The 268,435-nt window shown below is 60.4% G+C and overlaps 17 protein-coding genes, 3 long non-coding RNA genes and 1 pseudogene across 38 annotated transcripts in view; 7 read left to right on the top strand and 14 right to left on the bottom strand.

Moving 5' to 3' along the window:
• The window catches only part of GGT5 (gamma-glutamyltransferase 5), a 9,575-nt gene extending 6,003 nt beyond the window's left edge, over nucleotides 1–3,572 (top strand). Inside the window, exons 7-13 of one of the 4 annotated variants that reach the window (XM_055404870.2) lie at nucleotides 1–17; nucleotides 732–868; nucleotides 1,145–1,335; nucleotides 1,681–1,787; nucleotides 1,937–2,055; nucleotides 2,178–2,288; nucleotides 2,917–3,572. The exon at nucleotides 1–17 is cut by the window's left edge and continues 130 nt beyond it. In XM_055404870.2, coding sequence (XP_055260845.2) covers nucleotides 1–17; nucleotides 732–868; nucleotides 1,145–1,335; nucleotides 1,681–1,787; nucleotides 1,937–2,055; nucleotides 2,178–2,288; nucleotides 2,917–3,198 — 964 coding nt within the window. In that variant the 3' untranslated portion in view covers nucleotides 3,199–3,572. Of the gene's footprint in view, nucleotides 18–731; nucleotides 869–1,144; nucleotides 1,336–1,680; nucleotides 1,788–1,936; nucleotides 2,056–2,177; nucleotides 2,289–2,480 lie in introns of all 4 variants that reach the window. The other 3 variants (XM_055404871.2, XM_055404872.2, XM_055404874.2) reach the window with 3 other exon arrangements.
• A 10,617-nt stretch (nucleotides 3,573–14,189) lies between these two features.
• Nucleotides 14,190–21,483, bottom strand: SUSD2 (sushi domain containing 2). Its single transcript, XM_055404869.2, has 15 exons — nucleotides 21,334–21,483; nucleotides 19,498–19,705; nucleotides 19,177–19,328; nucleotides 18,566–18,733; nucleotides 17,928–18,102; nucleotides 17,605–17,806; nucleotides 17,313–17,398; nucleotides 16,928–17,196; nucleotides 16,711–16,854; nucleotides 16,455–16,613; nucleotides 15,906–16,154; nucleotides 15,522–15,794; nucleotides 15,218–15,394; nucleotides 14,929–15,031; nucleotides 14,190–14,796 (listed from the first exon to the last, which is right to left on the bottom strand). Exons 1-15 carry the CDS (start codon nucleotides 21,407–21,409, stop codon nucleotides 14,772–14,774), a joined length of 2,466 nt encoding a protein of 821 aa, XP_055260844.1. The 5' UTR covers nucleotides 21,410–21,483; the 3' UTR covers nucleotides 14,190–14,771.
• A 14,157-nt stretch (nucleotides 21,484–35,640) lies between these two features.
• CABIN1 (calcineurin binding protein 1) lies at nucleotides 35,641–108,421 on the bottom strand. The gene is made up of 40 exons (XM_088827866.1): nucleotides 108,386–108,421; nucleotides 108,110–108,238; nucleotides 105,663–105,719; nucleotides 105,537–105,596; nucleotides 100,122–100,181; nucleotides 99,561–99,653; nucleotides 99,083–99,196; nucleotides 98,348–98,482; nucleotides 98,016–98,196; nucleotides 96,055–96,184; nucleotides 94,904–95,053; nucleotides 93,620–93,906; nucleotides 92,810–92,978; nucleotides 90,988–91,124; nucleotides 90,111–90,328; nucleotides 89,394–89,472; nucleotides 88,783–88,970; nucleotides 86,804–86,956; nucleotides 85,770–85,964; nucleotides 83,404–83,640; nucleotides 83,161–83,317; nucleotides 80,078–80,193; nucleotides 78,732–78,893; nucleotides 77,888–78,094; nucleotides 77,654–77,799; nucleotides 75,885–76,146; nucleotides 74,871–75,131; nucleotides 74,637–74,788; nucleotides 73,191–73,366; nucleotides 67,235–67,417; nucleotides 65,620–65,954; nucleotides 60,426–60,539; nucleotides 43,237–43,400; nucleotides 42,913–43,009; nucleotides 41,782–42,456; nucleotides 39,611–39,685; nucleotides 38,132–38,378; nucleotides 36,828–36,971; nucleotides 36,101–36,327; nucleotides 35,641–36,013 (listed from the first exon to the last, which is right to left on the bottom strand). The coding sequence occupies exons 1-40, from the start codon at nucleotides 108,419–108,421 to the stop codon at nucleotides 35,870–35,872; spliced, it is 6,852 nt and encodes a 2,283-aa protein (XP_088683992.1). The 3' UTR covers nucleotides 35,641–35,869.
• A 37-nt stretch (nucleotides 108,422–108,458) lies between these two features.
• Nucleotides 108,459–111,465, bottom strand: LOC129542504 (D-dopachrome decarboxylase). The gene is made up of 3 exons (XM_055404983.2): nucleotides 111,264–111,465; nucleotides 110,740–110,915; nucleotides 108,459–108,688 (listed from the first exon to the last, which is right to left on the bottom strand). The coding sequence occupies exons 1-3, from the start codon at nucleotides 111,369–111,371 to the stop codon at nucleotides 108,616–108,618; spliced, it is 357 nt and encodes a 118-aa protein (XP_055260958.1). The 5' UTR covers nucleotides 111,372–111,465; the 3' UTR covers nucleotides 108,459–108,615.
• Nucleotides 111,466–112,366: 901 nt separating this feature from the next.
• Nucleotides 112,367–117,905, bottom strand: LOC129542495 (glutathione S-transferase theta-3-like). The gene is made up of 5 exons (XM_055404970.2): nucleotides 117,252–117,905; nucleotides 115,836–115,923; nucleotides 115,200–115,350; nucleotides 113,093–113,269; nucleotides 112,367–112,780 (listed from the first exon to the last, which is right to left on the bottom strand). The coding sequence occupies exons 1-5, from the start codon at nucleotides 117,361–117,363 to the stop codon at nucleotides 112,589–112,591; spliced, it is 720 nt and encodes a 239-aa protein (XP_055260945.1). The 5' UTR covers nucleotides 117,364–117,905; the 3' UTR covers nucleotides 112,367–112,588.
• Nucleotides 117,906–119,521: 1,616 nt separating this feature from the next.
• LOC129542490 (glutathione S-transferase theta-1) lies at nucleotides 119,522–128,052 on the bottom strand. 2 transcript variants are annotated; one of them, XM_088828358.1, is made up of 6 exons: nucleotides 127,792–127,894; nucleotides 126,365–126,428; nucleotides 125,552–125,639; nucleotides 124,234–124,384; nucleotides 120,158–120,334; nucleotides 119,522–119,970 (listed from the first exon to the last, which is right to left on the bottom strand). In XM_088828358.1, the coding sequence occupies exons 5-6, from the start codon at nucleotides 120,329–120,331 to the stop codon at nucleotides 119,776–119,778; spliced, it is 369 nt and encodes a 122-aa protein (XP_088684484.1). In that variant the 5' UTR covers nucleotides 120,332–120,334; nucleotides 124,234–124,384; nucleotides 125,552–125,639; nucleotides 126,365–126,428; nucleotides 127,792–127,894; the 3' UTR covers nucleotides 119,522–119,775. The 2 variants fall into 2 exon arrangements, with proteins under 2 accessions (XP_088684484.1, XP_055260939.2); XM_055404964.2 differs by lacking the exon at nucleotides 126,365–126,428 and having other exon boundaries at nucleotides 127,792–128,052.
• A 2,719-nt stretch (nucleotides 128,053–130,771) lies between these two features.
• Nucleotides 130,772–134,787, bottom strand: LOC129542339 (glutathione S-transferase theta-4-like). Its single transcript, XM_088827875.1, has 5 exons — nucleotides 134,661–134,787; nucleotides 133,572–133,659; nucleotides 132,886–133,036; nucleotides 131,811–131,987; nucleotides 130,772–131,066 (listed from the first exon to the last, which is right to left on the bottom strand). The coding sequence occupies exons 1-5, from the start codon at nucleotides 134,770–134,772 to the stop codon at nucleotides 130,869–130,871; spliced, it is 726 nt and encodes a 241-aa protein (XP_088684001.1). The 5' UTR covers nucleotides 134,773–134,787; the 3' UTR covers nucleotides 130,772–130,868.
• A 1,724-nt stretch (nucleotides 134,788–136,511) lies between these two features.
• On the bottom strand, nucleotides 136,512–138,713 carry LOC148774930 (glutathione S-transferase theta-1-like; annotated as a pseudogene).
• Nucleotides 138,714–152,829: 14,116 nt separating this feature from the next.
• On the bottom strand, nucleotides 152,830–153,871 carry MIF (macrophage migration inhibitory factor). The gene is made up of 3 exons (XM_055404984.2): nucleotides 153,666–153,871; nucleotides 153,101–153,273; nucleotides 152,830–153,018 (listed from the first exon to the last, which is right to left on the bottom strand). The coding sequence occupies exons 1-3, from the start codon at nucleotides 153,771–153,773 to the stop codon at nucleotides 152,952–152,954; spliced, it is 348 nt and encodes a 115-aa protein (XP_055260959.1). The 5' UTR covers nucleotides 153,774–153,871; the 3' UTR covers nucleotides 152,830–152,951.
• Nucleotides 153,872–153,915: 44 nt separating this feature from the next.
• On the top strand, nucleotides 153,916–156,435 carry LOC148774929 (uncharacterized). The gene is made up of 2 exons (XR_016035381.1): nucleotides 153,916–153,998; nucleotides 155,897–156,435. It is a non-coding gene; the product is annotated as an uncharacterized LOC148774929 (long non-coding RNA).
• Nucleotides 156,436–160,295: 3,860 nt separating this feature from the next.
• SLC2A11 (solute carrier family 2 member 11) lies at nucleotides 160,296–181,025 on the bottom strand. Of its 5 annotated transcripts, none has more exons than XM_055404897.2 (12): nucleotides 180,620–181,025; nucleotides 171,210–171,308; nucleotides 169,491–169,651; nucleotides 166,427–166,551; nucleotides 164,737–164,866; nucleotides 164,117–164,265; nucleotides 162,962–163,149; nucleotides 162,727–162,837; nucleotides 161,963–162,064; nucleotides 161,796–161,871; nucleotides 161,422–161,549; nucleotides 160,296–161,192 (listed from the first exon to the last, which is right to left on the bottom strand). In XM_055404897.2, the coding sequence occupies exons 1-12, from the start codon at nucleotides 180,689–180,691 to the stop codon at nucleotides 160,992–160,994; spliced, it is 1,542 nt and encodes a 513-aa protein (XP_055260872.2). In that variant the 5' UTR covers nucleotides 180,692–181,025; the 3' UTR covers nucleotides 160,296–160,991. The 5 variants fall into 5 exon arrangements, with proteins under 5 accessions (XP_055260872.2, XP_055260873.2, XP_088684476.1 ...); XM_055404898.2 differs by lacking the exon at nucleotides 180,620–181,025 and adding an exon at nucleotides 174,639–180,559; XM_088828350.1 differs by lacking the exon at nucleotides 180,620–181,025 and adding an exon at nucleotides 177,109–180,559.
• Nucleotides 181,026–183,010: 1,985 nt separating this feature from the next.
• On the top strand, nucleotides 183,011–185,166 carry DERL3 (derlin 3). Of its 2 annotated transcripts, none has more exons than XM_055404972.2 (7): nucleotides 183,011–183,168; nucleotides 183,312–183,377; nucleotides 183,468–183,541; nucleotides 183,670–183,763; nucleotides 184,171–184,366; nucleotides 184,763–184,853; nucleotides 184,955–185,166. In XM_055404972.2, exons 1-7 carry the CDS (start codon nucleotides 183,076–183,078, stop codon nucleotides 185,034–185,036), a joined length of 696 nt encoding a protein of 231 aa, XP_055260947.1. In that variant the 5' UTR covers nucleotides 183,011–183,075; the 3' UTR covers nucleotides 185,037–185,166. The 2 variants fall into 2 exon arrangements, with proteins under 2 accessions (XP_055260947.1, XP_055260948.1); XM_055404973.2 differs by having other exon boundaries at nucleotides 183,019–183,168; nucleotides 183,315–183,377.
• A 1,985-nt stretch (nucleotides 185,167–187,151) lies between these two features.
• Nucleotides 187,152–202,832, bottom strand: SMARCB1 (SWI/SNF related BAF chromatin remodeling complex subunit B1). Of its 2 annotated transcripts, none has more exons than XM_055404955.2 (9): nucleotides 202,541–202,832; nucleotides 199,195–199,333; nucleotides 197,762–197,891; nucleotides 194,918–195,055; nucleotides 194,153–194,280; nucleotides 193,832–193,998; nucleotides 190,684–190,874; nucleotides 187,668–187,799; nucleotides 187,152–187,470 (listed from the first exon to the last, which is right to left on the bottom strand). In XM_055404955.2, the coding sequence occupies exons 1-9, from the start codon at nucleotides 202,631–202,633 to the stop codon at nucleotides 187,431–187,433; spliced, it is 1,158 nt and encodes a 385-aa protein (XP_055260930.1). In that variant the 5' UTR covers nucleotides 202,634–202,832; the 3' UTR covers nucleotides 187,152–187,430. The 2 variants fall into 2 exon arrangements, with proteins under 2 accessions (XP_055260930.1, XP_055260931.1); XM_055404956.2 differs by having other exon boundaries at nucleotides 199,222–199,333.
• Nucleotides 202,833–204,207: 1,375 nt separating this feature from the next.
• Nucleotides 204,208–213,264, bottom strand: MMP11 (matrix metallopeptidase 11). The gene is made up of 8 exons (XM_055404912.2): nucleotides 213,112–213,264; nucleotides 208,279–208,508; nucleotides 207,302–207,445; nucleotides 207,077–207,210; nucleotides 206,720–206,961; nucleotides 206,423–206,639; nucleotides 205,517–205,774; nucleotides 204,208–204,988 (listed from the first exon to the last, which is right to left on the bottom strand). The coding sequence occupies exons 1-8, from the start codon at nucleotides 213,226–213,228 to the stop codon at nucleotides 204,855–204,857; spliced, it is 1,476 nt and encodes a 491-aa protein (XP_055260887.2). The 5' UTR covers nucleotides 213,229–213,264; the 3' UTR covers nucleotides 204,208–204,854.
• A 3,323-nt stretch (nucleotides 213,265–216,587) lies between these two features.
• Nucleotides 216,588–218,410, top strand: CHCHD10 (coiled-coil-helix-coiled-coil-helix domain containing 10). The gene is made up of 4 exons (XM_055404658.2): nucleotides 216,588–216,727; nucleotides 216,884–217,094; nucleotides 217,859–218,006; nucleotides 218,211–218,410. The coding sequence occupies exons 1-4, from the start codon at nucleotides 216,687–216,689 to the stop codon at nucleotides 218,228–218,230; spliced, it is 420 nt and encodes a 139-aa protein (XP_055260633.1). The 5' UTR covers nucleotides 216,588–216,686; the 3' UTR covers nucleotides 218,231–218,410.
• A 411-nt stretch (nucleotides 218,411–218,821) lies between these two features.
• C19H22orf15 (chromosome 19 C22orf15 homolog) lies at nucleotides 218,822–220,556 on the bottom strand. Its single transcript, XM_088827865.1, is given in 7 exon segments — nucleotides 218,822–218,867; nucleotides 219,179–219,335; nucleotides 219,420–219,494; nucleotides 219,714–219,799; nucleotides 219,801–219,861; nucleotides 219,961–220,047; nucleotides 220,523–220,556. Coding segments are annotated over 7 exon segments (546 nt in total).
• Nucleotides 220,557–222,520: 1,964 nt separating this feature from the next.
• Nucleotides 222,521–223,793, top strand: LOC129542816 (pre-B lymphocyte protein 3). The gene is made up of 2 exons (XM_055405569.2): nucleotides 222,521–222,677; nucleotides 223,363–223,793. Exons 1-2 carry the CDS (start codon nucleotides 222,629–222,631, stop codon nucleotides 223,677–223,679), a joined length of 366 nt encoding a protein of 121 aa, XP_055261544.1. The 5' UTR covers nucleotides 222,521–222,628; the 3' UTR covers nucleotides 223,680–223,793.
• A 970-nt stretch (nucleotides 223,794–224,763) lies between these two features.
• Nucleotides 224,764–229,637, top strand: ZNF70 (zinc finger protein 70). Of its 2 annotated transcripts, XM_055405224.2 has the most exons (3): nucleotides 224,764–225,060; nucleotides 227,838–227,957; nucleotides 228,088–229,637. In XM_055405224.2, the coding sequence occupies exon 3, from the start codon at nucleotides 228,134–228,136 to the stop codon at nucleotides 229,484–229,486; it is 1,353 nt and encodes a 450-aa protein (XP_055261199.1). In that variant the 5' UTR covers nucleotides 224,764–225,060; nucleotides 227,838–227,957; nucleotides 228,088–228,133; the 3' UTR covers nucleotides 229,487–229,637. The 2 variants fall into 2 exon arrangements, with proteins under 2 accessions (XP_055261199.1, XP_055261198.1); XM_055405223.2 differs by lacking the exon at nucleotides 227,838–227,957.
• A 5,780-nt stretch (nucleotides 229,638–235,417) lies between these two features.
• Nucleotides 235,418–242,438, bottom strand: LOC148774927 (uncharacterized). Of its 2 annotated transcripts, XR_016035377.1 has the most exons (4): nucleotides 240,906–242,438; nucleotides 239,808–240,158; nucleotides 237,655–237,773; nucleotides 235,418–236,185 (listed from the first exon to the last, which is right to left on the bottom strand). It is a non-coding gene; the product is annotated as an uncharacterized LOC148774927 (long non-coding RNA). The 2 variants fall into 2 exon arrangements; XR_016035376.1 differs by lacking the exon at nucleotides 239,808–240,158 and having other exon boundaries at nucleotides 240,906–242,281.
• A 165-nt stretch (nucleotides 242,439–242,603) lies between these two features.
• Nucleotides 242,604–263,276, top strand: LOC148774925 (uncharacterized). 3 transcript variants are annotated; one of them, XR_016035378.1, is made up of 3 exons: nucleotides 242,818–242,951; nucleotides 251,779–251,860; nucleotides 260,519–263,276. It is a non-coding gene; the product is annotated as an uncharacterized LOC148774925 (long non-coding RNA). The 3 variants fall into 3 exon arrangements; XR_016035379.1 differs by lacking the exon at nucleotides 251,779–251,860 and having other exon boundaries at nucleotides 242,604–242,951; XR_016035380.1 differs by lacking the exon at nucleotides 251,779–251,860 and having other exon boundaries at nucleotides 242,848–242,979.
• On the bottom strand, nucleotides 251,893–260,522 carry LOC148774926 (uncharacterized). Of its 5 annotated transcripts, none has more exons than XM_088828355.1 (3): nucleotides 254,363–260,522; nucleotides 253,752–254,255; nucleotides 251,928–252,496 (listed from the first exon to the last, which is right to left on the bottom strand). In XM_088828355.1, exon 1 carries the CDS (start codon nucleotides 255,885–255,887, stop codon nucleotides 254,922–254,924), a length of 966 nt encoding a protein of 321 aa, XP_088684481.1. In that variant the 5' UTR covers nucleotides 255,888–260,522; the 3' UTR covers nucleotides 251,928–252,496; nucleotides 253,752–254,255; nucleotides 254,363–254,921. The 5 variants fall into 5 exon arrangements, 4 of the variants coding, with proteins under 4 accessions (XP_088684483.1, XP_088684482.1, XP_088684481.1 ...); XR_016035375.1 differs by having other exon boundaries at nucleotides 251,941–252,496; nucleotides 253,752–255,377; nucleotides 258,472–260,522; XM_088828357.1 differs by having other exon boundaries at nucleotides 251,893–252,496; nucleotides 254,087–260,522.
• Nucleotides 263,277–268,435: the final 5,159 nt, after the last annotated feature.

Here is a 268,435-nt window from a genome sequence, read left to right as displayed (position 1 = left end):
CCTCAACGTTCTCAAAGGTGAGCAACCCCGCCAGGAGTCCGGGACTGAGGGACGGGCAGGGGAGCAGTGTGATCCAGAGCGGGCCTGGGGGCGGCTAAGGCTCTGCAGGGGCGCCTGCCGTCATCTTCCTGTGGAGCTCCCCCCCACGCCGGGGGACCCCGACCCGGGGCAGAGGAGCAGGTGGTGAGCTCCCCGTCGAGTGTGTGCACCCAGGCCTGAGGCCCAGCCTACAGCAGCCTGCAGGGTGGTGGCGGGGGCCCCGGCCGTGTCCAGGGCCAGGACTGTCCAATGCTGACTACGTTCTCCTGGGCTGCCGCTAACAAATGATCACCAATCACCAAAACCTGCTGGCTTAGACCACAAGAAGTTTATTCTCTGCTAGTTCTGGAGGCCAGAAGTTCAGAATCAAGGTGTCCACAGGGCCACTTCCCTCCAGGGCCGGTTGGCGGGGGGAGCATTTGATTTTTGCCCCTTCTAGCTTCTGGTGGCTGCGTCTGGTCAGCATCTGTGACCACACGGCCTCCCTGTCCTGCGCGTCTGTTTTACGAGAATGTCTTACATTTAGCACCCACCGGATAACCCGCTCAAGAGCCTTCACTTACTGACATGATTGCCACACAAGGGGACACTCTCCCGTGGAGGGGCAGCACTCACAGGTCCTGGGAGTTAGGACGCGGAGTCCGGACCCACTGCGCGGCATGCCCCCCACCTGCGCCCACCCCCTCCCCCAGGGTTCAACTTTTCCGCTGAGTCGGTGGCCGGGCTGGAGGGGAGAGTGAACTTGTACCATCACCTTGTGGAGACGCTCAAGTTCGCTGGGGGGCAGAGGTGGCGGCTGTGGGACCCTCGAAGCCACCCAGAGGTCCAGGTGAGGGGTCCCGGGCTGGTGGGCAGCCCCCGTCCCCGCCCCAGGGCTCAGGGTCAGGCCAGTGAGCGCCCTGCCCGCAGACCTCGGGCGCCAGGCAGGTGAGGCCAGAGGGAGGTGAACACGGGAGGGCCTGGCAGTGGCCCGGGCAGGGAAGGCGCGGTCGGTCTGAGGACAGCAGGGCGCCGGGAGGGCCGCGGGGGCTCCCTCAGGGGTCCCTCCGCTGCGTGGGCCCCTCCCGGGCGCTCTCGGACCCCCTCACCTGTCCGCCCTCCCCAGAACGCCTCCCGGGACCTGCTGGGGGAGGCCCTGGCCCAGCGCATCCGCCAGCAGATGGACGCCCGGGGTGACCACCCGCTCGACCACTACAGCCTGGCCGGGGCCTGGACCCACAGGATGGGCACGGCCCACGTGTCCGTGCTGGGCGAGGACGGCAGCGCCGTGGCCGCCACCAGCACCGTCAACACGCCGTGCGTGGGCCCGCGGTGGGCGGGGCGGGGCGGGGCCGGGAGGGCCTGAGGGCGGAGCCAAGGAGGCCCGGGGGCGGGGCCGGGGCCCCGGGGCGGGGCCAGGGAGGGCCTGAGGGCGGAGCCAAGGAGGCCCGGGGGCGGGGTTGGGGCCCCGGGGCGGGGCCAGGGAGGGCCTGAGGGCGGAGCCAAGGCGATCCGGGGGCGGGGCGGGGCCAGGGAGCCTATGGGCGGAGCCAAGGTGGGGTGGGGCGGGGCGGGGCGCGCGGCCCCTGAAGCGAGGGGCTCCTGTACGGCCACGTGAGTCGGGAGCCCGCAGCCGGCGCCCAGCCCCGCCTCTGTCCGCAGCTTTGGAGCCATGGTGTACTCACCACGCACGGGCATCCTTCTCAACAACGAGCTTCTGGACCTGTGCTGGCGGCACTCACAGGGCTCCAGAGCCACCCCCCCGCCCGGTGAGCACAGGGCCACCCCCAGCCCCGGGTGAGGGAAGGCGAGCCGGTCTGGCGTCGGTGGATCGTGCATCGGTAGACGGAGACGGAGCGGGCGGCCCTGGGGGGCTGGCTGGGAAGCAAGGCTGCCCTGACCCCTGTCCGGCCCCCAGCTCCAGGTGAGCGGCCCCCGTCGTCCATGGCTCCTTCCATCTTGGTCAGCACAGCCCGGGGGTCGAAGCTGGTGATCGGCGGGGCTGGCGGGGAACTCATCATCTCTGCGGTGGCCCAGGTGAGTCTGGGGGCTCCCGGCTGGAACGCGCCCTCGCTGGGCGGCCCTGCTATCCCCGGAGGGGTTGGGGAGGATGGCTGGTACCCGCCGCCTCCCTCCCTGCGTGGTCCTCTCCCCTGCAGGCCATCGTGAACAAGCTGTGGCTGGGCTTTGACCTGCAAGCCGCCATCAAGGCCCCCATCCTGCACGTGGACAGCAAGGGCCAGGTGGAGTTCGAGCCCAGCTTCAGCCAGGTGAGGCAGACACCTCCATGCCTGCCTTCAGAGCCTGGGGGTGGGGCCTCAGCTCCTGTATGCCTTGGGCCAGGTCTCCACGCATCTCCAGGGTGTCTGTGAAGGGTCACAGACGGGCAAGCATGGGGACCAGACTGCCAGGCAGGGCACTTGGCCCCTCAGACACCAATACCTGGGCCCTGACGCCCCCAGTTCTACAGACACACCGTCTCAGCCCTGAGCCTTGAGGACCACTGGGGCTTGCCTGTGTCCTTGGACTCGTGGGTCTTCAGAAGCCTCCAGTGATTCCTCCACCAGCAGGGCCCTGGGGAGTCTGCCTGCCACGTCCCTGGCATCCGGGATCCCCCGTGTCCTCGGGTGGGTGTTGAGAGAATGGGTCCCAAGCTGCTAGTAGCATGGCAGCAGGGCCATTCCTCCTGATGTTGAGTTCTTAAGCATGGAGGACCTGGGGCTCCAAAGGGCCCAGGCTCTGCCTTCCACAGGCTTTGCTTTCCAGACCCTCAGAACTGAGTCCCCCACGGCCACCTACCTTCTCCACTGAAGCTCTGGACTCCTCTGGGGTCACACTGAGGCCCCTGGTGTCCTCAACCCAGGACAGAAGTGGGCCTATGTCTTGGGGTCCTTGCAGATGGGATCACATCCTCCCGTCATCCTCCCTGGAGCCGGGCTTCTGCTCTGGGGCCTGTGGAGTGGGAGGCCACAGACTCTGTGTCCTGCAGACGAGGTTGCGTCCAGCACTCCTCTGTCCTTACCCAGACCCGCGCCCCAACTCCTGTCCGGGTTGGGGTGCTCAGCTCCCTGCTTGGGCCCCATCCCCTCTGTGACTGGCCGGCCGCCTCTCCCCTCCAGGAGGTTCAGAAGGGGCTGCAGGACCGGGGCCAAGAGCAGAGCAAGAGGCCCTTCTTCCTGAACGTGGTCCAGGCCGTGTCCCAGGACGGGGCCTGTGTGCACGCCGTGGCGGACCCACGGAAGGGCGGTGAGGCCTCAGGCTACTGAAAGGCTGCTCCCTCCCGATTTGGGGTCCTGCTCCATGTGCACCCGGCTGGCCTGGCCCAGGGGACTGAGCGCTCCGGCAGAGATCTGGGCCTCTGGGCCGGACGGTCGGCCTGGGGCTGCAAAGAGGTGGACAGCCCAGCAGATGGACGGCTGTGGGGGCCGAGTCTCCCCTCACAGAGCCCTGGCCCTGGCCACTCCAGGCCTCACCCGTGACTGTGCCCCCGCCCCCTGGAAGCCCCGCTTCCCACCTGTGTATCCTCCGGTCCGAGATTAAAGAAGAGACTGCACCGCGCCTGACTCGGGATCGAGGCGGAGAGGGCCACGCACAGAGCCAAGTCTCCCACACACACCACCATGGGACCGGGAAACCAGAGCCCGTCTGGTTCTTGTCCAGGGCACCCCGACACTTGCTGAGGCTCCACACATGGTCGCCTGGACTGCCTGCTGGGGGGAAGGCCGGGGTATGGCCTGGGGCCACCTGGCCCTGGCTCCTGGGAGCCCGTGGCGCAGGCCCGTCCTGAAGCTTCTTCTCTGTCCTGGGCAAAAGCTGGAAGACGAGAGACCTAAGCCCTCCCCAGCCCACATCTCCAGCCTGCTCTCACTGTCAGTACAGCTGACGTTTTGGGGGGAGTCATCCTTTGGGGGGCTGTGCCTACACTGCAGGATGCAGGGCAGTGTCCCTGCCCCTCCCCCAGCTAAACGAGCCCCCTGCCCTGGCCAGTCAGCAGTCAGCCCTGATTGAGAACTGCTGCTCTGGACCCAGGAGCCCCTGGCCACTGGGGACGGCTCTGCCAGCTGCCAGGCGGGCTGGCCTCTCTGGCAGAGGGGTCTTGGTGGGATGACCTGGGGGGAGGTCCTGCCCATGCCCTGACTCCTGGGAGCATCAGGGACTCCAGTCTCAGCCCAAACATCCCCCAGGGGCGTACCTCCGTATGGCTAGAGTCCGGCTGCTCCGGCCTGGGGAGGGTGCTGGCTCCTTTGGCCAGGGGGACAGAACACAGCAGACTGAGGGACTCAGAAACGCTGCTCACCTGCCCACAGGGCCTCCCAGCGGCACCTACGTTCACTGCTGTGTCCCTGTACTCTGGACACACCCCTGCCACCCCTGGGGGCTCAGTTAACCCCTGTGAGCTGGTGGGTTCCCTCCCCGCCCAGGCTCTAGCCCAGTTTTCTGGAACATCAGACTCACATGCTCACCCACCCACCCGCCTCCCACCTCCTGAGCATCTGGACCTTGAGGCACCGACCTCGGACTCAACATGCCAAACCAGAAGCCAGCTCTGAGGCAGCCACACACTCGCCAGCAGCCTCCTTTCCCGACTCCGAGACAGTCACCCAGGCCTCCCTCCGTCTGCGTGGCCTGGCGCTGGCTCCGTCTTCATCCCTCTCTCTGCCTCCTGGCCGCTGCCACCACCTCGGTCCACTCCCCACTCAAGACAGCTGTGACCCTTCAAATGCATACCTCATCCTGCAAGGAGGCCACACGGGGCCCTCCTTGGCCTCCAGGGCCCCTGGAGGAAACCCAGTCCCCACGCCCTGCTCATCCCACCCTGCGAGACTTCCTGGCCCCTGACCGTGTCCCTCGTGGACCACAAGCCACGCTAACCGAGGCGCGTTCCCAGCCCAGTTAGTGACTCTTACAGCTTCTGTAAACATCTCGTTAAACACAGGCAATCAAAGTCAGGACTGCAGTATCTTTAAAACAACATTCACATGTACACAGATCAGTCCCCACAGAATATAGTGAGAGAGAAAAGAATTTGCCTGCCAGTGCAAGAGACGCCAGAGAAGGCAATGGCACCCCACTCCAGTACTCTTGCCTGGAAAATCCCAGGACGGGGGAGCCTGGTGGGCTGCCTGCCGTCTATGGGTTCACACAGAGTCGGACACAACTGAAACGACTTGGCAGCGGCAGCAGCAGCAGCAAGAGACGTGAGTTTGATTAGGAAGATTCCCTGGAGTAGGAAACGGCAACCCACTCAGGTATTCTTGCCTGGGAAATCCCATGGACAGAGGACCCTGGTGGGCCACAGTCCATGGGGTCACAAAGAGTCAGACATGACTGAGCACGCAGGCACACAGGGCTCAGAGGAACATTCATTGTCCTAGTTAGTTACATTAAAATAATCAAAACAAAGCGTCTCATGTAAGACGTTAGTAAAAGAACAATCACAACAGTAGGGAAAGCAAAAGGAAGAGTTTAGGAACAACTGAAGGAAAAAACTGAGAATTCGAAGTCAGAACAGATTTTGGAAAAAATATGCATCTGTTAGCCGGCCAATCAGAAAAACTAAGGAAGTGTAACTAGACAAAGAATGAGACGAGAATAGGGAAGTGGCCCGAGCTGTAGAGGGATTTAAAAGTACGAGGAAAGAGGACTCATTTAAATAAAAATACATTTGGAAACTCGACAAAATAAACTTTCTAGGATAAATAGGATTACGGTACTTAACACGTACTAAAAACATCTCTGTTATCAGAAACTCAGATTTAATTGGGCAGGCTTACAGGTCCCAGAAGGAGCAGGGTCACCGATCACACAGAAAAGCCGAGAACATTGCAGGGACAGTGGCCCACCTCAAATGCCCTTCTGGAAAGTTCCCCAGTGTCCTGCCATTAGGACCAGAGGCTTCTCCTGCCAACTGCGTTCGGGAAACTCAACACAAAGTCCTCAAAAAAAAAAAAAAATACTCGCAAGGAGACTCCAAGCAACACATTCAAAAGGACAGCATGTCCCCAGCGGGCCCGACAGCAGGCCAGCCGGGAACGTCTGTGAGGGCCGGGACTCCTCTCTCAGCAGAGGAGGAAAAGCAGGGTCATCTGCGACCCCATGGACTGCAGCCTACCAGGCTCCTCCATCCTGGGATTCTCCAGGCAAGAGGCGTCTGACAGAAGTCAACACTCATTCTGCATTAAGAAAAAAACAACCCATGGACCTAACCCCCAAACGCTGAAAGAGACACACGGGTGCTCCCTTCACATGAATAAATGTCTCAAAACAGCAATAACGTCTGGTGGACACTGACCACGCTTAGGTGCCACTCTACCGTTTTCCATGTATGAATCCTGTCATTCTCCTAAATGGAAGGCAGCCACGATGACCCCCTTCTTACAATTAGAAAGTGCGCGCTCAGTCACGTCCGACTGTGCCACCCCGTGGTCTGTAGCCTGCAGGCTCTTCTGTTCCTGGGATTCTCCAGGCAAGAACACTGGAGGGGGTTGCCGTTTCCTTCTCCAGGAGATCTTCCTGACCCAGGGATCGAACCCGAGTCTCCTGCACCTCCTGAAACTGGCAGGCAGATTCTTCACCCCTGAGCCCACGCTGAGGATACTGAAGTCCCAAAGTTCCTAGGGTCCAAGCGTAAGTGCCAGAGGTGGAAACTGGGGAGACGGACGGAGTATCGGAGGCTTGACCCCCTCCCTCACACTGCAGACAAAAATCAATTTGGGATGAATCTTAGGCCTAAACGGGAAATCTAAAATAACCGTGGGGGTGGGGGGGAGATGGACCTCAGGAGGAAGGGGATACATAGAGAAACTTCTTGTGGCTGATTCACGCTGTTGTATAGCAGAAGCCGACACAAAGTTGTAACGCAATTAACCTCCAGTGAGAAAGAAAAAGTTATAAAAAAATTGCCTGAGCAACTGGTCCAGCATCACTAATTATAAAGACGTTCACTTCCTCACTAAATTGCATCAGTGCTTTTGTGAAGCAAACAAAAACTCAAGTAAACCAAGCCATCAGATTTTAAAATACATTGTAAACACACAATAGGCTAAGAGACCATATGAATAAACCTCAGAAAGCTGTCACCCACAAAGTCCACAAGAAATGCAAATATATATGGGAATTTTTGTTTCTGCTAAAAGAGCACTTCAAAGCAGGAGGGAAAAGATGAATTGTTAACAGTCAGTATGAGAACAAGCAGGCAGCCATCTGGGAAAGCACTAAAGCGGGACCCCTGCTCTTCTTATTTATACCAAAGTAAACTCCAGTCCGACCAAGATTTAAGAATAAACCCATTTAAAAATGAAACTGAAAAGAAAAGAAAAAAAATTAAAATTTGTCATTAAAAATGAAACTACCCCCCAAAACACCATACAGATATTGTAAGAAAATGGGAGAATGTTCTATTTATGATCTTTGAGTAGGGAAGTCCTTTACTGGGCATGACATAAAATCAAGAAGCCATTTTTTTTTTTTTTTAAAAAAAAGGATGCTGGGGAGACTGGGATGGACATGTACACACTGTTATATTTGAAATGGATAACCAGAAAGGACCTACTGTGCAGCGCACAGAACTCTGCTCAACACCATGCGGCAGCCTGGACGGGAGGGGAGTTTGGGGGCAGAATGTGTGTGTGTGTGTGAGCGCGCGCGTGCACGCGTGGCTGAGGCCCTTCACTGTTCACCTGAAACTGTCACAGCAGCAGCTGGCTACACCGCAGTACAAGATAAAAAGGGTTTAAAATAAAAGAAAAAAGAGAGGGGTCCCATCACTTCATGGGAAATAGATGGAAAAACAGTGGAAACAGTGTCAGACTTTATATTTTTGGGGCTCCAAAATCACTGCAGATGCTGACTGCAGCCATGAAATTAAAAGACGCTTACTCCTTGGGAGGAAAGTTATGACCAACCTAGATAGCATATTAAAAAGCAGAGACATTACTTTGCCAACCAAAGTAATGTCCGTCTGGTCAAGGCTATGGTTTTTCCCGTGGTCATGTATGGATGTGAGAGTTGGACTGTGAAGAAAGCTGATCGCCGAAGAATTGATGCTTTTGAACTGTGGTGCTGGAGAAGACTCTTGAGAGTCCTTTGTACTGCAAGGAGATCCAACCAGTCCATTCTAAAGGAGATCAAGCCTGGGTGTTCGTTGGAAGGACTGATGCTAAAGCTGAAACGGCAATACTTTGGCCACCTCATGCGACGAGTTGACTCACTGGAAAAGACTCTGATGCTGGGAAAGGTTGGGGGCGGAAGGAAAAGGGGACGACAGAGAATGAGATGGCTGGATGGCATCACCGACTCTGTGGACATGAGTTTGAGTGAACTCTGGGAGTTGGTGATGGACAGGGAGGCCTGGCGTGCTGTGATTCACGGGGTCGCAGAGAGTTGGACACGACCGAGCGACTGAACTGAACTGAACTGAAGCTAGGACTTCCCCGGTGGACCGGCGGCTAGGGCTCTGCCCTCCTAGTGCAGGGCTGGGGTTGGATCCCCGGTCAGGAAACTAAGATCCCACACGCTGAGCAGCATGGCCAAAACAGTTTTCAAAAGAGAAGAGTTCTGAACACACGGAAATTTAAAATTCTGATGTGGAAAATACTTTAAAAGACCAATGACAACCGTGGGGAAAGATAGTTTCAATACATAACATGACCTGAGCCTGGTTTCTTTAATATTTAAATATTTAATAGCAAAGACCAAGAATCCATTAGAAAGTTGCACAAGGATGTGACCCATGAGACCCTGGGAAGAGAACTGCAAATGGTTATTTCAATGTATACAGTTGTTCAACCTCACTGATAAATGTGCCAATTAAAACAACAACGAGATCCCACAAAGCAAACAGCTGCAGCCCAAAGGCTTCGTCTTTGAATGCTTCCAAACACTGATAGAAGGGAAAAAAAACAGTCTTACACAAACTTCCCCAGAACAGAGAAAATATTGCCCAACTTTTAATGAGGCCAGCAGAATCCTGAGAACAAAACTTGACGAGGACATTTCATGGAGGAAAATTACAGGGTGATTTCATTAACCCACAAAGATGAAAAATTCCTGAATGATACATGAATTCACCACCATCAATTCAGGTTTATTCTGGGAATGTGTGATCGGTTGAACATTACAAAATCAAGCAATTCTGGGAACTCCCTGGCAGTCCAGTGGTTAGGACCACCAAGGGCCTGAGTTCAATCCCTGGCCTGGGAACTAAGACCCCACAAACCCAGCAACACGCCAAACAAACAAAAACAAATACTCAAGCGATGCAATTCCCTGTCTTAACACACTAACAGAACAAAGAGGGAGAAAAATTCGTCCTCTTAACAAACGCAGAAGAGCGTCTGATAACACTTGCCAACTTCCCCTGATGACGGAAACTCCCAAGAACTAGAAGCAGAAGGAAACTTCCTGAATCTGGTAAGTGGAGGCTACAGAAACGCCACACTTCATGGCGAAACATAACAGCATTCCTTTTGAGACCGAGGCCAACTTCTTTTGAGAAGGACACATGCATTTGCTGGCTTTCATTGTTTCCTTTCCAAAAGGAAAGAGAAGTCCTTGCCCAGGCAATCGGGTGAGAAAAACAAACAAAAGGTAAAAAAACTGGAAAGGAGGAAACAAAAGTGTCCATATGTGTAGAAACTTAACAGGAAAACTGACAGAAACCTAAGTGAAATGCGCAAGATGGCTGGAATCAAGGAAAACATACGAGAATCAATGCTGTCTCTATATATCCTTCACAAATAGAAAACATTTCTTTTTGGGCTGAAATCACTTATGGTAGCATCTTAAAAAATCCAAGTCTAGAAGTAAAACAAACAGGTATTCAAGACCCCTACGTTGAGCAACGCTGCAAACTCTAACTGAAGGATTTGACGACGACGTGAATAAATGGAAGGCTATACTTCGTTCACGGACTCAAAGAGTTAGGGCGGTGAAGAGACCGCTTCTCCCCACATCCACCCATAAGTCCGAGGCGATTCTAATAAAAACCCTCACTTTTGGGGGGTCTGTTTGTGGGTTTTGTGTGTGTGTGTCGGGGGTGTAGATTCGTAAGCTGATCCTAACATTCATGTGGCAGCGCCATGGACCAGGACAAGCCCAGGCAGTCTGAAGTGAAAGTGAAAGTCGCTCAGTCGTGTCCGACTCTTTGTGACCCCCTGGACTGAACAGTCCAGGGGATTCTCCAGGTCAGAATACGGGAGTGGGTAGTCTTTCCCTTCTCCAGGGGATCTTCCCAACCCAGGGATCAAAGCCAGATCTCCCACACTGCAGGCAGTCCTAAGGAAGAGCATAAGAGAGGACTCACGTTACCAGATGTGGGGAGCAAGCTGCGGTAACTGAGGCGATCTGGCCCCAGTACAGTAATGAACTGGACAGTGGGGCAGGACGGTCACCTGGCCTCTGACCGAGGAGACACAGCAGAGCATCGGGGAGGGGCTGTGTCTCAAAGGACAGTGCCAAGTCCATCAGAGGTCCACGTGGGTCAGGGGTATCCCGACCGGCCTCACACACGTACAGACATCACTCCAGATGGGTCTCATCACAGAGCTGGACACAATGACGCCATTATAGGGGAGCACAGAGCAGCTCAGCAACGGGGAGGAGGCAAACAGGATGCAAAATTACCACATGTAAAAGAAAACCACTGATGAACTTACAAAGAACAACAGCACTTTGAAGAAACACAACACTGAGCACGGCTCACAGCCCGCCACCTGGGGACTGAGCATTAAGGAAACTCTTCTGTTTGAGCTTTCAGACTTTTAATTGCAGTAAAATACAAGTGGGGCTTCCCTGGAGGCTCAGTGGTGAAGGATCTGCCTGCAGTGCGGGAGACACGGGTTTCCACCCCTGGGTCGGGGAAGACCCCCCGGAGGAGGAAATGGCAACCCACTCCAGTACTCTTGCCTGGAGAATCCCATGGACAGAGAAGCCTGGCGGGCTACAGCCCATGGGGGTCACGAAAGAGTCAGATGTGACTTAGCAACTCAACAGCAGCAGCAAAATACAAATGACATAAAATTGACCGTCTTAACCATTCCCCAGGGTCCAGCTCAGTGGCACTGAGACATTCACCCAGTTGCACAAACATCACCACCCACCTCGACGGTTTTGCTCTTCCCAAACTGAAACCCTCCAGCTCTGGGGAGTCCCCTGGTGGCCTAGCGGTTAGGATTCGCTGCTCTCACTGCTGGGGCACGGGTCGGGGAACTGGCCAAAAACAACGGTTCCCTATTTCCTCTCCCCAGCCCCTGGTGATCCCCCTTCCACCCTCCGTCTCTACGAATTTGCCCCGGGGCCCTCATGTGGGTGGGATCATACAGCTGCTGTCCTTTTGCATCTGGCTATTTCACTCAGCACCACGGCCTCCAGGTTCATCCACGCTGCAGCAGGCGTCAGTTTCCTTCCTTTTTACGACCCAACGGTATCCCGCTGCACACAGACGCGCCACAACGCCCGCACATCTATCTGCTGGCAGACCCCCAAGTCTCCTCCACCTTCTAGCTGTCGTGAGTAACTGCTGCTACGAGCGCTGGAGGAGCCACCTGGATGATTTAAACCTCGTGCACACATATCTGTCTTCAACCCTGGTGACGAACGTAAGGTCATCTTTTTCGTGTCTCTGGGCCTGGTGCACAGTTCACAGGACCAACTGCTGTGACAGAGGCCCAGCATGCACCACCGGCTCACTCACAGTCAAGGTTATGGTTTGTTCCCAAAGCAGGACTGGATGTGTTGAACAGGTGGGGGCAGGGGCCCCTTCCACATGCTGGGCGCCCAGGCTGGCACGGCTTCCAGTCCGTGGGAGCAGGTGGAAGGGCGGGTGGAGGGGTTTGCCTGGGGAGGTGCTAAGGCCTAGCCTGGAAAGTTCCCCACCCGCTTCTGCTGGCAGGCAGTGACATGACTGCTCCAGGGGCATGGGGCGCTGGAGGTTGCTGAGCCCCTACTCAGATAAATGGCTTCCGTCCTCTGTCTGGAGGCAGACTCCCCCAGGAAGCGCCGCCCGCTCCCACAGTGCAGGGCCTGGTCACCCCTTCCTCCTGAGCAGGCCGGACCACAGGGACGGGGGTCTCCCAGCAAGGGCCTGGCCTGGGGCGGGCACTGGGTCACCTGCAGCTCTGTGGGAGGAATTAGCCTGCCTGAGGGGTCCCTGCCCGACAGCAGCCGACAGGAGGAGGCTGGAGGGGACGTGACTGCTCCTTCCTCGGGAGGCTGGGGGCATCAGGGGCCTTTGCCGCTGAGGCCCAGGCCCCCACGTGGCTCCGTGGCCTCCCCCCTCCCCCTGCACCGTGCCCCTCATCCAGGGTGCCTCTTCTCAGACTCCCTGGCTCCCCCATCACCCGTGAGAGTGAGCACCCCCTGCGTTAATGCCCCCAGACCCCAAGCAGGGACAGCGGACTGGGCTCTGGGGCTGTCATCCCCTGGGGCTACGGTTTGGGAAGGACACCTCTCTGAGGCCAGGGTCCCCACCGCTGATGTTTCCAGGGGCCCTGTGCCCAGCCCTGGGACCCTGCAGCCTCACACAGGCCTGGTCGCATGCCCAGACTCCCCAGGGCCCTGGGAAAACCTCTACCAGGTGTTGGGGCTTCCCGGGCTGGTCGGCCCCTGGCACTGGGAAAGCCTGACGTCTGGGGCCAGGGCCACAATGGATCCCTTCTCCTGCCTGGGGTGGGGGTGGGGGGGCCACTCCAGGGCCCAGAGGGGCGGGGCGGGGTGGGGTGGGGAGCCAGGAGGAGGCCAGGCTTCCCTCTTGGGCCTCAGCTGCCACCTCCATGTTGCTCACCCACAAGTGCCCAGCCCTGCCAGGGAGGTGCGGGGCTCAGGCTGGTGGGAGGCCAGCCCTGCCTGACCTCATCCCCAGGGAGGAAAGTACCTGCCCAGGGGCCAAGGGGTGGGCACTCAGCCCCCCTGTCCTGAGCTGGAAGCCCAGAGGTGGGGAGGTGCCTGGTGGGGTCTGGAAGGACACGCTGATTGGGCACCCTCCCTGGGACCCTCCCACCTTTGCTCTGTTCCCTCAAACTTGCCCCACCGTACACAGCACCCTAGGACTCCCGGCAGGGGGGATCTGCTGCCCACTCCCCTCCCCACCCAGGCCTCTCTGCCCAGGCTGCTGCTGCTGCTGCTAAGTCGCTTCAGTCGTGTCCGACTCCGTGAGACCCCACAGGCTCCGCTGTCCCTGGGATTCTCCAGGCAAGAACACTGGAGTGGGTTGCCATTTCCTTCTCCAATGCATGAAAGTGAAAAGTGAAAGTGAAGTCGCTCAGTCATGTCCGCCTAGTAGCGACCCCATGGACTGCAGCCCACCAGGCTCCTCTGTCCATGGGATTTTCTAGGCAAGAGTACTGGAGTGGCTTGCCATTGCCTTCTCCGCTCTGCCCAGGACCCTCAGCCAAAGGCAAGGCTGAGGAGGTAGGGAGGTCAGTACCCGCTGGACCTTGGGTAACCTGTACAACTTCCGAGACTGGTGATTCGAGGCGTCCCCCACCCCAGGTGGGCCTGCACGAACCTTGGCTGAGGTGGTGACCACAAGCCTGCTGGGGCACTTGTCCGGCCCTCCCTGGTGGCCTGGGTCCCTGGTAGCGGCCACCTCTGCGATTCTTACCCTCTGCTGCCCCCACGTGGCCACTCTCAGCACGGCCGTGAGAAGGCTCCACTCAGGGCCCCCCACCCAGGGCCCCAGGTGTCTCCAGGCTGCTCCCTGAGACGCGCTCCTCTCAGGCAGAGCCACCAGCCCTGGGCAGCAGGCACCCACCTCCAACCCACAAGCCCCAGCACTTCCCTGTCTGAGATCTCTGATGGAAACCCGGCACCATGCTACCCAGGCCCCCAAGAGCACCCATTCAGTACCCTCATGAGACGCCTGGGCCCTGCACACTTGCCTCCGGACAGTCCTGGGCAAAGGGCCCCGGGGCCTGGACCAGTTGGGCCTGGTGCTACCACACTGCCTCTGGGCTGGGCCAGAGCTGGGTGCCCAGTGTAGCACCCCAAACACCCTTCCGCTCCCATGACGTGGTCACTGTTCTAGATCCCTCTTTACAGATGGAGAGTTGGAGACTGGGGACAGGCCAATCACAAAGGCCTCAGACCGGTCACCCTGGGTGCCGTGTACTGCCCAGGGCGACCACTGGACTCACGGGAAGAAGGCACAGCAACACAAGCATTGACACCAGAGATGGGCACCAGAGGCGTGTTTTCTGCCCCCACAGGCAAGGAGTATGTCAAGAGACATTCCAGAAGGCTTAGAGTTACAAGCCTGAAGCTTAGAAGGGCACTCTCCACGCCCAAGGCTGGACCCAGCCAGTCTCGGCCAGTCAGGCCTGAGGCCTGGGAATCAAGGCAGCTCGGCCCTGGGGCTCACTGCTGGGTCAGCAGGGCTCACACTGGGGGTCAGGGTCACGGGCACGGGGTCTGAGGTACTGGCCTTTGCACATCAGTTGCTGGCATGTCAGGGCTCGGGAGACAGGCCTCAGGATTCAAGTGTATGGAGCCCCGGGCTTGGAGAACTAGGGTTTGGGGTATGCAGGGAACAGAGCCACGGGAGCTCCCCGGTTACAGTTCGGGGTTTGGGTCTTCGGTGACAGAGCAGGGCACTCGGCTTGAAAAGCTCAGGTACGAGGTGTCCGGGTTCCACGTGTCTGGCGCTAGGAACCCGAGTATTCAAGTACTGGGGTGCAGGCTCTTGGAAGTTCGGGAGGCTGGGCTTCGGCCTCGGGGAGGCCCCGTGCATCTTGTGCCACCGGCCAAGCGTGCTTCGCTCAGGGCTGCGAACCCCAGACGGCCCTGCAACGGAGTCGCGGTCTAGCACAGGCACGGTGGTCCCACGCGCGCCCCGCGGTGGGGGTGGGGGTGGGGGTGGGGGCGGGCCCAGGAGAACCGAGGAGTGGGCCGGGGCCTGGGAGCCAGGGGTCTTACGTGTTGCTCTTCCTGCGGCGCAGGAGCCAGTAGCCGAGCCCAACCAGGGCCACCAGCCCCAGGCCTCCAAAGATGATGCCCAGCAGCACCGCGTAGCTCCGGCCTGGAGAGGTGGCGGGCTGTGAGTGCGCCCAGCAACCAGGTGCGGGCATGCGCACACGCACGTGGGGGGGCGGACTTGGGCGGGGCGTGTGGGCGGGGCACGGCGGCGTGTGGTGGGCAGGCCAGGGGCTGGTGGGCGGGGCGAGGCCCTGAGGTCGGGCGAGGGCTTGTGGGCGGGGCTTCTTACCTGGCTGGCACGTGGGGGAGGGCCAGGACCAGGTGCCGTCGGGCTGGCAGGTGCTGGCCTCCGCCCCAGCCAGGCTGTAGCCGTTGTTGCAGCGGAAGCGGACGGTGGAGCCCACCAGGTACCTCTCGCCCTGCTTGCGTCCGTTGGCAGGCGGGGCGAGCCAGCCGCAGGACACCACTGGGGTAGGAGTGGGGCGCAGACAACTGACCTGAGCTCGCTGCCCGCTGGCACCAGCCTGCGGGGCTGCGTCCCAGCGCCAGGCGCCCTTCCCCTCGCCCGCGCCCCCCGCCCCCGTCACCCTCACCGGGCTGCAGGCTCTGCAGGCGGAGCAGGTGCTGCATGTGGGCCACTCGCGAGGCGTTGCCCACGCTCAAGTTCCCCGTGGCCGCCACGTCGAATCTGCAGAAACTGTCGTCCCCACACAGGTCGGCTGCCGCACTCGACTGGCTGGGGCTCGCGGAGCTTTCCTCCGGGAAGAGGGGCAGGAAAGTGGGGTCATGCTTGGGCCGTTCCTTGAAGTTTTCCACCAGGAACTTGGAGTCGTAGGTGAGCAGGGAGGAGGCGTTCTGCACGGCCCCTGAGAAGACAGCAGCAGGCCTGGGGGGTGGGAGAGTCTGGGGGTTCGCCCCACCTCCACCGAGCCCTCCCCAGGGCCGTGCCCCCTCCCCTCCTGCCTGTGGTCTCTTACAGTCGGCCCCGAATCGAAACAGTTCTCGAGAACTGGCGCTGGGCGGCAGAACCTCCCCACTGCGCAGGGTGAAGTCGTCGGCAGGGTTGTTGTTGAGTGTCCCGAGGAGGCCCCGTGTGTGGGTCAGGAACTTCTCAGGCAGCAGGACCGCCACACTCAGGAACGGCCCTTTGAGGCTGATCTCCAGGCCGGCCTCTGAAGTCAGCATGACTGATACTCTGTCCCCAGCGGCTACTGACAGGAACATGCCTGGGCACATGTGGAGGTGGGGTCAGGGTCACCCCTGTGGGCACTGTGCTGTGACCCCGCAGCCCCGGGATGCGTGGGCTAGCACTGTGGGCTTCAGGGCCAGGAGGGCATCCCCAGGGCCCAGCCTGCCTTGACACTCCCCCACCCCGGGCAGCGGGTCTGAATGCCCAGGCTCCGAAGGGAGCTCCCACATCAGGGTCCTGTTAAGGGGGCTGGCTGTGGCCCTCACACTGACTCCACCCCACGTCCCCCTTCCCTTCCTGCCAGGACCCCAGATGGGGCCCCCCCCATCCCACTCACCCTTCAGGTCCATCCAGCGCTGCTCCGCAAAGCTGAGCACCTCTTGGTTCAGCAGCACCTGCAGGACGCCCATCCCGTCCCCCAGCCGGACCTCCACCACGTCTGAGTTGGCCTCCTGGATGGCCACCGCGGTCAGCCCCGTGCCTCGGTCCTGAGAGCCTGGGATGATGGGTGCAAAACGGGTTCCACTGGGCTCAGCCTCCCCCTCCCCAGGGATGACCCTGAGCCACCCAGAGCCCCCAGGGCCCGGCCTCACCCTCAGGCGTCATCCTGGTCTGGGTCCGCACCTGCACCCGGAGGTCGGTTAGCGCCGCCTCCAGCAGCACGTACTCGCCGCGTCCGTTGAATGTGAAGTTGGTGCCGTCGAAAGTGATGAAGTGTGGGTCCCCGAAAGCAGAGGCTGGGGAGATCGGAAGGTGAGGCGGGTTGTCCTGACTCTGCCCTGGCCAGTGCCCGCCCAACCCAGCACCCACCCAGGCGTGGGGGCCGGTAGCTGCGGCAGTCGCTGGAGGGCCGTCTGTTCATGTAGCGGAAGCACTCAGGTGCCCAGAGGCAGCAGTGGTAGAAGCTGATGACGTCGTAGATCCAGTGGGAGAGGCCGGGCACGCGGGGCGGCACGCGGTAGGGGGGTGAGCCCCAGTCGTGACCGCGGTCCGGGGTGCTGCCCCCGGTGGAGTCAGCCGTCAGGAGCTGCGTGCCATCCGCTGTGTAGCAGCACTGCTGGCCGGAGTCATACTGGGGGCTGCCGGCACAGACAGGGTCAGGGCCGCCCTGGGGTCTGGCCCCGCCCCGCGCCCCGCCCTCCCCGCCCGCGCCCCGTCCTCCCCGCCCGCGCCCCGTCCTCCGTCTCGGGCTCACCTGGCTTGCACGGAGCGCACGCAGTGCACAGCGCCGGGGTGGTAGGTGCACACGCTGCCCTGCTCCAGGTCACAGCCGTAGTCCGTCTGCAGAGGGGCTGGTGGCTGTCACTTGCACGGGCTTGGGGCTCCGCCGTCCCCAACCCCTCCAGGGCCTCAGACTAGCCTCACCTCCCAGGCCTCTGCCTCCCCTCTCTGTGCTGCCTCGAGCAGTGTGGCCCTTGCTGGTGGGGCAGCCGGCCCTAGCCTGCCCCTCGCCCACTCCTGGTCCCCGTCTGGGGTGGGGGGCTCACATGGAAGCGGCCGGAGTCAGCTCGGGCCTGGGCCAGGGTGCAGGGGCAGTCGGGCAGCTCCTCCAGGAATGTGGGCAGCTGGTCCTCCAGCTCCTCCCAAGCCAGGCACTGGTTTCGGGCCCAGGCCACAGGGTCCATCCGGAAGTCATCACCCAGGTGCCAGGCCAGCGCATGCTCGTTGCTCCAGAGCGCTTGCACATCCCTGTGGGGACGCTCGCACGCTTAGGGCCGCCCCTGCCCCGGGTCCTGGCCCCGCCCCCCACCCCCACCCCCACCCCCACCCCGCAGACAGATAGGTCCTGGGCTCGTCCTCTGGTCCTTACTGCTCCCCTGCGCGGTGTGTGCTGTCCACAATGCGGAGGGAACCCACTTCCCATCTTTGGAAGTTCTGAGGGGCAGGTTTCGGCGTGAAGGTGAAGGAGCCAGAGTTGTGGATGTTGGTAGCCAAGGAATACAGGTATGACCACGCTGCTGTCCACTGCTGGGAATACGGCTTCCCTGGGGGGGTGGGGGGAAGAAGGCCTCATCAGCCCCAGGGCCTGACCCAGGACCCCCGGGGGCACAGGTGGGGGTGGAAGCCACCCTGGTAGGTGGACAGCAGTACGGACAGATGGCCCCCACACGAGTGCCTGCCCTGCTAGGGGAGGGAGCCAGGCCCGCTAGCCCTCCAGGGGCTCCAAGGGGATGGGGTGGGGCAAGTCTTTCCTATTTCCAGGACAAGCCTCGTATCCAGGAGCTGCGAACGTCTGTGCCTCGATACCTAGGCAGCCAGCCCCACCCACCGCCTCCCGGTGCGCTTGAGCCAGTTGCCCTTTCCTGCCGACACCTTCCGGCTCAAAATCCCTGGCTGGATTCCCTCCACCTGGAATCTCCTTTCTCCCACGTCCGCGAGCTCCAGGCTCCCGGTGCGGGTCAGGGGCTCAACCAACCCCTGCCGCGGAGGGCCCCCTGCCAGCCTCACCCGTCTCCTCGTAGCCCCACAGCTCGATGGTGACGGCGTCCGAGGGCAGGGCCGAGGTGTTCCAGGTCAGGGTGAGGCTGCCCTGGGTGCCAGGAGTGCCATAGTACTGCCAGCGGGTCTCGTTCACCAGATGGCTCTTCTCAGAGTCCGACACTTTGCTGGGGTGCACTGGGCGGGGGCAGGGAGGCGAGGGCTGAGGGAAGGCCTGCGGCCCAGGAGGTCCGGGGGAGGAGGTCCAGCTCTTTGAGCTGTGGGGACCTTCCAAGGCAGTCCCTTGGGAGCCATGGTGCCCTCGTAGTAGGAAAGGTCAGGGGCTAGGAGATGAGGGGCCCTGGTCTTTGCACGCACCCCCCCCCCGGGGCTGGCTCCTCCCCTCCCCTGGCCAGAGCCAACACCCCTCCCCAAGCCCTCCTCCCTCTAGGCTGGAACCCCCGCGTGGATGCCAGCGGGTGGAGAAAGCAGTTTGGGGAGCTCACACCTGGGGCAGGCCTCCAGAGTGACCGGTTCAACCAGATTATCACACGGGAGAGTCCCTATGAGGGCACCGGCCCGGAAGGGTGCAGCCCGGTGCCCTCCTCCCCCACCATCCGGCCGTCACCGTCAGGGCTCACCGGAGAGCCAGGTGCCTGAGCGCGGGAAGGAGCGGCCGTTGTCCATGGAGAGTGTGAACGGGATGCGGCCGGACTCGTAGAGCAGGGGCGACACGCAGTGCACTCGGCCCGAGGTGTCCACGTAGCCCCGGGTCTGGATGCTGTCCTTAAAGCTGCGAGGGGCAGAGGGTGTGGACAGGTTGGGCCGGCAGGGGTTCTCCGAGGCTCCCAGCCTCCTCCCAGGGAACCCATCAGGCCAGCAGCCCCGGCCCTCCGTTCTGGGGCCCCACCCAGCCCATCAGGGGCTCTGGGCCCCAGCGTGCCCCCTCGGGGGCTTGCCACCTGCAGATCACGCTGTCAGCGGGGTTGGACCAGTTGAGATGCTGGACCACAAAGTCCTTCCCCCCCATCATGGAGCCTGAGTAGGGAGAGATCTCCAGGCAGAAATCCCGGATGTCCGCGCAGCAGCTGGCCAGGCCGAAGCAGGTCGGGTGACAGGAACATGGCCCGCTCTGGTCTCCGCAGCGCTGGGAGCAGCTCCCCTGGGCGCCTGGAGGAGAGGGCGTGGAGGGCCACGTTGCACAGGGTGCCCGCCTCACTATCCCCGGGAGCCCCTTACAAGCAGCCCCAGGAGAAAACTGGCCGGGAACAGCGCTGACCACCAAGGGGACACAGCAGAAACCGGCAGGGCTCGGAGTCGGGGGCGGGGGTTGTGGTGGTGGCGGTTCATTCTTAGTCCGTCGGCCTGAATGACTGGCTGGAATAGGGGGAGATCTGGGGACATGTGAAATCGCTCAGTCGCGTCTGACTCTTTGCAACCGCATGGACTGTATAGCCCACCAGGCTCCTCCGTCCATGGGACTTTCCAGGCGAGAGCACGAGAGTGGATTGCCATTTCCTTCTCCCCCTCCCTCCCCAGTCAGACTGACTCTCAGCAACCAAGTCGGTGTGCTCCATGGCTCCGACTCCCTAAAGCGTCAGTGGACCGGCAGCCTGGATAAGGACCCCCCCCCCCCCCCCCGGCTCGCCCGGCCTGGGGTCTGGGGATGTGGCTGCCAATAGTCCCCTTGGAGGCCCACCAGGGGCTGGTGCCGGGCTGAACTTGTCCCATCTCTCTGCTGGGCATTGCGGGCTTGCCCACCATGGGTTTTGGCCCTGAAGGAAGCCCGCCCCCTCCACGGGGGAGAAGGCGAGGGGTGCTCCCCTTTTAGGGGACAGTTCCGGCAGAGGACTCGGCCAGGCCAGGAGAGGGGAGAGGACAGTTTGGTGGAGGGGGCTGTGGGGAGCCGTCCCACTGGGGCTGGCCTGGCCACATGGCTTGGAGGGTGGAGACCGGGAGATGGTGCAGGCCACTGTCCCATCTGGCCCATTCCAGCCACCCCCCGCCCCCGGGTCTGGTGAAGGGCCAAGCCTGGGCCTGAGCCACCACTGCGGCCCTGCCTCACGCAGTGCAGGGCCTGGCACTCAAGAGCATCAATAAATATTTATTGACCGAGGCTGTGATGGCCTGAGGGGTGGGGCAGGAGGCTGAGTGAATCCCTAAGTAAGATAAGCAGCAGGGGGATGTCTCTGCTTCCTAGGATGGGAAGCTGGCCGGGAGGGGGCTGGGGAACGAGTGAAAACCAGCCCGGCCCGGCCGGGTGGGGGTCAGGGGTCCGGCTCCAGAGTGCAGGGACTTTCCCAGGACTTCCTTGGGCTCAGCCCACCCTGAGAGGGACCCACTGTCTTGCCTCTGGCCGACCAGAGGGCCCAGTGGGGCTGAGGGCTCCTCCATCGGGGCTCGGGGCTCAGTCCAAGGGCTTGGCTGTGCTCACCCTCCCCGAACACCTCCCTTCCGGCTCCCAGCTAGCTTAGAGTAGGCACAGCCCAGACCACCCCCACCCGGATCCCCACCAGCAGCCCCTTGGCCCTGGGCTCCCCAGACTTTCTTCTTCTTAGCACCCCCCAGGACGGACATGAATCTGAGCAAACTGCAGGAGATGCTGAAAGATGAGAAAGCCTGGCATGCCGCTGCGCATGGGGTCGCAAAGGGTCGGACCCTACTGAGCGGCTGAGGCATCAGCCCCCATTGTGGTCACAGACGGCCAGACAGATGGACGAGTCTGAGCCCAGGGAGGTCCTGCGCTGGGTCTGACTGCAGCGGGCAGACGGGGACGGAAGGGCAGGGCGGGGGCATACCTGCTGCAGGCCGGAGGCCCGGGCCGGGAACAGTCGCCAGCAGCAGCAGGGCCCAGGGCAGCAGGGACGGCTTCATGGTGCGGCCCGCGTCTGCAGACGGCGCAGCAGGGGCCGGGAGGTGGCGGGTCAAATATTCCCCCAGCCCGGCCCCGCCCCGCGCCGCCCCGCCCCGCGCCGCCCCGCCCGGTCCCCTCTCAAAGTCCACAGGTGCCCGATGCGCCGCAGGGCTCAAGCTGCCCCGTTAGCACATTCCTGGCCCTCCGGTCCCTGACCCGGGGCAGGGGGCCGGCATCCTGAAGCCGGACGTCCGGGGGCGGCCGCTCAGACCCCGGATCCCGGTCCCCGCCCCCCGCGCCCCAGGCCTGCTCCGCCGGGGCAGGGATGCTGCTGCGGTGGGGGAGAAGCTGCGGTGGCCCCTGCCACCCCGGGATTCCAGCCCCCGGGGGTCCAGGGGCCGCGCGCCTCGCACCTCAGCTGCCGCACAGGGAGCTGGGCTTCCCAGGCCCTCCCCACGGCCGGGTGGGGCGCGGGAGCCGGCCCCTTCCCGCTGCGCCTGCCCGCGGCCGGCTGTGTGGGCGCTGGGGGAGGATGCCGCGCTGGGAGGGGCGGCCGGGAGCCCCTGGCGGGGGACCTGGGGGCGGGGCGGGGGCTGAGGCCCGGACCCCGGCCTCCTCTCCAGCCGGGCTGCTGGCGGGGCTCCGGGAAGAAATGGGGTCAGTCCGTGCGCTCCTGCGGCGCCCCTGCCCCGAGCTGGGGGCCAAACAGGCGCCGCCCAGCCCCGCCCGCCCCTGCCCTGTCACTCCGCGTTTGCATAACCTCTCCTTTGTTCCAACGCCTCTCTTCTGTTTAGGCAGGTGTGGAAACTGAGGCCCAGACAGGGAGAGGCCGCGAGGTCCCTGGGAGAGGTGGTTTCCGGGAGCCTCCACGGTCAGGGTAGCGGGGGAGGACCCAGGCTGGAGACTCCCTGCCAGGTCGGGGCCCTGAAACCTGGGCCGGGTCTGGACAGTGGCGGCTTCTCAAGGCATCTGAAGGGGACAGGGCCCTGGACCCCTTAGGGAACTGAAACTAGCGGGGGGTGGGGGGTGGGGGGGTGCTCTGGGCTGCGACAGGCCTCGGGGCCCTGGGGGGTTAGCCAGCCTGGTTCCCTGGTCACTGCCCACCCCCCGCACCCACACACAGCGATCCAGAGCTCTCAGGGGTGGGGCAGGGGGGGTGTAGCCACAACTCCTAAGCAGATGCTGGGCACCCAGAGCACTTCTGGGGACAGCTGCCCTGGGTGTGGGTCCTCGGGTCCCCAAGCCAGCCTGGGGGCGCTGGTACTGGGACTTGCTCCAGGGCCCTGACCACGGCTTAGGGAACACGGACTTGAAAAAATGCACAGTGTGAAAGTTAAATTTTATTTGGGGCAAAATAAGAACTTTTTCCAGTAGTCACGTATGGATGTGAGAGTCGGACCATAAAGAAGCCTGATAGCCAAAGAATTGATGCTTTTGAATTGTGGTGTTGGAGAAGACTCTCAAGAGTCCCTTGGACTGCAAGGAGATCCAACCAGTCCATCCTAAAGGAGACCAGTCCTGGGTGTTCATTGGAAGGACTGATGCTGAAGCTGAAACTCCAGTACTCTGGCCACCTGATGGAAAGAGCTGACTCACTGGAAAAGACTCTGATGCTGGGAGGGATTGAAGGTGGGAGGAGAAGGGGACGACAGAGGACAAGATGGCTGGATGGCATCACCGACTCGATGGACAGGAGTTTGAGCAAGCTCCGGGAGATGGTGAAGGTCAGGGAGGCCTGGCGTGCTGCAGTCCACGGGGTCGCGGAGAGTCAGACAGAACGGAGCCACTGAAGGACACCAAAGGGCTGCAGCCCAAGAGACGGCACCTCACGCAGCTCTGGGAGTCTGCTCCACGGAAGCAGCGGGGAAAGGCCACTGTGTATGTAATGCTGGTGAAGGGGAAGTTCACGCAGTCAAGAACGTATTTTTACAGAGGTTTTCTCCCAGTCTCCTGAAGCCTTTGCTGGTCACAAGGAAGAGCCGTCACCATGAAGGGTTTTAGAGCTTTTCTGGATACGAGGAGGTACAAGAACTGGGCGTATAAAGTCCGCTCCTGAGAACCCCTGACTCTCTGAAGGCCTGTCCTGCCTGTCTCCAGGAGCACAGAGGGCCTGGCTCCTGCTCTTCACCTGAACTCCTTCAGGGGGTGTTGGAGGTCAGCTGCTGCAGGGGCACATGACTCAGCCTTGTGGAGGCGGATGCAAGCACCCTTGGCAAGGGCCACTCTGTAGCTGACAGGGCCCCCTCACGGTGGTAGACTTGACCATACTTTGGGAGGCGTTCCATTTTGTCCCACTTTGCTGGAAAAGCTCATTCCTGGGTCTGGCAAAGATTCTGCAGACAGGCCGCTCAGTCTGCTGTTCCTGGACTAGATCTATCAACAGTAACCAGAGGGCTCTGGACCAGCTGTCTTACTCAGTGTGTGAAGGTCCAGGAAAATGCCCACCTGTTCTATCTTCCCATCTCGAGTTACACTATCACAATCATTGATCGCATACAGAAATATACATTTGATCAACGGCTTCAAGTCACCTAGTCATCATTAGTTTTGTTGGAGGTTCAGTCGCACATTTGGTAATGCTGTTAACACAAGAGACAATAATCTTGTAGAACAGGCCAAGTACAGCTAACATAGCTAGCAGTATTTTCAAGTCATAAGTAAGAATTAAGCCAGGAACTTCCATTAGGTGTAGCCCAGCATATTCTCAGGCCATCTGACATAGTACGGATCTTTATCATTCAGGGATATTAGCATCAGGCTCCCAGCCCAGTTTTGCAGTGTTACTAGGCTGGCTATCCTTAGTATAATTTAACTGTTTCCAAGATAAAGGAGGCCTTAAATCTTAAATGACCACAGCCTGGTGTTTTTATTCCTTAACTGAATTTGCTTGTTGCTCCGATTGAGCTTGAGTGACTTAGAGGAAGATTCATATGATGGCTGGGGTCAGAGCAGGCATTCTTAATTGGTCAGCTGAGAGGATCCCACCCAGTGATATCCAGAGTAGCCCACAGAGGACTGAACTCTCTTTCTTCTAGAAAAAATCCCTAAGGGTCATCCAATTAGAGCCTTGGAGTGGAGAAGCTTACCAAGGTGACCTGGAAGCACGAGACACAGGTCATTGGTCACAACCCAACACTTGGATTGGTTTCTTAAAACCAGCATAGGATCCTGTTCAAGACAGAAAACCGTTTGATTTATATGCAGAGGTCTAGGAGGTCAAGACCACATTATAAATGATCATACAAATCAGGTCCAGCGTCTTGGGTAAGCTGTCTACTTCTGAGGTCGTCTTCTTTTCCTCCTGGTCTAAGTGTAATTTCCTCTGTTTGAACATCCTTTCAAGGTGAGTTTGACATCAGCAGTCCTGTCTATGGACCAGCCCGGTGCAGGGGCCTATAGAAGAGGGAATTAATCCAAGGGTCAATTTCCCTTCATTTTCACAGCGCATGGCTAGTTAAGAGTAACTGATACAAAGTCCTTGCGCCCAGGTTGGAGACAGTCCTTTCTGGTGTGCGTAATCCTGGAGGTTGTGGGAATTGAGATTACTGAGATAAGCTTCAGAAATAAAATTCAGAATGTCCTTTTAATCATTCAGCTAACTTTCCATTAATACAGCATAACAGCAGGGAGCTTATCTGGGAAGTGAGCAGCAAATGCAGACCTCTGTTAACAAAACTGGGATTTAACATTCATTGAAACGTAATCTTTTTCTCTCTAAAATTAGTCTCATTTCAACCAAATATATTCAAACTAATTTGTTTGCAAAATTAAGTCTGGTCTCAAAAAAAAACCAACTTGGCCTGAAAATTTATATAACTATAATTGATCATAGGGTTTTGCTTTACTGAAATTTTTTACAAGGAGTGTCAGACTGAACTTCTTAAAGAAAAAACAAAAACAAAACCTCAGGGCCAGGAAGGTCAAGCCGAGAGATTACCACATGTCTCACCTATAGGTCGAGGTGAATTCCTCCCGTTACCAAATGGTTGCCAAAATACCGTTAGATTTTTATACCTGATGGTAAGGTAGCTTACCTCATTTATCTGTTAAAGCTGCTGGAAACCTGAGAGTTCACAAACTCTGGAGGGAGCCAATAGAGAAAAAATAGTTAAGTACTTCAATTCTGCTTACAAAAGTATAATTTACCAAATTACTATAAGTCATAGTTAGTCTGAAGGGAAGGTTCTCCTTGGAGAAACAGATTCAGCCCAGTGACTTCTGATTGCAATGCAATCGATAAAGTAAACTGGTTACTGCTGTGACACCCCTCACTTGCACATGACACCTACAATTATGACTGACATTTGACCAGCACACATCAGGATTGTAGGAACTCCGTATGAATTTTAAACTATCTATCGGTAGCATTTACCAGTCAACTATTGTTGTAGCCACGCATTCCGGGAAACAAACTCCCTCAGAAGGACAATGCAGATGGTGGAGTGCAGTTTATTACCAGCGGGCCCAAGGCAGAGTCTCCTCTTAGCCAAGGACCCCGACCAACATTTGTGAAAATCTCTTATACCCCATGCATACGTGTCTGAACCCACCACGCCAGATTCCTTGAGACTCACAGAAACCAAGGAAGATACGACCCCAGTAACCCCACCTTTCACGTGCTGTGTGCTCATGTGCTCAAACAGTCAAACAATCAGCCAATAATCAATAAGCCTGAGGTTACACTCTGATAAAACAGAAAAATTTACGGCCTGTCTGGACGAAGGGGTGATTAGTGTATGTTTTCTCTTAGGCGATGCGTAACCTTGATACGATCTTCAAGGTTCCCCTGTCTGTAGGGGGTCTTATCCTTCTGTTGTCGTCTTCATAGGCAATAAACACAGAGTTCAGCGTCCACTGGAAAGGTGGCGGAGCGTGATCAGCATGAACAGGCCTAAGATGGAGTCCAGGCCCTCTGAATCCCTTCTTCATCCCCCACTCTTGATGCTCTTAACTCACAGTGTGGGCATCACTCAGAGGGATATATTGCACCCTGGCTCCCCGACCGCCAGTTCGGGAGTAATGACATCAACCTTCGGGTTACAAAGTTCATAATACATTGTAAAATTCAGGGTCCACAAAGCAGAATTATCAAGGAAACTATAACAGTGGTAAATGTAGTTTTCCACCAATTGCCCTTCACCCAAGATAGGACCGAAGTCCAGAAAGGAACGTTTTCATTTGACATTGCTTTTACCTGGTTTTTCATGTCAACTAAAGCAGTCAATACATTGCCAGATAAGTCAGGAATGTATACACAACATTCAGCCTTAATTATAGCACAGGTCCCTCCTTGAGCAGACGTGAGTATGTCCAAAGCCATTCTATTATGAATTACAGCTTTTCTCATTTGAATTTAGTCTTCAGTTAAGGCTTGGATGGCTTTTGTTCTATCTAGGAGGGCCTGTTTTGTGAAAGTAGTCAAGGCCTCTACTTTAATCATATCTGTTGTCCCTATAGAGGGTATGAATAAGGCAGCAATATACTCATACCTTTGAAACACAGAGTTTGTCCACCTAGCATGTAAATAAGGTAGATTTACCAGGGCTTGTTGTAGGTTAGGCTTTTGTTACACTGGCATTTATATCAAATGTAACCCCATGACCCGAGTCTATTGACTATAGGTCTTACAGCAAGAGAGCAAGGAGAGGTTATGATTGACAAGAGAGAGGAAAGTCTCTTTTTGTCATCCCAGAAAAGAGCAGAGTGGTTTAAAATCTCCTTGGCAGAGCGGTGACACCCACCAAGGGAGTCCATCCATCACTGACAGAGGCACAGCCCCACATACCCAGCAGCTGGAAGTGTTGTGGAAGTCTGCGTAGGAATGTGCCCCATGAGATGGAAACATTGTCCTGAGTTGAAACGGAAGTTAAATTCAAAATCACGTTGATAAGGCCAAGCAGCAGGAGTTGATTGTGCGGCTTCATCCTGAAGGGGCTCGTCCAGGATCTTCTTTTCCTTCCTCTTAAGGATGTTCTTAGTCTCTCGAGGGTCAGCGGGGTCCCTCTGTGCAGTCCACTCAGCGGTTTTTGGGTCTGTGTGGTATGTTCTCTTCACCCTTGTATGATGGATCCGAGGGACAATACCTGCAACTTTAACTGCAGTAGGGGTAGTTAGAATAACATAAGGGCCCTTTCACCAAGGGGCTAGCAAATCATGTTTCCAATCTTTGACCCCTACTTGGTCACCAAGTGTAAACTCATGAATCTGTTCCCCAAGGAGGAATGGCACCCTTTCTTGTACAAACTTAGTTACCCGATTTATTACCTTACCCAGTTCCATCTGCTGTGAAATCTTATCCCCCCTTACCTGAGGCAAATTTGTTGACACCTGTTTTATTATGGGAAGGGGCCTCCCATACACGATTTCATATGGGGCACAGCCTTGGGGCTGTGGGGTCATCCTGAGTCTGAGCAGAGCCGTCGGAAGCAAGTCCACCCAGGAGCAGTCAGTCTATATGATCCACTTGGAGAGTCTTTTTAATGTCCGGTTGGTTCATCCCACCGTCTCAGAACTCTGGGCCTATATGCAGTGTGCAGCTTCCATTTGATGTTTAAACTTTTGCTTACTTGTTGTACTAAATCAGCTACAAGAGCCGGGTCATTGTATGGACCAATGTTGGTAGGAAGTCCAAATCTGGGAACTATTTCCCTAAGCAGGCACTTCTGATGCTCTTTCAGTCCAGGTAGGAAAAGCTTCTACCCATCCCAAGGACGTGCATACCACGACCAGCAGGTAACGGTAGTGTCGGTGAGGTTTCATTTCTGCGAAGTCCACTCCCAGGTGTTCAAAGGGCAGCGTGCCTTTCAGCTGAATACCCGGAGGGTTTTGTCTGTGCCGAGAGGCAGCATTAACCTCTGAGCAGGCAGCATGGCCTAGGTGGGTCGCTTGGTGTGTTTGGCTTACCAGATTGTGTGCCAGCTCCTCCAGTACCAATAATTTGCCACTTGGCAGTTCCCACCGTCGCTTTTCAGTCTTGATGGCCCCTTCCACTTTGGCTAACCTGACGGCCATTGTTCTTGTTTTATCAGGCTAGCGCCATCAGTATGTAGGACCCAACTAGGGTCTGGAACCTCAAGTCCTTCTTTAGAACAAACCCCCGATACCTCACCTCCTCCTTACAGATCTGTGCCTTCTTCTTCGACACCCGGTAACCTGGTTCCATCAGCAGCTGGAGCAGTGCTTTTGTCCCTTTCCAGTATTTTCCCTTGGTCTTGGCAGCCAGCAGCAGCAGGTCATCTCCATATTGTAGGAGCCCACATCCGTACTTTTCCTGATGGAATGAGTTCAGGTCAGAAGCCAAGGCTTCTCCAAAGATGGCTGGGGAGTTCTTAAACCCTTGTGGGGGAGTCCAGATGAGCTGCTGTTTGGTGCCCCCGACTGGATCTTCCCATTCAAAGGCAAAGATGGGCTGTGACGCTGGGGCGAGGCGTACACAGAAGTCATCCTTGAGATCTAGGCGAGTCTAAGCTTTAGTCCTCAGCAGGAGGAGGTTAATAAGGTATAGGGTTTGGAACAGTGGGGTGTAAAGTCACAGTCGCCTGGGTGACTAGCCTGAGATCCTGTCCAGGCCTACAGTCCTGTCCTCCTCCCTTTTTGACTGGCAGGATCGGCGTATTCCAAGCCGACTGGCACTCTACCAGAATGCCCGCTTGTTTCAGTCTATTGATGTGGGGCAGTACGCCGGCCCAGGCCTCTATCGGTAGCGGGTACTGGCGCTTTCTAACCAGGATGGTGCCTGGTTTGAGTTCTATTATCACTGGGGCTTGATGTTTAGCCAGCCTGGGGGGTGGGGGTGTTGTCTCCCGCCCAGACCTCAGGGAATAACTGAGTTAGCTCTCATGCTCTTCTGGCCCACCCGGTTCTTCCTTCGGAGGCTCATGCAGCCTCCACTCATCTTGGGGTAGCGTTGAGAGAGAGCAAATAAGTCAGAGTGTCCATCCAGAAGGTGGGCCTCTCCTCAGGGGAGAAAGTCACTTGTGCTCCTAGTTTGGAGAGCAAGTCTCTTCCCAACAGGAGTACTGGGCACTCAGGAATGTAGAGGAATTCATGAGTCACTTGGTGCCTCCCCATCTGACGTCTTCTGGGCTGGCAAACGATTTAATCATCTCTTCTCCCGGTACCCCGGTTACAGCGGTAGTCTTTCTGGAGAGTGGTGCCCCAGGTTTTGTTACTATCGACAGTTCTGCTCCTGTATCCACCATGAAGCCAGTGTTTCGGTCCCCCACTTTTAAGGTTCCCATGGGCTCTTGGGGACCTGAAATCTCTGAGCCCCGGCAGCCCTATTTCATTTCCAAGTCAGCAGGCCCCACCACTGTGGGAGCTTCCCCTTCCTTCCTTGCCTTAGGGCGTTCATTCTTCCAGTGGCCAAAAGCTCGGCACCAGGCACCCTGGTTTGGCTGTAACGGGGCCCGGGGCCTCCGTTGGGAGGGGTTGAAGGACTGTCCTGTCCCTGGGGCAGAGGAGGTTTATGGAGGGCCTGAGATAGGCTTTCCCAGAGCAGCGGCCAGCATTGTAAATCTCTTGTCTGTTCTCTTTCATCCCTCCGGCTCTCTGGCAGAGCGCAGTCTCTGCTTAATTCCAACGACTCCCTCCCTTTCTTGTCAGTACTCACCGGGAGAGGCGGGTGTAGCTTGGGCGGTTCGGCTGGAGCCGGATCCTGGAAGTGCTGGCCAGAGGCTTCTGTCACCGGGATCGGAGCCCGCCGAGGTGGCGGCTCTATGACCTCGGGGAGAGCTGGCAGAGGAGCAGCGGCTGCCGCAGGACTTCACCTGGCCCTGGGTTGGGCATTAAGGTGGCCTCTGGTCCTGGTGGAGCACTCGGAGGCAGGCGCGTCGTTGTCCAGTATAGGGGAGGGGTCAGGTCGTCCCCGTCCAAATCCTGTAGAACTTTTTTATCATCAGTCAATTTTTGTGCCATTAACATTTTCCCCTTTCCCTTCTGGATTCAGAACCTTGTCCAGATAGGAGGGTCTTAAGCTAACCCTAGCCATGAGTCAATATATCGGTATTGATACGGGTGTCCCGGCTCTCCTGTGACTACTGCATAGACTGCTTCCACTGTTTTTAAGTTCATGGTGTTCTCTGGTGGCCATCCTACTCCCACAGGGGGCCATTCGACCTCACAGAGTATGTGGAGGCGGTGAGGCTTCATCTTCACCCCACAGTCTCCTGCTAATCCCTTCTTTAAACTTAATCATGCACTCCAATACAGCTGCCTTAGACTCACTTCTCCCCACCTTGCTTACCTTCTCGGACCTTCTTCTACTTTCCTTTTCCGTTCTATGAAGTTCTCGGTATCCTATGTACTTCTGATATTCCCACCCAATGAAACACTTACATTGCTGTTCCGCCTCCTTCCTATCTGGGGTGAGAAGAGCCTTACCTGCTAGATCCCAAAGGGAGAAGGGGGATCGGTATGTCTTCACCTGCCGGTCAGCACAGCTGAACCAGAACACCGCATGGTCCAAGACTACTTCTCCCTTAACTTTCAAAGTCCGTTCTGCTTTGGTGGACTTGATCAGGTGCGGATGAAAACACAGATGGGTTAAATATCCCACGTCCTAGGCCATCTCCGGAAAAGCCAATGTACTCACTCATGTATCCCCCTCCTTCTAGCCTGACAGTTCCGAGGGGGTCAAGAAGTTCACAGCAGACAGAACACCTCCTTGGGAGGGCAGAATTCGAGCACTCAGGGACCAAGTTTCTTCTCCTAAAAATCCCCTGGCGATCGCTTGGTAATAATTTTCCCCAAGACGGCGTGGATGCCACCTCCTAAATGACCTTCAAATTCCCTTCCTAAGCCCTAACACGCTTGCCGACCTGTGTACAATTGCTGCCACCTGCCTCTTCCAGGCCCCTGTGGGTCTGTGCCCCTTCTGGCCCCTCCCGGGGGACGTGATCAGGCCCCCTCCTCCCCCTGCCGGGGTGGGGGGGCTCCTCCTCACCTGAGTGCTCAGTTCCCTTTCTGCCGTCCACTACCTGCCAAAGCGAAGAAGCCGGGCGTTGAGAAGGCAGAATCCTTCCAGAGGGGCGAGGCGCCTTCCCCCTTCTAGGAGATTCAGGCCACAAAGCCTCGGGGTGGCCTCAAATGAGACCTGTCTCCTCAAAGTGAGGAGTTTCCCGGCCAACGCACCAAATGTTGTAGCCACGCGTTCTGGGAAACAAACTCACTCAGAAGGACGATGCAGATGGTGGAGTGCAGTTTATTACACTGGCGGGCCCAAGGCAGAGTCTCCTCTTAGCCAAGGACCCCGACCAACATTTGTGAAAATCTCTTATACCCCATGCGTACGTGTCTGAACCCACCACCCCAAATTCCTCGAGACTCACATAAACCAAGGAAAATACGACCCCAGTAACCCCACCTTTCACGTGCTATGTGCTCATGTGCTCAAACAGTCAAACAATCAGCCAATAATCAATAAGCCTGAGGTTACACTCTGATAAAACAGAAAAATTTACGGCCTGTCTGGACGAAGGGGTGATCAGTGTATGTTTTGTCTTAGGCGATGAGTAACCTTGATACGATCTTCAAGGTTCCCCTGTCTGGAGGGGGTCTTATCCTTCTGTTGTCATTTTCATAGGCACTAAACACAGAGTTCGGAGTCCACTGGAAAGGTGGCCGAGCATGATCAGGCCTAAGATGGAGTCCAGGCCCTCTGAACCCCTTCTTCACTATCACCCCAGAAGGCTTGCTGCTCACATGAACCTAGTTTGTATCTCTCTGGGGTGTTCCAGGAGACTCTCTGAAGCACTCAAAGTTAGGGAGAGGTCAAAAAGACTTAGGAAATTTTGCAAAGAATTTCAAGAGGGTTTAAAACACTCAGAGATAATCACAGGTCATTGTGAAACAAGTCATTCACTTAACCAAAGTAACAATAAAAGATTTCAAAGATAAATACACAGCAGATTACCTAAAAGTAAAGAAATTACGATCTGTTATCGGAGGCAATTCAACATGTTAAGAAAACTTGCACCACGCACAAAATTCTTCTATTGGAGTCCACTTTCCAAAACTTTTCTGCAGACATCACTTAATTTGCCCATCCAAAAGCAATCACCTCTTAACGCCAGACAGACTTCCTTTTCCTTTAATAAAATGTAATTCCATTCCTCATGCCTTCTTTACTGAAAACACATATCCTACTTTCCTTAAGCAACCACGAACTGACCTTTATGTTAGCATTCTGTAGATTGGTGAGCATAAATGCCAATGATAATTTCTAAAAACACATTTGCTCTCTTATAGAGACCATCTCAAGATGGCATCAGACATATTAATAGTCCAAAATACCTTCAGTTTCTCTGTAAGAGGAAGCCAGTTATCAGTAATTAATGTTGCCGTATCATTTTATTTGGGAATACCCTACCCATTAAGTAAAGTTCCATCACTTAATTTAGCAGAACCCTAGAAATTCAATTTACCAAAATCTGGACAGACTAAAACATAATTACTCTTAATAGAGTTTATTAAAAAGCTTTAACCCATTTACATTTTCTTTCCTAAAAAGTTTCTTCATATTAATTTCCTTGCTGACAAAGTTGTAACAGATATAATATTTTATTTAGCTTATATTAAAATACACCTAGGCCAAATGATAGGAGTATACTTAACTTTATATTTGATGTTGATGAATGTATACATTTCTATATTAATCAGGCCAACAAACTTAAACATTAAATACCAGGTATAATTTAATACTGAATATTTCCCAATTCATGTGAATTTGAAATTCACTTAGCTTAATTTCTCTTGAATTTAGAATTTTCGGATTTGTAGGCGCTTACTTTAGGCCAATTAGTGCTCACTTACAAATTAAACTTCATTAGAATTACAAAGACAGACACACGCTGAGCCAAACATTCAGAAGAGCGCTAGCCTCATTTTCTCAACTTAGCCGTGAATCCGCTGTCTCAACATAAAACTCACCAGTCTGTGAGAAAGCGTTTAAAGGCTTCATTCCCCGTTTTTCTTTCTTCAGTTTCACAATAAGGTAAGTGATCCTGGGAGCTCTGATCTCAAGGCAACAGGGATAGAAAATCAGGTTCTCCTCATTCGGACTTACTTCCTCAGAACTCTCTTGTTTCTCAAGCTAACTTTCTCCACTGGTTGGAATCAAACTGCCTGGGGGTCGGTTCATGTTCAGCTGGCATTGTGCACTCAGTGGGCACAGCTGAACGTCCGTAACTCTTCGTAGCTACCCCCTTCTCTTTCTTTTAGTGGTTCTGAAAGGTTGCTCCAGCAGTTTAACAAGCCTTAAGTGTGTAACTCAGACCAACCTGGACTGTCTTTCTGACCAGAGCGGTTACATCCGCAATTAAACCTTCTAAAAGGCAGAGTCAAGCAAAGGATGAATGTGGTGGTTAGAGAACAATGATGTGGGTGTCAGGCCAGAATATTCTCGAAAAGGTTGGTTTTTTCTCTTTCTTTACTCCTTTGCTCAGTTCAGTTTAGTCGCTCAGTCGTGACCGACTCTCTGCGACCCCATGAATCACAGCACGCCAGGCCTCTCTGTCCATCACCAACTCCTGGAGTTCACTCAAACTCATGTCCATCAAGTCGGTGATGCCATCCAGCCATCTCATTCTCCGTCGTCCCCTTCTCCTCCCGCCCCCAATCCCTCCCAGCATCAGGGTCTTTTCCAGTGAGTCAGCTCTTCGCATGAGGTGGCCAAAGTATTGGAGTTTCAGCTTTAGCATCAGTCCTTCCAATGAACACCCAGGATTGATCTCCTTTAGAATGGACTGGTTGGATCTCCTTGCAGTCCAAGGGACTCTCAAGAGTCTTCTCCAGCACCACAGTTCAAAAGCATCAATTCTTCGGCGATCAGCCTTCTTCACAGTCCAACTCTCACAGCCACACATGAGCAGCAGGAGGTGAAGAGCTGGAAGAGAAAGGAAAACAATGAGAGCGCCTGAGCAGGAGACTCAGGCAGCAGGACACAGGTAGAAGCAGACGGTGGCAGACCGTGAGTGGCCTGTTTGGTCCTGATACTGTTTTCAGAGACGTTTCCAGTTAGGAGTCATCCATTTAGACCGTGCGATCTGAGGGCCGGCGTTTTCTAACTGCAGGGATATAAATTTTGGAATATTAAAGGAAGCCCAATCTGCTCGTTTTAGGTTCAGTTCAGTTCAGTTCAGTCGCTCAGTCGTGTCCGACTCTCCGTGACCCCATGAATCACAGCACGCCAGGCCTCAGGAATCTCCTTTTAGGATAACTTCCCCAGTTAAGTAGGTACTTCGCGAGTGTAAGTTTTGTACGGACATGACCCTGGCCGAGGTGTGCCCCTTGCATTAACAGAAGCATCGGATTAGCCTCTTAGCTAACCACTCAAGATTCCGACAGCTGAGCCGCCCTGGTACCTGTTAACCAGCCCCCACCAGTCCTTTCAGGCAGCTTCGTGGGGTGGGGCGTGTATTCTCAGCCAAGCCCCACCGAGCACCTTTCCACTGGGTGGGTATCCCCTGGTGTCTTTTGGCCAGACCCCCCACCCCAGCATGCCAGCGTGTAGCTGACACCAGGACGGGGGTCTGTGGACAAGGGAGAGGGGGCACTCGGGCTGCAGAGAGGAAAGCTGGCTGGGAGGGCCGGGGGAGGCCAGGAATGCACGGTAGGGGGACCAGAGTGGGGAAGCGCTGAGCCCTGCAGCCTCGGGAAGGGGCCTGAGTCAGGGCCAGCCCCACACCCTGGGTCCCTGCATAGCTCCGCCCGCGCTGGGCTGGGGACCCTGGCAGTGCCCGGCCTCTCAGGTATCTGTCTTCTCAGGCTGGGGGAGGGCCATGGAGTGTCCCCCTGAGAGGAAGAGGGGCAGAGGGCAGCAGAGAGGGTCTCTGTGCCACCCTGGCCTTCCAGATGAGGCCCCAGGGCAGGCCGGGCCCCTCATGGTGTGTGCGTCCCCAGGACAGACGGGCTTAGGGTTTGGAGGACACGGCCAGCGCTGCCCTGCTGTTGCGTCACAGATGCTTACCTTTCTAACAAGGGGCCCCACGCGGCTGTCTCCCACTCCGGCACAGCGCACGGGGCTGGTCCCGTTGGAGGGGGAGTGCGGTGGTGGGGCGGTCAGTGCAGACCCGTGCTCCGGGTTCCTGCCATGCAGGGGTGCCGGCCAGCCCCTGCGCCCAGCCAGACCGTCCTGCACCCGGGCCCTGGAGCACGCGGCCTCAGCCCTGTGCCCCGTCCAGGAGTGGGGGGCTGCCCTGACTCAATGGGCCCCGGGGGAGGGGGCCCAGAAGCCCTAGATGGAGACCCCACGCTGAGGGACAAAGAGGCCGAGATAACTGTTTCATCTTTATTAGAAAAGCAACCAAAAAAACAAAAGGGCCCTCCGCCGCCGTGACCCAGGCAGAGCCCGCGGAGCGTGGACGCGGCTGCCTGGGCGGGGAGGCACCACGTACAAAGTCGACAGGTCATAAAAAAGGGCGCGGGCCCGGAGGAGCTCGGGGAGCCGGGGCGGGGCCGGGGCCGGGGCCGGGGCCAGGGCCTCAGATGTCCATGTAATCTTCGTCCTCGTCCGTCTCGCTCTCCAGCGAGGACTCCTGGCTCGACGTCTCCAGCACCTCCAGCGCCGGCTGGCACAGGCTCTCCTTCCGCACCGTGGCAGCCGACTGTGCAGACAGGATGGCCGACTGCGCCGGCCAGGAGGGCAGGGGTCAGCGGCGGCCCAGCCCATGCCCGCGCCCCCCACCCGGGGCGCCCCCAGGACCCGCCGTCACCTTCAGCTTCTGCTTGGTCTCCTCCGAGATGCTGCCTTTGGGCGAGAGCAGGGTCGGGGTGGGCGGCGTGACAGTGATCTCGGGGGGGAACTTGGTGGTGGAAGAGGGGATGACCAGCTTCGGCATGTTGGGCAGCAGGCGCGACTTGGCCCGGCCAGGCTCAGCCTTGCCTGGGGGGCCCTCGGGGGGCAGGGCACTCCCGCTGCCGGGCGCCTTGGAGCTGGCCACTGCAGGACGGACCCAGAGGGCTGAGCGGGGTCCGCAGCTTCCCAGGCCGGCCCCTCTCCTTTGCAGGCCTCGTCACCCCGCTCCCTGAGAGACAGAGGCACCCAGACACCGCCTCTGGCCGTGTTAGACCACAGGGTGCTGGCTCCCAGGCTCCCGGGCCACTTCCTGTGTCTCTGCCTCCCCGAGGGCCTGGCTACTGGGAACAGGCTCTGACTCGGGCAGGGAGGTGGACGCGAAGCCGGGGGTGCCCTGCCCAGCCCGGCCCCCAGCTGCCCTGGCCTCCTCCCCTCTCCATCTGGGCAGGGTGCACTCCCCTTTGGCCAGGCAGCCTCGGCTTGGGCTCCGCACCACCCAAATTGCTCCCATCTGTGAGGCAGAGCGTGGAACGGGGCGCTTGGGCACCCCTGCCTTTCTCATCTACCCTGCCACGCTGTCTCCAGATCCCTCTGCTGGGACGCCCCTGCCGCCTGCTGGCCCTGGGGCCCGTGCTGGGCCTTACCCTGGCTGCAGGTGGGCTGGGCGCCGATCCGGGGAGCGGCCTCCACCGTGGGGCCCTCGGGGGCCGTCTTTACATGCTCGCTGCCCCGCGGCTCCTGGGGTGGGAAGCCCAGGCCCTCTGTGCCTCCCGCTGGCTCTTCTCCCCCTGGAGGGACACACAGCAGTAGTGGGGGACGTGTGCCCCACCTCGGGACAGGGCTCTCCACCCCGACCGTGGCCGTGACCGTGCAGGCCTCCTCCGACACAATGGCCTGGGTGGGGCCAGGATGTTCCTGACACCACAGGGCCCCACCCCTGCACCCAGGAGTGGCCGCTGGACCCGAACGACCCAGCTGAGGATGGAGTGGGCTGAGTAGGCCCTCCTGCCAGGCCACACCTTTCGGACCTGGCCACGTGGGGCCTCCTGTCCTCCTCCTGCTCTGGACGGTCCTGCCAGGCCCTCCACAACCCCAGCACCCGGCCACATCCCCAGGAGCAGGGATCACAGTCGCTCCTCCCCCGGTCAGGGGGTGTCGGGCCTCCCAGCTGTCAGTTCCAGCCCCTGGAGGGTGGGCTGGCCCTGTCCTCTCTCTCTGACTGCCCAGCCGTCTCTGCATTCCCAGGGCCCAGTCCACACGTGGCAGAGGCAGGCACGGCCCCTGGGGGGCCTGGAGCTGCCCTGCTGGGCCTCACAGAGCAGGTGGAGTGGCGGGAACCCTGCAGCCAGGGGCAGGAGCAGCCCCCATGACGCGGGCCCGGGCGGCGTCTGGTCCAGGCCCTTCTGCAGTGGCCCCAGGGGCCGTGCTGAGCTGTCCCCACCCGGCTGGGCACACTTGTCCTCACACAGCTGCTCCCGGGGGCCCTGGCTGAGCGACCCACGGGAATGCTTAGTCAGGGGCCGGGGCTTCCTAGCTGAATGCCACCTCCAGGCGCCGGCCCAGCTGTGCAGAGCCGGCAGGGAGACGCACATGTGTGTGTGCGTGCGTGTGCGTCCTGAAACCTGCGCCCTCCCTGATCAGCCGGGCTCCCCTGCCCGCCACGGGCTGCACTTCCCAGGACACCTATGTGTGGAAGGAACTGGGGCTTTTTCCTGCCCTCAGAGCCCCAGCCCTGCGTCCCGTCTCTGGGGATGCAGACTGCTGAGAGGGTGTGTGAGCCCAGGGTCCGGACCCTGGACCCTGCTGAGTCTCCGTGGGAGGAAGAACACAGCAGGCGGGGGGTGGAGACAGCACTCGGGGGTCACCAGGCGCAACAGGCCTGCTGTGGGGGACCGCTCCCGCTGCGGCCTCGCTGTGCCTGCCCAGTGGGTGGAGGCCACGGACTCACCTGGGCGCAGGGAGGACGTGCAGGGGGCAGCCTCGGGCCTCTGTGGCCGCGGGGGCCCAGCGTCCTTGGCCGGATCTGGGGTAGAGGTGGTGGCAGGTGTGGGGCGAGGCTTGGCGTGGCCATCGCTGGGCCGCAGTGGGGCGTCCGCCAGTGTGGGGTCAGGGGCTGCAGGGGCCGCGGCCACGGGGAAGACGTTCTCTCGCATGTCCTTGGGGTGCTTCGGGGTGGTGGGCGTGTCCCCTGCCGCCTGGGGGAGCAGAGTGGGGGTGAGGCTGGCCCACCCTGCCGACGTCGCGTGCCGCTGGGGGCCTAGGGACCCGCCTGAGGACGTCCAGGGCACGGCAGAGGAGCCCCAGGCTGGTCGAGACCTGCACCCTCCCGTTGCTGGGTGCCAGCCAGGATCGTGCACCCATAACCCACGGCGGTGGCTGCAGCACAGATCAGTCCTGGAGGGTGACCTCCTGAGGCCACCGGCGGGAGGGGCCTGAAAGCAGGGGTGACGTGGGCTCTGCTGTGGGAGCTCCCAGGCTCAAGGCTGCAGCCCCAACACAGCCCTTTGGCCCTCAGGGAGCCGGGCCCTCCGGGGACTCCCGCCCGCGGACACACAGCTCCCTGCTCGTCCGAAGCCCCCCACTTCGGGGGGTGACGGCCATGGCTCTGCGCAGGCAGCTGCGAGGTGGGGCAGGGGCCCCATGCGGTGCCCAGCAGCAGAGCCCCGGCCCTGGGTCCACCATCCTCTCTGAACTGCCGGGGGGACCCTGGCCAGAGACTGCGGGAGCCTCATGCCTCCTGGGGGCACTGGCACCCCACCCTGACCCTGTCTCTCCTGACATCTGCTCCCTGGGAGACACCCCATCCCTGGCTCCACGGGTGTGGACGCCCCTGCCACTCCAGTGGACCTCCAGTAGGAGGGCAGGCGTCTCCTGGAGGCAGAAGGTGAAAGTGGGGTCCCCGCCCTCCTGCTGCTTGGGCGGGGCGGCCAGGCCAGCCCTGGGGACTGAGAGGCCACACTGACCCCAGGACAAGTACCCGCCCTTGGAGCCGGTGACCAGCCTGCAGCCAACCCCACCTTCCTGGGTCACCTGAGCTGGCCCTGCCCCAGCCGGGCCCCCCAGCCAGTGGCAGGGGTCTTTCCAGACAAAGAGAGGAGGCTGGACGGACACTGGGCCCCGCCCATGGGCTCCTGTTGGCCCACCCCAGTGCCTCCTCCATGCCGAGGAGCCGCTTCTACAGGTGAGGTCCATGGGGCAGGGACCATGCTCCGGTTTAGAGAGGAGCTGTGGGGGTGACGGGACCCTCATGCCACCGACACTCAGCGCTGGGGTCTGGGTCCCACCCCATGTCCCTCCCTCAGGGTCTGAGGCTCAGCTGCCTGCTCCCACCTGCCCTGGGCCCCCAACCATGGGGACAGTCCCGGCCTGCAGCCTGGGGCCTTGCGCCCTGCACTCAGGCAGCTGGCATGAGTGGGGCCACACTTACCTGCCTTTGGGCGGCGGCCCCAAGGTGGACCTGACAGAACCGCACGGCCTGCTCCAGGGCAGCCTCCTCGTCCACCTGAGCAAAGACACACCCACGGTCAGAGGGCCTCGAGGACAGTGCCCAGGACAAGCCCCTCATGCTGCTCCCCGGGGTGAGCCCCTGCCCCGTCCCGGGTCCCAGCCCCCAGGGCTGCTGCTCGGGACCAGCTGGCCACGCTGTGTCCACACCTGTGGCCGTGTGACTTCACCCTCGGGGGCGGAGGCTGGGGGGGCCTGGGTGACAAGCTGCCTCCTTGACCCCCTGGAATCTGGGTGGTAGGCTGGGCTGAGGGAGCCCGGGAGACAGTGAGGTGGGGATGAGGCGGGGGGCCAGGGGGGCGCCCTGGGTGGGGGAGACGACTGGCCTGGGGTGGGGAGAGGGCCTGCCCTTGCCAGCAGGAAATCCAGGGCTTATATTTCCTAGTTTATCAGCAACAAAAAAATGTCACGCTGATGCTGGAGAGGCGGCGATAAAACAGACAGCCTCGCAAGCGGCGGCACACGTGGGCACGACCCGGGAGGGAAGCGTCAGGGTGAGAGCGCTCACCCTGTGCCGGCCTGACGCTGCCCGGGGCTCTTCCTGTGGAAAGAACCTAGTTTTATCTAATTAGAGGGAAAATAAAAATCTATGCCTGAGGGATTACAAAATACAAAAAGCAGAACAGAAAAAGTGGCAGGGCCTTCCCACACTGGGCCTGATGAGGCTTTTGCAAGTGGCCTCCTTTCCTTCGAGGGTAGTTACATATGTTTCAGTTCAGTTCAGTTCAGTCGCTCAGTCGTGTCCGACTCTCCGCGACCCCATGAATCACAGCACGCCAGGCCTCCCTGTCCGTCACCAACTCCCGGAGTTCACTCAAACTCATGTCCACAGAGTCGGTGATGCCATCCAGCCATCTCATTCTCCGTCGTCCCCTTCTCCTCCCGCCCCCAACCTTTCCCAGCATCAGAGTCTTTTCCAGTGAGTCAACTCGTCGCATGAGGTGGCCAAAATATTGCAGTTTCAGCTTTAGCATCAGTCCCTCCAATGAACATCCAGGATTGATCTCCTCTAGAATGGACTGGTTGGATCTCCTTGCAGTATAAGGGACTCTCAAGAGTCTTCTCCAACACCACAGTTCAAAAGCATCGATTCTTCGGCGGTCAGCCTTCTTCACAGTCCAACTCTCACATCCATACATGACCACAGGAAAAACCATTGCCTTGACTAGACGGACCTTGGTTGGCAAAGTAATGTCTCTGCTTTTTAATACATTATCAAGGTTGGTCATAACTTTCCTTCCAAGGAGCAAGCGTCTTTTAATTTCATGGCTGCAATCAGCATCTGCAGTGATTTTGGAGCCCAAAAAAACAAAGTCTGACACTGTTTAGAAGGCTGTTGTCTCTCTCAGTAGACATTTCGCCAGCTTTCCCGAGGTGTAGTTAAATAAAACTGGAACATACTTAAACCACTGTGGGGCTCACACTAGGAAACCTCAGGGTGGCTGGGAATGACCAGATACCTACCCACGGGGTCTCCAGGAACAACTGGACACCCACCCACGGGGCCTGGTGGGGAACGACCGGACACCCACCCACGGGGCCTCCATGGGACAATCGGATGCCCACTAATGGTCCTCCGGGGAATGATTGGACGCCCACCCACGGGGCCTCCGGGGATGACCGGACGCCCACTCATGGGGCCTCTGGGGAATGACTGGCACCCACCCGCGGGGCCTCCGGGGATGACCGGACGCCCACTCATGGGGCCTCTGGGGAATGACTGGACGCCCACTCATGGGGCCTCTGGGGAATGACTGGCACCCACCCACGGGGCCTGGTGGGGAACGACTGGACACCCACCCACGGGGCCTCCATGGGACGATCGGATGCCCACTAATGGTCCTCCGGGGATGACCGGACGCCCACTCATGGGGCCTCTGGGGAATGACTGGCACCCACCCGCGGGGCCTCCGGGGATGACCGGACGCCCACTCATGGGGCCTCCGGGGAATGACTGGACACCCACCCGCGGGGCCTCCGGGGATGACCGGACACCCACCCACAGGGCACCGAGGATGGCACCACCTCAGGGACCGCAGGGCACCACCTGACGCGCACCCCAAGGCCTCCAAGGGCCCACCCACGGCCACCCACCTGCTTGATGAGCATGTAGGTCTCCGACATGATCCTCTCGATGCGGCCTAGGTCGTAGGCCACGCCCTTCTGGCCCTGCTGCCACACACGGTAGGCATCCAGCAGGAGTGTCTTGCCGGACTCTGTGTCCTCCAGGAGCTTTCTCTTGCGGCTGGGCCGTGGGGGTGCCTCCTCCGGATGGGTGCCTGGCCTGGGCCCAGGGGCGGCAGCAGGGGCAGGGGTGGCGGCGGGCGGGGCTGGGGCTGGCGGGCCAGGCGGCCGGGCGCTGATGCTGAGCTCCTCCAGGGACAGCTCGGCAGGCCGGCTCTCGGGGCCCCGGTCCCTCGGGGGGCAGCCTGGTTGCAGGGGCGGCAGCCCCCGCTCGGAGTCCGCACCTCGGGCAGTGGCGTCCCCTGTGTCCATGGGCTCGGTGGGGCCGGCCCGGGGGCTGTCCTTGTCCTTGTGCTCCCCGGCCTGGTCTGCGCCCTCCCCCGCGTCCATGGCCATGGGCCGGTGGTTGAGAGGGCCCGCTTTGCCCCCTGGCTCGGCGCCTGGCCCTGAGCTGTCGGCCAGAGGGGGCTTCTTGGGGTGCGGGAGACCGTCCTTGCTGTCCTCAGGACTGGCCTTGTGGGAGACGTCTGTGGTCATCCTGGCTCCAGGGACGCTGCAGGCCTTGGGACTGGGCTGTTCCGACCCCTATGGGGAAAGCAATGGTTAGACACGCAGTCTCTGGTGTTCCCTGCCCCCGAGCACTGACTGTGCCCACCTCGGGCTCTCCCACCGAGGCCACTCTGGTCCTGCACGCCAGCCAGGGCTAGGGCCACAGTGCTGTCTGAAGGGACCCTGCCAGTGGCTATGCCTCTGAGGAGCAGCTGCCCTGCCCCACCGACAAGTGTGCTGGCGGCAGAGATGAACGAGCCCACCCAGGCCCCCCACCAGGGCCCAGCCAGGCTCGCTGGGCAGGGGCACCCATGGCCTGACGGCCCTGGCTTGCAGTCACCCCCCCTGCTAGGGTGGCAACTGGCCTCTGGGTCTCAGGGTGCCCAGCCACGAATAGACGGTGAGCACAGCTCCTGAAGAGGGGATGGCTGGGTGAGGGCGCGGGCTGAGGGTCCCGCGGGTGGCGCTGTTGGCGGGTTGGGGGGCACGTACCTCTGTGAGCTCGCTCAGCGTGTCCTCCAGCACCTTCACAGTGAGGATGAAGGCCCGCTGTGCCAGGACCTGGCGGTCAGCATCTCGCAAATACTTCCTGCAGTGCATGGGGGAGGCCACACGTCAGAGCCACGCGGCAATGGCGGTCTGTGCCCCTCTGCTCCCGGAAGTGTTCCCGGGGCTTCCTCCCGCACACTCGGCGCACTGTGTGTGTCCTGGGCCCCCCAGACTGAGGCTGTGAGCCCCAGGGGTGGGGGGTGAGCTTGGACTGCCACTCCCGGCTGTCACCCAGGACCCTGGCCGACCTGGCGGGGCTGCACTCACTTGCCCTGGTCCGGGGTGCGCTGCAGCATGGAGGAAACCTTGAGCAGGGTGCCGTGGTCCCGCAGCTGGGCCAGCACCTTGAGCAGCAGCACGACGGAGCGGTTCATGTGCCAGGCAAAGCTGCCCGGCCGGTCGATCTCGTCCACAGGGATCCGCCAGATGCCCTGCAGGACGGACCGCGTGGGCGTGAGAGGCGGCGGCCCCGCGGATGGGGCGGAGGACACGCGCACGGTTCAGCGTCCCCCTCTGTCGCGAACTGGCACCGGCTCCCCGCTGGCCCGGTCGTCCCCACAAGGAAGCAGGCAGGGCGCGCCCACATCGCATGGCAGGACCGGGAAATGCCCAGGCCCACGAGGCTCCCCACGGGTGCTGACCACACGGGCGGACGGCGCTGGGGGGACCTGCTCCTAGTGGGAAACCGCCATGAACCGCGGCAGCTGGGCAGGCCAGGCAAGCCCCAGGCCTGGCCGTCCACAGCACTCCGTCCAGCAGCGCCCAGAGACTCTGGAGGGTCCCCCCAAAGTGACTGGCCGCTCCCAGGGACTTTGGATACCACCTTCCCTCCACACGTCTGCCCAGCATTCTGGTGCAGCCGGGACCCCTTCCACTTCCCCCCCTGGCTGACCCCACTGTCTGCCGGCTGGTTGGGAGCCCATGCACCGACCCTGTGCCATGTTTAGAGCTGGGCAACACCCGGCCCGTAGCCAGCACCCCCAGTATGGCTCTCATGGCACCCCCCAACTGGCATGGGCCCAATCAAGGGGTGATGACGGCCAGCATGGCTGAGGTGGGGGATCAGTGAACAGAAAAAGCTCACGCCTCTGACCTGCCCCGGTCCAGGTTCTGGACCTTAGGAACTGTCTCCGGGGCAGGCTCCCAGGCAGACCCCGTGGTCAGCACCCTGGAGAAACTCCTGCCTAGGAAGGATGGCACCACGGGCCCCAGCGCTGCCTCCTGTGCATGGGGCCCACGGTGCCATGTCCTGGGGAGCCAGACGACTACCCACAGCGCCCCCTCCTGCTCCAGCAGTCCCAGGGCGGAGCTGGGGGGAAGCCAGGCCACCCCCAGCCCTGAGTCTTAAAGGCAAGCGAGGAGCTCCAAACTCTCAGGGCCGAGTCCTGCAGCCTGGTCACCGGCTCGCAGTGGACACGGGGGGCCCTCTCGGGAAAGGCCAAGTGGCTGGCCCTGCGCTGCCTGACAAGCACCATCCGGCCAACATGGGGCCAGGGTCCCAATGCTGCACCTCCTACCAGCGGGCATGGCTTCTGCAGCAGCTTGGGGGAGCAGCCCGCCTGAGGTGCAACAGCAGGGGCTGGAAGGGCATCGCGGGCAGCCGCGTGAGACCCAGGAAGGGCCCGTGCTCCCCCATGCCCCTGCAGGCATCCCTGTGGTCCCTGCCACAGTCTGCACAGGGCCAGCGATGGAGACACACTTGTGGGAAGGAGAGAGAGGTGTGCAAGGTGAGCCAGGGCGCACGCAGATGCTCATGCTCCGTGGAGGGCACGGCATCACGGGGGAGGGGGCTGGCCTCCCGCTGCTGCCAGCCCACGGGGTCACTGCAGGCAGCGAGGGCCGCGATGAGGACACGGGCGGGTGGCATCGAGGAGTCGCCCGCCGCCCATCTCGCCCTCCGAGGCTGCCCTGCCTGCGCCCGCTCCCCACACGCTGCTCCTCCCAGCGGGGTCCGCCGAGTCTGGGGCGTCACCTTCATGACTCCGGGCGCACGGCTTGGCTGGACCTGCACTCTGTGGCGGCAGGGAGCCGAGGTCAGCAAGGGGCAGGCAGCCTGGAGGCCATGGCCCTGACCCAGCCTCCTGGGGTGTGGGCAGCCCCCCTGGGACGGGCCTGACTCCCATCCCCTCACACAAGGGCTCCTCCCTGCTAACCCCAGGCTGGGTGAGGACACGAGGGCGCAACGTTGAGGCCAGTGACTTCAGAAAGTCAGGCAGTCAAAAGAAATCAGGCAGAGTGCACGGAGGGCAGGAGGGAAACAGCTACCACGAGGCCTGGGCAGACTGAGGGGCCACAGGTGGGCAGGTGGTGAGCAAGCCCACAGGCCCACCTTTGCCTCCGTGGGCTATGGTGAGCCAGGCGTCTGGGAAGGGTGCGCCGTGTCCAGCCCCCAGGGCAGGGCAGGAACACCTCCCACGGGAGCCCCTGCAGAGACAGGAAGCCCCCTAAGTGACCGGGCACCTGGCGAGGACGCCATGTCGGGGGGGGGGAAGGGAAGCGGCCCCGTCCCGCCCCTCCTATGCCCACCCAGAGAGGGCTGCATGCAGGCCCCAGGGAGGCAGGGGGCACGCTGGGACCAAGTGAATGGCGTGGGCTGCAGGGCCTGACAGGAAGACCCGGATGTGCTTGGGGGTCCGAGGGACAGGCTGGAGCAGGACGGCGAGGAGCCGGACCCCCACCAAGGGCGGCGGTGCTGGTGGGGCTGGGGGGCCACAGCTCGGCCCGCTCCTCAAGGTGCCCGCCCCCAGGCGGCACGCGGGGGCTCCTTCCTGACCGGGAAGATGCCCGTGTGGGCACTGGGGGGCGGTGGGGGTGCAGCGGCAGCCTCAGCGTGCCCAGAGTTCACCCGCGTGCCCGGCAGCTCCTCTGCAGGATCTCAGCTGACCCTGCTGCCTGCCGCTGAGGCTCCAGGCTGCTGGCGGGCAGATGAGGTCTCTAAGACCGACCTCAACTGCCTGCTGGGTAATTCATGGAGCCCCGGACTCTGGGCCTGGCGTAACGCATGTGCTTAGTTGCTCAGCTGTGGCCGACTCTGACCCCATGGGCTGCAGCCCGCCAGGCTCCTCTGTCCATGGGGATTCTCCAGGCAGGAACACTGGAGTGGGTTGCCATGCCCTCCTCCAGGGGATCTTCCCGACCCAGGGACCGAACCCAGGTCTCCCACATCGCAGGCGGGTTCTTTCCTGTTTCAGCCACCAGGGAAGCCCAAAAACACTGGTGTGGGTAATCTATCTCTTTTCCAGGGAGTCTTGCCCACCTAGGAATTAGAAACTGAGGTTTTCCTGCATTGCAGGTGGATTCTTTACCAGCTAAACTACCAGAAAAGCTCCAGGTGCTTAACACCAGCTCCTGAACTCTCCCTGCAGCCCAGAACTGGGCACGTTCCTGCTGCTCCTGAGGAAAGGGGGCCGAAGCAGCTGACCCACGGACAGGCAGTCCGCTCTCAAGGGCAGCTGGACAGCGGGGCCTGGAGGAGGGGATCCCAGGGAGGGGACGGACAGGAGAGGCCCCCCTGGGCACGGGGCACTGCCGAGGCCCACAGCTCAGCCTGAGCCCAGCACACCGGAGTCTGAGAAGAGCCTCTTCCTGGAGAGGCCAGGACTCCTCTCCCCCCACCCCAGAGTTCCTGGCTGGCTGGTCGGTCCACACCTCCCCAGACGCCTCAGTGTGGGCCACTGAGAAGCGTGGCTCCCTGGGCAGCGGAGGGCAGCCAGAACGGCGTCTCCATGGGGCCCAGGGCCGGCTCTGAGCCAGGCAGACGGAGGACAGCAACCCAGACCGGTCCCGGCCCTCACAGCAGACCACCAGCTGGGCCACTGCTCGGGATCCCAGGCCTCGGGGCCGTTCCAGGGCCCCAGGCCCGCCCGTCACCTTCATACACCTCACCTTTCAGTCAAGGATCCTCCACTCCAAGGGTGGAGACGAAGCCTCCCTGGGGAAAGCAAGCGGCCAGGAAACGCCAGGGCAGGAGAGCAGGACATGAGACACACAGCCCGAGCCCTGCTGAGCCCCGGGGGCCAGGCTCCTCTGGGGGGGCGGGGGACAGCGAGGCTCAGGCCGTGGGGTGCTGAGTGGGGACATGGACTCGTCCCGTGTCCACACCAGCAGGCACAGTCCGGGTACGTAACCAACCGTGCACCCTCCCTGGACTCTCACAAAGGACCAAGAAGTCAGCAACGAGGCCTGTGACTTACAGAGACTCGGGAACGGAGGAAACCAGACAGTGACACCAAGTCACTTCAGTCTCTGGCCGGGGGGGGATAGCGTGGGGGAAGCCAGGCCCTTCCCAGCACCCCGAGGGCCTCAGAGGCTCCCCGACCGAGCCCCAGGGCCCTGCTGCAGGCCTGCCCTCCAGCCCCTCCCACTGCTGCACGTGCGGGATGCGGCTGCGCCCTGGGTGCCCGCGCGGCTCTAACTGACGGGCAAGGGCAGAGGAACCACCCAGATGGAGCACCCAGGAAAGCCGAGGAGAGCTGCACCTGGGCCGGGGGAGGAAGCAAGGAGAGCAAGGCCGCGGGGCCCAGAGATCTTGGGGGTAAAGAGGCAGGAGCAGGCAGCGGGGCAGGTGACGCCCAAGGGCCCATGTCCGCTTGGGGCCCTCCCAAGTCCAGTCCGCCTGAGCAGGGGCTCCAGGGCGGTGTCAAGGGCTGACCTGCCTCCTGCCCCGCGGCCCCCTAGACTCTGAATTCCTCAGCGTGCCTCTCGGTCAGTAGACCTCCTACTGCCTACATAGAGGTGACCTTCTAGGGGGCTATCCGGCCGGCCTATAAGACTCTCCAGAAAACGAAGGTTCCGGGTCGAGGCTGCAAACCCTGCTCCAAGTGCCCTCCACCTCGGGGCAGCTCATGGGTGGCAGGCCTGGGCGGTCTGCGCCCCGGATGGAGCCCCACTGCTGTGAGGGGATCCCTGGGTCCCCCGGGGTAGCTTGGCTGGGCAACTACACAGAAAACCAAGAGCATCCCCGTACCTGGGGAATCACATTGATGAGTCTGGCGCTCCCCTGGAGGGATGGTCTGCACTGCAGGGTGAGGGAACAGGAGAGGCTGGGCTGCGGAGGAAGCGGAGAGAAAGCCAGGACTCTAGGGAGGAGGCGGTTCAGGAAAAGCCACGGAGGAAGCCCTGCATCAGGAGCCTCGGCCCGGGGAGGGAGAGTGGGGGGGATGGGCAACCCCCTAGGGCTGGCCTTGTGACCCAGGTGTCCTGAGCAGACGGCGTGGAGGAACGCGAAGTTCTCATTCTAGTATTTAACTCGCTAACAGAGCACACGTGAGATTCTCCTACGTCATCACAGACTCCCCATCACTTCAAGTGACCTCAGCGCATCACCCCGCGAGGGAGCCCCAACTCTCCCAAGTCCCCTCCAGGGGGACCTCCAGGGAGGCATCTTCACCATCATCAGGAAGAAGGCCAGGTAAGAGCTCTTCTCCCTCCCCTGGGGCTGGACCCCTCCCACAGAGGCTGAGGCTGCCTGCCCAGAGATGAGGGGAGGACTCCATCTGTCTATCTGCCCGGGCCAGCCCAGGTCCCAGCCCCCAGCCGGCCCCCTTCCCAGAGCTGCTCAGTCCAAGCTCCCTGTTCACAGAGCGCCGGAGGGAGAACCCGCCTCCCCGACAGAGGGATTCCTGCCCCCCCTTGGCAAGGGCGCAGCGGTGACTCAGCGCTCCCAGCAGGCGAGGCCAGGAGAGCCCGCTGGCGTCCCACTCCGCGCAGCAGGGGCCTAGAGGGAGCCCTCAGTGGGGCTAAGGGCAGGGGTGGGTGTCAAGGTAGGAGGGCAGGGACCTTTCCCCCAGAGAAACATAAAGACTTTGTTTCCAGGACCGCCTCGGTGCTGCAGGCCGACCCCAAGCTGAGCCAGCAAGGGGTCGGTCTCTGGACAGTGAGGCTCTGAGGTCAGGAGCAGCCTTGTCGGGAAGGATACCAGCATCCTCCACTGTCCTGGGGAGACATCTGTTAACTGGAACCCACACAAACCTCCCCAATAGCACGACCACTTGGAGAGGAACAGGGAAGGCTGTGCAAGGCTGCACCCACTGCCCACAGGGCCAACAGTACTCACAGGGCGCCCCCCCACTGTCTCCTGTCTCACTCACACCTCCCCAGGAGAGACCAGTTCCAGGACCCGTGGCAGCAGAACTCAGCCTGCCCCCCGGGTACACCCCACCTGTCCCCAACTAGGGGCAGCGGCACAGCCGCGGCCGGCCAGCCGGGCACCACGTCTCCCCTCCCGGGCCCGGACAGCTCCATCTCTTCCAGGAACGGCCCCAGTGGAGCAGGACAGAGTGTCCAGCTTGTCTGCTCCCCATCTCCCTGAAGCCCTGCTGAGCCAAGGGCCGGGTGCCTCCCACAGCAGTCAGGGCCACCAGCTGGCTCCAGGCCCTGGGTTAAGGGTGTGTCAGGGCCCGACTAACTTGAGCACCCCTGGGGGCAGGAAGTCCTGAGGCCTCCTCTGCAAACCCCTGAGGTCCGCCTCTGGCCGTAGGGTCGCACAGAGGCCACCAGGGGCGCCCTTGCCCTGGCCCCGGGAGCCCTCCAGGCTGGGCCGAGGAGGGCAAGGGAGTCCCCGCGCCATCCACCGGGAAGAGTCCCCCCCGCGCAGGCAGGGGCTGGGGAAGCCTGCCATTTGCCTGCAGCCGGCGCCCGCCCGTTTCCAGGCTCTTCTGCCAGATGAGACGTCGCACAACACGGGGTCCCCAGAACTGCCAGACTGTTGGTCCCCTCCCCCTCCGGGGAGAAGCAGAAATGACAAACAACGAAGTGCAGCGGAGGCAGCCCACCCGGCAACCGCGCCGGCCCCGCCCGCGCCCTCCCGCCCACTCGCGGCGGGACAGCGGCCCGGCCCGGCGCGGGGAGTAGGCCCTGCGCTCGCCAGACCCGGCACCAGCTTCCCGCCCCCGCACGGCCGCTATTTATAGGCGGGGAAGCACCGCGCCGGGCGCCGCTGCCCACCCGCCGGCCGGCTCACCAGCCCCGGGAGCGGCCCGCGCAGCTCCGGGCCCGCGCCGCCCGCCGCGAAGTTGCCGGTTCGGCGGCGGGCGGGCGGCTTTCGCTTTCGGGCGGCGGCGCGGCGCACACCCCCGCGCGCCCACTCGCGGCATCGGCGGGCCGGCTGGGCTCGCCTGGGGTTCGCGGGCGGGCTTTCCGCCCGGCCCCCACCGCCCCCGCCCGCGCCCTCGCCGCCCACCTGGCGCCGCGCGGGCCCCGGCCGGGGGCAGGGGGCGCCGCGGCCCCGCTGCCTGCCGACTTCCTCCGCCGCGGCGCCCGGGAAACCGCGGCCCGCGGGCTTCCTGCCGCGCCGGGCGGGTGGGCGGGCGCCCGAGCCGTCCCAGGGGACTGAGCCGAAGCTCCGGAGCGCGGGGAGCCCGCGGGCAGAGGGGCGAGACGGCCGCGGCCCGCCCCAGGCAAGTTCCTACCCGCCGGCTCCGCCGTGGCATCTGTGCAGGGAGCTAGGGCGGGCGCCGGGCCATGGCGCGGAGGCTCGCTCGGCGGGCCGGGGCGGGGCGGCGGGGCCGGACGGGGCGCGGGCGCTCGCTGCTCGGCCTGGAAGCAGGCCCAGCGGCACGGCTGACTTGGGCGGCCAATCCGAGCAGATTCCGGCCGGGCCCCCGGCAGTACCGGGGGACATAGCCCTTGCCACGGGAGGCTGTGAGACCAGGCGTCCCAGGCCCAGCGGGGCAGGGACGTGCAGGAGAGTGGACAGCAGAGGGACAGGAGCCAGCGGTCCGCCGGGCTGGGCTGTCCACAGCCTGCACCAGCACAGCTCTGTGCCTGGGGCCCCTGGAGTTGTGCCCTGTGCAGGGCAGAGGCCTGGGTGAGTGGGGGGCTGTCCTTGCTGACCCGGTGGGGCGGTGGGAGCTGGAGTGCCGACTCTCCCAGGACCATCGTCCAGTAGGGAGGGCAGGACAGAGGCCACTGCACCCTGCAGGGGGCTTTCCAGCAGGGAGGGGCGGCTTCTCCAGCTGGTCTGTGAGTCGCAGGAGCAGATGAGACTCGGGGGAGCAGTGGGGCTGGGCAAAAGGTCCGGCAGGCTCGGGAGCCCTCTGCAGAGCTCCACGGTGCTCAGGGATGAAGGGTGGGCGTCCCTCCTGGCAGGGCAGCCAAAGCTCCAGGGAAAGCACGGCGCCTTCCCCTGCGGTTTCCTGTGGAGTGGCCCGTGGAGTCATCCCCCAGCCCCTGGTTGCTTCTCCTGCCCTGGCTCAGAGGCAGAGCTTCAGCGGGGACAGGGCTGATAGAGACGCTGCCCCCAGCCCAGGCCGGGCACCAGCCCCCGTACCATTTCTCCCCCAGCCCAGCCAGCACCACGACTGACCCGCTGTCCTCTGACCGACACCCAGAGGCCTCAGGGCCGCTTGGCCCATCCTGGTGACAGGTCCCCAAGCCAAGTAGCTTCCACTTGTCCTGCCCAGGCTGGCTCTTTCCCACCAGCTTCCCCAGGCTCGCCACGTGCCCCCAATCCAAACAGGCCCAAGGCCAACCTTCAGCCGGCAGCTTTTGCACTCCCGGGCCACCCTGTGTTCAGGGCCACAGCAGCAGTCTGGCACCCCTCTGGAGGATCAGGACTCTGCCTGGCACTGGAAGGACCTGGGCTGGGTTCCCAGAGACCACAGAGCCGCAGGAAGACTGACCATCTCAAGGCTCTGCCCACCGCGCTGGGTCTCAGGCCAGGAGAGCCTGAGCCGCATGTCCTCAAGTCGCAACAGCCACGCCCTGTCCACACTGGTGTCGTCACCTGGCCATCCCTCCTTGCTGTCTGCTCCCCACCACCTCTCGGGGGGAGCACTTGCACCCCTGTGGGGGCTGGGAGCCCCGAGGTGGCCACCAAAGCCAGAGGGAGCCACAGGAGGTGAGACTGGATGACTCTGGCCTTGTCTGTGTGAGTAACCCCTGGCGGGGGCAGTCACAAACAAGAAAAAGATCAGAGGCAAAGTCCCAGAGTCTCCAGGTGTCCATGTCAAATGAGCAGCAGAGAACGAACAGAGGCCTCGGGGCGGGGACTGTCATCTGCGTGCGAGTGGAAAGGAAGACTCCAAGGCCAAGAGGCATATGGCGGCCCGGGCTGTGGAATCCAGACAAGCACGGGCAAGGCCCCAGGCCTGCAGCCAGCGGGGCACACGGCAGGCCTGCTCACACCTCTCTGGGCCTCTCGTGCTCCCTGGGCAGCACAGGCCTCTCCAGTAGCCACCCCCTCCTGAGGCCCGCACCCTCAGACTCAGAGCTGGCTGCTGCCCAGGTGCCTCCGGCCATGCTGTCCATGGGGACCACGTGGCCCAGGGACCCAGCGCAGCCACCCTGTAAGACCTGAGCCGACACAGACCTGCAGACTGCTCCTGGTTCCTTCCTGCGGGCCGTTAACCCGGCCCTTTCCCCCTGACCTAACCCCCGTCTTCCCAGGGCTGAGTCTCAGAGTTCACAGCCCCCGCTCTCAGCGCCGGGCCTTCACGCTGCCAGCTGGTGTGCAGGCACGGGCCTCCCCACTGTGGGGTGCTGGCTCCGTCTGTTGTGTACCCGGGCAGCCTCTCTACTGGGAGTGTGCCGGTTCCCTCTCCTTCCCCCAGTAGCAGCGAAAGGCACTTGCCTTCCACCCGGGACGCACAGACCCCAGCTGCTGCCCTGCCGTGTTATCACTAGAGCCTCTGGCGCTTGGGAGCAGCTCGGACCATGCTCTGCAGAGGGTCGCGGGCAGCACCGAGTCCAGCTGCTTTGCCTGTCTGACCCGTGAGTGAGGCCACGGGCGGGAACAGGGGCCTACTCGGGGAAACGGAGGGCCACATGCAAGGACAACCCCATCCCCATGGTCTGGGGCAGCGTCCACCTCAGCAGACGGCGGTGCCCGCTGCCACGCTCAGCTCCGTGGGGACGAGCACACGCGTGCACATACGCCCACCAGGGCCTGACCCACAGGCCCCCCATGACCCCTATCGTGGGTGCCAGGGCTGCCGTGGGCAGGCTCGGCCACAGCCAGCTTGGCTGACCTGGTGAGTCCAGGACGGGGTGGGGGCTGGGGCGGTTCCGGGAAGAAGGGACAGGCATCCAGGCTGGATGCTGATGGCCGAGGACCCCCACGTGGAGGGGGGATGGTCAGGGGGCCCATGTGGGCGGAGCGCCAGGGGCCTGGGGGGTGGGCAGCATGGAGCATGGGGCTAGCAGGCTCGGAGGTCTCGGTGACCTGGCCGGGGCTCACCAGGGCCTCCGCGGAATGAGAGGGTGCTAGGGCTCAGCTCCTCTGCGCCCACCCCACGTCAGGGGCTTGGGAACGAGAGCAGCCGACTCTGGGGGACTGCTGAGCCGCCCTGTTTCATCTCAGGAGGGGCCATATCCTAGAAAAGCCGCGTCTGACATGCACATGGAGAAAACTAGGCCAACCCCTCCACCACCCAACCCCGGTTCCTAACGCAGGGCCTGCATGGGCTTGGAGGCGTCTGCGCCTCAGCCTGCACCCAGTGTCTCTCCTGGACGACCGACACGGTCCTCCGCAGGGAGAGTGAGCTGAGGCGGGCAGGGATCGAGCACGCACCACAGACACAGCCAGCGTCTCCTGCAGGACGGCCAGAGGGGAACAGGCTTGGCCCGTGGAGCCCTGCCCCCCTCACAGGTGTGTGGCGTCATCCCCACTCACAGGGGTCCTGGAGCCCAGGGCGCCCCAGCCCATCTAAGGAGGGTCAGCTGGTCCTCTAGCTGGAAATGAAGCCCAGGCCAGCGCTGCTGGGGCTGGGGCCGGGGCCGGGGCCGGGGGAGGGGGCGCGGGATGGAGCCCGAGGCTGTCAGCCTGGTGACAGGGCTGGGCCTGCTGGGGAAGCTCCACCTGCTGTGGCATACCCTAGTTTCCAACTTCCTACACGTAATCAGGGGTCTACATTTTGGAATTTGTTTTCAATCAACCACGTTCCTGCAACATCCTTCCCAACTGGCCCTGAGCCCCCGCACCCCCTCCCACTGGGCCGGTGAGCTCTGCTCCACAAGGTCCCTATGCCAGCTGTGGCCGCCCCCACCCGTGGGGCCTTCCTGCACCCACTCCTGGACGCAGTGGCCCCAAGGCACACACGGTCTTCGATGACCCCGAGGTGGGTCTGGTAAGGCCCACTCGGCATCCAAGAAGCTAAGTCTAACTAGTGCTGTCCAGCTTGTCCAAAGCCACCAGCTACAGGTGGGGCCAGGTGTGGGGCAGGCCCAGGGCTGGCTGGGGACGAGGGTGCGCATGTGTGTGCGTGTGCCCCCGGCCAGGCCTGTAAGGGAGCCTGTGCTCCACCCCCAGGGGCGTGTGGGGCCCCCCCCACCCCCGTAGTCTGTCACCATGGAAACCAGGCGGGGGGTGGGGGCGCTCCTAGAGCCTGCTGCTCTGGTTTGGATTTCAAACTCCATGCCACTCTCTCAGAAGCTACTTGGTCAAACTTTCCAAGTAGGAAACGTGGAAGGAAAGGCAGCCTGGCACCCGAGCGGGGAAGCCCTGGCTGGCGGGCAGAGGGGTGGCAGGGCGGGGACCCTGGATCTCCCCCGGTCTCAGGCCCCCTCCTCCAGGGACCAAGTGGCCAGAGCAGGTGGGCCCAGCCCTTCCTGACTCTGGGAGCTGCTGCCCTTTCGTGTTTGCCAATGGGGTGTGTGAGAAAGCGCTTTTGGAAAAATGGCTGGAAAACCACTGACCTCATCCAGCTGGCCGGCCTTCAGACATGGGGAAACTGAGCTCAGAGGGGTTGGACCAGGAAGTCAACAGTGGGCTGAATCCACGGGCAGGGCGGTGTGCCGGGCCCCCCGCAGGCGCACAGGAGGCCTGAGGTCAGGCCTGGTGTGGATGCATGGACTGAGGTCCCACAGGGTGACCAGCACGGCAAGGGAGGCGGCCCTCAGGCCCAGCCCTGGTGGCTGCCACGTAGGACACTCCTGAGCTGAGGGAATGACAATGGGTCAGCTCCACGCCCTGGGGGATCCACCCGCCCTGTGCCTGGGCTTGCGGGCCACCACCCACGCACAGGCTGGGCGCCACGGGGAGGGCCTGGACCTGGAGTGAGCTGGGTGCCCGTGGGCCCAGAGGACCAAACAGACTGGTGCAGCCCTGCCTCCTCCCCCAGGTGGGTCCCTGCGGCACCGCCACCCCAGCCAGGGCCTCAGGGAGCCCCACCGGGTCCAGATCCCACGGCCCCAGCAGACACACCCCGCCCCCCAGCCCTCTCCATCATAGGTCCGAGCAGCTCCAAACCCTGGGCCTCCTGTGAAAGCTGCCCCACAGCGGTCCTCCAGACGGCGCCTGGCCCGGGGCAGCATCCCAGGGGACAGAGCAGAGCCTGCTACGTGCCTGCCTCAGAAAGCCTCAGCGGGGCCACCGGTCCCAGGAGCCAGCTTCTGAGAAAGGACTCACAGTGGGAAAGGCGTCCCTGCTGGAGACTGCTCTCAGGAATGCCACAAGCCAAGCTCCCGACTGCTGGCCTGGGCTGGCCAGAAACTCTGGCGTGGAGGCCACCTGCAGGATGTGGGCCCTGGGCTGAGTTCCGCACCCCCCTGGGGGGCCATCACAGTGGGCTCAAGGATGCCAGGGGCTAAAGCTCCCCCACTGCCTGTTTCTGCCCAAGCATCCTGGCAGGGGGCACCACAGTGAGCCCACACTGGCCTCCAGGGGCCAGGCGAGCATGCAGGTCGGGGCAGCCCATCTGGAAGGGTCTCCCAGCCCCGCTGTGCAGAGATCTATGACCGCCGTGGTCCTATCTTGGTGGGGCCTGGGCATCCTGTGCACCCGAAGGCCTTAGGTACCTGCTCCAGATCGAACTGGGCCCAGCGTGAGAAGGCCACAAAGTCCATCAAGCTTGCAGAGCCAGGGCACGGGAGGAAGGAGACCTCGGCGCAGCTAAGAAATCACAAGTTTGCTAACCTTTTAAAGGCTCTTAAAAACTGGGCCTTTTTTCCCTGGAGAACTTGAAGTGACTCTTTTGTTTACTCTGCTTCTGCAACCAGCCCATCGATCATTTCAACAATGCTAAAAATAGCACCGCGGCGGACAGACCCATACTACGGCCTGGGCTGGGGTGTCCTCGGTTTGAATGCCCCCTTCTCTCCTGTTCCCTAGTCCCCCCTGACCTGACCGGGGATCCCTACGGCCGGGGCTAGGGTGTCCTCAGTTTGAACACCCCCTTCTCTGCTGTCCCCTAGTCCCCCCTGAGCTGACCGGGGGTCCTTCACCCTGACGTCAGGACACTGGTGCTGTGCTCATGGCCCCCCGCCTCCCGTCCAGCAGCTCAGGGAGCGGTGCAGGCCATGGGGAGGGACACACCTGCCCCTTGTGGCCATGTGTCCTCAGGCCCGTGCCCAGGGAGGCCGTGGTTTCCTGCCCAGGCCACGCGTGCCCCTCATCACCGGTGGGCCGACCCCAGCGTGGGGCCAGCGCCTGCCTCACCCTCCCGCCAGCCATGGCTTCGACACAAGACAGTGCGAGGCCCTCATCCCTCCTCTGGCCCAGACTGGGAGTGAGGACCGGCCCGGGTGCCTCCCCTGCTGGCACCTCCGTGAGACGGAACTGCCCATCCTGCTGCGCGTGGGCCTGGGGCCCCAGGACCTCTCTCAGCGCAGCCGGCCCCGGGCCCAGCACGAGTCGGCTCCACATCCAGCGACAAGCGCCTCGAGGTGTGGGCAGGATGGGACTGGTCACAGCTGGCTGAGCCGAGGGACACGGACGTGGCGGGACCAGCCTTGGACAAGCCGTGGGCTGCTGCCAGCAGCGGTGTCCTCTCCGGGCCAGCCTGGCCCTGGCCCCAGCGGGCACCCGGGGGGCAGGAACATGCAGCGTGTGCAGAGCAGCACCTCTTCCCTGGGCTGAGCCTGCGAAGGCCCTGCACTTGGGGCTGCTGTTGGGGCTGTGCGGTGACTCAGCGGCAGGGGTGGATGCAAGACCATGAGGCAGGGCTGCCCACCAGCCCCCAGGCATGAAGCGGAGAGGGCAGGGGTTGGGGTGGGGAGGGCGGCCGAGCCTGCCACTGCAGACGGCTGGGGCAGAGACCCCCAAGGCTCTCGAGGGCAGGAGCGGGTCACGTTTGCCCACCAGGCACTGACGGGGAGCTCCGGGCCCTGGAGGCCGCGTCCAGCCAGCACAGTGGCGCTCTCCCCAGGGCACAGGTGCTGGCCGAGGCCTGGCCTGCTCGCTGGACACTGTCTCTGAACTCAGGGGCCCCTGGCCGAGAGCTGGGCCTGGCCCTCCCTAGCACCGGCCTCTGCAGCCGAGTGGGGCTGGCAGACCCCCAGTCACCAGTCATTGGAGGCAGTCAGGGTGGGATGGATGCCTGCCGTCCGGCAGGCGCTCCCCGCAGGCTCCCGAGCAGGGCCTTCCTCCCACCAGGGCCCTAAGGAGCACTCAGCCCCAGGGCCCAGACCCGCCATGACACAGAGACGATTCCTGACAACCACTTCACCCATTGCTTTAAGCAGCGTGAAGTCAGGACAGACAGGGCCACCAGGGTGGTGCCTGCCGAGTATGACAGGGCCCCCAGGGCAAAGGGACAGGCCTGGGCATGGGAAGGGGCCCCTGTCGCCCTGGGCACCCCACAGACAGGCTGAGATGCAAGTCGCTTTGGTTCTGAGAGCCCGGGCGGCAGGGTAGACGGGTCGGGCATGCGTGGGAGCCCTGGATGCCAGGAGAGGAAGCCTTGAGAAGGCACACTGCTGCACCAACAGAGCCAAAGCCTTCAACCGCGGGGGGAGGGCAGGCACGGAAGCCGGGCCGCACAGGCGAGCCCAGGGATGTGTGTGGACAGTGACGTCCGTGTCTCAGGCTGCCCCACCTGAGCCAGGGCGAGGCCCCCACCCTCTAGCCAGGCCCCTCTTGTACCAGGACCCCTGCTGCACCCACCATCAAGCCTCAAGCAGGCCGCCTTCCAGTCCTCAGGGCCCAGAGCATGCCGAGGGTTCCCACCCGCCTATCGTGACCACCTGCCTGGGACAACGCCGTGCTGGGTGTGGGCCTTGTGAGCAGTGCAGCGGCAGGAGCCCAGCCTGCCAAGCCAAGGGACTGGCCCAGATGCCGTGGGTCCCTGCAGCCTGAGTTGGGGGCAGGCCCAAGGGCAGCGGTGGCCCGCACTTCTGCCCCACTCCCTCCCGCCTGGGTCCCTGCTGGGGTGCCGCACAGCCCAGGACCCAGGAAGAGTGCCCGCTGGGCCACTCCTGTCGTTTCTTTCACTCGGCCTGGAAACTGGGTTGAAACAGGAAAAGAACCTGCTTGCTGAAATCAGTGAGCGTTCTGGGGAAGAGAGGAGCGCCATCTGGTTTCGTTACCACGGGAATGTTTCTGAATCGACCACCAGGAAGAGAGGTGTGCCCTGGACACAGCAGCCCGGCTCCAGCCACCACAGGCCTGCCCAAAAAGCCCTGGAAGCTTCTAGGCCTCGGAGACGCGCCCCCGGCCTCTGCGGCCCTGGTCTGCTCTGCGGCCCCTCAAGGCTGGCGCTGGCTCAGGAGGGCGCCACCTGCAGGCCCAGCCCCGCCTCGCTGCCTCCTGCCGGCCTGTGCGCCCATGCTGGGCTCCCCACTCCCTGCACGGTCATCTCGACGAGCAACCACTGAGTCACGCGGCCACACGCCATCTACCCATCCTTCCCCGGGGCCCAGGCCAGACCACGCCAGGCGGGAAGGGCCACAGGACCTCCACCAGCCCTGTGAAGCAACCCTGCGTCTGCTCTGGCGAAGGCCCGGCCGGTCTGCCTGTCGGGGTTTGGGGGCGCTGGGGCCATGGCCGCCCCAGATACAAACCTGGGCTGGGATCCAGCCCACGTGAGCCCAGTCCACAGATGGGACTTTCCAGGGCAGTGAAGGGTAGGGTGGGAGCCGGGGTCCTGGTCAGGCTGGGGGCGGGACACGCGCCAAGTCCATGCCTCTCCCTCAGACGCCGCACGCGGTCTCTGCCGTGGGGCCCCCAGCCCCCTCACGCCCCAAGAAAGGCCCGGTGCCCCTTCTGCCCTGGCGCCCTTCCGCCCACGTCCGGGCCGGGCCGCACCAGGGACACATGGTGTTGGGCCCCCAGCCCCGCAGCCAACATGCACACACGGCCACGGGTGCCCTGCAGCCCTCAGGGAATGTCCCCAAGACTCAGGGTCAAAACACCAGTGCCAGAACCACCCCCCACAGACACACAGGTGTGTTTTCTAAAGGTGCACGACAGCCCTGTCCGACTCTGCACCCGTGCACTTGCAAGGAGCAGCAGCCGCTGCCCCCATGCTGCCGCTGCGGAGGGCAGGGCGCCCGAGGCTGGGGTACGGCTGGGCTCAGCCGTGCGACTCAAGTGTTGGCAGTCACAGAGTGGCCCTACGCGGCTCAACAGCTGTCAGACAGTGCCTGTGACGAGCGGGAGGTGGGTCTCCCAGCCCCGGCCCCGAGAATGAGGGGGCCGTGACGGCCCTGCCAGCATCCCCTCAGGGCCAGCCCCCAGGCCTCAGCCCCACCCCAGGCCACGGCAGCAACGCCAGCGCACTGGGAGGGAGCAGAGTCATCCTGGCCCCCCAGCCCCAAAAGCGGGCTCCGCAGCGGGCAGGCCACAGGACGCCCACAGGATGAGGGGCAGTGGCTGCGGCCTGGGCACCCAGGCGGGAGGGAGGCCCTCGCACACTGCAAACCCCCGGTACCACCCAGACTGACTGTGGGGTCTGCCCACCAGCTGCCTATGGAACACTCTCAGGGAGAGGCTGGCAGGGGCACGCCTCCAGCTCCAGAGCCCCGCTCGACCCCAGGTCACGCCTGAGTAGGAGGAGAAGCGCCGTGGACCCAGACACCTCCCACCTGGCCACCTCTCAGCTCGAGAGCCAGCGTCTGCCACACCCTTCCAGACCCAAGACCACCCCCCGGCTCCAGCCCAGGCCAATCCTGCCATCCTGTTTCTCAAGGCGTGAAAGGGGACCAAGGAAAACACAGGAGAAAGCAAAGCTCAGAGGATCTATGTGACATGCAAAGCCCCCCCCCCGAGGACAGCGGGGCAGGCCGGGGGACCCGCAGGTGAGGTGGTGCAGAGTGCAGACCAGCGGTCTCTGTGCCAGCAGAGCGAGGGAGGGCGGCCCGGCCGGGGGCAGCTGCAGGCCCCTGGGGCCCGTGGGGCGGGGCCCCCTGCGTGGGGCACAGCGGGCGCTGAGAGCCCGGCACTGGCCACACTTGCTCTCTCTGTGGCAGCGCGGCCCCAGTCAACCCCAGGTGCCCAGGCCCCCATGGGGGAAGCGGGGCGTGGGCCTGGGGCCCCTTTCACGGAGCCCCCTGCGCGGCCCCAGAGCCCCACCAGGCTCTGCAGGCCTTTCCCACAGGTGCCTGGAAGGGGAGCCACCTGCCAGGAGCCTCCAGGCAAGCAGGGCCCGCTCCCCAGCCTGGCGCACTCTCACCTGCGCCACCCCGCAAGGCCTCTGAGGACGCCGCCCTCCCGACTACCCCAGGGTCAATTCCCACGCCCGCCACCCATGATGGGCGCCGCCAGCCCGCAGCCGCGGAAATCAACAAGGCAAAGTACTCACGTTGAAGAAATTGGTCTTGTTCCTCTCGCAGAAGAGCCCCTGTGCCGGCATGTGCTGCAGCTGTTGCCACGGGATACCACTGCCTAGCAACACGTCGCGGGCCCACTGGAGGTTCTGGGGAAGCAAGAAGTAGGTTGGGAGTGAGTGTGTGGGCAGTTCCGGGCACCCAGGGGGAGGGGGCGGTCCCCTCCTTCCAGGCTGCGCCAGCCAAGCGGCAGCACCCGCAGTTGTCCTGCGGTGCCCACGGCCCTGGCTTGATCACCTGGCCGTGGGTGCATTTCCGAGCTGGTTTCACGCCCCACACAGCTGACCTAGGAGAGTGCGGCCTCAGACTGCCTGGGGAGGGCACAGATGGGGATACCTTGCCCTGACCAGCTGCACAAGATGCTGCAGGGATCCAGCACCCCACTGTCTGCCAGGGTCCCCCAGCGGCCCAAAGGGCCCATCCGCTTGTCAGCTGTGGATGACAGGCCTGAGCCCAGGGGAGCCAGGTGCTACAGGACCCTGGGGCAAGCGAGTTTGTGGGGAGGGGCTCTGGCCACGGCTCAGGCCGCGGTTTGCTGGCCACGGTACCTCGAGGTGGACACAGGGGGGGCCAGGCCTGCACACCAGGCCCTTGAGGGGAGCACAGACTGGGCTGGTCCACCAGCCTCCTGCAGACAGCTCCTGAGCCAGGAGGCCGGCGCGTGAGGCTGCACTGTTAGAAACACGCCCGCTGCCCCCCAAACAGGCCTGCAGGCACCAGGGCCTGCTGGCAGAGCTATATGCGCGTGCTGGCCCATGTGGGGGTGCCCTGCAGCCCTGGCGATACCACCCCTTCAGGCCTCCGCTGCCTGTGTGGAGGATGGCAGTGGCCACTGGGCCACTCCTAGGACCAGGATGCCAACGGGAAAGTCGCTATCTGCACACCCACTCCTCCTCCCAGGAGCTGGCCTGCCCTGACCTCAGTGATAGGAGCCTCCGGCCTGCCCCGCCTCCCCCCTGCCAAGCTCCCAGGGAGGCATCCCTGGGAGGCAGGAGGCTGGGGCCGGCGTGAGGCCAGTGTCTCCCCCCAAGTTCCTTCCATGAGGGGTTGCCTCAGGGCTCACAAGGCCGGCTGCACGTCCCTACCTGGCGGGCAGCATGAGCTTGCCTGTCCTCACACACCTGGAGCAGAGGCGCCTCAGGCCCCGCCCCCCCCCTCGAGGACCCCCGACTCGCCTGCGCTGGCCTGTGACTGACCCTGAGAGCAGCGCCACACTGGTCCTCCTTCTGGCTGTGACGCAACACGCAACACGCAACACGCACTCTACCAGGGGAGCCGCTTCTGAGTGAGCAGCTCATGACCTCGTACGTTCACGCCGCTGTGCAGCCGCGTCTCAAGCCCCTGCAACTCTTAACCTTGCCATCTGAGCCCCACCCCATTCAACAGCAGCTCCTGGGGCCACACCTGAGTGAACTTCTACTGGATTCGTTCTTTGCGTCTGACTAATTTCACTGAGGACATCCGTGTTGGTACAGGCATCAGAATGTCCGTTCTTTTTAAGGCTGAATAATAATCCACCCTCAAATTGCCAACATCCGCTGGATCATGGAGAAAGCAAGAGAGTTTCAGAAAAACATCTATTTCTGCTTCATTGACTATGCCAAAGCCTTTGACTGTGTGGATCACAATAAACTGTGGAACATTCTGAAAGAGATGGGAATCCCAGACCACCTGACCTGCCTCTTAAGAAACCTGTGTGCAGGTCAGGAAGCAACAGTCAGAACTGTACATGGAACAACAGACTGGTTCCAAATAGGAAAAGGAGTACGTCAAGGCTGTATATTGTCACCTTGCTTATTTAACTTACATGCAGAGTACATCATGAGGAACGCTGGGCTGGAAGAAGCACAAGCCAGAATCAAGATTGCCGGGAGAAATATCAATAATCTCAGATATGCAGATGACACCACCCTTATGGCAGAAAGTGAAGAGGAACTCAAGAGCCTCTTGATGAAAGTGAAAGAGGAGAGTGAAAAGGTTGGCTTGAAGCTCAACATTCAGAAAACGAAGATCATGGCATCTGGTCCCATCACTTCATGGGAAATAGATGGAAAAACAGTGGAAACAGTATCAGACTATTTTTTTGGGCTCCAAAATCACTGCAGATGCTGACTGCAGCCATGAAATTAAAAGACGCTTGCTCCTTGGAAGGAAAGTTATGACCAACCTTGATAGTATATTAAAAAGCAAAGACATTACTTTGCCAACAAAGGCCCATCTAGTCAAGGCAATGGTTTTTCCCGTGGTCATGTATGGATGTGAGAGTTGGACTGTGAAGAAAGCTGATCGCCGAAGAATTGATGCTTTTGAACTGTGGTGCTGGAGAAGACTTTTGAGAGTCCCTTGGACTGTAAGGAGATCCAACCAGTCCATTCTAAAGGAGATCAATCCTGGATGTTCATTGGAGGGACTGATGCTAACGCTGAAACTCCAATACTTTGGCCACCTCATGCGACGAATTGACTCACTGGAAAAGACCCTGATGCTGGGAAAGGTTGGGGGCGGGAGGAGAAGGGGACGACAGAGAATGAGATGGCTGGATGGCATCACCGACTCTGTGGACATGAGTTTGACTGAACTCCGGGAGTTGGTGATGGATAGGGAGGCCTGGCATGCTGTGATTCATGGGGTCACGGAGAGTCAGACATGACTGAGCGACTGAACTGAACTGAACTGAATATTCCACCCTGCTTTGACTACTAGAGATTTACAGTGAGCTCTGACATTGGGACATGTGAGTTTTCCGGTTCTGCCCTTTTCCAAGACTGTCTGGCTCCAGGACCACACTGTAACCCACTCAGTCCTGATCCCTCGCGGCGGCAGCAGGCTGGTGGAGCCATGCAGGGTCACTCTTCAGCGAAGACCAGGACCCTGTGCTGAAAGGCCTCTGAGTGGCCCGTGTAGATGCTGGGAGCCACAATTTTATGAGTAATGCCACGGCCTGGGACTCAAACTCCTGCCAAGACCATGTCCTTGCAGAATCACAGAGCAGCAAGCACTGAACTCAGGTGCGGTGACCTTCCCCGAGGTGTGGGAGCACCTGGGAGCCTATGTCCTCAGGCATGCCCCCCCCACCGCGGGCCAGCAGGAGCCACACCTTGGGGGGCCCCAAGGCAGGAGTCTGAGGCCAAACTGGTAAGCAAAGCTGACCCTGCGCTGGAGGGCAGCCTTGGGAGATGTCAAGGGTCCTCAGGGGCGGACAACTACAGAAAGGCTGGGAGGGCCGCAACCCTGGATGGTGCTGACACGGAGGAGACGGGCTGTGGTTCTCGGGTGGGGCCCTTGGGCAGGACCCAAGGGGTCTGAGGCTGGCCCCGCTGAGGCTGCTCTGCCTCGGGCAGCCACAGATCCATGAGCGGGGAGCACGGAGATGCCACCGCCATGCGCAGGCGGGCTTGACGAGGAGACGGACTGCTGCTGAACCCGCACAGCAGGAAGTGTCTGTTTCCCAACAGCTGCGTGGGAGGTGGTCAGCGCTGGTCAGAGACAGGCCACCAAGAGCTCTGGCTGGGTCCCAGGACAGCAGGCTACCTAACCGGGCCTGGCGCCCGGCCCGTGAGGCAGCGAGGTGTGTGAAAGCCACCCAGCAAAGCCTCTGTGTGGAGCAAACAGCAGCCTGCGGGGCCCCCAGCTGCTGCAGAAAGGGAACTCCATCTCAGAGAAGCAGGCAGCTGGGAGGGACACGCGGGGACTGAAGAGCTGCAGAGTGCGGTGTGGCTCCGCAGAACAGACCAGCTGGGCGGCCTCGTCCCGGCCACTGGGCCCACGCCCACCCCACGGACCCCCAGCCCATCAGCCCAGCACAGGGGACCCAGACAACCTGGGCTCTCCTGCAGATGAGCCCAGGGCCGACAGTGAGCAGGCCCAGGGAGAGTGTGGGGGTGGCGCTGGAGACGGTCTGGGCCCCAGGAGCCGGGCTGCCTGGCGTCGAGCAGAAAGGACGCAACCCCCAGTGGTCACCGTCGTGTGTGCATATGCGCACACAGGGCGGCCTGTTTCACACCAGCAGAACTATGGACAGCGCCCCTGAGTTCTCTAGCTGACATAGGTGTGCTTTCCCGCTTTTCAAAGGCCCGCCCAGCAGGGACACAGGCTGAGAAGCCCACACGGCCCAGCCCCAGGCCAGGTTTAAGCCATGTGCGGGTGTGCAGAGGCGCCTGGGCCCCCGGCCTGCACCGCAGCCCTGTTCTCCCTCCAGCAGCTGGTGACCGCCCTGAGCCTCACCCCCCAGGCCCCATCTCAACGCTGCTTCTGGAGGAGGGGAGGGCACCCGCAGGCCCCAGAGACTGCTCCCAAGGGGCTTCATCCAAACTCAGGTCTGCTGGGTGCAGAAGGCCCGGGCATGGCCGGGCATAGCGAGGCGGGTGGGAATGCACAGCGGGGGCCGGGAAAGCCGGACGGCCCGCAGCCCCCACCAGGCTGCAGCGCCTGTGTGCCCTGCCCTGGGGAGCCGGCCTGCCACACACACAGCCACTCCGCACTGCGCCACACCCCCACAGCAGCTGTCAGGGAGCTTCCCGCTACAGCCAGCGCCAGGCTCTGTCTCAGGCTGTCTGCCTTCCCTGCCAATTCAGGCCCCCAGCACAGGCCTCTGGAGGGGAGCGGCTCCTGAGCCCAGGCCTTACTGAGCGGGGGAGCCAGACAAGAGTGGAAGCCACAGCCGGACCCTGGGGCCACCCCTCTAGCCGCTTGCTCACCTGGGCAACACCCTCCCCTCCCTGCAGCCACCATGGCCCCTCCACCTGCGGGCTCTGAACGTGGTGCCTTCCTCCAGCTATAGCGGCACCCCAGCCTGCCTGCACCCCACTACCTTCCCTGTGGGATTCGTCACAATCAGACTTGCCTCATCGGCTCACTGGTGTATTGCAGATCTGCCCCATGTGAACGCAGCTTTGGGGGGATGTCTCCCTAGCTCCTCTGGGCAAGCGGGGAGCCCAGGAAAGGACGCAGACAGACCTCACACCCCCACCGACGCTAAGCGCCCACACAGGAAGCCTAGTGGGAAGCGTGGGAGCCCCTACGCCCGGGGCCCTGCTGCTGCGTCTACACAGTCCGCCCACTGGGCTGGAGGAGGCTGCCAGGGCTGCAGATGCTGGGAGGCCCACACGGGCCGCGCCCCCACCCAGCCGCCCTTGCCCACGTAAGCCCGGGGCTGCCACGGGTGCTCACCCGGTGGGTCCTGCTGTGTGTGTAGAGGAAGGCCAGCCGGTAGAGGCTCTTGTAGTGCTGTGGGAAGCGGCCGAGGCAGAGGTGCAGCGAGGCCACGCACTGCTCCGTGAGGAACTGCCTCTGCTCCTCCGCACCAGCGGGCAGCCCCTGCGGGAAGACCAGCGGCTCCCCGGGCACGTCCGCCCGCTTCCTCCCATCCCCCGGGGCTGGCCCAGGCGTCTGGGGCTTGGCGGGGCCACCAGCGGGACCCAGGGGGTCGGCAGCAGGCTTCTGGCTGCCCTGCTCGGTGGCCCGGGAGCCTTCGGTGCTCTCTGAGGACTCCTCAGCTTTCCCGCCTGTGAGAACAAGCAAAGCACATCACCTCAGGTTTGGAGCCCTCCCTGTGGCCATCGGCACCGGTGACGGTCGCACGGCGGGACAGGCGCCGCCCTGCAGCAGGGGGGCCCCACGGAGGCCTCCACGGCCTCCCGTCTCCTCCCTGACAACACAGGACAGCTCAGCTGCTGCGCAGCAGAGTGGGGCTGCGAGCGGGGCGCAGGGGCATGAGGTCACAGTCTGCAGAGGGCAGCTGAGGCGCCCCCACCCAGGGCAGCGCCTGCTCCAGGCTCGGCGCCCCTACCCCAGCCTCCCTCCCCATCTCAAGGAATGACCAGAGGAACTCTGCGCCAACCCAGTACACCCACCACCCCCGATCAATGCCCCATCCCTGACCCTTCGGGGGACACTTTTTCCGACCCACAGGGATGTGGTGGCCTCACCTTGTGAGGCCAGCAAGGAGAGGTGGCAGGGAGCAGACAGTTGGGGGCCTCCCTAGCACACAAGGCTCTGGCCATATGGCCACACCCACACGTGAGCCTCTGAAACAGACTGTCCCATCTAGGGCCTGTGTGGCGACTCTGGAGCCAGGCCTGGATCCTGGGGACAGGTTACCACCCTCCCACCAGGCAGGTAGCATGGGGGAGCAGATAAGGGTGCAGACTACGCCCTCTGGACCTCAGGTACTTGTCTAGTAAATGGGAACAGCCAGTGCTTTTCCCAGGAATGCTAGGAGGCTTGGCTGTTGCTGCTGCTGTCTGCCAAGCAGCTGTGAGCCCCAGCCGGGCCACCGTGGGAACGCTTTCAAAATCCATGGCTGGCCAACCAGCCTTGGCCTCAGAGCACGGCCAGGACTGCCCGCCTGCCTGCAGCCTCCCAGCAAGGCCAGAAGTGGGGCTGACCACCGGCTTCTACAGTGGGGCCTGGAGATCCCAGGGGTGGGGAGCTAGGCAGACCCCAGGGCCAGATCAGGGTCCTGCCAAGAAAGTGGGGGTTCAGACCAAAAAGCAAGCATGTGTGACACACGGGACACTGTGTGGGTCTGTTCTGGCCCTGGGAGTCTGACAAGGCCAGCATCACCAGTGTTCACCAAGCGTCACCTTCCTGAGACACTGCGTTGAACCCCACGACCCGCAAGCAGGCCTGGGGTCACTCCCACCCTTCGGGAGAAGCACCGGGGCCCGGCCTGTGAGTGATTCAGCCGACCACAGTCCTGGGCACCAGCGGAGGCACCAGGGCAGAGGCCAGGCCACTCCCAGGACACCCAGCTGTCCAGCCGCGCCGAGTCAGGGCTCCGTACCTTTCTCCTCTGTGGCCGCCGAAAGGTCTTTACCAGGCAGTCCTGCTTGGGAGCCAGGAGCAGGCGGCCTCTTCTCTGCGCAGGGCCTCCGGGAGCCCTCCTGGGAGCTGGCGGGCTCACTGAAGAAGTCCTGGGTGGAGTTGGAGTCCGAGAGCGCCACAGCCATGCTGTCCTGGCTGCGCTCTGGGGAGAAGGAGAGCAGTGGCGGGTGAGCCACACAGCAGGGCCCAGAGGGGCCTCCCCGGGAGTCCCCCACAGCCACTGCTCACTGCCTGGCACGCCGCCCTGGAGGCATCGAGCCCCCCCAGAGGCACCAGTATCCTGGGGCTTCCTTCCCCAGGGAGCAGGGAGCAGTACTCCAGTGCGTGTCTGACAGCTGGCTCTGGGGGACAAGCTTGCGCTTGTAACATCCCTGGCTGCTGCAGAGTGAACGCTCCCCCACGGCTGACCGCGAGTTACCAGGGTGATGCGTTGGAACGCGGGGCTGGGAGGAGACGCAATAGCGGCCGTACACCACTGCAGGGCACTCCCACCATAACAGGTGCACACAACTGGGAGGGTCGGGACTTGGCCACGCCGTTAGCCACCGTGTGGCGGGTCTGGGCTCACACACCAGGTGGGGGCACCCACGGGGCATCTCTCCACCACCTCTCAGCTGCTTGAGGAAGAGAGGAGAGGGGAGACCGGGGACCCCCCCAGGGTGCGGGCCACAGCTGGGGGAAGGGCGTGAAGCCCTGGCGGGACCTTTTGCCCAAGGGACCAAAGCCTACGGCACCAGGCCGCACAGGGCTGCTGAAGCCCCGCGGGAAATGTCTGTCCTGCGCGAGGCCCCAGGCCCCAGCGCTCCGACCTGGAGACGCAGGGACCTGGCCTGCCGGCTGTTCGGCGGCACGCAGACCACAGAAGAGCAGCCGGGCCCGGCCCAGGTCAGCAGGTGCCAGCTCCAGGAAGAACTCTGCTGCAGGGAGGGGGGCAAGGACGCGGAGGAACCCCCCCCCCCCAGAAGGGCCACACAGAGGCATGAAGTGAGTGGGAGGCAGAGACAAGGAAACCTCGGGCAGACTAGCCAGCCCTGAGCACAGGGCAGTGTCGGGGGAATTGGAGTCCAGAGCCCAGCCCCGCCTGGCCTCCGCCTCCTCCGCCTCGGCCCCGCCTGGCCTCCGCCTCGGCCCCGCCTGGCGCCTGGGAGCACAGAGCGAAGCCCTTTCCGGGTGTGACCCTCACTGCCTTCAGGGTCTTCTGCCCTACACTTGCTATCCCAAGCCCAAGACACACACACACACAAAAGCAGAAAGATCACTGTCGAGAAACAAAACGACTGACACAAGCATGTCAGAGACGCCCAGCCCTCCTCTCCATGTTTACGTTCTCTGAAGGATCATTGTCTACAGAAGAACCGCAGCCACGCAGTGCGGGCTGCCTGTGCTCAAGACAGGGGCCTGATGAAGGAGAGGGGCACACTGCCCGTGAAGTGGGACCGTGTCACCCGAGGACAGACTCCAGTCCCTGAAGATGCTATGTTACTCTGCAAAAAGACTTGTGAATAAACCAATCGGAGAGAGAAAATACGACCGTCACAAAAGGCCACAGGTCAGCAGGGACAGGGAAAGGACCTGAAGCCTGCAGGGCCACCGTCAGACAGCACCCTGCAGCTCTGGGGAACAGGGGCCCTGGGGAGCAAGAGTGTGTGGGTGCTCGTGCCCAGGAACCAGAGGACACGTGTGTCGCTGCAAACATGGGAACTCAGGACCAGTGGGGACTCAGGGCCCCGGGACAGGCCTCTCCTATCCTCTGGGTGTGTCTAAGAGGATCAGCGTGAGGCTGCTGAAAATGATCCTGATTTTCAGTACTACGAAGCAAGCAAGGTTTCATACCAAGAAGCCAGTCAAGCCTCCATGAGGCCTTTGTAGGGGTTGTGCTGGGGGCTTCCGGGCCGCAGTCCTAAGGCAGGGCCAGACCCAGGGGAGAGCTGGGAGACCCACAGGGCTGGACAGGAGGGCCTTCTGGGGAAAGGCACACGGTGGACCCTGGGGACCACCCACCACCCAGGCACCCCTCCCCCCCCACCAGGGGGCGCCCAGGGCAAGGGGACAGAGCTGGAGGTGTAGGGAGCAGGGCCCGACCCGGTGACTCAAGGCGGGCTGTCCCCTGGGGCTCTCTTCAGGCAGGTCTGACTCAGCCCACACCCCCGGACTCTGAAGACTCCCAGGCCAGCCTGAAAAGGCTCTGGTGACAAGACACACACTCCCTGCTGTGTTTTCTCCATTTGCTCCAGCAGGACGAGTAGAAACGGCTCACAGCCATCCCGTCTATTAGCTTAGCTACATGAAGGCTCAAGGAAAGAACTGTATGCCGGTGTGGTCAGAACTGTGGCCACTCTGGCTGCTGAACCCCAACAGGATGACCCCCGTTCTGCTGGCCAGAAAACAGGCTTCTAAGAAAAGTCAACCTGACTGCAATCAATATTTTCAGAACTGTTTAAACTGACAGGGTCTGCCCCAGTCAGGCCCTGATGACCACCAGGAAAGGACTCATCCACTGGGAGCAGGGCTGGCTGTGGAATGGGTCCCCTCGCTACAGGCCCAGGAGACTGGACAGATGCCCCAGAGAAAAACCACCAGGAACCCACTCTACACTCCCAAGAGAGGCAGCAGCAGCCTCCCCTCAAGGTCTCTCTTCTCCCACCTGGTCACTCAGCGTCTGAACACCATGACAGTCTCCAAGCTCCATGTCTTTGCTCCCACGGTCCCTCGCCTGAAATAGCCCTCCTCCAGGAAGTCCTCCCAACCCACCAAACCCCAGAAGCAGCTCCCTCGGGGCAACAAGCGCCGCCCCAGGGACACACAGACCCAACCGAAGCCTCATCTAGGCTCTCCCAACGGCGCCGTCTCCCAGGCTGAGCACCCAGCAGACACTCCCCAGATGCCACAACGAGCTGCAGCCTGAGGACCAGGGAGGGCAGGAAGAGGAGGCTCGTGGACCCTGCCCCCTCCCGGTCCCCTCCCTGGCCCGATACTGGGCCCACCCTGTGGGGATAGGACCGCCTGGGCGCTGTGGGCAGGTCTGTGCCCAGAACACAGCCTGCCCTGCGTGCGCCTGTCCTCGAGGACGGCACCCCGCCCAGCCCGGACACACGCCCAGCCCCTGTCCTTCAGAGACCACGCGAGAGTCTGCCGCTTTTGCGACCTTTTCAAGTGAAAAGCAACAAAGCGACAGGCGTGCAGACGGAGGGGCCCGCCAGGCAGGCGGGCGGTGCAGGGAGGCCAGGGCTGCAGTGCGTCTGGCTGGAGCCGGGATGGAAGCCAAGCATGTCAGACACACTCTCTCCAAACACAGCACTGCGACGTGGAGGCACCCCAGCCGCGGGCAGCAGGGAGCCGGACTGAGAGGCAGCATGCGTCAGCTCGGTCCCTGAAGCGAGCCGGGGCAGCGCAAGCGGGATGGCCAGGGTGGTACGCTCAGGGTTAGGGGCGGCACGGGCAATGCTGGTGGAGGCAGCGTGGGTGACCGTGGGGACGGGCACAGATGGACACGACACAGGCAAGGGGATGGCGGCGTGGCAGTGACAATGGATGCTGCGGGGGCTCCCCGAGGGCCCACACGGCCCACCAACCCTGGGGCTCCTGATGCACACGGGCCCACGGGCACCACAGCCCCCCAGCCCAGCAGCTCCCGCCCTCCAGACCCCCCACACCCCCGTCCTGACTGAGCTTCACCCCTCGGGAAGGCCTCCCACCCTGAGAGGCCCTCTGTCCACAGCTCACAGACTCACACCTGCTCCCGTCCAAGTGGACCGGGGCGGTGCCCACACTTGGCTCAGGGCGCAGGACTCCCAGAGGGCAGTCATAAGGCTGTCTAGAGGGCCCACACCCAGGCCCCCACCCGCTCCGGGACTCCAAGGTGACATGGAGAAAGTCAGGAGACAGTGAGAGGCCTGGCCCGTCCACGCCAGGGCTAGGCTGCTCTGTCAGGCCTACTCCCTGGACCCTGCCGGCAGTGAACTCCCACCAGGAAGACACACACACTCAGCACCCTTGGCCTGCAGGGGCCTCCCCGCTGCCCACCTGAGACCCCAGCTGCCCTCGGCCCGCTCCCTCAGAAGGGACAGGACCCACGGCCAAGCCCGCCAGGTGACCGTGAGCACGGGCACCAGGCACCACACCCAGGATCCAGCCTGGAGCCGCCACACAGAGCTTCCTGGAGGGACCCGGATGAGCACACACACGCACATGGATGCGCACACACACGCACACTGCAGCATGGGGGGGCACAGGGCTTGCTCAGGGCTTTCATCCTGCTAGCTCAAGCCCGGGTCAACGGCCGTCTATGGAAGCACCCCAAAGGCGCCAACGCCCTCTGGCGCTGAAATCCTCAACAGCATCTCCCGAGATGGGCGGAGCGAGGGTGAGGCTGCAGTACTGCGGAGCAGAGGCCCCGTGCTGTCTGTCCCTCTCGGTCCAGCCGGGGCCCTCGGTCAGCCATGCGCACGTCCCTCTGCCCGGGGACCGCTTGGTTCCAGGGATTCTCCCCAGGGCTGTGGGCAGGCGGCAGAAAGCTCCCCACCCTGGTGTGGGCAGTCTAGAGGGCACCTGGGCCTCTGACGCTATGCTAAGTGATCACGAAGATGGTGAGCAGTCAAGTTCCCTATACAGACCCTGGCCAGCTTTTGGCACCTCTCCCAGTCTCTCTCAGGGTAAAAGCTGACCTGGCTGCCCGCCGGGGCAGAGGTGTCCTTAGGAGCAGCGTGGCCTGAGATGGGCCTGGCGCTCAGCGGCCCGTCCAGTGGGCAGCAGGGTAGCCTGCAGGGCTGAGGTGGCACCTGGGCAGTGTGTGCGGCTCCCTGCACATGATCCCAGAGCCAGGCGCCCAGCACACGTGACCCCAGCACCTGTCCGCAGTGCTCTGCTCCCCAGCGCCACGCACACGCATGTGCCAGGGTGGGCACCCAAGCGGTGCTCCCAATCCTGAGGCTGGCCTGGTGCCAAATCCTCCAGAGAGTGCCTGGCAGAAAGGACTTCCCAAGCAGGGACTCGTTTCCAGTGTTTTCTCAGTGTCCTCAAGGTGAAAGGTCCTAAGAGAGCTCACCCTGAGGTGAGGAGTGGGGAAGGTCTTACATCTGTGGGGTCATAGTGGGAGGGCAGGCCGGCCAGCTCTGGGTCTGTGCTCCCTGCCCGGGGAGTGGGCAGGAGGGGACGGAGACACATAGCACACGCTCGGACACACAGCACATGCTCAGACCACCCATGCAGATCCGCACACGCACACCCACAGCCCCGGAGGGGACCCAGCCAGCGTGTGCTCCTCTCAGGTCACAGACGGCACCCCGAGGAGTCGCATGCCCGGGCCCTCCTGTGGCACTGCGGGGGCCCTGCTCCCACGCCCGCCCTCTGGGAGCCCCGGCCTGGTCCTGCTGTGCCAAGTGATGCGGGAGCAAGGATCTGGGAGGCCGAGCATGGTCAGTGTCACCACTGAGCGGCCCTCCAGGCCCACCAGGTGGGCCCGCGCCGTGCAGGTGAGGGAGAGCGAGGAGCCCAAGCTGCAAGGCTGGCATGCAGACCTGCAGTGTTAGTGAGGATGTGGTGGCTGGCCGCCACCTGCCCGGCCCGCGTGGGGAGCCGGCCGATCTCCTACCAGCTTGTCTGATCCCCACGGCCCTGGCCGGCCATGAGAAGGCTGTGCTGGGATGCAGCACCGGGCCGGCTCGGGCTGCCCGCAGGCACCCCGGCCCTCAGCGGGCAAGGCGGGCTCGGGGAGGCCCCCGGGGGCGGGGCAGGTGGCGGCCCTGAGCATGTGAGGAGCAGAGGGTCACGGTGAGTCCATGAGGTTAATGAAGCCGCAACATTGCCCGTGTCACCCCACACCCGGCACCCCTCACACGACAGTGATTCTTCGCCCGAAGCGCCCCCCGGGACTGGCGTGCCGCCCTGGGCTGGCAGGGGGGGAACAGGGACTGTACCGTCCGGCGTCGCCTGCTGGTGGGGTTTTTTACATTTGACGTAATCGTGGTCAACCGGAGTGGCTGTGTAAGGTGGGGAAGTCAGACCTGGGCCAGAGGGCGGGAGCGGGGCTCCGGGGCCCGGCAGTGTCCCAGCTGAAGAGCGGGAGTCCTCGTCCACCAGGCAGGCCTTCTCCCTGCGGGCCAGAGGGCGGGCACGTCACGGTCCATATCCGCTGGGGCAGGGCCAGCGCCTCTGGTGGCACCATCCCCTCGGGTGACCCGTCCCCTTGGGTGACCCCTGTCCCCTCGGGTGGCACCATCCCCTCGGGTGGCACCGTCCCCACGTGGCACCCAACCCCTCGGGTGACCCCTGTCCCCTGGGGTGGCAACCATCCCCTCAGATGGCTCCCATCTCCTTGGGTGACACTGTCCCAGGGCTGAAAGGGTGGCCCCAGGGGCCCTACTTGGGCTCTGGCCCTAACCAGTCGCTGCCCAATCTTTACGGCTGCGCCTGCTGCCACCTCAAATCTCACAACAGGCAGGCGCCTTCCTGGAGGCCCCCACCCGACACCCGCAGCACCTCATGTGATGCCTGGGGCCTGAGGGATCTCATCCTGGTCAGTGTGTGGCCACGCTCACACGGGCACAAGGAAACGGCCGCAGAAAGCACGGTGCCCTGAGCTCCATGCAGGAGGAGCACATGCTGGCAGGTGGGGAGCGCCTCAGTCAGTCCCAGACCCGCCATGGGGACCGCCAACCCTCCAGCTCCTATGGGAGCATGCTTCCATACAGTACAAGAGCCAGGATCTGAGTGTGCAGATGCACAGAGCACGCTTTGGGGAGCAGCCAGGAGCAGACGGGTGGGTTGGCACGCGTCAGTCCACGCTCACACCTGCTGGAAGCTTCTACAACTAGTGTGCATGTGCATATTATTTATATGATTTTCAAGTTAAAAAAAAAAAAAGACACAATCGCACAAAGCCTGTTCCTGCTGTGCCTAGGGGGCCCTTCCTGACGACGATCTCTGGGCATACTGCACCCCACCTGGGTGACGTCCACACGTGTGCCCCTGCCCCACAAGGTGACAGCATGAAGCCCAGCTGGGCGTGGGCCCAGAGATGGGGTGAGCTGAGCCAAAGCTCCAGGACATGGACACCGGGTGACCCACACCCGGGGAGGCCTGCCAGGCAATCACACCACAGCTCCAGCGCCCCGAGCTTAGGGGGGCTTAGAGAGGACCCCTGCCTGGGTCTGGGACTGGAGGCTGCAGTGAGCAGCGTCCACACAGGCAGAGCTGTGCTGGGAGGTGATGGGGAGGTGCAGGGCGCTCACGCAGACTCTGCATCTGCGGTTCAACAGAAGGACCCCGGCCGCCACTGGGTGCCTGGGGCCTGGCCTGACTCCAGAGCTCACAACGGCTCAACAGACCCCGCCCTGCCCAGCCACCAGGAGCACCCCACTCACTTCTCTGAGGCTTTGGGCGCGTTCTTCTCCTCACCCCTGGCAAAGGGCCCTTCTGCAGCCTCCTTCATGAAGCTCACCAGGACCTCCGCACTGACCCCGGAATCGGGCCTCCCCAGGAGCTTCAGGATGGACGCGTGGAGCCGGAAGTACACCTGGGACGGGGATGACACGGCGTGAGCAGCGCCGCCCAGAGGCCGAGCGCGGCTGCGCGGCCCCGGCCCCGCCCCGCCTCACCTCCAGGGCCTCCATGGCCAGCTCCGGGGGGTTGTGGTAGTGGATCTTCTTGGGGTAGCGCGCCGCCTCCTCGTGCAGGAGGCGGCCGGCCTGCCGGTAGTGCCGCAGGAACACGGTGGGCGGCTGCTGCTGCTTCTCGGCCACCTTGCCCAGCATGTAGTGGATGAGCCACTCCTCCTCATCCCCATCGCCCTCGCAGCGCGCTGCCGACGTGAAGCAGTGCCGCGCAGTCTCCAGCATGCTGTCCCGCCGCTCCTCCAACTGAAGGGGGACACGCCCCACCCTGGTCTGACTGCGGGGCCCGCAACAGCCCTGAGAGCGGCCCCTGGACCACCCCGGGCCCTCCTCTAACTCTGGGGCCCCCAACAGCTCCCAACAGTCCCTGGGGCGCCCCCGGGAGCTCTACACTAGCCTCTCCTGCACCGCGCTCTCCTCACGGCTCCCCAAGCCCGGGCTGCCCCCGCTCAGCACGCTGCGGGGAGGTCAGGGCAGACACGAGGCCGAGGGCCCTGGGAGCCCACGTGCTACTCTGCAGGGTGCTGGGGGGTCCTCGGCCTGGTGACAGAGACCTCGCTCAAGCGCAGGCAGACGGTGCTCGCCCGGGGCGAGGGTCCCACTGGCTAAGTGTCTGCTGTCCCCAGGCCTCCCTGCGGCCCCACGACCATCAACGGCCTTGATCACAGACAGTCCACATGCAGGCCCCTTTGTGCCTGCTCTCCAGGGAAACCTCCCTGGACAAAGGTGTCCTGCCACATACGCCTGGACACACCGCGAAGCTCCTCTGCGACCCCTCAAGGAGCCAAAGGAGCCCCTACGGCACCCACACTACATCCCAGCACAGTGCTGACAATCTTACAAGGACTCAACAAGCCCCTCAGAAAGAAGCGGGAGGAGACAGCGGTTCCGCCATGGCCCTGAAGCCCGTGTTGACCAGCGTCACGCCCCAGCCAGGGCGTGCGGGGAGCAGGCAGGCACCCAGCTGGCAGGGCCTCAGCCCCTCCCCACCACCCTCACCTGCTGCACGAGCTCGGCTGGCAGCTCGGGCCTCCACTGCTTCAGCTGGCGCGAGGCAAAGGAGTGCAGGGCGTAGGACATGGTACCAAACTCGATCCACAGGGACAGGTTGGAGCTGTCGATCTCGAGCGCCCGCCGGAAGCAGCTCAGCACGGGCGTGGCGTGCTTCCAGATGGGCCCGTCGCTCTTCAGCTCATTGGAGTTCAGCTTGTCTTGGATGCGGCTGGCCCGGGCCAGAGCCATGCCCGCCCAGGAGTCAAACCTGTGGCCACGATGGAGTGCGGCTCAGTGTGTTGCTGCCACGGGCTCCCCTGAGCCAGAGACTTGGCCCGCAGACCCACCCCGAGGAGAGCACAGGGCACAGGTCTCCAGGCACCTCACCAGCGCCCGGGCACTACCCTGACAAGACGGCCCTGGCACAGCCAGGCCTGCCACCCTGCTGCCCTCTGCTTCAATGCCTGGAGGGCGGCCCCAGAGGGCAGCTCCGAGGAGCACACAGGGGCTGTCCTGCAGCTGTGACCTCGTGCCCTGTAGCCTCCCTGAGCCTCAGTTTGGGGCAGCTCAGATCCCGAGACCCCCGCCACCCAGCTTCCACTGGCTGTCCCCAGGACCCAGGGCAGGCCCCAGCAGCCAGATGACCATGAGGGGACCACACAATGCCCGAGACCCAGCATCCTGAGACCACCCCAGAGGGGCTTCGGAGGAGAATGCAGGGGCCTCTGAGATCTGAGGCCACACGTGGGCCCTCAGAGTCCAGCATTCTCAGCGCAAAGCACAGAGAGGCAGCGTGCACACGGACACACTGCCCTCCGGTGGCTGCCAGTCTCCACCCATCTGGGCAGAGCTGTAAAGCTGGCCCCTGGCGTCCCCGGGCCTGCAACGTCGGGGAGCCCGCCAGCTCACAAAGCTCCCTGGCTCTCTCCTGGGCACTTTTGCCCCCCAGGCCCGGGGAAGAGGGGAGGCCTGAGCGGATGGTGAGCAGGCTTTCTCCCTGCAGGGGGCTGGGGGGAGCACAGTGGGAATAGCTGGGGGCCTTCCGCCTGGGCAGTTCCCTCCATACCCTGCCACAGCAGTGCCCACGGGCCTGCAGGTGGCCAGAGCAGGATCCGCCGCCCTGGTCACCAGCATGAGTGCGCGGACGGACAAGGGCTCCTCCAGGCAGCTTCTGCCTCAGCCATGAGAGGCACGTGCTGGCTTCTCCCCTCAGACCCCAGACCCGCACTCCCTGGCCTGGAGGTCTGACAAAGTAGACCTCCCCATCCCTGAGACTGCCCAGGAAGGCTGCCCATGAGTGCCCCTCAGACCCTTCAGACACAGGTCACCCACAGAGGGGCCTCTCTCAACCTTGGCCCTCCAAGGCATGGCTGGCTCTCCGCTGGCTCTCAGTCCAACAACTGGACCTCATGATTGAGCCGACCCTTCAGGAGGGGCAGGCCAGTCCCTGCGTTTCGGGCAGAGGCCACCGGGGCCTGCTCACTGGGAAGAAAGCCTGAGCCTCAGATACAACCGGTTCACAGGTCAGACCAACCACGGTAGCCCCGCCCCAAAGAAGAAAACAGCCAGGACGAGAGATGTGGCCTTGGAGGAAGCAGGCGTCCAGGCGACTCTCCAGGGCTGGGGGACGGGAGCAGAGGGCCACCTGGGATTGGGGAAGAGGACTCCACGCTCTCGCCTTCCTCCTTCCAGGGCCCTGCACGTAGCAGGGGCACCCCGCCCCACCCTGCCCACGAGGAGGCAGCAGCCCCGCCCTCTGGCAGCCAGCTGCTCACCTGTCGGGGCAGACACAGATGTCGTGCATGTAGAACTTGACGGCCTTGGACTGCTCCTTGTTCTTGAAGTGGTAATCGGCCAGGAGGTAGTAGAGCTCGTTGACCACTGGAGGGGAGGGGTCGGCCCCTTCGGGGAGGCAGGGCACCTGGCCGGCGAGAGGGCAAGGGTGAGGGGCCGAGGTGCACAGGCACTGGGGTACGGGAGACGGGCCCCAGCTGGCAGCCAGCCCAGACCTCGGCAGTGGTGCCCTCGATGTAGGCGGCCACTCTGTCCAGGCTCAGGGCGGGCCGCTCGGCGCGGGGCACGATAGCAGCAATCCTCCGCAGGAGGTTGGCCAGGTCAGCGGACACGGTGCTGGTCTTGTAGCTGTCGAACTCGGGAAGGGTCTTGGGCTTGAAGTACTCGAACATGAACAGGGCGTCCTCCCACAGCAGCTCCACCTGCAAGCAGACAGAGGCAGTCGGAGCGCAGTCCGGGGCATGCACAGTGGGAGCTCTTCACGCAAACACTCGGCGTCCCCTGGCAACAAGGTCACCACTCACAGGAGAGCCAGAAACGGTACCTGTGCACTTGAAACACCCACTCGCAGATAGCCGTCCCCACACCGACACGTGTGACGGGGAGAGACGGGAACCACCGCAAGCCTGGTCTCTATACAGACAGACGCCAGGGCTGAGGGCTCGCTTTGTGAGTCCACACGGCCACGCCTGAGGGCCAGTCACCTGGCTGCCAAACACTGAGCAAGGGCTTGCTCTGGGCCAGGCAGTTTGCACACCAGGGGGGCCACAGCAGACCTCTGCCCACAGGAGCGTGCGCTTCGGGGGTGGGCTCCCTCAGAGCAAAGCTGCACTCACCGCGGTCAGGAGCCATGCAACACCCACTTGAAGTCTCAAAACCCAACACCAATGAACGGAAACTCTCTAAGGAATTACCCGAATGACCCAACAAGGGGGAAGAGCCCCCTGAAGAGCGGCCGTGCTGCCACATCTCCGGAGAATTAGCTCACAGTCCCACAGGCAGTTCCTGCTGGGAAGCCGCCCGTGATGGGCCTGGTGCACCCGATGCCCAGCCCCTCACCTGCTGGGCCGAGTGCTCCTCCAGGTACCGGGCCTTGCTCTTCTTGCTGGGGTAGCTGTACAGGCAGTAGAAGCACTGCTCCAGGGCCGTCTCCAGCTCCTCCTTGTACGGGTGGGTGTCCTCAGAGGTGGATGCAGCCAGCTCCTTCTGGAGGACGCGCACCTAGCAGGCGGGCAGGTGGGAAGAGGCGCCTGGGGGAGGGCCCACCAGCTCTGCTGACCTGGGGAGCGTGTCTGGGCCCAGGTCCCAGGACGGGCCTGCCAGCCCTGGAGCCGCTCCACAGGGCCTGAGGAAGGCCTGCCCAGCCTCGCTGCTGCCAGCACCCAGGCGGCTTCCAGCTACAGATGTTCATTTCACCGTTCACCTGCCCCCAGGTATCTAAACAAGCACTATCTCGTGCTGGGCACAGGGAGACACCGTCCCTGCCCTTGGGACCCTCAGACTCCCCCGGAGGGGCATGAATTAGAAAGTTAGTCATGCGGCAGATGATGAGTCCCATTAGGGCCACGGGGACCTGTGGCCGATACCAGTGAGGCCCTCAGGGGAGGGGATCGACACAACCAACGAGCGTATCTGTGGAGGCAGAGCCACAGCCACCATTACGACCTGCTGTTAGCAAACGCACACCCTCTGAAGTATCCGTGGCATTTTCCACCAAGACTAGAAATAAAAAGTAGGTCTCCACAAATACCAGAGACTAGGCATAGTACAGACCACATCCTCTAAACATAACTCAATAAAGTTAGAAATGGGTTATATGAAGACAGCAAATATCAAAACTGATGGCATGCAGCTAAAAATGTACTTGGGGAAAACCTATAATCTTTACCACAGTGTATTAGAAAGTGATCACCAACGTAAGCATTCACTTCAGTAAGTTAGAAAAAACACAGAGCAAATCCACACAAAGTAAAAAATAATACATATTAAAGTACTACTTAATGACCTAGAAAGCAAAGAGAAAACAGATCAAAGCTGGTTAATATTGGTTAACCAATAGCTGGTTTCGGTGAAGAAACTAATTTCAACCAACCACCGGCAAGACTTGCCAACAAAGGCCAAGGAAGCACAGATAAAGGACGCTGGCGCTGGCTAAGGGGCAGGACTGGGGCACTGCGGGGGCTGTAAGAGCCGCAGCAAACACGGGGACAAGTTCCTGCTGATGGGAGCCCTACTCCGAAAAACAGAACTGACTTTAGGAGATGGTCTAAATGAATCTTCAATCACTGGAGAAACAAGAGTCAACAAGTTTAGGCGTTCCTGAGAGAGAGGGAGAGGCGAAGAGCCCCACGGGGCGTGCACACACGTTCCAGACCAGGGGTGGTGCGGGCGGGGGTGGCACTTACGTAGAACCGCAGCAGGGCCCCGTCGGAGTTACAGCACCAGGCCCGCCGGCCCAGGTACTCGTGGGCCGTGTTGAGCAGCATGAGGGACGAGGGGAGCATGGGTGGCTCGGCCGACGCTGGGGAGAGACCAGGCGACGGGGCGTCAGTGCGCACACAGCGGGGAGCAGTGGCCCCGCCCCGTCTCTACCAAGGCCCCCACGGCGGGCCCCCCGCTCGCCCCACTTTCCTTTCTCATCTGCTGTTTTCTTTTAAATCAGTGATGACGCATCTAGTTTTACTACTGTAGAAGGCGCTTATCAAAAAACAGCTCAGCTCACACGGGAGAGTATACAGCAGGGAGGGCCCATCCCCAGGCGGCAGCCCCCCAGCCCAGCCCCCATAACCAGGGCTGACACCGGGTGAGCATCCCGGGAAGCATATCTCCATGCGCGTCTGAGACACTTTGAGAGACACAGGTAAGTCCCTTTCAATGGTGGAGCCCACACTGCACACAGCACTGCTTCACTTCAAACTCCTCACATTCAGGTCTATTTAACTGTTACAGAAGGAAAAAGAAGGGCCAACTCTCGGTTAAACGTTCATGCGCCGCTGGCACTGTTACCGGCTGCTCCAGGACGCCTCGGTGCGCTTCAGATCCTGAGCCGTAACCCACCGGTCTCAGGACAGAGAGGACGGGCGCGAAGCCTGCCCCGCAGAACCAGGGTTCCCTCATGACACCTGCGTCACACTGTTTACTACTGGTCAGTCCCAGCCAAAATAGGTTGGAACACCCCTGCTTAAAAAGTCAGAACACGAGTAAGCTCAAGCCCTTTTGGCTGCTCGTGCCCTTTACATCCGCCTCCACCTGCAGCAGCATCGAGCGGCTGCCACCCCGGGTTGGCGGCGGCTCGTCCGGCTCGCAGTCTGCCGGCTCGGGCACGCTGCTCTGGTGCTGCCCAGGATAACGCAGACGCCCCGCTCGGCGCCCGCACTCGGCCTGGCCGCTGGCTCCATCCCGACCCACGCTCCCTCCCAGCGCTCTCCCTCCCTGCCTCCCGCTGGCTTACTGACTGGCCTCCAGCCATGCTCCTGAGATGCCCTCAAGGAGCTGGAGTCACTGTGATTACAAGCGACCCGGCTGCGTGCCTTGGCCCACACGTGCCTGCCATGAGCACCATGCTGATACACGGACGTCACCCCAATGGCACTAAACCGTGCCAGGGAAAAACCTGACACGAGCCTTGTTTTAACTGCTTCTTCAGTTTAGAAACCTAACACGCCTTTGTCCTCGAAAGACACCCTTCGCCACGATGTACCTGGATATACGTACATCATGTACCTATATAAAGGCTGTGTATCAGCCTTTCAGGGCACACCACGTGCTTTCAATCTGCAGACTCGGTGCTAAAGCTACAGCTCAGGGACCTCTTCCTGAACTTGACGCTGCATCCCCTGGGGCCGCGGGGGCGCCATCACCGCACACGGGACCACCTCTGTCCTCTGCGTCTTCCACCTCTCCAGTGTCATGAGCTCTTCGCCACCCCAGCGGGGCCGGCCGTGTGCCCCTGGTGTTCCGGTTTATACGGCCAGCCAGCCCACTGGGGTCCCTGTCTCCTCGCCTACCTGTTCAAGGTTTATGGCACTGGACTGTCTTCCTTTCCTTGTTTGCTTATTGGCAGTTTTTAAAAAATACTATATTATGTTTACATAATTAAGAGGAGACTCTTAATCCACAAAACTTTTTGTATCATTTTTTATAAGAAAAATAATGCATGTTTATAGATACAAACCTTAATTTTTTTTTCACCACTAAAACTTTTTTTGAAAACATAGAGGCTCTATTTGTCAAGAGTTCTAAAGGTATCTGTTCTAAAAATTTATCCAAAAAAGTCAATTTAGCAGAAGCAAATATGTGTGCATGAGGTGCTGACCCCAGAATGGCCCAGGAGACAGTAGCACCACTGCCCTGGGGGCTGGACCAAGCAGGGCGCTCCCGGCCTGCAGACGGGCGGGCACCTTCCTCAGCCTGGCTCCTCCCCAAGCCTGCCCATGCGCCCAGCTCTCTGGGGGCCCTGCCCCCATGGCTGCGTGTGCCCCCGCCCAGCCGTCCATCAGGCCTCAGACGCGGCTCCGTGGGTGCTGCTGGCGGTCCTGCTTCTCCCCTCGACCATGAACCGTCAGGGCCAAAAGTTCTCATTCACAGAGGTCTGACAAGCAGAGAGCCGCTGACAGACAGCTGCAGAGTGCAGCCCTCTGAGCGGGAGAGCATGTGGGCTCTGTGGCCGCTGCACCGTGGCCGACTGCGCTGCTGGTGCACTTGGCTGATCCGTCAAGGGACTAGCAAAAACCCCCAGTAAATGCAATCTTAAGTTGGATGAATAAACACACAAATATGTGTGGCAATCCTTCCGTCAAGGGACTAGCAAAAACCCCCAGTAAATGCAATCTTAAGTTGGATGAATAAACACACAAATATGTGTGGCAATCCTTAGTCAAGTCTATACTGAAAACGCGAGAAAACCAAAGGACAAAGCTCCCCTGGTGGTGGCACGCATACTCTCGGCCTGAACATCACTGAGCCGCCGTTCTGTCATAATCTCTCCCACTGAGCACGGGTCCACCAGGTGCTGCCCAGGCTCCAGCACCAGCTTGTGAAGGCCCTGCTCACCCCGCAGGCACGCTCTTAGCGCCACCGGCCCGAGTCGGCCCAACCCACGCGGCGGCCGTGACTCTGCTGTTTCAGCTGCCCTCCGGCGACCCTGAGATGTGCCACTGTCCCCAGAGCAGGTGAGGCTGCCTGACTGGCCCGAGGTCATAGCCGTGCAGTGGAGCCTGTGCCTGCCTGCCCCATGCTGCCCAAGTCCTGGCTGCCCAGGCCCCCAGCCAGGAGAGGCTGGTGGCTCGAGGCCCCGGGGCCCCAGTCCGCACGGCACTTGCCCCCTACACTCAATGTGAAACACAGTGCAGTCCGCAGCCCCGCCCCCGCAACCTGGTGTGTGTAGACGGTGCCTCTGCCTCCGTCCAGGAAACTTCTGTCGCCCAAGCCCACACACGCTCATAGCTTGATGCAGACAGACAAAAGACAGGCCCCCACACCCCCGCACCTTCGTCCGCTGGGCCCTGGAGCTGCTGCTGGTGGCACAGGGAGCGGAAGGCATCTTCCTCCTGCCGGATGACCCGGTACAGGATGACCCAGGGCAGCACCGAGGTCACGTGGGGCTCCTTGGGCTCCTCCTGCACAGCCATGCTGCAATCGATGACCTGGGGGACGGGGTGTCACAGTGGGCAGCTCTCCAGGCTGTGGGCGCTGGCTGGGGGGCAGGTGGGGCGGGAAGCGGCCAGGTTACCTGGATGAGGTTGTTGGTGAGCCGGGTGAGGCCACCGGCAGAGGACGAGTCCCGCAGGATGCTGACATCCGCCGACAGAGCCTGCTCCATGCCCTGCAGCAGCTGGGTCACCGTGGCCGCCCACTCCTCCTTGGCGGCAGTCTCAGTGGCATTGGCCATCTGCTGGACTGCCTCGTTCAGAGCCACATCAGAACACTCGAAGCACTGCCGGTGGTCCTCCAGCCGGAGCAGGGAGTCCTGTGCGGGAGGAGAGGATGGGGAGACATGGCGGCCACGCTCCCCACTCGGGCCCTGGGGCCTGGGGCAGGGATGGTGGGGCCGCCCTGTGCTTCTTGGAGCATTGGGCAGGAGCTGCTGAGGTGTCCTGAGCCCACAGGGTGGAGGCCGCAGCTGGAGCCGAGCCCTCTTGATGAGAACACACAGGCGGCGCAGCTGCGAGAAAGTCAAGGAAAAGACTGGGGCCCCAGCATCAGCCTCACATGACACCACTCCCAGTGCTCGAGGCCAGAAGGAGCCAGAAAACCGAGGACCAGCTGCCAGCGACTGAGGACAGCAGGTCACCCCTGACTGGGCAACAGACCATCCCCCAAATCAGAGGCCATCAGAGGTAACGGGGATGCTGTAAAGAGGCCACATTTGAAGCTAACACGCAAAACTCACGGGGTGCCTACAAACCAGAAACACAGTCAGAAGATATAACGACCAGCAGTAACATCTTGCTAAAACAGCAACCCAAAATATCAGGACTAAATCCACACGACCGTGAGGAAACCACACGCTTATGCTGAAGAACACAGCAGGCAGCTCATCTACACAGGGTGACTGAGCCTCCTGCATGTCCCAGAGAGGGTTCCAAGTCAGGCCGCCACCCTATAGACGCTTGGTGAAACGGGTTACAAGCAAGCACGAACCCAACACCTAACGTGGCTGGAAGAAGCCTAGCGCACGGACCTCTGTCTATCCACTGACACATTGCCTGCCGGCCTCCCTTGTGTAAAGCAGGCTCTGTCAGAGGGGCCCCTGCCTGCCTGGTGCCAGGCACACTGCAGGAGCTCCATTCTGAGTCTGCAACCACAGGACAAAGGTTGTTCAAGCTTTGAAAAGGTTTTCTAAGTATAATGAACAAATTCACCACTGTTTGAAAACATTGTGAAATTTGATGTGCTAAAAATTCAAAACTTCTGTATGTCAAAGAAAACAGAAGCTGCAATTTAAAATCCGACAAAAAACTGACGAAAAAGATTAAGATCTTTAATATATAAAAAGCATTCCAAATCAATAAGAAAACACATTCTGCCAACGGGAAGCTGAGCAGAGATCAAGTCACCCCTGCACAAGCAGTAGCAGCTGTCCCGGCAGCCAGCTGGCCTCGGCTCAGGCCCAGCACAGCGTGGTGCCTCCTCAGCGGGTGCCCACCCCTGCGGGGCGGTGGGCGGGGGGAGGGGCTGTCTGCTCACCCAGAAGCTCCAGACCACAGAGCGAGACCGCCTGAGCCGTGGGCTGGCCCCTCCGGACACGCTCGGCTGTCCTGACCCCCAGCCGTGGGCACCGAGGGCATCGCAGCTCCTCCCTGGTCCTCACACAGGGCTGCCTGGCCTCCTCTCCCCTCCTCCCCACCCCGCCTCCCCTTCCGGTTCCACTTGCTCCCAGCCGCACCTCTGACCTGTTTTCCAGTTCACGAAGCCTGAGAGAAGCCAGGGCTCCCTTCCCAAACCCAGGTGGAAGGCCCCAGGGAGGTAACGAGTCTGAGGGACGGGCCTCCAGCCCAGCCCACAGCACCCTGGGCATCGTCCTCCACACCCACACGCCGGGCGGGACACCCACACGCACGAGCTCGTGAGGCCCAGCGGCAGGCCTCTGGGGCAAGGGGGGCATCCCCACCCCAGGATGAGGTGCAGGAATGTCCCACCCAGCAGACGCCATGCCCGGCTAGTCCCTGGGTGCCGGGGGTGGGGGTGGGTTCAGCTGTAGAAGACGGGGGTGTGAAGGGGGCCGAGAGGGCACACAGGCCTCACGCCACACCTGCTCCTCTGCTTCAGCGGTGCGACCCTCCAGGGCTGTTTAGCGTACCGTGCTTTTCTTTTGCTGTACATGTATTTTATCTAGTTTTATACGTACTCAACAGTTAATTTCAAAACCAGTAAAAGAAGAAGGTCAAACAACAAAGTAGAAAAATGCACTTAGAAAAACAGAATAAGCAAAAAAAGGCAGATGGACCATCAGGTGAATGGATGGCTGAGCCCAGCTAGCCACGCGAGGTTCAGAGCCAAAGGCGGGCTCCCTTGAGTCCAGCAGCACCCCTGCCCATCTTCTGACCACCTCTGCCAAGGGGAGGACTCAGCGAGCGAGGGCCGGGGGAGCAGTACCTGCAGCAGCAGCAGCTGCGCCGGCCTCTCGGGCACGGACGTCATGAACCCCAGGTGCTCGGCACGGTCGCAGCCGCTGGGACACAGGGTGGGCCGCAGCAGGCGCACGACGGCACAGTGGTCACCGGCCTCGTACAGCCGCTGGGTCTCCTCCAGAGACTGGCACCGCTCCAGCGACCGCAGGTTCCTGTCAATCTGGAAAAGGCCCGGGATCACTGGCGGACCAAGCCGTCGCGGGCCCCCTGAGGTGGCCAGGGTTCTGCCCTTATCAGACCCAGACGAGCAGCATTCATAGCAAGTGACTGCTTTACAGATAGCACTTCTGTGAGGGCCAAGGCGTTCCAGTCTTCGAAGAACAAATACAACAAAAAACGCAACTACCCCAGAAGCACAGGCTCCAGACAGAGGATGCCAAAACAGTTAGCCAGCCTCCTGGTCATGCTTCAGCAACCCAGACCCCTGGGCCAGGGTATAACGCTGCAGAGACCAAGCAGGCCCAGGCCAGAGGCCAGCACCCACCACCGCCCCCTGGAGCCCTCTCCACCAGGAGGCCTGCCAGGCACAGGTAGCAAGCCACTGCAGCGGGCCTGACCCTGAAGCCACTCTGCAGAGTCTGACAGCCACCCTCAGCCTGAGGATGTGTCATAGACACAGAGCTGAGGGTGGGGGCCGAGGGCTGCATGGTGAGAGCAGGATGAGAACCACAGGCCGCTGACCAGCCCCAGGGCCAGAGCAGTGCTGGTCTGCTTCTGGGGGGCCTCCCTTCATCCTGCTGGAGCTGCCTCCATACACGGGCCTGGGAGCCAAGCAAGAACCCTCCCCACCCCCAGCAGACACCCCCCACCCTGTTCCCAGTCCCCGGTCCCCGGCAGGTGCTCCATCAGGGCTGAGCCTTCAAGTCCACGGCACCCTGAACGACAGGGCTGCCTCTCCCGGGCCCCCTCCCCCCCTGCTCAGCCCCCAGCCCACCTCCTAGTCCTCGTGGACAAGTCAGGCTTTTGACAGGAAACCACCGTTGAGGAAGCCCTGCTCACCTCCTCCAGGGAGACCACTGAGTCGTTGTGGAGGTTGGGCAGGCGGATGACCATGTCTCTCTGCTCGGCCCCTGCGGCAGCCTGCGCGGCGGCCGAGCTCTGCAGCATCTCCGTGCAGATGTCGTAGTTCTCCAGGGCCTGCTCCATGTCTCCCTGGGTGGAGGAGGGGCGCTCACCATGCTCGCCAGGGCTTGCCTCCCGAGCCCCCTGCCGGGAGCCAGCGAGGGAAATCCTACCCGTGGCAAAGGTCAATTGGGGAAGAGGCCTGACGGGCAAAGGCTAATCAGGGCTCGAGGAGCCCCCTGGACTTACCTGAGCATCTACCCCAAAGAAAACCGGAATCTGACTGATTTACTATCTTACGCCTCTTACCAAGTCCTCTAATACTTACGGGGGTTTCCCCCCAACCACCTTTCTCTGAAAACATTAATTCAGAGCTGTAGTTTAAAAGTTCTCCTCGGCTTAATAGGAGTATTCCAATCCAAGCCCCTCTGATAGCTTTCTAACTTGCATGACAAGTTTGTCCGGGCTCCTAAAATGCAGGAATCTGTTGAAGAAGTTAAAATCACTAGAATAGTACTAGAAAAGATTTCATTGTTGAATCAATGCTTGCTGCAGTTTCCTCTATCTATTGTATCCTTGGAAATATATTAATCCTTTGACTTAACCACATCAGATCTTAAGTTAATAAGTTCCTTTCTTGCAGCTCACTACACCGGTGCCTTATAGGAATGTAACTTTGTTATGTGTCTACCACCTAACTTTAGGAAAGTCACCTTAAAAAAAAAGTCTTTTACTTGCTAACTAACCTATTGTCAGGAGAGAGGGCCATAAAACTGTTAGCAGGCCCCCTGGCCAGAAGATGATGTAAATCACCTAAAACTTTTATCACACAAAAATAAGGCCTGATCCTGATAAGGGTCAAGACTGCTGACCCCACGTGATTTTGGTGTGAATCTATACCTCCCTTTCTCTGTTTCTTATCGCATAACTTAGGGTATAAAAGCAGCACTGGAAAATAAAGTTTTGGGCCTTGCTCACTGAAGCTTGGTCTCCCCGTGTCGTTCTTTCTCTTTTTCCATCCTTTTCTCTATTCTCCTTTTTCTGGTTGAGATCCTTGGAGCGCTGGGCCCTCTGAGTTTACTTATCTGCCTGGGCTTCTAAGACCCACTCGAGGGGGTGCCCTGGTGGGGTGCCTCAAGTGATTCGAGAGGGCGCCTGCGGCCTACGTAAACAGAGCAAGCCCCGTGCTGGGGTTTTATTGGTTTCCAGCGTAAACCAAGGAATCATCAGCCCGTCTCTCTCTCTCTCTCTTTCTCTCTCTCTCTCTCTAACGCCGACGCCGTTCATCCCGAGGATACCCTGGGTCATATCGGGGCTGGACCCCGATAGCCCCCCACATGGGGGCACCATGCGGGTGGGCTGGCCAACCCCCACCTTCCCCCTACACAGCGGCTGGCCAGAACCGGGGCCCAGCACGCGTCTGCTGAATGGACAGATGAACGGATGACTCACACCACGGCCCCCAGGGGAGCACGGTGACCCCTGTGGCGGGGAGCACGGCCCAGAACCTGTCCAGAGCTCAAGCGAAGGTGGCAGAGCTGTGACTGGACTAGGCCTGCCCCACTCCAGAACCAACTGAAGGGTGCCATGGTGTTCGAGGGGCTGGGGGCCAGCCAGCCAGCCTGCCCCAGTCCTCCATATGGCTCTTGGGAAACATAAGCAAAGGGCCAAGGCTGCAAAGCAACCTCTCTGGGTCTGTGGGGCCCACGAGACCCTCCCAGTGCTGTGGCTAGGTGGGCGGTGGGCACGCTGGCTCCAGGACCCTGAAGGCACCCACCACATCCCACTTCCTGAGGCTGAGCCCAGTGCCCAGGTGCCGTCAGGCATGCACACACACACGTCCATCACGTGACCAGCCCCTCCCCTCCGTGCTGGGTGCCCGGGCTTCCTCCCCAAGCAGCCACCCCCAGACCAACCTGCAGCGCCAGGAATCGAGCCTTCAACCAGTATACGCGGACCACAAACTCCAACCAGCCATCCTCAAACAGGTCCCGCTGGGATGAGGCAAACGACAGCTGCAGGAGGTCCCCCAGGAAGTGGGCCCCTGGGAAGTCGGGCCCAAACCTGCCATTCACCACGCCTGTGGGGCAGTTCCGAGGAGACACTGAAAACCGTCAGGCCGGAAGGAGTCAACCTTGTGAGCGGGGCCCAGATGCCCTCCTGCTCCCCGAGGCGCTGAGCCCTCGGAGTCCCATGGCCCCAAGTGGCTGGAGTCAGAGCCCAACGGGCCCAATAGGGATGCAGAAACCCTGGGGCTCTCGGCCCTCACCAGGCAGACTGAGCTGAGCATATCTGGGGACACGCAAAGTGTTCGGTGATAAACTGAGGAAACGGAGATGCCGCAGCCCTCATCCCGAGTCACCAGCAGGCGGTGGCTCCCATGGGGCCCAGCCATTTCTCAGAGACCCGGGTCTTTCCTGGCCTGATGAGGCAGCCTAGGAAATGTGCCCCCACAGAAGTGAGTCGGTCCCCGGCTCCTGCCTCCTCTGGAAAGTGGGACCCCCACGGAACACAGAAGGCAGCCTACCTGCAGAGCTCCGGCCCTTGGTCAGCAGCCACTGGTCCAGCTGCAGCTCCATGCAGGAGAGGGACATCAGCATCATCTCCTGCAGGACGGGCACGGGGTCAGCAATGGGCCACAGGGGCCGAGAGGGGACACAGAAGGACGCTCCTCTAGACTCGACTGACGGGGACGCCACTCCCCTCCTGCCTGCTTTCCATTCCAGGAATCATAACCAGTGGCTACCTGCCGGGACCTAAGGACAGACAGACAGATCTCCCTGGGATGGACTCGGGACACCGGTGAGACCTACCCGCCTCCGGTCCTGGGGACCGTCCCGGGCAAGAGGCGGCCCTGCAACCCGCCGAACGCAGGCCCTCAGCCCTGATGGCGCCCAGGGTGGGTGTGTGGCTCCCCCGCGCACCAGGAAGCTGAGGCTCAGCAGCAAGGAGGTGCTGGCCCAGCCGAGAAGTGACCAAGCTGGTCTGTCCGGGGACCAAAGCTTGGCCCCTCTACTGCTCCACCTTGCCCCAGGGGAGCGGACCCGGACAGATGCTGCCAGGAGGCAGTGCCAGGAGTGTTCCAGCAGAGGCTGCCTGCCCAGGGGCCCCTGACCCACATGGCCCTGAGTACCTGTGAACCCGGGGCCCCTGCTCCTCTGGGAGCCCTGAATGCCCCGAGCGCTGCCCCTCAAGGCAGCCATCCTCCTCCGGGAAAAACGGGTCAGAGCGTCTGCAGACCCACCTGGATATGCCGGTTGCTGCAGTCCCTGAGAAGCGGGTTGGGCAGACTGGCGCTGTGCCTCCGCCAGCTGTGGTAGGTGCTTAGCACGACCTCCGCCAGGCCCAGTGGCCAGCGCAGCAGGAACCTGCGGCCCATGCTCTTTAGGAAGCGCATCATCAGCTCCAGGATGCCCCCGTTGCTCAGGTTCCCCAGCAGGAAAGCGTGCACGTCCTGCTTCTCTGCCAGAGGGGGGCCCCGACATGAGATGAGATCTGACACGAGGTGAGATCCGACGCGAGGGGGACCCTACGTGGGGGGGGACCGGATTCAAGGGGGACCGGACGCGAGGGGGACCCGACATGAGGGGGGACCTGACATGAGGGGGACTTGACGTGAGAGGGGACCGGATGCAAGGGGGACCCGACGTGAGAGGGGACCGAATGCAAGGGGGACCCGATGTGAGGGGGGCCCAACTTGAGGGGGGACATGACGTGAGGGGGGTCCAATGCGAAGAGGGACCTGACGCAAGGGGGGACCGGATCCAAGGGGGACCCGACGCGAGAGGGGACCGGATGCGAGGGGGACCTCCACGCCAGGCCTGCCTTCTTCGAGAAGAGGAGGGCAGCAGTGTGGAGAGCCTGTGCTCCCCGCAGCTGTGGGTGCACCTGTCTGAACCTCCAGGGCCAGAAGGAAGCGGTCTCACGGGCAGCGCAGCGCCCAGCGCTCGGCCACACCCAGCAGTGAGACGCATCCTTCGACCAGCAAGGCCTGCGCCAGGATGGTCCAGCGCCCTCACCCAGCCGAGCTCAGAGCGCAGGCAGGACAGAGGCAGCCCTGGGTCACCCCCGGACCACCGCCCAGACGTGCCCCCAGCAGAGCCCGCGGCGCCCGCTCCTACCGGACTCCATGAACGTGGCCGAGTCGGAGGACAGCCTGTGGGGCCCCGCACTGGGGAAGCTCTCCAGTTTGGCCTCTGGCGGGACTTCATAGCTGTTAAAGGGATCGTCTTCCTCCTCAGGGTCCAGCTTTCTCAACCTGCAGGGAATACACAAGACTAACACAGGCCCTGACACACATTCCCACGCCGGCCCGGCTGGCCCCAGGCAAGGGGGCTCTGCCTCTGTGGGTCTTCATGGCCGGGTCTGGCCCGTGCCTTGCCTTCACCCATCCCATCAGGTGGTCACCAGGCATCGGGCCGAGGTTGGAATACAGCCGGGGTTGTGGCGACCACCGTCCACAGGAAGCTGACCTTCAAGTGGGAAACACAGAAAGGACCCACATAGGGACTGATGCCCACAGGGAGCTAGAGACAGAGGCCACAGGACTTTGCCTGGACAGCAGTCAGCCAAGCCTCCATATGCTAAGGCCCAAAGCAGGCTGGGGGCACAAGGAGCTGGGGGGCAGGCGGCACCTCCACGATGCCTCACAGTGCTCTGGGCTTGGGGGAGAGGGCGCCCCTCCCGGCAGAACCCCAGGGACTCCGCTTTTAGTTGTCCCCGCTGACCCCCAAGGATGGACAGGTGGTGCCTCCCGACCTCGTGGTGCACAAATGCACCGACCACCCCCTCTGGGGACCGCACCCAGCAAGCCACTGTGTGCCCCTGCCAGCCACTCGAGGAAGCTGACGTGAAAACCACACGGGAAACCAGCAGCTGAAACAAAGGTAAGAGAAGGTAGACACTATTCCCCACCAGGGGGGCTGGGGAACAAGGACCCGGGCAGGGCAGCAGGAGGCGGTGTGAGAAGCAGACCCGGAGCTCCCAGCACCTCCTTGTGGTGGCCCCACTGGGAGGCCTGCTTGCAGAGGGGCAGCTTGGGAGGAAGCCACCAGAGAGCCCATGTCCTGCTCCCGCTGAGAACGGCTCCACTCGGGCACCTCCCCCTCCCCACAGAAACAGAAAGGCAGGGAACTAGGAAAACCAAATCCTATAGCCAAAGAGATTCACAAGCCACCGGAAGCTCCTGGCCGCCCCCCCAACCCCCGTCGGCCTGGATGCGCCACCCTGGAGCCAACCGTCAGAGCCAGACACCAGCTGAGGACCCGAGAAGGATGCTCACGGACACACGGCCACCTTCAGGACCCCAGAAGGGAGAAAACGGTGTAAAGTCTCAAAGACGCAAAGACACAAGGCATAGCAGAGGACACCCCGGCTTATAAGATGTTCCCCTCAAATGTCGGCAGGCAGAGAGAACCCGCCTGCTCTCTGCACTCAGGCGAGGGCGGTAGCAAATCTAGCACCATAACCTGGGGGAGCGCAGGCACTGAGGCCCCAAAGCGGCCGAGGGAGGGGACAGGGCAGGACGCAGGGGCCGGAGCAGACCCAGGGACGAGCACGGGGGCGCAGACCCCCATCCCTGGGCAGCCGGGCCCATCTCCTCCTGGGAGGCTTCTCTGAGGAACCCGAGACACAGGGGTGACTGCCAAACCCGCCACCCACTTTCTCAAGCTCCAGGGACCCTGCGGAGCCCGGAGAGGCCAACCGGGCACCTCCCTGAGCACGGGCCCCTCCCACAGGCCGTCCCGGCTCCTGTGCCTGAACAAGGGGAGGCCCAGGCGTGAGGCGTGAGCAGGCAGCCCCAGCTCTGAAGACACGCGAGCCCCGCTTCCTGCCTTCAGGACGCGCAGAGGCCCCAGTCCAGGGCGCAGGCGGCCCCCACAGGGGAGGGCGGCCCCAGAACCAGAGGCGTGTGCCTCCTCTGCTGAGACCACAGCGCCACACCTGGAAGGCAGGAACTTCAGCAGCAGCTCCTGGAAGTCCACCTTCTCCTCCTTCTTGCACTTGGTGTTTCGGACGCGGGCAGACCGCCGCTTCGCCGTCTCCCCGCTCTCCTCGGAAATCTTCTTCCGTTTCACCCCTTTCTTGGATTTATCTCCCCCAGAAACGTCACCTTTACAAAGAGAGCAAGTCGAACGCTCAGGAGAGCTGGGCCAGGGAAACGCACCTCAAGGTGCTCAGTCCTTTTATAACCTGCCTGCACACTTAACTTGCGACTCTTTGGATGGTCAAGAAATCTCCCATTCCCTCTAGAAAGAAAGAGCCTGAGAAAAGACCATTTCAAATCCCTTAATCTCACCCCTTTCTTACCTACAGGCCAGGCCTCAAGACTACTTTGCATAGCTACAGAATGCCAGGGTCTCAGGGTCAAAGCCCCCCCACTGGCTGTCCTGGGATGGGGCTAAGCAAGCAATAGGGACCCTGACTCTGCACAAGGCCGAGGCCCAGTGACAGGATGCAGGCGAGAGGGTCACGTGATTCACAGCAAACAGGTGTCACTCACGATGAAATTAAAAAGTTAGAAACCATCACACACATGTTCATTCAGAATATGGGCGGGGGGCCTGAGGAGCTGTCCCTGAGGCCAACCCCACCCCCACACCCCACTGTGGAGGGAGGCCGGCCAGCAGCCTGGAGCTCTCCTGCGGGGCCGGGCGGCAGCAGGACCCGGCCTTTGGAGAGGGCAGGGTGCTCCAATTCTCACTGCCGCTCAGCAGACGGGGTCCCCTGAAGCCCACCCCGGGGCCTGCTCACCGGTGGGGATGCCCGTCTCCAGCAGGCTGGGGCTGTGCAGCGGGAAGCTGGCCGCGGGCACGGGGGCGAACGTCAGCAGGGGCTCTGCCACGGAGGCCACGGGGCTGGCGCTGGCGGGGCTTGGCTGGAGCACGCTGATGGGCGCCGCCTCCTCGGGGGACGCGGGTCGCTGTCCCGGGTCCTGATAGTCAGACAGGTCGATCCTCTTGCCAAGGCTGGGCCGCGGGGGCTCGCATGTGGTGAGGTGGTGGTACGTGGCCAGCAGGCTCTCGCCGAGGCACTTCCAGCTACAGGAAGAGGGTCACCACACGGGCTCAGCACCCACCACGGGAGCCCAGAGCCCAGGCTGCCGTCCCCAAGAGGGTGGGGGGCCGGGGTGACTGACCACTGAGGCGGAGCCGCTGAAAAGGAGCCCACACCCTCCGCAGGAGCCCCAAGGCATCTCAGCACCCCCAGGCAGGGGCAGCCGTGGGCTCACGCGATAACCCCTTCTGAGCAAGGTCCTGTGTTTACCGCCTGGTGGCCTCGCCCTGCAGCCACTTGTCTGATTTCCTGGGGGAGGGCTACTGACAGGGATGTGCTCCAAAGGGGCTCAACAGCTCCCGGGCTGCAAACCGAGAACTTGGGTGTTTTGTTGTGAATAAGCCGTGTTGTGTGTTGTGCAGTGGTGAGGCGTAGCATGGGTTGCATTGCACACTGTCTGCTACTCTGTGTTCTACGTGTCATTACGTGTTATGTTACATGCTTTGCTGTGTTGCGGTATAACACAGTGTGGCATAAGGTACCCACTCACCCATCCCTCAACAGTTTCCCTCCCCGGCCCTTAGACTAAACACCAGGGCCTCCTCCACCTGTCCAGCACAACGCTGCCTGCCTGACCTCACTGCCCCACCCCCCAACACACCCTCACCTGCATAGCTTTGCTCAGTTCTGCAAACAAAACCACCCCCCAACACACTGCAGGGCCTTTGCACAGGCTTCCCTCTGCCTGACCCATGCCCACTCCTCCCTGGCCTCCAGCTCTGGCCCTAAGCCCTCTCCAAGCCCCGCAGCAGCGTGACCCTGTCATGAGTGTGGACTCGCGAGCAGGACGCCAAGCCCCTCAGAGCCCTGATGGCCCCCGTCCACCTCCCCTTCTCTCCTCGCACGGGCGGTGAGAGGGGCTGACAGGAGTGGCAGGTGGCGGATCAGGAAAGCAGGGAGAGAGGGGCTCCTGGTGGGGAGGCCCGGCCCGCGTCCCTGCCCACACGGGCCCAGAGGCCGCCAGGCGCCCGGACAACCTACGTGAGGAGGGGGATGGGCTGCGCCAGCTTCAGGTCCGGCTGCTTCTCGCGCACCGTCAGCGCCTGCCGCCTCCTCCGCAGCCCCAGGGCCTCGTCCACGATGGCCTGCGACTCGGCTGCGCTGACCGACGCCTCGTGGATGGACATGTCACTGAGGGAACGAGGGCAGCGGCAGGGCCAGGGCACATCAGTGCCGTGGCGCAAACGCTACACACAGCATGCAGTCAATACCCTGTAATCCGGGTTAACTCTTCCCACAAATAAAATTACCACTTGGGCTGGAAAGGGCAGTAATTAGTGTTCTTAATACCCAAGTACACTGCATGACTAATGCCCTTTAATCTGCTCACAACTGGGCAACGGGTCTTCATCTGCATTAGCAGGACCACAACGATGGCAGAAAAATCACATGCTACTCTCATTCTTTGCTGAAAAGCTTACAGGGATTTAACTATCCCGTAGTGCCCATCTGAAAACAGCCCTCAGACCAGCCAAGCTCACCAAAGCCGATGGAAATCAACAGCAAGGGTGGGAGCCTGAGGCCTGGCATGCCTCCCACGGGCCTGGGAGGCCCCTCCCTGCAGGGCTCCCCCGTACTCGCAGGCTCATCACGCACCCCCAGAGAAGGGCCGTCCCCTCGGGATGGGGGACAAGGGGTGCGGCCTCCTGAGGCACAAACACCGGGACAGATGGCCGCGAACCCCAGTGGAGAACTCCTGCGGCCAAGCTGACACCACGGGCGGGGGAGTGGCGAGCAAGGCAGCCCGAGCTTGGCAAGCTGCCAAGGGGGGACTTGGGAGCCAGAACATGAAAGAGGCAGGACAGCAGGCCAGGGAGAGGTGGGGACTCCAGTGAGGGCGCTGGGGAGCCAGGGAAGCGGACAGGGCAGGGCCAGCGCGGCCAGCCCAGAGCAGCCGGGCCTGGGACCACTCTCCTCCCAGGGAGGGGGACAGGAGGACTGGGCGGTCAGGGCCCCCTGGGCGACACTCCCAAGCGGGGCCCCATCCCAGAGGCAAGCAGGCCAGGTCAGAGGCGGGCCGGGCAGTGTGGAAAGCCCACCTTGGAGATGGGAAGGCAGGCAGTGAGGCAGACAGAGGCGGCCCTGAGCGCCTGAAGCAGAGGAGCAGGCAGGACAGAGCATGAGGGACCCACCACTTGAGGAACATGCGGAAGGAGTCCTGGCGGAGGCATGGCTGCTCCTGGAAGATCTTCTCCTTGAGCACCAGCCCCTTGCTGTAGCGGCAGTCCTTCTCCAAAGCCTTGCAGATGAAGTACAGGCACGCTGGCAGAGAGACAGGTGTGACCGCGGGCTGCACGCTGACACCCTGGCCTTGCCAGCGATGCCAGGAAGTGGCCCTGCTCTGGGGGCCAAGAGACGCCGGGGAAACAAGGACGCGACACCACCTGGACCCATCCAATCAGGAACCATTTCTGAAAATAGCAACCCCGAGGCTGCCGGGGATGGGGAGGACGGGCTGGGCAACCTTTCTGGGGAACAGGGTGGGGCATCACACACAGACCCTCAACCCAGCAAACCCACCCTTCAGGGGCCAGCTGCCTGCAGACCGGAGCACAACTGGCAGCTCGCTCTGCTCTGGACTAGACGGCCCAGGGCCCGGCCCAGCTCCCCAGTCTGAGTGCGGGTGGAAGGCATCCCATCGGGAAAAAGCAGAGAACAGAGTGCGAGAGGGGAGGAAAGCAGGACGGAGGCCGGGAGGGAGGGCGGAGCCGGGCGGCCCCACCAGCCACCCACTGAAGGGGAGCACGGCTCCCGGGGAGGGGCGGGGGCAGAGGGTAACGGGGCGCAGCAGAGCTGATGTGCCTGCAGGAGACGGGGCCTGCCTACTCGGCTCCAGGGCCCACGTGACAGCGGCTCGCGCCCTGTGCAGGGTTAAGCTCAGGGGCGCCTGTCAGGCCTCACAGGCACACACACCGCTCTGTCCCCAAGCCATCTTCTGCTCAAGCTGGGTTTACCAAGCACAGAGCCTGAGCCGGGGCGCAGAGATGGCAGCGTACTGAAGGCCGGGCCTCCAGGGGGCGCCCAAGCTCCAGGACGGGCCCCAGGGAGACAGGGAAGATTCAAGCGCCAGAGTCAAAACGGGGAAATGGGGTGACACACAGATGGCCACAGACGCTCACACACATCCATGACAGGACACAAGGGCCCGCGGCCAGAGAGCGTGAGATATCAAACGTGCAGAGAAGAGGACAGACGGCAGAGGCCCCACAGCGGAGGGGGCAAGACGTGCTGGCCCCGCCTGGAGGGGGCAGGGGCGGCTGAGCTGGCTGGGGACCCGGGGAGAGGCTGGGGTCGCCTCGGGCAGTGACCACAGGGAGGGGCCCCAGCAGCTGGCCCCTGCCGCCAGGATCGGGCACTTCGAGCCAAGGATGGGGTGGGCCCAGCCTCCCAGCCGCAGCCACCCGGGCCTGTCCTGCCCCGCCCAACCCTGGAAAGGGAAGGAGGAGCCGCCAGAACCAGCCTCCAAGCCAAAACCTTCACCCAGGCTGCGCACTGGTGCACATCTGTACCCGGGGCCAGCTCCCCTGCACCGTGTCCTGCCCAGGGCCCTCCCACATAGCCGCCGGGAAGAACCAGCCCAGGAGGCCCAGCACCCCGTCAGCGCCTGCCTCGGAACGGCCCGCAAGGGGCCATGTGTCCCCTGCAGAGCAGAGGGCCAGACAGGGCAACCAGTGATGCCACCACAAGTCAGACGGGGGCTCCATTGGGCACAGACCTTTCCAGCAGCCACACTGCTCTACAGAAGAGGGGAGGATAAGCCGCTAAGAGGAGAAAGTGAGCTTCTGGCACTGGGAGTGAGGCTGCAGCCATCAGGCCGTCTATCAGCAAATTACAGGAGCAGGCCTGGGCAGGAGGCAGCGGGCGTGGAATGAAAGGCTGAAGGGAACCAGTCTTCCTACCAGAACGCAAGCGGTAAACCTTGACCAAGGAAGAAAGCCAGCAGAGCACGGTGGGGAAGCAAACGCACCTCCGTATCCCCTGAACACTGGGCAGAGAGCCCTTCCGCATCAGCGCCAGCCCAGAGCTCAGCCAAGCCGCCCTCCCTCCTACATGCTGACGCAGCACGCGCAGAACTCAGCCGCACCCCACTCACTGGTGTAGTCGCTGAGGGTGTACAGGACAGTGATGAGGTTGTCCAGGCAGGGCCAGTGGTCAGGGTTACACCGCAGCCCTTCCTCAAACGCGTGGCGAGCAAGGGGCACCCGGATAAGCCTCAGGGCTACGTGTCCGATCTTATACCAGAGATTGACGTCCGTGGAGTCCAGCATGACCGCCTGCAAGCAGCGCCACAGACGCGTGCTCAGTTGACCTGGCCCCTCCGGCAGGCGTCTGAGAGGACAGCACCGGCCCAGCTCCCCCGACTGCCCAGGGATGACAGGGGAGCCACGCGGCCCCTAGAGGCTGCCTAAGACCCGTGGGGCGCACCTCCAGGTAGAACTCCATGGCCGTCTCCAGGTCCTCCCGCTGGGCAGCCAGCTGCGCCAGGTTCTTGTATGTGGAGTACTTCAGCATCAGCCCAGGGTGCTTCAGCCCCTCCTTCTCATCACCAGACGGAACCGCCTGGGAACGCAGCAGAGAGGTGCAAAGTGAGAGCCAGTCCCTGAAGCCTCCGCAAGTGGTCAGCAGGGCCCCTGGCCTCTGTGTAGGCCTGGGGGCCAGTCCGGAACCACCCTCCACTGGAAAACAGTGTGGCCCCGAGGGTCTTTCAAGGACCCTTCCACCCCTACCCCAGCTCCGAGCACAGATGAGAAAGGCCAGACCCCTGAGAGGCAATTTGCAGGTGATCTGGACAGCAAAAGACAGGGAGGGGATGCTTCCAGCACGCCCAGCACGCCTGAGAGCCCGAGCCCGGATGGCGACGTTCACAGCAATCGTGTGCTGGCCACCCAGCAGTCCCCCAAACCACTCCCGGCTCTGACGCTTCACTAAACAGAAGGCCCTGAGCCATCCACATCGCCACCTCCACACTGTGAGAGGACAGAGCGCCCCCACCTGTTAGACTGTGAAGCCCCAGTAGGAAGGGTATTTGGGGATCTCTGTGCCTGCAACGGTTCCGCGTGCTTCTCCGGACTCACCCAACCTCAGAGCACCCCAGCGATGAGGGCGTTCCGCAGGTGGGAAAGCCCGGGGCACAGGGCCCACCTGGCCCCTGGGCCTCACCTCCCGCAGCAGGCGCGCCTCCAGCAGCTCATGGTAGGCCTTGGCGGACTCCTCAAATCGGTCATGCTTCTGCAGATCCAGGGCCTTGTGGTACAAGGCAAAAGCCTCTGCTTCCTGGAAACCAAGACGGGAGACATTTTCAGAGAGCACAAAGGTGTGTCGCTTCAAGCCGACTGTGTGTGAGGGGCTGCACTCCAGGCCGCACGACCCAACCTAGCTTGGTGGAGATGGTCCTGAGGCTCCGCCCTCCCAGAAGCTCACAGCTCAGTGGCCCCCCAGGTGGACACGAGCACCGTGGGGCTCAGCTGAGTCCAAGCGCCAGCAGGCAGCACGCAGAGGGCACAGCCAGAGCAAGGCTGAGGTTCCAGAAGCCCCACTGACACCTTCTGGGAAGGTGGCCGCACCAGCCAGAATAACCCAGACCCCAGGAGGGAGATGAGACTCCAGGGCCAGCTGCAGGGAGCCTGTGACCTCACACCTGTGCTTCCTTTGTCTGGGTCTTGTGACTTTTAAAGCTTCCTTCATGATCATCTTCGACCGTGGAGCTGGCATTTAAGGCTGCAATTCGAATCTAGAGGCAGAGGTGTGAGGGAGGAGAAGAGCTGCTGTTAGATAAAACGTGGCTCATCTCGTCAATAACCTACAAGGTGCAAGGCTTTCTGTAATGCACTCCACCTCAAACGGTTACGGGCTCCCCAGATGCAGGGCTGAACAACAGGTGACCACCCAGGGAAAAGGGAGCCTGGGACATTCTGAGGGGATCATGCCAACCTGCTTAGGGGGCGCGTCCACTACAGAAGGGACAGGCTGGGGACACCCAGCAATGGCCTGCCGCAGCAGAAGACCCCGACATCAGAAAACAAGACTCCAGTGACACAGGAGGCGTCTCTCTGCCACAGAGAGGTGGCCCTGCCAACCACCCACAGGAGGGTGGGCACCCACACCCTAGAAGGTGCCCACAGCCCCACTGAGATGGCCTTCAGGGCCCACCCAAGAACCCACCCCTCGCCCCAGAGGGAGGCCAAGCACCAGCACATACCATTGTCTGAGCCTCTGGCACCACCCAGCGGCAGTGGGGCAGGGCCAGCCCACACGGCTCCTAGGGAGGGAGCAGGACAGGCTGAGGGGGGTCCAGGAAGAGCCGGGCCACCAGGAACCCAGAATCCAAACCACAGCCTCTGGCTCTGGGCACACAGGCTTGTGGGCCTCGGGAAGGCTCTGTGGTCTGTCACCTGGGGCGTCCCTGGCCTAGGGACGGAGCACCTGCCCTGACCAGACAAGGCATGGGGCCACGTGTGGCAGGAGCCTGACATGCCCCCAGGGCTCACTGCTCAGCACACGCAGCAGATCGACAAAGTTATTTTTTCAAAAGCTAAATCAAAGGGAAACACAGGCAGCAGACAGAGAACCAGTCACCTGCAGGGGTGGGGGAAGGTGAAGGAGGAAGGCCTGCGCTAAGACTGGGGAGACGGTGGGGAGGCAGGGGCCTGGAGGGTGGGGGGGCAGTGTAAAAGAAAAAACCATAGGAAATACAAAGGAAAAAGTTAGAGGTGGGCAGACCAGCGAGAAATCTGTAGAAAACAACAGGACTGGTGAGGACACGGAGAAGTCAGACCCACGCACGCTGCAGATGGGAGTGAAAAACACTGAAACCCACCGGCAGGGGCGGGTGCTCAGAACGTTAGAGGCCACTCCCAAGGGAAATGAAAACACGTCCACAGCAAAACTCACCCACGAATGTTCACAGCAGCATCATTCATGACAGATTACAGGTGGGAACAACTCCAATGTCCATCAACTGACAAATGGATACAGAAAATGCGGTATGTCCATACAACCAATGGATTATTATCCATTCATAAAGCAGACTACAGGGCTGCACTTGCTACCACCTGAATGAACCACGAGAACACAGCCATTTTAACAGCAGCCGTCGCCAAGGCCACAGCCTGCTGACCCCATTCATGCGCCGCCCCGACTCCACGAGGCCACAGAAGCAGGAAGGAGGCGGGCGCCGGGGAGAGGGACAGACGGGGGCGACTCCTGCCAGGAACAGGGCTCCTTTCTGGGCTGGGGACGGTGGTGACGGGTACAAAGCCGTGTGGACACAGCCACACTCACAGATCTGCGGGGTCGGGTAAAGGAAGACAGGGCAGGAGCCTGACTGAGGCAGCGGGGGACAGGGGGCACGTCCCAGGAGGAAACCCACAGAACTCAACCCTCAGGGGCCTCCAGGGAGCAGCAGGGAGCCAGGGAACACCAGGCTCCAGCCTGAGGGCTGGGATGAAGACGCAACACCAGCAAATGCTCCAGGGAGGGCAGAGCGAGGCGCCAGAAACAGCCCCACATGGGCCCAGCAGGAGGTGTCACTGAGCCTTGGCAGGGGCTGAATGTGAGCTCTACTCACATAAAACAATGACCACGACTCCTGCCAACAGAGCGCACAGCCACAACCTCCACATGGGCTCCGGGTTCCCCAAGGGCTCTTACAAGGAAGGAAAAAGTACAGTCTTCTTCACAGACAAGGAAGACACAACCCCACCAGGTCGACAGCTATTTCATCTCCTGGCTTCTACATTTACAAGCAAAGCACGCTGCTGATTAACTCTGGCAACTGTGGCTTCACCATAAACTACACTGTAATAGACACTGTGACCACCAGTCAGTCAGGGGGAGGGGGGGCACGGTAGGGAGCAAGAGAAAAGGAGAAACCATAGCACATGCAAAGGGATTACTTATCATCCAGAACACAGATCTTTTAAAATCCACCTAATTTTTTTTGCATCAATAGGAAAATCATCCAAGGAGTTAACCTCATAGAGCCTGGCATCCCGGTGTATTTGGGAGAACACTGACATTTCTTCTTTGAGTTCTAGGAACTTTATGCTGCTGCTGCTGCTAAGTCACTTCAGTCGTGTCCAACTCTGTGTGACCCCACAGACGGAAGCCCACCAGGCTCCCCCATTCCTGGGATTCTCCAGGCAAGAACTTTATGCACATATTATTTGAGAATATAACATACCTACCAATTCAGTGGACACATAAGGGAGAAATGGACATTTCATGTGGCCAAACAGAAGAAAACTTCATTAGTGGAATACCTATGCCTGTCTCCACAAAATCTATACAGGGAAGAGAATATGTTCATAGCGGAAAATATTCAGAATATAAACATTTCTAAAATCTTACCCCACAGGTAGAACACGTTTGTGTTATTTTGGCCTCAAATGCATAACTTTTCTCTAATCATGAGAAAACAGTGGACAAGCCTAAATTGAGCAATATTAGAAAAAAAGTAGCAAGGCCAAGAAGTTAATAAAACCCTGAATAACTTTAAGGACTAGGGTTGTGACTATGTAGCAAAGTGACAGTTGAGTTAATAACTTTGTATCACTCTGAGTTTCCTTTTATGGCACTTGCACTAGGGTTATACAGGATAGAGAGTTAAACTCAGTGTAGCATTGTTGCAACTTTCCACCAAGGCTGCTGCTGCTGCTGCTAAGATGCTTCAGTCCTGTCTGACTCTGTGCGACCCCATAGATGGCAGCCCACTAGGCTCCCTCATCCCTGGGATTCTCCAGGCAAGAACACTGGAGTGGGTTGCCATTTCCTTCTCCAATGCATGAAAGTGAAAAGTGAAAGTGAAGTCGCTCAGTCGTGTCTGACTCTTAGTGACCCCACGGACTGCAGCCTACCAGGCTCCTCCACCCATGGGATTTAAGTGTAGTTTAAAAGACAACCTACAGAATGGGAGAAAATATTTGCAAATCATCCAGCTGACAATGAATTAATTTCCAAATATACAAATACAGCTCACACAGCTCAATACTGAAAAAACAAACACACAATCAAAAAATAGGCATAAGTTCTAAATAGACATTCCTCCAAAGAAAACATACAGTACTTCCCTGGATATACAGTCCAGTGGTTAAGACTTCATGCTTCCAAAACAGGGGACACAGGTTCAGTCCTTGGTAGGGGAAGATACCACATGCCATGGGGCGACTAAGCCCATGTGCCAAAACTACTGAGCCTGCACTGTGGAGTCCTCAACCCGCAACTACTGAAGCCCAGGCACCCGAGAGACCATGCTCCAAAACAAGAGCAGCCACCACAGTGAGAAACCTGCGCACAGCAAACAGAAAGTAGCCTCAGCTCAGCCTGACTAGAGGAAAGTCCACATAGCAACGCAGACCCAGCACAGCCGAATATGAAGATACAGAGGGCCAGAGACACACGGGGCTGCCCTGGCGGCTCAGACGGCGAAGAGCCCGCCTGCAATGCAGGAGACCTGGGTTCCACCCCTGGGGTGGGAAGATCCCCTGGAGGAGGGCATGGCGACCCACTCTAGTACTCCTGCCTGAAGAATCCCCATGAAAGAGGAGCCTGGTGTGCTGCAGTCCATGGGGTCGGAAAGAGTAGGATGTAACTGAGCAAACGACGCATGAGAGTAGGTCTGACATCACTCATTACTCAGTCAGCTCAGCCGCTCAGCCATGTCCGGACTCTGCAACCCCGTGGGCCGCAGCACGCCAGGCCCCCCTGTCCGTCACCAACTCCCGGAGCTCACTCAAACTCATATCCATCGTGCTGGTGATGTCGTCCAGCCATCTCATCCTCTGTCGTTCCCTTCTCCTGTCTTCAATCTTTCCCAGTACCAGGGTCTTTCCCAATGGGTCAGTTCTTCGCATCAGGTAGCCAAAGTTTTGGAACTTCAGCATCAGTCCTTCCAACGAATATTCAGGACTGACTGCCTTTAGGATGGATTGGTTGGATCTCCTTGCAGTCCAAGGGACTCAAGTCTTCTCCAACATCACAGTTCAAAAGCATCAATCCTTCCGCATACAGCTTTCTTCATAGTCCAACTCTCACATCCATACATGACTACTGGAAAAACCACAGCTTTGACTAGATGGACCTTTGTTGGCAAAGCAATGTCTCTGCTTTTTAATATGCTGTCTAGGTTGGTCATAGCTTTTCTTCCAAGGAACAAGTGTCTTTTAATCTTATGGCTGCAGTCACCATCTGCAGTGATTTTGGAGCCCCACAAAATAAAGCCTCTCACTGTTTCCATTGTTTCCCCATCTATTTGCCATGAAATGATGGGACCAGATGCCATGACCTTAATTTTCTAACTATTAAAGAAATGCAAATCAAAACTACAATGAGTTATCACCTCATACCAATCAGAACAGTCATCATTAAAAAGTCTACAAACAACAAATGCTGGAGGGCAGGGAGAAAAGTAAATCCTCTTACCCTGTTGGTGGGAATGTAAACTGGTGCAGCCACTATGAAGAACAGTATGGAGGTTCCTTAAAACACTAAAAATAGTGCTACTATATGATCCTGCATTCCCAGTCTTAGGGATGGGGGGTGGCGGGGGATGATGGACCTAATTTGAGTTTGCTTTTCAACCATTTAAAAATATAAAAACCATTCTCTGCTCTTGGGCTGTAGCAAAACAGTGGGCTAGCGAGCAAAGAATGATTTCTACATTTTCAAATGGTTGAAAAACTTCGGGACACACGAAAATTACCTAAAACTTACATAAGACTCAAACTTCAGTGCCCTTAAATAAAATGTTACGGAAACACTGCCCTTCTCTCGCATACTGTCTTCGGCTGTGTCTGAAGTACACAATGTAGAGCCCCCAGGTACTTATATCATTGTAAGTATACACATTATAGTCACAAGACATAATAACGCTATAAAAAACAAAGAGGGGCCGGCTCACTGGAAAACAGCGTGATGCTGGGAAAGACTGAAGTTGGGAGAAGGGGACGACAGAGGATGAGGTGGTTGGATGCCATCACCGACTCAATGGACATGGGTTTGGGTGAACTCCGGGAGTTGGTGATGGACAGGGAGGCCTGGCGTGCTGCAGCCCATGGGGTCGCAAAGCGTCGGACACGCCTGAGCGACAGAGAGAAGGGTCACACGGAGGGAGGCCCAGCCGCGTGGAAGCCGCATACACAGCACGCCCTGCAGTGACCCAGGCGCCCCAGAGCCGCCTGCGCGGCGCCCCCGGCCGCGGTCCGGAGACTCGACGGGCCCAGGGGCGGCGGGCGGCCGCGGGGGGAGCCGGGGACTCGGGGTTCCAGCGGCCGCGCCTCCTCCCGGCCTCGCCTTCCACCCGCGAGGGGCGCTCGCCGCGCAGCAGCGCCGCGACGGCGAAGTGGAAGGCCGCCAGGCGGCGGCTCAGCGCGGGGCCCTGCGCCGCGCCCCCGTCCCCGGGCGAAGGCCCCCGTCCCAGGCCGCCGGGCTGAGCAGGGAGCTGACTGGAGGCCCCGCCGGGCCGCTCCGGCGCCCGGCCTCGGTCTCCTCGCGCGGAGCCCCGCGCCGGCCCGGCCGGGCCCCGCGCCCGCCGGCCCTCAGGCTCCCGCCCCGACCCCGGCCCTCAGGGTCGCGCCCCAACCCCGGGCCGCCGCAACCCCAGCGCCCGCGGGCTCACCAGGCGTCTCCACAGCAACCGCCCGGGCGGCCGGACCCCCCGCGCCGGCCGGCTGCGCGCCTCGCAACAAGGCGCGCTCCCATTGGCTCAGGCGCCGGCTCCGCCGGCCAATCAGAGAGCGCGCACGCGGCCGGCGCGCGGGGCCCCGGCTGCCTGCGGACTCGGCGCCAGCTCCCGCCAGTCCTGTTATCCAGGAGGCGGCCGGTTGGAGGGGCCGGTTCCGCGGCCCTGCACAGTAGCAACAGTAACGCACTACTGTTTCAGCCTTCGGACAGATGCTGTGGAGGCCGCGGCAGCGTGGGGACACTTGGAGGGAACCGGGGCGGGAGGAGCAGCCTTGTTCACGTTGCCCGTGCCGCAACCTGTCCCGAAAAGGATTTGAAGCCTAAACGGCACAGATACAAGCAACTCTTGACGCAGAAGAAAACAAAGTGACAGTGAAGTCGCTCAGTCGTGTCCGACTCTTTGCGACCCCATGGACTGTAGCCTACCAGGCTCCTCTGTCCATGGGATTTTCCAGGCAAGAGTACTGGAGTGGATTGCCATTTCCTTCTCCAGGGGGTCTCCCTCATTGTAGACAGACGCTTTACCGTCTGAACCACCAGGGAAGCCCTAGAAGAAAAAAGGGCAGACCTAAATGTAAGAACAGAAACTATAAAACTCTTAGAGGAAAACACAGGCAGAAGCCTTGATGACATAAATCAAAGCAAGATCCTCCATGACCCACCTCCTAGATTCACGGGAAATAAAAACAAAAGTAAACAAGTGGGACCTGATTAAACTTAAATGTTTTTGCACAGCAAAGGAAAGGATAAGCAAGCTGAAGACACCCTCAGAATGGGAGATAATAATAGCAAATGAAGCAACTGACAAAGGATCCATATCCACAATATACAAGCAGATCTGAAGGGTTTCCGACAAGGCGCCTGGGGCATAGGGGGCAACGCTCTTGGGAGCTACGTGTTTTAGGAAGGGGTTTCACACTGGTTGACATTCATAGAGGCTTGAGTCCAGCAAGAATGATTTCAAGAACGAATGTTATGGCTTTCTCTTTGACTTTAGTAAACTCATGGTGAAGAACTCATAAGACAGTTCAGTACAATAAAGCTTTATTGATATGCCAGGAAGTATAAAAATAACTGAGTCACCAACCTTAATTTTGGGTGTAACCGGGTGGGAGGTGGTGGTGGTAGTAGCAGGGTTTAAACAGACCATAAACAGATGGTTTCAAAGTTTCAGAGAGAACTTGCAACCTTGGATGCAGCTCTCACCCCTGAGTTGTATAGCAAGATATTCTGAAGTGAAAGCTGAAAAAAGATGGGAAGGGCGGTCCAAGCAGCAGGGAGCTGTGTGGCAAAGGTTTGAGCTGAGAAACAGTGCAGGCCATGCAGGAGTCTCATGCAGCACGGTGTTATCAAGGGGCAAAATGGGGGGCCATGATGCCCGGGGGGGAGGGGCCCGTCCTCACTGCAAACAGACGACCTCACTGACTGATGGAGATGAGACTGATGATGGGGAGACCAGATCGGATGCTGTTCCCTTGTGGTCCTGGAAAGATTAGGCCTGAATCCCTCCTTGAGCGCTTCACCCACTCATTTACATCCAACCCACAAACATTCCCTGAGCCCCTTTGGGAAGCAGGACACCATGCTGGCAGAAGGAACGAGTGCAGAGACAGCTGGGACAGGGAGCCAGGGGTAGGAGCTCCAAGCTGTAGCTTTTAACACGTTCTCAGCAGTGGTCAAAGCTATCGTTTTTCTAGTAGTCAAGTATGGATGTGAGAGTTAGACCATAAAGGCGGCTGAGGGCTGAAGAACTGATGCTTTTGAATTGTGGTGCTGAAGAAGACTCTTGAGAGTCCCTTGGACTGCATGGAGATCAAACCAGTCAATCCTAAAGGAAGTCAACCCTGAATATTCACTGGGGAGGACTGCTGCTGAAACTGAAGCTCCAGTACTTTGGCCACCTGATGAGAAGAGCTGACTCATTAGAAAAGACCCTGATACTGGGAAAGATTGAAGGCGGGAAGAGAAGGGGATAACAGGGGACCAGATGGTGGGATGGCATCACTGACTCAGTGGACATGAGTCTGAGCAAGCTCCAGGAGATGGTGAAGGACAGGAAGCCTGGTATGCTGCAGTCGCAAAGAGTTGGACACAACTGAGCCACTGAACAACAGCGGTGGTCAGGTAAACACGGTGGGCTCAGGCACATTCCTTAGGAAACTTATTAACCAGGCAGACTGCAAATCAGTTTGGTATTTCATTGGTGCACAAGGATGATCAAAGGTTTAACAGGGCAGGGAAAGTATCGCCCAGAGATGTAAACTCTGCATCTGGAAGAAAGCTGAAAAGGAGACTTCCATGCCACACCTCCCCACCCACCCACCCTGCCCCGCCTCTGCCCTCCATGTCCCCTGAAATGCAAAAGCATGATATGGGCTTTAGATTGGGGGCAGTAACAAGATTCTATTCATTCCATTTCTAGAAGCAGAGGCTGCATTTCTGGGTTTGCCATTTGCCCTGTGGATCTTACAAGGTACACAGCTACAGAGAATTCTCAGCACAACTCACAGGAGACAATGGGAGTCTGGCAATGCCCAGGGAAGGGCCCTGAAGCCCAGGCTTAGAACAGGAATGTTGGGTCAGCAGCGTCTGCAGGAAGGCCCAGGCTGGACCAGTTGCCTGCCGCTCCCCACCAGCCTGAACAGGGGCATGAAGAGGGGTGCCTCCAAGAAGCCCTCCACCCTTAGATTCCAGCAGCCAAATATAAGACATGAAACACAGCCCCTGAGGACAGGAACATCCCACCTCCTAGGTTCCCTTAACGTCCCTACCTCATAAACCAACCTGCTGCCCAGAGTGACCCAGAATGCCAGGGGACATGGTTGGGGGGCGGCAGTGGCAAAGGGATATAGCGCAGTCAGGTTTGCGACACAGCTCTCTCCGTTTATTTGTTGTGAGGACAGGGAGGAGAACCACACAGCGGTGCCAGGAGCCGGTGCCCACCAGGACCTCACTACCAGGAGCCTCCCTGCAAGAGCCGTCAGCACCAAGGCCCTGGATGCCCCACACGCCAATCATAAAAAGGTCATGACTGTCCCCTTCTTGCCAACCTGCCAGCGCTCCAAGGGCAAAAAGCGGATCATGATCCTTCAGGAGACGGAGAAAAAGATGTCATCAGCTCCTTGGCTAACAACTTACATTCTAACAGCCCCCAGCCAGACATTCCCACTGTGGGCTCCAAGGAGCCTGCCTTAGCCCACCAGGCATTTTGCAAGCCTGTCTCACCCCATGAACACTCTCCCCCAACCCCGGACAGGGCAGTGGGCATGTCAGGGGCGGGATGGTAACTGTACACCATCATCACCCACCCAGGACAGACAGGCAGCCTCTGTGGTCACTGACCGTGGGTCCACAGGGGAGCCTTTTCTCTTCCAAACTGCAGGCCCCTGGAACATACATGTGCAGTACCCCAGCCCCTGTTTTTGCAAAAGCTGACTCAAGGAGTCCAGGCATAACCACCTCCCTCCCCTCATTCCCACATATCTGTGGAGTGAGTGAATGAGCTCCTCTCCCAGAAGTGACAGGAAGTTCCTTGTACAGAAACAGGATACTTAGGATAGCCTAGGGCCAAGGAGGTATATGTGACAACCTCAGTCGTCCCATCTGTAAATGGGCATAATGGAGCTGTCTCCACTGTGGGGTGAGATGTCCCCATAATGGGATGGCTGTCCACATGGGGGTTATAGACAGAGGCACAAAACTTCTAAGGCTCAAATGGGGTCATGCATGTGAGTTACCTATCAAATCTCTGGTATGTGGTAAATTACAGGTTACTTATCATTGTTAGAATTCCTATGGCTCCCCAGATTTAGGACCAGGTCTACTACTACTACTAAATCACTTCAGTCGTGTCCGACTCTGTGTGACCCCCGAGATGGCAGCCCACCAGGCTCCCCCGTCCCTGGGATTCTCCAGGCAAGAACACTGGAGTGGGTTGCCATTTCCTTCTCCAATGTGTGAAAGTGAAAAGTGAGAGTGAAGTCGCTCAATCATGTCTGACCCTTAGCGACCCCACGGACTGCAGCCCACCAGGCTCCTCCGTCCATGGGATTTTCTAGGCAAGAGTACTGGAGTGGCTTGCCATTGCCTTCTCCGAGGACCAGGTCTAAGCACCCCCAGGAGTGACCATTCTTCACCCACTCTTTCTGGGCCAACAAAGGCTCCATTCTGGAAGGTTCTTTCAAGATTCTTATACAGTTAGTTCCTCATGGGCATAGACTCGGCTTGGGAATATTTTTCACCCAAGAAGAAACCATGACCTTGCCACGGAATCCCAGGTTTGGGAGCCATGGGGGCTTCTTATTAGAAGCCGACTCATTAGAAAAGACCCTGATGCTGGGACAGATTGAAGGCAGGAGAAGGGGACAACAGAGGAAAAGATGACTGGATGGCATCACCACCTCAATGGACACGAGTTTGAGCAAGCTCCAGGAGACGGTGAAGGACCGGGAAGCCTGGTGTGCTGCGGTCCGTGGAGTCGCAAAGAGTCGGACACGACTGAATGCCTAAAAAACCACCACCAAGGGCTTCTTGGGAAACATTTAACCCGTGCCTCTCTATTCACAGAGGAGAAGGCTACAGACCAGACACGGTTTCCTTCCACGTTTGTCTGGACTCCCCCAGCTGCATGGGACCCAAAGTCACAGCCTCAGGACACACCCAGAATTCCTCCTGTCCAGCTTAGAGAGTTCTAGAAGATTACTCCTGTTTTCCTAACATACAGAAAAACCAGAGGGCAGATGATAAGTGGCTTCGGTTCTGTCGGGGGTAGCAACATCCTGCCCTGCCAGGTGCCAAGGCAGGTACAGTACAGTGTCATCCCATGCAGAGCCCCCAGGAGTGGTTTAAAGGGGAGCCTTCCCATTTCACAGATGGAAACACTGAGGTCCAAGAGGCCATACCTTGCCCAGCTGTCACAGGAACCACTGCAGAGCCAGGAATTCATTCAATTCCACCACCACTCTCAAGGTGGGCCGTCCACCGGCCCATATGGTCAAGGGGCCAGGCGGCACCAGATCCTTCTTGTCCAGGGTGAGGAATTAATTTTCCCCCCAAACTTAGGAAGGGCCTGAGGTGGGATCCCGGCCCCCAGTGGCACAGCAGTCCTAGGAGGGTCCTTTCCCTGCCCCGCTACGCACCGGTCCTCGGCCAAGTCCAGCTCCTTGGTGAGGAACTCGAAGAAGCGCGCGCTGTGACCGCGGTTCTCTTCGGCCGTTCCCACCACACCGATGGAGGAGACGAGCAGCTGGGCGCTGGGCTCCGCCGAGCCGTTCACCACCATGGCCAAGCCGGACCGCACCGTCACGTTCACGCGCTGCGGGGACACGGGAGTTTAGCCTGAAGCCGGCGTTAGGCGGGGATCGTGCTGAGGGCCTGGGGTGCGGGGTGGGGGAGCGCGGGGTGCAGACGCGCGGGCTCCACGGGGTTCAGGGCTGGGGGCACGGGTCGGGGTCCGTGGAGGTCACTTCGGGGTCACGGCTGGCCAAGCCGACACGGAGCACGTGCTGCTGGCGGGGCCGCAGGGCCCGGGAGTGCGGGAAGTCGGACGTGGCGGGCAGGCGGGCGCGGAGAGTCGGGGCCACGCTGGGGAAGCGGGGTCGCAGACAGAGCCCGACCCGGCCCGCCAGCCTCCTCCCCGCCCCTGCTCCCGGCCCAGGCTCACGTCCGCAGGCTTGCTCAGGATGGCGGCAGTGGCCGCGCAGAGCCGCTTCTCCAGCCCCGCGGGCACGCGGCCGGCGGGCAAGCTCGTGTCCAGCTCAACGAACGGCATGTCCAGCGGGAAGGGTGCGAACGGCGCCGGTGGAGAAAGGAGGCGCGGGGTCCGGGTCAGTGTTCTGGAGGGTCGGGCGACGGGGAGCGGGGCGGGGCGCCACGGAAACCTGCTCTCCTCATTGGCTGGACGGAGACGCAGCGCCCCCTGATTGGCTGCCTGGGCTACATCCCCCGCGTCTCGGCAGACAGCCGCCGCACGGGCCGGCGCCGATTTCCGGAAGTGTGGTAGCCCGGCCCCCTCCGTGTGGCCCCGCCCCCAGCGAGGTACTGGCCGCGCCAGGCCCCGCCCACACGCCTGGCCCCGCCCGCGCCCCCTCCAGCCGCGCTGGCTCCCGTCCCCTGTGGTTTTCCAGCGCTTCTTAGCTAATATTTAGGTGAAGGTCTGAACACGCGCAAACACACACACCGGAGGGGCCATCCCCAGGCTCCACCCTAACAATGCTACATCGTCACGGAGTATTAAAATTTTTTGAATGAGTTGTCTCTGTGTCGGGCAACTCATGTTCGACGTAGGAAAATGCTGTTCTCTTGATCAGACCTGGTGACGGCTGGGGACTCGAGTGGGGCTGGGCAGAGACCCTCGGGTTCACTGCATCCCTGCCTGGTACCCACGGACAAAAACACCCTTGTGGCTTCTTGTGCCTGTGGCGACCTTGCCTCACGGTGAAGGATCGCCCACCGGGGGGTGGTGATAGCCAGCCAAAGCCCCGGTCGAATTACCAGCAGTGTTTACGGGCCCTGTATTTTTTTTATAGGTGAAACAAAAGCTGTTTGTTTTGGATGTCTGTTGATGTTGCCAAACGTGGTACTTTCATCAGCGTTGGAAAGTTGTTAGAACTGTAAATAACAAAGGTCGTTGAAATTATGTGGGTGTATATGAACGATTCCAACTACATATCTAAAATTTTATGTCAGTGGGCATATTAAAGGACTCATCCTGTGTCCTTTAGCCTCAGAGCAGAGACCAGGGGAAATTTTCAAAGAAGAAAGGGCCAGGGTCACTTTTGTGTTTACTAAAGCTCTTTCCAGAGTTCACATGGAAGTCAGTGTGCAAGGGGTAAGGGTGAAGTTAGCGGACAGGCGGAGGAAGGCATGCAGGACTGGCATGTGGAGGGCACTGTGGCCTGGACTCTGAGCGGGGAGTTGTGTTTGGCCCGCAGCCGAGGGGAGGGAGCATCATTTCTCAGAGTGCCGTGGTAGGCTCACGAGGCCTCGCTACAAAAAAAGCTGCACTAAGGGCTTCAGCCTCTCCTTCACGGCAGCGTCCGCTGGAGGCAGGTCCTTGGCCTTCATGATGACTGCATGGGCCTCTCGGAAGAGGCCCTCCCCCACCGCAGCTTCCACGCGCCAGCGCCACGCGGCCAGCTTAGGCCGGCTTTTGAAGATGTCACAGCCAGCACTGACGGGCTGCGGGAGAGGGAGCCGAGTGGAGCGGGGAGGTACCCAGGGAAGCAGGCCGCACCTGGCCTAGGGAGGGATCCCCTGGGTGGATTTTCCCTCCTCTGCCACTAGAGGAAACACCGGGAAACTGCTCAATATCCCTTCAGGGTGGGGTTTTTAGGCCCCTTTTTACAGATGAGGACCCTGAGGCTCAGAGGGGACATGACCCACCCAGGGCCCCCCTCTACCCCCAGTCAGAAAGGGCAATGTGAGCCGGTGCACGGGCTCCCTCCCGGGGCACCCCACTGCTCCGCAGCCCCCCTGCCCCACAGCACTCACATGCATCAGCTCTGTGACGGCCACCAAGTCCGCCACTGAGATGTGGGGCCCGGCCAGGAACTCCTGGTCCTTCAGGAACTTGTCCTCGAGCAGCTGCAGGCACCTGTCCAGCTCGGCCAGAGTGTTCGCCAGTGTCTCAGGGGGCACCCGTTGGCCCAGGAACACAGGGAGCATCATCTGGCAGGCAGAGGGAGGGCTCAGCGTCTGCCTAGGGTCCGGCCTGGTTCCGGCTCCCGTCCTGCTGACCAGCCATCCGGCGCATTTCTCCTCACTCCCGTCCGCCCCTTCCCACCCACAGCCACCACCAGCCCAGGCCTCATCGCTGAGTCACATGGCCAGCCTCCACCTCTCCCTGGGTCCTCACATCAGGCAGCCAGGGATCCCGCTGCAATCCTACTCTGCCCGTAGCTTCTCCCTGCATAAAGCCTTCCATGGCTCCCTACTGCCCCCTCCCCGCAAAGGTCTCAACACACAGCAGCAGCCATCCTGTCCCACTCTCCCACCACCCCCGACTCCACCCCAGGCCTCTCAGATGGGAATCTGTGGGAGTGGGCCTGCAGGTCCCTCTAGGATGTGCTTCACCTGTATGGTCCCAGCCAGTGCACCGGGGCGGGGTCAGCCTCTGCATGGCCAAGCTCCCAGATGGCCGTCACACTTTGAGTAGCAAAGGTCTGCACTCACTCTCCTCAGCTCCTCTCCTTCCGGCCCTCAAATGCACCAGGCTCCCTCCCCCACCACAGCTTTCACTGTCATTGTTGAGTCCCTAAGTCGTGTCCAAGTCTTTTATGACCCCATGGGCTGCAGGCGGCAGCCAGGTTCCTCTGTCCATGAGATTTCCCAGGCAAGATTATAAGAGTGGGTTCCCCTTTCCTCCACCAGGGGATCTTCCCAAGCCAGGGATTGAACCTGAGTCTCCTGCACTGACCGGCAGATTCTTTACCACTGAGCCACCAGGGAAGCCCATGGCTTTTAAAGCTATGGAAGCTTTCTTTGGGCCAAATGGGCCCCCAGGTGGAACTCCCTGGCGGTCTGGGGTTCGGACTCTGAGCTCTCACTGTGCTGCTGAGGGCCCAGGTTCAGTGTCCGGTCCCTCACACACGCGATGATTGCCGGGTGCTGGGCACCAATCACGGCTCGGAGTTCACGTCAAAAGCCTCCGCACATTTGAAAAGTAAACATGGCATCTGCATGCTCCTTTAACGTGCATTTACTTGAAGTTAAATGTTTTCAGCCATTTACTGACCCTTTCTCTCTGTCCTTCAGTTGCACCTCTGCTGGTTTCCTCTGCCCATTTTTCTCCTGTGTCTTTGTCTGATAGGCTTCTAAGAACATCTTAAATATCAAGAATGTTACTTCTTTCTAACATATCTTTGCCAAGATTTTTCCCAGTGTTTTTTTGCTAGCTTTAATTCTTTTTCTTCTACAGATTTCATCACATAAAATTGATGAGCCTTTTCTTTAAGTCTCTCACTGTTATTAGGCTTATCAATCTTTCAATACCCAGAAATTAGGTCAACATTTAGTGAAACATCTCATTTCTTCCTACTTTGAGGTTTTTCACTTAACATCTCTCCATCTGAAAAGTATGTGTGTGGCAAAGCGAGGGCTTGATGCTTTTCCCCCACAAGAGGCAACATTCCTGGGCAGTGTGACATGTGCAGGAAAGCAGAGGGTTCATTTCCAGCAACTCGGGAATCAAGACATGATGGGGGCAGGCTTTCCTGGTGGCTCAGTGGTTTAGTGTCCACCTGCCAGTGCAGGGGAGGACATGGCTTCCATTCCCAGTCCCGGAAGACTCCACGTGCCTCGGGGCCATTCAGCCTGTGTGCCGGGGCCCACGAGCCACGAGTCCTGGAACTCGTGTGCTCCAGCGTCTGCTCCCAGCAAGGAAGATCTAGCGGAGCTGAAAACAACTAAGCAAATAAACGTGTTTTTGATAAGACACCTTAGGGGAGTCGTTTCCGGGCTCTGTGCCTCAGTTTCCCCTCTGGGAAACAAGTCCGTTGCCCTGGAGCATCTCTAACATTCTAGGATTTAGTGTTCTCATTTTCGACAAAGAGCCTGGCCCCTTGATCATCCCAGGAGGGCTCCCTGCCCCGGGGCTCACCTTCTGCCACATGGCCCGGGTGCAGCTCATCCGGAGGGCCGTGTGCTGCCACGACAGATACTCGTCCACGCGGGCTCGGGCCTGCAGGTCCTGGGGGTACCAGTGGTCAGGGGTCTTGTACTTGCGGGCCAGATACAGCAGGATGGCCACACTGGGGGACATGGGGGTGCGGGGGACATGCCCCAGTCACTCTTCAGCCATTCCACAGGGACCAGGCCCTGGGTGAGGCCAGGTCCTGACCTCACACGACTTTCCCCCTCCTGTGGGTCGAGCATCTCAGCATCTCCCTGGTTCTGCTACACAAGCAGGAATGCAAGGCCCAGAGAGGTCAGGTGACAGCCAGGGCCACACAGCTCTACACCGGGCAATCCTAGAGTCTCAACTCTAGGCACCGAGGGAAAAACAAACTGTCGTGGGGCTTCAGAGGACTCCAGTACCGTTCCCCACCATCTCCGGAGCACAGGCAGTGCCAGGAATGAGACCAGGTGCCCCTCCCAGCCCTGGGCACCTCTGCCCACGCCAAGCCACTCTCCACCCCTCGGGCCGGAACAGGGACTTGGGACATGCAAGCCATGAGCCAAGCCATCAATAGTGAACACACAGATGGCCGACAGGTGCGGCCCAGGGGCCCGTTACCTCTCAGCCAACGTGAAGTCCCCATCCTTCAGGGCTGGCACCTTCCTCAGGGGGTTCACCTGGACAAAGTCGTCGCTGTGGTTCTGGCCTGTGGAGTGACCAGCAAGGCAGGTGGGGAGAACTGTGAGCACTCTAAGGTCTCTGCCCACTCCCATCCCAACAACCAGGCACCAACGTTCTGGGGTCCCTGTCCGGGTGGGGCATCAGGGAAGAGGAGGCCACTCCACTGGCCAGGGGGTGACACCGCCTGAGCCCACCAGAGGTCCCTGTTCCCGTGTCCACCCGCTCGGGACCTAGGCCAAGGAGCATCTCAACTTGGGCTTGGGCGGAGGGTGAGTTTCTGCAGCTGTAACCCCCCAGCCCCGGTCAACTCCATCCCTGCATCAGACCCTCCAGCCCCCTCCCTGGGCTCTAGGCTTGTCCCCTGCAGAGCCCCCCTCTCTGTGCTAACTGGGTGACCTGTCTGCTCACCTGTTCCTAGGCCTCAGCAAACCCCACTCTCACCAGCAATGCCTGACCTACTCAGCCTACCACAGGTCGCTCCTGTTTCCTTCTTGTGCCAAACCTTCCAGACTCCTTCCCCACCAGGGCCCCCCGGTCTGGTTCACTTCTGCATACTACAGCCCTTCCACCACCACCAGCAGCTCAGGCCCATGCGGAGGGGACGCCACGTAGTGCGTGTGAAGCCAGAGGTGTCAGCGGAGCGGGGCTCCAGCCTGGTCACAGGACCACCTGCGGGCCTCTCTGCTCCTTCTCCTTTGTGAGCAGGATCACCACGATCCATTCATCCTCCAGAAACAGCCTCTGTGCCCGGCCCTCACCCCAAGGATCACCGAGAAGGCAGAGCAAGGTGGCACCAAAGCAGTAGGTGGCTCAGGCTGGGGCGGCAGAGGCAGAAGGCGGGCAGACTCAGGTGAGCACGGGTGTCCCTCCCGGCCTGCCTGAGGGGCTCTGGATCCAGAGCTCCTCCTAAGGTCCGGTGATGGCCCTGCCCCCTCCGCGGGATTCTGCCCACGTGGAGGGGACCTCGGCGGGCGCAGGTAGGAGGAAAGAGGAGGCCAGATGCAGGCGAGCAATCTTCTGGGCAGTCACCCACGGGGGCTGCCTCTGCTGGGAACCAGGAGGCCGCGTCGCTCTCCGCGCCGTGGTATGAAGGGCCGTCTGTCTCTCCACTTTCCTCCACTTCTTCGCCCCGCCCCAACCCCAGCCGCACCCCGCACTGCTGTCTGCCCGCTCTGCTCCCTCTCAACCTGGGTGTGAAGAACGGGTGGTATTCACCGGGCAAAGGTAAGGCTGACAATACACAGCCGATGGCCGAAGCCACGGTTTCCGACGCGAGTCTGTCTGCACCGGCCGCCCGACTCGGGGGGCCACAGGCACACCCAGACCGCGGGCCGCCGGGCTCGTCCGGCCCACCTTTGAGCACGTCCACGCTGCGCAGCTCGAAGGGGATGCCGTTCTTCTTGGCGAAGATGTAGACGGCGCGGCAGGGCTGGGACAGCAGGTCCAGGTAGAGCTCCAGGCCCATGGCGGGGGCGGGAACGGCGGCGGCGCCTCCACCGGTCACCCCGAGGGCCGCGCGCAGCCCCGGTACCCGAGCCGGCCACGCCCTCCCCGCCCATCGGGCGGCGCCGGAGAACTTCGGGCCAGTCAGCGGCGGCCTCGCCCGCCCGCCGTCCCCCGCGGGGCTCTGAGCTGGCTCCCCTTCCTGCGCCGCAGGGTTCGGGGACGGACGCTGTGCCTCTCCGCCCGGCCAGTGCCCTCACCTGGACAGCGGGGCCTGACCTGCGTCAAAGGGGACGGCGTGGGAGGGGCACTGGGGGAACGAGATCAAGGGCGCTTCCCGCGCAGACACTCAGTGAATCTAGGATCAAAGGGTTAGCCCGGCCCCCTCCCCGCTCAGAGAGGGGGCTGAAAGAGGACGGACTTCAGAGTCCCCAGGAACACAAACGGAGGAGGAGTAAAGGAAGCCGCAGCCTCCCGGGGGCCCACGGCCCAGGGTGGAGGCGCGGGAGGGCGTGTGGACCTCTGCGCCCAGCAAAGACCAGGTCACCACCTCAGGAAGCCGCCCCTCACCGACCTTCTTTACCCTCCCGGCTAATCTTCGCCTCCCTCCTGCAAAACAGAAGCCTCGTGAGGCCCGTCTATGAGGTTCGCGGGCGGGCCTGGAATCTTTCCACTTCCTTTGCGGGGCCAAACCCCTCCAACTACAAGCCTGGGGCTCCTGAGGTCTTTTCCTGTGATGCCCTCATTATCCAAGCAAGTCTCCCAGATGAAAAAAGCCGTGCCCCCAGGACTTCAGGCTTCCCTGATAGCTCAGTTGGTAAAGAGTCTGCCTGCAATGCAGGAGACCCCAGTTCGATCCTGGGTTGGGAAGATCCCCTGGAAAAGGGATAGGCTACCCACTCCAGTATTCTTAGGCTTCCCTCGTAGCTCAGCTGGTAAAGAATCTACCTGCAATGCAGGAGACCTGGGTATGATCCCTGGGTTGGAAAGATCCCCTGGAGAAGGCAAAGGATACCCACTCCAGTATTCTGGCCAGGAAAATTCCATGGGCTAGTCCATGGGGTCACAAAGAGTCGGAAGTGACTGAGCGACTTTCACTTCACTTCACTTCACTTCCAGGGACTTCCCTGGTGGTCCAGTGGCTAAGACTCTTTGCTCCCAAGGCAGGGCACCCAGGTTGGATTCCTGATCACAGAACTAGATCCCACATACCACAACTAAAGATCTTCCAAGCTGCAATTAAGACTTGTGAGTGCCTGTGCTGGTCGTGTCAGACTCTTTGAGACCCCCATGGACTGTAGCCCAAGAGGCTCCTCTGTCCATGGAATTTTCCTGACAAGAATACTGGAGTGGGTTGCCATTTCTTCCTCCAGTGGATCTTCCTGACCCAGGGATTGAGCCCACCTCTCCTGTATTGCAGACCTACAAAGACCTAGGGCAGCCAAGAAAATAAACAATTAAAACAACAACAACAAACAACCCTATTCCCAAACCCAAGATTCAGAGAAAGCCCAACTGGGAAAAAAAAACCAACCCTTGAGAATAGCTTGGCCTTCCTGGGCCTCCACCTCCCGGTTTATGAAAGACCTATCCCGTCAGGAGAGAACTTTCTCCAGGCTGGATGGGGCCATGTTCTCCACCGCTTCCAGGGGACTGCCCTCCTCCGTAACTCACCTTTGGCCACACTACTGCGATATCCCATCCCCCTACTTCCTCCCTGGCCACCCTCCAGTCCAACCCCCACCCCCCCCCAACAGCCAGAATGTTATTCTAAAGTGCAATCTGAGCATTCCGTTCCTGTTCAGGTTCTGCAACTCTGAGGTGTGGCAATTCAGGCCCCACTTGAGTGAGCTGACTGGGGGAGCTGCTGTTTGATGTCTCCTCCCCACTACCCCCTCAGGGTGGGTGCAGGACTTGTGATTCACAGTGCTTGGTGCTGAAAGGATGACTGGTCCTGCAAAGGGAGTGTTGGCACGCCTGCCACCAGCACACTTGGAGACCTGCTCCCTCTACCGTCCTTGGCGAAGAACCAGTAGAGGATAGGGCATTTGTTAATTTCACTCTGGACAACCAGTCTGGGGAAAGCTAATACACCGGGCCTAAGAAGGCAGCTGTCTTTCAAAGAGAGGCCAAGACCACGGCCAGGACAGATGGAAGGTCAAATAAATCACACCTCAGAGTTAGAAGCAAAGGCTCAGGCTGAGCCCAGGTTTATTTCCCGGACTGGAAAGAAAACGCAGATGAAAGGAGACAAGTTGTGGGTGTGCCATTCTCTTCGTGGCTTTGCAGCCCCAGCGACAGATGGCTGGGAACCTGGCCCCAGGAGCAGAGGACACAGGCAAGCAAGCCACACCTGCTCTGCCTCCCAAGTGACAATGGAAATGAAGCTGCTCTGTGAACTGCCAAGGGCGAAGCAGAGGTGAGGCTTCCTGGCTCACTGGATCATGGCCAGCACTTTGGGCAGCATCTTCTGCTTTAAGCTGGGGTCTGCAGGCTGAGAGTCCTTGGCCTTGAGGATGACCTCATGGGTCTCCTGGAAGAGGACCTCCCCCACCGCTGCCTCCACGCGCTGGCGCCATGCCGCCAGCTTAGGTCGGCCTTTGAAGACTTGGCAGCCGGCACCCACGGGCTGCAGGGAGAGAGGGGACGGGATGAGTGACCACGTATTGCGACACCAACGTGGTTTGGAGGTCATGGAACTCCAGAAGGTCTCTCCACAGGGTCCCGCAGCCAGGGGCATGGTGTGAGCAGGAGTTCAGTGCCACCCAGGACTCCCCTGCCTCATCCCCCTCTCCACCACCACCCACAGCACTCACATGCATCAGCTCCGTGATGGCTACCAGGTCAGCCAGAGAGATGTGGGGCCCGATGAGAAAAGCTTTGTCCTGGAGGAACTTGCCCTCAAGCACCTGCAGGGCCATGTCCAACTCTGCCAGCGTGGTCGCCAGCATCTCAGGAGAGACCGGCTCACCCAGGAAAACAGGGAGCATCACCTGATGGGTGGGCAGGCAGAGTGGGGGTTAGAGGCCGGCATTCCTACCTGACCTCCAGGGCAGCACCCGAGGCTTTAAATGCAAAAGGTCCTTAAATATAAATATAAGGTCTCTAACTATAAAAGACCATCAGAGGGTAACTAATAAATTCTGATTTATTCATATCAGGAAATGCTATAGAGTAGTTAGAAAAAAATGCATTAGATCCACCCACAGCACTGTGGAAAAATGCAAGTTGCAGGATGATCTGAGAGCATTTATATAAAATTGTAAGCACTCAAAGCAAAGCACTGTTTTTGGGCTACACATAAATGTAATAATGTAGAAGATCATGAACTGAAAGGACTTGAACCATATCTCAAGGGGCAGGCGGTGGGGGGGACTTCAGGAAGGGACAAGGGCAACAAAGAGGTCTGTTGATTTTTGTTCCCTAATGTTTCTTTTCTTATATATATCAAAAATGATAGAAGATACAACAATGAAACTGGTGACCCAGAATTAAAGATACACTTTCAGAAAGGAGGAGTGCACCTCTGAGAAAAATATGGATTGTCATGAAAAACCCACCATGATGACGCTAGAAAGAAAATAACCTTGTTTTTTTTTTTTTAATTATCAACGAATACAGAACTTTAAAAAAAAAAAAAAAGGAAAAATAAAAGAAAGAGCAAAAAATAGAAAAGAAAAAATCCTAAACCTGCCTGTCTGATATGGAAACCACCAGTCTCAAGAGGTTCCTGAACTCTTAAAAATACAACTGGTCTTAGATGAGATGTAGCGTGAATGTAAAATGCACACCAAAAAACAGACACGGATCACTGGAAAGGACAGCGAGCCCAGAAACAAACCCACACGCTTCTGGCCAACTAATCCATGACAAAGGACACAGGAATACACAAGAGAGAAAAGACAGCCTCTTCCATCAGTTGTGCAGAGAGGACTGGGCAGTGACATGGAAACAAATGAAATCAGAGCATTCTCAAACACCGTAAAGGCAAGCTCAAAGTAAGCCCAAACATAAGACGGAGAACAGGGAAACTCCTAGAAGGAAACAGGGGCAGAAGCCCGGAGGGGCCCTGAGGCGTCACTGCTGATGGGCGCGGGTGCTGCTGCCACACGCGGCTGTTGTGAGTGATGCTGTTGTGAGCGCGGGAACGCAGACATCTCCGACACCCCACTGCCAGTTGCTGTGGGTATACACCCAGCAGTGGGATTGTGAACGCGGGAACGCAGACATCTCCGAGACCCCACTGCCAGTTGCTCTGGGTATACACCCACAAGTGGGATTGTGAACGCGGGAACGCAGACATCTCCGAGACCCCACTGCCAGTTGTTGTGGGTATACACCCAGCAGTGGGATTGTGAACGCGGGAACGCAGACATCTCCGAGACCCCACTGCCAGTTGCTGTGGGTATACACCCAGAAGTGGGATTGTGAACGCGGGAACGCAGACATCTCCGAGACCCCACTGCCAGTTGCTGTGGGTATACACCCAGAAGTGGGATTGTGAACGCGGGAACGCAGACATCTCCGAGACCCCACTGCCAGTTGCTGTGGGTATACACCCAGAAGTGGGATTGTGAACGCGGGTACGCAGACATCTCCGAGACCCCACTGCCAGTTGTTGTGGGTATACACCCAGAAGTGGGATTGTGAACGCGGGAACGCAGACATCTCCGAGACCCCACTGCCAGTTGCTGTGGGTATACACCCAGAAGTGGAATTGTGAACGCGGGAACGCAGACATCTCCGAGACCCCACTGCCAGTTGCTGTGGGTATACACCCAGAAGTGGAATTGTGAACGCGGGAACGCAGACATCTCCGAGACCCCACTGCCAGTTGCTGTGGGTATACACCCAGAAGTGGGATTGTGAACGCGGGAACACAGACATCTCCGAGACCCCACTGCCAGTTGCTGTGGGTATACACCCAGAAGTGGAATTGTGAACGCGGGAACGCAGACATCTCCGAGACCCCACTGCCAGTTGCTATGGGTATACACCCAGCAGTGGGATTGCTGGGTCACACGCAGCTGTGTTTTCAATCTTTTTGAGGAACCACCATGCGTCTTCCACAGGAGCTACTCCCCTTACCATTCCCATCACAGCACACGAGAGTTTCGATTTCGTCTTATCCTCACTAACACTTGTTATTTTGCTTATCTGTCTGTCTGTCTGGGCTTCCCACGTGGTGCAGGGGTAAAAAAAATCCACCTGCTAATCCAAGAGATGCAAGACACACAGGTTTGATCCTGAGTCAGGAAGATCCCCTGGAGGAGGGCATGGCAACCCACTCCAGTGTTCTTGCCTGGAGAATCCCATGGACAGAGGAGCCTAGTGTGCTACAGTCCGTGCGGTCACAAAGAGTCAGACACAACTGAGCAAGCAATCCTCCTTGATTTATCTATCTATCTGTAATAGCCATCCCAGTAGGGATGAAGTAGTATTTCATAATACTCATTTAAAAAAAATCTTTATTGAATTTATTACAATACTGCTCCTGTTTTGTGTTTTGGTTTATTTGGCCGCAAGCCATACGGGATTGTAGTGTCCCAACCAGAGATCGAACCTGCACCCACCCCCTGCATTGCATGGCAAAGTCTTAACCACTGGACCATCAGGGAGGTCCCCTCATTATAGTTTTAATTTGCATTTTCCTAAGGATTAGTGATACTGAACATATTTTCACGTGTTTATTAGCCAAAGTCATAGCACTGATATTCTGAGTATATTGGGCTAAGTAAAATATATTCACCTGTTTCTTTTTACTTTTTAATTATGGCTACTGGAAAATTTTAAATTCCATATGTGTCTCACTCTTCACTTTTGGGCAGCACTGGACAAAACGAGCTAAATTCCAGAGGGCATGAGCCCGCCCTAGGTAAGCCACGTTCATCCCTGGGGTCCAAGCAGGCCAGGGCGCAAGCCTGCCATCTGTCTGGGAGTTTTCTGATGAAGCAGCCACGGGGGACTTAGGGCAGGCCTGAGAAGCAGAGAGATCTCTTGGTTGCAGTTGGTTCTTAGATTCCAAATCCTTGCTGGAGGAAAATGAGCAACCTGATTCCACCCTCAGAACATTTCTGAGACCAGAGATGAACTGAACTGTAACTGAAGCCACATTCCAGCCCCAATCCTGACGAGCTGGAAGACATGAACCTCCCACCGAGGCTGCTTGGCAGAAGAAAGAGCAAGCCCTGTGTCAGGTACTCATATGTATCCAGTCTCCACGCTCCTTTTACGTCACATGTAGCACACAGTAAGAAATCATAAGACAGGTAAAGAAAGAGGAAAGTGTGGGTGTTCCCTGGTGACCTAGCGGTTAGGGTTCAGTGTCACTGATGTGGCCCAGGTTCAATCCCTGGTCAGGGGACTGAGATCCCATAAGCTGCCTGGTGTGGCCAAAATATAAAAGAAAAAGAGGAAAATGTGACCCATCATCAAGATGGTAAAAGACAACCAATAGAAACAGACCCACAGAAAACCCAGGGGCTGAAATTCGCTAACAAAACTTTACAGTAACTATGAAACAGACCCACAGAAAACCCAGGGGCTGAAATTCGCTAACAAAACTTTACAGTAACTATTATAAGAATCAATATGTTAAAGAATTTAGAAGAAAAGAGACCAAGTGGTGAGCAGACGGTGAATTTCGCCAGAGAAATGGAAACTCTAAAAAAGAACCCCATGGAATCTCTAGAACTGAAAAAAATACGTTTTTCAAATACAAAGAATGTATTGAGACGGGCTTAACAGCAGCTTGGGCAAACAGAAGAAAGAACTGGGAGGTCAAAGCCGGGTCAACAGAAGCTACTTGAACCGACAGGAAGAATGTGAGGCTGCCCGCGCCCTTGCGGGGCGATGCCCTCGCCGCCCCCTCTCCCGGGGAGAGCCGCCTCACCTTATGCCACAGGGCTCGGAGGCAGTTTCTCCGCAGGGCTGTGTGCTGCCAGGCCAGGTACTCGTCCACACGGGCACAGGCCTGCGGGTCCCGAGGGTACCAGTGGTCGGGGACCTTATACTTGCGGGCCAGGTAGAGCAGGATGGCCACGCTGTGGGCGAGGAGGGGACGTGTTGGAGGGCGGGGGGCGGGGGGAGCCCACTGAGCCGGGGCTTGATACAGAGTCCCTTCCTCAATCTTCCTGACCGTGCGCCAAGCTATTTTCTCCGTTTCCAGACAAGGAAGCCAGGCTTTAGAACAAGGATGGGACTTGCTCAGGACACACAGGCTTTGGAGGCTGAGCTGAGAGTCTCCCTGAGGCTAACAGGCAAGCTCCTTCTATCACCGGGCTAAATTCCACGGTGAGTCCTGCCAAGAGTTTGGAGCACAGTTTCTGACGGGAGGGCCAGAGAGAGCTTCTGGAGGAGTCAGCACCAAAGCCGAGCCTTGCAGAAGCTCAGTTCCTTCCAGCCTGCGTCCACTCTCTCCATCACGTATTCAGCCCCCCAGGAGGCCTGACGGTTCACAAAGGCTTTCCTGCCATCCCATCATGGTTTGTTCTCTGTCATCCCTCTGTCCTCCCTAAAGCATCCTGCCGGAAACACAGGAGGGTGTGAGAGCTGTGGGATCTTGGACCAGCGGGACAGACAAGGCTCCTGCAGCCCCTCTACCGCCCTGGGTTAGCTGGGCTGCCTTGGTGTTGTGATGGAAGGACAGTGAATGTGGGAACTTGGGGCCACTGGGAAGGCCTTCAGGAACTCGGGGTACCCCAGGGGCTGGGCACCCCAGCCAAAGGGACAGAAAACCTCTGTATCTGCCAGTGGCCCAAGCTCCCTACTGGGAATCCTGCTCCCACAACTAGCTAAACAGTTCACTTTTTTTTCCCTCCTTTTGTTCCCAGCAAGGGAGTTCTGAGGAAGTTGAGAGTCCCTGCTGTGATGGCAAATGTCCATGTGTCTAGTGGTCCCCCTGGGGAAGGACAGCCCAGAGATGGGACCACCGGGAGACCTCAGTACAAATTTGGCCAGAGGGCAGCCCTTTGGGGGATGAACTGCCCTGCCCTGCCCCCCTGCCCGGGGACACCCCTCACCAACAACCACGTGACTGGTAAGGTGCTTGCTTTTCCAACCATCCCTGTGAACTGAAACTGTGGGCAGGCAGGAGCCAGAGGTCCAGCCCTGACTCTCTGCGGGATATTGGACCGAGGGCCCTTCACGTCAGAGGACTTCAGTCTCTCATCTATAAAGGGGTCTGCCAGCAACCCTGGGGCCCCAGTTACCTCTCGGTCAAGATGAAGTCCCCGTCCTTCAAGACTGGCACCTTCTGCAGGGGGTTCACCTGGGCAAAGGCATCGCTGAGGTGCTGGCCTGCAGAGAGCCCAGCGCGGTGGGCGGTGGGGAGGGAAATGCCCCACGCTGCCTGGCTGTGCCCACCCACTGTACCCACCCCACCCCCCTCAAAAGACCCCAACCGCAATTTCATGGCTCTGCTCCAGCCCTTGGCCGCTCTTGGTGTGGGAAAGGCTGGCGGGGTCTGCTGTGGGAGAAGTGGGAGGTTCTGCCGGCTGGTGCAAAAGAGATCTCGACACCCCTTGCCAAGTTCCTGTGGGCATAACCTCCCCCACTAGGAGCCTCCCTAAAACAGAGCTTAAGGAGCTCCATCCAGGGCAGGGCCTGTCCTTGCCTGGGCCTGCAGATTCCCACCCTCTGCCTTTTCACCATCGCCAGCATCACTGGCTCCCACGTGGGGTATGGGGGTATCCCAGCTGCAGGGACTGGGAGACTGGTCCCTTCAGTGGACTCTGGCTTCCTTCAGTGCCCCTTTCCCTGTGGACCCTAAGGATAGGTCCCCAAACACAGACAAGTGGCCTCTTCCTAGCGTCCACTTGAAAAGTGAAAGTGGAAGTAGCTTAGTCGTGTCCGACTCTTTGCGACCCCATGGACTCAGTCTACAGAATTCTCCAGGCCAGAATACTGGAGTGGGTAGCCTTTCCGTTCTCCAGGGGATCTCCCAACCCAGAGTTCGAACCCAGGTCTACCGCATTGCGGGTGGATTCTTTACGAGCTGAGCCACCAGGGAAGTCCAAGAATACCAGAGTGCGTAGCCTGTCCCTTTGCCAGCGGCTCTTCCCGACACAGGAATCGAACCGGGGTCTCCTGCATTGCAGGTGGGTTCTTCACCAGCTGAGCCATGAGGGGGTGTCCACATACTTGCAGCCAACGCCCCCTGGACTCTCTGTGTCCCCTTGCTCACTCCGCCCTGGGCAGTGGGGATAGAGCTGGCCCTGTCCTTAGGGTCCCACTGCAGCTCCCCGGAAAGGTGCAGCCCAGAGGCCCCTGGCACCCTGACCTCTGAGCTCACGTGAGTGTCTTCTGCCCCTTCAGATGTAGCCAGAGACAAACTTCTGGGGGGGGGGCACGTGTCATCACTGCTGCCCCTGCTCAACAGCTTTCAGGGGCTCCCCAGCACCCCAGGAGCAGGCGAAGCTGCTCAAAGCCACCCACTGTCCCCATGGCCTCACCCCTCCAGCCTCTCTCCTCCCTTTCCCCCCACCCTTCAGACTGTCCCTTCACCAGGACCCTCCCTGCCTCTCCTGGTGAAACACGCCTCCTACAGTACCCTCTGTGGGACAGCCTGGCTGGGACACCCCTTTGCCCCCACTCCCTCTCCCCTAGCCCACACTCTGCAGAGGTGACCGCTGGGCAAGAGTGGGGGCCAGTCCCTCGAGGAGGCTGGAAGAGATGGCGATTCAGGCCTCGGGACAGGCTGGCACAAAGGCAGAACGGCAGGCGAGCCTCGCCGAGCTGGCGGCGCTGGGTGGAAGGCTCAGCTCTGCAGAGTTGCCTGACTTGGTCTGTGCACACACACACACACACACACACACACACACACACACACTTCCCGCTCCCAGCACTAGCAACACAGGAGCTCTGCCTTCCCTACCCCCAGCTGCCCTGGCATGCCAGCTGTGCCCTCGGGACTCTGGGGACCTGTCAAAGAAAGTACAAACCCTCCGCGTGCAGGGCTCATCAAGGCCGCCCCCCCCACGCGCGCAGTCCTCCCGCTCTCGGCATCCCCAACCCGGTGCCGCCCTCTGAGAGCCAGTAAGACAGAGGACACATGGGTGGGAGCGGGGGTTGGGGGGTGCGGGGCGGGGCGGGGCGGTCAGGGCACCAGCAGCTGGGGCCGCAGTGGAGGGGCTCGCTCCGCCCCACCGCAAGCGGCCCCCGCAGCCCGTCTCCCCTGCCTCCAGCTCTTGGCCCAGTCCCCGGCCCTCAGCCTAGCAGCAGGCCCTGTTCGCCAGGCCCCTGCATTCCTCATGCGCCCCGCACCCCGACTCTTACTCCGCTTCAGCTGAGCCCCGCACCCCCCGGCGTCCCTTCCAGGGACCAGCCGAATCCCCGATCTCCCGGGTGGCTGGCCGCAGGCCGGGTGAGGCTCGGGGAGGGGCTCCCCTGAGCAGAGTTTGGCCTCCCCGCCCGCACCCCTCGGTCCCCCAAACCCCGGCCGGGCGCCCACCTCTGCGCAGGTCCACGGTGCGCAGCTCGAAGGGGATGCCGTTCTTCTTGGCGAAGATGTAGACGGCGCGGCAGGGCTGGGACAGCAGGTCCAGGTAGAGCTCCAGACCCATGGCGGGGGCGTTCAGGCCTTGCCACGCCGGGGACACGGGACTCGGCGAGCCCCGGGCCGCGACCGACGAGCCGCGCCGGCCCGCCCCGCATGCGCCGCTCCCCGTACGCGCTCGGGCCGCACGCTCCGCTCCAATCGCCGGCGCCCGGCGGCTCTGCGGGGCGGGGGCTCCGGAAGGCGCGCCTGGCGGGGGCGGGCCGCTCACGCCCAGGTTCGTCCCACCGAGCAGAACGTCGTCAAGGCTCATCCCCGTGTGTGAGAAGTTCCTGCTTTACGGATGAAAAAAATCGAGGTCCAGGGGCATCAGGGGTCCAGAAAGTCTGACTCCAGCACCCACGCTCTTGGCCCCAAGCTGCAGAGACACCGGCGCCATCAAAAGACAAGTTCAGTTCAGTCGCTCAGTCGTGTCCGACTCTCCGCGACCCCATGGACCGCAGCACGCCAGGCCCCCCTGTCCATCACCAACTCCCGGAGCTCACTCAAACTCGTGTCCATCGAGTCGGTGATGCCATCCAGCCGTCTCATCCTCTGCCGTCCCCTTCTCCTCCCGCCTTCAATCTTTCCCAGCATCAGGGTCTTTTCCAAGGAGTCAGTTCTTCGCATCAGGCGGCCAAAATGTTGGAGTCTCAGCTTCAGCATCAGCCCTTCCCTTGAACACCCAGGACTGATGTGGCCGAGAGGCAAAGCCTCAGACTTCCGGCAGCGCTCAGCCCCCGCCGCAGCGCACCCCTGGGATCTGACAGCAGGTCTTCCTGCTCCCAGCACAGCGCCTCCGCCTCATTCCCTGGGCGTGTCGCGTCCCTCCTCTGGGGCTCTGTTTCTCCATCTTTGAAAATGATGGGAAAGATCCAGCAAGCCCGCTTCTGGGTGTATATCCAAAGACAATGAAAACAGGATCTCCAAGAGACAGACGGCTCCAACCCCATGTTCACTGAGGCCCAGAGAGGGTAACAACCCAAGTGTCGGTTAAGGGGTGAGTGGATCGAGACAATCTGGAGATTTTTCACGGACACGTATTGAGGTGGAGAAGGGAATGGCAGCCCACTCCAGTGTTCTTGCCTGGAGAATCCCACGGACAGAAGAGTCTGGCGGGCTGCAGTCCACGGGGTCGCACAGAGTCGGACGTGACTCAGTGACTGAGCCCACACGTAGCAAGGACTCTTGTATTCGGCCTTAAGAAAGGAAATCTTGTCATTTGCAACAACATGGATGGACCTGGAGGTCATTATGCTAAGTGAAAGACATAGAAAGACAAATACCGCCTGATCTTACTTGTGTGGAATCTTAAAATGTGGGACTCTTACAAGCAGGGATTAGAACGGTGGTTGCCAGGGGCTGGGGTGAGAGGGGGATGGCAACACACTGGCTAGAGAGTAGAAAGCTTTGAGTGCGCAAGATGAATAAGTTACGGACAGCTCACGCACAGCGAGGCGACTAGAGTCACCAGGACTGTGTGGCACACGTGCAATTTGCTGAGGAGTTCTTAATTATTCTTACCAGGGACAACAAAAAATGGTAACTGTCTTCTGAGAAAAAAAATCACAACCTGAATGCTGTGAGTGAAGTCTGATCCAGGGTCTTGCAGAGAACAGTAGCCTTTTCAAAAATCCAATGTTTTTGATTCACTGATCTTCTCTGTTGTTCTTCATCCTCTGTCTACTCTCAAATCTTTATTATTTCTGTTCTCCTGTTGGCTGTAGGTTTAGTTTGCCTTTCTTTTTCTGCTTCCTCCAGGTGTAAGTTAGGTTGTTGATTGGAGATATGTATGTTGCTGCTGCTGCTAAGTCGCTTCAGTCGTGTCCGACTCTGTGCGAACCCATAGACGGCAGCCCACCAGGCTCCGCTGTCCCTGGGATTCTCCAGACAAGAACACTGGAGTGGGTTGCCATTTCCTTCTCCAATGCATGGAAGTGAAAAGGGAAAGTGAAGTCGCTCAGTCGTGTCTGACTCTTAGCGACCCCATGGACTGCAGCCTACCAGGCTTCTCTGTCCAAGGGATTTTCCAGGCAAGAGTACTGGAGTGGGTGAGATCTGTACGTGTTCACAGCTATAAAATGACCGCTTAGCCCTGTTTCTGCTGCCTCCCATAAGTTTGGGTCTGCTGTGTTTTTTTTAAGGTCCTTTCTAATTTCCCTTGTGATTTCTTATTTGATTCATTGGTTATTTAAAATGCATTTTAAAAAATATTTCATTTCCTAGCTTTCCTTCTGTTATTGATTTCTCATTGCATTCCACTGTGTTCAGAGAACATACATCATAGGATTTCAATCAGTTTAAATTTCTTGGGATTTAGTTTATGACCTTACTCAGGGTCTATCCTGGAGACTACTGCATGTGCCATGTAGAAGATCATGTATTCTATGTTGTGGGTGCTGTGCTGTGTGTAGCCAGCAGGCCGATGGGTTTACTTTTTAAAAACTATCTATCTTTATTTATTTATTTGGCTGCAGCAAAATAAATATTTATGGCTTAGTTGCAGCAAGTGGGATCTTCAGTCTTCACTGTGGCACGTGGGGTCTTTAGTTTGGGCAAGCAAACTCTTAGTTGTGGCACGTGGGATCTAGTTCCCTGACCAGGGATTGAACCTCGGTTCCCTGTATCAGGAGCACTGAGTCTTAACCACTGGGCCACCAGGGAAGTTCCCCGATAATGTTAGAATGTGGTTCAAACCTCCGTTTCCTGTGGGATCTCCGATCTCGTTATTCCATCCATTAGTGAAAGTGGAGCATTAAAGTCATCAGCTGTCACACTGACAGTTTAATCGTGTGTAACCTTTAATTTTCCAGTTCTTTTTGGAAGCTGGGGGGACTCGCGACTGCCACCCAGCCCCAGGCACATCTCAGGCTCGGGAGCCACGGGAGTTGTTCCAGTTCTTTATTAGGCAAAGAAGCAGTGAATTTCAGCATCTCCCTTAAGGAAAGGGGTTCTGGGGGCTGAGCCGGCCAGGCCCGCGAGGTGGGCTTCCTCTACTTGAACTTCTGCAGCAAATCGCAGATCCTCTCCTTGACCATCGGGTCCAGCGTGGAGCAGTCCCATTCCGCCAACTTCACCAGCCGGTCGTGGGCCTCGAGGAAGAGGTTGGAGCCGATAGCCAGCTCCACCCTCATGCGCCACTCGGCCAGTTTGGCACTGTTGAGGAAGACGTTATGGTTGCCGGCCATGGGCTGCGGACAGACGGAGAGGAAGGCATGGCCAGCCTGTGGACCAGCCCCGCCTGGGCCCTGCCTACAGCCGCAAGACTCTCCCCGCTCACCCTGCGGCCAGTGAGCCGCTGACCCCGGAGGCCTGGCCAGGCTCACAGGCCATGTAACAGATGGAGGCAGGGGTGCAGGACCCCAAGACTGGGGCTTTTCTTCTCCCTGTGCTAGTCTATACCGCACGCTGACCAAGGACCAAAGTGGCCACTTTGCATACTGGCCAGGGTCTCAACTCCACCCTGCACACCAGCTCGGTCAGAAGTGGCCACCCTCCCCTGCACGCAGAAGCTGCATGAATGTCCCCCCACCCCAAAAGTGTCCCCCCATGCAGAGCAGATGGCCCCTTAGACCCAAAGCCAGGGAGCAGCCCTGTACAACTGCCCTGACTGGAGCTCTGGAAAAGAGGGGCACTTTGGTCAGAAGGACACTTTGGAAGCCTCTGGACTCTTCCTGGAGGGTCCTTTGGGAGGAGGAGGTACCTGGGATCCCAGCTGACTGAGCAGGCTCACCCTCCAGCTCCCGTCCCCACAGAGGACTCTTCTGAAGCACTAACGACCACGATCCTCCCTGGTTCAAAACCTGGGCTTCCCGTGGTTCCCCCCAGGTCAAGGCCAGGCACCCAGGCGTGGCTCCCCCTTCCCCAGCCTCTCTGCAAGTTATGGTCTCAGGGGAGTCCCTTGTCTGCTCCATCCGCCCACCCCCGCTGCAAACCTGCATCATCTCCACCAGGGCTACCAGGTCGGCCAGGGAGATGTTGTCCCCAGTGATGAACATCTTGTCCTGCAGAAACTTTTCCTCGAAGAGCTTCAGGTTGTTCTTTACCTCCGCCAGCATCTGCTCCGTCTTCTCAGCTGGGACCTCGTCACCCGTGATCATCGGGATCAGCAGCTGCCCGGGGTCGGGGAGGGGAGGGAGAGGAGGCCCCATCTGACCCTCCAGGCCTCTGGAGGCCCTGTCTGACCCTTGTCTGCTAAGAGAGGTGGTGGACAGTACCAAGGATGTAAAGTGGTATTGCCTCCGTTGGCAGTTCTGGTGGGTAGAAGTCGCCTGGGGCCTTTGTTCAGAAAGATGTGAGGGACTTCCCTGGTGATCCAGCGGCTAAGACACTCAGCTCCCAATGAAGAGAGGGCCCAGGTTCAATCTCGGGTCAGGGAACTAGATCCCACATGCCACAACTAAGAGTTCACGTGCCATTACTAAAGATCCCCACGCTGCCACAAAGATCGAAGATCTTGTGTGCTCCAAATAAGACTCAGCACAGCTCCAAAAGATTAATTAATAATTTTTTTTTTATAAAAAGAAGGACTTGAGGTACCAGCACTAAAGAATCCTGTGATTGATTAGTGATGTCTGCCACAGGTGTAGGATAAGAAGTAGGGGCACATGTGCTGTTTGTCATCTTCAAATATGACGGTCTTTATGGGCCCTTTCACTTTTTTTTTTTCTCCCACCGCACAGCTCGAGGCTTGCAGGATCTTAGTTCCCCAACCAGGGTCTGAACCCAGGCCCCGGCAGTGACAACGCCAAGTCCTAACCACTGGACCACAAGGAAATTCTCAGCTCTGATCCCTCCAGTTCAGAATGAAATGTCTTGAATCCTATCCTGGCTTGAGGGACACCAGCCCCTCCCAGGTGCCCTTCCTCCTGTCTCTATAAGGCTCTTTCCTACCAGTGGTCCGTGTCATGCTCCCCACAGCTCTGTAAGGCGGGCAGGAGAGGGAGCTGCAGCAATGAGGCTCAGAGAGTGTGGGGACGCTTGCCCGAGCCCCAGCCATGGGCCCCTCACCTTCATCCAGAGCATCTTGTTCATGGGCAGCTGAATGGCCGTGTGCTGCCAGGCCATGAACTCGTCCACACGGGCACGCCCGTGCAGGTCTGGCGGGTACCAGTGCGAGGGGGTGCTGTACTTGCGGCTCAGGTAGAAAAGGATGGCCACGCTGCGGAGAGGACAGTCAGGGCACTCCCCAGCCCTTGCTCGCTGACCACCCGGCGCGGCCAGGCCCAAAGCGCCACCTCCGGCCACAGGCCGGCTCTAGGCCCCTGGCATTCCTCCTGGAGGAGGGTTAGCCCAGAGGCCCCGGGAAAGGCAGTCGAGTCCACCCCCATGAGCGAGGGCCCTGCAGGGAAAGGGGGTGTTGGTGGGTGGCCTCAGACAGGGCAGAGCACGTGGGGAAATCTCTTAGGAAGTCATTCCTAAACATTTGCAGGTGAAGGATGGGGTGGCCAGGAGGCAAGAGAACTGAGCAGAGGTATAGGCGATGCAAAATGAGCCCGAGTGGACCAGCGACGGGGCTGGGGGTGGGTACTGGGCTCATTACGCCCCTGGTTCTCTAGTGTTTGTTCTGCTTCGGTGTGTGTGTGAACTTTTCTGTAGTAAAAGAAAGCAAGCGATCAGTAGTGCAGGCAGGCCGTGGGGGACTCTCTTCTCAGAGGAGCGGAGAGGCAGGGTGGGAGGGCTGGGAAGACGGGTACCTTTCGGACAAGATGAATTTCCCATCTCTGAGGCTGGGCAGCTTCCTCAGGGGGTTGATCTCGATGTACTCCTTGCTGTGGTGGTGACCTGAGAGGGGCAGGAAGCTCTGAGGCTGCTGAAACCCCAGGGATGAGAGACTGGGACCTCCCCGAGACAGAAACAACCCCTCTCGGCTCATCTTCCCAAGAAGGTGATGCTGCGCCCCAGAGGAGAAGCACGCCTCCCCTCAGGGGAGGAGGCACATTAGGGGGCCTAACAGGGACCAGGCCGGCACACTGCCGCCCTCCCAGGCCCTGTAGCCAGGGCAACCCTTTGGCTCCAGGAAACTGGAGGCCTCCAGCCCTCACCCCCAACTCTGGGCCCAAAGCCACAGCCTGTGAATCAACAGAAGCCCTGGGGACCTGGATCCCAGCACCAGGCTTCCTGCCCCCTCCAGGCTCTGCAAGAGCAGATTCTGGAGCCCCCTCTCTGTGCTTGGGGTGGTGATGGAGACCGGCACCGTGAGCCTCACCCGGGCCCCAGGGAGTCACCCTGGGCAGGTCTGATCACTTGGCAGGGGGCGGGGAAGGGAAAAGGTACGGACAGAGGTGAGTGAGAAACAAGTACCCGTGCTCCTGTGACCGCCGCCGCCCTGATCGGCAGCTGCAGCGCAGCCGAGAAGGCGGGGGCGCTGGGTGGGAGCCGGGGACCCCTCCTGCTCCCACTGGCGCGCCCCTGTGCCCCCATTCATCACAGTGAGGAAGAATCTGCGGGCAATGGTGAAGGCGGGTGGGCAGACACAGAGCGGACAACCGCCCCCACCAGGAAGCTTTTCTTCCCCTTGCGCACTTGGGCGTGGCGTGGCGGGGCGTGGGCGCGTGGGGTGTGGCGTGGGGCGGGGGCGTGGCAGGGCGTGGGCTTTGGGGGCGTGGCGTGGGGCGGGGCGGGGCATGGCGTGGGCGTGGTGTGGGGCGTGGCATGACATGGGGCGGGGCGGGGCGTGGGCGCGTGGCGGGGCAGGTCTCCTCTGCCTCCGCTTCTGTGAACCCCTGACCTAGCATCCTGACTCTCCTAGCCCCCAGCCCACCCGGGCAGCCGCAGCTGCCCACCTTTCAGCAGATCCACAAACTGGAAGTCGAAGGGGATGCCGTTCTTCTTGGCGAAGATGTAGACGGCGCGGCAGGACGCAGACAGCAGGTCCAGGTAGAGCTCCAGGCCCATGCTGGGCCCCACCGCGGCTGGCAGACGCCCAGCCGCACGCAGCCCACCGCAGCCTGTGCCCTGTCCCTGTGCCCACCCACCCAGGCCCGGCCCCCGGCGTTCTGGAACTTCTTGTTCTCTTGGTGTTGCCATGAGGACCGGAAGCCTGGAATGCTCACGTGGGAAGGATTGTGAGGACACGCGGGAGCAGACCCACAGCCACCCGGTGGCTGTGAATTTGCCCTTCCCCTCCCTGGGGGCACGCATGCGTGTGCCTCTGGCCCGTGTCTGAGAGGGGCTTCCGTGTAGGAACTCCTGGGGCCAGGCCTTTATGGCAGAAGTGACCAAAGGGGAGTTACAGGTTCCAGAAGTGGTGGGGGGGTGGGGGGGCTGTCTAGCCTGAACTGTGCTAGAAATGGGTGCAGAGAAAGAAACCAGAACCTGGGGGGTTGTCAGGGCACTGGGTGACACCACCGGGCACTCAAGGGGTCACAGAGGCACTCAGAAGCTTCCAGGCTGGGTTGGGATCTGCCGTGCCTAAGAGCCAAGCACCTGGACTTGGCACCTGGAGGCAGAGGAGGGTCACACGGGGGCCCTGAGTGCTGCTATCTCTGAGCTGCTCGATTTGGGGAGATTCCCAGACCATTTAGAAATGGGGAGAGCCCACTGACTAGAGCAGAGCAAGGCTAGAGACGAGTAACAGGCACACAGCACGTTTACTGCAGCCCGCAAAGCGCAGCGGTGTGGCCGGCCCTCAGCGGAGCTGCTCCTTCACCTGCTGCGCCAGCTTCTGGGCCATCTGGGGGTCCTGCTGGGCCTCCTGGGGGTCCTGAGGCTGAAGCACACGCCTGTGGGCCTCCTGGACGAGCTCGGGGCCCAGGGCAGCCTCCACACAGGCCTGCCATGCGGCAAGCCGGGGCTAGTCTCAGAAGAGGTTGCAGCCTATGGCAGCGGGCTGGGGAAACAGGGCAGCTGGGGCTTGGGCTCAGCCCGTGCCCAGAGCACCCCCGAGGGCAAGTGGGCAGGAGAACCTCACCTACATCAGCTCTGTGAATGCCATCAGATCCTCCAGGGAGACATGCCCGAGGCCAGGAAGGGCCTGGCTGCCAGGACCTCCTGATCGAGGTGCCCCAGAGTGGACGTCAGCTTCCCCAGCAGCTGCTCCACCTGTGCGGTGTCCATGGGCCACCCAGAGAAGTGGGGCTGGAGACACTGGGCCACAAGGAGAGGAGGCGCATGTCTCAGGGCCCTGGAAGCCTCCCAGCTCTTCTCCACCCCTCCCTCGGCAGCCACGTATCAGTGACACCCTCTGGGGCTTTGTGTTCAGAAGGATTCCAAGGTTTCATTCAGGCTCTGGAAAAAGCTAAGCATTTCACTCCATCTCTAGCAAGTTGGATACTGAAAGGCCACAAAGATGCTGGCAATACTCTTAAATGAATGCATCGGTATTTCCGAGACAGGTGACTGGGCGCACACTAAGGAGCTGCCTACAACCGCTAGTAAGACAGAAGAATAACACCGGGATAAGATCCAAAGGACATACAACGGTGATGGTGCTGCTCCGTGCGACAAGGACATAATGAAATGTCATGAACCAGTGACGTCTGCCTGGGAAGAAGACAAGATTCAGTCTCTCAGTCGTACCCGGCTCTTTGCGACCCCATGGACTGCAGCACAGCAGGCCTCCCTGTCCATCACCAACTCCCGGAGTTCACTCAAACTCATGTCCATTGAGTCGGTGATGCCATCCAACCATCTCATTCTCTGTCGTTCCCTTCTCCCACCTTCCATCTTTCCCAGCAACAGGGTCTTTTCCAATGAGTCAGTTCTTCCCATCAGGTGGCCAAAGAATTGGAGTTTCAGCTTCAGCATCAGTCCTTCCAATGAATATTCAGGACTGATTGCCTTTAGGATGGACTGGTTGGATCTCCTTGCAGTCCAAGGGACTCTCAAGAGTCTTCTCCAACCCCACAGTTCAAAAGCATCAGTTCTTTGGCACTCAGCTTTCTTTACAGTCCAACTCTCATATCGATCCATGACTACTGGAAAAACCATAGCTTTGACTAGACGGACCTTTGTTGGAAAAGTAATGTCTCTCCTTATTAATATGCTGTCTAGGTTGGTCATAAGTTTTCTTCCAAGGAGCAAGCGTCTTTTAAAATTTCACGGCTGCAGTCACCGTCTACAGTGACTTTGGAGCCCCAAAAAATAGCTCCTGCCCAAGCCTGCAGGATACGGCAGGGAGGCTCACCTTGCACAGGGAGATGTTGGTGGCGGGCTGCTGTATGGCTTTGTGCTGCCAGGCTAGGTACTCATCCACACAGGCGTGGGCCTGCAGTTCAGGCAGGTATCGGTGTGCCTCCGTCTGGTACTTGTGGCTCAGGTATAAAAGGATGGCCACACTGCGGGCAGGGGGTGTCAGAGATCTCCCTGCCATGACGGCTTCCCCTGTGGCTCAGCCGGTCAAGAATCTGCCTGAAGTGTAGGAGACGAGAGTTCAGTCCCTGGGTTGGGAAGATCCTCTGGAGGAGGGCATGGCAACCCACTCTAGTATTCTTGCCTACAGAATCCCATGGACAGAGGAGCCTGGTGAGCTATACTCCATGGGGTCGCAAAGAGTGGGACCAGACTGAAGTGACTTAGCATGCTTAGCACGCTCTGCCATGACTCCAGCCTGTTCTCCGCGTCAGAGCCCAGTTCTCTGGGTCAGGGGCCCTTCTCAGGCGGGTGAGGCAGACCAGCCACGCACACCCCATTCCCTTCCTGGGCCAGTTATGCCTGGTGGTCAGGGTCTGGGGGAGGGGCTCTGGGGGACCTTGACTCTTTCTTTTTTGGCCACATGGGGGAGTATCCTGTGGGATCCTAGTTACTTGACCGGGGATTGAACTCCTGCTGCTGCTGCTGCTAAGTCACTTCAGTCGTGTCCGACTCTGTGTGACCCCATAGATGGAAGCCCACCAGGCTCCCCCGTCCCTGGGATTCTCCAGGCAAGAACACTGGAGTGGGTTGCCATTTCCTTCTCCAATGTGTGAAAGTGGAAAGTGAAAAGTGAAGTCGCTCAGTCGTGTCCGACCCTTAGCGACCCCACGGACTGCAGCCTACCAGGCTCCTCCATCCATGGGATTTTCTAGGCAATAGTTTTCTAGGAACTCCAGCCCCCTACAATGGAAGTGGGGACCACCAGGAGAGTCCCCCACTCCTGAGCGCCCTTGGGCTCCAGGCACTTGGTGCTCAGTCTCCATCCTCCAACAAGCCCTGGGAGGTGGTTACCTTATTCCCCTGTCTTACAGAAGAGAAGGCTGGGGCCCAAGGCTCGGGACTTGCCAGCAGGCAAAGAGTGAGGACAGGGGACTGGCATTCAGAGCGCAGTGCAGCCCCAGGGCCGCCCATGCCCCTGTGACTCTGAAAGGCCATGTTGGGACATCTGGGGAGGGGCTCCCCTGGAGCCTGTCTTCCCTGGCTGCCTCCAGGCTGTGCAGGCCTAGGGGGTGGGCGTCACACCCTCGGCTCTGAAGCTCCCAGATTTAGCCCCAAAGCAGCCCCCTGGTCCAGGTCCCTGACCTCTGAGCTGGACCAGCTCAGAAGACGAAGGGGCTGCTGGAAAGATTTCCAGCTTTTTGTCTGCCTCCAAGCAACGATGAGCCCCAGACCCAGGGTGCCTTACCTCTCAGCCAGCAGGAAATCCCCATCCCTGAGGGCAGGCACCTGCCCCATGGGCTTCACCTTCAGGAATTCAGGGTTCAGGTGCCCCCCTGGGGGAGCAAGGAGCAGGAGAGTGCAGAGGAGGCTCAGCGCAGGGTCTGGCCCCCGGATGTTCCCTCCACGGAGCCACCTGGCCCTGCTTACCCCGCGGCGCCAGCTCAACAGGCCTCAGCTCGAAGAGGATGCCATTCTTCCTGGTGAAAATGTAGATGGCATGGCAGGGGGGCAAGTACAGGTTCTAGGAAGAGCTCAAGACCCATCCCTGTGCCTCCCTCCTGCCTGCTCTCCACTTGGGTCCGATCCATGCTTCTCCCGAAGGCTGCTCCCCTGCAACTGGCTGGGCTGCCAGTCAAGACACTGCATCTCCTGGCCTCTGCCCGGGTGAGGGGCTGGTCACTGGATTTTCTTTTTTTTTAAGGTTTTGATGTGGACCACTAGTAAAGCCTTTACTGAATCTATTACAGTATTGCTTGTGTCTCAAGGTTTAGTCTTTTGACCCAGAGGCATGTGGGATCTTAGCTCCCAGACCAGGGGACGAACCCACAGGCACTGAAAGGCAAAGTCTTCTCCACTGGACCACCCCCATCCCCTTCCCTGCCGTGGTCTGGTGGCCCCACCAACTTCCAGGCTCAGCCTGCTTGCAACGAGACTCTCATCCTGGTGCACACAGCACAGGACCAGAAGGAATTTCCTCTTTCTCCTTTTATTTCTTTCTCATGTGGGGAGCCCTGGAAGACAGCTTCCCCCACCCCCCGCCCTGCCCTACCCCACACCACATATAAGAAAATAACTCACTCCACTTAAGATAGAAATGTGGGCATTTCCCACATTTGCTGGTCCAATGGCTAAGACTCCGAACTTTCCCTGCAGGGAACACACGTTTGGTCTCTGGTCAGGGAACTAAGATCCCATATGCCCAAGGCGCAGCCAAAAAGAAGAAGAAAATAGAAATGTATGTAAGGGAAACTTGAGAAACTTGAAACTTGAAAGCGTGGCGTGGTTTCCTCTGTGCTGTTTCTGATGCTTAGCGGCCATTCCCTAAACGTTTGTATTTGGACTCACTATTGGTTGTAAGGAGCCCTTGACTATAAAACAGGGTGAAGGCTTCATGATGATTAAATACCATGCAGCGTGTCCTCTGGAGACCCTGCTAGGATTCAGCCACGGAATAAGAAGTTGTTCAGTCACTCAGTCGTGTCCGACTCTTTGCGACCTCATGGACCATGGCATGCCAGGCTACCCTGTCTTTCACCATCTCCACAAAAGACAGGAAGAGGCCACAGGAGAGGAAATGTAGGAAAAGCCCCAAAGTTTACTAAACTGGCCTGAGAATCTATCGGTAAGGGGGAAAAAGAAAAAAGAAAAGATGGAATAGAAAACTGGGCAAAAGACGTGAACTTTTTTCACATAGCGATTTCATCTCCTGCTTTTAAGAAAATAAAAGAAAAGTCAGTGTTGTTCTTGCATTTGCTGTTTTTCAAGTGTCTGACTCAAAATAAGTCAACATGCCAGAGCAGCATGTTTTGGGGTGGCTGTTCTGACCTTCTTCAATAATAAACACAAATCAAATGGCAAACACCAGATTCCTGAGTGTGGAGCTTGTGGTGGAAGCGCCCTGAGAGCTTCACTTAAGCCTGACCCATGTTGGGGATGCACAGGTATTTGTACCCTATTCTCTACAATAAAGCAGAGACATCACTTTGCCAACAAAGGTCCTCTAGTCAAAGCTATGGTTTTTATAGTGGTCATGTATGGATATGAGAGTTGGACTGTAAAGAAAGCTGAGCGCAGAAGAATTGATGCTTTTGAACTGTGGTCTTGGAGAAGATTCGAGTCCCTTGAACTGCAAGAAATTAAACCAGTCCATCCTAAAGGCAATCAGTCCTGAATATTCATTGGAAGGACTGATGCTGAAGCTGAAGCCCCAACACTTTGGCCACCTGATGAGAAGAGACGACTCATTTGAAAAGACTCTGATGCTGGGAGGGATTGGGGACAGGAGGAGACGGGGACGACAGAGGGTGAGATGGTTGGATGGCATCACCGACTTGATGGAGGTGAGTTTGGGTGAACTCCGCGAGTTGGTGATGGCCAGGGAGGCCTGGCGTGCTGTGATTCATGGGGTCTCAAAGAGTCAGACACGACTGAGCGGCTGAACAACAACATATTAACAAGAAGGTCATTGCAGAAACAAAAATGACGTCAGATCTCACTCTGCCCCTCGCGCAGGTGCAGCCGCGAGAGGCGTTCCGGAACCGCCAGGCTCCGGGGCGCCTTAGGCCCTGCCGCGCGGAGTACGCCGGGAACTGCCAGCTTCGCCCCGCCCCTCAGCACCGCCCCGCGCGGAGCATGCCGGGAGTGGGCCGGCCCACCGCCCCTAGGGCCGCTCGGCGCGCGGAGCTTGCCGGGAGAACGGGATGTGGGTGGGTTGCCCTGGCAACGCGCGGCGGGGCGCGCGCTAAACCGTTGCGGCCGCGGGAGCCGCGCGGCCGCTGCGCGCGGGGCTCTCGAGGGCGGCGGGTGGTTCCGTTGCTGCCCGGCTGCGGCCGAGCCTGGAAGGAGAGGGCAGGGAAAGCCGCGCGGGAGCGGGGCGCGGAAGCGTTAGAGAGGGGTCCGGGGCGAAGGGAGGGAGTGCAACATCGCAGGCCGCGTGGAGTGAGGGGAGGCGGAAGGGGAGCCGGGCTCGGAAGGCGCGGCGGGCCGAGCTGGGGCAGGGACAGCGGGCCGGGCCTCCCGCAAGCAGCCACGCCGCTGAGCAAGCTGGCGGAGGCCCGCTCTCGCCGCGCCGGGCCAGAGACGCCGCGCGGACGGTGGCAGACCGCACCCAGTGTTGGACGGAGAATTCGTTTACGCGCCCCAGAGGAGGGGCGGGATGGCCAGGGACACCTGAGCCTAGAGCGCGGTGTGGCGCAGGGAGGGCCCTCACGGACAGCTTGCACGTGGCCTCCGAGTGTGACCACACAGCCCTTCGGGGCGCCTAGAGATCTAACCACCTTGACTTCCCTCTGCCTGGGAGACTTCTACCTTTGGGTTAAGGAGGGGAAAGAGGAAGGGACAAGATGGAATTGCAAGGAAGGGATACCAATGGGAGGAGAAGGGGGAGAGCACCATGAAGTCCACCCTGGTGAGAACTAGCCACTGATTTTAAGAGAAGTCCATGTCCTGACACCCCAGTCCCATTTTGCAGCTTCTGAGTGAGGTGGACCGAGTTAAGACTAGGGGCTCTGGACAAGAAGCCTTTTTGTCAATAGGAGACTTCACATGGGACCCCACCCACCCACCATCTTGTTGATGCTTTATTCATCCTTTGCCCGGGGACCTTGAGGTCCCAGCTCATTTCCTTCAGGCAGGACCTTGGTGGTCTTCTGACAGAACCTGCTGTGACCTTAGGTGAATGGCCCCTGTGGGCGAAGTGGGGAACACACGTCACCGCTGGTGACTCCAGGGAACATCACAGATTATTGAGTTCCCCAAAGTTTTCTGAGGCCGCCTTGTCATCTGTAAAACAATGGCAGCTCTCCCCTCTCCAGAGGTGGTTATATAGAGACCTAGTGAGACCCTGCAAGTGCTTTTAGAGGGTGTGGGCCCTCTAATGCAAGCACGAGTTACTTGAAAGGCCAGTCCATGTGGCTTGTGGAGCCACTGGGGGAAGGAAGGGGCTGGAGCCCACTGTCCCCACTGGCTAGCCGGGCCAGGTCAGCTTGATGTGTGGGCCCTCATGTATCCCCATTCCCCCTGGCCCTACTCTGGGTCCAGAGACCTGGATTGAAATCCTGGACCTGTCACTTACTAGCTGAGTGATCTTGGGCAAGACATTTTAGCTTTCCTGCTTAAGTAGGACAAAGCTGGCCTGTGAATGAAACTATAGAAGCCAAGGCATTTCTGGTTCCAGAAGGAGGCTGCTGTGGTTGGGGAGGGGCCCTGGCTGGGAATCTGTTAGAGACAGTTACTTTGTCACCAAATGGAATGGCCTTGGGACAAAGCCTGGCAGCGGTCTTTACCTCACCCTGCCTGTCATGCTGTCTTTTTCAGCCCTGTCACCTCCCTCAGCCATAACGCTGGTCTTGTCCTCAGTTTCCTCGTGTGTTGATGTGGGGGTGATGATTCCTGCAGAAACCAGTAAGCTTGGGATAAGGAGGCTCTCCGGTCACGTTACAGTTGACATGCATTAGGCGGGGATATTCAGTCCTGAAGAGCAGCAGGTACCCCAGCACGAGAACAGAGCCCTGAACAGGGCCCATGGGTAACCAGTAAGAGTCCCACCCGTGAACACCAGGGAACGTTGAGTCTTGAGTGAAGAGTTGGTTGGAAAAGGAAGCTGAACAGGAAAACTGGGTCATTGTCAACACATTAAAAATGATAACCTTTAAATAAATAAATGTGTATAAAGCAATTATCTAGATTGAGAAGTTAACATTTTAAAAATGAGGACCACAGACATCACAAACTCAAGCAAAATACCCTGACGTTTTTCTTAACTGCCAGATACACCTTCTCCTTTCAAATACTCCCTCTTCCCCCTATGTTTTTTGACGGCAGACTCTTTGATTCACCTTTCATTTTGACCATGATTTCGTTTCCTGCAGGGCACAGGGGATTCCCCTACCTCTCCTTTGGCAGTAAGCGTGTCCCTGGAAGCCACTTATGCACCAAAGCAGCAGACACACAGGAGTGACTTGAAAGCATGTGGGCATATCCCACTCCACCCATATATTAGTGATCCACCGCCTTTACCTCTCCTGTGGCCACACCCCAAATGCCCATGACTTCTCCCATGGGGAATGTGTAACAGAGGGAAGGCTCTGAGCTATGGTAGCTGCTGGTGGGGGCAGAGTTCTAGGGAAGGGGGTGGGCACCTGTGAGCACTGCCAAGCCACCGGTTCACTCTAGTTTTGCATCTTTCCTTTGGTGGGGTCTCACCAGCTCCTCCTCTGGCCCCCTCCACCGCTGTCCTCCAGCACACACAGCAGGGAGGTTCCTGGGTTTGTGGGCGCCCCCCACCAAAGCCCTCCTCTGGACGGGGGAGGGTCCTTGGCCCTGAGCAGAGTTCTCCTGGGGGCCCTCCCCGCCCTGTCCACGCGCAGCCTTGGTCAAGCTGATCCTGCGCAGCAGGCCACTTCCTGAGAAACAGAAGGGCGGGTGGAGCCGTTCAGGCCCAAGGCTAGCTGCTCTTGACCCGTCTGTCCACTGCCAGGCTGCGGGGGGTGCAGGAGGGGAAGTGTGGGAGAAAACTGGGAAGGAAAGCAAGTGGGCTTTGGCTGCAGTGGGGGGAGAGTGGTGGGGTGAGAATAGGTGCCGGGCCTCTCACTGACTTGCTGTGTGACACAGGGGAGGCCGCCTACATTACCTCTCTGGGCCTCAGTTTCCCCTTGAAAGTAAGGCCGCTACTCCCTCCCTCGCAGGGTTGTTGTGAGGATAACAGAAGGTAGTGTCGGGGGAAATTGCTTGGGAAATTGGGAAAGGACACTCACGCTGTGGAGCCTCTGGTTAAGGGGGACGGGAGCCCCGGAGGCCCCAGACACAGGCCCTGGGGGCCTTGCCTGGGAGGGGAAGCCACTCGGGCCTTTACTCAAAGCTGACCCTGCCTTAGGCGGAACAGCGGCCGTGCTGCACACCAGAGCCCTGGCCCGGGGCTGGGGGGAGGGTGCGGCACCCCAGGCTGCGGGAAAAGCCTGGAAAACACAGGGACTGCTGTAGTGGCAATAGTCCCCAGGGCTGCAGAGGCTGGGGGCCCGACAGTCGGCACAGCGGTGATCGGGCAGCCTTGGGGCCCGGCCGGGCTGTGAGGAGCAGGGGCCAACTCCACGGGGGCTGCGGGGCGGGGCTGGTGGGTCCTGGTGGGGTGGGCGCAGGGCCGGCTTGCTGCCCACCCCCCCGGCCCATTGATGGTTTCCCTGCACTGGTGCCTGGCGCTGCCCCTCTGATCCCACCCCGCTCCCTGTCATCTCAGATCTGAACACACACACTGCCTCTGTCGGTGTGCGCAGAGAGACCCCTTTCAGAAGCCAAACAAGCTGACTTGAAGTGATAGTTTGGGGTTCATCTCCAGCAGAGAACATGGGGGATGACAGGTTGAGGGGGCCACAGGGGTAAGAGGGGTGGTGCAGCGTGGAGGAGGAGGGAGCCAGGGGTGGGGGCACGGCGAGGAGGGCGGGTCAGCAGCGGGCCCAGGGTGCTGGCTGGAGACCCTCACCTGCCAGGCAGTTTGCTCCGCTTCACCCCCAACCGGGAGCAAGAAGGGCCGCGGGCACCTGCGCAGCAGGGCGGGCCAGGCCCCCGGAGAGGCTGAGGGAGCCGGGTGGAAGCTGCCCACTTTGTCCTCCCGAGTTCATTGGTCAGCGATGCGGCTGCTGCTCTCCGAGCAGAGTGGAGGGCCGGACGCGGCGGGAGGGCAGCGGCCACCGGGCGCCTCAGCTGTTTCCCAGGGGTGGGAGCAGGCCCCAAATCTACTCATCCCCCTTTGGGGGCCGTGTGGTTTACAGAGCCTCCCTTGTCAGCCACCTCACGATGGGCCGGAACCCACATCAGTGAACTCTCATGACACCTTGGACCCCAGACCTGGAACTCTCTCCCTCCCCTTTCCCATCCTGAATTAGGTCCAACCTCACAGTCCAAATTTGGCTCAGAGGTTCTGCAAGGAGATAAAACGACAGAGATGCTCTCATTAAAGGGTCAGCCTAGAAATAGACCCTCCCTCTGTCCTAAATTTCCTAGGGTGAAATGCAAATCAAAAAATTAAATTCCTTTGCCCTTTTAGGTTAAAGTTCAAAGAAAGAAAAACAGAAATCTAAGGTCAGGGAGATTAAAGCCCAAAGCCTTTCCCAGGGAGCCTGGAGGCCGCCGTGTGCTCTTTGTCCAGGGACTGTGCCACCCAGCCACCTGCAGGGCTCCCGGGACCTTCTCCACATCTCGGCATGGTCCCACCCTGTCACGTGTGCCCCACCCGCCACTGGCCATCCTGTCCTCGTGTTCCTTTGAGGACACCCCGCTTTCTCCTTTTTCCGCTGCTCCTGTTTTGAGCGTGAGACCGGGGCGGGCTTTTGAAACCACCCTGTCCCCCGCCGGCTCCCGAGCGCCCCTCTGCTTGCTGTGCCAGCCTCTGGTGGGCAGTGACCTCCTGAGCTGTTTTTCTGTCTCAGCCCCTTCTCTGCCGGTGATGTTGCCGTGAGTTCACAACCCCACACCTCCCACTGGCGGGCTGACTGGGCTCCCAGCTCCAGGGGCCAGACCTCACCTGGAAATGTTCTAGAAGGTGTAGGCGGGCCCTCCATGGCCCCTCTTCTGATGGCAAACTTGGCGGGCCAGCACTCCCTGTTAACTGACCCTTGAGAACCCCACCCCCACCCAGAAGGCAGAAGCTCTCTGGAGCCCCGGCGAGGCCTCCGACGGCTCACAAACCCACCTACCCATGAGGAGCCTGCTGCGTGGCCGGTGGAGCGCCCCCCTATCAAAGACCTCACAGCCTGGGCGTCAGCTAAGACACCACCAAGGTGTGGCCTGCATCTGGCCCCCGAGGCCCCTGGAGCCCATCCCCACAGCCTCAGACCTCACCTGGGCTCCTGTGTGGGGTCCACTGGGGTACGCTCAAAGCTTGATGCCAGTGTGCAAGATGGTGGGCTCGAGGGGCCAGGCCAGACCACTGCTTTCTCCCAATTCCATTTTGGGGGGCTTCGGCCATAGTGTGGGGGTCCCGGCACATGCCACAAGGCGGGCTGAACACACAGAGCCCAGAGGGTCACGCCAGCAGGTGGGGGGGCAGTGGGATAGGTGCACCCCACGGGGACCACGCCCCCCTCCGCAGGCCGGCGGTGACTGGATGCTCAGGGAGGCCAGGGCTGGGCTTGGGAGGAGGCAGCCGGGGGCAGCCCTCATCGGGCAAGGCCTCCGAGGGGTGGGGGCCGGGGCCACACGCGTGGCACGTGGTGGCCTTCCCTGCCGTGTGTGTGCGGGCGTGGTCCCTGACGCCAGCCAGTGTCGCAAACACACGGAAGAACGCACAGCACGGGGGCAAGGCGGCGCAGACGCTGTGACAAGAGTGAAAGGCGGCAGCGGCAGCGCCACAGCCCCGCGGCCCCTGCCCTGGGAGGGGAAGCCTGGTCCGGCCTTGCTCGGGGTCTGAGCGCCGCGCCGGGGCACTGAGCTAGCTGGTTGCGGCTCGCTGGCTGGAGACTGTAAGCGCCCGAAAGGTGGCGCGTGTCCCCGCGGCTCGCTCAGGGCGCTGCCCGGCCTACGTGCTGGGTGCCAGGAACGTGCCGCGCTTTATTTATCCATTCCCTTCTCGATGGCCGTTGGGTGATCTCCAGGTTTCTGTGGGGTCGACAGCTGGGCGGGGAGCTGCAGGGGTGTCATTACCGCCGGCGTGACGGGTAGGAGTGGCAGCTTGTGGTGCCTTAACTGCCTCCCCCTCCTCTTTAGGCCGAACATCTTTCCCATTGGATATTCCGTTTGTGAAGAGGCTTATAAAGTCCTTTGCTAGTTTTTTATTGGTTTGTCTGTCACCAGTGTGTAGCAGGGTGTGTTGTTCTAATACCTGAGCGTGAGCCTCTCACCGCGCACGTCTCTTGACTCACCGTGGTTCCTTACTAATGATAAGATCAGACGTGTCCGTCTTTTCTTGGTCATCTGCGCTTTCTGCGCCTCACTGAGCAAGTCATGAAGGTGATACGTTCTTCTGTGATCTTTGTGTCTTTAATTCACTTTTTTGTGTGTGTGGCTGTGCAATAGAGATTGGTTTGCCCTTTGTCCCCATGTGGTGGCTGGAGGCCCTGGCGGCTCGCTGACCCGGGCTTCCTGCACACGGATTTTGTTCCCCTCTGCCTGATCCTGCATTGGGCCCACACGTGTGTGCAGATGTCTGCCCTGCACTGATTCACTTCGCCTCACTTATGGCGCTTGATAAGAAATCTTGACATCGAAGCAGATCTTCCGCCTTGAAAATGCTTTGGCTCCTCCTGACCCTTTGGATTCTCATAAACGTTAGAATTTGGTGATCGAATCTCACCCCAAGTCTGTGGGAATTTCTGCTGGGACTGTGTGGAATCGTGGGGCAGACGGGGGAAGTAAAGACATTATGGGGCCCTTCGGTGACCCCCTGGGTGTTAGTTTTCTCTGTGGAGTTCAGCGCATCTCGGCTTCTTTCCCTGCTCCGAGCGATGAGCTCAGCAACCGTGGCTTGTCTCCCTGCTCTCCGCCTCTCACCTTACCTTCTCTGCACGTTTGAAGTCATGCTCGGTGTGCCATCTGTGAAGTCACAGCCTGTTCTGGACAGTGTTTCTCACTGTCCTCAGCGTTCTTTATTTTGCTTGTCTGGTGACCACGGGTTGCTGGCGGAACAGGACAAGGGCTGTGGCTGCCCTTCGTGTCCTTCTTTACCCTCCACGATCGCCAGGCCCCTTACCCTTGTCTACGCGTGGGGCGTAGGTAGAAGGTGCACTTGCCTGTCGGCTTGTCGCTGTGTTCTGACTGGCAGCCAGCACTCAGCCAGAAATCAGCCCTTCACGGAAGGCTTTCTTTTTGGAAACTCCCCTCCAGAAGCCTCCTGAGCACTCAGCTCTCGTGATGCTTTGCTGTTGGTGGGGAAGAGGCCTGGGCTCTTTGCTGCCGTCATCCCATGCACTGCCTGGATCTGGGTGCTTCCCGGGGGGTAGGGCTGCCTGGGCAGACCCGCCCCAAACGCTGGCGCTGGCGGGCAGGGCCACTTGTGTTCTTCTCTGAAGCCATGCACCTTCCTGGAGGGGGTCTGGTACCTGCCCCTTCCCCTCAGACCCACTTCTGGAGTGGAAGATGGGGCTCACTAGAACTTTATAGGCTTGACACCCAAAGGGTCTTTTCACTTCTCCCTGAACAAGGACAATATGGGCTTATTTTAGAATCAAGAAAAGTATCCTCCAAATTATCAGAGAGCAAAAGAGCAGAGGCTCGCTCCCTGAAGCTGGACTTTCTCCTGGGGAAACGCTGGCAGACCCAGACAGAGTCCACCTGGCAGTCCTGTTGCCACATTGCCTACTAGGGATCGAACCCTCACGCCCCCCCGCCCGTGCTGGAAGTGCAGAGTCTTAACCACTGGACCACCAGGGAAGACCCCGTCATTGCTTTTTTGACCAGCCAGGTCTACTTTCAGGAAAGCCACAGTGAAATTCATACCACCTTTGAGGTTCATGAGTTAAAGTAACAGTTCAGGCGGGCATTGCCCTGCCATCCCCCACTGAGCTGAGGGTGGCAGGAAGAAGCTCTTTCGGGAGGAGTTGCCGCCACCAGACGCCCTAACTTGCAAGCTAAGTTGATAGTTGTGGATTTTGGGGAGCCACCTCTCCACTGCTGGCAGCATCACTGTGGCCCAAGAGGGCTTCGTCTCCGCAGTGCTCAGGCTGGCCGAGGTCCGTGCCCAAGCTGGAACATTTGCAACTCGCAGCAGAGTTAGCTTCTCTGATACACAAAGAGCTTGAACACAACAAACCAGCCGTGGGAGGACAGGCTGGAGGATTGGACTTGCTTTCCTGAAAAGGTACCAGGAATGGCCGTTCATGTCCACCTCATAGGGAGAGAAAACCTTTCCCCACAGGTGGGGAGGCCCCGGGCTCCAGACGCCCCCTCCAGGAGGAACATCTGGTTACTGCATCGATTTTGAACTACTTACCCTGCTAGGGACCTATCCTCTAAACACACCTCCACTCGCGTGAACACCAACAGCATGGAGCTGAGGGCGGAGGGATGGACCAAAGCCAGACCTTCCTGACTGGGGCTGCTTAAGTAACTGAGCTAGACTCAAAAAAAAAAAAGCAAAGTCAAACTAGCGTTAGAATAGGCTACCATTTGTGGGGACAAAAGTTGGGGAAGGGGTGTTATGTGTGTGTAAAAATGCCTCTGGGGGTGTCTGTGGAGGGGGTGGCCACAGGGAGCTTTCTCTTAGGGGATCTTTGGAGTACGCTGAATTTGAGCCCCAGACATATGTCCCCTATTAAAACGAGAGCAGAATTAGGCAAGAAATGCGGTCACGGGGTCACGCTCTGAAACTTCCCATTTGTAGCTTTGGGATTCGGAGCCCTGTCTGGGGGTGGACCCACGAGAGTACCCCACTGTCCCCGGATGGCAGCCGAGGCTCCAGGAGCGAGGGGACACAGCCAGCTTCTGAACACTGGCCTTTTTTCCCCTCTTACGTGGGCTTCAAACACAGAAAGGGAGATGCACGCACTTGACCAGGAGGGTAAATCCGGGGGAAACGGCTGACGGGTCCTTACTGTGCACCCCCACCCTTCCAGCTCATTCTGTAATTCTTGCTGTGAGGCCTGCAGGGCTGGAAGCTGGCTTTGCTCAACTGGAAAGAAGGGCTGAGTGGCAGGAGAGCTTCACCAAACGCCATCTTGGGGGCCAGCACCTGGTGTGGAGTGGGGCAAAGCGTCAAGGGGGGCTCAATGGCCCAGAAACATTGGTATTGTCCTGAGCTCTGGGGTCCGCAGAGCCCTCCAGATAATAGTAAGACCTGAGTGCAGGAGCAGACCCTGCTGGCGCCTTCAGCATCCCTGGCAATCTGCAGTGCCCATACTGCTGAGGCTGACGGGGACGGCTCTGTGGTTTAGGGAATACAGAGGAGAGACGTTTCATTTCATCAGTGGGGAAAATCGAGGCCCAGAAGGGGAGCCACAGGCACTTGACTCCAGAGCCCCTTGGGTCAGGCTCCCAGGGGAAGCAGGCCTTGAGGCAGGGGTCTCAGGCTGGAGGAGAGGGCAGTGGGACAAGCCTGGAGGGGACAAGGGAGGCCTGGGGGGACCTAGGCTGCTAGGCTGTCCAGAGTGGACAAGCCCCGAGTGGCCACCGGGCTGCTGGCCCCAAAAATCACGGAGCTCGGTGCAGCTGCCCAGAAGCTGCTGGGGACACAGGACCAGGAGAAGCGGTGTTCAGGGCCTAGGCTGATGCAGAGGGCCTTCCTTGGCGTCGGGGCCTCAGGGGGTGCATCCTAGAAGGCGCTGTGCAGGGCTCCTGGGGGCGAGGAGGGGGGAGCTTTCAGCACACAAGGAACGGGGGCGCCAGGCTGCAAATTGGGGCTGAGGGTGGCCGGTCCCCTGGAGGCCGGGGGTCTTCACTGGCAGACGACCGGTAGCACCGGAGCGATGGGGGAGAGCGGGTGGCAGCCAGCTCCCCACCCCGTCTGTCCCACCCCTGCGTGAAGTATTCCTTGGAAATGAGTTTCTGCTGCCGGTTCCAAGGCTGCTGGCACCCCCGTGGGCAGGGCAGCTGCTGGCTCCGAGGGCAGAGATGGGCTGTCCGGGGCCGTGCAGCCTGTGCTTTGGAGGAAATGGAGCTCACGGGTGAGGCGGGGAGTGAGGTAAAAGAGACAGGGGATGGCCTGAGTGGGGTGCAGCAGGAACAGTGGTTAGCTCTGGAGAACCCGGGAGTGCAGTGGGCGTGGCTGAGAATGTGGGTCCCTGACCCACAGACGCCCCGTTTTTCCTTGGATTCCAAGGAGCCTTTGCCGTGCAACAGTGCAGCTGACCAGAGCCTCCAGCGGCGAGCCACACTCCACTCCCCCAAGGCCCTCCACCCTTCCCGAGACAGCGGGCACCCAGCCTGGGCACTCAGACACCTGCAGCTGGGGAGACCCCTATGGCTCCCATGGGGGCCACAGTGAGAGTCCTAGCTGGGGCAGCTGGGGGGTTGGGGGGCGGCGGGGACATGAGATGGGACCCTGGGAGGAGGCAGCCGAGTCAAGATGCCCCAGAGACCACAATCAGGTCCTCAGCTGTGAAATGAGGAAACTGGACGAGATGCTGAGACCCAGACCCCTACTCTCCCTATCACGAGCGCTAGGCCAGGCTGGCGGAAGCCTGCTACACCACCGGAGTTCACACCCAAGAGGGGGCCGCTGAGCCCACCCCAGCCTGGAGACCCTGAGACTCCTGCTGCCTCTCTGGGGGCAGAATGAGACTGAGGGGAGCTTGAGGACCTCTGTGGGGGGAGGAACGGCCCCCCCAAACAGGCCGCACCCCCCAGACTCCTCCTCTCTAAGGTCATGACTGTCCCCCATCCTGGAGGTTAAACTTTCCATAGACAGAAAGCAGACTTGGGGCTGAGGGGTGGAGTGCTCCCCCCACCCCCAGCTACTGCCTGGACTGAAGGAGCAGCCCTCAGGCGTGTCCAGGGGAGCAAGCCGGCCCTGGCAGGCTGCCCCGGTGGAAAGTGCCAGTGAACCAGGTTGTTTGACTCGTCCTCAACTACTGGCCTGGACTAGGCACCTGGAGCTTCCTGCCCCTGCCTGCGAGGAGCCACATGGGCCGGGCCCCTGGCAGCCGCCCAAGAAAGGCCTGGGGTGGCCACAGGCATAAAGGGGCCCTTGTCACTGCCTGTGGCTCAAAGGCAGGCCTACTCCTCACTCCCAGCACCAGAGGCCTGCCCAGGCAGTAAAACCCTTTCCCCCAGTATCTCAGCTTCCAAAACCAAATTCACTTCAATTCCATGGAATTTTAAGTCACCTCTCTCTGGGTGTTCTTGTCTGTCTTAGGGGCTGAGGTTCAGGGCCAGCATGAGTCCATAGGGGAGGCTGCAGAACCTGTGCTGATGAGGCAGGGGGAGGCCGTTTCTGTGCCCACAGCTGAGTGACTTCACCTTTTGTCATTTGGAAGGAGCTGCCATCAGGCAGGGCCCAAAGGCAACTGGCCTGGCCAGAAGGGAGCGAGCCCCTGCACTTGGAGAAGGGATTCTACCTAGGCCAGGAGACCCCAGGTACACTGGACCCGGACCCTGGTGTTCTGTCCCCTCAGCGCCGAGACCTTCCTGTCCTACAGGGGCTAACAGCAGCCTGGAGGCCCTGACAGCTGCTGTACCCTGAGAGCTGAATGGCACCCAAACCATGAGTTTGTTCTGGCAGGAAACTGTTGTGCCCCAGGGAACCGGGGTTGACTGGGCGGCATCATCAGGAACTCCACCTTCTGGGCACCTCCTCCACCATCGCACCGGAAAACGGTTCCCAAGTTCCAGAACAGGGGGATTTCCCAAATCACAACACTGAGGCGGGCAGCGGCATGGGGCAGTGACCCCCGAGGGAGTCCAGGTTTCTCTCTCCTCCCCCTCCCCGCCCCTCCAGCTCTACTGGGATTCTGACCCCACCCCCAGTTCCCCCGCCAGCCCCGAACCACGTGGTGGGTGGGGCTCTGCGGGAGGTCGGGGTGGGGAGAGTGGACGGAGGGTTCCTGATCTGAGTTGGATTCCCAGTTCTGGGTGCAGGCAGGATGCCAACCAAGTGTGGGCCCTCTACTAGGGGCTGAGGTGTGGAGAGGCTAGGCTGCAGACTCCGGGGATACCCGTCCCGGCCTCGGTTCCACATTCACGGGCCCCGCCCTGCACCGATTCCTCCGCAAGCCAAGCAGAGCCAGCCGAAGCAGCCCGCGTCTCCACACCTTTTATTTCTCCTTCCGGGGAGGTGGGGTCGGTGCGGGCGGGGCGGGGCGGGGCGGGAAGCTCTTGCGCGCCAGGGCTGCCGGGCCATGGAACCCGTAGCGCGGTCCTCAGGCGAAGGTGGAGCCGTTCCAGCCCACGTTGGCCGCGTTCATGTCGCAGAAGTTGATGTAGATCCTGCGAGAGAGGAAGCGGGGCTGAGCCGGCCGTGCGGGGGCCGCCGAGGCCGCGCGCCCCCAGCCCACCGGCGCCCACGCACCTGTCCGGGCTAATGCGCAGGCGCTCGGTCAGCAAGCCGCACAGCAGCTTGCTGTAGGAGCGGTTCTGCGCGCCGCCGATCTTGCCGATGCTGTGCAGGCTGCAGAGCGCGCAGGGCTCGCTGGAGCCCCCGAAGGTCATGAGCTGGTCTGGGACCACGTGCACCGCGATGTACTGCGGGGGAGGGGCCGCTGTCAGCCGGCTCGCGCGCCCCCGCCGCTCCCGGCCCGGAGCCCCATCCCGGGGCCGCCCGCCCCCGCGGCCCGGAGCCCCATCCCGGGGCCGCGCTCCCCGCCCGGCCCGGAGCCCCATCCCGAGGCCGCCCGCCCTCCCCGGCCCGGAGCCCCACCCCGAGGCCGCCCGACCCCCCGGCCCGGAGCCCCATCCCGGGGCCGCCCGACCCCCCGGCCCGGAGCCCCACCCCGAGGCCGCCCGACCCCCCGGCCCGGAGCCCCATCCCGGGGCCGCAATCCCCGCCCGGCCGGGAGCCCCATCCCGGGGCCGCGCTCCCCCGGCCCGGAGCCCCATCCCGGGGCCGCGCTCCCCGCCCGGCCCTCCCTGCAGACCTGAGCCGGCTTGCCCGTGGCCTGCGCCAGCTGCTGCGTGAGCTCGGAGAGGAGCCCGTCCGGCACGGAGGCGCGGGGCACGTTGGTGTTCACCACGAACATCGGCATGATGGCGAGGGACGGCGGGGACCGGCACGCAGGACCTGACCGACGCGCGCGCGAGGCAGCCCGGGAACCTGAGCTACGTGACCGCCGCCGGGAGCCCCGCCCCGCCCCGACGTCGCCCCGCCCCGCCCCGACGTGGCCGCGCCTCGCGTGACGTCACCGCCTCCGGACCTGCGCGCCCTGTCCAAGCCGTTCTCCGCTGGGCGGCCGGAAGTCGGACGGTCCCTGGTTTGTCAGTCCTTTCCCTCAGTCACAGTGAAGTCTGTGTGCTGGGACAGATGACCCCTGGCCCTCCAGGAGGTCGCAGGCGGAGTCCCAGTTCATTCTACGGAGTCCCTGTGTGTCCGTGGTCTCCAGGGCCACAGTCTTGCGGGCATGCCTGTGTGTGTGTGTGTGTGTGCGAGTGTGTGTATGCGTGTGCGTTTGCGTGGTGGGGAGCGGTGGTCATTGCTGCGTGTGGGCAGCGCTTGCCGCAGCGCGTCGCCGTCCAGGGGCCTTCCTGCACCCAGCTCTTGTGGTGGGTGAGATTGCCCGGAGGTGCCCAGGGGAGGGGCCGGGAGCACACGGAGCCCAGAGGCAGTCCCCAAAGCTTCAGTCCACCGAGCTACATCTCTGCAGCGCTGAAAATATCAGCTCCTCAGGAAAGCCCACCCCATCAGGTCCTCTGGGGGTGCGGTCTCTCAGAGCCCTGGGGGGGGGAAGTCTCTCTGCCACTGTTGGTCAGCTCAGGGCACACCTCATAGGTGCCAGGCATATGAGAGACGTGGACTAAATACTGGCTGAATGAATGAACTTAGCCCTGGACAGGGCAGGAAGAGGGCAGGGCCAGGGCTGAGCCTGTAGGCCCTGCTGTCCCTGAGCAGAAGGGCTGCCCAACTCCCACTCTGAGATCCTGGTCACGGGGCTGTGCTGGGAAGCAGAGCTCTTATCGGGCACTTGAGGCGGCATGCTGGTTGGGCCAAGTCTCAGATCTCTCCAGAGAGGTCCTGCCCTTGGTCTCTGGCAGGTATGGTCTGGTTAAGGGGGACCCTGCACATGCTGGCCTAGACATTGGCCCCCATGCCTGTGGGACCAGTCTTACTCAGGCAGGAGGCCCCGTGGCCCAGCTGGGCAGATGCTCTGTAAAATGCAGGCTCCAGGCCCCTTCCGTCCCTGCTCTCACCCCGGCAGGCCTCCTGTGCCCAGGGCTCTGTTAAGCACGGTTGCTCTCCACACCTGTCTCCAGCTCCGAGGCTCCCCCAAGCCCCAGCAGGCAAGCCCGCACAGCCTGTTCCCTATGTCCAAATCCAGGTGCTTGCCTTTCGCTCACCCCTGATCACCTGCCAGTGAAATGGACCTTCCTCCACTGTGCTTGGGTCCTCACCCCTCCCGCCCACCCCGCCTAGGCTCAGTGCGCTGCCTGGGGCAGCGGATCCATACGGTCATGTGACTTGCCCAGTGATACATGAAGAGAAGTGACCCAAGTGACTCCAAGCAGAAGATTCAGGAGCCAGCACCTGCTTGGCAGTTCTCTGATAGTGGAAGTGGGTGACATGGTGAAGCCCCCACCCCCGGCAGAGACACCTGCGCCGATGATTGGTCGGTGAGCCCCTGTGACCCTCGGGCTGTTACTGTGGCACCGGGAGACTTCCCTGGCCAGCACCGCCTCTGTTCAGCCCTGACCTTCCCAGGGGTGTCAGTGCTTTTTCTGGAGAAGGGCAGCAGAGGAGGGGCAGTCTCCCAGTCCCACTTCTTCCTAGTGTGGGCGCCTGGCTCACCTCTCTGAGCCTGTTTCCCCACGAGTAATTCGGGCACAGCGCTAGAGCTCCCTTTACAGAGGGCCATGGTAGGGATCGTGTAGACTAACCTCTGGTGATGGTCCCTTCCGATCCTCGGGGCAGTGCTGTCACAGCGCCCTGGGTGGCCTGGTCCCCACCCGGAGTCTCGCACTGCCCTCCTTGGTTCTCTGAATCTTGCCTGCTGCCCTCCAATGCCGTGCTCCTGGCCCCTGGCTTGGGCCTTGCTTTTGGAACGCTGCTGGCCTGCTGCTGCTCGTCTGCCTCGGGCTCTGTTCCTCGGGAAAGTCTGCTCCTTCAAGCCCGTCACCCTGTTTCTATCTGTGAGTTACCGTATTTTTTCCTTCCTAGGCTCCATGCAGTGGGGCACTGCCTCTTTTGGGCCACTGAGTGGCCCATGACTTCTGGGCCACATGACTTCTGGCACATGACTCAGTAGCAGGCAGAGGGCCTCCAAAGACGACCTGGCCCTGATCTCTGGAAGCTGTGAATGTGTTACATTGTGTGGCAAAAGGGCCTTCGCAGATGTAATTAGGGTTACAGACTTTACAGTAGGGAGATCACCGTGGATTATCTGGGTGGGGCCGACATAATCACGTGAGCCCTTAAAAGCAGAGAATTTTCTCCAGCTCAAGTCGCAGATGAGACAGAAGGGGCAGTCAGAAAGCCTCAAAGCAGAAGGATTCATAAGTGCTGTTACTGGCTTTGAAGACGAAGGGGCCTCAGTCATCCGGAACTGAATTCTGCCAGCATTCTGAATTACCTCAGAAATGGGCTCCTCCCTAGTTGATCCTGAGATGCCTTGACTTGCTTGAAGTGGAAGACCAGTCACTTTGTACTCAATGGATGACTTGCAGAAACTGTGAGATAATAAACGTGTGTTGTTTCAAGCTGCTCAGTTTGTGGTAATTTGTTCTAGGAGCAATAGAACAGCATCACCCCTGCGTCCCCAGGGGCTCTGTAATTAGCCACCGAACAATAACTGGCCCTGCGCACCAGGAGGCCTTGGACCCCCCACCATCCTCTCCCTCCTCACCGACAGCATCCCGGTTCTGTTTGCTTAGAACCTTCCCCACCAGAGCCACTGGCAACTGGGCGCAGTCCCCACCCCCCACCCCTGGGCAGCTGTGTCCACGTGATGTGCAGACTCCTCAGGGAGCAGCTGCCTGCAGATGGTGCCGCCTCCCCACGCCCTTCCTCCTACCCTGCTTGGAACCTGAACCGGACTGCCTGATGGTCAATCAGATGGGACCACCAGGGGCCATGCCCCACGGGTGAGGGCTGCAGGCAGAGACCAGGAGGGGAGGAAGCCTCAGGATATGGGAAACAGCTGTGGGGAACCCAGTATGCCCAGAGGGCTGGCAGCTGGGCCCAGATCTGAACATCTCTGAGGGCAGGCCCTGAGTCACCCAGGCTGAGGGGTGCCCAGGGAGGGCTTTGCTGTCCTCTTGGCCATTAGTCCCTGTCCGTGGACGGTCCACTGACCAGCGGCTCCCAGGGCCCCTTCACCAGCCTCCTTCCCTGGTGGCCCTCCCCCAGCACTCAGGGTTCCTCTCTCGCGGAAGGATCCAGCTGGCGCAGCGCCCTCGGCAAGCCTGTGTGCTCTTGTGTGCTGAGTGCAGTGAAAGGTGCGGCAAAGACGAGCCACGTCAGCCCCTCCCCTCTAGTCTCAGCAGAAGGAGACGTGGGGGCCACCATCCCAGCTGGAGGGGCAGGACTTTAAGAAGGGTGTCCGCCAGGAGACCACCACGCTGCCAAAGCAGGGCCAAAGCTGGGTGGGGCCCTAGCAGGCCTGGCCAGGTCTCCCTGCAGGACGGGACACGGTTCAGAGCGGGTTATCTGGGCTGAACCTTGTGAACAAACTCTGAGTCTCAGCTGGAAAACGTCAATGTAGGGGAATTCGTCTCCCGCAGACGGGGGTGAAGCTGAGAGCCGGAGGGACAGGCACCAGGCTCCTGCATGCAGGAGGCGCTCAGCAGAAGCCCCCCGCTTGCTGCATTGTCATCAAGTGTCCTGAGCAGCAAATGGACCAAGGGGCCTGGCCCTGATGGGGGCCTTGGGTATCCCTCCCTGGTGGCCCGGTCCCTTCCCCACCCCCGCCCCGCCCCCATCCCACCAAAGCCAAGGCCAGGCCGTGTCCCGTCCACCTCCCCTGGCACAGCCTCTCCTATCTGCGGGGTCCCATCCCTGTCTCCTTGCCCGCTGGGGGCGTTCCCTGGGCAACAAGGACTCCGAACGCCCACACATTCACAGCCAGCTTAGCTGGGTGGATGGCAAGCAGGACACGGCCCAAAGGCTGGGCCTGGGCTGGGCGCACCTCTGCAGTGTGACCAATGCAGTCCCAGACCCGAGACACAGCCGGACGCCTGCCCTGCTCCCAGCCCGCACACCTTGGGGTCGCAAGGTCAGAGTGCCCCCTGGAGCCTAAGGAGGATCCGGCGAGGCCGGTCAGCAGAGGCAAAGCTGGGGCGGATGGATGGCAGAGAGAAGCTGGGAGACCCCACACAGGGCTCCTGGAGTGCTGACTCCTGCCTTCCAGAACGCACTGTGGTGACTGGACCCAGAGGCCCTCTTTCCCATCCTCCAACAGGCCTGCCTCCAAGGGAACCCCAGCTGGGCCTGTCCGCAGGAAGCCAGCCCCAGGTGACTCCTCCACGAGACCTCCCCTGAGCCCGGCTCAGAGAGTTCTCATTCCCTGAAGAGCCCATTGGCTGCCGCTTCTGCTGACCTGGCGGCCACTGCTTCCTGTGGAAGCCAACAAAGTCTTCATGACACAAGAGTGGCCAGTTGGCTTTCGTGCCCAGGTGCCAAGGTAATCCAACAGGGAAAATGGTCTTTTCAGTAAACGATGCCGGCACCACTGCACATCCTTTACCAGTAAATGAGTAATGGAGTTCCCCAGTGGCCCACTGGTTGGGACCCGGCCCTTTTCACTGCCAGGGGCCCGGGGTTCAACCCCTGTTTGGAGAACTGAGATCTTGCAAGCTGTGGGGCGCAGCTAAAAACATTGGTGGATGCTAGGAGAAAATCTAGACGACTATGAACAACTTGATTTTTTAAAATTGACCAAACAGGGGCTTCCCTGGTGGCTCATTGGTAAAAAAAAAAAAATTCTGTCAATACAGGAGACACGGGTTTGGTCCCTGGTCCAGGAAGATCCCACATGCTGCTGAGCAACTAAGCCCGTGAGCCACAACTACTGAGCCCGTGCTCCAGGGCGGGGAACCACAGCTGCTGAGCCCACGCACTGCAACCGCCGCAGGCTGCTCGCCCTGGAGCCCGAGCCCCACAGCAAGAGAAGCCGCTGTGAGGAGAAGCCCGTGCACCACCGCTCGGGAAAACCCTGTGCAGCAGCAGAGGCCCAGCGCAGCCTAAAGTAAATATGTGATTTTTTTAAAAAAAAAGAAAATACTTTTTAAAAAAATGGGTCACTTTAAAGGGATACTCACCAAAGAAGATATATACAGATGGCAAATTAGCATATGAAAAGATGCTCCCGGTTTGAACTCAGGGAAGTGCAAACTACAACAACAAAATAGCACCACGCACACATTATTAACAGAAAGGCCCAAATCCAGAACACTGACAACAGCAAGTGTTGGTGAGGGTGTGGAGCAACAGGAACGCCCGCTCGTTGCTGGGGGGAAGCAGAATGGCACAGCCACTCCAGAGGAGAGCTTAGCGGGCTCTTACAAAGCTAAACAGACTCTTGCTCTGTGGTCCAGCAGTCATGCCTCTTGGTATTCACCCAAACGAGGTAAGAACGTCTGTCCACACAGAAACCTGCGTGTGGCTGCATACAGCGCCTTTACTCATAATTTCCAAAAGCAACCAAAAATAAACTGTGGGACATCCGGACAATGGAATTTTACTCAGTGCAAAAAGAAATGAATTTTTAAAAGCTAAGAAAAGACAGGAAAGAAACTTAAATGTATATTACTATGTGAAAGAACCCAATCTGAAAAGGCTGCATAACCGCGGGATTCCAACTTATTTGACATTCCAGAGAAAGGACAACTGTAAAAAGATCAGTGATCGACAGGGGGTGTGCAACGCAGGCATGGGATGGCCACGAAGCGCAGAGAGTGGACTCAGCCACCAGACACCTGTGCAGACCCACAGCATGCACGGGGAGAACATCAGCATGGAAAAGGAGCTAAAACTCAGCATGAGAAGCACAGAGCAGAAAGCCCCAGTGTAAACCGTGGACCGTGGGTAATAACGACGCATCCACACGGGGCTGTGGGTTGTGACAGACATCCGCCCTGGCGGGGAACACTGACGAGAGAGGCTGTGCGTATATGGGGGCCCGGGGGCACACGGGAAACCTCTGTCCTTTCCTCTCAATTTTGCTGTTGGGTTAAAACTGCTCAAAAAAAAATTTTTTTTTAAATAATGGGCAAAAGATTTGAACAGATTCTTCACCAAAGGAGATCTGTGAATGGCGTGCACATTTGTGTTGGTACAGAAAAAGATGCTCAGTGTCGTTACCCATGAGGGAAATCCCACAATTACGCCACGAGGTGCCACTGCACTCAGCAGGATGGCTGGATTGAAGAGACTGAGGATGCCAAGTGCTGAGGAGGACTTGGAGATTCTAGAAGCCTCGTGGATGGCTAGTGAGAATGTAAAACAGTATCATCACTCTGGAAAAGTTTCTTCTACAGGTAAACACGCATTTGTTATTAAACTCAGCAATTCATTTACCCAAAAGAAATGAAGGCACATGTCTATACAACTTGTGCAAGAATGTTCACGGCAGGTTTATTCATCGTGGCCAGCAATTAAAAACATTCCAAATGTCCACAAACAGGGAAATAGGTTACCAAATTATGGTACATCCATACAGTAAAATACTATTCAGCCATACAAAGGGATATGTGCTAATACATGCAACAATATGCATGAATCTCAAAGACTTTACCTGGAGCAAGACCAAACATAGACACACACACACAGCGTGGAATTTTGTCAAATTGTCTGAAAAAGAAATCTGACCTCCAGTGACAGTAGGCAGGTCCGAGGTTGTGCTGGTGGGGGCGGGTACTGATCACAAAAAGGCAGGAGGGATGACACGAATGGTCTCCCTTGGTCGTGGCGGTGGTTCACAGGTATGCACACCTGTCAACACTCAACAGATGTACACTTACTGTGGATGCATTTTATTGTATGTAAATTATACCTCAAAAAAGTTGATTTAAAAAAAAATCAATTCTTCAGAAAATCCTTTTGTGACCACGCCCCTCTCAAAGGTTTCACAAGCTGTATTTTCTTCCCCTGCGATTCTCTGAGTTTGTCATTGTTGGTTTCCTGCCAACGGCCTCCAGACAGGGGGCGCCGAGAGGCCCCCCGAAGCCATCTCTCTGAGGCTGAGCGCCAGCCCTGCACACCGAGGGGCTCCGCAGGATGGGGAGGGCCCAGGGCTGGCCCCTGCGCGCCCGCCGGGCTACAGCTCTGTGGACCGGACGACCTCGGGGCCAGCCCACGCCAGGCCTCGGCTCCTCCCTGGGAAGTTGAGTCTGTGCAGGTCCTCCGAGATCTCCACGAAGCTCCTGCCTCTGGTCTCGGGGAGGAAGATGGCCGAGTACACGGCCGCGCAGATGCAGACGCAGAGGAAAGGCACATAGAGGAAGTGGGACAGGCCCTCCTGGGGGTTGCAAGAGGCCCGAGGCCTGCTGTGGACCCTGGAGCCCCACCGCACGGGAGGGCCCAGCACGGCCCCCGCGAGGGCCTGCACCCTGCTGGCTCAGGTGAGCCCCGTCCCCCTTCAGGCTCACACTCCCTGCATGGATGGAGCCTCCCTGGGGCAAGGGCTTCTCACAGGGTCAAAACAAAGGCAGGCCGGCCCCCCGGGGGGCAGGGGCAGGCAGGCCTACCATGATGAAGGGGAACACCAGCCCCACCAGGAACAGCATGGTCCACATGAGAGACCCGCAGACCATGTAGGCAGCAGGCCGGGTCATCTGGTCAAACAGCTCCGTGGCCAGGATCCCGGTCACCCCGGCTGAAAAGGGGAGTGGGGACGGGGGGCTCTCAGTCAGGGCTCCCTGGCCTGCCTCTCCCCACCTTGACCCCCAACAAGAAAGTGGGCCCCCCAGCCTTCCTCCAGCCATGCCCTCCCAGAAGCCTGTACTAGGAGGGGGTGAAGGTGTCAGGGTTGGGGTTAAGGCACACCCACCCATCCTTCACCCTGACACCCCTTGTCCTTCAGCCAGGCCCAGAGGAGGGAGCCCCTGGGGCCCCAACTCACCAGGGCCGATGCCAAAGCTGAGGATGAAGGCGAAGATGCAGGCCATGGCCAGGTAGGGCATCCAGAAGATGGAGCCCTGTGGCAGGGGCAGGGGGAGGGGTGAAGGGAAAGTGGGCAGGGCCCAGCCTCCCCGTCCCCCCCACCACCCCCGCAAAGGGCCCAGCTACCTGGAGGCACAGGGCCACCGTGAAGACGCTCCCCCAGCAGGTCATCAGGCCGTAGCCCCCGGCCAGCAGCACCCGCCGGCCTGTCCTCTCAATCACCAGGCACTGCCAAGGGAAGGAGCCCTGGCTGACTTACCGCTGCAACCCTGGTCAAGGTCCCCTAGGCCACTGCCTGCACTGGGCAGGGGCACCATGCAGAAGCTGGGGAGGGGGGTGGACGCGGTTTACCACTTCCTGGATTCAGTTCAGTTCAGTTCAGTCGCTCAGTCGTGTCCGACTCTTTGCGACCCCATGAATCACAGCATGCCAGGCCTCCATCACCAACTCCCGGAGTTCACTCAAACTCATGTCCATCCAGTCGGTGATGCCATCCAGTCATCTCATTCTCTGTCGTCCCCGTCTCCTCCCACCCCCAATCCCTCCTAGCATCAGTCTTCCTGGATTAAGACATTGTTAATTTCTCAGAGGGCCTGGGTCACTCAACCCCCATTCAATTTCTCCATCTCAAAATGGTGGTGTGAGCACCTGGCAAACAGTAGGTGCTCAATAAGTGCTCGCTCACTCCCTGCGTTTTAACAAAGTGACCTGAAGTGGAAGTGCCTCAGCTTGGAGGCCTGTGGTGCCTGGAGCCTTAGCACCCTGAGGGTCTGCACCCCGAAAGTGAGCACCGCAAGAGTTGGCACCCCGACGGTCTGCACCGCCAAGTTGAGCTCCCCGCGGGTCCGCCGCTGGGCTAGGCGCTGAGGGTCAGCCGCCAGCAGACTCACGCTGAGCAGCGTCGCCAGCAGCTCGCAGCCCCCGGTCCCGATGGCCGCGTACTGGATCTTGTCCTGCGGGATCCCTGCCTGGCTGAACACGGCCGACGCGTAGGCGTACATCTGCGGGGAGAGGGGCCGCTGCGCGCCGGCTCCAGGCTCCCGGCTCCCGTCCGCCCGGCCGCGGCTGCCCGGCTCCCCGCCTCCCCCGCCCGGCCGCACTCCCCGGGCCGCGCGGCCGGCTCACCGCGTCGTTGCCGCACAGCTCCATGGCTCCGCCCAGCACCACCAGGCTGGCCACCTGCCGCCGCAGCGCGCGCTCCCGGAACAGCTCCCACGGGCGCCGCGCGCGCCCGCCCCGGCAGACGGCGCGCTCCTGCTCCAGCTCGGCCAGCTCCCCGGCCAGGTCCGCGGGGCCCCGCAGCCGCTGCAGCGCTGGGGAGGGGGAGGGGAGGGAGAGGGGAGGGGAGGGGCGGAGGGCGCTGGGCTGAGTCCCCAGCCTCTCGGTGGCCCCCACAGTGAGCTCCCCCAGGGCGCTCCTATCTCCTTCCCAGGGCCCCCGGTTCTGGCTGGGGTGATCTTCCCGGCCAGGTCACTTCACAGCCCCACGGACCAGAAAGGCTTTAAGAACCCCGGTGGTCTGCAGGTGCCTCACACAGGACACAGTTGTGACCGGTTGCCACTGCCGCCCCGGCTCTCCAGGGGTCCCCGTGCCCACGCTGCCCCCGGGTTGCGGGATTTGGCAGCTGCTCCCACTGAGTGGGCGTGTGCTCGCCGCCCCTTGCCTCTGCCCTGTTACTTGCTCTGGCCCGCAGGACTAGCCCAGCTGCGACCACCCTAGATTAGCCGATGCCCCGCTGACCCTCGACAGTGACCAAGATGAGCAAAACCTTCACAAAAGCAGGCTGGACTGGCTAGCACCCGCTGACCCTGGCACCCTGGGCCAGCCCGGCTGAAATCAGCAGGGTCATGCAGCCCAGCCCAACAAGTGAATGACTAGAGGAGGCCCCGTAAAGGATTGCTGTTTTAAGCCGGAGGTTTGGGGATTGTTCACTGGGCATCCTTACTGTGGCCTTGGCTAGCAGGTGAGACCACCAGCCAAGCTGGCATTAGACTCTTGAGGCCTTGCTCAGGGTTTCATCATCTTGCCTGCGGTGGGGGCCGCCGGCTCTTTCTTCACACCCCCCTGGGGCTTCCCGGATGGGAGGGGCTGGGTCTGTTCCCTCCCACTGCCCTGCCGCTCAGGACAGGCCCCTGATAAGGAGTATAGAAAGAACGGAGGGATCATGAAATTAATGCGCAGAGAGAGCAACAACTTTTCCTACTGAGAGGAGGACCCGCGCTCTCTGGCCACATGTGCACCATGGTCAAGGGTGGTCTGGGGCCCAAGCCAGGGGCTCACCTGCCCGACAGGCTGCGGGGTCTCCACGGTCAATGAGCAGGTAGCGCGGGCTTTCAGGGAGCAGGGGCAGGGAGGCCAGCTGGAGCGCCCCAGGCACCAGGCAGCTGGCCAGCAGCAGGGGCCAGACCTGCGGGCCACCCAGGAGCTCCCTGCAGAGACAGGAGAGGCTGGGCCAGAACTGCCTGGCCAGAGCCCTGTTCCCTCCCGCCCCCGAGGGCAGCGTCCTAGTTCCCCTGTGCCTCCTCCTAGCCAGCTCTGGGTCGGACACCCAGCTAGGGACTCACGGCAGGGCGGGGCCATGGCCTCCCCTTATCCCTGGTGACTCCTCTCTCCAGGGCTCTCGCAGGGCGCCAGGTTCTGCCCTTGCCTCTCTTTTCTGGGACAGACAGTACATGCTCCCTTTCAAAGCCCAAACCTGCCCCTGCCTTCTGTCCTCTGTCCACACTTGTCCCTGCTGCCTGGTCCTTTGGGGCTGGAAGAGGCTGGCGGACGGCACACTGGCCAGAAGCCCACTGGACGGCCTTCAACGCCTTCGTCCAGGGAGCCACGTCTGAATCTACTTGGGGGTGGGGGGAGTTTAGGCTGCCCTCTAACCGCTCAGTGTGTGGGGGGGCGTGTACCTGAGTCCGACCACCTGACCCATCACGAGCCCCAGAGCGGTGAAGATGGCAGAGGTCATGGCCACGGCCCCTCGGAGCTCCTTGGGGGCGCTCTCCCCCAGGTACATGGGCTGGACGTTCATGCCTACACCTGGCCGTGCAGGGCGATGGTCAGCCATGGGCCAGGCTCCCCCACCCCCGCTGGTGCCCCAGGTCCCCATCCACGGGCCCCCAGTGCTGCTCCCTCAGCCTGAACACTCTGGGGGGGTTCCTCCCCACCTACTGTCGGGCAGGCAGGACTCTAGTCCTCCCCCAGGACTCCTGGGAGAGAAGCCCTGGTCACCCTTGGGGAGTGGGAGGGGCGGGAGGGAGCCGGTGCCCATCAGCTGTAGGCTGTCCCCCTCCCACCTGCCCCAGGGAGGCACCCGGCACCCAATACCCCGTGGGGCGCCGGGACGGGCAGGCGCCCCCCCTGCCCACCCCAGAAGGCGACAGCTGGCAGTACCGGGGCACCATCCGTCTGCCTGGGAACACGGCTGGAATGCTCCTGCAGTCCCTCCCTGAGCTCAGATCGGAAAACAGGCCCCCAACAAGGTCCTGCCTCTCTGAGCACTGGGTGGGGGAGCTGAGAGGAACAAGGCTGCGCTGATGGCCAGAAATTCTCAGAGGCACCCCCGCTCTTCCTGCTGACACTGAGGGAGGGGTTCCTTCTGCGCCGAGAACTCGGGGCACAGAGGCACCGTCTGACCTGGCCCCTCTGTCCCTGAGCATGGGCTGTTGTTAGTGACTCGCTTCATGGCAAAGCTGATGGTGTGTGACTCCTGAGATCAGGCCATAAGCCTCCCCGGGACTCACTCCTCCTGGGCGCACACACACGCACAGACACGGGCGCGCACACACGCACGCACACACAGGCACATGTGCACACACACAGGTGCACACACACACACACACATGGGCTGTCTGCCGCCCATCACTTCTCCTGGAGGAAGCCAGCCGCCGTGCTGTGCGGACACTCAGCAGCCCTGCTGGGAGACCCGCGCAGGCTGGGGAGCGGGCCCCCAGGAAACAGCACACAAGGGTGACAGCATCTCAGCAGCAGGCCCACCAGCCACGGCCAAACCTCAGCTGACCACAGCCCCGCCTGACACGTTACAGCCTCCAGAGTGGCCCCAAGCCAGGAACCCCGGCTAAGACACTCTACTGGGCTCCTCACCCGTAGAAACCGTCAGTGCATCAGTATTGCTGGCTTTAAGCCATTGAATTGTGGAACGCGTTGTGTCACAGGAATAGACAACTAGTAAAGACATCGGCACCCGGCTGTGTACACAGTAGGCCGTCAAGGGGACTGATGATGGCGCCCCTAAAAGCCCAGGTGGACACGCTCAAAATTCCACCCCCACCCTGCAGGAGCCCGAGGTCCCTGGCAGGCTCCTTGGCATGACCAGAGGTCTCCTCCCACATGCCTCTACACTTTGACGGCCAGGAAGCTCCCGGCTTAGCCTTCTGGGGATGTTTGCCCTCCCAGCCCTGTACAGCGTTTCCATTTTTTCTAGATCCTCTTTAACTGTCTAGTTATATGAGCCTCTTAAATAAATCATGACTAAGTCATTCTGAAAAAAAAAAAGGTGAGCACGCCTGGAAAAGAAATCAAGGAATGAAAGGAATAAGGGGCGATGGGAAGGAGAGGGGACCCCCACGCCCCCCACACCTGCGCTGATGCCCACGAGCAGTCTTCCCAGCATGATCATCTCGAAGGAGCCTGCTCGGCGGCTGAAGCCAAACAGCGCTGCGGCGGCCAGCACGAAGACGTTGTTCACCAGCAGGGACTTCTTCCTTGGGGAAGCGGGACACAGGCGAGGCAGGCTCGGGTTCAGTGCCAAGGACAATGCCCCCCCTCCCCGGGGGACCCTTCCCTGCAGCCGCAGCCAGTCCTGATCACACCCCTGTGTGTGTGTGGAATGTGAGCTGCCTACATGGAAGTGACGCCAGCCACTGCAGCTGGGATCGCCCATGGGATGCCCCCAGGGGCCAACCCCCACCCCAGCCCCAATGGGTGCCTGCTAAGTCGCTTCAGTCGTGTCTGACTCTTTGCAACCCTGTGGACTGTAGCCCGCCAGGCTCCTCTGTCCATGGGATTCTTCAGGCAAGAATACTGGAGTGGATTGCCATGCCCTCTCCCAGGGCATCTTCCCGACCCAGGGATTGAACCCTGGTCTTCCGTACTGCAGGCAGATTCTTTACTGTCTGAGCCACCAAGGAAGCCCCGTGTCCTCAGATTACTGTCCTTTCTGCCTCCACCACAGCTTGAATGAACAGAACTCACATTTTATGGGTTTATCCCTACAGACTGAGCACCACTCTCCTCAAAGTCCTTTGTAAAGCCAAGTGCCTAATATCTGATTTCTCAGATCCAGTGAAACCCTGGGAAGGAAAGGAAGGGAAGCCAGGTAACTTCCTGTGTCCTCCATTTATTACAGTCATTGCCCAGAACAGGACATCTGGACGGCCCCTGCCCAGCTGGTTCAGCGGGACAGACTGGCAGACTGGGGAGGGGGCACTGGGCCCGTCGGCTCCTCCAATAGGCGGCGGTGGCTCTGGGTTCCTGACATTGCCCTCGGAGGCACCATCGTGAGCTCACAGGAGATCCTGCAGCTCAGGTCCTGATGGGGAGACGGGCCAGAGGCGGCTTGTAATTTAAAAAAAAGAAAAGGATGGAACAATTTCTTCTTTCCAGTTTGGAGGCAGCCTGTCCCACAGTGAGTGTCGTGGCCTGACACCTACCCTGGGTGACCTGCAAACCTGGGTAATCTGCAAGCCGGGGTCCTATGAGGGGCGTGTTTTCTGCTGGGCCCAGACCAACTGCCAGATGCTCTGCCTGTGACCCTTCAGACTGGGGAGACTGCAGTGCCCAAAGCGCCTCCAGAGAAGCAGAATGTGAGACCTCGGACTCAGGAGCAAAGCCACAACTTCAGTGAATTACTATCTTCTTAACCTGAAATCACTCCTGACTGGTCACTATGCCCTGGTAGAGAAGAAACATCAGAATGGGGTGTCTGGCTGCTGTTTTAGCCAGCTGAGTCCCGGCTTTCTGTTACTTGCAGTTGATACTTCTGTTAAACAGCCGAACACGACATCTTGTGCACGACTGCTTCTGACGGTGGAGGTTACCTCAGTAACGACAGACAGGAGCCCACGGCACCCAGTCATCTCAGGAGCCTTGTCGCACAGGAGCTGGTGACCTCAGAGGGTAGAGCCTGCTAAAGGACCCAGGCCAGCAGGACTGCCTCACCCACTCCAGCGCAAAGACTGGGGTCACCCCGGTGGGCAAAGAGCTGCAGCCCATGGAAGCACTGACCCGGTACCAGACTGGGAGGCTGGAGCATAGGCGTCAGCGAGGCGGGTGACAGCGTGAGTGGCTCCAAAGCCCGGAGAAGACCCCTCCCGTTTCCAAGGCTCAGGGTCCTGTGCGCTAAACTAAATTCACCCCTAGCTTCCTTTCCTGATTAGTCTGTCTGTTCTCTTTCTTCTTCTCTCTTCCTGTGAGAGGTCTTGAGGGCAGTTAAGTTTACCATCAGCATGTAGACGGCAGGATATTGAGAGGGCTGCAGGGCTGGCAGGCTGACCGCCTCGTGGAAACCCCACGTGCGGGCAGGTCAGCTTGGTTGTGTCGGCGCTGGTGGCCGTGGCGAGGCACTGCCCTGGGCGGCTCAGGAAGGGCGGGACTGGGTACCGGGAGGGGGCACACGTGGGGAGCCGAAGATACAGGAGAACGTGCTGACGCGTGCTGGGCGGCCAGCCAAGGGGGGATGGTGGGAGCCTGGCCTGCCTTCTCTCCCGCCGTCTCGGCCAGTAACAAGCCGTCTCCCAGGACTCTGAGCCCGCGTGCAGATGCGGCAGTCGCAGTGTGGCCGGAGCTGACGCACTCAAGGCGACCCCCCGACCCCCCAGGAGGGCCCAGGCTGCAGGCCCGCCCTCCCCAGGCCGGGCTTCGAGCACCTCCTTCCGTCCGGTGAGCTGCCTCAGGGCCCTCCGCGCGCTCGCAGCGTTCCACTCCTCGGTCAGAGTCTGTCTCCTGCTTGCGACCTAAGAACTGCCTCAGGTGGATACAAAGGGGGCCTCGGGGAGAAAGCACCTGTTCATGGTCACGTCTAGTCAAACCCATGGTCGTTGCACTAGTCATGTATGGACGTGAGAGCTGGACTGTGAAGAAAGCTGAGCGCCGAAGAATTGATGCTTTTGAACTGTGGTGTTGAAGAGGACTCTTGAGAGTCCCTTGGACTGTAAGGAGGTCCAACCAGTCCATTCTAAAGGAGATCAGTCCTGGGTGTTCACTGGAAGGACTGATGTTGAAGCTGAAACTCCAGTATTTTGGCCACCTGATGCGAAGAGCTGACTGATTGGGAAAGACCCTGATGCTGGGAAAGGTTGAGGGCGGGAGAAGGGGCCGGCAGATGGTGAGATGGCTGGGCGGCATCACCGACTCGATGGACATGGTTTGAACAAATGCCGGGAGTTGGTGATGGACGGGGAGGCCTGGACACGACTGAGCGAGCGTTGTGTCGTGTTGTGTCACGCTGTCCGACGTGGGTCCTCCCTCCCTCCCAGTGCCAACTCTTCCCTCTACCACATGGGGTTCTCGGTGACGCGGCAGGCGGGGGCCGGTGAGGAGCTGACCCAGGGCCTGGGCCTGCCGGGTGTCCTGCTGCACCGCTAAGCCCGTGGGCCAGGGTGCCCTCGTTGAGAGGCACACCGGGGTCCGTGGGAGCACTCACCTTCCCAGCGTGACGGCCAGGGGCCCAGCGAGCAGTGCCCCCAGGAGGCCCCCGAGGGGATACAGGGACACGATGAAGGACCACACGAGCAGGACCAGGTGGTCGGGCAGCGGCTGGCCGGTTCGCGTCCGCCACGTCTCATTGGTGAATTCCTGAATATGCTGTGGACACAGATGCCGGTCAGAGTCCCTCCACCCCGGGGTGGGGGCTTCCCACAACAGGCCTTCTCCCCCAGGCCCTGCCTCCGCAGGGCAGGCAAGCCTTCCCAGCCACCCTGCCTGCTGTTGGGGGGACGGACTCCCCTGAGTGCGGGGCGCTGTGCCATCTTTGTCACAGTGTGTCCTGGAGCTCAGAGCCAGCCAGTGTCTATGTGGCCCCTCTGAGCCCAGGATCAGCCCCGTCTCTCCCCCAATCCCACCTGGGCCACATCAGCGGGCTCCCCCACAGGCCAGCTTTCTGATCGACTTGGCCGTTGGCGAGCATCAGCAGGGTATCAGAGGAGGCCAGAGGGGCGTTTGCCCCCGGGCTCCATTCCTGGACGGGAAGTGAGTCTGCTGACAGCTGCTGTCTTGCACCCTAACCCTAACCCCAAAGGGACAGGAGGGCCCCAGTTCCGTCCTGGGAACTTTTTTTCCTGCAGCTCCAGCTATGTGACGGGACACGTGACCTTCTCAGTCGAGTGGGTCAGAGGTGGTTTCTATCACTGGGGCTGAGAGATGCCGCCTTTCCACGGGCACTCGCTGAGCATGGGCACAGGCCTGGCGAGCTTGCTGGGGACTCAGAGATAATGGGACTCCGAGAGGGAACCAGCAGGAGGCTGAGTCCAGCTGGGAGCTTGCTGAAGGAAGGCTTCAGGCAGGTGATGGCATCTGGATGGCTCTTGAGGGGCTTCTGCAGGAGAGGCAGGGAGGGCTTGGCTCACTAGGGGGTCCGTGTTTAGCTGCTCTGGGCACGGAGTTGGGGGGATCAAGGCGGAGACAGGTGGACAAGTTCAGACCCCAGGAGGCCTTGGACTTCAGGTAGATGTGTGTGTGTGTATTAGTTTCTCAGTCATGTCTGACTCTTTGTGACCACATGGACTGTAGCCGCCAGGCTCCTCTGTCCATGGACTTCTCCAGCTAAGAAGACTGGAGTGTGTCGGCATACCCCTCTCCGGGAGATCTTCCTGACTCGGATTGAACCCGAGTCTCCTGTAGTACAGACCGATTCTTTACCATCTGAACCCCCAGGGAGGCCCTCAGGTAGATGAGTCTGTCCTTACTACTACAGGCACTGGGAGTCACAGAAGGTTTCTGAGCAGGGCAGTGGTTTGATGAGACTTGAGAGGAGTCTGTCCCCACCAGTGGGGAGGTGGGCTAGCGATCCAGGCAGGAAACATAAGTCTGAACTGGGAGCATGGCAGAGACCCAAGGGAAAATGGCTGGAAGACAGAGACAGTCAGGAAGGACTTGGTGTTTTTCCAGGAGGGAGGGCAGAGTCAGGGTGGACCCCCACCGCTGAGGGGACGGGGCAAGTCGTCTGCTGACATCAGAGACACAGGAGCACGGGTGAGTTTCAGGGGAGAGTGCAGAGCTGGATTTGAACTTGCAGGGCCTGGGGAACAGCCCAGTGGAGGTGGAGGTGTGGCAGGAAGCCCCACCAAGCAGATGGCAGCCTGCAGATGTGACGTGGGCCGCTGCTGATGCTGGGATGGTGACTGAGGGCACGCAGGGTACATACCAAGGTCGGGGCATTGATAATGGAGAGGTTGTAGCCAAACTGGAAAGTTCCACCAATACCAGCCGCACAGATGGTCAGGAGCAGGACCCTGCCCTGAACCTGAGGAGAAAGGAGAGGACCCAGTGACCGATGGCAGCCTCCACCTCCCTCCCACGGGGCTGGAGCCCACCAGTCCCAGTATGGCGATCTGTCTGAAGCTGGCGGTGGTGACGTCCCCGCTTTGCAGATGAAGAAATGGAGGCAGAGAGGAATTGCCTAGGTCACACAGCACGGGGCAGGTAGCAGAGGTGCCCCTCGCCTTCTGCTCTGAGCCCGGGATCCCACTGCCCCTCGGCAGGGCATGCCTGCTGTGGCTCAGGCATGCCTGCTGTGGCTCAACACCCTGAGCTGGGGCCCCAGGGGAGTGAAGCTCAGTGAAGCTGTCTCCATAGACTGGCTGGGTGCCCCCCTCTGTTAAGAGAAGGGGCCCGGTGGACCTACACGTGTGGGGACCGTGAGCCACAGAGAGCAGCTGGAGCCCTGCTGCTGACGACGAGCTCCAGGCTTGGGGCAGCTGGCACGCACACGCCTGGTACAACAAGAGGGCATCTTCTCGTCTGAGAGCAGCACCCCTAGACAGGTGGCGACTCCCCAAGGCGCCCCAGGAGGCTCAGCACCCTGATGCCCCGCCGTTAGGTTGGTAAGCTTTCCTAGGGATTCACCATCTGTTTAGAGTTTGCCTCATATATATATATATATATATATATATTTTAAAAGATTTTTGTTACACTTTTAAATTTACTTTTAATTGGAGGATAATTGCCTTACCGTGCTGTGTGGGTTCCTGTTGCACAACAGCGTGAGTCAGCCATGAGTATACATATATCCCCTCCCTCCTGAGTCTCCCTCCCACCCCCACTTAAGATTTTTTTGATGTGGGTCATTTCTTTAAAGTATTTATTAAATTTGTTACAACACTGCTTCTGTTTTATGTTTTTGTGTGTGTGTGTGTGTGGCCGAGAGGCATGTGGGATCTTAGCTCCCAGGACCAGGGATCAAACCAGCACCTCCTGTGTTGGAAGGTGAAGTCTTAACCACTGGACCACCAGGGACGTCCCCATCTTGTCATTTTTTATTACAAAAGAGTATGTTCATTAAGGGGCTTCCCTGGTGGTGCAGCGGTAAAGAATCCGCAGGTACTGCAGGAGATACAAGAGACCTGGGTTCGATCCCTGGGTCAGGAAGATTCCCTGGAGGAGGGCATGGCAACCCACTCCAGTATTCTTGCCTGGAGAGTCCCATGCACAGAGGAGCCTGGTGAGCCACAGTCCGTGGGGTCGCACAGAGCCGGACATGACTGAAGCAACTTGGCAGGCACACACGCACACACATGCTCATTAAATCTTTTGAAAGCTCAGTACACACTGAAGGGTCTCCACTCTCCCAAAGAGCAGTGCCCTGCTTCCCTCAGATGTTTCACGAGACACTCACAAAGTGGTTAACTCTACAGAACTCGGATGGTTGATCTTTTCCCAGTAACTCTATACTACCTTTCGTGTTCTGGCAGAGTGTCCCCCAGGCATAAAGCACTGTGTCATATTTATTACCTTTTTAATATTTAAATACAAGTTTCATGGCAGAAGGATGTTTGGCTCAGGACTTTGTGAAAAATCTCTAGAACCTGAAGGCTACTTACTCATTCATCCGTCGAATACCAAGTGCCTGACCCAGCCAGAAGCTGAGCTGGGGGGCAGATGGGGGCGGGTAGGGGGGATGGAGGGGTGGAAACAGACCTGCTCTCACCGGATGGCGGATGGCGAGAGACTGGGCTGGGGTGGGGAGGCAGGGGAACAGGCTCCCAGGGCAGGACCCTGCCAAAGGTGTTGCCGCCAGTCTGCAGGCAGTTCTGTGCCGGGCACCCTGCCCGGCTGCCAACTTCCTACAAGGCTAAGTGACTTCCTCCCAGGCTGGAAGCCACAGAGGGAAGCCAGGTGGGAACCCAGGAGTTTGATCCCGTTGGAGTCACGCGGAAGCTCCCTAAAGGGCTTCCTGCCGGTTAGAGTCCCACTGGGAGCACAGATCCACAGGAAGCGGCAAGGCACCTGATGAGAACTGAGCCCATGTGGCAGGGAGGAGGCTGGCTGGTCTCCAAGGCAGCATAAATTACTTAATTCCCTGATATCGAGCATGGAGACCGCCTAGGCCTGCGGTGACTGGTCATGAAAAGCCTTCAAACGTTAGCTATGGTGGAGAAGAGTTACTCAGCGAGTACAGATGGCTTGCCTTTCCACTCTGGGCAATAAATCTACGGTTCTAGGTGCTGGGGATACAGCAGTGAACCAGAGACGACATCCGGGATCTCGTGGAACTTTCCTTCCAGCGGGGGCGTGACGGGCAGTAACAGATGAACAAGGAAAATCCGTAGTGTGTCAGCTGCTGCAGACACACACACAGAGAAAGGGGACGGGGAGGGGTCTGGGTCGTGGTCGGGGAAGACGCCCGGAGTTGGGGGACACCCGCGCGAAGACCGAGGGGATGAGGGGAGGCGCCGAGCAGGGGTCTGAAGGAACTCCGCGGGGGCTTGGCGCTGGCGGGGAGCCCCCAGGGATGGGGTGGAGGGCGGTGTGGACATGCTCTTCCGGATGCCTGGCTCCCTGGGTGAAGCAGGAGGCGGATGGAGACGGAGTTTAGGGAGAGCGTGGAGGAGATGAAGGCGGGAAACAGGCCGCGGTCTCCACGGACGGGACGAGGAGCGGGTGCAGGGGCCAGGGGCTGCCGAGTCTGCGGGCGCTGCCCGGCCCGCAAGAGAACCGAAGGGATGCTGGTGGCGGACAGGTGCAGCCCCCTGCGCCGCAGCCAGACCTTCGCCCGAGGCGGACCCGAGGGGAAGGCGGGGCGCGCGAGCGTTGGGCGTTTGCGGAGGCTGCAGCAAGGCGCGCCGAAACGCGCGCGCAGGGGCTGGTCTCCAGGCGCCGAGGCTATATGGGGGTGAGGCGGCTGGCGCGCAGCCTCCATCCCCCCGTCTCTGCAGCTCCGAGGGGCCGCCCGGAAGGGCGCTCCGATCCGGGGACTGCTCGCCCAACGAACAGCCTGCCTCCGCCCTCCGCAGGTCGTGGCGGGCGGCTCTGATCCGCGAGCTCGGGACTCGCCCGAAATCCCGGCCCTGGTTCCCCGTGCCCTGCCCCGCTGCGGCCTCCGGACCGACTTTCTGCAGGTCCCTGCCGCGTCCTTCTGCGCGCCCCCGCCGTCGCCCCTCCCGGCCCCGCTTCGGGGCGCCTCTCACCTCCATCTGGCGCCCCCGCCCTCTGTCAGGTCCCGGGAGGGCCCCGTCCCCGCGCGCTCTGGGGCCGAGCCCCTGATTCTGCGCGGACACCCCGCGCTCCTCCAGCCCGGGGGCCCCGCCCTCTCCCCAGCACGGGCAGGATGCGGAGGGACGGGAGGCCGACCCACCAGTCTCCGGAGCGCTCTCATCTGTCCGTCTCCGACCGAGCCGCGGACTCGGAACCCGGAGGGGAGAGCGGGTCTCGGCTTGCAGCCCAGGCATACATGGTGTGCGAGGCCGCGCTGGCCCCGGAAACAAGATGAGTCCAGTCCCGCGGACTTTGTGAGGTGAGCAACTACAGGGTCCGCTGGGCCGGATTAATCTTTCATTTCTTAGGGCTTCTCAGGTCCTGCGTGAATCCAGCAGGTCGATTAAGGTCAATCGAAACCAGACCTGCCAAAGATGCTGTTTGCGGCCATGGAAACAGACCCGAAAGTCACCCAAGGCGGTCATCTGAGCGTCGACGCTGACAGGACACAGACCGCAAGTCATGATGCAGTATTCCTCTTGCTCCTGCTTGGGTTTTATTTTCGTTGCTCTGAACTTTTGAAGCGTCACGCATTTTTAAGGGGAAGCACTCGCTAAGGGTCGGACACGACTGAGCGACTTCACTTTCACTTTTCACTTTCACACATTGGAGAAGGAAATGGCAACCCACTCCAGTGTTCTCGCCTGGAGAATCCCAGGGACGGGGGAGCCTGGTGGGCTTCCGTCTATGGGGTCGCACAGAGTCGGACACGACTGACGTGACTTAGCAGCAGCAGCACACAACATGAAATATTAGCAAGTGCTAAGTGGTCGCCTTTCTGCGTCTCTTAAGCTGATCCACTGCTATAGTAGCACCCACTCCCCTCCCTTACCCCCCCAGATGCCGCCTGGACCCCTTGCTGGAGTCAGCTCCCCCACAACCCCCTCAGTGCGTGGGCTCCCCAGACACTAATTATTATCCTTGAGCAACTCTTCGGCAAACATTAACCGGGAGTTTAACCTTCAGCATGTGCAAGTCAAGGCTGATTGTTTGATGACGAATCCTCTCAACACCCCATACGGGGTGGCTTCAGCCTCCCTTACGGAGGAGTCCCTGGGACTCCACAAGGTGGAGCCCGCACCGTGTACCCCGCAGCCGTGCTGGAAGTCCGGGCTGGGCTGTCAGATCTCCAGTGCCGCGCAGCGGACCCTGCGCGATGGCGCAGCCAAACCAAGCTGGAGGTGGGGGGGGCGCGGACAGCCGCCCCCCCTGCGGGCCTTCCCGCGCGGAGTCCCACCCAGTCTCCGTTTCCCGGGTGGGAAGGCGGAGAAGGCAGCAGGGGAGGAGGGGCGGCTGCCTACGGCCACCGTGCTCAGGACCTCCACGCCGGCCGCCAGCGTGGGTGGTGGCGCCCCTTCCCAGCCCTGGGAGCCAGGCCCCGCGCTCGCTCCCACAAGCCGGAGCCTCTTATTCTGCAGATCGGGAAACTGAGACGCAGAGCGCCAGGGAGGGCGGAGGCCGGGGAGCCCCGCGCCCAGCCTTCAGCCGGAGGCGGGAGCAGCAACGGCCTGCACCGCAGGCGATCGATACCGCTAGGCCGGCTGGAGGGCTCCACCGGGTCCACGCCCCCAAAAGCGGCTGGCTACTCCTAGCCCCGGAGAAGCGGCGGGGCCGCCTTGTCGACCGGAGCCCGCCCCCAGATGAGGCCTCCATCACTCCCCGGCCTCGCGGCCTTTCCTAGAGATGCGGCCTTCAGACGCGCGGGTGACCCGTCCAGCCCGCCCTGGGCGCCAGTTCCCAGGAACCCGCCCGCACCGCGGAGACCCGCTCCGGCCGCGAGGGGCCGACAAAGCCCGCTCTGCCGGCGTCGGCGCGGCGGGACCTTCCGGGGCTCAGCGGTGGAGATAAAGAGGCTTGAGCCGCCGCCCGGCCAGGCGCGGGGCCCTCCAGCAGGAGCTGCCCCCGCGGCTCCTGGCCGAGTCTGGGCATCCCCGCTTCCGCAAGCCCCTGGTGATTTCGCTTCCTCTGTCCTGCCCACACAGCCCGCGCCCGGCCAGTGAGCCAGTACCTTGGAGAAGTCTTGGGAGGTCTGCTACCCAGCCCACCCTGCCTCTGCCTCGCTGCGTGCCTTCCCTCTCCGATCCATGAAATCGTGGGCAGAGGCCTAAGGCTTGGAGCCAGGGCCCGGGCTGGACCCCAGAGGCCCTGGTCTGTCCTTCAGCCCGTCAGCTGGGCGCCCATCTTCGGCTGGAGTGGCGGCTGGGCCCCTACTGCCCCTGACCACCGGTGGGCCGAACGGCTTTGACCTGACTGCCCCCTCTCTGACCTCAGTGTCCTTCTCAGTCAGCAGTGCCTTCCAGAAAGGGCTCAGGAGCTGTTCCGGGCTGCTCGAAGGCCCCTCCTCCTTGTGGCCGTCCCACTTGGGCTGGCATCTCTACTCCACACCAGGAGCCTCCAGAGTGGGCACTGGGCGGAGCTCAGAGGCCAGCTGACCTTGGCCACCAGGCTGCCAAGGTGGGCAGTGAGCCACCACCAAGCTCGGCAGGCCGGTGACAGGCCTGGTTGTGGTGGATCACCATGGAGCCCCTGCAATCCCAGCACTTCCTTCCTCTCAGCCTCCGTCTGCTCACCTGTGAAATGGGGACATCGTAACAACCGACCTGCCCCCTGCAGAGCGGCTGCGTCCTCAGGCCCCACATGTGTCTACTGACTGCCTGAACCCAGCATCCTGTGGGCAGGTACCCCGCCCTCTTTTTATCTCCAGACACACCTGGCCCACCTGCGGACCTGGCCCAGTGTGGAGGGCACGGCCCGGCCCTGGGGCAGCCCCTGCAGACTCTACCCCAAGACCCAGCTCCGCCCTCCTCCCCTTCCCCTCCCCTCCTCTCCGAGCTGGCATCCACTCTGGTTCTGGGACACATTTCCAAATTAACAATTCAGAAGAAAGAAAAACCTCAAGCAACCACTGGGTGAGCAACCCTCCTGGCCACCCTTTGATATTTGAGGACTGAGCAGTGGAGCCGATTGCAATTGCGGACTGGAGATTTAAAGCCATCTTAATTAGAAGGAAAGAATGTCCTCGTGGTTGGCTGTTCTAAAAGTACAGCTGTGCCCACATCTGGAGGCAAAGGGGCGGTGGGGATGGCAGTTAGACCAGTGTCTGTAGCGCTGACACCCGCATTCCTTGCCGAGGGAGGCCCCCTCCCAGCAGCGCCCGTGGAGTGGGGGAGAGGGGAGAACACCAAAGCAGCCAGTCCCCTGTGGCCGGGCCACCCGGGCAGCTCTGGGATGGAGCTGAACAAAGAGCCCACCCCTTCCTGGGCCCATCCTCCCCCTTCCCTGTGCCTTCCCCACACCCCAGCCTGCTTCCCTGGGGGCCTGGTTAACTGGGGCTCTTCTCTCACCAGCCCCTGCTGGACTTGGGTGTGGCTTCTGACCAGGGAGGGGATTTTGTCCAACTTTGATATGAAGTGCTATTTATTACCTTTAACGAATTTGTTGCTTGTTTTGTTTATCTGTATTCTAAGTAAATGAGGTACTTTCCTATCTAATATTAGATCTGTAATTTTGCATTTTTGTTTTTAAAGAGACCATGATACCTCACACAAGTGAAGGGCAGGCGAGGCTGGGCTTGTGGTGGTGTCTCCAAGGGGCCCAAGGGCGTGGGGCTCCTGTCCCCACACCTGGTCTGGGGCTCCCTCTCCCGGGTGTGGGAGCAGGGCTATTGGGGGAACAAGCAAGGAGGGAGGTGTGGTGCCCCAGGCCTCTCCCAGCCTCTCTGAGGGCTGAGTCACTGGTTCTGGGCAAAGGCTTCCAGAGTGGCCCTGGCCTTCCAGGTTGCTGCCAGACCACAGGCCGCAACTGTCTGATGACCAACAACGGCCGGCAACGGCTAAGGAAGTCCATGGGACAGCGTGATCTTTAGGTTTCACATGGACCGGATCCCACATGCAGCCCAGTCGGCGGGGGGTGGTGGGCAGACCCACGTGGGGACACACGTGTCTCCAGGAACTTGCATCGCCAGCCCTGCCACTTGGCTGAGCAGATAATCTTCTTCCAAAACATGGCCCCGTAGCCACATTGAGCCTGAAAATAGCCCCAGGCGGAGGAGGCGGAGGCCCCGCCAGCTGCTCTGGATGCCAGCTGGAGGCGGAAGTCACGGCACTTGCCGAGGGTCGTGACAGCCAGACACAGAGGTCAGGTTGGCCCGGCAGCTGGGGAGGAACCACTTCGTCCAGCCAACCAAGGGCCGGGCGGGGAGCCCCAGGCCCCACTGCTCAGCCAGGGAGCAGACGGGGAGCAGAGCCACTTGTCAGGACTCCGTGACCGGAGCCCGGAGGCGGCAGGGCAGCTCAGTCTCTGAATCGGGCCTGACCCTCCCCGTCTCAGCTCCCCCACTGGGCCAGGTGCTAACTGAGGTGTGTGCCTCCTGCCTCCTGGACTCCTCCACCCTCTCTGTCTAGTGCCTGCCACTGCAGGCGGTGGCTATCTTCTCCTTTGACCCCAGCTTCCTCCAAAGAGCCAGCCGCCAGCTGACCTCACCCCACTGGGGCTCCTCGCTGCCTACAGAATGGAGACCACAGCCTGCAGGGCCTGGTGGGCCAGCCTCTCAGCACGTGCAGCACCCCTCCGGCTTCCTCAGGACCTTTGCACGAACTATCTGTCCTCCTCCACCCTGACGGCCCCCCTGCCTTCCCCAGCCCACTCGGGGACCCTCAAAATCCTGGAAGGTCGATTCTGCTACCAGCCTCGGGAGGCCAGGTCCCGGTTGCCCCCTCTGCTGGGCAGCCCTAATGCAGCCTACCTGAACTGTGTGACCTTCTTACCCTCCTGCCACGAGCAGCTGCTGCCGAGTGAGTTCCGGAATCAGTGCTAAAAATATCCCGTGACCCAGACAGGAAGGGCCACCGGGGACCCAGCTGCTCCTGGGGGCGCAGGCTGGAGCTGTGGTGAGGCCCACCCACAGCAGTGGGGGCAGGGGGAAGGCCTCATGAGGCTGCCCCCTGTCATCCACAGGAAGACACAGCGCCCCCCAGCACTCACAGTGTTTCTGGCTGCGTTCGGAATAAAATAACGTTTAAAAATTGAGTCCACGGGGCCCTAAGAGAAGGTAGGTGAGCTCCGGTCCCTTCAGGGGGGTTTCCTGGAGTGGGGGCATTTCCAGCACCCTCCCCCCCTCTCTTAACAGATCACTGAGGATGGCGGGAAGGAAGTGAGGAAGGAGGGAGTCGGATCCGGGCGGCCCCAGGAGAGGAAGGCTGACCAAGGGGCGGGCTGAGGGCTGGAGGGTTCCCTGTGGGGGGGAGTGGGCAGGGATGCCCCCGGTTTTGGGTGTCGCTGGGGGCTCGCGAGGGTCTCTCCTGGTGTGAGAGCCCTGAGAGGGCGGCGGGCACTGTGGGTGGCAGACGGTGCTGTCCCGCCTGTGGGACAGGGGAGGAGGGGCCTCTCCAGCCCTGGGCACCCCGAGCTCCTTGCTCTGCAGCAGGCAGGAGCCCCAGGCCAGCAAGGGACCACAGGCCTCTCCTACCACAGTCCTCAGCCCAGGAAGGAGGAGGCGGCCCTTCTGCTCAGGACAGACAGACGGAGTAAAAGCTGTCAGCATCCAGCACACCACCTTCCTGGGTCAGCCTGGCTCCCAGGAACGTGTGGAGCCTGGGGCGTCTTTCTGTAATGAACCGTCTGGAGGTGCCAGGGGTGGGAGCCGCGGATCCAGTGCCTCCAGAGCGGCCTGTCCTGGGCCTGACGCTAGACGGGAAAGCCTGGACTCACGGTGATGGCCTGCCCCAGGCCCTGCTCTGCCTCCTAGGGGCCCGAGTCCCCACCTGGGGAGCCCCCGGGCTCTCTGGGAGAGGACCCTCCAGGCAGGATGGAAGGTCCACAGTAGAACCTGTGCTGTCCCCGGCATGTCCTGCCCCTACCCGGGGCTCCCAGCCTCCCAGGAGTGTGCTTCCTCAGCCCCAAACCAGGCTCCTGCCTGATCGGCCCCATCGAAGGGGAGAGACAGGTCCTCTATCCCATAATGGCTCCTCCGTTAGCCCCGGATTGACCTCTGCAAAGGGTCAGCCAGCGCCTGCTGCTGACGGCCTGCTGGCCGGAACGCCTCCCCTTCCCCCCCAACACAGAAAACCCGACCCCTCTCACCGGTTCCTTCAAGCCTGGCGGGAGCCCGCCAGGCTGTCTGAAGCCCTGGATCCCTGACCCGCAGCCGCACATCCAGCTGGGAGGGCTTTGCTCCTCTGGGTTCACCCCCAGCCTGACCTAGGTCTGCTTGGCTGGGAAACGGAGGCTGCCTGAGGGAGGAGTTTTCCAGCCTGCTCCCACTGCCCAGCCTCCCATCGCCTTGGTCCGACTCCTGCTGTATCAAACTGACCGCTCCCCGTGCCTGAACCAAACGCACACCCCTCTTCATCCGCGCCTCTTCCTCCCCATCCCCCTTCCCAAGTGGACCTCCAGGAGCACTCCCCAGGGACTCCTCTCAGCCCTCCCGTGACCCATCGGAGATAACCAGCTTGGCTGGTTGTCTCCCGGGGGCGGGGGGGGACGACTCAGGGCCTCGCCCAGGGCTTCCCTCACCTGTCACACTGGAGTCCGAGGTTGAGCTCCCATTTGGTAAAGGTCTGGGCACTTCCTCTCCCTTGTGGCCACTGTTATCTAGGGCCCTTGGCGCGGCTGCGCATCTCAGAGCCTTCCCAGGCCACATGTCCCAGGGCCTCCTGCCGCCTGGCCCCTGCAGCCCTGTCCTGGCTCTGCTGCAGCCTCCCTGCTTGTCCACCTTCTCTCCCTAACTCATGAAGGTCAAGCTGACTAGGCCTGGCCTTGCGCCTCGGGCATCTCATGTGGGCCCAAGGCTACAAAGGTCATTGGTGTACTGAAGTCTGGTACCCACACTTGAGCCGCCTGCCTGGCCTCTCTGCCACGTGGATTTTTCTAAGCGGATGTCACATAGATCTCCCAGGCTCAGTGAGGCCAGAACAGGACGCTCCATCCGCCTGCCCTCCCCCCAAGCATTCTCCAGCTCAGGAAAGGCCACTGCCTTCCATCCCCCCTATGGCTCAGTCCCTGAAGTCACCCTTGACTCCTGTCTCACAGCTCCATCTAGTCTGCTGGCAAAACCCACATCCCGGCCCTCCTGGTCCTGCAGGTTTGGCCCTGCCCAAGCCACCACCATCCCTGGCATCCTCCGCCTGCCCGCGGATTCCTCTGGCCATCTGCTGTCCTCACAGCAGCCACAGACATCTTTTAAAGTGACAATCAAGCATCACTTCTTCATAGAGCCTTCCCAGATCATCCCATCTGGCAGGGGGCCCGCCACCCAACCCTCCAGCCTCCACATGACTCTTATCTCCATCAGTACCCTGTCCTGCAAACACCAGTTCTCATCTTAGCAGAAGCCCCTGAGGCCCACTCCCCCCCCACCCCACCCCCCAGTATCCTTGGCTACATCAGGAGAGATAGCATCTTTTGTTGGCCACCGTGTCTCCATGTCTCCAAGCATCCAGAACTCCATGCTCAATAAACTATGGACTGTGTTCATTAGAAGGAATACATGAGTTTCTCTTTTCCACCCAAGTAACGAGGCATTGGAAGGACTGATGCTAAAGCTGAAACTGCAATACTCTGGCCACCTCATGCGACGAGCTGACTCACTGGAAAAGACTCTGATGCTGGGAAAGATTGGGGGCGGGAGGAGAAGGGGACGACAGAGAATGAGATGGCTGGATGGCATCACCGACTCGATGGACATGAGTTTGAGTGAACTCCGGGAGTTGGTGATGGACAGAGAGGCCTGGCGTGCTGCGATTCATGGGGTCGCGGAGAGTCGGACACGACTGAGCGACTGCACTGAACTGAACTGAACGGGGCTCTCTCCAGCCCGTCCACCTGCGCCAGCCGGTCTCGGCACCCTCTCCTCCCACCAGTGCTTCCCCTCCCCTGGCGGCCCTCGCTGGGGCTTCCCAAAGGAACCTGCAGTTTCAGCGGGGCCTGGGCTTAAGGGAGATTTGGACATGCAGCCGCCGCCGAGCGTCTCCTTCGCTGCTCTGGTTCTCAGCGAGGACAGCCTGGGACCCCAGCCAGCCCAGGGGGCTTGGCTGAGCAGGGCGGTGCAACTCCGGGCTCCGCCCCGCCCATGCCCCACCCACGCTGCGTGGGTGGAGGCCGGGAAGCGGCGGGACCCGGGGCCGCGAGGCGGCACCCCGCAGGCTCTCGGGGGCGGGGCCCCTCTAACGAGTGCTCGTAGCCTCAGCCTCGCCCGCAGGGAGGCCCAGGTGTCCCCGCTACCTGCCGCCCCTAAGGCCCCTGAGGGCTCAGTTCCTCATTGGCCACACCTCCCGCGGCGCCGCCGCGGGCACCACAACACGCGCCACGTGCTCCAGCGTGGGGCCTGCTCATTGGCCCGGACTCACGCCCCGCCCACGCCCCGTCCCGCCCCTGGGCCCTCCGCTCTCTCTTCCTATTGGCTATCTGCCTCAGGGCCCCGCCCTTCAGCCGCGGGCGCGCTCCACCGCAGATGCGGATTGGCTGAAGGCGGATGGGCGGGGCTTGGAGGCGGGTTAAGAGAGCGCGGCGGCCGGACCACGCGTGCCTGGGAAGCGTCCATGGCGTGGCAGGGGCTGGCGACCGAATTCCTGCAAGTGCCGGCGGTGACGCGGACGTACACCGCGGCCTGCGTCCTCACCACCGCCGCCGTGGTGAGCCGGGAGGGCGGGTGGGGGAGCGCCGCCGCGGTAACCGCCCCCGGGGTTGCCAAGGTTACGATTGGACGCCCCCCCCCCCCCGCTTCCCTAGGGTGGGTGGGTCGGGGGGCAGTTTCTAAGATCTCCTGGTTCCGCAGCAGCTGGAACTCCTCAGCCCCTTCCAGCTCTACTTCAACCCGCACCTCGTGTTCCGGAAGTTCCAGGTGAGGCCGCCCCGCCCCTTGCACTTGCTGGCCCAACGCCTCCCGCCCAGCGCTGGCCTGACTGCCCCCACCCCGCCGCACCCCACGCAGGTCTGGAGGCTCATCACCAACTTCCTCTTCTTCGGGCCCCTGGGATTCAGCTTCTTCTTCAACATGCTCTTCGTGTATCCTGCGCCGTGGTGGAGGCGGGAGCGTGGGGCGGTGGGGGGGAGCCGGGGGACCGGGCGGGAGGCCGCGGGCCCGGGGAAGCTGAGCCCCTCCAAGGGGCACGCTTCCTATACCAAAGCCGCAGGTTCCGCTACTGCCGCATGCTGGAGGAGGGCTCCTTCCGCGGCCGCACGGCCGACTTCGTCTTCATGTTTCTCTTCGGGGGCGTCCTGATGACTGTATCCTTCCCGGGCTCGGGGCCCTGTTGGGTCCGGGCCTCTGCTGGGCCTGGGGCCCTGCTTGAGCCCTGGCCGCAGAGGGAAAGAGTTGCGCCCCCGAGCTGAGGGTGTTTTTGAGCGTGCATCAAGTGCTCAGCTCCAGGTGCCCCTGTCGAGCTCCAGGGCTACACCCAAAATACTACAGGGCAGGGTACCCAGGGCCTGAGTCCTGAATGCAGATAGCCAGGAGGATCTAGGGCTGGGCCTGGGAGCTGGGGTGTGGTGGAGAGGCAGGGCGGGTCAGGGGGCCCCTGGAGGCCACGGTTTGGCCTTAGAATGGGAAGTGAAACCAACCAGCTTGAGGGTTCCAGGGGTTTAGGAAGTCAGAGGGGCCCCAGGCAGGGCACGAGACCTTGACTCTGGCCCAGCTGCTGGGGCTCCTGGGCAGCCTCTTCTTCCTGGGCCAGGCCCTCACGGCCATGCTGGTGTATGTGTGGAGCCGCCGCAGCCCCGGGGTGAGGGTCAATTTCTTCGGCCTCCTCACCTTCCAGGCGCCGTTCCTGCCCTGGGCGCTCATGGGTTTCTCAATGCTGCTGGGCAGCTCCATCCTGGTGGACCTGCTGGGTGAGCCTGCTGTCCAGGGAGCCCATCCCGAGCTGGGTGTGCTGGGCCAGAGCCCTGGTCCTCTCCCTGTCTTCCACCCCTCTTCACCCCTCCTGGCGCCCCCATCCTTCCAGCTCCTCCAGCAAGCCAGCCATCAGTTCTACTTCTTCAAGCCTGACCCATTCGCTGATGCTTGTGTGGGACCCGACCCGGTGGGGATGGGTGGCTCAGGGTGCCTGCTTCTTGGCTCCAGTTCCTCTGATGTCTGCAGGCCTGACCTGCTCCCAGGTTCTGCCCACTTCTGGGCCAAAGCTGGCCCCACGCTGGGCCGGCTGGCCGTGCAGAGCATCGGACACCTGTGCCCTGGGGGCTTCAGGGCTGTGGAGGGTGGCCTCAGCATTGGCGGCTCTCCCACAGGGATTGCGGTGGGCCATGTCTACTACTTCCTGGAGGACGTCTTCCCCAACCAGCCTGGAGGCAAGAGGCTGCTGCTGACCCCCAGCTTCCTGTGAGTGCTGACAGCCTTCCCCACTCCCCCTCCCCAGATGGCTCTCCACCCCTTGGGGGGGACCCTGCCGCCTGCAGCTCAGCGTGGGCCCCTCCCCACAGGAAGCTGCTACTGGATGCCCCAGAGGAGGACCCCAATTACCTGCCCCTCCCCGAGGAGCAGCCAGGACCCCTGCAGCAGTGAGGACGACCTCACCCAGAGCCGGGTCCCCCACCCCCACCCCCAGCCCCACCCCAGCCTGCAGCGCAGCTCCCTGTCCTGGAGGCTGGGCCCGCGCCCAGGGCCCTCACCCTGAATAAACAAGTGACCTGCAGCCTGTTCCCCACAGCACTGGCTCTCCTGCTGTGGCCGGCCTCTCCATGTGGGGCAGGTGCTGCTGGCCGAGAGCCAGGGCTACCAAGCCTGACCTGCTCTCCGACCCAGCACGGGTGGCACGGCCGGAGGCCCAGAGAGGGTCCAGAGCCTGCTGTCTCCAGCAGAGCTCTGAGCACAGAGGGCAGCCCTGCTGGGGTTGTCATTCCTGCCTGCCTGTGCCTTCATTCAGCTTCCACTGACGGGGCTCAGATCTCGGGGGCGGGCCTGGGACTGGGATGCTGGGTTGTGCTGAGCTTTGACCGTGGGGGCCCTCTGTGGATACCTTCCTAGGGCCCTCCTGTCCCAAACTAGCAACCCCCAAGGGGACCTCTGCCTCATTTCCCAGCCAGGTCATTGAAGGGCGGGCCAGGTGGAGAAGAGGATCAGGCCCTTTCTGTGACTCTGAAGCCTCAAGTGTCACGTTTGCAGAGTCCAGTGGCTGAGGCAGAGGCCTCTGGGAAGCTCCGCCCCTGCCATTTGCAGCTGAGGCCCAAGGGGGCCTCACGTGGCCCCCAGCTCACTGGCAGCAGAGGACCAGTCCGCACGGTGGTTTATTCCTGGGTTGGCACAGCCGCCGCCGGCTGTCACGTTCACGGATGATAGAAGTACTCGCTGTGGAGTCGGCCCTTAATGTTGTCATGAAACCTCTGGCCCAGCAGTGGGCTCCGCAGTGGGTAGGCAGGTGGGCGGCAGGTGAAGGCCCCTCCCTGGGCCTCTCCCAGGCAGGTGCCGCCTGGCCAGCAGGGGAGGCAGGCAGTGTCGTCCCCCACCGGCTCTGGGGCTCAGGCCACCTCCTGCTGTGGCCGGAACATCCCCCCTTGGTGGAGCCCCCTGTCCACGAGGCCAGCTGGGCCTGGAACCTTTCTCTCTGAAGTCCCGCTGTTCTCTTGCCCTGTATGGAGGGCAGAGGCTGGAGTAAGAGTTCCTAGGATATGCTTGTGAGATCCCTGCGCCCAGAGGCGAAGCCCATCTCAGCCCATCCCCCGAACCGGAAACCCTCTGAGCTCTGCCCCTCCCGGTGTGAGGCCCCCGCCATGTTGGTGGGAGCAGAGCAGTCCTGACCCTCAGCCCTGCCAGCAACGGAAGGTGCAGGGCCTGGGCCCAAGGGCTTAATGCAACTGGGCCTGGGTCACCTTCGGGGCCTGGTCCTGGCAGGAAGCCCCCAGGTGCCACCCTCCTGGGTGCCACATCCAGGTCACGTGGGGACCCGTCTACATCACAGAAGATGCAGGGTCACCCAGTGAGCTGGCACCGGGCCCCGCGTGCGCCTTTGTGCCCTCCTGTTACTCCTTGCAGCTGGCGGGGAAGGAGGGGCTGGCCCCGCCGGAGCACAGGCCACAGGTGGAGGTGGGCCCCAGCCCTCCTGTCAGGCGCGTGGTGCTGGGAGGTGTGGCCGGAACACGTGGGCACAGGCCCGCAGGCCCCCGAGCTGGCACCAGGCCCACCAGCAGCACCCGCACAGGACGGGGCCCCTGCAGGGACCAGAGAAACCACGCTCCTGGCTGGGGGCTGGGCTGAGGGGGCCTCACCTGGCCCCCAGCTCACTGGCAGCAGAGGACCAGTCAGACGGTGGTTTACTCCTGGGTTGGCACAGCCGCTGCCGGCTGTCACGTTTACGGATGATAGAAGTACTCGCTGTGGAGTCAGACCCAGGCAGCCCTGCCCTCTGCCCCCCACCACCTTCCACCCGCCCCGACTCCAAGGACTTGCTGAGCTGGGCAGGTGGGAGGCTGAGGGGAGTCAAACTGCTCAGGGGGGTGGGAGGGGCGGCCTGCAGGGCTGAGTGGAGCCCTGGCCCTGCTCATGGTTGGGAGAGGGGAGATCCAGTGGCGCCCTGGCCCTGCTGAGGCCCAGCTGGGGCGTGTGCGCAGGAGGGTGGGGGGCCAGCCCATGCCATGCTGTCTCGTTCTCAGCTCCATGCCACCACTCTGAAGAAACAGAACAGAACCTGTTGCCATTTTATTTAGAAAGTGTTGCTCGCCCTGCCTGGGGCTTCTATACAAAAAACAAACACAGCTCAACACGGTCTCTTCTGACCAGAGACAGGCAGTGGGGACTGGGGCTCAGCAGATGGAATGTGTCCCCGGGCGGCGCGGGACCAGGAGGCCCCTGGCCCACTCCTCCGGACACCCAGGCTGCCCCCGCCTGGCCCCTCTGAGCCAGAAGATGAAGGAGAGGGGCCGATCTCCAGACGCTCCCTGGGAGCCAGGCGCCGCGGGGCGGTCACCAGGCCGGGGCCGTGTTGGCTAGACGCCTCATCCGCCTGTGGGGGGAGGAGAGCAGTGACCCCTGATCTCTCAGGCAACTGACGAGGGGGCTGAAGCCCCCAGCCCCTCCCTCAGCTGCCCCCATCCCCAGGGACAGCAAGCCCGATGTGGGCTGTGGTCAGAGCTGCCCGAGGGCTAGCCTGGGTCCCCGCGCCCAGCGTCGTGTCCTGCCTGGAAGGGGCTGGGGCAGCACCTTGTGTTGCGGTCCTGGTCCCGGATCTTCTTTTCCATCTCCGCGTCTGTCAGGGTCTCCAGCAGTGGGCACCACTGATCAGCGTCGCCCGTGTTCCGGATGGCGATCTCCACCGTGGGCAGGGGGTTCTCACTGTAAAAGATGGGAGGGGTAGACGGTTCACAGAGCAGCTGCAGGAGAGGCCCCCAGAAAGCAGCGTCCACCCCCAACCCTGCGGGCAGACGGGACGTGGAGCCCGGTTTTACAGCACGGCATCTCCAGGTCGGCACGTGGGGAGGGGTCCAGGGGACGGTGCTGCGGGGCCAGCCACTGCCAGTGGGCCTGCAGGGAGGAGGAGGGCCGCCCGCCCCGCTCAATGTCCAGGAGAAAAGAGAGCAAAGGAGCCCATCCACCCAGGAGTGGAGTCTCAGGGCCCCAGCCCGGAGCAGCCCGCTGGGGCCCCTTGGCCCACGTCACAGGGGCCCAGAACCCATAAGCCCTGACTGCTCCACCCCGGGGCCCCTCAGAGATGCACCCAGACTCCGTCTGAGGGCCACCCGCACACCCTCTGGCTAAGTGGACTCAGGGCTGGGAGTCAGCCTCGATGAGGCCACAAAGGCTGGGGATGCCTGGCAGAGCCACTGCCTCTGCCAGGAGAGCCAGGTCCAGCTCACCGACGAGCCTTAACCGCACCCTCGCCCGTCCTGCCCACAGCCACCATGCTGGCCTCCCACTGGGCCACTGGTGCCCGGTCCCTGAGGCTCGGCCCCAGGAATCGGCCTGCCAGGAACCCTGCGGAGTCAGCCAAGGAGGAGGGACGGTGGGGGGTCCCAGGGGAGACAGTGCAGGGAAAAACAGGCCCCCAGCCTTAGTTTTAACTCATCTGGAAAATGGGGACAGTGTCCTTGCTGCGAGGAGTTTCAGAGGACCACTACCACTGAACATCCAACACACACCCACTGTGTGGGGGCTGGGGCCCGAGCTGGTGCCCCTGAGTCCCAGGCCAGTGGTGGGCCTGCCTCGGCCACCTCTGCTGACAGCTGCTTCCCAGCCCGGCGGTGCTGTAGCAATCAGAAAGCCAGCACTGCAGACCCAAACATCACTCCTCACGTTGCAGGCTCCCAGCTGCCTTCCTTGGGGGCAGCAGACATGAAAATCACCAATTCCATGCCAATGGGAGCAAACACGTCTTCCTCTTAACTTAAACAAGTGTGGGTCCCGGAGGCCCTGTGTTTACCTCCCTGTGGCTCCGGGAAGATTCCATCCCAGGGGTATGTTCTAAACCAAGGGTTGCTCAGGCCAGGCCTGGAAGGAGGGGCCTGGAGCCAGGAGCCCACAGTGTGGGGACAGGCGGGCAGACAGCCGCCCACCCTCCCGGGCATTCAGCTTCCTGGGCCTCAAGGCTGCCTGGGACCCTGCATTCCCACCACCTGCCAGGTGCAAGCAGGGAGGCCGTGTTGGAGGAGGCAGAGGGCCCGGACGGTTATCTTCAACGTGACCTCGCTTTTACAACCTCACAGGTGTGGCAGGCCAGCTGGGAGGCACGGCTGTGCCCACCTGGTAGATGAGAACAAGACTGTAGGGACTGATACCCCCCCTCCACCTCCCCAACCGGGAGGAGGGGGCAAAACTCAGTGTCACCCTCCTGCTTAAGATCAACTGACTCTGGACAAGGGGCCCAGCCCACTCTCTGGGGAAAGCGCAGTCCTTCCAACGGGCGGTGCTGGGACAGGACCTGGCAGGCCACAGTTTCTCAACTATGACACCAACAGCACAAGCGACCCGAGAAAAGAACAGATGAGCTGGACACTCAGAATTAAGAGCATTTGTGCCTCAAAGGACACTCAGGTAAGTGAACTACAAACCCACAAAAAGGGAGAAGGCACATGCCTGTGTATCTTAAGGTATGTGGTAAGGGACCTGTATCTAGAACGCATAACAGACTCTTGAAAAGTGAAAGTGTTAGTCACTCAGTTGTGTCCAGCTCTTTGCAACCCCATGGACGGTAGTCCGCCAGGCTCCTCTGCCCATGGGATTCTCCAGGCAAGAATACTGGAGTGGGTTGCCATGTCCTCCTCCAGGGGATCTTCCCAACCCAGGGATCAAACCTACGTCTCTCCTGCCCTGGCAGACGGGTTCTTTACCAGTAGCGCCACCTGGGCAGAAAGGTCTCCAGGTCCCTGAATGTCAGAGCAAGAGGGCTTGGCCCAGGCCTGTGGGGGGACCCCTCCGAGTCCCCCTGCTGCACAGCAGTGGGAGGTGTGTTCTGAGCCAGCCTCTGGGGATGAGGGATCGGTGTCAACGTCACTCCCAGGACCTCAAGCTGTGCACTAGGGAGCGAGGCCCCCAGGCTGGCCCCAGGCCCGCTGGCCTCAGCGCGTGAGCCGCGAATGGACAGGCGCCACGAGCAGGCCTCCCCGCTGTGTGGCGGCTCCTCCCTCTCTTGCTCAGTGTCCCAGGAACACGGTGGGCAGTGCCCGCCGGGGTTTCTGGAGAAGCAGCTGAGACGCAAACAGCCGCACGCGCTCCCTCAGCTGTTCCCCGCCAGGGGTGGTCCCTCGGTAATGGCCTCCACATGGGGACGGTGACAGCTTGAGCGGCAGCGTAAAGCCTGACAGCCAGTTTGGACGCCTCCTGCGGTGGAAGAGGGGCCCAGGGGACGGGTGCCCGGGGCGAGCTCTGCCGGGTCCGGGGCCGCCAGCAACCGGAAGGCACGCCGGGATCGTGAGGAGCCCGCCTGCGTCCACCGCCGCCAGCGTCTGGGACCAGATCCCCTCCCTGCTCTGTGGGCAGCCTGAAGAAGAGGCGGCAGCGGCCTCCAGACCCCCCTGGGGCGGCAGACCTGTCCGAGACCAAGCGCAAGTGCAGGGGACGAGCGAGGGTCTCAGGAATGTCCCCACCGGGGCGGGGCGGGAGGAGGCGACAGAGGCCGCCGCGCGCGGGGCGGCCCTCGGTCAGCTGGCACCGGGGCCCCAGGAAGTCCCGAAGGCATCCCCGCACAGGGCGGCGGGGGGCGGCCACCCGTCCGAGCCCCTACCTGAAGGCGTAGGTCTTCTGATGCCAGCTCAGCTGTCCCCGGATGCTGTAGGCGATGGTGGTGACGAACTCCCCGCCCAGCCCCAGCTCGGAGCACAGCTTCAGGGCGAACTTCTCGGGTGAGTTCTCCTTCTCCGACATGTCCCACTCGAACTGGTCCACCAGGGAGATGTTCCCCACATGGATGTTCAGCTGGCCCGGGAGCAGACACGAGCTGCAGCGGCCCCCCTCCGGGGCCAGGCCGCACCCTCACCGCCCCTCCTCTCTGGAACGTCCCCCCCTCATTCTCGGCCGCACCCCGGGGCTGCTAGTTGGGGTAAGGAAAACAACCCGTCTCTCTCTGAAGAGGGATTAACTACCGAGGAAGATGCGTTGGTAACTGGATAACTCCCTACAAAGAAAGCTTAGATCTGATGGCTTCACTGGTGAATCCTACCAAACATTTCAAGAACTAACACCAATCCTTATCAAATCCTGCCAAAAAACCGAAAAGGAAGGAACACTTCATGACCAAAGGCAGACAAAGATACTACGAGAAAGGAGAAGTACAGACCAACACTTACTGTGAACACTGACATGAAGCCTCGACAGACATGAGCAAAGCCACGTTCAACAGCGGGTCAGAAGAATTCACACCGTTACAAATGACGTAACGATGGCAGAAACAAATCATAAATGGTGGGACTTACTCTGGCAATGTAAGGGTGGCTCAGCAAGAAAGCTGATCGGTGCAGTGAACCACTTGGACAGAATGAAGGACAAAAGCCGCAGTCATCTCAATAATCAGAGAAAAGCGTCAGACGAGCCTCAACACGCTGTCACGACGAAAGCGCCCGATAAACCGTGAGCCGCGGCAGCTACGTCAACAGCAGTGATTCCGGCAAAACGACACTGCAAGCATCACCCACAATGGCAGAAGGCCGGTAACTTCTCCCCTGAGATCAGGGACTAGCCGAGGGCACCCAGTCTTGCCACGTTTACTCAGTGCAGCGTGGGAATTTCTGCTCAGTGCAATCAGGCAAGAACAATAAACAAAAGGCATGCACCTGGAAAGGAAGAAGTGGAACTGTCTCTGTTCCCAGGTGTTACGATCTTATATGCAGAATTGAAGATGCTAACAAAATACTATTAGAACCAATGAGCGAAATCAGCAGGGTAGCAGGGTACAAAGTCAACATGCAAATATCAGCCGCACGTCCATCGGCTAACACTGAACAACCTGGAAAAGAAAGTGTGAAGAAATCACAGAAACATCAAAAAGAACAGAGCCCTTAGAAATTAACTTAACCAAGGAGACGAAAGACTTGTACAATGAACGATACAAAACACGCTGAAAGAAATTAAAGATAGAAATAAATGATAAAACATCCCACGACCATGGATTGGAAGACTTAAAATTGTTAAGTTGTCATGAGTACCCAAAGCAATCTACAAAAGCAGTGTAATCTCTACCGAAATCCCAGTGGTATTTCTGCAGAAATAGAAAAAGAAACCTTAAAGTTCATGTGGAATCTAAAGGAAAGCAAAGGATGCCTGGTCAAAACAACGAGGAGAAGAACGAAGCGGGAGACTCGCACTCCCTGACTTCAGAACTTACCGCAAAGACACAATGACGGAAACACCGTGGGGCTAACATAAACACAGACACCCAGACCAACGGGGCAGCCCAGAGGTAGACCCTCACATAAGAGGCCAGATGAGTGTCAACAAAGATGCCAAGACCATTCAATGAAGAAGGACAGTCTTTGCAACCAATGGTGTTGGGAAAAAAGAACACACACACTCAAAAGAATGAAGTGGGACCCTTACCTAACCCCACATACAGAAATTAACTCAAAACAGACGGAACATATAAATGTAAGAGCTTAAAAACTCTCAGAAAAACACAGAGTAAAGCTTTATGACATTGGATTTGGCAGTGATTTCTCAGATAAGACGTCAGAGGCATAGGCGATAAGCGAAAAAATAAACCGGACTTCACCAAAATAAAAAACTTCTGTGCATCAAAGGACACTATCAACAACATAAAAAGGCAGCCCATGGAAAGAAGGAAAACATCTGCAAATCACAGGATCTGAAAACAGATCGCTGTCTGTAAGATAACAGGGAACCGATCAAACAAGAAGAAAACAACAAAACCCAGACTCAAAAATGGGAAGGACTTCAGCAGACGCAGAAGATAAACAAATGGCCAACAGGGTCGCTAATCAGCAAGGGAAGGCCCACAGAGGTCTGTCTAGTCAAGGCTGTGGTTTCTCCAGTGGTCACGCAGGGATGTGAGAGCTGAACCATAAAGAAAGCAGAGCACCGAAGAACTGATGCTTTTGAACTGTGGTGTTGGAGAAGACTCCTGAGAGTCCCTTGGACTGCAAGATCAAACCGGTCAGTCCTAAAGAAGATCAGTCCTGAATATTCACTGGAAGGACTGATGATGAAGCTGACGCTCCAATACTTTGGCCACCTGATGGGAAGAACTGACTCATTGGAAAAGACTGATGCTGGCAAAGACTGAAGGCAGAGGAGAAGGGGACCACAGAGGATGGGATGGTTGGATGGCATCGCCGACTTGATGGACGTGAGTTTGAGCAGGCTCTGGAGCGAGTGAAGGACAGGGAGGCCCGGCGTGCTGCCGTCCATGCGTCCCAGACAGGCAGACCGAGTGACTGAGCAATAACAACCCACAGGAAACGCAGATCGAGGCCACAGTGAGGCACTGTCCGCCCCCAGGCAGCCCTTCTTGGGGGGCTCGGGGCAGTGGCCCCTCTTCCCTCGTGACGTCCCCCAGGACTGTGGGGGCTGCTGAGACAGCACGGGATGTGCTTGGCCCAGCCTGCCCACGACAAGAGAGGCAGTGTGCCCGCCTCACTGTGCCCCCCCTGCTCTGCCCGTCAGCTGGGTCACCCCGGGACCACCAAGCTCCTGCTCCATGCCTGGCAAGGCCACAGCAGCACCCGGACGCGCCCAGAACGTGATGCCCTCCTCAGAAGTCAGCCGTGCCCTTCCTGGGACAAGCTGCCCAAGAGACAGCCTTCCAGAGCCCTGCCCCACAACACGGACCCCAGACGGGCTCCTGTCGAGGCCTCCACGCGGCTCCGCACCTCGCAGGCCCCGAGGACAGGGCAGGCCTGCTGCGGGCGCGGAGCCCCTACCTTGATGATGACGCGCTGGTCTGACTGGTCTTCCAGGATGCTGTCCGTGGGGTAGGACTCGATCTGCTGCCTGATGGCGGAGGCGATGGCCGGCACGAACGTCAGCGGGTTCAGGTCCAGGTCGTCACAGAGAATCTCTGAGAACATCTCCGGGGTCATGAGCTTCTCTGAAACGAAGACGGAAGGGGAGACCACCGGTGGACCGCAGGGCCTATGGTCAGTGTGCTCCGCCCTGCCTCCGCTGCCGCCGCCGGGTGACAACGGGACCCCCCGGCATCCCACAGACAGGGCTGAGTGCACGCAGCCGGGGCGTGGACGGACCGTTCATGTTCCAGGTGAAGGCGTCCCGCAGCTTCTGCCCGTCGATCTCCATGTCCAGGCGGATGGGGACCAACACCTCAGGCTGCGACGCGTTCTCGTGGATCACGGCCGGGTCGTGGTCGTCGAAGCTGCAAGGGCAGTGGCCGCGTGCTCAGCACCGCCGGCCCAGTGCCCAGGGCCTCCCTCTCTGCACCACCGGGCACTGAGGCCCGCCCAGAGAGGACCGGTCCACAACAGGCTGAGCCGGCAGAGGCCGGGCCGGCGGGGGTCCATGCGGGGCGGGAGGGAGCTGCCGACTCGGGCGGCGGGACAGGCTCAGATGTTCCCGCAGGAAGAGAGGGTTAAGGCCAGAGTAGGCAGGCTTCTCCCAGCAGCTTTGGGGAAGAACGGGTATGTCCAGAAGAGGAAGCCCTGGAACAAAGGCCGAGGGGCGGGAGGGTGGAGGAGCCGCTGGGGGAGCAGTGAAGGAGGGGTGCTGACCGGGTGGGGGGTGGGGGACACCGGGGAGCCTCAGCAGCCAAGTGCCCAGGGCTCTCCACCGCAGCCCGGACCCTGAGGGAGCCCCAGAGGGTGGAGAGCAAGGCAGCTCCGCGCTCATGCCTGCCCTTCAGGATGGGGAAGAGATGGGGCAGCAGGAGGCAAGGACACCAAGCGCGCCCCCCTTAGACCCAGCGGTGAGAACCGCTTTCCGAGAACGCAGGGCACCCATAACGAACAAACAACGGGAAACAGCCCGCGTGCGGGAGGACCGCATGGCCCCCTCACCAGAGCGGGAAGGTCCGCTTCTTGTCGCGGCCCATGCGGTTCCTGTTGATGGTGGTGGAGCAAGGCACGGCGTCCAGGTGGTGCGAGCTGTTGGGCAGGGTGGGCACCCACTGGCTGTTCCTCTTGGCCTTCTGTTCCCTGGGAGACACGGACACCCGTCTGCTCAGCCTACGGGCCAAAAGCCGCCCCCCAGCTGCCAGGTCGTGGCCAGTGGACGCCTGCTGCGCCCCTGCTGGGCCCAGGCCCCCAGCGGCACCTGCTCGGGGTCACCAGTTTTAGGAGAGGAGGAGAGGGTAGGGGGCCCCAGCCCAGTCCGTGAGCTGTCACCCCACGCTATGTGCTAGGCTGGGCACTCAGGAAACAAAGTCAGGGTTCGCAGGGCGGTGGGGTGGGGAGATTTCCAGAAGAGCTCCAAGGGCAGCAGAGAGGAGGCTCGGGTCAATGGTTGAGCAGGGGGCCAGGACTGGAGACACAGAGAGGGTCCCGACTTGGGGGGGCCCTGCCCTCAATGGGCAGCTGGGAGTTCCTGGGAGTTTCCACATTCTCGATCAGGCTGTTATTTCAGACGCATGGTCCAGCCTGAGACAGATAACGCTTCTGGCCTCCGGGCCTTCAGGGATGGGAAGATACTCTAGAAAGCGGGACTCAAAAGAACTCAAGGAACTCGCGTCCCACAGGGGGAGCTCTTCTCTCCAATTTACATGGGGCGTTTACTACGAGGAGGAAAATACCAAAGGCCGTTTTGAGCTGAGGCTCCCGGGCTGGGCTGCCGTCTGCGAGAGGGCTCGTCACCCCTGGGCCGCGTTCCCGGTGACCCAGGGAGCAATCAGCACGGCGACTGCACGACTCACCTCTGCAGCCCTGCCCCACAGCGTGTCACCATCAACGACGTCCGCCCGCCCGGAGAACCTGACCACTGCCCGGTTTCCCACTAAGACAGCGCCCTTCCAGGGTGGGGGGCGGAGGGAGAGGCAGTGGCCTTTTCACTCCTCTTCTGCAGCTAGGGCCCCTCGCACTTCAGTGCTTAGGCCCAGAAGCGCCTCTTGGGGTGGGCAGGGAGGGGTCCACACACCGAGGGGAGCCAGGAACCCCCGAATCTCCTGCCCGGACACCAGAGACCTGAGGAGACGGGGGACTGGGGCTGACGCGGGCAGGACCAAGAGCTGAGGCGGCAAGACGGCGGTCCCCGCCACGGGCCACCTGGCTAGTGACTTCTACTCTGGGCCCGCAAGGCAAGAGGGAAAAGGCGCCCCACTCAGATCGGGTGCCTCCCGTCTCCAGGGAGGGCCTACGAGGTCAGATCCTTTGTAACTTCCACAGGCGAAGCTGGCGCGCTGGGCATGTGGGCAGCATGGGCGTGGACCATCACACCTTTCCCCATTGAGTCTCCAGCCAGAGCTGTCACCCAGGTCACCCCAGGCCGGCACCCACCTCGCAGCAGCCTCTTGTATCTGGGCTGAGGCTGCCTGGCCGACCCCTCCTGCCTGATGACCTCGAGCGGACAATGCAAGTCATATCTCAGCACGTGAGCGGGACAACGCAGCGCCACGCGGGGTCCGGGCATCCGAGTCCCACCACTCAGCCTCCCTTCTGCTGCAGAGAGGTCTGGCCAAGAGCCCTGGGGGGCCATCCGGCCCCTGCCCGACCTGGCCAGTGTGTGTGTGGGTGCTGGCTGGGTGCTGGGCAGGCACCTCCTGACAGTGGAGCCCATGGTGGCTTTCCTGAAGCCCCACCGCCGCCCAGCAGTTCTCACTGCCCAGTAACAGGAGGCTACTGGCCTGGCTCTCTGCCTCGTGTGATAGACTCAACCAGAAGTGTTCACTGCCCCTTACAGGGCTCCCGGCTGCTGCGTGCACATCTCAGAGCCCCACGCACGTGCCTGTAACCTCCTGCGGTGGCCTCTCTGGGGAGGCCCGGCCAGCCTCAGCGCAGCCCCGGGCGAGAAAAGCAACCTGCAGCGCTCATGTGTACAACGGGCCAGGCCGCGAGCACCGCCTTCTTCGGGGCGTTTGCGGGGCGGGTGGTGTTAGAAAACAATCCGACGGTGCAGCTGGGAGAAAACCTGGAAGGGGATTGTCCACATGGCCAACCCCCTCCACCCTACCCACCGCCAGTGCCCCCGGGTCTCGTGCCCAGAGAGCTGAAGGTGCCAGCAGGCCCGCTGCCCACCTTGCTTGCGTGGCCTGGGCTCACTGCTGGTCTGCCTGCCCAGCACACAGGCACAGCCCCGGCTCTCTGCTGCTACCCGCCTCCCCCAGGCAGGACTCTCCCACACCACCAAGGGTGTCTCTGGGTTCAGGACGGCCCTTGTTGATGGTGTAAAGTACTTCCCAGTGCTGAGACGAATGGGCCGGAGATCCAAATGAAGCTGACGCCGCCGCAGCACCTGGTGCGGGGCAGCCATGGTGCGAGCGGACCAGCGAGCTCCCTCCCTGCTTCTTTATGCTGCCGGCTATGTCTGTTTTTACTCTGCATTTTAGAAATGATACTGAAGGACACACACCGTTCCCCTGTGTATCTACTCTACACCCTTCATCTACTTATCTATTAACATGTCTAAGTTTTGCTGATAGGTCTGAATGAACGAACACTACCCACAAGCAGCAACGTCCCCATGACCCTGGCCTGTTTAACTGGAAACGTAAATGTGCTTTCAAAGGACCTAAGTTTCTATGTTCAAAACGGTTGTGTGTTTCTTTCGGGAGTGGACCTTCTGCCTTTCAACGCATTCTTAACAACTCTCCAGAACCCAGGGCTTGGCTTACATTTCTTAGAAATTGCAAAGACAGACACTTGGAAACCTGGTAAAGACAGCCTGTGAGCACAGTGGGGCCGGCGGGGTACCTGAGGTAGGTGGGGGGCTCGGTGCTGATGGACACGGCCTTGTACTTCTCATCGTTGCCGTCCAGGATCTCCTCCACCTCGGAGGCTTTCAGCAGGGTCACGCTGGTGGCCAGGGTAGTGTATCCATGATCTGCAACCAGAGACAGGGCTGCAGTCAGCCCGTGGGCGGGCAGCGGCCAGGAGAAGCCAGGAGATGCAGCACATCAGGTCCTCGCATGCAGGAGGTGGGGGAAGCGGCTGTGGGCCTCACGACTGCCCGACGTGGGCCTCTTCCAAAGGGGCGGCCTGGACCCTGGCCGCCTCCAGAGGTCCTGTCCGGCCGCCTGCACGGGCTCAGCCACAGGGCCTCTGGGGACAGGAGGGCTCCAGAGTGAGCTGGCCGGTGGGAAGAGGTCTGACACGGCTGCAGTCCACGACACGAAGCGAGGTGGAGATGGGATGAGGGATGAGAAACACACTTTTCTTTTAAAACAAGAGCCCAGAGAGTTGGAAAGAGCTGCTGCACACGCAACACGAACTTCTGGCCCCGGAGCCAGTGGCCGCCAGCGGCCCTGGGAGCCCGAGTTCTTGGCAATCCAACCACAGTTTGCCTAGGGAGCCGGGTGGCCACGGGAGGTTAGGAGAAGGCAGCTCCCCAGTGAGCACAAGGCCCGGGGTCGCCAAGGCTCGCCAGGGGCAAGCGCAGCTAGAGGCGCAGGGTTAGTGACCGGCGCTACACCTGGTGCAGGAGGGCCTGCGAGGGGCTGAAAGGTCACAGCAGTGCGTGGACAAGAGGCTCCGGCTCCTGCGTTAAAAGAACGCGGTGGACAAACCACGGCAGCGCCACGGACACACCCACACTGGACGGGCTGCCGAGCGCGCACACATGCACGCACCTGTGCACGCATACACACACACACACACACACACACACACACGGCGCGTGGGCCGGTTCCACCAGGGCACCTTGGTGCCGGGCCCGGAGACGGCGCCCCGTGACCCCAGGCACACACAGCACGAAGCAAACATGCAGACGAGTGAGCGCTAGCAGACCGGCTGCCAGACCAGGTGCCAGGCGATGGATGGCGGGAGGGGGACGGGGGCGCGGGAAGCGAAGCGGTGAAAGCCCGGAGCGGGACGGGGCCGGGCCGCCCCACCGCCAGGCGCGTGGAGGGTGAGGATGGCGCACACCGCGGATGGCACAGCATCACAGCAATCCTAAAACGTTTTCAGACCGGTGTGTCTTCACCGCGCCCGCGCCCCGCCCGGCCCTCCGCCCGCCGGGCTCTCCTGACCCCGACCCCCCTCACCGGGGAGCCCACCCCCACGCCGGGGATGCTCCGCCACGCTAAGGTCAGGACTGCCGTGAAGACGCGCTGGGGTGAAAACGTTTTATCTTCATGACATAAGCGAGTGGTTTTGAAACAGGTTTACAAACCCTCGTGAAGACGCACCCTTAGTGTTAGGTTTTGTTTTTTTACCATGTGACGATGCAACTATTTTCTTCCTCTCTTCCACAGTGGCTAGTCGCCTCCAGAGCGAGGGGTATCTCTTGTACAGAGAACCTCGGAACATACGGAGGTAGTTTCCCACCTAGGGGTAAAGCAAGAAGGCTCATTATGAGGGCCAGGGCTCCTCGGGGAAGGGCAGGGCCCTGGCGCAGAGGCTCTGCCACCTCAGTGACACACAGACCACACGTGGCCTGCAGGTGCCGGGCTCTGAAAGCAGGCAAAGCCCGATCTGCTGACATCAGGGGTTCCACAGCAGCGAAGGTCTGGCCGGCACCTGGCCCACTGGCAGGGGGTAAGCTCTGCCTCCCGACAACAGCAAGTTCAGGAAGGGCCAAGCAGATGCTGGTGAGACACGGCCCCCCGGAGCGCCCCGAGAAGCTGACTTTGCACTAAAGATCTCTGGCGCAGTCGAGAAATGTAAGGCCTCTCTTCCTTTTAAGACTTTGATATTTTTACGACGTCATAAAGACCAAAAAGGGCTTTTAATTTTAGACAGATGCAGGATAATTTCCCCCATGGCCCTTGCTGCTTTTAGTAACAGAACTCAAACCAGAAATATCAAAGGAATTTTACAAAGAGTTTCAAAGCCGCTTATCAGCAGTCACTAGATTGCTGCACACATCATCACTGCCCCAAACAACGGCCTGCCTGTGCCAGACACTCCAAGTACAACTAACTTGATGAAAACAAACCTAGTCCTACCGTCTTTACAAAGAAACTCCATTGCTTTGCAGACTTTTCAGAAACAACCACTCGATAACGTGGCAGGGGACAGTGGCTGGACTGGGTGCTGGCTCCCTCTGTGACCGGGCAACACTTCCCTCTTCTTCTTTTTTTTTAAACACTTCCCTCTTCTCTGTCTCCCTACTCCTCTTGACAAATGTTCAACTGTAAAGTTCACCCCACGAAGGACCCACTTCTGCTATTTTCCCACGTACCTATCCCATTATAGTATTTTTCTTTTTTCCAGTTTCTCCATTTTCCCCGAATTTAGAGATTTACACAGCCACGGCTGCTGAACAGCATGAGAGAAGGTGGCTACAGGGTCCCTCCTGCTCCTTACCACAGGTGCAGGCCCCTGCAAGTTGTCTGGCTTGCACGTAGTTACCATCCGGGGTAAACACAGAGCTTCCAGTAGGTTTTTGACAAGACACTGACCCTAATGCCCCCCCCACCACTGTGCAGGTCCTGCAAACCTCCCAGCCTCCCAGGCCCTTCCCGAGGTCCCTTCGGTACTTAGGGGACTCGGTCTGCCCCCGGGTTTTCTCTGCACCAGCCTCTGCCCTCTCTGGACCCGGGTTTCCCAAATGGAAAATGAAGGTGTGGGTATGGAGGCTCCCTGGGCTCCTCTCAGCTGTGCCTCTGCATGGTGATGACGGCTGCCTGTGGTGGGGTCGGGACTTGGGCAGCTGCAGACACCCTCCCAAGGCTGCTACCCCCGAATGGTGTGGGGCGCTGTGGGCACTGCTCTGCCCGGCACATCTCCTGGAAACCAGTGCCTGCTGTTTGCCCAGGGCAACCGGCCTGGGGGCCAAGCACCACTGCTGTCAGAGGAGCTGCTGGCTGTGAGTACACGCCAATCTAGCCCTGAACCCAGCCCAGGCCTCCTGAGGTCTGAACATTGTAAAGTCAGGCCCCGGACAGCAACTGCCTCTCCCTCCTGCCATCTGGTCTCCATAAGCTGCATCTCAGGACAAATCTCACTCTCCAGGGCTGAGACAGAAGGCTGAAGTTATCTCTCTCAAATCTAAGATGTGCTACAGGGCGAGTGGCAGAAACTGTCTAGCCTAAGCATCTCATTAGACACCAGAGACAAGTGCCGCGGACGCCGAGCTGGAGCCAGGACTCCTCACGATCTGCCCACCCGGCACCGGGTTCCACCCCATAAACGCAAGCTTGATTTTCAGACGTACCACCGCCTCAGAGCCAACGCTAAACCGACCACTCTTCCTGCCCATTAGATCAGGTGAAGTTTTCTTTAATCAACCTGCCAGTCACCACATGCCGCTTCTATGCCCACAGGCTGGTGAAGACCTTTCTGAGCTACGGCACGTGGCAGGCAGTGGCGCCTCTCCTCAGTATGGCCAGCTGTCAAGAGGAGCGTTTCTGTGATAATGTGAAAATATGCTGCATCTAGCCCCCCGTGTTTTATAAAAACCGGTGAGGAAAGGAAACAGAAAGTTCTGATGCTGCTGACAACATGGGTCCCGTAACTCAGTACAGTCAGACTAACCGCGGGGAGCCACAGGGATCCCAAAAGCCCCGCCCAGCGTGACCATGGTCAGGCTTGATTCACAGTGTATGCAACCATGAAGAGGGGAAAAAACTGTAAAAAAAAAAAAAAAAGTGAAATGCGTAATACTGAAAACTGCTGCTAGGAAAAGCAAGCATTGGTGTTCGTAACTGCTTTAACTCCCAAAGACCAGCACTCGCCTCGCTTCAAAAGGGAGGCACTGCTGCTCGGTACTTGCACATCTGAACTTCGGATTTGTAATTTAAAAGTGTGTGTGTGTGGACACACACGCACAAGCCAGCGACTGCCGAAGGTTGAGGGGCGCTGGAGGAACTTCATACGCTCGGTGCACACCATCAGTGAGCCACCCAGCTGATTCAACAGAGTGCTGAAAGGTCACCTTTTAGGGAAGGATAAGGGGTTCTGGCTCGTTCTCTTGCACTAACTCAGAGTTAGTCCAAGATATCCGAAGTGCCAGGTGCCTCCCATTTGTTGATGGATCTAGCTCAGGGCTGGCTGGGCCCTAGCCATCCAAAATCAAGCATCATTCTCCCAATCTGTCTTCTCACTGATAATGGAAGATCAGAACGCCCACCCGCCCACCTCAAAGTCAAAGAACACCAAGCGGGTGAGCCCCCACTAAGCTCGGTGTTTCCAATCAGCGGTTTCAGGATTCCAGCTGCAGCAATGAGGGAGGGAGGGAGCGCGCGAGGGGTCCAAAACCTCGCCCCGTGTGCAGCAAGGGATAACCCAACACCCCGTTTCCGTAAGTCCGGCTGGAGTTGTGGACTCAGCGCGGACCCGGGGCCACCGCGACCCCCGAGACCCTGGCCGCGCGGCGCCTCCCCGCTGCCGGGACACCTGTGAGTCACGAGGCGGCCGGGCGCGGGGCGGGGCTGCTCGGCCACGCCCCCGGCGCGCCCCGCCGCGCACGCGCACGCAGGCCCTCCGCGATGAATGGAGACGCGCGTTCCCGGCGCGCAGACCCGCCCCGAGGTTCCCGCGGGAACCGGGCCGGCCGGGAGGCCCGGAGGGCGAGGGCGCGCCGCGGGCTACCTCAGAGCCGATCATGTAGAACTCGCCGTCGTCTTCCAGCTGGAACTTGACGGGCTTCTGCCCGAAGGTCTTGCTGAGCGCCATCATCATCATTGCGGCGGCAGAGGCGGGCGGCCACGGCCGGGCTGCGAGGATCGGGAGGGCCGAGGCGGGGCCGGGGGCGCTCCTAGCCCGGGGAAGCCGACGCGGGAGGCGAAGGGCGGGCCGGGCCGGGGGAGCTCGCGCCGCCGCTGGGCTTCTCCGCCGCCGCCGCCGCAGACGACGAGCAGGCCGCCCTCAGTGCGCAGGCGCGGGCGTTGACGCTGACGCGCGCGTCGCCGCCGCCGCCGCCCGGACAAAAGGGCCGGGCGCGCCCCCGCGGGCCCCTTAAAGGAGCCTCGGCCCGTTTCTCGGCCTTCCCGGCCGCCTCCCAGGTGGAGGTACCAGGGAAGGCCGCTCGCCGGCGGAAACAGCAGCCGCGGCCCTGACTCGGGCGGCGCCCTTGCCCATCTCACAGCCGGGGCTGGAACGCTGCCCCGGTGAGGAGGAACGAGGCGAGGCCGGGAGGAAGCCGGAGGCGCCCGTGCCTCAGTTTCCCCGCCCGGAGGACGCTGTGCGGTCGAGCACAGGGGCGGGCCCAGGGACCAGTATCCCAGCTCCGGGCCACCCCTCCAAACCCCCGTTCCTGTGGCTCTGGGGATGGGGCGAGCATGGGCAGAGACCACCGGGCTTGGCAGGATTCCTAGGCCCAGCTGGTGTTTGCTTTGCCTGGTGCATCCGCTGAGAGCTGCGGAGGAGCGAACGTCCCCATCCGCTCCTTAACCCTGCGCCCTGTGCCTCCCGACAGCCCTGCCCTGGGGCGCTGACAGCCGAGCGGCCGACGCACAGGAAGGCACCCGCGTATCCGGTGGAACGAGGCAGTAGGTCAGAAACGGCCCGCTGCTGACGGCTGCCTATGCCAATATCTGATACACGGCAGCTATGAGAGGTGCCGCTATGAGCATCGGTAGGGCTCTGTGTGTGTGTGTGAGTTGCTCAGTCGTGTCTCTTTGCACCCTATGGGCTGTAGCCCGCCAGGCTCCTCTGTCCGTGGGATTCCCCAAGCAAGAATACTGGAGCGGGTTGTCATTCCCTTCTCCAGGGGATCTTCCCTACCCAGAGACTGAACCTAGGCCTCCTGCATTGCCTGGTGGCTCAGACAGTAAAGAGTCTGCCTGCTCTGCAGGAGGCCTGGGTTGGGAAGATCCCCTGGAGAAGGAAATGGCAACCCACTCCAGTACTCTTGCCTGAAAAATCCCATGGACAGAGGAGCCTGGTAGGGGTTGCAGAGCGACTTCACTCACTCCTGCATCGCAGGCCAATTCTTGGCTGTCTGAGGGTGGCAGGCAAGTAGACCGCAGGGAGTAAGAGTCAGCCACCGTAACCTTGAGTTTGGCTCTGGGTCCTGACGCTGGCAGGATCGGAAAAGGGGAGCAGCACTTGGTGGGCGGCGGTCTGAGAGGCCACTGGGGAAACGGGGAGCAGACTGTGAAGCCACTGTAGGCATTGGAGCAGGGGGAGCCCTAAGTGTGACACCCGGCCCGGAGGACCAGGGGACGAGCAGGTCCCCAGCCAAGCCTCCCAACTCCCTGGTCCAATTCCACCCCTATCCTGGCCTTACACTCACAGAGACACCCCAGGCAGGGAGGTAGAAAATGACTGTGTTTAATGACAGTAAAAAAAGAAAAAACAGCTTTATACACACTGTACACATTTACACGGCTTTGGAGGATCTGACCCGTGATAGGACTGAGGTATGCTGGGGCCCCCAGGGCGCAGGGTCTCTGGCAGGAAGCATCCCCACCAGCTGACTGGGCCTTTTGGCCTGGATCCTGGGGAATAGGTCTCCAGAACCACCAAACTGGAAGGCAGCACCTACCCAGAGCCAGCCCCTGTGGGAGGCAGGAGGTGAAGGGCCCTGACACCCAGGGGCCAGCGCCCTGTGGGACCCCCCAGCCAGGACGGTGAGGGCTCCAGCCCCCCCAGCCCTGCTGAGGCCCAACCCTGAGGGGTGTGGATGGAGACCGCGAGCACCTGGGCTCCGTGTGACCTGCACAGGCTGGTGGAGCCGGCCCGAGACCACCCTCAGCCTGCACGCCAGAGACCCCCACCCAGTCTCACACAGTCGCTGGCAGTGGCCACGACCCGCGTGGCCCTGCCTGCAGTCCTGGTGGCAGCGCCCTGCCCTGCCCCCCCAGCGGCCGCGGCTCCGTGCCCTGCCTGGAGTCTACAGCCACAGACACGGCCACGGCCTCCCGTGTGGAGGTGTCAGGGCCTGAGGACGGCCAGGCGGTGATCAGCGGAACGTGTTGGCGGCCTCAGTACAGCTGAAGAAGTCAGGGCCCAGGAGGCGGGGGAAGCCCTCCAGGGCTTTCACCTTCACGGGGTCAAACTTCCAGTAGAGGTGGCCGCGCAGGAAGTAGGCGAAGCCTGAGGAGACAGGAGGATCAGGGCCTCGTAAGTGGACACAGGGATGGTGCAGGCCTTGGCCACTGCTGGGTTCCTTGAAACCCAAGGACCTCAGGTGCCCCTTGAGAAAGTGAAGTCGCTCCGTCGTGTCCGACTCTTCGCGACCCCATGGACTGTATGTAGCCTACCAGGCTCCTCCATCCGTGGAATTTTCCAGGCAAGAGTACTGGAGAGCATTGCCATTTCCTTCTCCAGGGGATCTTCCTGACCCAGGGATCGAACCCAGGTGTCCCGCATTGCAGGCAGACGTTTTACCATCTGAGCCACCAGGGAAGCCCCAGGGTCTTCCTACCCTTGGGCGAGCCCTTCCGCTTGCCCCCAGGAACCCAGGCTGACAGAGGCCGGAGCCTCAGACTGATTTCACTAGCCACACCCGAGGGGCCAGGGCACAGGCCTCAGTCTCCATGCCATGCCTGGTGCCCCGGCCACAAAAATGGAGCACAGGGGGTTAGCACGGTCCTTGGCAGGAGGAGGGCAGAGTGGGCACACCTTCAGCATCCTGGAAGGCCGCGTCGATCTCCGAGGGCACCCCTCGCCAGTCAGTGGCCCGGCGCGGCTCGGGGCTGTCCACGCGGCGGGCGCTGGGCTGGAAGCACCAGTAGTCCCCGCCTCGGAAGAAGTAAATCTTGTTCTTCTCGGAGCCCCACACCAGGGCGGCATGGATCGGGGACCCCCGCAGCCCCAGCTCAGAGAGGGGCGCGGGGCCCAGGACTGGCTTTTCACCGTCGTACACCCAGTACTGAGATCCTGTTGGAGAAACGGGGATGGGGGGTGTGTGCTGCAACAGTGCTGCCCAGCAGCCACGTTCCGCCACCACCACCACCTTGGACCTTCCCAGCCTCAGTTTCCTTGCCCATAAAACACAAAAGGCCAGTAAAAAGTGCCAAGGTGCCTGCTTGGCACCCCCACCCCCAAGAAGGACACTGGGCGATGCCAGCGATGCTGGGAGGTACACGTGGGAAAGGTCCTTCTGAGAGGTTGCCTGGGTGCCCGCTCCCTCCCTGCACTTAGATGCCCACCCCGGGGCCAGCCCTCACGCAGCAGGCCCTGCCCCCTGGCATGCGCCAAGCTCCCATCCCTCCCAACCTTCTCTAAGCTGTGCCCTCACGCGGGTCACTTCACCGCTGAGCCCCGGAGCCTTGTCTCTGGACCAGGGGCGAGGACCACATGTGCGCCATGGGACGCAATACCTTCCACCCTACTTCAGCCTCGAGAGCTGCCTCCAGGAAGCCTCCCAGCTGTGCCCAGAGGAGCGAGCCACGCTCTTCTTGGGCCCCAGAACTCTGCGGCCCCCTCCGTCTGTCCATCTGCTAATCACGTCTGTCTGTCCCTACCCTTGGCCATGATGTTCCTGGCTCCCGGCAGTCTCCTGAGTGTGACCTGGCCCCCACTCACCTTGGAAGAACCAGATGTGGCCCTGGGCATCCTCAAAGGCTGCATCCACAGGGCTGGGCAGCCCCTGCCAGTGGCGAGAGGCCAGCGCAGGGTAGCCGGGCTGCAGCCGGCCCCCGCGCAGCCGCCATACAAAGCCTGCCTTGAAGAAGAAAAGCTCGCCGCGGATGGTGGCGGCCGCGTCAAAGGAGACCTGACAGGCGTCTGGTGGGGCATCCGGCTGGGGTGAGAGCGTAGGGTCAGGAGGAGCCCACATTGGAGCGGCAGAGGCAGCCGTGGGGAGGGGGAGCGGGGCCTCACCTCCAGCGGTGCAATCTCGTTGGTGTCCGCCCCAATGCCGGGGCCCAGGTCCGAGGGCCTGGACGTGGGAGCTAGCCGAGGCCGGCCGTACAGCTGCTGGATGCCCCTGCGGTCGTCTGGGCTGAGGCTCAGCGGGTAGCGGAAGGTATAGAAGGGGGACATCAGGGCCTTTGCGGCTGTCGTGTGCTGCAGCCCGAGCACGTGGCCAAACTCATGGGCTGCCACCTGCAGGAGGTCTGTGCCTGGAAGAAGGAGGCAGCCCAGCAATGCATGAGCTCCCGCAGCGGGATGCCGAGCCTGGGTCCAGCTCTGGGGCCTCGGCAGGGCCCCTCCGGAAAGCAGGGCCCCAGCCCCTACCCTGGTTGTCCCCGATGGTCCAGGTCTCATCATAGTCGAAGTGGACATCCCCTTCTCGGTGGGTCTTGGGGAAGAAGGCGTGGGCCAGGATGCCCCCAGGTCCATCAAAGGGCAGGTTGTCCCCATGCCAGTACCTGTGGGAGGGGGGTGGGTAGGGGCAGCGTCGGTGGCTGCCGGCTGGGTCTCCTTCCCGGGGTGGGTGGGGGGTCCCAGACCCTGGCTCACCTGGTGAAGTCGATCACGATGTCGGCGTGGCCCTCGTGCACCTCGGTGAAGGTGAGCGGCGTGACGTCACTCCACACCTGGAGGGCCTCCGCCACCGTTTGCCGCACCTGTTCCCGCAGCAGCTGCCACGGGAACCGGAGGATCCTGGGGAGGATGGGGGCGGTGCGGGGGACCTGGGTCTGGCTCACGGGGTAGCATCAGCCCCCGCTGGCTGTCGGGGCCAGGAGTTGCCCTGGATGCATAGTCGGGGGGCAGGTGTGCATGATGCACACCACTCCCTGCACCACGTGGGCACACCTTTGTGTGGTCTGCGAGGGTCTGCACTGGGCAGAAAGGACCCAGGAGCCGCGAGGCCCCCTCCTAGACCTGACCATGCCACTGACCGTGGGGAGACCTTGGACCCCGACACCTGCCCCTCCCGGGTCCCCAGGCTCCCCACCCAGAACACTTCCGGGGCCCCCAGGAGCCCCAGCTGCAATGACGCGGGATAACACACCCGTCTTCGCTGCCCCCCCCCACTGCCCCACTGCAGGATGTGAAGTCTCAGTGCTAGGGGCCAGGGTCACCCAGCCGTCACCTGGCCTGCCCCAACGGGCCCCTCCCTGTGTGGATCCCGAGTGTGGCACTAGAAATGAACCGGGCGTGGGGCACCTCGCTCCCGCGGAGGAGGGGCTGTGTCTGCCTCACGCACCAGAGTCCCAGGGCCTGGCCCGCAGCACGGTGCCCACAGAGGTTGTGTGGTGACTGACGGCCGTGCCCCACGGGTGTGCAGGGTGGCCAGGCGGGTGTGGAGACCGTGCCCCCAAGGAAGGGGTGGGAATACATCTGAGTGTGGGTTTGGGGCATTGAGCAGCGGGCACGGGAGTCGGGGAGCACTCCAGCTGGTTGGCCACAGGGATCTGGGACACCACCCCACCCCCGGCGTGTCTCAGACAGCAGGTGGAGGTCAAAGGCCAGCTCGTGGCCACCGGCCCTACCTGTAGGTGAGGTCTGTCTTCTCCCAGCGCCCGCCCGACAGCACGAACCGCTTCTGTCGGTTGCGGGCACTCGGCCCATCGGGCGGGTCAGGCACACCGCACCGGGGAGGTCTGGGGTGGCCAGCGGGCGGGCGGGCCTCCTGGGCGGCCAGGGCGGGTGCATTGCTGTCAGGAAGGGTGTCGGGCCAGGGCTGCGGCCCTCTGCTCACGGGGTGGCGGCGGGGGGCTTCCTGAGTGGGAGAGAGGCCCCGGGTCAGCGGTGTGGACGTCAGCGCAGCCTCACTCCAGCGGAGGCTGCGGGGAGCACGGCGCTCTGGCGCGGGCTGCCTGGCGTCCAGACGCTGATCCCAAGGCCTCCCGCTCCCCCAGGTGCCCAGGGTCACTTACTCCCGCCCTTTGGGCCGGGGAGGGGCGGGTAGGGCTGCAGGCCCGCCTGCCCTCTTCACGCACAGCCTCTAAGGGAGCCCCCCAGCAGACGCCTCTCCCCCTGCATTTTTTCCTGGGCGCCCCCAGCCCCAGGTCTGTCCTCTCCAGCTCCATGAGCTGGCTCCTGCCCAGGACGCACACTGCGGCCACCCGCCAGCGTGGGGGAGCTGCCGCCCTGCCCTGCCTCCGTCCGCTCACCTGACAAGTAGGGGTGATCCCTCCCTCTGGCGTGGATCTGGGGGTGAGCCAACCAGGCCGCGCTCAGCACAGGGCCGGCACCACTCAGGGCACCAGGAACTTGGGTCCATCGCTGGGGCGCGCTTGTCATTTTAAGTAACGCTCTTTAAAACTTTTATTGTTTAGTTATTTATCTGTTTGGCCGCGGCTGGGTTTTCCCGTTGCTGCCAGCAGAGGCATGACCTCCGTGTGGTCTGTGTGTCCTCTCCGTGCGGGTGGGGGTGGCTGGCAGTTCCCAGACGCCCAGCCCCCGCCCTGCCAGGGCCCCTGGAACACGCTCACCCGCTGGAGGGGTGATTCTGACCTGGCACGCCCACCCTCCACACATCCCAGCCTGGAGGTTGCGGTTCCCCTTGCCTGGAAAAAGCAGAAGCCCAGAGAGGCAGGGAGAGCCCACAGGATCAGCCCGCAAGCACACGGCGGAGCCAAGCGGGGGCCCTGGCACCCCGGGCTGCAGGTAAGGGCCCGGCGTGGGTCACAGCAGAGCTGGGGGAGAGGCCCAGAGCCTCAGCGCCCGTCCGGTCCGGCCTGTCTGCTCAGCGCCGCTGTGGCCTTCCCGAGCCATATTTGGGGCAGGAGCCGGGCCGCCCGGGCCCCACCCTCGGCCTCAGCCTCTGGCGACTCTCCCAGGCCCTGGGCACCCCAGAGCTCAAATGAGCATCCCAGCCGCCCCTTGCTCCCAGCTGCCGACTCCAGAGCCACCAGGAACGGCCAGCAAGCAGAGCAGGAGGCTCTCTGCGCTCCCAGCAGGCCCCCGACCCCAGCTCTGCTCGTCCTTCAAGCTGGGGTCCCCCTTCCCCATGGGGGAGACTGGCCCCACCAGGGCGACCAAAGAGGAGCAAGGGGAAATGACCAAGTGCCCGCTGTCTTCCAGACACTTTGGAGGCAGGTTCACTGGACCCCCGCCCCCACCCCCGGCGTCAGGCATGAGGACACACGTCCAGGTCACACAGTGGGGACGTGGGCCCCGGGCCTGCCCTGCTCCTCCCCACACCGGCTCCGTGGCCTCCAGGAGGAACAGAAAGCCTTTTCTCAACCCTGGCGGGGGTCCGAGGACCCTCCCCAGAAAGGCCAGGGCTGCGTTGTTCCCCCGGAGCCCCAGAGAGCCCAGGGCCCAGCCTGCCAGTGAGCGAAAATCTCCCCTCTCCTCTGCCCCCAAGGAGGCCTGAGCAGCAAGCCACGGTGGAGGGCGCGCAGGTGACAGGCGTGCCCATCGTGCCCTCCTCTTCTGCCCCCACGAGGCGCTAGGGCCAGGCCCAGACCCCTGCATCCTGGCAAGCTCAGTGCAGCAGCAAGATCCCTGGCCTGAGGTTCAGAAGGCCCAGTTCCACGCCACGGAGACCCTGGGCAAGTCACAGCCCTCTCTCAGCCTCCACTTTCCTATCTGTCCAGTGGGAACGGGGCCGCGGTGAAGGGGTAACCGACCTCTCTCTGTAGCGCCCTTTGGGGCAGCAGGCACGGAGAGAGTCCCCTCCCTGGGCTGGCTTCTCCCCCTCTGGGACGCTGCTGTGCCAAATTCCCGCCCTCCCGCACCTGGCGGTCAGCCCCTACTTCCCCCCCAGGCCTCCAGACTTGACATCAGAACACAAGAGTGGCAGCTGGAAGGAAGCTCTCAGGGCCAGAAAGGAAGACTGACTCGCGCTGGGTCCACCTGTGAGCCAGGCCTCTGGCTCCCTGCCCACGTCATGGTCATCGGTCCTGGAGGCTCTAGAATCATGGCCCCCGGGCAGTGAGGTCCTTTCCTGGAGCCCACCATCCACAGGCTCTTGGCCTCAGTTTCCCCGCCGCTGGGACTGGACACATGCCCCTGCCCCACCGCCCTCCTGCACTCCGTCTCCCCTTGTCCTCTCCAGCCTGGGTCTGGGGGGCCCTCCCTAGCTGCGAGGCCTGATCCCTCACCTGGGTGCGCCAGTCCCCCCCACCGCTGCCCAGGGCTACTGGGAGGCAGTGAGGTAGGGGTGAGCACACACCATGCCTGCCTCATCCACAGCCCTGGGGGACTGGGGAGCAGGCACCGCCCCACCTCCCAGGGGAAGAGACAGGGCCCAGAAAGGTCCAGATCTTGGCCCAGGGTCACATAGTGAGGGAGCCTAGAACTGGACCTAGACCTGGGGATCAGGCCTCCCCACCCGCGGCCCCCCCAACCCCCCAGCTGTGGCTTGTCTCCAAAACCCACATTCCTGAGACGGCTGCTCGTCCTCCCTGCAGGCCTGCTTGCTCGTCGGCCAGCGTCTCCCTGGGCCTGCCCTGGGCAGGGGTGCCCAGCCTGCTCACCCCACCTCTCCCCGACGGGCACCACACCACAGCCTCACACATCCTCGAGGAATCGCTTGGGGAATTCAGTCTCCCAGCTGAGCCAGAGGCTCCAGTCAGCCTCGGGGTCAACCTGCAATCGGGAAAATGGGAGGCAACCAGCGGCCAGGAGCGGAGGGGGCCCCCGGACTGGGAAGCGCTGGGCATGGCTGGGCCGGGCGTGCCCTCTCCGGCCTGCCTGCCACTGGTCCAGGTCCCCACAGCCACTCCTTCTGCGGTGGCGACCCCGGGGGGAGGACACTGGTCATGCTGGGAGGAAGGCAGGGAGCATCCGCACACCATCCCGGGCCTCTTGGAGGCTCAGCGAGGACAAGTGACCTGCCTGAATCATACTGCCTGCTCCTGGGCAGGCAGGTCCATCTCCCCCACTCCCTCACCCCTCTGGCTCCAGAAGGGAAGGCGGGGTCCCCCACAGCGGGCGGGCGGCGGGGCTTTCATCAACCCTGAAAGCTGTGAGCTGGGATGGATAAATATTTACAGAGCCCTCCCAGCCCTGCCAACAGCCGTCCAGGCAGAAGCACGTCCGAGGCGACCCCAAGTGCCCCCTGCATATCTGCGGCGTGACAGGCGACAGCCGGCTCAGACCCCGCCTGACCCGGCACAAGCGGCTCAGTGGCAGCGCCAGGGGGCGGAATGTGTCCGTGTGCCCGGCTCTCCCGGCCTTGCCACAGACGCTGTTCAGCCCAGCAGTGGGTACTGTCGCCCCCCACCTGCCCACCCGGACAAGGCTAGGGGAGAGGGCTACCGAGGCGCTGGAGGGCTCACCTAGGGCCACGTGGTTCAAAAGCCCAGGTCCTCCAGTTTCTAAACCCGCAGATTCAGCAGCTCCCCAGGGTGACCCCTAGACTCTGCCCCTGGGCCTAGGGGGTTGGGCGAGGCTGGGGAGGACACGGGCCCCCGGACCGAGGAACCCGCCACCCCTTCCATCCCCAGCACTGCCAGGGGGCAAGACTGGCCAGGGCAGAGCTGGCATGGCTGGAAAGAAGGGCCCAGGCTGGTCAGACCTTCCCTGTCACCGGAGCTGTCCCCAGAGTGTCTGCCTGCACGCCTGCCCCACCCCCGCTAACGACCCCATCCCTGCCGGGACAGGCTGGAGGCTCAGCGGCACGCCCGAGTGGGTTGGGCACCCGGGGAGCTATGCACCTGCAGTAGCCCAGGCTGTCACTGGTCCCCCGAAGCCCCAGCAGGGGGGGAGAGTGCAGCCTTCAGGGCACACGCAGGCTGGCACACACAGGGGCCTTGCCCCTACCCCTGCCCCTGCCAGGGCACACCGGAACTTCACCCTTAGGCTGCCTCCTGGCTCCACCGCCTCCCATTCCCGCCACTCACAGGTCCCAGGCGGTGGCATCTGTCTCCTGCAGGCTCAGACCCCGCGTGCCCCCCCCCCCCAACAGCACTTCCCTCAACCCTCCGCCCTGGAGGTGTGCTCACCGAGGCCACACACCTGGCGGCTGACGCCAGCTGGAGACCCACGGGTCTTTGTCCCTGCCGTGAGTCGGGAGCCCTGTAGCCACTCCCACTGTCCCTCCCCGGCAACACACACACACACACCCGGGATCGCGGCCGGGCGGGCGCGGTGGGGGCAGGTCCGGGAGCTGGGGGGGTGGTGGCGTGCGTCAAGCACCCGACCGAGTCCCGCTCACCAGCCAACCCGAGAGATCCCGGCGCCGGCTCCACTTGCATACCTCCAGGGACAGGGAGCTCACTATCCACCACGCCACCGGGGCACCCAGACCGCGTTTCGGGTAACGGGCCGCGCCGGGCCCCTCCCGGGCGCCCCCGTGGGTCCAGCTCTGCCAGCCGGAGCCCCTCGGCGTGGACGGCGGGGCGGGGGGCTGCCGGGCGGCGGGCACTCACCGGCGGCCGCGGGGCCCGGGCCAGCAGCAGCGGCGGCGGCGGGAGCAGCAGCAGCAGCAGCGGCGGGAGCAGGAGGGCGCGCGGGGCCGCGCCGCGGAGCCCAGCGGCCCGAGCCATCCGCCCCGGGGCTGCAGGGCCTGCTGGGCCGCCGCCGGCCGCCGCCCCTTATAGCCTCCGCCCCGCGCCGCCCCGGCCCCGCCCCCGGCTTTTGTTCTGCACTCGCCCCGCGCCCGCGGCCGGGGAAGGGGGGTGGCCCGGCCCGCAGATCCGGGCCTTCCCGGGGCGGGCCGGGCTGCGGTCTCCGGGGCCCGGAGGGACGGGGGGCGGGAGGGTGACCCCGGCCAGAGGGTGCCGCTGCTCCGCGCCTCAGTGTTCCCAACGCGATGGGCCGTCTGAGAGGAGTCAGTCTCCCTGCTCGCCCTGGCCTCCTGACAGGCCAACTTGGGAAGGCGCATCCCGAGCAGGGACATTCAGCTGTGTCCCGGGGGACCCTGAGCCACGGGGAGGCGGCTGGCCAGGACGTCAGCTTGGCAGAATCCGCCAATTCACAGAGAAGGAAACTGAGGCCCCGAGAGGGAGGGGCCAGATGAGTCTTTTTCCAAACTATCCGGCGGGATGAGGGGTCAGAGGCCTTCTTGGCAGGTCAGCTGTTGGGAAGAGGCTGTCAGAGGCAGTGTCTGTGAGGGGCGCTGGGGACCCCACCCCGCCCCTTGGCCTGGGACGAGGAGGCTCCTCAGACGCCCTCAGGGCCAGCCTCCTGAGGCGAGGATGCGTCTCTAAGAATCAGAGGGAGGGGTGGTGACCACACTGGGAAACGGTCACACAATCCTTATGATGACCCGGGGCGCAGGCAATCTGCTTCATCCCCGGGGAGCCGAAACACGGGCAGTGGCCCCCGTCCCAGCAGGCCGGCTCCTGAACCGCCGCAGGGTGAGGCTGCGCCTAAAACGGGCGCCCAGCCTGTTCCTAAAAAGGGAGGAGACCGGCAGCCAGGGGAGGGCCACCAGCTGACTCACCCCCGCACGCCCTATCCAGGCCCTGGAGCCGCCCTGGCCTCTCCAGGGAGGCTCCCCACAGAGACCCCTAGAGGGCGAGAAGAGGGAAGACAGCCATGATTTTTCACTCCCTGGGTCGTTTGCCTTTCTTTGGGATTGGAATGAAAACTGACCTTTTCCAGTCCTGTGGCCACTGCTGAGTTTTCCAAATTTGCTGGCATATTGAGTGCAGCACTTTCACAGCATCATCTTTCAGGATTTGAAATAGCTGAAACTCCAATACTTTGGCCACCTCATGCGAAGAGTTGACTCACTGGAAAAGACTCTTTTGCTGGGAGGGATTGGGGGCAGGAGGAGAAGGGGACGACAGAGAATGAGATGGCTGGATGGCATCACCGACTCGATGGACATGAGTTTGAGTGAACTCCGGGAGTTGGTGATGGACAGGGAGGCCTGCTGTGCTGTGATTCATGGGGTCGCAAAGAGTTGGACACGACTGAGAGACTGAACTGAGACCGTTTGCCATCTTTTTCTTTTTCTTCCTTTTTTAAATTTTTTGGCTGGGCTGCAAGGCATGGCGGCTCTTAGTTCCCTGACCCGGGATCGAACCCATGCCCCCTGCATTGGCAGCATGGACTCTTAACCACCAGACCACCAGGGAAGTCCTGCCATCTGTTTCTTCAGAGTGATTCACTTTTTCAAAAATGGAAATGCCTACGTCACCCTCATCTTAGCAATATTGGTCAAGAAATCAAAGATTTAATGAACTGATGATACTTTTCTTTTTCTTCCGATACACATGAAAATGCATACACTAAAAATGTTTAGCTACCCTAAGTGGCCTCGAGTGCCTCCAGGGATGCGTGGCCTTGTTCTGGGGACCCTCAATCCACCAGTCATGGGAGTTTTAAGTAACAACCTCCCATGTTGCAGGCCACAGTGGAGAGTCACAGTTATAGCAAGCTGGGCTGGTCCCAGAGGGCTTCCTGCAGGAGGGGGACCCTGATCAGCCCAGGAGGGGCCAGTTTGGCAAATGGGAGCAGGTCAGCAGGGGCTGCAGGAGCAACGGGGTGGAGGCTGGCCCAGGCCTGGCGTGTCTGCGAGAGGAGAGTGGCCACCTTTACATGCTCCCCTCTCCTGGAGGCAAACAGTCACCCCGTTGCAGGGAGGAGAAAACTGAAGCCCAGGCCCAGATGGGGGTCAGGGGAGGGTCCTGCCTCCCGGGCTGGCTGAGAGGACTGTGTGGTCGGGATGCAGTCGTGACATCACCCAGCTTGCCAGGCGCTGCCGGTGCCCCTGTTCCCCTCCTTGCCTGCTGTCTCCTCCTCACAGAGGGGCCTCCTCTCCCCACCTGAGCCCCTCACCCCATGGTTCTGCTCCTGACTTCATCCTCCCTGCAGTCCCAGGGCCAGGAGGCCTTCCCTGGGGGTTGGGGACAGTGATGAAAGGATAGGAAAGTCAGGAGCCCTCCCTGCCAAGGGCACCGATATGACCACTCAGAACTCATTCAGAAAGGACCATGAATATCTGCCATTCCTGAAGGGCTGGGAAATGTCCTGAATCCAGATGGCCCTTCCCTGGAACTGGAACCAAGGGGAAAAATTCAAGGCCCTAGGATTCAAACCTGCACAAATGCCCCTAGGCCCGCAGGAGACAGACAGCCTTTGGAAAGGACACGCCGGGTAAACGCAGTCAGGGTCTGGCGCTGCATCCAACCAGTCCATCCTAAAGGAAATCAGTCCTGAGTGTTCACTGGAAGGACTGATGCTGAAGCTGAAGCTCCAATACTCTGGCCACCTGATGTGAAGAAGCGGCTCATTGGAAAAGACCCTGATGCTGGGAAAGATTGAAGGCGGGAGGGGAAGGGGACGACAAGGGATGAGACGGTTGGATGGCATCACTGACTCAATGGACAGGAGTCTGAGTGGACTCCGGGAGTTGGTGATGGACGGGGAGGCCTGGGGTGCTGCAGTCTATGGGGTCGCAAAGAGTCGGACACGACTGAACAACTGAATCGAGGCGGGAACCGGATGCCTCCTGGCGGGTGCTCTGTGAGCAGTCCTGGGAGGCTGTCTGGGCGCGGCACGGGGGTGAGTGCTTTGTACCCGCCCCAGCCCACACGCGACCCTGGGGCCACGCGGGAGCCAGCGAGCCGGGCCCCACGGGAGGGGGAGGAGCAGGGCTCGGCCGATCGCCGGACCGCCCTCGGTTCGGCTCGCCGCGCTCCGCCGCGGCCTGTGAAGGACCGTCCCGTGGCTCCCGCGTGCGCCCTGCGCGCCCTGCCACAGCGGCTCCGTTTGCCCAGGGCGCACACAGCTCGGGCCGGCGGCCAGGAGGGCGCAGGCTCACCGACCCCCGGAGCCGCCGAGGGAGAAGCCGGGGGCGCGCGGGGGAGCCGCGGGACCGGGCCCCGGGCCTCCCGCCGGAGGCGTGTCTCCGCGGCCCCGCCCCGGCCCCGCCCCGCCGGCGGGGACCCGCGCCGCCGCGCCGCCGCGCCGCCGCGCCGTCCCGCAGCACAGCCCGCGCCGCCGCCGCCGCCTCCGCCTCGGCTCGTCCGGCCCCGCCGCCGCCGCCGCCGCCATGCCCCGGGGGAGCCGCAGCGTGGCCTCGCGGCCCGCCAGGTAGCAGCCGGCGCGGGCGCCGGGGGCGGGCGCGGGGGAAGCGCGGCGGCGCGGGGACGCGGCGGCCTGACCTTGGCGACGGCCGCGCCATCTTGGCGGGGGCGGGGCGGGGGGCGCCCGGCCAGGAGTGACCCCGCTTCTCCCCGCGCCCCGCAGCCGCCCCGCCGCCCACCCGCCCGCGCACCCGCCGCCCTCGGCCGCGGCCCCGGCCCCTGCCCCGTCGGGCCAGCCCGGCCTGATGGCGCAGATGGCCACCACCGCCGCCGGAGTGGCCGTGGGCTCGGCTGTGGGCCACGTCGTGGGCAGCGCCCTGACCGGAGCCTTCAGTGGGGGGAGCTCGGAGCCCGCCCAGCCTGCCGCTCAGCAGGTGAGCAAGGGCTCAGGGGAAACTGAGGCCCGACACAGAGCGGGGCCGGCGCGCCAGTCCAGAGCCGCTGCAAGAAGGGTCCTACTGGTCACTGGGCTGTTGGCCTCGGGTCACTCACAGGCGGGCTCTCCCAACCCAGCCCCTGAGGCCAAGGTCCCTAGAACCCCGTGGACAGACACCAACCAGCCCTTTAAAGATGGGGAAACCGAGGCGCTTACGGGTCAGAGATGGCCATAGGTTGCCCAACCCTAGTAGAAGGGAGGGCTGTTGGAGTTCCTGAGTGCCCGCTCCCCCACCCCCAGGAGGCGCCTCCCTGCGCCCAAGGGTGACTGCTAGTCGGTGACTTTGGGCCTGCTGACCTGTCCCCACTGGGCACCCCACCAGTCCTGAGCCACAATTGGGCTTAGTGATGGGGTCAGGGATCACGAGGATCAGCATGGCCACGCCAGGAAGGTGTTAGAACCTGCCGGCCTGGAGATCGTACCAGCAGTGCCCTGGGCTTTTCTAGACCCGTGTCCCACCTCCCGCCCCACCTGCCCCTGCTCCCGCACCCCACCAGCAGCAGCAGGGGCTTCGAGAGGGCTGTGGGCTCACCCTGTTTCAGGGATGGAGCCGCTGAGACCTGGGGCACACTGCCCACTAGGGACCCCTGAGGCACCAGGGCCGGGGGCTCTGCGGAGGGGCAGCCACCGCCCCCAGCTTCGGAGTCCTCTCCCGGGTGCCCACCCCGAGCTGACCCGGCTGCCTCCCACGCTGTGCCCCAGGCCCCGGCCCGCGCCGCCCCACAGCCCCTGCAGACGGGGCCCTGCGCCTATGAGATCAGGCAGTTCCTGGACTGCTCCACCACCCAGAGCGACCTGACCTTGTGCGAGGGCTTCAGCGAGGCCCTGAAGCAGTGCAAGTACAACCACGGTGAGCAGCCGCTGCCTGACTGGCACTAGGGGGGAGGGGCGGTCCACTGCCCCCGCGCCTCTCGGTGCTCCCGCTCCTCCCTGGTGCTCCTGGCTGCTCCTATGTCTCCTGGGTGCTCCCTCTCCTCCTGGGTGCTCCCACGCCTCCTGGCTGCTCCTGCTCCTCCCAGTGCTCCTGTACCTTTGGCCTGACCTCCCTCTACAGGTCTGAGCTCCCTGCCCTAAGAGACCAGAGCAGATTGGGTGGCCAGCCCTGCACCCACCTCCACCCTCCTCCCACCAACAGCCAGATCATGACGTCAGATTGTACCCACCGAGCTGGGTCCCGGAGTGAGGAGGGGGTCCCTCACCCCACAGGTGACCTGAGATGAAAACGTGCAATTAAAAACCTTTATTTTAGCCGAACCTGCTGTGTCCCCTTTTGTTAGACTGTCTGTGGGGGGCGGGGTGGTGAGAGATGGAAGTCCCATTGAGGGGTGGGGTGCCACCCCCTTCAGCTGCTGTCCCAGGGCGGGGAGGACAACCTTGTCATCCTGCGTAATCCAACAGGCAGCGCAGACCGGACGGTGAGCATTAACTGCTGACCTCAGTCCTCAAGGGCGGGAGACCCTGGAGGAGCGTGCTGCCTCCTCTCAAGGACCCCCGCCCCTCCCCCCTTCTCGTCTCTGGGGGCCCCTCGGTGGCCTCACACTCTGTCGGCGACCTTGCCCCTCTTGCTGATGCAATTTCCCTGTAATCGCAGATTCAGCAGGAGGAATGCTTCGGGCCTTTGCACCTGACCACACGAGCAGAGGTCACGGCCAGCCCCCTTGGATCTCAGTCCAGTTCGGCCACTTGGCCGTGATGCGCCAGGTCACGGGGCCTGGCGGCACAGAGGAGCAGGCCGTTCAAATGCCATCACACACTCCGGGCTGGTGCCTCCGCTGAGTTCAGTGTCTGCACGGAGCACCCACTGTGTACCGGGCCCTATTCCACGTTCCCCGGTCACCGAGCCCCCAGTGGGCTGATGGGGACCTGTCCTCGGGTACAGTGTGTCCCATCATGTGGCTTTACGTGTGTCTCCGAGGGAGGCTGGCAGTGCGGTCCGCCTCTCAGCACACACATCTGTCCCCTGGGAAGGGGGTCCTATTTCTGGGTGCGAGCAGCCCCCCGGGGTCCATGTCTCCTCCTTACCTGACTCCAGGCCCCGACTCCTGGGTCCTGGACAGCAGGGAGCCCACCCTTCGGGGCCGTGAAGGAGGGCCTGGCTCCTGGTGGCCACGCCAAGTGCCCAGGCGCCACCTCCGGCCGTCGCCCTAGCGGAGTAGGCCTGACCGCCAGCACAGCTCCTCTGTGAGGCCAGGGAAGCCCTGCCTGAGGGCGTGGGCGGGCAGGCGCCCCCGCCCCCAGGCTCTCCTGTGTGAGTGACACTCACCGGCCAGCTCTGGACGCCGCCCATCCAGGTTCTGCAGGAGGGACTCATAGCGGGTGGGGTCCCCTCCCTCCCCCTCTGCGGAGGGAGGGAGTCTGATCACTGGCAGGCTGGTGGTCCACACCCACCCCACCGGCTCTGGACCTGTTTACTCCCCCCGCCTGGGTTCAGGACAGGGCATTGGATGGGAAGGACAGGGCTGGGTCCCGGCCAGGCTGGGGGCTCTGCGGGGCGTGGGTGCCCGTGGATGCTGTCTCTCATATTCCAACGTCACTGCAGGGGGCATGAACCTTGGACCCCACTTACTGGTGATCTGCACCAGGAAGGACATAGCTCCCCGCTCCTGCAGCGGGGGGCTGGCCACGGAGGGCGCGGGAAGGCCGCTCCTGCAGCCCCTCCGCGGGGTCCACCAGGAGCCCGTCCTCAGCCAGCAGGGCGATGGTCGCTGGGAGGGCGCAGAGGGAGGCAGGGCAGGGCTGGTGCTACCCCTGCCCGGGCGGGGGGCCCTCAGCCGGTCCTCCAGCACCCCTCGCTGCCCCCTCACCATCAGGGGGCACCTGGCCCCTCTGCCTCAGGTGGGCGGTGAGGGTCCCAAGGCTGCACCAGGTGTTCACCAGCTCCCAGCAGCCGGCTGCGGGAAAGGGGCGGAGGTGGGCGCATGGCACCCTCCCTTCCCCCCAGACTGGTATGCTCTGCCTCCCTCCTGCCCATGGGGTCAGGAATGTACCCCTCTCCATCTCCCCAGACACCTGAACGATTCTTGCCTCCACCATGCAGCCCCCCCCGACACCCATCCTGCACCAGCCCCACCTCCACCAGAAGCTCAGGTGCCCCGTGCCCCTACCCCCGAAGCTGCAGGACCCCTGACTAGCGAAGAGATGGGGCAGTTGGAACACACGCTCCCCACCCCAACCCCGCGGCAGCACGGCAGCTGTGTGGCCCAGAGGAGCCCACCTGTTTCGCCCAGGACCCAGCTTGGGGGGCGGTTTCCCTCAAGCGACTCCTCCCAGACTCACCCCATGGACAACCCTTCCCCACACCGCCTCCTTGTTCTCCCTCCCAACGCAGAGGGAACGTACTCCCACCCGTCTGCTAGGACAGGGGACCCCACTTATCTCCGAACATCACCTTGATAAACATGGCCGTGGTGGGGACAGACCCCTCCGACCCCCAATTCCCATCTGGGGAAGGAGCTGGGGTAGAGCTCAACTGCAGGGTGGGGCCCTGCTGGAGGTGTCCAGGTGGGGGGGTGATGGGTGGGTGGGCTCAAGCAGAGCTCCTTGCTCAGTCCAGGGGGTCCCTGAAGCTAGTCCAGGATCTTCAGCTTTCTGCTCGCTGGATCAGAGAAGACTGAGGTTCCCTCCCCTGCCCCCACAGCCAGCTTCCAAGCTGGTCTCCATGGCAGTGGGAGCTGCCAAGAGGCCTGAGCGGGAGATGCCTTCCCCCCAGTATCTGGGTAACGAGGTTTGTGGAGGATCTGGGCATTCCCGGTGCAGGGCTCTAGCAGGGGCTGGAGCCTTGGGCCCAGAGCTGTCCAGAGACCACTGCCCACCCCCCTGCCACCCACAAGGAGAGACAGAGCTCCCAGGTGGGGAGTGGGGGAGGTTCCTGGAGGTCGGTGCATCCCCAACCTTGCAGGCCCCCTTCCCAGGCACACTCCCGGCCTCCCTGTCTTCTGTCCCCTGTTCTTGTTGAGGTATGATTGGCATATGGTTCACAGCCATCCTTCAGAGTGTTTGCCACAATCAGGATACGGAATATGTCCCTCATCCCCCCAAACTCCCAGCCAGGCTGTCACAAAGAGGGAGGCGGCCGACGGGGCAGGGCCTTGCACTCCCTGCATGTGGGATCCACCGGGGTCATCACTGTGTTGGTGGATCCTTCCTCTCATGCCAGGAGGGTCCCCCTGTCTGGAGGTGCCCTTGTCTGTGGATCTGCGCACTGCCTGCTTTTTGGGTCGTTTCCCGTGTGGGGTGATGATGAGGAAGGCCAGTATAGACACTTGCCAGCAGCTCTCTGGGTGAACTGGCATTTCTCTTTCTCGAGGGTAAATCCTGGGAGGGGGGTGCCGGGCTGTCCCAGAAGAGTATGTTTCCGTTTGTAAGAAGCTGCCGGCGGCGTTCTCCAGAGTGCTGCGCCGTGTCACGGCCCCTCTGGGCGTCTGCTTGTGGCTGGGCCTCTGGACCCAGGAGACCTCCTTCTCAGCGGCCCTCCCCGCCGGGTGGTCAGGCTGTCTGTGTCCTTCTGGGGGCAGAGCTCAGCGCAGGAGGCAGGAGGAGGCCCAGATCCCAGCACAGCCTGCTAGCATTGCTCTGCTTCCCTCGGTGTTCACAGCTGGAAAAAGGGCGAGGAGCACGGGCTGCAGGCAGGTTAGCGGGAGGACGTGCTTCCATGGCAGCAGGCGCTCAGAGGCGGCCCAGGGGCAGCGTTTCCCAGACTCACAGGCCAGCGCTTTCTCCCCAGGACGCTGCTGTGTCTGGGGACCTGAGTCCTGCAGCATGGTCGGGAGCTGCTGTGGCCAGATTTCGGCCTTCACCCTCGGCTCCAGCCACCACCCCTGTTTGCCAAGGAGGGGGCCTTTCGTCTGCAGTGTCACGAAAGTGCCATAAAGAGGGACCCACAGTGGGAGCTTTATAAGAGTGGTGCGGAGGGCTGTTACAGGTCAGGGAGGCACTTGAGGGAGTGTTGTGGGGCGATGGAGATGTTCTAAAATTTGGTCTGGGTACAGGCTGCAGGGATGCGTGTGCGTGTCTGTGCATGTGTGTGTCTGTGTGTGTCTGTGTGTGTGTGCGCGTGTGTCTGTGTTTGTGTCTGTGCGTGTCTGTGTGTGTGCATGTGTGTGTGCGTGCATGTGTGTGTGCGTGCGTCTGTGTGTGTCTGCGCGTGTCTGTGTGTGTGTTGGCACGTGTGTGTGTGTGACCCTCGAGCCACACGTGAGAGGTCTGTGCATGTGACCGTATGCACATGACCTCAGTGGAAAGCGGCCACCTGCTCTGTCTGCACCTGTGGATTTCCGGCTCCTGCTCTCAGGAGGCCCCGCGGGGCCACTGGCTGACGTTTGGGGAGACGGTACCGCCCTCCCCCGCCGTTGGGGGGCTGATGATTTGCATGCCGTGTCGGGGTCCAGCGGCCTCCCTTGCGTAGAGGTCCTGAAGCACCTGGAGCACCGCCCACAGAACAGCAGACTCCCGCCTGCCTCCCTGCCTCCGGCCATGGCCTGCCCGCCTCTGGCCCTCCTTCTGCTGGGGGCCCTCCTGGCAGGTGAGCACTCCCAAGGCCTGGCTCACCTGGGGGGGGGTGTGTAAGACAGCACGGGGACCCCTGCGGGGGAAGTAAGTCACAGGGGGCAGGGGGGACGGTTTCCAAAGGGGCTGTGATGGGGAGAGGAGACCTGGCCTAAGTTTCCCCACTGGTGAGTGAGCAGATGCCAGGGTCCCTCTGGACTCTGACTCTGGGGGTCTCAGAGACCAGTCAACTACGCAGTTTTTCAGAGAGGAAGCTGGTGTGGACTCGTCACTGCCCCGCAGGGCCTCAGGGACAAGCTATCCCTGAGAAGGTCTCCAGCAGTCAGTGGCTGGAGGCTGAGCCGATGGATATGGTAACAGCCCAGGAGGCTTCTTCGGGGTGGTGAGCCTGTAGCCGGGATTTGGACGAGCCAGAGTAACCTAAGTGATGGGGGTCTGCAGGGCAAGGGATGAGGGTGGGCAGCAGGAGGCCCCAGAGGCCACCAGCCCACCCTCTGAATTCTGGGCCCTTAGCTGCACGTGGCTCCTTGGGAAGACGGGGCTTAAGTGTCGCCCGCTCTGTGGTCCACACAGCGCTGATTCCACAGCACCAGCTGTGTGCTTTTCAGAGCAGATTCTCCCGGGGAGTCTGACCCAGGCTTTGTGGGGAAGGGGCCGGAGGGAAGGGGCCCAGGCCAGATCTGAGTGTGTGTGTCTCTCAGCCTCCCAGCCAGCCCTGACCAAACCAGAAGCACTGCTGGTTTTCCCAGGCCAAGTGGCCCAACTGTCCTGCACGGTCAGCCCCCGTTACGCCATCGTCGGGGACCTCGGCGTGTCCTGGTATCAGCAGCGAGCAGGCAGCTCCCCCCGCCTGCTCCTCTACTACCGCTCTGAGGAGGAACAACACCGGGCCCCCGGCACCCCGGACCGCTTCTCCGCAACTGTGGATGCAGCCCACAACACCTGCATCCTGACCATCAGTCCCGTGCAGCCCGAGGATGACGCCGATTATTACTGTTTTGTGGGCGACTTATCCTAGGGGTGCGGGATGAGTGTCTTCCATCTGCCTCCCACTTCTGCTCCTGACCTTGGGACCCTCTCTCTGAGCCTCAGTTTTCCTCCTCTGTGAAATGGGTTAATAACACCATGTCAACAATAACTGCTCTGAGGGTCATGAGATCCCTGTGGCCGGGGGTGTGGGGGTAGGGATGGTCCTGGGGATTACTGCAGAAGAGGAAGCACCTGAGACCCTTGGCGCCGGGCCCAGCCTCCCCACCAGCCCCCAGGGGCCCAGACTGGTGGCTCTTGTCTTCCTGTGACGGGAGGAGCTGGAGTGAGAGAAAAAGGAACCAGCCTTTGCTGGTCCCGGCTCTGCATGGCTGGTTGGGCTCCAGCACTCAACACGGGGACTGGACCGGGTCTTCGGGAGCCCCTGCCTGCTCCTGGGTGGGGCAATGGGGCAGGTGTGAGTGTGTGCCTGGGGTGCGGACACTCAGAGGCACCTGAAGGCAGGTGGGCAGAGGGCAGGGGCGGCACGGGCAGCAGTCCTCCCGCGGTGGAGGGGCAGTCTTGCCACCAGAAGCAGAGCTTAGCTCCTTCCCGGGGCTGAAGAACACAGCTGTCTTCTCTCCCGGTTCCTCTAAGAGGCGCCACCTGAACGGGGGGGGGGGGGCACCCCTCAGATGCATGAGAGGGTCCCGCCCAGGCGCCCAGCCATCTCCTGGGCTCTCATCGGTCTTTGAGGGGACGAGGTGGGCAGGCGGGTCCCGGGCTCCCCACGAAGGGGGCGGGTGGAAAATCCCAACAGGCGTGATGGGCACGCCTGCCCCTCTCCCGGGGACCCCAGCGCCCCGCTCGGCCTCCGGCCGGCCCCAGCCGCAGGACGGGTACCTGGCCGACGCCCGCCCAGCCGGCCGGGACGCGCGCCCACGGGACGGGCCTCCCGGACCCCGAGCCCTGCGTCCAGGGGCCCGGCGTGCAGGCGGCGCGACCAGCGAGACGCGGGCCTCCGCGCGGCCTAGAGCGGCCTGGAAGCGCCGCGGGCGGGGCGGGGCCCGGAAGTGCCGCGGGCGGGGCGGGGGCGGGGCCCGGCGCGGCGCGGGGCGGGGCCTGGCGTCGCAGCCGCCGCCGAGCGAGGCCGCGGCCGCGGGCTGGAGGCGCTGAGCCGCGGCCCCGCCCCGCCGGGAGGGCGGCCGCCGGTCCCTCCGGGCGCGCGGGTGCGGGCGGCCCCGGCGCTGGGAGCGGGTGTGGGGCCGCGGCCGCCCGCCGGCCTCCAGCCCGGAGGACGGGCCCCGGGAGCCCCGGAGGCCCGGGTGGCGAGGCCGGAGCAGCCGGAGGGCCCGGGAGAGGTGGGAAGCGCGCGGTTCCAGACCTTGGAAACGCCGGCCCCGAAGCGTCGGCGAAAACTCTGCCGGGCACAGGTAAGAGCGTCGCCAGCCTTTGCAACACGGCGGAGAGTTTGGCAGGTAGCTGGCACCTAGGGGGAGTGGAGGAACCGGGGTTCAGCAGGTGGGCGGAGGCCACAACTCCCCAGACCCTGCGAAAGAGGGGTCAGCGGGGCGGGAGAATTAGCGCGGAGAGCAGCTTTCAGAAACCGAGGGGACGAAGCGAGGCTTGGCAGTGGGGCATTGCTTGTCCAGCCCCCCGGCCCACGTGAGCGAGCGAAGGCTGGGCCCCGCATTGTCACGTCTTCCAGCTGTTTGCGAGAAAACCTGCCGAGTTTTAAATACTGTGGCAGCTGAGTCAAACGATAAGGAAAAGCCGGACTCTTTGAGCCAGGCACAGCGCGTCTGTGACAGGGTCTCCAGCCAGGCTGCCCATTTGCAGTCTCTGAACCCGAGGGCTTTTTGAGAAGGAGATCTTGGGGCGCCTGCCAGAATGGGGTGGGGTGGCGCGGGAAGTGAGGACCCAGAAGAGAGGGCTCGGCCGGCCACTGGACGCTGGAGCTGAAGCGCCAGCCGAAACTGGAAACTTGAAATCTGCCTCCGTGCCAGCCACAAGTCGTATGATTTTCCTTGGCGACGCTCAGCACCTTAGGAGGAGCTGGCGGGGGAGGCGGGTAGTTCGTGGGCAGTTGCAGCAGGGCAGGAAGGTGAGGAGCAGTGAGGCTGGTCAGAGAGCTGGTTGGAGTGACACCCATAGGTGGACCCACTAGAGAAGGCCTAAGTAGAGAAGTTCCAAGCTTAACGGGGAAGGCGTGGGCCGGGGTGGGCCAGGGTGGAAATGGGACGTGAGGTTTGAGGAGGTGGAGCAGTGGAGATGGGGGTTGCGAAGAGGAATGGGAGTGAGCGTAGGCGTCTTGAGGATACTGCAGCTCTGTGCTTCTTTCACACCTGGCTGAAAATTCACTGAAAACAAAACAAAACAACCTATGCTCTGTGACAACATAGAGGGCCGGGAGGGAGGTTCAAGAGGGAGGGGGCGTGTGTGTACCTGTGGCCGATTCATGTTGATGGATGGCGGAAAGCGACACGGTGTTGTAATCATTCTCCAATTAAAGAGCACATAAAACTTAAAAACCCCAAACACAACGTTGGAAATCAGCTAGACTCCAATAAACATTTTATTAGATTCCAGCTAGGAATGACTTCTGCTGTGACTATCCTGATTAATTTCCCACGCCTTCTTGACGCCATTCCTCTTGAACTCCGTGTTAGGGGCAGCGCGCCTCTGTATGGAGCCCTGAGGAGTAAATGAGACGCGCTTGTTGAAGGCCTCGTAGTGCCTTGCATGCCGCAGATGCTCAGTAACCTCGAGTTGTCACCGTCACGGTTCCTCAAGAGCCTCCTTGGAGCTTGCACAGTTTCTGAGTGGGGTCCTGCGGGGCTCCCTTGGGGCTCCCACAGTGGGGCTGGGGGGCTGAGTGGGGGTGTCCCCCCTCCTTTGCCTGTCCCTGTGAAAACACCCCCTTCAACCAGAGCAGCTGTGCTTTTGTCTGCTGTATTTATTTATATCTCCTAGACTGTCGTTTAGTCGTGTCCAACTCTTCGACCCCATGGACTGCAACACACCAGGCCCTCTGCCTTCACCATCTCCCGGAGCTTGCTCAAACTCATGTCCATTGAGTCGGTGATGCTGTCCAACCATCTCGTCCTCTGTCGTCCCCTTCTCCTTTTGACCTCAATCTTTCCCAGCATCAGGGTCTTTTCCAATGAGTCAGCTCTTCAAATCAGGGGGCCAAGTGTTGGAGCTTCAGCTTCAGTATCAGTCCTTCCAATGAGTATTCAGGGTTGGTTTCTTTTCGGATTGAGTGACTTGATCTCCTTGCAGTCCGAGGGACTCTCAAGAGTCTTCAACACCACAATTCGAAAGCATCAATTCTTTGGCACTCAGCCTTCTTTTATGATCCAACTCTCACATCCATACATGACTACTAGAAAAAACATAGCTCAGAGATAGTTGACTTAATTGAATGCAAAGTTCTTTGGCAAAAAAATAAAAGCGTGGCAACCAGTACTAACACAAAAGCAAATGGCTTTTTCTTTGTTGAGTCATTTATTTATTCAGCGGATGTGAGCATGTAGAGACGGAGCGACCATGCTGGGAGTTGGTGCTTCCGATCCAGAGGAACCTGGGCCTGCCCTCAGGGAGTTCACAGGCATTACTGCAGAGAGTCCTGCCAGGATGCCTGCCCTGCAGGTGCCCAGTGCTGTGATGGACGCATGTCCCGCATCCGCGGTCACTGGGGCCATGTGCCCGAGATTGTCCGGGATTGTCAGGGTCTGAGGGTGCAGAGAAGAGGGGGCGTTTGGACTGAGTCTGGAAACATGAGCATGTGGCCACGTGAGAAGCCAGTGGTGGGGGGACCAGTCAGGCGGAGGGAAGAGAGGCTCATGCGCATTGTGGAGCTGGAAGCATAAGGGTATGTGGAAGCAGAGGCAGGGGACAGGCCCGCGGGGCCGGCTGTGGAGGGCGTGGGCTCCTGCAGGCTCCCGAGAAGGCGGACGCCACCATCAGGACTGGTTTTAGGTGTTGGACCCTGGTGTCCACGTAGAGAACAGACGGGGGTGGAAGCCGGAGATGGCCATCCATCGGGGGTCAGCCTGGAGTGAGGCAGAGACCCCTTCAGTGAACCCTCAGGACGTGGATGGGGCGGGTGTTGGGAAGATCTGACCCCCGGGTTCTGGCTGGGGCTCTGGGCTGGAGGGGTGCTGCCCACCGAGCCCAGAGGCAAACGGGTGCTGTCTCTCCCAACAAGATCCCCTCCCCGGCATCCTCTTCATGTCCTCGCCCGTCTTTCCGGCACCCTGAACCTTCAGAGTCTGGACGCCAGCAAGCAGCATTGTCTGTCTGTCTGTCTCCCTTGCACTTGTTTCTGGTAAGTCTCCGACTCACCGAGGACCATCTTCAAGGGCAAGGTTGTGTCTTTGGTTCTGTCTCCTTTGGGCTCCGGCACCTACTTGGTGCTTGACCTGCTGGCTTGACAGTGTCTCTTGTTTTCTTTTCAGAATCAGAGATCAGCTGTGTGTGCCCCAGACAGATCCAGCCACTGGGATGAGTGGGCCCTCGGTGGAGATCCCCCCGGCCGCCAAGCTGGGTGAGGCTTTCGTGTTTGCAGATGGGCTGGACATGCAGACAGACCTGTTCCCAGAGGAGGACCTGGGGGCCCCTTTTCTTCAGGGGAGGGCTCTGGAGCAGATGGCCGTCATCTACAAGGAGATCCCTCTCGGGGATCAAGGCGGGGAGCAGGACGATTACCCGGGGGACTTCGATCTGTGCTCCAGCCCCATTCCGTCTCAGAGCACCCCCCCGGGAGACAGGGACCAGGACGATGAGCCGTTCTGCCCGACCTTCCTCCAGAAATCAGACCCGACTGCGTACCGGGTCACGGGCAGCGGGGAAGCCGCTGATCCGCCTGCCGGGGAGGCGGTGGGCAGTGGGGACTCGGGGCCGGAGAGGACCGCGCAGCCCGCCAAGCCATACGCCTGTCGGGAGTGCGGCAAGGCCTTCAGCCAGAGCTCGCACCTGCTCCGGCACCTGGTGATTCACACCGGGGAGAAGCCCTATGAGTGCGGCGAGTGCGGCAAGGCTTTCAGCCAGAGCTCGCACCTGCTCCGGCACCAGGCCATCCACACCGGGGAGAAGCCCTACGAGTGCGGCGAGTGCGGCAAGGCCTTCCGCCAGAGCTCGGCCCTGGCGCAGCACGGGAAGACGCACAGCGGGAGGCGGCCATACGCCTGTCGCGAGTGCGGCAAGGACTTCAGCCGCAGCTCCAGCCTCCGCAAGCACGAGCGCATCCACACCGGGGAGAAGCCCTACGCGTGCCAGGAGTGCGGCAAGGCCTTCAACCAGAGCTCGGGCCTGAGCCAGCACCGCAAGATCCACTCGCTGCAGAGGCCGCACGCCTGCGAGCTGTGCGGGAAGGCCTTCTGCCACCGCTCACACCTGCTGCGCCACCAGCGCGTCCACACGGGCAAGAAGCCGTACGCCTGCGAGGACTGCGGCAAGGCCTTCAGCCAGAGCTCCAACCTCATCGAGCACCGCAAGACGCACACGGGCGAGAAGCCCTACCGCTGCCACAAGTGCGGCAAGGCCTTCAGCCAGAGCTCGTCGCTCATCGAGCACCAGCGCATCCACACGGGCGAGAAGCCCTACGAGTGCGGCCAGTGCGGCAAGGCCTTCTGCCACAGCTCGGCGCTCATCCAGCACCAGCGCATCCACACGGGCCGCAAGCCCTACGCGTGCAACGAGTGCGGCAAGGCCTTCCGCCACCGCTCGGCGCTCATCGAGCACTACAAGACGCACACGCGCGAGCGGCCCTACGAGTGCAGCCGCTGCGGCAAGGCCTTCCGGGGCAGCTCGCACCTCCTCCGCCACCAGAAGGTCCACGCGGCCGACAGGCTCTAGGGGTCCGCCCGGGGTGAGGGCACGCCGGCCCTGGCGCCCCCGGCCCAGCGGGCGGACTTGGGGGGCCGGCCGGACGGCCGGATCCCGGTGCCGGGGCGGAGCTGACTCTCGGCCCGCAGTCTTGTCCTCTGCTGTGACCCCGGGGGCTTGGTTTTGCCCTCCATTCGCTTTTTCCAAAATGCAGACGAGTAAACGTCAGAGGGAGAAAGCGGGGTTAAGCCCCCCGGGAGAGGTCCAGCGAGCTCTAACCTTAGGCACTTGCAGAAGTGAAGTGGACTAGCGGTCCAAACAGCCCAGGGAAGATGAGTCCGAAGTCCAGGGTCGCCTTGGCCACTGCAGGGCTGCTTGGCGGCTGGGCAGAGAGGGCGCAGGAGGGCTCCTCCTGGGCTTGGGGTGGTGGGCGAGGCCCCCACGCCTCTCGGCCCTCGGCCTGGGTTGGCTGAGGGTGGGCCTGGCTGTAGGCCCTCCAGCGGAGGTGGAGGCGCGGCCCGGCTGATGATGCCCACCCGGCATGGGGCATCAGCGGGGCCTCTGTTCTGCAGGCTGGGCATCCTGCGCTTTGTCCTTTGGGGATGAAGGGAATCTGGTCCGAAGGTCTGGGTTCAGGCTCCCACTCTGGTCCCTCCTCCCTTGGTGACCTGATGGAAGCCCCAAGGCTCCGTTTCCCTCTCCGAGAGGTGAGGACGTTGGGAATGCCACATTCCCCTGGGGGTGGTGGTGTGCAGGACTCACATTCATGCTGGGACCGTGCACTCACCAGCTTTGTCAGCTGTCAACTGAGGATGGAGACCCAGGGCGACCCCCCCGCCGCTCTCCCACAGGTGAGACACAGGCCTGTCTGGTTACCAAGATGGCAGGGCCCCCCCCCTCCAGCTTGTGCCCTGGATGTGGTGCCTGGGGCTACAGCGCCCTGCACAGCGATGCTTTCTGGTTCCCTGGGCCAGTTCAGCTGGGCATCCCCAGGGTGGGGCTCTGAGGGTGCCGTGTTTCCAGAGCTCCCCCTCCTCCTACCCGTAGTGGGGGAGGCCAGCTCCCAGGCAGCCCCCTGGCATTGCCCAGGCGCAGGCCTGCCTGCCCTGACCCAGTGGGGCTTGAAGGTGGCCATCCCAGTTCAGTCCCCTGCCCTCGGCCCAGGAATGGGCTCGGGCAGGGACGCGTCTGGCTGCCCCGGAAGCGTTTGTCCCAGGCCTCCGGGTGTCGGGGGGGTCTCTGGTACTGGCCCTCGCAGGCTCCCCTAGCACCAGTTGGGGAGGAGGTGGGCTGAGCTGTTTATGAAGTTTTGCATGTCTACAGCTGCAGTCCCATGAACCCGTCAGGGTCACGCTGGTAATTTCAGCGGATGGGGCCCGGCTCGGCAGCTAGGATGGTCCTGAATAAAAATGGGAAAGCTAGAGCTGTTTCTCCGTCAGCGGGCTTGGCAGCCGGGAACATTGAAAGGACAGGTCTGCTGGTCTGGGGAGACGGGCTCTGTGCAGCCCCTCTGCTGTCCTTTGGGCACTAAACAGGCCCCTGTGTGTGCCCGCCTGAGTGGCAGCCCGTCTGGAGGATCGCCCGTCACTCATGAGAGTCAAGAGAGAATACCAACACCCGTGCTTGGTGCAGGGGGACAGGGCCCCCCCAAGATCTACCTCCATGCCCCGCCCCCGGCACCCCATTCGGCCTCAGCCTTAGCCAGGACTGTCCTTCCTGGGCAGGGCGGTCATGCACTTCCAGCCTTTGCCATCTCCTCCGCGTGCCATGCTCCCAGCCAAATTTTTTTTTCCCAAGCATCACTTTGCACACGTCACCACTCTCCTTAAAATCACCCTTCCGGGGTCTCCTACACGTTAAGCCCCCGTTTCAGCCAACCTGGGTTAGCCCAACCCCAGCAAGCCTCCTGAGCCCCCGCCACGGCCCCCCTCGGCCTCAGCTATCTCCTGCTTGTCTTGTGTTCCCCCCACCCCCATCTCCTTTCTTTTTGGACAGTTCATGTAATGGGGTAAGGCTCCTTTCCTGAGGGGTTGACAGACTCGCGCAAAAGCACAGACCAGGCAAGTGCTTTTTTCCACGAGTGTGAGCAGAACCCGGTTCTTCAGCTCACGCTCCTCGCTGGCTTCTGTGTGTTTAAGCCCTTTCCCTTCGGCTCTCGGACAGTGCGGCGTTCTCGGCCGTCCCGGCGGTCTGCGTGGCCCTCCCGCTGCGTTGTTTGCCTTTGCTTTGCTGTCTTGCTTTCCCCTCTTTTAGCGGCGTTGTTGGCTGTTGGAAAGCTCCAGTTCTTGGCTCTGGTCACCAATCAAATTGTTTTGTCAAAGTACACGTATTCTGCTCTTCTCTTTATCTTTTCTGCTACTTAACATTAATGCTTTACATTTCTAAGATCGATTATTAAGGGAGTTAATAATATTTCTGGTAAACGTGGGTACTTTGGTCTATGTTTGTTTTCTTATAGTTAGAGCTTTTTCTGCTCTATAATGTTGATGTGTTTCTTTTTTTTTTTTTTTGCTGTTAGGAGTTTCCCTTTGACGCAGTTATTATTATTTTAATTAGTGTTTTTTAATTAATCCTAATCCCAGTGATGACTGCGTAAGTCATTGCTGTTCCTTCTTATTGTGCGTGGTGGTGTCAGGATTTCTGAGTGTCCACAGAAATTCTCTGAGCCTGAGTATATTATCAGTTTTTATGCGCATTTGTGTACTCTCAAGAAATGTGTTTTCACTCCCTCAGTTCAGTTCGTGTTATCTTACTCCAGTCTGCACTTGCTCTGACTTGTCTTTCCTCCAGGGCCTGAGGGCGCCCGGCAGCCTGTGAGCCTGCCGGGGCTCAGGGCTCGGGCCCAGGGACCGAGCACAGCCGTGCGGGTGTGTGCACGGGGGGCTGTCCGGGAGGAGGCCGCGCAGTTGGGAGCACTCGTTTGCCTGGTCGGACCGTATCTGGGCCTCTTTCTTCATGTGTCCGTTTCGCCTCGCTTTCTGTTTTGTGTGTGCAGTTTGTGCTTGGTTAGTCTCGCCGTCATCTTGACAGACAGGGTGTGCGTGGCCACGTCATCACCGCGTTTGGAGCAGGCGTCCGTCTAACGCGGACGAGCTGAGAACCGGTGCCTTGGCGCGCCCTCTGCCTCTTTCAATGCTTCTGGCTTCAGCTTCTCTTTTCCAGACATCGTAATGGAAACCCCTTGCTTTTTTTTTTACTTTGCATTTGCATGACAGTTTATTTAGCTCGGCATTTTATTTTTAAAATGTGTGTATATATTTTTGCTATATATCTGTAACTTATAAACAGCAGATTATTGGCTTTTGCTTTCTGATTCTTTCTGTAATTCTTCTTACATAAGAAGTTCTCCTACTAGTAACATTACTGTCTAGAGTGAGGCGTGATTTACTTCCATCCTAGCATGTACTGGCTCGATTAACCCCCAAAGGTCATGCTCATCCCTGCTCCATCTCTGAGCGATTGTCCGAGTGTGCGGCATCCTGTTAGGCCGACGAGAGACCCACCGTCGGGCACACCTGCCCCTCCTCCTGGTCTGGTCAGTGTCCTGAGTCCACTCCTGACGTCACAGCCTGGTGCTTCAGCGACCTCGGCTGTGACACGGGGGCTGTGATGGGGCTTGGAGGACTAAAGAATGCACATCTGCCCGGCTTGGAGGACTAAAGAATGCACATCTGCCCGGCAGACTGAGGGCAGAGGTGATTCTCACACTGTTAGCGTTTTGAAATATTCCTTTGATTTTCTACCCTAACTCCCAAAGTTCATTCAAAGTAACCTAGAATGTTACGTGGGGCTTTATTACATTTTAGAAAAGTTTCAGCAAATACCACGAGATGCGGCAAAGAACTAGACATCACAGATCAGACCCCCCACGTGAGGGGGCCCACACAGTCATGTGGGAGACGGGGACCCTCTCCCACTTTCCTGTCCGTCCCACGATGGTCCCCTCACCCACCCCCTCTCTCCCCTGGCCCTCCTGTGGCGGGGGCCGGCCACCGTCACAGCTGCAGAGGCTCAAGAAGGGGGGTCGCCCTGGTCACTCCTGTGGCAGGAGGGAAGTGAGGGCAGGAGTTTACCGCGGGTGCAGTGGTCGGATCAGATCAGCTGGCCACTGTGGGGTCGGGGGGACAGTTCAGTGGGAGGCAGGAGCTCCCCCTATGGATGCTGGGATTCCTCAGAGGCGACAAGGGCGTTCAGTCACCTCGGCCCAGGTGGAAACCAAACGGCCTCTCATGCGGCTCCTGGGGCCGCACGGAGGTTCGCCGGGATCACGGGTATCTGGATGTGTGTGCCATGGACATGCACCACCTTCGGGGGGTAGGGTGGGGAAAGGCAGGCCCTTTCTTTTGGGGGAACCCCCTCTTCAGTGTCTGATAACCAGGAAACCAAGTCAGAAGGTGGTCTGGGGTGCTGAGTGGGATGTCTCCCACACCACAGGTCACACACTCGCCCGGCCTCCCAGACTCCGGTGGGGCTGAGCGCTGGAGACTCACCCATGTTTGCTACCACCTCCCCTCAAGGCCATCCCAGAGCAGCTGCCTGTGTCCTCACAGCTGGTCCCTCCCCTCTGGTCTAACCCCGTGTGGGTGGGCCGCCCTGGGGTCCCCACCTGCTTCCTGCTGTTCCCTGGGCCGCTGGCTGTCTGCAGGTGCAGGGCCCTGGCTCAGAGAAGCCCATCAGAGCCCAGAGGACGGAAGTGGAGAGGGGAGGTGAGCCCCAGAGTCTCGAGGGGCCAGAAGCAAAATACTGGGCTGTGTCCCCAGAAGGCAGTTTCCTCATGAAACCTTCTATAGAGGCCACCCCAGATGATCAGCCTGATCTGTTGTGGAGGCGTGGATTTCTCCCCGTAGCAAATGGTGATTGGGTTCTACCTGGACCCAGGAAAAGAAGGCCTGGGCTAGACGGAAGTTTCCTCCGAGATTCTTTATTGAAGGGATTCAAAGAAAAACTTAGGTTGTCAGTAATCTGTGTGGGATGGAGGAGTGAGTGCTACATGTAATGGTTTTACTGTTGCTACTGAACCAGTTTTGATGTGTTTCCCCTTCAAGAAGCAGACCCAAACACCAAAATGCTGAGGTTGGCAGCAAGGAGCGGGTTCACCCGCAAGGCAAGCAGGCAAGGAGACCAGCGAGCACTCAAATCTGCCTCCCTGCGGGCGCGGGGCTGGGCGCTCACGGATGGAGACCGAGCAGCAGGCGGTGCGGGCGCGGGGAGCCGGGGAAAGCGCCGGGCCGGGTGCGGGGACCGCGGTGCGCGGGGGACCCGAGCTCGGCCTCTGCGCAGCGCGGGCTGGGGCGGAGCTTCCAGGCGGGGACACGCCCGGTGGGAGGGTCAGCGGGCCCTGCGGGCCTCACCGCTCGGCTCCAACCGCACGCCGCGGAGTCCGGCTTTCTAGACAACACCCCGGGCGGGTATTTTACGGCTCTGGCTTCGTGACCGGAGGACGTTCAAGTCTTAGAACACCCTTGATTAGTGCGGGCAGGCGGAATGGGTCCGACTCATCCCGACCCGCAGTTTCACCATCTCGGGGGCCGCCCTCACCCCCACCCACCCTACCAAAGGTGGGGGCATCGGTGCTGAGATCGGGGCCACACGTGCACGAGACCGTCGGTCAGCGCTGCTGCTGAGCGGACCCGGGGCCATCACAGCATCACTGGCCCCTGCGCTCAATAAAAGGAAGGGAAGCGGGAAAAGCGCTTTCTGGCCGCGGTGGCCTTGCGCGTTCCTCCGTCACCATCTGCTGGCAGAGCCCGGCATGGCACCGCTGCAGAGAAACCTCGGTATCCGTTTGGGTGCCCCATCCTTGACCCCGAGATAGCACCCTCCCAAAACGAGAAACACCTGCTCCCAAGAGTCATTATAATCACAGCCTCTTGTGCTAATTCGTCCTCAGATCCACTCGCAGTTCCACTGAACATTCTGCTAGCCTCTGACAACTCCTTCATAAAACAGTACTGAGAAGTAAAGAACGTGGTTGATAAATACAAACGCATACGCAAAAAGGAGCAAAGAAAAAAGACAGAGTCCTCACAGTTCTCTTGTTCATCTCTCATGAGTAGGATGGCAGATAAAACACAGAATGCCCAGTGAATAATTTTTTAGTCTAAGTATGTACCAAATACTGCATAATCTTCAAATCTACCTTATTTTTAAAATATTTTTTTTTTGCTGGTCACTCATTAGTTCATGCACCAAAGCCTTTGTTTCTTGACTCCCAACTTTCTGAGCCCCCTGGGGTGAGGAACACCCCTAACCTCGAATCTGTCTCCCCTTCGGGCACGGGGCTGGGCGCTCCCCCTTGGGACTAGCCCCTTCTCCGCCCATCACAGCTGACCGGAAGGGCCAGCCCATGGCCAGCGCTGGCGCTGCTGGCGGACGGACCGTGCAGCAGCCCCGGGAGCCCGGGTGCGACCCCGCGGTCTCTGGCGCCCTCTCGTGTGGAAAGATCTCAGCCTGGCGTTCTGCGTCTTTGGGCCGTATTTTATTAGTGATGATGATGACGATGATAGTCCTTTACCAGGAGGCACGTTGGGGGCGTGTCGGCTCAGGGGCGGAGCTATTAGCCTGCATCGCGCCCACAGGCATCGCGTCCCCCTGGGCCGGATCAGCTGTGGGCTGTTCAGACATGGGCTTCCCCGAGTCTCTGGCCCCGTGTCCCTCCCAGGTCAGTGTCCAGCGTTGCCCTCCTGGTTGTGGCCTTGTGCAGTGGTCTCAGCAGATGTAGGGGCGACCCTAAAAGATGTATTGAGGCATCTTAGCACCATCCTCCGCCCAGGTTTGCTGGTCAGCAGTGAAGTGACCGGGAAGAGGGGCTGTTTTGGGGTCCCTTCAGGGATCTGGGAAATGGAGGCCTGGGCTAGACCAAAGTCTTCTAGAAGATTCACCATTGGAGGGAGTCAAAGACAATTTGTGGGGGATTCGGCGGTGAGGGGATTCCGAGTGCTACATGTAATGGTTTTACTATTGTTCAGTTCAGTCGCTCAGTCGTGTCCGACTCTTTGCGACCCCACGAATCACAGCACGCCAGGCCTCCCTGTCCATCACCAACTCCCGGAGTTTTACAGCATCGGACCTTGCTTCTATCACCAGTCACATCCACAACTGGGTATTTGTTTGCTTTGGCTCCATCCCTTCTTTCGTTCTGGAGTTATTTCTCCACTGATCTCCAGTAGCATACTGGGCACCTACCGACCTGTTAGGGAACCTCTTTTTCCCCCTTACAAACAGCAGGCCAAAATCCCGAGATGCCAGGTTTGCAGCATAGAGCGGGTTCACCCGCAAGGCAAGCAGGCAAGGAGACGAGAGAGCACTCGAATCTGCCTCCCTGCGGGCGCGGGCGCGGGGCTGGGCGCTCACGGATGAAGACCGAGCAGCAGGCGGTGCGGGCGCGGGGAGCCGGGGGAAAGCGCGGGGCCGGGTGCGGGGACCGCGGTGCGCGCTGGGGACCCGAGCTCGGCCTCTGCGCAGCGCGGGCTGGGGCGGAGCTTCCAGGCGGGGACACGCCCGGTGGGAGGGTCAGCGGGCCCTGCGGTCCTCACCGCTCGGCTCCAACCGCACGCCGCAGAGTCCGGCTTTCTAGACAACACCCCGGGCGGGTATTTTACGGCTCTGGCTTCGTGACCGGAGGACGTTCAAGTCTTAGAACACCCTTGATTAGTGCGGGCAGGCGGAATGGATCCGACTCATCCCGACCCGCAGTTTCACCATCTCAGGGGCCGCCCTCACCCCCACCTACCCTACCAAAGGTGGGGGCATCGGTGCTGAGAACTGGGGTGACACATAAAATCAGGTGAAATCTTGGGACAGGGGGCCGATTCCAGGTCCTAGGGTGGCCCCGGGCTAGACAGCATGGAGGGCGTGGCCCGGGCTGGTGCACAGAAGCGGCCCCAACTGGCCAGAAAGTGTGGGAGCCCAGGGCTGGTCTACTGCAGAAGGAGTCGCCTAGTGGACAGAGTGGGGCCTGAGTGCCTGCTGAACTGGTCCGTCAGGGCTGCTGAGCAGACACGGGGCCATCCCCGCACCATCACTGGCTCCTGTGCTCGATAGAAGGGAGGGAAACCCGGAAAGCAAAGGCGCTTTCTGGCCGCTTTTGTGTTTGGCGTTCCTCTAGCACCGTCTGCCGGCAGAACGCGGCATTGCACCCGCTGGCCAAACCTCGGGGTCCGGCTTGGATGTCCCCATTCTTGTCTCGGAGATCTCACCTCTCAGCAGTTCCCCTGGGGAGAATCTCAGCAAGATGCGACCTTGACCCGGAGCTCGGTGGAGAGGGTGCCCTGTGTTCTTTCCGCAACTGCTTGGAGTGGAGGTGCCTCATGTTGGGCTGGGGATGGGAGGAAGGAAACAGGTCATGACTGAGATGCTCTAGACAGACTGTCCCTGCTCTTGCCAAATTTCAGTAGATTTTCCTTAATAAATATTTCATTTTTTGTGTGCCCTTAGGTCTGTTATGCAGAGTACATCATGAGAAATCCTGGGCTGGAGGAAGCACAAGCTGGAATCAAGATTGCCGGGAGAAATATCAATAACCTCATATGCAGATGACACCACCCTTATGGCAGAAAGCAAAGAAGAACTAAAGAGCCTCTTGATGAAAGTGAAAGAGGAGAGTGAAAAAGTTGGTTTAAAGCTCAACATTCAGAAAACTAAGATCATGGCATCCGGTCCCATCGCTTCATGGCAAATAGATGGAGAAACAGTGGCAGACTTTATTTTTCTGGGCTCCAGAATCACTGTGGATGGTGATTGCAGCCATGAAATTAAAAGATGCTTACTCCTTGGAAGGAAAGTTATGACCAACCTAGACAGCATATTAAAAAGCAGAGACATTATTTTACCAACAAAGGTCCATCTAGTCAAGGCTATGGTTTTTCCAGTGGTCATGTATGGATGTGAGAGTTGGACTATAAAGAAAGCTGAGTGCTGAAGAATTGATGCTTTTGAACTGTGGTGTTGGAGAAGGCTCTTTTTTGTCCCTTGGACTGCAAGGAGATCCAACCAGTCCATCCTAAACACCTAATGAACACCAGATCAGTCCTGGGTGTTCATTAGAAGGACTGATGTTGAAGCTGAAACTCCAATACTTTGGCTACCTGATGTGAGGAGCTGACTCACTGGAAAAGATCCTGATGCTAGGAAAGATTGAAGGCAGGAGGAGAAGGGGACGACAGAGGATGAGATGGTTGGATGGCATCACCGACTCAATGGACATGAGTATGAGTGAACTCTGGGAGTTGGTGACGGACAGGGAGGCCTGGCGTGCTGCGGTTCATGGGGTCGCGGAGAGTTGGACACAACTGAGCGACTGAACTGAACTGATACATAAATTTAAAATTAATACATAAAACAAATACATGCAGACAATTATAGACATATAATGTATTTATATTATAAATGCATAATTATAAGCAAGTATATGTTATTATATTTATAAGCAAGTATATATTATTATAAGCATAATTATAAATAGAAGTAACTTTGGGCTTTACTGGTGGTTCAGACAATAAAGAATGTGCCTGCAGTGCAGGAGACCTGGGTTCGATCCCTGGTTTGGGAAAATTTCCTGGAGAAGGGAATGGTAAACCACTCCAACACGTTTGCCTGGAGAATTCCATGGACAGAAGAGCCTGGCAGGTTACAGTCCATGGGGTCAGAAAGAGTTGAATATGACAGAGTGACTAACACACATATAAATAAATTTATTAATACAATGTATATATATATTTATAAACATATTCAGATATTATAAATAATTATAAACATACAATAAATGTATTTAAATATTGTTGCTGCTGCTAAGTCACTTCAGTCGTGTCCAACTCTGTGTGACCCCATAGACGGCAGCCCATCAGGCTCCCCCGTCCCTGGGATTCTCCAGGCGAGAACACTGGAGTGGGTTGCCATTTCCTTCTCCAATGTGTGAAAGTGAAAAGGGAAAGTGAAGTCGCTCAGTCATGTCTGACTCGTAGCGACCGCATGGACTGCAGCCTACCAGGCTCCTCCGTCCATGGGATTTTCTAGGCAAGAGTACTGGAGTGGCTTGCCATTGCCTTCTCCATTAAATATTGTTATAAACATATAAATTTAAAAAATAATGTTCACCCCTTTGGCTGGGGGGTGTTTTTGTGGACGTCTTCATGCTACTGTTCCTGAAGTGGAACTCTCCCCTTCCCAAACTGGCTTTTGAAATGACTGGGAAAGAAATGGAATATACAAGTGTTGGCAACAAAACTGTCATTCTTCACAGAGGACATGTTTAAGTATATAGCAAGTCCCGCAGAATGTAGACAAATTAATGTGATCTAGTAAAAGAGAGTGCAGCAAATGTAGCAGTGCGATTTCAAATACAGAAACTTACTGGGTCTCTCAGTTCACTTCAGTCGCTCAGTCGTGTCCAACTCTCCGCGACCCCATGAATCACAGCACGCCAGCCCTCTCTGTCCATCACCAACTCCCAGAGTTCACCCAAACTCATGTCCACAGAGTCGGTGATGCCATCCAACCATCTCATCCTCTGTCGTTCCATCTCGTCCTGCCTTCAATCTTTCCCAGTATCAGGGCCTTTTCCAGTGAGTCAGTTCTTTGCATCAGGTGGCCAAAGTATTGGCGTTTCAGCTTCAGCATCAGTCCTTCCAATGAATATTCAGGACTGATCTCCTCTAGAATGGACTGGTTGGATCTCCATGTAGTCCAAGGGACTCTCAAGAGTCTTTCCAACACCAGAGTATAATAGCAAATGAATAGAGAATAACATTTAAGAGGATATATTTTACCATTGCATAAAAAATATCAGCTTGTAGAGAATAGACTTGTTCCCAAGGGAGAGGGTGGGTCAGGGAGGGATGGAATGGGAGTTCGGGATTAGCAGAAGCGAGCTGTTACATATAGGATAGATAAAAAGGATAAGCAACAAAGTCCTACTGTATGGCACAGGGAACTATACTGGATAGCTTCTGAGAGAGCATGATTGACAAGAGTGATAAAAAGTATATATGTGTATGTACGTGAGTCACTTTGCTGCACAGAATAAATTAACGCAACATTGTAAATTGATATTTCAATAAAATCAACCCCCCCAATACATGTTTCCTGGAGATGGAGATGGCAACCCATTCCATCTCGTGCACTCCAGTATTCTTGCCTGGAGGATCCCATGGATGGAGGAGCCTGGTGGACTACAGTCCATGGGATGGCAAAGAGTCGGACATAACCCAGCGACTAACATTTCCACTTAAATGTGTACGTGTACTAGGGATGAATCTATAGAGATGCCCAAGACATTTGTTTATGAGGAAAACTCCACACACAGCTTCACTGAGAATTATTAAACCTATTAAAGGGAGAGAGCCCAGGATATTCATGGATTGAAAGATTCAATGTGGTCAAGTTGCCAGTTTCCCCCAAAATGATTGGTAAATTCCCCCGGCGCTGGTTCAAGGTGCAAGATTCCCTTTACCTTTTTTTAAGAGACAGAAGCCAAGGAGCCGATTCCAGTCGCGGGCAGCTCAGGTCCTCCCGCGGGGAGCAGCCTTCTTCCTCCCGGTCGCCTGGGCAGTTGCGCGGCCACGACCAGAGGCCTTGGTTCCCTGTCGCCCACTCAGAAGGCTCCCTGTCTGTCCCAAGGACTCAGCAGCTGGGCGCCCTGCCCGCAGCCGAGGACGCCGCCTGGAGCGGCCCCGCGGGCACGGCCACCGGCGCCAGCCCAGGCTGCGGCCCGGGAGGGGCTCCGCGCGGCCTGGGCGCGCCCGCCCGCCCCCTCGGCCGCGAGGCGTCGCTGTCCGCTCGCTGGCAGCGCAGAGGGACCCAGGCCCCCGACGGAGCACTCAGGGCCTCGCCCCGGAGCCGGGCCGCCGCAGGCAGGGGCAGTGGGGCCCGGGTTGGGGTCGGGGCCTGCCCCGGCTCTCATTTAGCGCTGCGGGGTGCGCTGGGGCAGTGTCGGGGGCCACAGTCCGAGCCGGGGCGCAGTGCAGGCCCGGGGCCGTGAGTCCAGCTGCTTTGCAGAGGTGGCAGCAGGCCGCAGTGACCCTCTCAGAGACGCCCCACTCTGCGGCTCCAGGCGGGCCTGTGCCCCCCAGAAGCGCTGACCTGTGCACCGGGAAGGCACAGCGCTCCCCCAGCCATGTCTGTGATGGAAGGGCCAGAACGGCCCCATGTCTGCCCTCACAGATGTGCAGGCACCCACCGTGTGTCCACACACTGAGCCATCCGGCTCCCCTTGCTTGACATGCACCCAAGACCCGCGTGTGCAGCAAGTTAGAAGGGGCAGGTGTGGTGGCACGATGCCATCCAGGTTCATCTGAGAACCTGGACAAGCCTCAAGGTGCTCAGCCTGCCCCCGAGGGCCGGGCCCCTCCCCGGCCCCCTGCCTTGAATTCAGCCGAGCCGACTGCCTTGCTGTTTCTGCAGCTTGTCAGACACGCCTGACCGCAGGCCCTTTGCACTTGCGGTCCCACCTCCCCGGGCTCTCGCTGGGGTCCCTCGCCTTCATTCGGGGGTGGCCTCTCTTCCGGTTGGTGTTCAGTGGCTCAGGTGTGCCGAGTCTTTGCGACCCCATGGACTGCCGCACGCCAGGCTCCCCTGTCCTTCACTATCTCCTGGAGTTTGCTCCCCACTGCCCCTGCCCCTGTCCGTCGAGTCAATGATGCCATTCAACTGGCTCAGCCTCTGCTGCCCGCTTCTTCTCCTGCTCTGTCTTTCCCAGCCTCAGGGCCTTTTCCAATGAGTCAGCTCTCTGCATCAGGAGGCCAGAGTACTGGAGCTCCAGCATCAGTCCTTCCAGTGAATATTCAGAGTTGATCTCCTTTAGGATGGACTGGTTTGATCTCCTTCCTGTCCAGAGGCCTCTCAAGAGTCTTCTCCAACACCACAGTTGGAGAGCATCAATTCTTCAGTGCTCAGGTTTCTTTATAGCCCAACTTTCACACCGGGACATGACTATTGGAAAACCCATAGCATTGATTAGATGGACCTTCATTGTCAAAGTGATGGACCTTCATTGGCTCTGCTTTTTAATACACTGTCTAGGTTTGTCATAGTTTTCCTTCCAAAGAGCAAACATCTTTTAATTTCCTGGCTGCAGTCACCATCCACAGTGATTTTGGAGCCCAAGAAAATAAAATCTGCCAGTGTTTCCACTTTTTTCCCTTGTATTTGCTGTGAGGTGAGGGGACCGGATGCCATGATCTTAGTTTAAATCAGCAGTTGTCACCCCAACCGCTTCCTTTCCTAAAGAGCTCGTCACACCTCCCATTCGAGTGTAACGTGTTGCTCGTCTGCCTGCTTCACCTCCTGGGACTTTGCTGCAGGTCTTGGTCTCTGAGGCCCCTACCGTGTCCCCAGGGCCCCGAGCAGTGCTGGGCTTCGAGTCTGATCAGGGACTATGTGTGTGGAGTGGATGGTGCTTGCTTCTTCTGGGGAAAGAGAGACCTGGGCCTGGGGGACAGGGGACCTGGTGTGACCGGTTTTCCTTCCCTCGGGAGAGGATCCAAGCGAGTGGACACAGGTTAGCGTGTCTTGCTTCCGTGTGGCAGGTGCGTCCTGTCTGTTTCGGTCATCTTGGCATTTCGGGGTTTCTGTGAACCCAGCCCCTCCCCTCCTGATACCCCATCCCATTAGTACAGAGGAGACGGCTTGGGGACTCTCTGGTCCTGAGATTCCTCTCCGCATGTGACTCCCCCCTCCTGGGGGGGCTGGGCACCATGTCTGGGGAGGGTGGAGGCACAGGACCCCCAGGTTTTCTGTTCCGGAGGGCGCAGCCTCTGGGCTCTGGCAGGGCCTTGGGAGCTGGAATGAGCTGGAATCTGGGCTGGGGGGGCTTCCCTAGTGGTAAAGAACCCGCCTGCCCATGCAGGAGGCATAAGAGAAGCGGATTCGATCCTCCCCTGGAAAAGGCCATGGCAACCCACTCCAGTATTCTTGACTGGAGAATCCCCTGGACAGAGGAGCCTGGTTGGCTACAGTCCCTGGGGTGGCAAGGAGTCGACACGACTGAAGCGACTTACCGTGCATGCACGCAGGGTCAGGGGTCAGGGCCGTGCTGCTTACCTGCTGGGTGACCTTGGCCAGGTCACACCTCCCACCCTGTGAAAGGAGAGCAGTCTTCCCAGACTCGGGCATCCGGGTCTTTACAGACCTGCCTGGAGCTTTGTCTCCACAGTGGCCGCTAGAGGGCGCTGTCCGCCGGGCCCTATGCGTGTGCACGATGCGCGCGGGTGCGCGTATGCGTGCGCATAGGTGGGGGGGCACGGTGCGGGGACACGGGTATGTGATCAGGAATGCAGCGTGGCCCGGCAGGTGAGGGTCGTGGCTCTGCTGTGTGGGTGACCACCCCCGAAACGTGGTGCATAGTGACTGCCTGGCTGGGCTGCTGAGCTCAGCCATCCTGCCCCCGGTCAGCTCCCGACAGGCCCAGCTCTAGGCCCCAGGTGTGGACCGAGGCCCCTAGGCCCTGGCCTGTGAGAGGGGACGTCGGTCTGGGGGCCTCACTCGGCTCCCGGAGGCCGGGCAGGCCCCTCTGGCATCGCATACCCTCGCATTCATGGTGGGTAAGCACTGGACACCATGCCTGTGGCCCCCGTGGGAGCTGCCTGCTTGGGGGGACCTGGAGCCTCAGCTACAGGCCTGTCACACCGGGGCTGCAGGTGGGACCCCACAGGCCCAGAGGAAGAAGACAGAAGCGAGGCCTGCAGGAACCCAGCAGGTCTGGCCCACTGAACGGACAGGAGCCTGGCCAGAGGCCTGCACAGGGTGGGGGGGCTGGGCCCTGTGGCCTTGACTGCAGACCCTGAGGGCTCCTCAGCTTAGAATGGCCAACACTGAGTCTTGGGGGTGCAGGTCAGGGGGCTTGAGCCTGTCCGAGTTGAGGGGGCACTCAGGGCCAAGGGCATCTGACTATCATGAGTGGGGGACAGCCCTGGGCCTTGAGTCCAGCAGCTGGGCTCACAGTGTGACCCTGGCGAGTCCCTTGCACCCTGTGGGCCTCCGTTTCTCCTGTGAAAGCTGGGTGGGTGGGCCCCGATCTCTAAGCCCTCCTTCCTGGTCCCTTGGTAACTCCCAGCCCCCACTGACTTCCGAGTCAGTCAGAGTAGCCAGGACCCCCGATGGACCTGCCAAGCCCAGACTCTGAAATCCGGGCCTGGTGGGTTGGGGGGCCAGGTCCTGATCCTGGAGGTCCTGGGGCTGGGAGCCTCCCCTCCAATCCCCCCCACATCAAGGCCAGACTGGGGTCCCTGGCCTCAGAAGCTGAGGAGCCAGAGGGACCCAATCCCCTTCTTTTGGCCCTGACTCTGGCGACCACTGACCGGGCCTCCTGTGTCCTGGCACAGCTCCACCCATGCCGACCGCACAGAGCCCGGCCCACAGCCTGCTGACCTCGAGGTGCCTTCACAGGCCCCGACCCCCAGCACTCATGGCCTCCCAGCGACCCCCGCCACACACACTCCCAGAGCAGCCTGGGGCCGAGGTCACAGCCTGGAGCTTTCTCTCCTTATCGGGGCTTCCAGGAGACAGAGCAACTGGAGGTGGAGGGGAGGGAGTGGTTGGGGGGCACCTTGAGGAGGGGCTTCCGGCCTGGTTCAGGCCCGGCGGGTGCTCCCAAGAACTGGGAAGAGGCCTCGGGGCCCCTCTCTGCCCCTCGCCTCAGAGCAGAGCAGGAGTCAGGTGGGACAGGGTGGGGGGCAGCGTCCTGGGCTGCTCCCTGTCCAGGGCCGTGCGGTCCCTTCCCTAGGACCCAGGGGCCCTCCTGGGCTCTGCGGGGTAGGCGGTTGTGTGTGCTGTCTTTCCGGAAGTAGGTCTGTAACTTGCACTCAAGGCCTTAGACAGCATGACCTTGACCTTCCGTACCCCCACCTGTCCGGGAGGGTCAACCCCAGTCCCTGGTGGGATTCCTGCCTGGGGATGGAGCCAGGTGTCTGCTGTGCGGGACGCTGGGGCTGGAGGGACCCAGCTGGTGTGAGAGCCGCAGGTTCACAAGCGTGGCAGCCGGGCCCCACAGCCGTGTGGGTGTGCTGTCAGCGATAAAGGGACAGTGTCTAGCCATCCGTCTGTCCCCTCGCTTAGTGTGTTAGCATCTATCTAGCACCTGTCCATGTGTCTGGCATCTGTCTGTGCGTCTGTCTATCTGCTGCCCATCATCGGCCTATCCCCCATCTGCCTACGATCTGTCATCCTTCTGATGTCCGCATGGAATGTGAGGTCCAGCCTGGAAGGACACACACGAGGTACACCCGGTGTGATCTCCAGGCTGTGCTGGGAACTTTCCTTCTTTATACTTTTTCCCTGTTTTGTTTGTGAAGAACCTGTGTACTTCTTTTTATAATCAGGGGGATATTAAGCTGCCTCCATTTTTGAAAACAAAGCCAATAGGAACAATGGCAGTGACAGGCCCTAGAGAAGGCCCTCGCTTGTCCCCAGTGCCAGTGGCCCTGCTCTGGGGGGCAGGTCTGCTCGGTGGTGACCGGCTGGGTATGCAGCTTTGGGGCAGGGGGCCTCCCGTCCACCGTGAACACAGTGCTGGACAGTGTGGGTGGGCGTCAGACACAGTGTTGAGAGAAGGAAGACACACACAGTCTAAACTTAAAAAATTTTTTTCTTTCCTATTGGAGCGTAGGAGACTAGCAACGTGTTCGTTTCAGGGGTGGGGAGTCATTGGAAGGACTGATGCTGAAGCTGAAACTCCAGTACTTTGGCCACCTCATGTGAAGAACTGACTCACTGGAAAAGACCCCGATGCTGGGAAAGACTGAGGGCAGGAGGAGAAGGGGACGGCAGAGGATGAGATGTGGCTGGATGGCATCACCGACTCAATGGACATGGGTTTGAGTGAACTCGGGGAGTTGGTGATGGACAGGGAGGCCTGGTGTGCCACAGTCTATGGGGTCGCAGAGTCGGACACGACTGAGCGACTGGACTGAAGTTTCAGATGTATCGCAAAGTGCTTCAGTTATGCATACACAAGTGTCTATTCTTTTTTCAAATTCTTTCCCATTTAGATTATTACAGAATATTGAGCAGAGTTTCCTGTAACACAGTCTAACTTTATATAAAGTCCAAAATCAGAAGAGGTTGAAACATAGTTGGTTTAAGGGCAAATCAGTTCAGTTCAGTCGCTCAGTCGTGTCCGACTCTCTGCGACCCCATGAATCACAGCACGCCAGGCCTCCCTGTCCATCACCAACTCCCGGAGTTCACTCAAACTCATGTCCATCGAGTCGGTGATGCCATCCAGCCATCTCATTCTCTGTCATCCCCTTCTCCTCCCGCCCCCAACATTTCCCAGCATCAGAGTCTTTTCCAGTGAGTCAACTTGTCGCATGAGGTGGCCAAAGTATTGCAGTTTCAATTTTAGCATCAGTCCTTCCAATGAACACCCAGGATTGATCTCCTCTAGAATGGCTTGAAGCTCAACATTCAGAAAACAAAGATCGTGGCATCTGGTCCCATCACTTCATGGGAAATAGATGGAAAAACAGTGGAAACAGTGTCAGACTTTGTTTTTTTGGGCTCCAAAATCACTGCAGATGCTGATTGCAGCCAGGAAATTAAAAGACGCTTACTCATTGGAAGGAAAGTTTTGACCAACCTTGATAGTATATTAAAAAGCAGAGACATTACTTTGCCAACAAAGGTCCGTCTAATCAAGGCTATGGTTTTTCCCTTGGTCATGTATGGATGTGAGAGTTGGACTGTGAAGAAAGCTGATCGCCGAAGAATTGATGCTTTTGAACTGTGGTGCTGGAGAAGACTCTTGAGAGTCCCTTGGACTGCAAGGAGATCCAACCAGTCCATTCTAAAGGAGATCAATCCTGGGTGTTCATTGGAAGGACTGATGCTAAAGCTGAAACTCCAATACTTTGGCCACCTCATGCGACGAGTTGACTCACTGGAAAAGACTCTGATGCTGGGAAGGGTTGGGGGCGGGAGGAGAAGGGGACGACCGAGAATGAGATGGCTGCATGGCATCACCGACTCTGTGGACATGAGTTTGAGTGAACTCCGGGAGTTGGTCATGGACAGGGAGGCCTGGCGTGCTGTGATTCATGGGGTCGCGGAGAGTCGGACACGACTATGTGACTGAACTGAACTGAACTGAGAATGGACTGGCTGGATCTCCTTGCAGTACAAGGGACTCTCAAGAGTCTTCTCCAGCACCAACAGAAGACATAAAACTCTAAGGAAAAGTAAAGAAACAGTGAATTTGGGGTTCCTGAGGGCCTGGCTGCATTCTGAGTCTGTGAAGTTAATTAATGGGAAATTTACATCACCTAGATCTCCCCATTTACAAAAAATTATTTTTGGCCACACCATATGGAATGTGGGATCATCTTGGTTCCCCAACCAGGGATCAAACCCACGGCCCCTGCAATGGAAGCAAAATCTCGACCACTGGACCACCAGGGGAGTCCCTGCTGCTGCTGCTGCTGCTAAGTCACTTGAGTCGTGTATTTACCATTTTGAAATGAGCATTCACAATGTGGTACAACCATCACCACCGTCATTCTTACTTTTTAAACTTTACAGATTCCTTTATTTATGATGTGGTTTTTACAGTTTACAATTAAAATAGGATTAAAATAGAAGACAACCCATCAAAACATTAGAGGCAGCGCTTCTGGGTGAGGTCCCTGGGGTGCGTGCTTTCCTCCTGTTTGTTTCTCTGTACTTTTCATGTTGTTTATGGTGAACAGTTGTTGTTTTAAAACCAAAGACCAGGACCCACACAGGCTATTTTAAGGGAAACTCAGAAAACAAACAAGGTGATTCTCCCTGGCGTGGGGCTCACACCAGAGCCCTTGCAGCTCAGCTGCATCCTGTTGCCTCCAGCTGGGTCTGGAGTTCGGGGGGTCGTGGAGGGCCCTGCACCGCTCTGCCAGGATGGCTCTGAGACAGGACACAGGTCTGTCACGGGCTTGGCAGTTCCCTTCCTGCATTATCTCCTCCGAATCACACTCATGTTTGATAAACTCAATTTCCCTCTGTTTGGGCCTCTCGGGTTGAGTTTTGTTAGCACAGCTCACGAACCAGAGAACAGCAGGTCCCCTGGGAGAGTGGGTGAGATGTTCTGCCACCAGTCACTACCTCTTCCTCTCTCAACTTGAAGCTAAGTCGGTTCAGTCGTGTCCGGTTATGTGCGACCCCGTGGACTGTAGCCCACCAGGCTCCTCTGTCTGTGAGACTTTCCAGGCAAGAACACTGACGTGGGTTGCCGTTTCCTTCTCCAGGGGGATCTTCCCGACCCAGGGATCGAGCCCACATCTCTTATGTCTCGGAAAACCAGCCGACGGGTGCTTCCCCACGAGTGCCGCCTGGGAAGCCCCTTTCAATGTTTAAGTTATTGGCAAAGTCCTCTTGTAACAACCTTGAGAGACAGATTTAGAAAGAAAGTTGAAATTCCTCACAATCCTACTGCTGAATCAGACAAGGTCTCCTGTGGTCCTTCTGCCGTGCCCTCGTCCTCGGGGGCGGGGGTGCCCCTGCTCCTGGGCAGGGAGGGTGCCAGGCTGGACTGAGCGCCTGTGTGCTTGGCTCTCTCCTGACCCACCGAGTCCTCCTGGGTGAGAGTTGAAGCTCTGTTTTTCCTTAATGAGGGTCTTGGATTAGATCAGTGAGAGAAGGGGCATCCCTGGTGGTCTGGTGGTTAAGATCTCGCCTTCCAGTGCAGGGGTTATGGGCTCAGTCCCTCGTTGAGGAGCTAAGATCACACGAACCTTGCAGCCAAAAAACCAGAACACAAACCAGAAGCGATATTGCAGCGAATTCAGTGAAGATTTTAAAAATGGTCCATGTGGAAAAAAAAAAATCTTTTAAAAAAGATCAGCGTGGCTAGCCCTCCACAGGCCATGGCCGCTTTTCTGCCCAAAGCTCTGGACCTGTCCCCACACAAAACAGATCTTCACAGACACACTTTGGGGTTTCTTGAACCCTCGGGTTAGTGTCCTGGAACACATCCAGGTCTCCGGGGTTCCTTGCTGCCGAGAGGCGGGACTGGGTCTCTTCTTTGGGACCCCAGATCCATCCCTGCACCGTTGGTGGGTGCTGTGCGAGCGCCTTCCCGAACCATCCCCCTAAACCCTCCCACAGCCCTGAGCGGTCACATGTCCACCTCCCAGAGGAGGACAGTCATCTGCCCAAGGTCACACACTTGGAAAAGGGTGGAGCCAGGACTGAAACCCAGGTCTGTCTCGGCTCCAAGCTCAGGCTCTTCCCACTGCAGCTGTGATCCAAGCCCAGGGTGGGGGTGCAGGGGTGTCAGCTCAACTCCCTTAAAGGTCCTCGCAGCGCTGAGTGTGCCTGAACAGTCTCTCGGATTTCTAAAGCATCTCCACGCATGTGTGTCCTTCCCGCCAGACTGTGAGGTGGACAGGGCAGGGGCTGAGGTCCTCTTGGCCTGCCAGGGGACGAGGCTTCGAGGCACTAAGGAAATGGCCAAAGTCACACCAGGTCAGGATCAGAGCTGGGTTTGGAACCTGGTGTTGAGTTCGGTCCCTTTCCACAGAGCGGCCAGGTGCTACGGCTCTGTGTTCTTCACGATCAGGACCTACCCACGTACTCAATTATCCATTCACCCATCTGAGTACTAACCTGCTCGTGCACCCTCAGGCCAGTCACTCATCTTCCCATCCATCCGCTCATCCAGCCATTGACACAGCCACCCTCATCCTTCATCTGTCCATCCAACCACATACATGCCCATCCGCCTACATACCCCCCAGTCGTTCACCTGCGATCCCATCCGTGCTCCCACCCAACTACACAAGCATGCACCCACCCACCCGTGCACCCACCCACCCGCCCTTCATGTCTTCCTTCCTTCCCTCCCACCCTGATTCAGACTCTTTACCGAGAGCCTTCAAGTGGGCAGGCACTGGGCTGGGGGTGAGACGCCCAGGGAGGGGGCTGCACCTCCTCCTTTGTGGTGAGGGTTGAGGAGTGGGAGCTGAGGCAGGAGACAGGCAGGCTGTGGACTTCCTGCCCATTTGGACTCGCAGTCACAGTGCCAGACTCACTGAATTGGGTTAAATACTCATATTTTTCTGGGGAGAAAGTGTAGAATGAACAGTTGAGTCGTGCTCATGTCACCTACAGGACTGCCAGCTGGCAGTGACTTTGTGTGTGTTGTGTTAGCTGCTCAGTTGTGTCCGGCTCTTTATGACTTCATGGACTGTCACCCGCCAGGCTCCACTGACCATGGAATTCTCCAGGCAAGAATCCTGGAGTGGGTAGCAGTTCTCTTCTCCAGGGGATCTTCCTGACCCTAGAATCGAACCTGAATCTCCCACATCGCAGGCAGGTTCTCTCTTGTCTGAGCCACCAGGGAAGCCCCTTAAGCGGAGGATCTAAACAGAGTGTTTAGGAGAGTCAGAAACAGAAAGGACCTCTCTGCAAGATCCTTCAGCTCCTGTAACTGCGATTAGAATGAACGAGCTCGATGTGAGTGCGTTGCCGGTAATTATTGCTGACTCGTTCTTTCATTCACTGAGCCAGGTACTCTGTGAAAGGGCACAGTCACCCCCTCTTCTGCTTGCCTCAGGATGGAGCTGTGAGGCGGCCTCTGACATTCCCAGCACCCACCAGATCAGACCCAGGGAGAGAGGTAATAGCTGAGGGGCACTGTCGCCTCCGTGGCAGAGAACTGTGAAAGGGCACAGTCACCTCCTCTTCTGCTTGCCTCAGGATGGAGCTGTGAGGCGGCCTCTAACATTCCCAGCATCCACCAGATCAGACCCAGGGAGAGAGGTAATAGCTGAGAGGCACTGTCGCCTCCGTGGCAGAGAAGTTTGCCAGCCTCGGTCTCCCCACCTACAGACTGTGCTTTCATCTACCACCTAATTCTTCCTGTCCGAGGAACTGGTTGAACACTCTTGAAGCTTATTCTGGTCTGCTTCAAAAAGTGCCTCTTTCCTTGATAAGTTCTGCCAATCCTGGACTTGGTCCCAGGCCAGTCTACTTTATTTGTGGGAAGGTTTTTTTTTTTTTTTTTTTAACTCTGCAGAAATTGCTTACACTTTTGGTGTGCAATCACTCACTCTTCTGTATTAAAAGCGGTTGCTTTTCTTTGTTTTTAAAGCTTTTTGGACGTGGACCGTTTCTAAAGTCTTTATTGAACTTGTTATAGCATCGTTTCTGTTTTATGTTCTGGTGTTCTGGCCATGAGGCATGGGGGTCTTAGCTACCCTACCAGGGGTCGAACCCACACCCCTGCACTGGACGGCAAGGTGCTAACCGTTGAACTACCAGAGAGCTTCTGAAAGGCAGCTCTTCTCCAGTCCCCTTTGCTCCCTGCCTGCTGGTAGGTATTCAGCACCCCTGCAATTCCTTCTGTCTGTTCTTAGGGGCTCAGTAGCCTTTCTGCCTGGGTGTGGAGCTGGGGTTGTAGAGAGTTTCGTGGATTTGGACATGACCTAAGACTTAGAGGTAAGACTCCATCTCAACGTTGTAATGACCTCTTTCCAAATAACCACTCCCCCTACCCTGGACCACTGATCAAGAGAGATGATTCTCTCTCTTATCATCAACGTGGTTGGTCCCAAACCTGAACCCGGCCTGTCATGGATGTAGCAGGTAAGCAATAAATATTTGCTGAATGTTAAGTGAATTGAAATAACACAAGTGAAAAAAAAAACACTTAAAAACACGTGTTTTTGTAATTACACAGTAATCATATAATCATTGTAGAAAAAAATCAGAAAAGTGGCAAAGGCCAGGTGAAAACCACCGTTCCCGGTACGTCCGCCCCCTGGGGTAGCCCCGGGTAAGAGGTGCGGACACGATTGGCGGTAGGTGCAGAGACACACGCTCACATATGCCGGGTCTTGTCTTGTGACGTCCTGGGGACGATGCTATTTTCACGATGCCGTTCAAACCTTCTGCCACACCATGTTTAGAGGGTCGTTCGTTGTAAATCAGTTCACTGCTTTGTTTTCTGGCGTTGAAAGCATCGCGTTCTTTGAGAAGTGAGAAGGTACAGGGGAGCCAAAGGAGGAAAATAGCCGCCGATCTTGCTGCCAGGGAGAGCTCAGTGTGTTGGCATGCATGCTTGCAGTCTTTCCTCTGGAACAGGCATGGCCTTTTCACAAAGGCGGGCTCAGACCAGACTGCCTCCCATCCCCCGTCCTTGTCCCCGTCCCCTACGGCCGTCCACCCATGGCACATCTCCAGGGCCCTTTGGGGCTGTGGACGTTAGGCCGTGTGGACGCATTGCTGGTGGGGACCCAGGAGGGGCACCGCGTTGTCCCTGTGTCCTGGGCTGGTGAGGAGCTCCCAGGAGCAGGGCTGCTGGGCCAGAGGGGAGTGTGTCCCCAGCCGTGGACAAGGGGATATTTCCTGCTGAAGGGCTGGACTGCGTCTCCCTGGGGCCCCTCGGAGTCACGGGCAGTGGGGAGGCCTCTGCTCACCCCCTGCCCACCCATGGCTCACTCTGCAGCCAGGCGGGCCCGGGGCTGAGACGCCGGGGCTGGAGCCCTCCTTGCTGTGCTGACTGGCTCCGTGACCCTGCCGTCCCCTCCCTGGGGCCCTGTGGGGCCACCACTGGCCAGTTCTGAGATCCCCTGGCGTCCGGCCCTCCAGGATCCCAGGACCCAGGATGGCAAGGATATTGAGGAGGCAGCTAAGGGGCGGCATCAAGCCCAGACCAGGACTGCGAGGAGGCGGGGTGGTGGGGGGCTCTGCGCCCCCACCTGCGAGCTGCACAAACATCCGACGTCAGCCCTGAAACTGGCCTGTCCCGCCGAGCGGGCCACACCTGGCACTGTTTGTCCCCCGTCCCACGCCCTGCCGACCACAGGCTCGGTTTCTCTTCCTCTTACGGCTCCCTGCTGTCACCCGGAGTTCTGGTTTCAGCCAGTGCAGGGTTAACTTTAGCCTGGGGATTCCCAGGGGCAGCCAGCTGCAGGCAGAGCCCCCACCCTACCCGCTCCCCTCCCTGCTCCCTCCTCCGGCCTCACTGCCCTTCAGGCCCAGGGCCTGGCCGCCCAGCTCCTTGATCCAGGAATCTAGCAGTCTTCCTTCTGCTTCTGGCCTGCAAGTCCCCCCACCCGCTTCTCCCCGAGCAGAGGGGAAGGCTGAGACCCAGAGAAGGGAAGCGTTTTGCCCAGGGTCACACAGCACGGCAGAGGCAGGCCCTGGACAAGGAGCCCAGGAGGGGACAGAGTGACTGGGGAGGGTGAGGGTCACCAGGTCCAAACACGTCACAGGCATCGTCTCCTTTAATCCCCAAGCCCCCCTGCAGGGGAGACTCACTAACCGCGCCCACTCCCACACCCCGCCCCAGCCCCTTGTACAGATGGAATGAGGGAACTGAACTTACAGAGGAAGACAAGTGGCCTCAGGTCAAGGCTGAGAAGGGCTGTGGGTGGGGGATGCCCCCTGCCACCCTGGGGTCTGGGCTCCTTCAGGCCCTTGGCCACCAGCTCCCGGCTCCTCCCAGCTATGAGGTAGGGGGTGGCCGGGGGATCCACCCTTGGGCCTCCCCTCTGCCCCCTGGGGCTGGGATGATGGAGGCAGAGATCACCCACGTGGTGTCCAGGGCCTGGCAGAGGGCAGCCCTCGTGGAGCCCCTGTGTGGCCTCGGCTTCCCACTCCTCAGAGAGGAGGCCCCAGGCTGGGAGGGGCCACCCCAGAGGCTGGCTCTGACCTGCTCACCGGGATGTTCGTCATCTGGGCCTCAGTTTCCTCCCTGTGAGATGGAGTGATGAGCCCGCTGGGAGCCTCCCGGAAGGCGTGAGTGGCTCCGCCTGGGAGCGTGTGTCGCACGTTTCAGAGGTGGTTCGGGACAGGGGGCTGCTCAGTGGCCTCAGGGTGCAGCTGCCTTCTGGACCCACAGGTCTGGTCAGGGCTCGGCCTTCGGGTCCTTTGAGCCCCGTCCCTGCCCCTCTGCTGGGTTCCCAGGCCTGGGACACCCGGGGCCTCTGTGCTCACCATGCATAGCACAGCGCCGTCCACCCTGGAGAACTCCTGCCAGCCCGTTGCCCAGGGGCCTCCCCAGGCCCCCTCCCAGCGCCCTCTGCTCGCCCCTCTCTGCCCTGGCATCCTGTCTCGATCTGAGTCTCCCTCCTCCCCAGGGCAGGGCCCAGCCACATGGCACCGCATGCAGGGATTTCTGGGTGGTGAGAAGGATAGCAGGCCAGGAGGGAGATGGGAGCCCGGGGTCTCTGAGGGGGAAGGGTGCTGCAGTGGGGGCCTGTGTGTACCAGCCGCGGGGTGCTCAGCCCCCACCTCTGTTTGCCTTTACTCATGCCAACCCCCCAGGAGGCCCCCCTTCCCTCTTCCCCTCAGTGCTGGGAGTCCAGCTCCTGGGCCCAGTTTTGGGGTGCCTGAAACTACTTCCGCTCCCAGAACCCCTTATCTGATCCCCCAGGACCCCAGAACCCCCCGGCTCTTGTCTTCCCCACTAATGTCTCCTGACAGAGGGGAGAAAAATTTCTTGACGGTGCCGTGGGCTCCGGGCTGGGCAGGGACGAGGCTCCCTGACTTAGCTTCACCCCCAGGGCCTGAGCTGGGCCCACAGGGGAGGGCAGGGTGCTGGGAGTGGACAGTGGTTGCTGAGCTGACCGAGCGTGGCCGGGGAGGGTGAGGGCCACGGTCCCCAGGCTCGCGGCGGGGGGGGCACCTGTCCCCACAGTGTCTGCCGGACACTGTCTGTCTGTGTCAGCTGACGTGGGGTTATGGCTGTGGACTTGCAGGCCTGGCCCCTGGCTTCCTGCGGCTGGGGGACCCCCTGGCAGCTTCCCCGAGAACAAGCTGGTGAAGTCCCGCCAGTGGAGGGATTTTTCTGTGTGTGTGTTTGGGGGTGGTCTCGGGAGACCGTGCTGGGCACTTGCTCCTCACCTTTCACTCCCATCAGGAGCGCGGAGCCCTGGACTGTCCCGCGACCTCTCTGACTGGAGCCAGACGGGGAGGCGAGGAGGGCAGGGGTCAGCAGGGAGGCCTGTAACTGGGGTGGGGTGGACAGTCTGCTCACTCGCAGCCAGGGGGGCAGCTGGCCTCCCCAGGCTGGCCCGTCTGTCCCAGCTCCTGCCCCCACTTTGCCCTCAGCATCTCGGCCGAGCACGGCGGGGGACGGGCTGGGCAGGGCACGGGGAGTCCTGTGTCCGCAGCCCCCTTCCTCCCCTGGTGAAACAGGCACCTTCCAGGTCTGACTTTGGCCTTGACTGTGCCGGGCCTGACTGGCCTGGGATGAGCAGCTGAGAGCCACATGCAGGCCGGGCCCCCAGGGAGGCCTCAGGGAGGCTTTCGGATGGATGGAGGGAAGGGTGATGGTTGGACGAATGGGTGGACAGATGGACGGATGAGTGGCCAGTCTGAGGCCCTGTCCCCTGGAGAAGGACCCTGCGGGGCCTCCTGGGGAACAGCTGTGCTTCGAGTCACCGCGTTGTTTCTCCACACGTGCCAGGGCTCCCAGGGCAGCGACTGTGAGGGTCCCCGCTTCTCTCCCCCTCCCCATTCTTGGCTCAGTCCCTCCCCACAAGGAGCCCCAAGTGAAGGGCGGCAGGGGAGGCGTGACCCACGGTGCCCCCAGCCAGTCCCAGCTCCTGTGTGTCCTGTGGCAGCCGCAGCTCTGAGCCCAGCACTTTGATGGGCTTAGACGGGCTCCTGGGGCCCTGAGAGGGGCCACGACCTCCACGATCCCAGACACAGGATCGTGGGACAGAAGATGCCACTTCTGATGGACGTGGTCTCAGGTAGCCAGGCCTGGACACAGAGGCCTGGGTGGCCTGGGTGCTGGGATACGGGTCCTTCTCCAGCTGGGCTGGTGGAAGCTTCCAGAACTGGAGCTACCTCTCCCCCAACACTGGGGAGAGGGAGGCACCTGCTGCCAGCACTGGGCCAGTCGGTCGGGGTTTCCTGGTTATTTCGGGCGTCAGGGCCTCTTAGTTTCGCCAGGCCAGCTGCGTGGGGGTGAGGGTGTGGGGCCTGTGGGGAGCCCGGGGGTGCTGGCCTGAGGCTGCTGGGCCCAAACAGCCCAATGCCAACTGTCAACCCCAGAGACCCGCAAACGTCCATTTTCCACCTGACCGTCCCTCCTGGGTCCCCAGGGAGAGAGGTTCCACTGTCATCACCAGCCCAGCTGCACAGAGGGCACCCTGGCCCCCAGCCCCCAACCCAGAATCAGGGCTGTCCCGGCCCCTGGCCACCTCCCGGCTCAGCTGGGGCCCCTGGGGAAGCCTGGCAGGGCCCCCAGCCATCCCCCGGCTGTTTCTCCAGGGCACCTCTAGCCCTCCGCAGGCTGTCCCCTGGCCCCGTCCCCAGTCAGGAGCCCCCAACAGGGCTGCCTTGCCATCACCGAAGTCCCTGCATGCAGTGGGCACTTAGGAAATCACTGCTGAGCCAGAGCTTTGCTCTGGGCCCTGGTCCAGCGGGCCTCACCCACTCACCCTGGTCCAGCGGGCCTCACCCACTCACCCTGGTCCACCCAGGCCTCACCCACTCGCCCTCGTCCACACTAGCGCTGGGCTGGCGGCCTGTGTGAGTAGAGATGCTGCGGGTGGCTCACAGGTGGTCTGGGGTCCCACGTCTCTCAGAGAGCTGCTCTCGGCCGGCCCACGGCAGCCTTTCTGTCCTCCTTAGGGAGCCCACCGGGGGTCTGGCCCAGGCTTCTCCCTCCTCCCCCGATGTGTCCCCAGGAGGCCGGGCGCTGGGCGGACAGGAGTTGCCCATCCTGGTGAGACCCGAGAGGGGGTGCAGGCGCTGGTGACCAGCGCAGTCCTGGGCAGGGGGTGCTCAGTGGACGCCAGCCCTGACGTCCCCAGGGGGTTAGAGGTCCCCAGGCCAGGAGCTGGGGAGCAGGAGGGACCTGGGGGAGCGTGATGTGGCCACAGGAAAGAGTGTCACCATGAGGGGGCGGCCTGTGTGGACGCACATGTTGGTGCCCTGGTGGGTCATGCTGACCGTCAGCTGCTCTTTCCTGGGAGTGGGCACAGGGCCCCTGATGGACCCAGCCCTGCCCCCCGGCCCCTGAGACATTCTCCCTGAGTCCTGCCAGGTTCCCCAGGGACAAGGGCAGGTTCCCATACAGGTGGACCTGTCACTGGGTGGGAAGCGGTGTAGGGTCGCGCCCAGGCCTCTCCCGGGTTGGGAGGGGGTGGGCTCACTCCAGGGGCTCCAGTCGAGGCCCACGGGGCCAGGAACCCCACGGCGGCCACACACTCGATGGGGCTGCACGGGGTCTGCCCGGCTGACGGCGGAGACTGGTCCTGGCCTTGGGCCCCACTGTTCAACCCATGAGAAGGAGTGTCAGTCACGTTCAGCCAACGGTTACCCTGCGCTCGGACACCCCAAGTTCATCATCCTCACTGGGCGTTTCCAGGATTGGAAGTCACTCAGTTGTGTCCGACTCTTTGGGACCCCATGGACTATATGGTCCTTGGAATTTTCCAGGCCAGAATACTGGAGTGGGTAGCCTTTCCGTTCAGGGGATCTTCCCAGCCTAGGGATTAAACCCAGGTCTCCTGCATGGCAGGCGGATTCTTTACCAGCTGAGCCACCAGGGAAGCTCACCCCACCCACTCTCCCTGCGCCCCCACTGTTAAAAAGCATGCCAGCTCTGTATACACAGTCTGAACTCAGGAAGCCTGACTCTTTCAGCTCCATTTTTCCTTCTCAAGATTGCTTTAGCTCTTTAGGATCTTTCTTGTTTCCCTGCAATTTGTAAAACTTTTTGTTCTAATTCTAATTCTGTGAAAAACACCGTTGGGAATCTGATAGGGGTTGTAGTGAATCTATAGCTTGCTTTGGGTAGTGCAGCCATGGTCATACTATTGATCCTTCTAATCCAAGAGCATGATGTCTCTGTGTGTGTGTCACCTTTGATTTCTATCATCAGCATTTCATAGTTTTCTGACTACAGTCTTTTGCCTCCTTAGGTAGACTTATCCCTAGGTCTTTTACTCTTTTTGATGAGATGGTAAATGGGATGGTTTCCTTAATTTCTCTTTCAGATCTTTCGTTGTCAGTCTATAGGGATGCAGGAGATTTCTGGGTGTTAATTTTGTGTCCTGCAACAAATTCGTTGATGAGCTCTGAGTTACCTGGTAGCATCTCGAGGATTTTCTGTGCACAAGTGTCATGCCATCTGCAAACAGTGACAGGTTTACTTCTTCTTTTCCAGTTTGGATTCCTTAATTTCTTTCTCTTCTCTGGTTGCCACGGCTCTGACCTTCAGGGCTGTGTTGAGTGAAAATGGAGTGAGTGGACATCCTTGTCTTGTTTCTGATCTTAGAGGAAATGCTTTCAGGTTCTCACCGTTGCGCATTTGCTGTGGGTTTGTCACTTATGTGCAGAATCTAAAAAAGTGGTATAAATGAACTTGTTTACAAAACAGAAATAGAGTCGCAGATGTAGTAAACAAACTTATGGCTACCAAGTGGCGGGGGGGGGGGTGATAAATTGTGAGATTGGGGCTGACGTGTGCACACTACTATATATGAAATAGGTAAGCAATGAGGACTTTCCATACTGCTCATGGGCTCTCAAGGCAAGAATAGCAAAGTGGTCTGCATTCCCTTCTCTAGTGGACGCTGGGAAAGATTGGGGGCAGGAGGAGAAGGGAACGGCAGAGGATGAGATGGTTGGATGAGTTTGAATAAGCTCCAAGAGTTGCTGATGGACAGGGGAACCTGGCGTGCTGCAGTCCACGGGGTTGCAAAGAGTCGGACACGACCGAGCTGAGCTGAAGAAGGGCCTACTTCTTAGCACAGGAAACTGCCCGATGCTCTGTAATGACCTATGTGGGAACAGAATCTGACGAAGAGTTGAATACATGTATATGCATGACCAACCCACTTTGCTGTACACCAGAAAAGAACACAGTACTGTAAATCAGCTGTACTCCCACACAACTTAATTTGACCAAATCACAGAATTGTCAAGCCACGGGCGTGAGCTGGGAACGTAGGGGAAATACAGGAGGCAAGTCTACCCTGGAGCCCCCACTGGGCCCGATGTTCTGGGGAGGCCGTCACTGGGAGACTCCTGGCCAAACAGGATTAGCTTTGCTGAGACCCCAGGTGACCAACTGGCTTTTCAGAAAAATAGGTCCAAAGGCCGACCCTGCCGGGACCCACTGCCTCTGTCATTTCACTGCACTTGTGTCCCCGAGACCCATGTGCACTCCCTCCGGGTGACCCCACAGAAGCAGGGGATCCCTGGCCACCCCAGGGGGCTGCGACCCCTCGAAGCCTCTCAAAGGCTCCTGCCCGGCAGTGTCAGCCTGGCCCATGGGTGCTGGTGGGTGATGCTCCTGTGTGTGCCCCCAGGGGCCCTGGAGACCTGGCTGGGTCCTCCCACGCATCCTGCTCAGGAGCTGCAGGGAGGAGGCCGACGATGCCCCGTCACGGCCGCAGACGGGCCGGGGACCCTGGACCTGACCAGGCGGATGACAGCGCGCTTTGAGAGATGCGGACTTCATCTCTCTGTGTCCTGTGTCACTGACCCAGAGGGCAGGGCTGCTATAACTTCAAAGAGGCCGGAAACCTGGGTTTAGACCTTTGTGATGGGTGTGAGGGTCTGTGTTTCCCGCCAGACACAGGGACCCTGCCCCTCCCTGTGGCTGCTGGGCTCGAACACTGTGGGGTGAAGGAGATGTGTGCCCTGCCCAGGTTTGGCCAGGCTGCGCTCTCTGCTCGACTCGCAGGGGGTTGGGCAGCCTGGAGAGTCACCCAGCTCAGCGCAGTAGAAGCTCCTGGGCCTCCCCTAGGGCCCCAGCAGTCCCCTCCCCTTACCCTCTCCCCACCCCCCACCGCCCACAGGCAGAGGCTATTCTAGGCTCTGCTTTTGGGCAGTGGAGGAAATCACAACCCCCTCCCCCACCCAACTCAATCGCCTCTCGCAGCCTCGGCTTCAGCAAGCAAGCCCAGAACCAAGGGAGCTGCCCCGCGTGGCTCAGCGAGGCAGGGCAGGCCAGGCCAAGCCCCCTCTTCTGACCTGACCCTGTTCTGTTTCTCCAGGGGCCATGAGCTGGGGCCGCCCAACCCAGTGCTCTGGGGCCTTCAGTCCGCAGAGGCGGCGCCAGAGCTCGGCTGAGCAGGGCAAGCCTGGTGTATTTGAACTTGATCAATGTGTCTTCTGTCAACTTAGGAAAAAAAGCACAGCGTGAGAGTTGCAAGTTCCATCTGGGACAATATGAGGACTCAGCCCAGGAGACAGCCCCTCAGATAGCTCTGAGAAAGTGCCCCGAAGATTCAGGGGGAGAAAGGTCAGTATATATGTGTGATTTTGGTGAAGGGGAAAGACATGCAGCCCAGCACCTATCTTTCCAGAAGATTCCTACTAGTCTTGTGACGCTTTTGCTAGGCACAAGGAACAATCATCCGCAGGGAGAATTTCGGTGCTTTTCTAGATGTGAGGACGTACAGGAACTGGACTCGTAACGTCAGCTCCTGAGAACGCCTAGCTCTCTGAAGGCCTGTGCTGCCAGTGCCCCCACCCGCTCCCAGCACAGAGGGCCTCCTCTGTGCTCTCCAGCCTGAACTCCTTCCAGCGGGTGTTGGCGGTCAGCCGCTGCAGCGGCGCACGCTCTAATCCTTGTCGAGGCAGATGGCGAGCGCCCGTGGCAAGTGCCAGTCTGCAGCTGACACCTCTGAAGTGGGCAGCGGCAGCCCTGACGGACTTGGAGTCTCCCTGAGGGGCGAGGTGGGGGCAGAGGTCAAAGGGCAAAGGAGAGAGGCTAGAAGCTGCTGCGGCTTTGAAGCCGAGGGGCAGGGCTGAGCCGAGGACCAGGCTCGTCTGGATGCTGGCAGTTCTCGGTTCACGGTTCACGATGCTGAAGCCTAGCTTGAAGGGTTCTGAGGTTAGCCTTACTGGCATGCGTACAGTTGTATGACAGTTTGAACAGTCTTCGGCGTTGCCCTTCTTTGGGATTGGACACTGACGCTGATCAATCCAATGGAAACTGACCATTTCCAGTCTTATGGCCTCTGCTGAGTTTTGCAAATTTGCTGACAGACTGAGTGCAGCAATATGGCCTTCCCTGTGGCTCAGCTGGTAAAGAATCCGCCTGCAGCGTGGGAGGCCTGGGTTCGAAAGATCCCCTGGAGAAGGGAAAGGCTGCCCACTCCAGTATTCTGGCCTAGAGAATTCCATGGACTGTATAGTCCATGGGGTTGCAAAGAGTCGGACACGACTGAGAGACTTCCGCTTCTCGAGTGCAGCACTTTAAAAGCATCATCTGTGAGGATTTTTAAATAGCTCAGCTGAAATTCTGTCACCTCCACTAGCTTTGTTCATAGTAATGCTTCCTACAACTTCAAGCAGTGTGTGAACCGAGAACTTCCAGACGTACAAGCTGGATTTAGAAAAAGCAGAGGAACCAGAGATCAAATTGCCAACATCCATTGGATCATAGAGAAAGCAAGGGAATTCCAAAAGGACATAATTTAGAACTTCTGCTTCATTGACTACGCCAAAGCCTTTGACTGTGTGGGTCACGACAAACTGTAGAAAATTCTTAAAGAGATGGGAGCACTGGGCCATCTTACCTGCCTTCTGAGAAACCTGTGTGCAGGTCAAGATGCAACAGTTAGAACCGGACGTGTAACAATGGACTGGTCCAAACTGGGAAAGGAGTATGTCAAGGCTGTACCTTGTCACCCTGCTTATTTAACTGCTATGCAGAGCACATCATGTGACATTCTGGGCTGAATGAAGCAGAAGCCGGAAAAAATCCTGGGAGAAATATCAATAACCTTAGGTATGCAGATGACACCACTTTAATGGCAGAAGGTGAAGCGGAACTAAAGAGCCTCTTCATGAGGGTGAAGAAGGAGAGTGAAAAAACTGGCTTAAAACCTAACATTCAAAAATCCACGATCATGGCATCCGGTCCCCTCAGTTCAGGTCAGGTCAGTTGCTCAGTCGTGTCCGACTCTCCGCGACCCCATGAACCACAGCACGCCAGGCCTCCCTGTCCATCACCAACTCCCGGAGTTCACTCAAACTCATGTCCACAGAGTCGGTGATGCCATCCAGCCATCTCATTCTCTGTCGTCCCCTTCTCCTCCCGCCCCCAGTCCGTCCCAGCATCAGACTCTTTTCCAGTGAGTCAGCTCTTCGTATGAGGTGGCCAAAGTATCCAGTCCCATCACTTCATGACAAATAGAAGGGGAGAAAGTGGAAGCAGTGACAGATTTTTTTAGGGGGGCTCCAAAATCACTGTGGCCAGTGACTGCAGCCTTGAAATTAAAAGACGCTTACCTGTGAAAGGAAAGCTATAACAAACCCAGACAGTGTATTAAAAAGCAGAGACATCACTTTGCTGACAAAGATCAGTGTAATCAACGCCATGGTTTTTCCGGTGGTCATCTATGGATGTGAGAGCCGGACCATAAAGAAGGCTGAGCACCAAAGAATTGATACTTTCAAGTTGTGATGTTGGAGAAGACTCTTGAGAGTCCCTTGGATAGCAAGGAGATCAAGCCAGTCAGTCCTAAAGGAACTCAATCCTGAATATTCATTGGAAGGACTGAAGCTGAAGCTCCAATTCTTTGGCCACCTGATGCAAAGAACTCACTCATTGGAAAAAGACCCTGATGCTGAGAAAGATTGAGGGCAGGAGGGGAAGGGGACGACAGAGGATGAGATGGTTGGATGGCATCACCGACTCGATGGACATGAGTTTGAGCAAACTCCAGGAGATGGTGAAGGACAGAGGGCCTGTCCTGCTGCAGTTCATGGGGTCGCAAAGAGTCGGACACGACTTAGCGACTAAACAACAACAGAGGCTGGAAAAGACCCCCGGGGGGAGGTCAGTCTGAGATACCTCGAGTCTCTCCTGAAAGACTCATTTTGTACTTCTGCCCCAGGACCTGTAAGAATAAATGTGTGCTGATTGCTTAAAGCCTCTGTGTTTGGGTGATTCATTATAACCACTAATGCAAGAGCCAAGGGACAGAGGCCCCAAGGGACACCCCGGGCCCTGACTGCAGCCTACCTTTCTAACCCCCAAGTGCAGCGGGAGGGGGGCACTGCCCAGGGTCCCAGCATGAAGGGCTTGTTTGGGGCTCATCACACCCCTCATCATCAGAGTCCTTGGAGCCCCCAGACCCTGCGGGCCTCACAGAGGGAGTGAGTCCTGATGTCATGGTGGAAGGGAGCAAGTGGCCAGCGGCAAGCCCCGGGGAGGTGGCAGGTGCCTTCCTGGGCCTCAGACCTGGGAGAGCAGCCCTCTCCTCTTTGCTCCCACCTGGCAGAGCGGGGTGGTGAGTTGGGGGACAGCTTGGGGGCCCTGGAACACCCAAGGGGTCTCAGGCAGGGGTGGGAGAGGCCTTGGGTGTGCGGTGTGTGCAGGGTGATGGGGTTTTGTTCCGAGGGTCCGCCCTGGCCCAGAGGCAGGAGCTTACCTGGTGCAACTCCCAGGGGCCAAATCCAGGGATCATTACTGTGGAGCCATCGCCTGCCCCCAGTTGGCACCCGAGACAGGAACACGGCGGGCTCCCTGTGCAGGGGCAGCCGTGCCGGCTCCTGGTCAGCGCCCCGTCCTGAGGCTGCCGGACTATCCCCTGTGTGTGTGTGTGTCAGAGCCCGGCTCACAGCAGGGCTGAGGTCACCGGTGAAACACGGCCCCACTTTTGCCTGTGGTACAAGGTGCCTGGCTCCGGCACAGAGACACCAGCTTCCCTCCAGCGAAGGCTCTGTTGTGAATCTCGGAGCTCCCGAGGCACCTCTTGCCTGCTTCCTGAGGAGCTCGGAGCTCTTCTCTGTCGTGGGCTCAAGCCTCCTCCACGTGGGTCTTTCACGCAAACATTTTCCTTCCTGGCTTCCTTCCAGCCTCTTGCACCCCTGAACCTGTGGTCGGGTGGAGAACCGAGACGCACCCTAGATTTAAGAGCCTATGAAGCTGGCAGTGCGGGAGTGGCCTGGCCCCGTGGGGGACCCAGGCCTTGGGAGCGACAAGGAAGGCGTGGGGGTGGGCAGGAGACGAACTGGGCAGTGAGGGAGGGGGGCGTTGCAGGGGCAGGGCCAGGGCAGGAAAGAGACGACGCAGTGGTGGCGATGTGGGGTCGCCGTCTAGAGGGTCTCGACCAGGGCAGGGAGGGAGGGCTCATCTGGACGGCAGCAGTCCAGAAAGGTGGCAGGGTGGGCAAGGCCCTGAGCTGGAGGAGGAGAGGGCGGGTGGGGGGTGGGTCCCAGCCAGTCTCCCAGAGACGCACCCCCCACCCCAACACTGTAAGCTGCTCCCCTTGGGGAATTTTCCTCCTTGGTGTCTGGGTTTCCCCACCCCAGTTCCAGAATCCTGGAGAGGCTGACGATTAAATACGGGACAAGGAAAAACATGAGCGGAGAGCAGGGTTTCTGAATGACAATGACAGTTTTATTGCAAGTTGATTGGGTGCAGGGAGAGGGCTGGAGTGGGCCCGTGGACCTTCCTGGATCCGGTGAGGACCCAAGCCCTAATCTCGGGAGCTCCGGGCCCCGCCTCTGTGTCACTCTGACTCTTCAGGGCCACACGTCCTGTCCTGTCTGCATAACTCGTCCCCCGGCCTGTGCTCCCTGCAGCCGCTGGCATCGGCAGCCATGACCTCTCACCCCTCCTGGGGCATCAGTCTTCAGTGACCACAGCCCCCACCCAAGACCTCACTTACTCCCAGGGTCCCCACACAGCGGGGCCATCGGCACTGGGGTTGGGTCTCCTTCCTTTTGGGGAGGGGGTTTCTTGCCTCACAGTCTCAGGAGGTGAAGCATCCAGGGAGGCAGCTCAGACATTATCTGGAGGCTGCGGGGAGCCCGGGGTGAGAGGGCCCGGGGGGCTGGCAGTAGACAAGCCTGCCGTCCCGTATGGCCTGCCCCATCTGGATATTCTCCGGGCTTTGCTGGGTGACAGTGAAACTGTAACTCAAGGAAACGAAGAAGCCCAGAGGGAACAGGCTAAAAGGGGGAGGGGTACAGGCCTAGCGCGACCAAGACCTCAGCCCCAGACGGGCGAGAGAAACACAAAAATCTACCCACTTGCCACTCCTGACCCCAGAAAGCTGGGAAGGGGGAGACTCACCCCGGATGGTCGGCTGGTCCCTCCACCGAGCAAACACACACAGTGACGCAGCCTCGAGCATAAACCCTGCTGTCAGCCCCGCCACCCCTGGCCCGGGCCGCCTGCAGCTGCACACGGAGCCCTAGGCCGCCCCCCTTGTCAGAGGGGCTGGTCGACCCTGCGGGTGGGTGAGGGGAGCTACCCCTCCCGTCCTGTGAGTTCACCCCTGGGAAACGGGGCTCTGGCCATCTCCAGGCGGGGGAGGGGCAGGAGGGCCGGCTGGGTGTCACCCCGGGTCCCTGGGAACTTCTCCTGGAGGAGGTGGGGGCTCCTCGTGAGCAGCTTTGGGGGTCACCCCAGTGGGAGGGTGAGGAGACAGTTTACAGCCCGGAGGGGATGGAGCTGTGGTCTCTGCAGAGTGAGGCCATGACGGATTCTGGAGGCACCTCTGGTCCTAGAGATATGTCCAACCAACATGGCCGTGTTTGCAGTAACGTGTGTGTGTGTTTCACGGTGCTCACGTGAGGTCCCATGTGAGTGCCTAGCACAGTCTATCCGGGTCTCAGATCCCATTCTGAGCTCCTAAGAAAGCGCCCAAGGTCAGAGATGAACCCACCACGACCTCCCTAACCCGATTCTTGGCTTGAGCTCACGGAACACATCAACCAAAACGGGCACTTGGACCTGAGATGGTGCTGGGCTCCGTGGTGGGCTGAGTTCTAAGGGGTTGCAGAGAGCAGAGCTGGGCTGGTCAGTGCCCTCAAAGGCAGCTGAGACCCTCCTGACACGCAAGCGGGAGGAGGGCCACCTGTGGGGACTGTGAGATAAGTGACCAGGGTTGGGGGCTTGCTGGTCCCCTGGAGAATGTGACAGGGAGGCCTGGGGGAGGGACAGAGGGCAGTGGCCCTGGAGAGGTCGAGTCGGGGGGAGTCTTGGCTATGACGACTGGGAATCACCGGGGTGGGATTTCAGCCAAAACATGCATGATGTCAGGGGGGGTCATCATCTAAGTGGACAGTGGGCCACTTGAGCAGGAGCAGGTTCCAGATGTGATTGCTGGGGACCCAAGGGAGGGAGCCGAGATATTGTCCTGGGGCTATGACAACCAAAGAGTGTGTGACCTGGACCATCAGAGCTGGACACGGTCCACACAGAGGAGGAAGCATGGCAGCTGATGGGGAGGGTGGACAGACTTCCACTCCTGCAGAGGCCCCATCCCCTGTTCTAGAATGTTCTCTGGGGAATTCTGGGTGACAGTGAAATCATCCCTCCCTCCCCAAACCCCCAAGCCTCCGCCCTCTCTCCTGATTCCCAAGCACGAAGAGGATTTGTTTCCTTTGAGGATGGCTGAGCTCAGGACACCAAATGTGCCAACAAAAATGAGTGGACAGCATTCATTTCTGAACGACGATGAGGACATTTTATTGCGAGCAGGTCGGGTGCGGGAGGAAGGGCTAGGGGGACCAGGGTGGGCGGGGAGAGCCTCCCGGGGTCCCGGGGCTCCAGGAGGGCGGGGGCCCAGGGCCCTAAGAGCACTCTGAGGGCGTCACTGTCTTCGTCACGGTTTTCCCCTCGTGCGTGACCTCGCAGCTGTAACTGCCTTTGGATTTCCATTCGGTGCTCGTCAGGCTCAGGTAGCTGCTGGCCGCGTACTTGCTGTTGCTCTGTTTGGAGGCCTGGGTGGTCACCACACCCCGGGTGACGGTGCTGCCATCTGCCTTCCAGGCCACGGTCACGCTACCCGGGTAGAAGTCGTTGATGAGACACACCAGGGTGGCCTTGTTGGCGCCGAGCTCCTCCGTGGAGGGCGGGAACAGGGTGACGGAGGGTGCAGAGACGGGCTGGCCTGCAAAGTGGGGGAGGGGAAGAGATCACAGTCAGAGGTCTGGCGCCGGTCACGGGAGCCCCTGAGCCTGTGTCACAGTGGGACACAGGATCCTTTGAGAGCCCAGCGGGACCCCGAGTCCAGGCACCACTGTGAGCCGGAGGGTCTGTGCCAGGGAAGGTGGGTGGGGCTTCCTCAGGCACCTCCCCGTCTTCCTGGGACACCGAGCCTAGACCCTGCCAGCGCCGTCCTGAGACCCCTTTGGGTCTCGCTTCCCCTGCACACATCTGACCCTCACTCTCCTTGCCGGCCCCTTTCTGTCAGTTGGTGGGGGTCTGCCTGGGCCTGTCTGTCTGTCCCCTGAGTGGATGATGTGGCCTCCCTGGCCTCGTGAGTCAGTCCAGGTATATTCTGAGCTGACATGTCTGTTTGCGCCTTTGCCCGAAGGGGTCCGTCGATCTCCAAGTCTGTGTCCCTTGGAGCCTCTGTGCTGGGTCGAGGGGGCGCCTGTCTGCCTGTCCTCGATCCCCACGTCCGCAGATCTTAGTTCAGGTTCCTCTCTGGTTCTTCTTGGGTCTGGAGGTTTCCTACCCTGGTACCCGCCTCTCTGCTTCCTCAGAGACTCCTGCTTCTGAGGAGTGTGTCCTGCAGACTCAGGGGTCCACATCCCCCGCGTCCTGACCTCCTATCTCCTTCCCCAGTTCTGAGTTCAGCACCTTCTCCTCCTCTGTCTTTCCTCTTGCAGTTTCCCTGGGTCCCTGGCTGGGCCAGGATCTGCACGGCAGCCCCACGGAGGCCTGGGAGAGCCCCTCCACCTCTGCGGGGTCCCTGACCCAGATCCCTAGACCCACAGCCCCCAGACTTTCCCGACCCTCTGACTTCGGTCCCCAGCCCTGAGGGTTCTGGGCCCCTCTGATGTCTCCCCATGGCCCCTCATCTGCAGTCTTGCTCCCTCTTCCCCATGAGATGGGGACCCCAAGTGACCCTCAGAGACAAAGTGGGGTCAACACAGAGCCCAGACTGGGGGTTGGGGGGACAGGAGAGCGAGGTCTGGGAGCCAGCTCGGCCCCGCAGACAGACAGACAGGTCAGTGGGTCAGCCTGCTCATTGCCCTGCCTCTGGGGTCAGAGGGGAGGCTCTGGTGGCGACCTCAGGGACAAGTAGGACAAGTCTGGAGTCAGGGGAAGGGAAGAGGTCAGGGCCC

This window comes from Moschus berezovskii, chromosome 19, assembly GCF_049115385.1.
Source record: "Moschus berezovskii isolate FMDL1 chromosome 19, NW_MosBer_1.0, whole genome shotgun sequence".
NCBI lineage: Eukaryota > Metazoa > Chordata > Mammalia > Artiodactyla > Moschidae > Moschus > Moschus berezovskii.
This window is presented reverse-complemented; position numbering and strand designations above follow the sequence as displayed.

Excerpts from the sequence above, each read along its gene's own strand:
- SUSD2 (XM_055404869.2), bottom strand. The coding sequence starts at position 21,409 with ATGAAGCCGTCCCTGCTGCCCTGGGCCCTGCTGCTGCTGGCGACTGTT. Across the intron at positions 19,706-21,333 it reads GGGCCTCCGGCCTGCAGCAG|GCGCCCAGGGGAGCTGCTCC; the intron begins GTATGCCCCCGC and ends CCTCTCCTCCAG. Across the intron at positions 15,795-15,905 it reads GTTTCGATTCGGGGCCGACT|GGGCCGTGCAGAACGCCTCC; the intron begins GTAAGAGACCAC and ends CTGTCTTCTCAG.
- CABIN1 (XM_088827866.1), bottom strand. The coding sequence starts at position 108,421 with ATGTCCCCTGGCATTCTGGGTCACTCTGGGCAGCAG. Across the intron at positions 98,197-98,347 it reads CCATGGAGTTCTACCTGGAG|GCGGTCATGCTGGACTCCAC; the intron begins GTGCGCCCCACG and ends CGCTGCTTGCAG. Across the intron at positions 96,185-98,015 it reads CACCCTCAGCGACTACACCA|CGTGCCTGTACTTCATCTGC; the intron begins GTGAGTGGGGTG and ends TCTCTCTGCCAG.
- LOC129542504 (XM_055404983.2), bottom strand. The coding sequence starts at position 111,371 with ATGCCGTTCGTTGAGCTGGACACGAGCTTGCCCGCCGGCCGCGTGCCC. Across the intron at positions 110,916-111,263 it reads TCCTGAGCAAGCCTGCGGAC|CGCGTGAACGTGACGGTGCG; the intron begins GTGAGCCTGGGC and ends GTGTCCCCGCAG. Across the intron at positions 108,689-110,739 it reads CTGGACTTGGCCGAGGACCG|GATCATGATCCGCTTTTTGC; the intron begins GTGCGTAGCGGG and ends CGTCTCCTGAAG.
- LOC129542495 (XM_055404970.2), bottom strand. The coding sequence starts at position 117,363 with ATGGGCCTGGAGCTCTACCTGGACCTGCTGTCCCAGCCCTGCCGCGCC. Across the intron at positions 115,924-117,251 it reads CAGCGTGGACGTGCTCAAAG|GCCAGAACCACAGCGACGAC; the intron begins GTGGGCCGGACG and ends GTCACTCCACAG. Across the intron at positions 112,781-113,092 it reads CCGTCACAGAGCTGATGCAT|CCCGTCAGTGCTGGCTGTGA; the intron begins GTGAGTGCTGTG and ends CCTCTCCCGCAG.
- LOC129542490 (XM_055404964.2), bottom strand. The coding sequence starts at position 127,903 with ATGGGTCTGGAGCTCTACCTGGACCTGCTGTCCCAGCCCTGCCGCGCC. Across the intron at positions 125,640-127,791 it reads CACCGTGGACCTGCGCAGAG|GCCAGCACCTCAGCGATGCC; the intron begins GTGGGCGCCCGG and ends GGCTCTCTGCAG. Across the intron at positions 120,335-124,233 it reads TCCGAGCCCTGTGGCATAAG|GTGATGCTCCCTGTTTTCCT; the intron begins GTGAGGCGGCTC and ends CCCACCCATCAG.
- LOC129542339 (XM_088827875.1), bottom strand. The coding sequence starts at position 134,772 with ATGGGCCTGGAGCTCTACCTGGACCTGCTGTCTGCGTCCTGCCGCGCC. Across the intron at positions 133,660-134,660 it reads GTTTGTGGATCTGCTGAAAG|GTCACCACCACAGCAAGGAG; the intron begins GTGGGCAGCTGC and ends TGCCCCTCTCAG. Across the intron at positions 133,037-133,571 it reads AAATTCATCTTGTCCGAAAG|CGTGGCCATCCTTTTCTACC; the intron begins GTACCCGTCTTC and ends TCCTCTCCGCAG.
- MIF (XM_055404984.2), bottom strand. The coding sequence starts at position 153,773 with ATGCCGATGTTCGTGGTGAACACCAACGTGCCCCGCGCCTCCGTGCCG. Across the intron at positions 153,274-153,665 it reads CCACGGGCAAGCCGGCTCAG|TACATCGCGGTGCACGTGGT; the intron begins GTCTGCAGGGAG and ends CCTCCCCCGCAG. Across the intron at positions 153,019-153,100 it reads CTGCGCATTAGCCCGGACAG|GATCTACATCAACTTCTGCG; the intron begins GTGCGTGGGCGC and ends CCTCTCTCGCAG.
- SLC2A11 (XM_088828350.1), bottom strand. The coding sequence starts at position 177,399 with ATGTGTCCCAGAACCAGAGTGGATGCCAGCTCGGAGAGGAGGGGAGGG. Across the intron at positions 164,266-164,736 it reads GGTCAGGTGGTCGGACTCAG|GGAGCTCCTGGGTGGCCCGC; the intron begins GTACACGCCCCC and ends CTGTCTCTGCAG. Across the intron at positions 162,065-162,726 it reads TGCTGGCGACGCTGCTCAGC|TGCCTGGTGATTGAGAGGAC; the intron begins GTGAGTCTGCTG and ends TTCCCTTGGCAG.
- DERL3 (XM_055404972.2), top strand. The coding sequence starts at position 183,076 with ATGGCGTGGCAGGGGCTGGCGACCGAATTCCTGCAAGTGCCGGCGGTG. Across the intron at positions 183,542-183,669 it reads TTCTTCAACATGCTCTTCGT|GTTCCGCTACTGCCGCATGC; the intron begins GTATCCTGCGCC and ends CCAAAGCCGCAG. Across the intron at positions 184,367-184,762 it reads CATCCTGGTGGACCTGCTGG|GGATTGCGGTGGGCCATGTC; the intron begins GTGAGCCTGCTG and ends GCTCTCCCACAG.
- SMARCB1 (XM_055404955.2), bottom strand. The coding sequence starts at position 202,633 with ATGATGATGATGGCGCTCAGCAAGACCTTCGGGCAGAAGCCCGTCAAG. Across the intron at positions 197,892-199,194 it reads AACAAAACCTAACACTAAGG|ATCATGGATACACTACCCTG; the intron begins GTGCGTCTTCAC and ends CTCTGGTTGCAG. Across the intron at positions 190,875-193,831 it reads ACCAGCGCGTCATCATCAAG|CTGAACATCCATGTGGGGAA; the intron begins GTAGGGGCTCCG and ends CTCCCGGGCCAG.
- MMP11 (XM_055404912.2), bottom strand. The coding sequence starts at position 213,228 with ATGGCTCGGGCCGCTGGGCTCCGCGGCGCGGCCCCGCGCGCCCTCCTG. Across the intron at positions 207,446-208,278 it reads AAGACAGACCTCACCTACAG|GATCCTCCGGTTCCCGTGGC; the intron begins GTAGGGCCGGTG and ends CATCCTCCCCAG. Across the intron at positions 204,989-205,516 it reads GGCCTTCCAGGATGCTGAAG|GCTTCGCCTACTTCCTGCGC; the intron begins GTGTGCCCACTC and ends CTGTCTCCTCAG.
- CHCHD10 (XM_055404658.2), top strand. The coding sequence starts at position 216,687 with ATGCCCCGGGGGAGCCGCAGCGTGGCCTCGCGGCCCGCCAG. Across the intron at positions 216,728-216,883 it reads GTGGCCTCGCGGCCCGCCAG|CCGCCCCGCCGCCCACCCGC; the intron begins GTAGCAGCCGGC and ends CGCGCCCCGCAG. Across the intron at positions 217,095-217,858 it reads CCCAGCCTGCCGCTCAGCAG|GCCCCGGCCCGCGCCGCCCC; the intron begins GTGAGCAAGGGC and ends GCTGTGCCCCAG.
- LOC129542816 (XM_055405569.2), top strand. The coding sequence starts at position 222,629 with ATGGCCTGCCCGCCTCTGGCCCTCCTTCTGCTGGGGGCCCTCCTGGCA. Across the intron at positions 222,678-223,362 it reads GCTGGGGGCCCTCCTGGCAG|CCTCCCAGCCAGCCCTGACC; the intron begins GTGAGCACTCCC and ends TGTGTCTCTCAG.
- ZNF70 (XM_055405223.2), top strand. The coding sequence starts at position 228,134 with ATGAGTGGGCCCTCGGTGGAGATCCCCCCGGCCGCCAAGCTGGGTGAG.
- LOC148774926 (XM_088828357.1), bottom strand. The coding sequence starts at position 255,887 with ATGGGGAGGGGGAGAGAAGCGGGGACCCTCACAGTCGCTGCCCTGGGA.